We start from the raw sequence: 222,789 nt of genomic DNA, 5'->3' as shown, positions 1-222,789 counted from the left end.
CTGCTCTCCTAACAAAAAAATATCCACTCTGATGTAACTGATGATGTAATATAACCATTTAATAATTACATATTTTCGTATTTACATTTACGGTATTCTGTGATAATGGATTGTGGTTGATGATCCTATAATGAATGAAATAAGAATCTATGAATCCTCTGTTCATAATCAGGGTCATGGGGTTCACGAGGGAGCAGGGCAGGCAAACAGAAATGCTTTTTATCTATTCTGTCTACAGACACATAAGAGTCTCCAGTTCATCTCACCTGTCTGTCCTCAATCAGTGGGGTGACACCCACAAAAACTCTGCAAAGATAGGACCAGTGTCAGCACGTAAATCTTGGACCTTGGTGCAAAGCAACAGTGAAATTTTGTTATGCACGTACAGTAAAGGCATTAATTCTTCTTCAATGAAAACATTTTGACATGTCCCAGCAGGAAAATCACAGGTGCAAATGATAATATGAATGATGGCTGAATGGCTTCATGCTTCCAGTGTGCATGCAGCATGCTGTGTCATTGCTCAGTGGGACACTTGAACAGAAAAGAGCCATCGGTAATGTCATTATTAACACCTGTGCCATAACCTGCCATGACAAGTTAAATGCCAGAAAGTACATTTGGAAAGTAGGAAAGTGTGAGTGTGCTAAATAAACATGAGCTGGAGAAAAAGCCTAAAAGTTCTATTTATTGCTAATTTAGAAATTACCAGTAACTGTATGTTGTGGGTTTTGACGGTTCACACATTTGCCAACAGTAAAAATCAATTTGTAAAAGCTAATTGTTAACACAATTAGAATGAGCTTTTCTGTCATTTCTTTTTGTTCACATTTGAACAAGGGAAGAAGATTCATAATGACTTTTCTGAGGATTGATTGCTGTGTCGTCTTTGTAGACAACAGACTGAGCTGCAGTTTATTGTGTAGACAACTATCTAACTCTTGTCATACCTTACCTGTCAGATGGGGCTTCATCAGACACAGCTTACTGCTGTGTGGTCTAATGTCAGTCTATCTGGGAATTCTTGAGCCACAACTCCACCACTAGGCCTACTTTCAACCCAGGCCAGCCGACGTTCTGTATTGTGATCAGACCCAGCAACATCAAAATGTCAGACCGCATTTCCTGCTCTGATTTCATATCTATTAATTCTCTGTTGTACGTTTTTCATCATTAGTGCTGCAGAGCCACCCAGGCTGTTGTCTGCATATCTATTATTTCCCCTCTAAATTCCCTTCCTCCTGCATGAGCACAGTGGAAAACAAACAGACGCTCATTAGCATGTGTGACCCGTTGGTGGTAAACAGGCTTATTTCCACATGAGTGCTGTGCGAGAATGGATTCCACCAGGACAGTCGAGGTAGGTGGGCCCGCCGGTTGCCTTCATGGGGACTTTAATAGGGACTTAACAAATGCAAGTGGACAGGCACAACATTCTCTGGCACAGGGAGGTCATGTTGGTACAGTGAGCACTTGTTAGAGGGTGACTCACTGTATTTGGACTCTTGGGTGGCCACTGATATTCACTTCATTTTTAATGTGCATTTTTTTTTGCTCACTGCTAATTGTTGGATTGTGACGGATGCCGAGTGCTGTGTGCCAAAGCTGAGGTAATGTGCAGCGTTCAAATAATGCCTCTGTGCTCTGCTCTGTGAAGTGATGAAAGCAGCCTGTAATTACAGGGATAATCAAAACTGTCAGGGGCTCTTCTATGGACGATTTTGTTTACTGTCTGCCTCTCTCACAGCATCGCAAGCTGCTGGGCCCCCACTTCCTCAACCTGGGCCTCAGACCTCAAAGATCATTGCAACTGTACCTGTCTCAAAGTAAAAGTCAGAGTCATGAGATGAGCTGTTTTAAAATCACCACATATGAGAGGCACAACTTTAACTGTGCTGTATCCCCATATACTCAGGTCACGTGGGTGCAGTATGACTTCCCTTGTAGTTTTGTGACTTTTTTGGAGCTAAATGGGTCATCTATCTATCTATCTATCTATCTATCTATCTATCTATCTATCTATCTATCTATCTATCTATCTATCTATCTATCTATCTATCTATCTATCTATCTATCTATCTATCTATCTATCAAGGCCAAGGGTAACAGCAATCCTGCTTTAGCTCTATAGGTCGGACAAAGCATTAATACTGTCAGGATTACAGTGTCCACTGCAACCTCCTATGATAACAACATATGCAAGGAACAACAAATCAAATTTTAAACCATGTCTTTAGAGGGAATATGAGTTCATTATTATTTTCATGGTTTTCTTTAGCAAATAAGTACTTTTAAGTGGGACATGTGCCTCTATGACTTGTATTTTACTCAGATTAGATGCCCGCAGTTAGTAATGCTCTCCTCAAGATGGCAGCATTTCGGTGTCATTTCAGAGGAAACCGGTGTTGTATGAATTACTACCAAACTGCACAAGACATGACTACATGATGAGATGCGTTTGAGAGGCTAATTTCCCCAAATGTTGGATGTTTATTCTGTAAAAATCATCCATATTCAATATCTCTTTTCAGTAAAGACGTTTAAAAAATGTGTCTTGTTTTTTTAAGCCCAGGCTTAAGAACAATGTGGTTGTTTACATGTTATTAAATTATTGAAATATGAATTCCATTACAGTACATTAAAGAAAGTTTAATATATAGGTTAATATCATATCATAACGAAAAAAAACTACGGCCACGTTTTACAATCTAGATAACAATAATACGGACATAATACAGACATTTGTCGGTAAACGAATATAGGCAATGATGGCATTTAACATTACAGGTGGTGCAGACAGACACGATCGTTGTATAGGCGGACCTCCGCTGTGTATTCGTGAGAAGCAAAACAAGCCCGATCCTGGATCAGCATCCCCGATTTCCTTCACACCGCGTCGTAAACGGAGTCGCTACGGCGGTGAACAGACAGAAGGAAGTACAGAGGTCTCACTCTGTCTACATTTATGAACCGTTATGTAGACGGTGTTTGCCTTTACGAAGAACTACACAAAACGATGAGCTGGTCAAACTGGAAAGTAGGCGACTTTTGTTTGTTGGCTACTGATGGATTAATGACGGTCCATTTTCCAGCCCCTGTCTCAGCGTCTGGTGTGAATGTAGAAGGAAAGATGACGCAGTGAAACGGCCCTCTGTTGTACATGATGATGATGATAAAGTAATGACATGTGGTGTAAACACTACAGTTTATTCTGTCAACGACACTGTTAACACAGAGACATAGAACTGCCCGTCCTGTGACGAGTACCAGACCAGTCACTATGGCAACTGCTCTCCCATGGTGGCTAAATTGCAGTAAGAGCGACGCCCACTTCCACAGACTGGAAGGCGGGGCAGGAGCAGGAGTGATTCATCTTTTGAAACAGAGACGATCTCTGCGCACGGCGCCGTGTTTATAGTGAACACGGCAGACTGCAGACTGATCGAAGGAGACGGTGTATGTACCTGTACATTAATCTGTCTAACTACGCTTCCTGTTCAGCCACCGATCGACGGAGGGCATTTGATAACCAAAGGACTTGACCCGACTCGGAGCAGTAAGGTCAAATACTCCATTTTCGGTTGATATGAAGGTGAATTGCAGCTACCACAACAACGCGGTGTGTGTGTGCATGATGAGCGGCTGAAGAGGAGGAGGAGAAGGAGGAGGAGGAGGAGAAGAAGGAGGCTGCGGTCTGAAACCAGATTTTATCCTGGATATTTCGGAAACCAGCGTCGTGTCGTTCACGCAAAGGCTGTATATCGATTTAGTATGTTATTATATGCCATGGACGGTCTCTTCCCATCCTAATTTGAAGAGGGTTTGACCCGTTTTCTGCCTTCTCGGGATCCTCCAGCAGCGGGACGTTGAAGGTTTTTTCCTCCAGATATGGAGTGTGAAGATGCGGATTACAGAGGAATCCCCACCGCTAGTTTAGCCGCATTGGTTTTATTACACACATCAGCGCGGCGTTGTTTTCGGCAGGAATAAACCGTGAAACTATGAATAGATATTTACTGGCTAGAGGAACAAATCGGTGATTTTGGAGCACGATTGGACTCCCATTAGGAAACGTGAGAGAGCTACCCTGCTAGCCTGCATGTAGTAGCTATTAGCTCCATTAGCCGGCTAACAGCTAAAAGGTGCTGGCTGGAGATTAAAAAGCTTCGTTTAATAATTTGACCAGGTTTTACCCACGTTTCCTCCACTCAACGCATTTATTTACAGGATTTGGAGGGATTTGATCATCCAGGAATGAGGTCTCGAATGGAAAGGAGCCGCTTGACCTTGTTTTGGGGTCTGATGCTGGGTCTGTCGTCCTGCCTCCGGCCCGCCACCGCAGAGAGTAAGTAACGCCGCTACACACCACCACACACGGGGAAACAGCCTTTTCCACGTTCCACTGTTGTTCATTTACAGTGGAAACACCAGCTTTTACTTTATGCATTGCATACAGGTGTATAGCACATCAGAGATAATGTTTTGTAGGCAGTTCATTTGCATGTAAGGTGTCCGTGTGGGAAGAGGCAAGTGTGTTGTTTATACAGAAGAAGACATGGTGTGTCACAGTGCAGTGATGCGGCCGCAGAATGACAGAGGAGAAGAATGTACATTACTTACTGCGTGGAAATGGTGTATCACACAGTGTAGTACTATGGGTGTATGGAGGAAAATATATTTTTTTCTTCGTGGGAAAAACATTTAATATGTTAGTAGTGCAAACAAGTGCAGGGAACTTGGTGATGGGAAATACTGCTTTGGGGATTGTAGGAAGTTTAGTTGTAATCTTGTAATTTGGTTTTAAAACACAGCACAGAAATGAGTCTGTATAAGTGTGTTGGTTAATACTTTACCATGACTCAGCCAATGGAGAGAGTCCGTCAAGCTATATATACACCACATTGTCAAGTGTGAGTCACAGTGTGGTGAATTAAGAATCAACAAAAAGTGGAAGGGATCTGTGATCTCAACAGAAAACCACAAACAGAAATAGGATTTGTGAATTACGAAGTTGGGTTATTGAGTTTAGTCGGGCTTGTCTTCTTCTACATCCAAAAATGTGAGGCATTGTTGTCTTACTGAAGTGGGAAAAAGTGCCACAAACAGTGTTAACACAAGTTAGTTGTCACTGCTTGTGCTAACAGCCTCGACAGATAACCTCTGTGTGTGCTGTAATAGATTAGACATTTCCACACAAAATAAACAGGCACACATAAACACATATTTATTTATTTTTTTTAGCTGTTGTGGGTCACAGGAGATGTTTGTCAGTGATGTGAAGATGTGTGGGTTAAGGACTTGGTTGAATTTAACACTGTGGAAAAGTTTAAGTATTTTCAGTCATATTTTAGGAACATTTCAAGGTTTCTGATGAGACAACGTAGACCCAAGTTGAGTGAAGAAAACACAACCTTGACTTTCACCTTTAAGCCTTCCTTTGTGTGCAGGTGTGTCTGAATGAGGCTGTAAACTTTAATAATTCCACCTTAAGACTGAAACCACAGCATTGAATGCTATTTGTCCAAAGGTGACGCAGCTTTTTTGTGGCAGTACAAAGTCATTTATTCTATTTTACTATACAAACTTGGGAATACTTTGATCTTGGTGGTGTCTGACAGCATTTTTCCTGAGTGAGACAAAGAACAATATGGCATATAGACAGTATGAATAGCATTCTTTCTTATGGTCAGCATGGGGCGACTCCACTGGTTCCAGCAAGAAGTCAGACTGTATGTGTGCTTATGAGAAAATGACTGTGCTTCTCACTTGATTTATTACCTTAGTAAACACTGTGCTGGTGAGGTTATGGTATCAGTCACCAGCTGCAAGTCTTCCTCAATACAGCTTGACGTTCATTTTGTAAATTTTGGTCTGGCAGCCTTGTGATTGACAAGTCGCTACCACAGCATGGCCTTGGGTTCTCAGTAGGGCTGTCAATGAATATTCTAAATTCAAATTTCTATTGAAATTGTTAAAAAAAATCCATACATTTGATTGTGAACGTTAACATTTGAATGTGGGGGAAAGAGCAGCTCCACCGCAGAGGCTGCATTGACAGCACTGCATGATGGACAGAGTCCCAAAACCAGTTTCTATTGGCCAATAATGTTGTAATTTAGATGGGAAAACAATCTAGCTCCAGGCACTGTTTCCCCCATGGCTTCTCTGATGTTCGCCCTCTCTCTCTTGGTTCTCGCCCGATTCTGTGAAGAAAGAGTTTGTTTTAGCCAATTCGGAATTAGTGATGATTGTTCGAATAGTGAAAAAACAAACCAAGAAGGTTTCGTTGAGATTCATTTTGTTTTTGTCAGGTTTGAATGAAGAGCGTTTTACGATGATAGAATTACTGTTTTTGTGAATGGAGTCTGGTGGCTTTGGGCCGAGCGATGTAACAGCTGTTTCAGGTTAAACAAAACGGATCTTACTTTTTAACAAGACAGTATTTTTGTCGGGATCCTGTCCATGATGTCGTCAGACACTTCTCATGACGAAAACAAACACCTGGAGGGAAACTGCAGCATGTTTCATGGCTGCCGACTGCTGCGCTCTCGTTCAGTACTGAAAAAACTTCAAAAATTGTTGTCTCCATTAGTCACTTGGACAAAAAGGAAAAACATGGAAAAATAAGGTTCATAATGAGATCCTATTCGACCAGAATTCCTCTGATTTGTCTGGGACATTGAAGTCTTCCAGGACATGTTGACACCAACTGCAAACTTGTCAAACAACATCACTTTCATTGACTATTACCATTGGGTAACATAGTGCTAAATAGCTACAAATAAGTGAAATGACTTACCAAATAACCAGTAAAGAAATGTGGTTTCCATACAAGTTTCCTCTCTCTCTCTCTTTCGGCTCTTTCAGTGTTCATCTGCAAAAATGCTTCTTCTGTATTCTCTGGTTCATAAAGGTATCCTCTTGTCTTCACAGTAAATGACATCTCGTCGTTGCTGCTGTGAGCCACAGTTGGACTCAATACGAACAAATACGGAAGTTCTATGGTTGAGAAAATGTAGTGCCAAAGAAAAGGACTGTCTGGCGGCAAGGCAAAGCAGTGAAAATATTCAAAATATAGCTGACATTTGAACTGATATTGATTAATTTGGGTGGGCCTTCTTTTAGTAGAGTAGACTTTGCTTCTGTGCTGGGACTCAGCTTCTGCAAACTGAGGGGCGTGGAATTTGTCTAAGCAGACACTGAGAGGACCGGACTTTCAAAATAAATAAAAAAATTTAGACTTAAACAGCGTGTTATTTTCACTGTCTTAAATAATGTTATTTTTATGAACCTATATCAGTGCGAACAAACTCTTAAACATATAGAAATTCATCACGGTAACAAGATTCTGGACTAGAAAATGCTCTCAGACCTCAGTCCAGGAGGCAGTTATGCTAAATACAAGACCCACAGTTCGACTGCCAATGAATGAGTCCTAATCTCAACAAAAAACAAGTTCTTCAGGATCCTAGGAAGCAAACAGAAATACTCAGTTTGAGACACAATACAGTAGTTCACCAACAAAAATTAAATTGAATGACACCTCTTCCATCTAATAGACAAACTTGGTGATTCTCCAACAACCGTGAAATTATCACCTATAGTCCATCCAATGCACTGCTGTCGGCTCCAGGGAATGGTCAGTCTGAGAGCCGAGCAGTGTGATGGTGGGTCCACAAATAGAGAGGATGGAGTTGGAAAATACTCCCATTCTCTAGAATGGGCTAATTGTGAATTATGGACATTTTGGCTTGTTGCTAGGCCCTGGCAAGCTAATCAGTGAACACTCACAGGATGGACTGGGCCTCTTGACTAATGTTTATGTGTGCAGTTTTGGAATTTTTAGATAAAAAAATTCTACAGGCCAGGTGCGAAGCTTTGGCGGGCAGCTAGTTGACCATCACGACTTAATGTTGTGGTAGGCTGTGTTGCTTCTCCATCCTCTGGTGTCAGTACTCTCCGATCTTGCCCCTCTTTCTTTTCATAGCCTTGTATCTCGCATGGACATTTTTTTCTAAGTACCAGTAAGTATGACGCTGCTCAGTATGTATAGTTGATAGCTGGATATGGAGGTGCTTTGCCTTTTTTGTTAATCCTCCGCCCCTTTTTGGGTGAAACCAGCCCCTCTGCTTTGGTGGTAAAGCCATATAATAAGAAAACTGTAAAGCTTTCCAGCCCAAAGCCCAAATTATAAAGCCAGCCAGTCGAGCCTAGAGAAGTACAAAACAGGTCGGGTTTAACCCCACTTCGTTTGTTGCTTCATGATGTTTACAGTGCTCATTATTACAAGGTATGTCCCCTCAATTCATGTGAGTTAAAATACCCTCTGCTCCTTGCATTGTTTGAAAGGGACAGAGGATAAAACCAAACCCCATTCAAAAAGCAGGTGTTTTATGCTAGGACCCTGTTTTTTCACAGACCAAACTTTAGTTACACCATCGCTCAGACTCTTTTTTTATTCTTGTTGATCTGTAGGCACAACCAGCACATGTGAGTTACTCAGTAACATTACTAACTAACCTGTGATGAAGCGTTTGCCATAGACGTACCCGGATTGACTGGCCAGGTCCCACAGTCGACCATTCTCATCCTCTCTGCAGATGGCTTGAAGCCACAGATATCTTCTTTAACTGACCTTTGCTCTGTGGGGAATTTAAAGAGTATTCTTAACATTTTGATGTGCAAAATGCGATGCAGCAGCTTTTAGCCATGATGCCAGTAGTTTTTTCAACTCGGCCAACACTTTTATAGTGCTGTTTTCAGCAGAGAAGTGACGTGCGCCTGCTTTTGAATGAATGATGGATGAATGGCACTAGGGTGGGAAAGACTACGTATGTTTGGCCAGTTCAGGCCAGTAACTGGCCAATCAGCTAGCCCTGCATAAATTTTACTGTCCATTGGGCCATTGGATTTGTCGGACCCTGAGGCGCTGCACCATCCTCCCATCAGGAAAAAGGATGGGAACCACAGAAGAGCTGGGATTATAGATTGTAGTCCAGTTCTTTGAAATTTTGACTGAACTTTGAGACGCAACAGTCGGCACCACACAGATGGCTTAGTGCAAGGACTGGGGCTTTCTCGTGACTAACTGCTGTATGGCAGCATATTCAAGCTAGCAGCTTATGTCAGCTTGTAAACCTTCAAACTGAATGAATTTAAAGCTTCTATATTTATTCAGAATTTCTTTTTATGTATTGCTGTCTGAAAATTTTCCGTGTCTCCTGCTATACTGTAAACTAGGCTTCCTGATTCATCCCATTCATCATGACATGCTGGGGAGGGGTGGGTTGGGGGCTTGAACCAGGGTCTGGGTTTTAAAATAGAACAGGCCAAAGTACATTCGCAAGCAAAACAGACTAAGTTCTGTTGATTGGAAAGAGTGAGGAGCTTGTGAACTGTGTGTCATGGGGTTTACTGTTAGCCCCAGTGGTCACAGGACAAACCTGGGAGCAGCAGAGAGGTTCTCCCATCGAAATTCTACATTTATTCTCACTCCGGTGTGGCGCTGTCTAAAGGTGCCTTGTGTGGCTAAACTCTTAGCATTCCTGCTAGTTTACTGTATCAGTTAGGACTAAAAGGCAGCTGGTAGGTTTGGATTAACTAGGTTCAGCTGTTTTGCTGCAGACCCAGCCTTTCAGATGAACCAAACAGGTTTTATCTGTCAGGAATGATCTTTTGCCAGAGCTTCCCAGCGCATTTCTTCTCACCTTGCCTCTCATGTGGAAAAGTATTTATGAGCATGTTCCCCCCTCGGGCAGTCTGTCACTAACAGGATGGAAATGAAGAGTAAACACACTTGCTGCAGTCTAGTGGCAGAGTATGAAGCACCAGCTTAGAGGACGTATTGCTTCCTATTTCTTGTCTAATGGGGCTTCTAGTGGATTTCCTCTGATTGTCTGTGGATAGTCTGGGCACTGCAGCCAGCTGGGAAAAGGTTATCAAAAGTAAAGATGTTATCTTGAGGCTCATCAAAGCAGCAGAGATAGCTTGTGTACTCAGCTGTTTAAAATGTGTCAGCGCAGGAGGGGGGGGGCGGGGGCGGAGTTATTAAGCTGTTACACCTGCTATCGGTATTTTCACTCTGCTGGTGCACAAGATGTAAATTATGATCAGAAACTTTTGTGTGGCATCTTAGCGAGCAAGGTCGTGAGCAGTTCCCATGAAGGATGCCCATGCTGGCGTTGCAGTGAGGCCACAGAGGGTGAAGCGTCGAGGCTGTGGTGATGTAACGTCACTGGGCAGCGTGTATTTTTACAGGCCCGGGTGTTGGGATTGTATTAACAGGTATGCAGCTCACTGAGGGTTGCTGACAGTGTGCACTGACAAGTAGATTACAGAGAAAGACATAACCGTCATACCAGCACAGTGCCTGCCTTAAATCACACCAAAGGCATTTCACAATGGCTCACCAAAGGCTCTCATTCCCTCTCGAGAGAAGACTTAAACTCTCAGCACTTTTGGTGGAAAAGCCTCCATTTTATGTGAGGGCCAAATTATTCTCCAATTAAAATGCCAAATGCAAAGAAAGGCATCTTAATCACATTTTCGCAGTGCGTTGGTACGCTGCGAACCACAGCCCAGTGCGCTTTGAAACTTATGTCAGAAGCGGGGTTGAAAGAGGTCAACCAGCGGAAAGTTTTTACGTTGGAATATGTTTGCTGACTTTCTGTTTACTGTGGTAAAACTGAATTATAGGACAATCCAGTTTACCAACTTTATGTGTGCAAATGGGCTCAACTTTCTTTTGTGTTTTTCAGTGCAGGGATGGATGTCTGCCTGCCCGTTCTTGTTGGTGTCTGTTGCCACTTTCTCCATGAAACCATCAACAGTTGTATGAGTTGGGACAAAGTGGTAGATATGTGAGGTGACACTGAGCTGCATAACATGTGTAATAAAATGTGGGGTCACACTTTTTTTTACAATGTGATTCCCCTGCTGGTTTTCAGTTTCCTGAGCACATCTTAGACCTCTGAGATGTAACATTGACTGTAAGAAGTGCTAACTCTCCGTTTTAATTCGAAGATGTTTGCATCAGATTAAACTGCGTATGTTTTCATACATGGTCCCTGGCTCGAGCTTACAGAAACTCAGATGAAACCTACACATTTCAGATTTGGTAGTTGAAGACTTTGAAGTTCACAGACATCAGCGGATGCTTGGTGTCGTCCCTGGTGTTGACCTGTCAGGCCTGTATTGCAGCCACCTTCACTTGTTGCTTCATGTTCTGTGTGCAGTGTTTAAACCCAGATGTCAAGTAAGATTTATATATGCATCGGCTAATCACGGTTTCCCATTCTCTGAATTACACTGTAGGACTGCTGTGACATTTGCTGAGACAGTTAGCAGAAATATTACATTGTGACTGATCACGATTGAGGAGATTTACTCTCCCATACTTTATTTCTTTTACCACTTACCCACAGCTTGCATTAGAATAGTGTCATGGAGTCCTAACAGCCTCTCTTTCTGCATGTAACTGACCACAGAGCTGCTGTTCAGTGGTCATGTTTAGAGCGCCTCCATCTGCATGATGTAAAGATACTGATATTTTAGATAGTTAACAAGCTGGGGCTGAAAAAGACGAACATTTTGAAAGCTAGGTTTGTGGACCATGTTTGACTCCAGCAGAATTTGACAGTTAAATAATGTCATTTGAATGTTTTGGACCCACAGTAACTTATCACAGACCGTCAGAGATACAGTCAGGGCACTGTGTTTTTGAGCGTTGTGTGTAGCTGGGAATTTATAGACCTTTCCGATATTTTCATGTGTCATGTTGCTCAGTGCCGTCAAATCGCATTTAGAGGTTTGGGAAAAAGTCCATCACCACCATAAAGGTTCAGGATGTTCTTTTGGAAATTCAGCTTCGTTCCACCTCAGTAGCAGTGTGGTTTCTGAAGGAACACCACACGTGTTTTGGGGAACTACAGATTTTGGTATCAACTGTACTGTCTGTCAGCACTAACTCTCATAAAGTTCTGCATTGAGAGCTTTATTGGTTTTACATGTTCACACTTCTCAGTATTCATAAAGCATGCGTTGGTTTATTATGATTTCTCAGGAAATGGATGAGAGATTAAAAACAAAACCAGCATTTATTATGCTAAGTAAGATAAGTTTATTACATATTCCACTCTATCTTATTTTCTTTGATTATTCAGTGATGGGTATGGCCCTGGGGTGCGAAATCTAGTGTGGGAATATGTATAGCTAGCGGCACATTGCTCACACTGCTGGGAGCAATCCCTTAATAATAAAATGACATTTACTTGCATTCATTTAGCCTGGAACACCAACCCTAATGTTTAATTATAAAATGTTGTAATTAAGGAAACAATTAATTGTTTGCTGGGTGTGCGTGATCTTTCCCAAACCTTACGAATGCGCCACATGCATACAGTAAAACTTTATAGAGCAGCATTAAAGTAGTAGTGTGACAACGTGTTAGCTGGTTGGTGTGAGTTTTCCATGACTCACTGCCCTCCAGCTTTTGAAGTCTAAATCCTCCTCACAGTGATGTGTGATAATGGCCTCCATGTTTCTGTGGGTGCTGCTGGGGCTTCAGGCTAAGTATCGTTCTGAGCGTAGCACACAGGTGGGAGTAAAAGTTGGAGAGGCGAACAGTCCACCCATCATTGCCGATCATCACCATCACGCTTTACCAAACTTTTCCTGATGCGGGTTCAGATTATTCAGAGGCCACACTGAATTCAAAGTACCTTTTTTTTTCTTCTAATTTTATTTCCAGTTGTTTTTGTTCATGTATTTCTTGGTCTCAATGGATTCAGAGTCCTCAGTAATTAAAAAAGAGCTACTCAAGAGGTTAAGAATAAAACAAATGTAAACAAATCTGTTTTACACTGGACACAAAACTGCATAAATACATGTTTTTACTATTTGTTCACATCAAAGAGCAGACAACTGTCCTTTGATGAAAGGCCCAGACATTTTCACTTCTGGCAAAAATGATTCTTCAGTTCACTGCATGGCATGACATAGTGCCACTTCTACCACACAGCCAGTTCAGCACGCTCTGTCTACAACCGGCTTTTGTGCCAACTTATCTGTAAGCGGCATTCAGTAATATCCAATTTCCAGTGATGTTGACAGGCAGGCGTCCTGTGTTGAAACCCGAAAGGATACAGTAAACTCAGATCAATGCGAACAACGCTCTGCTGTGCAGTGATCAAACAGTGTTATAAGTGATCCACCAACCAACCAATATTTTAGTGAGAAATCTTTAATTCAGATGTGTATGTAATGTTTTGTCTCCACCACAGAAACACGAGCTAACTGCGTAAGTTTGATCAGGTTGTCTGATATTCATTGACTGTGGAATAGTTGTTGTGATTAATGGAATATGTTCTAATAATGTATGTTGGTATGGATTGCTGATTGTGATTGATCAGGCTAATTATCAGCTAATTGTACTCAATTTCTTATGGCAGTATGAGGTACATGGTTTTAAAAGTCAGCATTCTTGTTCTTGTTGCTGAGAAGAGACCAGGGATCTCGCCTTGAGAAGTTTCTCATCAATATGTTTAATGTTTAACGTGGAAAGAAGTGTCAAGTCATTTTTGTGACGTGCTTATGATCTCAGACTCAAATGCTAATAGTTGCATGGGTGTTGAAACTTATTCAGATGAATCTTCATCACCCATAGACAATTTATTGACTTTATTTTATCATTTAAATGCAACAGTAACAATTTATATGAATTGATCACATTAAAAAAGGTAATTCGAAAGCATTTTGTGGAAAAGTAAAAAATTCAGGATATAGTTATAATAAACTCTGTGCTATCTCAGATGATGTATCTTTATTGCATCATTGGTTTTGGCCTTTATGTTCTACATTTTGCCTCAATAAATTTGTATTTGTCAAAGGCAAAAGTGGCTTCGCTCTAAAAATGACTTAATTCCAGGCCTGCTAGTGCCACCATGAGATTAACATCTGTGGTTTTGATTGAAATGATGCAATAACTGGTGATTTCTTCACTTGTCATCGATCTCGGTCATCAAATCAAAATTTTAACTTGTTCAATACTTTGGTTCCTGATAGAAAACCTGCAAAACGAATCACATTCCCATCAGCTTCAGTGCTAATTAGCAAATGTTAGCATGCTTAGAAGCTAAGATAAGATGGTGAACATGCTAGACGTCAGCTTGTTAGCATTGTCATTGTTAGCATTTAGCACAAAGCACCGCTGTGGCTCACAGCTGCTACCTTTACTGTCAGCTCTTGTTTCTTGAAAAATGATGTTGTCGCAGTACTTGTGAAACAAATGATTCATTTTATCCGTTTACAAGTTGTTTTATTACATATACTGTATGTGATCATATGACAGTGTGTATATCTTTTATGAGGGATGGAGTTGAATAGTTTCTTTCCCTTTGATGCCATTGTTTTATGAAAGCTTGATAAAAGTAGACAGTGAATCCAACAAACCTCATGTTAGTTGGACACAAGAGCAACAATATCCTGAAGTCAGAGCAATATAAACTTTATTGCACTGTTAACCTGAGCTTGAATAGAACCTGACTCAAGCATTTACTTTGTCACACCATGTTAAGTTGCCGTTGAAAATGAGAACTGCCAGGCAAACACGTTCTGTCAACAACAGCACAGCTCAAGTGTACTGCTAATATTTAAAGTATGTATTGGATAAACATCTCTGGAAAGATCACACTTTCAGGAATGTAGAACATTGATTTGTATATTGTTGCACAGTTATTTATTGGTGAGACTGTGTATATAAATGAGGAAATATCCATAGCATTTGGAAGAATGTGTTGTCATGTAATTGCTTGCTGCATTGCTTTAAAAGAACATGTAGGGCTGTTTGAGTTAGCCAAGACCTCATATTGCATCGATGAAATTGTTACGATCCCTGTGGAGAGCATCAAAAAGAATGAACCAGCAAAGAAATAAATAAGAATAGAGCAAATGAGGTAATAGATATTTACGTGGCTGTTGAATTTAATGGATTCTGACACCTCACCATCTCCCTGTCTTTCCCCCCTGCAGTCTGTGGTCCCAGCATTGACATCGGCAATGACATCAGTGAATTCAGACGTCTAGAGAACTGCACAGTGGTGGAGGGATACTTGCAGATCCTCCTCATCGGTGACAAAAACAACAACATCAACCAGGAAGTGTTCCGCTCCCTCAGTTTCCCCAAACTGACTATGATCACAGACTACCTGCTGCTGTTCAGGGTATCCGGCCTGGACAGTCTGAGCGCGCTCTTCCCCAACCTCACCGTCATCCGGGGACGGAACCTCTTCTACAACTATGCCCTCGTGATCTTTGAGATGACCAGCCTCAAGGACATTGGTCTATACAACCTGAGGAACATCACCCGCGGCTCCATCCGCATTGAGAAGAACCCAGAGCTCTGCTACCTGGACTCCATAGACTGGTCGCTCATCATGGACGCAGAGTTCAACAATTATATTGCCGGGAACAAGCAGTCCAAGGAGTGCAGCGATGTCTGTCCAGGCATCATGGAGAACAACCCTCAATGCAGAAAGACCATGTTTAACAACAACTACAACTACCGCTGCTGGAACTCCAATCACTGCCAGAAAGGTAAGCTGACTGTCAGACATGATAGGGATTTGAATTTCAAATAGGTCATGCAGACAATCTAGCCTTTGGTCTGATTTGTGTACATGTGAATTTGGGAGTGTAATGAACGGCTCTGTACCTACAGTTGTGGCCTGCTACCTGTCACTTTAACTGCTTTTGTTATGCATGACTTACCTGTGCCACATCGTATTTTTCACGATTACGATTTGTAATATAATTAAAAAAAGAATTCAGTTTGTGATAACAGCACTATTCCCACTTGTTGCTGTGCATAAAGCCATGATGTCATTACATTAACAAGAGACACAGCTGAAAGTGAAAGTAACATTACTGGTTTGAATAAAGGGGAGCTACTGCAGCAGCGTTTTATCATTGCAGAAATACTCTGAAATACTGTGATAATATGTTCAATATTGCCCACCGCTAGCTGTAAGTTATCTCAGGTGTCAATCTAAGTTAAGGAAACGTGACAAAGGATCTAAACAGGGGTATCAGCGAAGGCTGACTCTGACAGCCCTTCTGAATGTGAGCAACCATTACCTGTCAAATGTCAACCTGCATTTATTTATATACAAACAACCTCTCCTGTCATCACGCATTCTACTGCGTTTCTCCCAAAGAGGCAGTAACTCAAATATTCAGATGTATTGTTTCGCTTACTTTGCCCCATGAAAGTTGAATCCAAAGGCTCTCATCTGCCTAAACAAAATGAATTAGAGGAGTAAATGCTCCAGAGTTTAATTAAACTACTCCAAGCACGATGACTGTGACCTCGGCCTTAGATTTTGTGTTTACGACTGCAACGTTTAGGCCACTTGTTTTGCTGGTGCGTTTCAGACGATGTGTTTTGGCTGACTGAGTATGTGTGTGTCTGGCTGAATTGTTTCCCTGGTGACTGGCGCCTTGCTGCAGACTCAGCATGTTGATGTTTTCAGTCTTGTGACATGGAACTGTTGCAGGACTGGCCTGCATTGCATGCATGTCCACACACACACACACACACACACACACACACACACACACACACACACACACACACACACACACACACACACACACACACACACACACACACACACACACACACACACACACACACACACACGCTTTTACCGTCATTACACACACACTGCAGACAGAGATTTTGGCTAGCAGGACAGACTTATTACAGATGCAAATGTTTCTGACATAGACACGTACCCCTGGCCTGCTTTGTGGGTTGTTGGAGTGGCAGAGTGTGGGCATGCTGGAAAGACACCAGGAGGTGAAATACATCGGAGGAAGACATGTTGGATGGATGGAGGGGGTGTCAGGTGGAGGAGCGGAACTCTGTGCTGTTTATCTATTGTCAGCAAGAACACACCAAAGAGAGTCCACATTAAATCTAGATCTCCTCTTTATCTGTGTCCTCTCTGGTGAACTATCTCATCCAATAAAACACATTATCAATCAAGATCATCTAACCAGTCATTGCATGCATGGTGATCTAGTGAGTCCACAATAAGCCCTATCTACAGTCATCACATCTTCCTTCCTGCCGCACCATCAACTCAACAGCAACTGGCAGCTGTGTTGCTATGACTCAGAACTCCACAGTTTAATAGGAGATTATGTTTAGATTTGGCTTAATATGAACATTATGTCCAATTTGTATCATCAGTCAAATTAGTTGTAATTCATTTATCATAAACATTAACAGCAACTGCAGCTTTGAGATCAAGTTCATGAATCTAATATTCATATTGGCTGAGGCGAGGTATTGCTCAGGATTCTGGCCATCTTAATGTGTAGCTTGAAGTAGGGCTGGACAATATGGCTGAAAACTGTATCACGATATAAATGTTTTATAAAGGTCAATATCGGTAATTATTACTATTTTAATGACCTTAAAATAAGGACCAGGAGAAAAATACATTAAATTTAAACCTTTTTATTTGAAATTTAACCTTCCTCTGATTATAATCCCCTCAGCTATCAAGGCAGAAAGGAAAGGAAATGTCAACACAACCATGGAAAACACTCAATAAATGTAAAAAAAGTGTAAAAATGTAAACTGAGAGAAACTTGAGAACTTCAGATATGTGCAGTGTTTTGTAAACATAGCAGAAACTGAGGTAGACTTGACATCTGTAACATACAAACAAACAAAACAAACAAGCATGATAGACAGCACAGTAACACTGACTGAACTATAAAACCAGCCTAGACATATGAACAACTTTAGTCACTCTTCTTACTCTGAACATACATGAACTATTCAATTATGAAGTATGTAAGAGATTTTTATAACCTGGCTTCTCCTCAGTGCTCAGTGAAGCATGTCTTTAGCAATATGATATGCCGCTGCCTCCGTTACGTCTTTGTGCCTTTTAGATGATTTGTCATCAGGCACTGAAGCAGATACCTCTGCATGGTGGTCAGCTGCTTGTGCGGTGGTGCTGCAGTTGCAGATGTTGTTGGACGTTGGCGAATACGGCTGCGCTCCAAAGAGTGAGCATGGCTAAGGTGGGTAAACAAGTTTGTGGTGTTACCGGTCTTGGTGGGGACAAAAGTCTTGCATAAGTTACAGACCACATTGGTCTGACTACGGTTTGACTTATAAAATCCAAAAAACTCCATACTGGTGAGCTGACTTTCTCTGTTCTATTGACGATTTCTTCGCTCGCTGCAGCGCTCACTTTCTATTTCTCATCTCACTCCTTGCAAAGAATCAAACACGAGACAACGAGATAGCGCAAACGAACTTGATACTGTTACATGTTACTCCCACCGATCAGTGATTACTCCCTATGTTGCTCGGTTACCTGAGAGCGAGTGCCTTCGTTCATGCAACCAACCTCGCTTTTCAACTTCTGGTTTCTTCCGACGAAGAAAAAAAAATATCGAATGTTTTATCGAACGCATTTTTTATTGATATTGATTACGTGTCTATCGCGAAACATATCATTATCGTTTTATCACCCAGCCCTAGCTTTAAGGTTGTCACATCCTGGACTTGAGGCGACAATAGAGCACAGATGCACATTGAGTTTGTGAAGTTATCTGATTGTTATGGTGATAATACTGATGAAAATGATGACGTACTGACATTGAGACATTTTGTCTCTATAGGGAGGTCAAGTGTAGCAATGCTGATAAAAGGCCATCTCTCTGTCTCCACTTTGTTGTGACTAGACACAAACATGTTGTTCTTCATAGGGCAGTTGCTGTGAAGGACAGGAAATAGATTTGGATACTGTTTTGAAATAACAAACAGCTACAGCTCCATGTCCTGGCTAGAAGGATTTCTGTCTGTCACTGCTGTGCTAAGCCGTCTACTGCTGCTAACTACTATTACTACCACCACTACTGCTTTTCCCACTAACTGCCAAATTTCACCGGGTGCAGCCAATCGTGGCCGTTCTAGACAATGCTTGCAACTCCTCCATGATCACCCAGTGGAATCTCAGGGTAAGAGTACAGCAGTCACCACCGATGCTGCTCGGTCTACCAACTGCTGCTACTAAAACCACTGCTAACACTACTGCAAGCAGCAGTGTGAAGGGCCATATTGTTCTTGTTTGCAGCTGCATGATGTCAGAGCCCAGCAGACACACGTACGCTACACTCCGTCCTCGACCGTATCTCAGAACCTGACTTGCTGGACAGATGAGACACTTTTAGGCCTGACAAATGTGTTCATTTGGCATCTTCCCATCAATTAGGTTGACATGTTTTGTTCGGTCAGTTTAAGTAGACTAAATATAGAAGAATTGAAGAACTATACCGTGAAGATGCATAAGCAGTCGTCGGGGCTCCAGATGGAGTGTGTCAATCGGGGCAAATGGGCCATCAGTCGCTGCTACCTTACAACAGACTTGATCTAAAACAACACGAGCACTGCTGCTCTTACTGCAGAGTCTGCATTGTTGTGCTATTTGTTAGGCACTTTATTGGAGAAGTCTGGTGGTAGTAAAGCCAGGCGTCATTAAAGGGAGGAAGGCCTGATAACTTGAGTAGCTGAGCTGGCTGACCGAAGAGTGTTCATTCCCTCATGTTGTTGAGGAGGTTTGTATGTATACTGTCCTCTGCGTTAGTAGTGTGCAGCAATAAAAACAGTAAAGCCTGATGCTGCTGCACTCTGAATCATGTGTGTTCACTTGATTTGTACTCGTAGCAGGAAACTCTCTGACCACAGAGGACCATATTATGATGGTTTGTATGCGTCTCTTCTGATAACCCTGTAACTAATCTTATCTGGGATCTGTTGTTTGATGTGTGCCTTGCTCACAGGCTGTGTGCTGTGCTGGCATGAATGCCAACTTTGTATTCAGAGGCATTTTATTTCCAGACCCGGTCATTCATCAGATCAATAAATGACAGAAAGGAAATGTCCTAACCTCATTTTCATTGAGTTAATATAAAGGACATGCTTTCAGCCTGAACTCATTCATAAAACTGTTACGGGGAGAAGAGGGCTCAAAGCTTGTTTGCCTCTCTGGGAAAGTGGAGTGTTTTTTAGTCATGGTGGCGGGGGCTGCATTCTCCCATGTTTACTTCCCTCATTTGTTTTTTGGAATCTGGTTTGGGTGTTTTGTCTTGTTCATAACTCACAGGCTTCTTCTAAAGAAGATCCATGCCCGTGCATGCTGGGAAGCAAACACAGCGTCTCACTCGCTCTCAAACACACAAACCCACACACACGCTCACACATTGAACAGCATGGGGGATGTTTTTCTGGTGCTTTGTATGGTCTGAGGAGATGAAAGCACATCATTAAAGTACAAAGTAGGTCTTCAGGGATTTACTGGAAGGAATTTTTGTCTTTTGTTAACCCCTGGCTGAAGGGATTACACATTAAACTAGAAGGATTGTCTCCAGGGTTGTTGCTCAGCATGCCACTTGATTAATTTACTAGACTTGTTTGCCCATTTATGTTTCTAGTCATTTAGGTGACATGTTATCCTGATAGGATAATGGAGAAAAGCTCACAAATATCTGTGGTTCAGCCAGGTCAGATACAGTATGGCACAAAGTAGCTAGTTGTCATTTTATTGTGTTGCTGTTGCAAGCCAAGATAAGAAGCAAGTGTGGAAACAAGTTTCTAAACTTCATGTTTTTATATGAAGAAATTAAAAGTAAAACGACACTGACAGACAGCAAAGCACATGCTGCCCGTTTCTCCCCACCACCATAACAGCTATCTCTCTGTCTAAAATAGAACTTTATAAAAAGGCTTCTTTGGGTGGGTGGGTAAGGGCTGGCATGGGGCCTCTGAAACGAGCTTTTTGTCTGTTTGGTCCTGCCACATGATTTAATATAAAAGTTTTGGCATGAATTGGTAGAAGGTGTAACATTTAAAGCACTTGATCACAATGAATGGTACAATAGATGTTTATTTCTGACATGACAGAAAATCCACATCAGTACTCTGGTTCACTGTAAATCACAGTGGTGACCAGGTTACTGCTTAATCTCTTTAAGCCAGCAAACAAATACACTGTCTTTTTGAATGACAGCCCGACTGACCAGTCGGCACAGTCGATATATTAGCTGATAGAATCTCATTGCAGATAATCTGTGTGGTACATATGTTGGCTGATAAGCAGTACGGAATTGCAGAACAGGTGTACCAAAGTATGTTTAGACCAGTTATTCTGACTGTGTTATTCAGCTGTAAATTATTCCGCCTGGTTACAGTTTAAAAGACCAAATTTAAGAGATTCTCAACAAAAAGTTAGTTTAAAGTTAAACATTTATGAACTTTGGCCGTATACCGGCAGATTTTTTTTCTGTCTTAAATATTAACATTAGAAAAATACAGTATCAGTTCGGGCTTTGTGGTGTTTATGATGCATACCATATAATCACAATGCATCCAGTTCAATTCCACGAACGCTGTGTCCTCACCGCAGCAGCCCGGGTTCCATTCCAGCCCGGAGCCTTTGCTGCATGTCACCCCACTCTCCTCCCCTTTTCCTCTCTCTGTCCAGCTGCACTATCAAAAGCAAAAAGCCAAAAAATTTGTTAAAAGAAAAAGAAACACATGTGCGCTGCCTCTCTCATTGTTCCGCAAATCCATACGATAGCCTGACATTATATGTCTGTAATTCAAATAGGCCGAAATTCAAATCTTTCATCATATGCAGCTGTTTTTTATTGATTTTTAAATGCTCAAAACTATGTTCCCATGACTGTGCTGCGTGCGACTATGCTAATGTGGTCTAAATCATCACTGAAAGTCATGCCAATGGATTTTCTGATTGCCAGATCGTCTATATGGGAGAAGAAGGACTGAATAGTTGAATTTCACATTGAACAGCCAAATCTGATTCAACTGGCAAAATTGTGAGTGTGCGGCCCGACTCTTCACGGTCAACTATCAAATGATGGCAAAATTCCAAAAATAAGCTTTAACAAAATCCAATATCAGTCAGGCTTTATTGAGAGCACCACTGAAACCAGTGTCAGTATTTAACATTTGACTGGAAACTAACAGGTGTGTGTTAGGTAATTCTGAAATAATGTCATCCAGCAGATCCCAGCATGTCACTGTGTGTTTTTGCAGATACTCGTAGCGCTGTGATTTTTAAATTAATGCTGACTACATTGCTGGGGCATGAGTGAAATTGTGCACGTCAGCTGACATGCCGGCAACACACTATCAGCTGTCTGGCAGGAAAACATACTTCTGTGTGTGTGTGAAAGAGGGTTAAGGAGCATCCAACAGAGAGAGAGAGAGAGAGGGGGAGGGAGTTGTGGAGTCAGTCCCAGCCACCCTCCCTCCGCTGTTTTCTGGTTGGTTTTGGATGTGGTAGCTCCAGTGTTTATTTACCCAGTGCTTCTCTAGTGCTAAATCGGAGGCCATTTTTAAATGTATATTTTCTCAGTGTGAACTAGCCTTTTTTGTAGTTTCTACCTCACTGATGTTTTTTGAGGTTTTCTGCTGGACTTGGCCTTGAAAGTTTTAGCTCTCTCGCCGCATGTTAGAGGTGAGGTAGCTGGGATGGACGTGGGGTGGTGTTGCATTGATGAACCGGTTGCAGTAGTTCCAGAACCAGGCATATGAAAACCTGGATGCTGAATTGATCCTCCTTCAACCACACTTTCTCCATGCACTTCTTAAATACATGCCAATGCAACTAGCATGGTCAGAATAAAGAGAACAAGGGATACAAAGCGCAGCTGTATTTCCACAGATTGAAATAAGTCTCAGTGTGTTGCTGCTTGAGCACGTCATGCTGCTTCTGTACCACAGAGGAGAGAATCTTTGCACATAGATTGGCATTGTGCCTGGTACTGCAAGAGTGTTTCATTGTGGGTAGAAGGCAACCATATTGGCTAGGTGTATGTGGAGTTAACAAGTTCACTCATCTAAATATTTGATTTGACACGTACTGAAGCAGGCTTTTTATGACTTGAATCACTGCTGCAGATGAAATTGATTGCACTGTTTGAGAGGAAATAGCCTCTGGACCTGTGAGATGCCCAACGCAGCTGATCAGGGGGACACTGAAGAATGTTATAGGCTTATCTGATTAGATGTGCAGGGTAGTGAAACAGAAATGCAGAATGAGTGAAAGGTTGCTTTTTGCTGGTGGTGAGTGAAGCAAATCTAGTGGGACTTACCAGCATGAGGCTAGTGGCTGCTGCTAGCTAGCCTGCTAATGTCATTATGTCCTGTTTTCATAGCATTCATCATGGCTTAATTGTTAGCTTAGCTGGCTGTGTTAGCCCCAATGGAGTCTGTGACGACACAGTAAGTCAGTAGGCAACAATGCACTTACCACTGTCTCACTTTCTTTTTTCCTCCTTTTCTTTTCTCTGCTTCTTTTTTTCAGCTCCAGAGGGATAACTACCTCTTCATTTCTTCTACATTCAGGGTGGGAAGTTGGGGAGCTTGACCCAGGGGGGCAGTTGGCTGAAGTTACTTTTCTGCACAACACCGGACAAATCACACTTAAATTTCACTTTTCGGACAGTACAGGGTCAGGTGCAGGCTGTAGGCAGATGGGGCGGAGCCCCACAAGGGGGCTTTGCTACTGCGGTGTCATGTCAGTGCAAATTACCCATTGTTGTCGTTGCTGTCGAGTATATTTTGGCAGTCCTACGGGGCCCCCCTAGTGGCCAGGGGCTCCAAGCAACTGCCTGGCTTGCCTGTCCACAAGTCCCGCCCCTGGTTGCTTCGTAACTTTGCCAATATGTCCAAATGTAGCATTGATATCAGCAGAAAAGCAGTCATCATTACGGATGACTCTTTCTCCTCCTGCTCGCTCTACCCAGGCGCTGCCCCTCACCTAAACCAGAGTATTTCCACAAAGTGAGAAGGCGTCTGATGCGATGGTATAGTATAGTTACTTTAAACCACTTTATAGTTTAATGTACAGAACAATCACTATATAGTTACGTATACTGTTACCGTGATATACAATGACCTTATGGCCATATTGGCCATCCCTACCGACACAGATCCTGAACAACCACGTAAAGGAAGAGCACAGGTTCCCATTGACAGTATGAGGTGTAGACATTATGTAAGGCAAGAGGGCTGAGGGGCGGAGGTGTTTTTGATCAGAGTAAATCAAAGTGAGAGGAGCCCAGCTCCAGCAGGGAGGTCATGATGTCCAGACAGTCTCGCTTGTGTGACCTAGTGCTTAGGGCTTAAGGAAGCCCAGTGACTACTAGTTCCTGCTGATGTCTGTCTAATCTCTGCTATAATTAGCTCCATACCCTGATGTACTGAGTGCAGACGCCCACTCTTACACTTCCTACACTGTGAGGAAACTAATGAAGCAAGCCTGGGTCCATGTGGTTGCTTGTTTGAATCCCTGGTCTGAAAGCAATTGAGAAATCCCTTCGCTTAACATCAACTGCAAATATGTCACTAAGGACCAGTGCTGGACCTTCAGTGTGTCCTTTTGGCAAATCACCTTATGATGCAGTACATTTACTAATCGCATGCCTGCCTTCATTTTTACCTGCATCAGGGTCTATGAGAGTAGCATGGCTCTTGGGGCTGCTGCCTGTGATAGCTTGCTGCTGCTAAGGAGCTAACAGAGTACGTCAAACTATTGGGTCGAATATCGGACAAATGTCACTGATCCACATGCTGGTCCATATTCCATAGTCTACGATCATCCATCATCCACCATCACCAGGATGATCATCAATCATTGACGTTGACTCGGTGGATAATCGCCAGACTAGGGCTAGCTGTTCTTGAGCACAGGCAAAGTAAGAGGTCTCACTCCCAATACCACAAACGTCTCATTGGGTTATGCAGACCAGACACTTAATGGCATATTGCTGCCCTCTGCTGTTCTGTTTGGCGGTTATTTATGTTTTTTAGGACTTAACTCTTTTTATACTGTACAGAGTCCAGGTTAGTCCAGGTTGAGTCAAGTGCCCAGAGAAAAGTTTCTCCAGCTGCTCCCAGGTCTTTGAACAGCTTCCTCCTTTGAAGCGAATAATTGTGCATTGATGTGTATTGCAATTTTCAACTTCTGATATTGAAAAAAAATATTGTTCAGGAACTGGTATCAAAGTAAAGGTACCATTACAAGTACTGGTATTGTACTGGTATATGAACAGTATTATTCATTATTTTTATTTGATTTAGTATTTTTCTTTCCATTTTAATATTAAGTAAATTTGTCCGATCAGTACAAACAAAACGTTTATTAAAATAGACTTACAGTGCTCATGCATGATTTGGTTATATCTCCTCCAATTTTGTAAAATTCTTTGATCTTTTATTTAAGATCTCAAAAAATCACTCAGGACATGCCCTCATGCCAGCGATGGAGGGTACAGTTAAAAGAGAGCTGGTTTCGATGCTTCAGAGCATTATTCATAGATCACTGTGTTGGCTGTGTTGGTGTATCCAGCCCTGTGGTTTGAATCCAGCCTTTGAAGCCATATTTGGTTTAATAATCTGTGAGAAAACTGCCGTTCACACCTACTCTTTGTAGAAGCAATCTATTAAATGTCATTATTACGCTAGTTAACAGCTATAAAGATACGTAAATATGGTGATCGTGTCCTTTGGGAATGGTTTTAACCGTTTTATTGTTTTCACCCACAGCTGACATTCTAAAAGCAGTTGTTGGTTGTCAAAACTAAAATCACAACATGCGATGATCCACAGCTCGTCATGATGCACCCCTTACCCTGACCCAGAACCCGGAGGCTGTCAGGCCTGGTAATTATAGGGACTGCTTTGTAAACCAGGCACATCCATGACTACTTTTAGTGAACAGTCACACCCATCCCTGGAATTCCTGGAAGAGAACATTACTGGTTTGGCTGTGTTGACGTGCCTACTGTAATTATGTGGCCTTTAATTGTGCTCTGTTAACACCGTCAGAATGGGATGCACTGTGACCAGGGCCTGAGAGATGAGCCTCTTGTTTGTGGATTGGAGGCTGGTTGGAATAGTTCACGTTTTGTTATAAAGGTTCATTTTCCATCACTTCACTCTGCTGTGATCACAGCAGGATTACAAGGAAAAAGGAAAAAAAGAAAAAGGCAAAATATTTTGGCCCTGATGGAGGTTGTGTGTACTCTAGAGTTTTGCCTCGTGTTAATCTGTAATTGCGAAACCAATTGTCTGTATTTGTCAGGGATGTAACAAGAACAAAAACAGGTTGAGACATTGATTCTTTTTCTTGTCTCACCCACTGTAGAGTAGTGTTGATCCAGGGAAAGTGGGGTGGCCTGGGAGGCTGTTCTGCCACTTTTGAGCGTGCGCGCACACACACACACACACACACACACACACACACACACACACACACACACACACACACACACACACACACAGACACACACACGCACGCACACGCACACACTACATTAGAAGGAGTTGTCTACATTCCTGAGTCTTTGTGTTTGTGTGTTTGCTTGGCATGGGAAGACAGAAATATCTCTGGAATTTGGTGGAAGGGATGAAGGAGGCAGAGTATAAGATTCCCATTCACCTTGAGGCAGCCTGACCTGGTTGGCTCTGCTAATGACCAACAGTCCCTCTCAGTCCTCTCTTGGGTAACTCACCACAACCAGAATTCAAGGCCTGGATGTTTTGCACTTTAACATAGCTGACTTTGATGTTATGCAGAGATGAAGAGGGAGATGAATCTCAAGATCTGAACATGCCCAACCACACCCAACTATGATACATGGGGCGGTCAGAGGGGCAACAGACTGAGAGAAGAGATCAGTGAAACAATGCTTTTTAGGTTGGTTTTATCATTGATAAGCTGGCTGGTGACTAGTAGCAATGAATGCTCCAGGAAAACTGTCAAGTAGCATATTATGCGCTATCATTTATTTTATGTCACAAATCACACTCTTTATGGCAATATTTTTCATCATTTGGATGATGGTATGGGTTTGTCTGCACAGCATGGATGCAGGCAGGAAATTTGCATAAAAGCAGCAGAAACAAATGTGGAGGAGAGTGTTTGTGAACGGGCTCACTCTGAACAGGAGAAGGACTCCAACAGGACCAGCAGCTTGTACCTGAAAGAGGGGCTACTTCTGTCTCACGGACAGGGTTTGAGTCTGGCCCAGAGCAGAAAACTATACTTAATATTGTTATATATATTTTGTTATAATTAATTGAAAATGTGCACAAAGCTTTTAATTAAAAAGAGAAAAAGGTGCCTTTTATTTGTTGAGTATACCATTCAAAATGTAAGAAATTGGCTTTTCATCAGTTTGTTCCATTTAATTCACAGAAATTGTGCTCTATCATGACATCATTACCTGGATATACAATGACCTGTATCAGGACGTGAGATTTTGGTCAAAGTGCAAAGCACTGATATTACTTAATGGATTATTTCATTTGAACAGCAGAGTACTCAAACCTTCAAAGTAGCCTGCATTTATGTTGCTGTGTGCGTGACAGAGCGAGGGAGAGTTGGTGGTTGGAGTCAACAAGATTGGCAGCTCAGCGTTCTGCACCCACAGATGAAATCAGCTCCAACTGGACTGATGTAGGTTAAATCAACCTGTGTAAAATTAGTTCAAATGACTTGTGATGACAAAGTGCATCATGTGTATTTGCTGCAAACTGCAGTGTTTCAGTGGGTGAGACTGAGCTGTGTCCGATCATCTAAAACACTCGGTGATAAGATGTCTTCAGAGCTCAGTCCCCTTCCTCCTTCTCGTTGAGCGCTGCCATAGCTCAGAAATGAGCTCGACACATGTTGCTTGCATGTTACATTATAGCAATGAATGTGAATGTGCTTTTGCTTTGTGTACAGTTGATACATAGACATTTAGCTAAAACCTTTGTCAAAGGGTAAGATATCAACAGTCTTGTTGTTTGAACTAGACCTCAGAAGTGGCAGTCTGTCATTGTGGCCATTGTTATTTCACACTTTGTGCTTGAACGTGAAGCCGTGTGTGATATGTGTCCTAATCTCACCTTGGATCAGTCGCATCAGGAAACAACCAATGCGATAGCTCCTTTAAAACCTCATCCACCCTGTTATTGTCTGGCCTCTGTGAAGGCTCTGGAGACCAAAGTATTTGATTTGTCTTGTCTTTCCAGGTCAGTCAGCAGGGGGATGCCAGGAATTCCTTTTGTCTGTAGTTATCCTGTAGCGTCAGCTGATCTGACAGATATGAGTCCCAACAAGTTCTGCAAGGTTAACTGTTGGCTTTGTGTAGGCTAGCTGGTGTTGCTTCATATGCTTTGACGTATTAGGCAGATGATTTGCAACTGCGCTGTTTAAAGGCTGTTGAAGCTGTGTTTTTTTTTTTTTCTTCATTCCATTCCCACTGGCAGGATGCATTCATATCATTTATTCATTATTTGCATCTGTATTTATTGACATTTGGAATGTGGAATCATGATTTAATACCCAGACGATGAAAATGATGCATTTTGAACACTGGAAGTCATTTCTTAGGCTAAGCGTTTCAGGGAAATGGATGTTATGTAACCCGTACTAAACCTGACACTCGTCAGTCTCATGTGCAGATGTGAGAAGCGTTTCTTGCTGAGTGACAGACTCTCCCACTCTCTCTGGCTTTAATTACATCGATAATACCTGCTAACGGGGGGAAATTACAGATCGTGAAAAGGAAAATCTTTCTCATAAGTGAGGAAAGTTGCTCGTGAGAGTAGAAACAAGAGCCTGAGATGACCTTAAAGATGGCGGATCAGAATGACTTCTGGTTGAAGTGAGGAGCGAGGAAAGCGTACCCTATTTTTATCCATGTTGCTACATGATGAATTAAGTGTGCGAATTTCTGTGGGAATTTTTTTTTTTAACTGTTTGCTTCATGCTCACACAGTCATCTCATGTTAAAATAGTGCAGCTAACCAATGGAGGCTGGCAGAAAGTTGAGGCAACAAAATCTGAGGTTTGTTGAGTTTGTATGGAAATTCAGTTTATCCTTATTGATTATATCGATGCCGAATTGACAAGTAGACTTCTGACATATGACTCCTTTTATCTTGTGTTTCTTGAGTTATGTCTTTTTGCAGACACTGAAAGAATTGATCATGTTATATTTCTTAAAGGAAGTTTGCTGGAATATCTACCATGCACAGCGCAGGAAGCTTCCATTTAATTCAAATGCTGTATGTGTGCTTTTCTTAACACTGATAATCCCAATTAATATAATGAATTGTTCACAAGTTCAAATAATTACGGAGATCAGACGGCATTTTGTGGAAGAGTCACATGTTGAGGTTACATTTCATTGTCTCCCAATTGTTGATTGTAGAATATTTTATCTTCAGACAACGTCATTATCACTGCATCATTGGTTCTGGCCTTGGTGCCCTACATTTTACCCACAACGCCCCGATAGATTTATATTTATGAAAGGCCAAAGTGTCCTTGCTTTAAGAATGACTCCATTCCAGGCGTGTGCAAGTGCATTGGACATTCCAAACTATGGAGAAAAAGCAGGGGAAAGCGTAAAAAAAAAAAAGATAAACAGGCGGTGGAGAAAATTACTGCTGCTGTAACTATTTTCCGGGGTTGTACAATCCTGCTTTAAAGGAGACCTGTGCACCTTTGGCTCTCGACTTTGACCCCTTTTCACACGTCATGGTTTTCCCAAACTTTGATTTATGCTAGAACAGACTTGGTTATATGCTGCAGTTCTTCTGTTGCTTCCACTCAAACGTTCTCTGGAACACTGTTTTTTATTTGCCAGCCATACCTCCACAGTCCTGTCAGATGAACTTAGGTACCTTCACTGACACTGCCTTCTATTTCAACCTTTCAGTTTATCCCAAGTAACTGCAGAAATACCCCTCCCTGGTTGGGAATCACTACTGTAGGCCACCACACGCTTGACCTGTATTTACACTGTCACATGACTTGGCAACAAGATCCACAGCCTCAGGAACGACAGTCCATCATGGTATAATTTTAGGCGGTTGCAGGCAGTGGGGTCTACACAGCCCTGCATGAATCCCCAGAAAGACACACGTCCTTCTTTTCATCACTAACAGGAATGATGTTTGGAGAGAGCTTCACCTCTGTAAGTGTTGTTCCCTTTGAGCAGACTGTAATTATCAACAGGAAGCTTCAGACCACACATCTCCTGTGGGACGTCTCCCCACGCTGTGGAGGAGGAGGAAATCCACCATTTTTTTTTTATTTTTTTTTTGATATACCTGTCAGCAACAGCGCACAATCTACAGTTCTTTACTTGCACAATACAGCTGCTGCTCCACGGCAATAATGCCTGCACTTATTCAAGTGTCTGCCTCAGCGTTCAAGTACCTGGGATATCTGATTCCAGCAAAGCCCTTTTGAACAGGAAGACCCAATTTCTACATGATTAATTTAATAATTTCATTGGGACGGGACCCAGTGAAGCTGTTTCTATGAGTCATGTAATTGGGATCCAAAAAAAAAAAAGAAAGAAAGAAATTACTTTGCACCAGCCAATGAAAACTATACCTCCTCTGTCCTGTTTCCAGTCATTGTTTCCATCCAAATGGTGTGCAGGTTTGAAGCAGATTTCCAAAAATTGTACCAAATAAAATGCGAAACAGTTTGCATTTTCATCAATCAGCGCTGTGAGAATATCCTCAAGAGGGCTCATCAAGACTAAATAAAAGAATTCCTGTAACTCTGGTACTCTTTGTTATTGTGTTTGAATGTAGCAATTTGGATTGTTCGTGGATTTTGGCAGCCCAAACACAAACATGGCTGCTTGGGTTGATGGTGTTCTCACTCCTTGGTGTTCTCTATTGCTCAGAGCTCTCTGCGAGCAGCCTGTTGGTCAGGGTGGACTGACCGGCAGTTTGTCCAGTCTGTGTCTGTCTCATGCATCTCACCAGTTGAACGGAGTGCCTAGTATCTGCTGGGAGGCTCAAGAGGTGACCAGGACCGTACTGGTCAGCCATGTAGAGCTGAGAATGGACCGAGTGAATGAAGATCCTTGTTCCTTGTGTGCGTGTAGACAACATACACGCACACACACACAAACTGACGGACTGATTCACTGACTGAACCTACACACTAATGGACTGTCTGACTGTAACAGAACATCCTTTGTATGAGAGTGGAAACACAGCAATTTTGTTGTGTTTTCTGTCCATCATCACTCTCTTGTTCACGCTGAGGAAATTGCGCTGGTGTTATTTCCCAATTCAACTGTCCTGAGAACTGGAACGCAGCAGGAGGACGCAGTGTGTCGACTTTGGAAATGTATTATCCATTCGCCATCCCTGATTATCCTTGAGGGTTGAGGTTTGACATTGGACGAGAAGCAGGGTGCACCCCGGGCCGGTCGCCAGTCGATCATTTCCAATGAGACAAGCATTCATTCGGGTTCACACCTGCGGCCAATGTGGAGCCTTCATGAACCTAACGTGCATGTCTTTGGAATGTGGGAGGAAACCCACTCAGGCACAGGAAGGACATGTCCAAAAAGACAAACTGAGGGAGTTCTTCAGTTTTTAGTGGCCTGTGGTTGAAAAAAAAAAAAGAAAAACTAGATCATGTCCCACCTGGTTAAACCTCAGGGGAATTAAAGACAAATTACAGCTAGATGCGGCCCAAACCAATTGGGTTTGGATACATTTGAGCTCAGGCTGAGAATCAAATGTGTAGTGCACATACAGTCAATGAGGCTGAGTATTGATGAATGAAATGGCGCAGATCAATATTCTTTTGTCTGCTGTTCAGTCGTAACAGATACAGTCATGTGTTGTGGGTATGTTTTTAGTCGCGGTGACTGGTTAGTTCATTCATTCACCATTATGTTTGGAATAAATGTGTTTGGACACCGCGATCGGTCTCAAATACACGTGTATGAATGGTTTTAGTGTTCCATCCATAAATCACACAAGATGGACGTTACTGCAACATTTCATTCAAACAAATCCCCCCGTCAGGCTATTTCTGATATTGAGTTAAGGTGAAAATTGAATGTTAATTAGAATTTAGTAATTAATAATTAATAATCATGTTTAACACCACCTACATTGTCATTTTAGACATAGTTGCACAGCCCTGCCATATTGGGACTGCTAATTACAAACCAGTCCTTCCTACCAGTCTTTGACACCAGGGCAACAAAATTAATGGGGGAAAAAAATCCCAATATTGACTATAGCATTTCCATCCAACTTCCTAATGAAGTCAAGTTATTTGTAAAAGCCAGACTACATACTTGAACTCTGAGCCTTTTGACCCTGTGAAGCCACAACAATGAAACAGAAGTCTGCCTCTTCTAATCTAATCATCTTTTTTTCCTATATTCTCTATTTCAAGCAAGCAAATCCGTAGTATTTGGCATCTTCTCTTGGAAAAAAGTGACGTAGCTCCGTACTCCAGTCATTGTTATTCAAAGGAATCATGGATCACGTCAAACAGTGAAGAGATTCAAAAGTACTGTTTGCCAAGAAGTCTCACTTTGACCTTTGTGGATCTATATTTAGCCGCCTTTTGCACGCAAAGACTGAGGTTATTAATCAGATTAAAAACAAAAAGGTTGCTGTCGTGTCCTTACACCATGTGGGTTGAACCTGCTCTTTTGAAATATTAACTGATGGACCGGTGCTGCTGGAATCAAGAACCAGTGCAGATCTCTATCTGTGTTTTTGCATCAACTCTGCTGTCATCAGTCTAGACATCCTTTTGTCTTTGTCTTTATTGTTGTGCTGTGCTGCTGAGTAGCATACACTGCTAAAGCCTGGAGCATCATCATCACAGCAACTGTGTGTATGTCTGTCTGGGACATCTTGTTCCCATCACCCCAAGCATGGGGGGCTGAAAATGAGGATTAACGATTAGACAGACTTTTAATTTTTAGTTGATCAGCTGATCAAGCAGGACATAGGGAGACAAAAGCATCAGTCTACATGCCACTTATGTCATACAGTATGCTTTGATTGATTAGAGGCAACAATCCAGACATTTTCCTGCCATTTGGCTGTTGACTGGGAGTCCCAGCCTACCTTCCTGCTCGGCTGGTATTTCTGTCTCCATGGGAGGCCTGTGTTGGTTTTTTGACCCACGGCAACAATCTTTATTCCACAGGCTGCAGAGCACTGCCAGATGACGGAATGGAAAAGGTGAACTATTTTGCTGCATGGACACCAGCAGCTCCATCACCACTTACAGTCATTTTAACTTCTTCATTTTCGAGGTAGATTGGTTCATAAAAATTATGAACATCAAATGTACAAACCCCCATATATATTGCAATGTGTGTGTGTTTTACCACTCCACTAAATAGGATAGAAATGGTACGTCCATTGCAAATAAACGTCCATAAATCAGCTTAGAAATCATGGAAATCCATAGAACTCCAGAACTGGCTTGAGAATCATCACATTTTTAAGTTTTCTTCACTGTCACTGACAGTTGTCTGTGCATTCACGGGTACGTTGCGATCAGGAGCTGCTAATATCTAATTCGGCGTAGTTTAAATGGTGTCAGATTGCCAAAAGATAAACAAACACAGGCTAAAAACAGGGCAAACATTGGAGGCCAGGGGTAAGTAACTGACTCTGGGGCGACACTGTATGTGCAAATCATTGTGGGAAATGTAATAAATATAAATATTATAATAAATATGAAGACCTGATTAGTGAAGAACACATAATGTTTTAATTGAATCAGCTCATCTTTTCATTTAGTCTGTTTGTGTTAGTGCGTGTTGTCTGGCTCCCCTGGCTGGCAGTACTGCCAACTGTGTGTGTGTGTGCGCGTGCTCGTGTGTGTATGTGGCTTTCAAAAGGCATGATTTATTAAATGGTGTTTTTGGTTTCCTCCTCCTTCTCCACCACCCCCATCTCCATCTTTAAAGCCCCTCCTTCTCCACCCTCCTGTCCTCGTCCTCTTCCCCTGCTTTCCTTCCACATCTTCCTCCCTTTGTGCTTCTCTTCCTCATCCATCCTTTACATTTCCTTCTTCTCATTTTCCTCCTCTGCCCGTTCCCCTTCCTCCTACTTCTACACCTCTTCCTCTTGTGGTGCAGCTCTGCATCAACCTGTCTCTGAGAGTGCAGTACGAAGGGTAAAAGCTGGGATCCATTATGTTGCAGATGTCCAGTGGAATGCTGATGTACACTGTATGCACCCACTGACCCCCTCCACCACTGTTCACCCCTTATTGGTCAGTTGGTGAGTTGTGTTTTGGAGGCCACGGACTAACCGCTCCAGCCTGAGCCAAACTTCAGGTGCAGATTATCTCCTTCCTCTTCCTCTCTCTGCATACCTGAGACTGTAGATTATCACATCGCAAAAATACACCTTTCCAACATGTCCCCCGTCACCCCATCGCAGAGTTCAGAGGGCGAGATGAAGGTGGGGGTGGCAGGGGCTCGGAGCAGAGAAAGAACATTGTGTGCCAGAGAAATGCAGCACTCCTGCTGAGCACAAACAGCCTGCTGAATGGTTGGTGGGACCACACAGTCTGAAGGTTCTGATTGGACTCTGTGTCAGGAGGCGGGCCGGGAGGTCATCTAATGGGCTCTGCCTGATGATTCTTTTGTCGTACGGGAGCAACAGTAGAGATCTCCCACATTCTGAATTCAGACGTCACTGAGAAAGAAATGAAATGGAAAAATTAAAGTGATCAGAGTGCATAAATCACCTGGCAACACGGACGCTGTGCGTTTCATTTTTGGTATGCAGTCAACAATCCAGTTTATGAAGCAGGTGTGCTGGATTGGTTTCACTGCTGGAGGCGCTTTGTCTTTTGTTATTATCAGTATACATATACATATATAATATAAACAATAAAAATTCACCATGAAACCAAAAACATCTGTATTTCTGTCTTTGTGACTTGTAAAATATAGAAAAAGATTTATATTCATTTCAGGAAATACAAGTCCAACTCCAAAAAACATTGGGACGCAGTGTAAAGCAGATGAAACAAAATGTAATGATTGCTGAGAATTTTTGCCCTAAGCTCAATTGAAAACAATACAGAGATGATACATTCGTTTTACTTCTTCAGCTCCATTGATTTTTGTAAATATCCGCTTATTCTGAGTTTGACGCAGCAGCACGTTTCAAACAAGTTTCCAGTCTTTTCTTGGGACAGGAGCAACAAAAGACTGGGAAAGTTGTGGAATGCTCCAAAATGTCTAAACATGCTTTATGATAAACTTTATACTAATGTGTTAGAGCTGCAGGGAAAATTAATTGGCATCTGTTTTCATGTCATCGTTGGTCATTTTGAAGCAAAAACGCAAAAGCTTTACTGGTTCCATCTTCCCATTGTCTTATCATATCTAGCAGGGGTTGCTGATAAATTGAATAAAGGGTTAACTCCTCGGTTGGTGGTAGGTTCCTTATGGACATCCGTATAAGATGTCATGCTGACGGACAAAATGAAACTGTGCTTTTTTTTTTTATGGCAGCACTTCCCCCAAAAACACGCTTCCTTAAGCGCTGAGCGCCGACTTGGAGAGGTAAAAGATCAAGCAGATGGCTGGAACCTTTCTGTTGTGTTTCAGGCCCCCGGGAATAACTTCCTATTCCAATTTGACATCTGTTTTTTTTATTTTTTTTTGGATCCTTACTGTCAGCATCCAACTCTTTCAGCACCGGAACACAGTCATAAAACAAGAACTAGTTGCAAATACCCTGGCTGAAGTGTTGATTCTGGAGTCACTGACACGTAAATCAGTCATATATGAACAGGAGGAGCAGCAGTAGGCATCTCCTCTGGCCTGCTGTCTTCACTTACTTTCACAGAGGCAACATGTTGAAACGTGCTTCGCTGTTTTATCGCTCAGCATCCTATAAACAACACACCATTTCCCATAACTTCACTCTGTTTGGTTTCTGTTTAAACACAGCCCCTGGATAACCTAAGTGGATGACATAATCAAAATTACAGTTTCTCTGTCCATCTGGTTGTGTCTGGTTCAGATATCCCCGTCCTTTTGTTTACGACTTACAGGACACATGTTCGCCGACACACACAAATCATTTCCAGCAGTCATTTTAAGTGTTTCCATAGCAATTAGTGTTTGTTCCTGTGGCAGACTGCTTTGAAGGTCTGCATCATTTCTCTCTGTAGAGTCTGAACCAATCGGCTTCTGTCTCTCCGTTCCCAGTGAGCCACTGTCGGTGAAGCTGGCTGAAAAGCTGATGCTTAATTTAATGGTGACGGTGACGGCGTGTTTGGTTGCCCTCCGCCGTGCTCCGTTTTAAACTCCCCTGCTGCGCCAACAAAGGTCACTACAAGCTTCTGTCTCTACTGTACGTCAGTCTGTCCAGTGTTTTCCATCCTCAATCAGCACTCCCTGTCATCAGTTACAATATACTCGTATTTAGAGAGACACCACAGCAACTGGAGGAGTTATTTGTAGCAGCGCTCGGTGGAAAACCTGGAATTAGGCGGCTTTTGTCACTGTGGATCAGAGATGGACTCCACACACACTGCTGGGCTCAACACCAGCCCACCCAGCAAACAACTGTGTTAGACAAAAGCCCTGACAGGTTGTTTATTGGATGTGGTTTTGTTAGTTGGTTGCTTTAAACAAAGGAAAGATGTATACACAGTTGTTGGTCGGATTTGAAGTAGGCTGCACGCCTTCCTTGTGGGTGCCTGTTTTTAGTCTGTTACAAGCTCCAACCTGGCTTCAGAGACATAATGTGTGTGTTGTTGTGTGTATCTGCATGTGTTGTCAGTCACTCTCCACTAACTGCAAATCATTTGTTCAGGACCGTAGCCAGTAGCGTCGTGCCAGAGGCCAATTCAAGCTGGTTGTGTTCATTTGTTATGCTCTGGTGTTTGCTAAAGTAGGGGAATGCCCCTTTACTGTGGGGCAGAATTGTGTTTGTTGGTTGCTAGATGTGCATTTGGAGTCACAGGAGCGGGGGCATTCAGGCAGGCGTTCTTTGTGATGCCTTGAGCTGAAGGCAGTGGCCAGCCGAGGCCGTTTTCAATCCCTCAAAGGACACTTTTAAAGGAATAGTTTGACATTTTGTGAAATATGTTTATTTGCATTCTTGTTTACTAATTAATACAGTATATTCTGCTTGTAGCTTTTGTAGCTGTAATACGTGTGTACAGTGTATCAGAATCACACTGGGATTAGAGGCTAAATAACAGACATCTCTAGCATGAGTAATACTGCGATGTAGTATTGGATGGGTGCCTAAATGCATCTTTATGTCACAAAATGAATGTTGTTACCTGGAAAAAATGTCAGTGTTTTTGTTCATCTGCACAGGTTTAATACTCCCCCTCTCTTTCCCTACCAGAGTGCCCAGAGAAGTGTGTGCGGCGAGCGTGCACAGCGGACGGCGAGTGCTGCCACCCTCAGTGTCTGGGCAGCTGCACTGTCCCTGGTAGTGACACAGCATGTACAGCATGTGTGCATTACTACCACCAAGGACGCTGCGTGGCTGACTGCCCCCCTGGCACCTACAAGTTCGAGGGCTGGCGCTGCATCAGCGCTGATCTTTGCTCCAAATTCCACCTCCCCAACTTCGACAGCTTCATCATCCACGGCGGAGAGTGCATGTCTGAATGCCCCTCTGGGTATACACGCACTTTACCCAACAGGTGAGCTGCAGTCCACCCTGAAGCAGGCTGAAATGGTGCCGCTGGGTGGAGTCAGTCCTATTGTTGACCTAACCGTGGTACCAATTCCACACCCTGTGAACTGAGTATGATACAACAGCTGCAATAAGGAGCAGTTAGTGTGGAGGCAACCATACATATGCCTTGTCTGCACATACATTTCCAAACAGATTTCTTTCTGTGGAACGAAGGAGGACAAACCCCACTTTAAAAAATACCTGTGTACATGGGGCCTAGGCATTAATCACATTATAAACCTGTAGTTGTTTGGTAAAATAACATTTTCAGGAATGGAGATAAAACATGAAAGGTTTAGAGAATGGATGTATGCCAATAAAATGACTCTGGACATTTACTGTCTCCCGTCTCTCCCCATCTCTCTCCGTCTGTCAGCATGTTATGTACTGCCTGTGACGGCCTGTGTGATAAAGTGTGTGAGGACAAGATCATCGACTCCATGGACGCTGCTCAGTCTCTCAAAGGCTGCACTGTCATCAAAGGCAACCTGCACATCAACATCCGCAGAGGACGTAAGTGCTGCCACGGCAACACGACAGTTAACGCAAACACTTCTCTACTACCGCCGTTCTGCAGACATTTAAAGAGGTTTGTTAGTAACGTACTGAGAAACCATGACTGATGACACCAGGAGCCCCACAGGGCATTTGTCCCAGATTTGGAAAAGTCAGCTGTTTTGTTGCAACGGTTTGACTTTGACTGTTTGTAGTACATTTAAGAGTTAAGCAATTTTGTATTCCACTGAAAGGTTCTGCTGGCATGAATGATGTTAAAATTAGTGTAAACCAGGACTTTTAGAAGTTCAAAAAGAAGGTATAGATACAGAGATAAGTCATTAAGACCAGTGATAATATACATAAGTAGTAACGGTAGTGTGTGTGTGTGTTTGTGTGTGTTCAGACAACATGGTGGCAGAGCTGGAGAGTTTCACAGGTTTGATCCAGAGGGTCACCGGTTATGTGCGGATCAGACATTCACACACGCTGAGCTCCCTGGCCTTCCTCCGCAGCCTCAGATTCATCGATGGAGAAGACCTCCTGGACGAGTAGGACCACACACAGAACGCATGCCACATTTAACTGCAGGTGGAAACACGCATTCCCAAGGTTGAGCCCCAACAGCTCGCAGTAGGGACTGATGGTGGTGTGCAGTACGGTCACTCTGAGTTCAGGACTATTCACTAATTTATCGTGCTCAACTCCAGCCACAACATTCACTTGAAGAACAGCCTGTTTTCTTGCGACACGTGTCCCTCTTTATCCTCACTTTGGCTGCTGCTGCGAGAGTCGGTGGTGTTCTGATGTGGCTCGTCGAGGTCACTGAAATGGAGAGAAAAGGAAATGATGTTTTGACTGGAAAGTATTTAAGTAGGACAGACTTACTTGTTTTGGGATGGTAACTGTAATATCATCACTGGAAAAAAAACACTCCAGTCTCTCTGTTCTTACTAGTAAAGTATACTGACTGAAGGTAACAGCAGATGTCCCCTTTTTATGGGAGACCTTGAATGCAGCATAACTTCCAGCAGTCCAAGGAAAGGTTCTGTCAGGGTCATGGAGAGGCCTTCACTCCCTCCGTCTGTTTCTCCTTGAGTTCACAGGAATTGCTGTCCCAAGGCCCGCATTACAGTCATTCCTGAATGTCTGGGTGTTACCCAGTGACTCATAAAGACTGCACCTCCTCAACTCTCCTCTCTTCTCCTACATAAAAATCCATCCCTGCTTGGTCCGATTTCCCAGGTCATTTTTATACCCTCGTGTAAGCCCTCCACCCCCCTACTGTCTAACTGGTCATTAAGAGGTCACAAGAGTGAAGTACTCTGCTGTTACCTTATGACTTAGCATAGCTTGCCTTTATGGAAAAGGACTAGGAGGTTTATAGGAGTCAGTCCTGCATACCTTTGACTCATTATGCAGTTTTCCATTGTGCACTGAAAATAAGCCATTGTCCATGATGACCCTCAGCTTGACATGAATCACAATACACACAATAACCCACTCTGAAACATTATACAATGAAAGTAGAATCAAGAAGTCCATTGTTGACTCATTCATTCATCCTTTCTGCCCTGTAGCATGTACGCCTTCTCAGCATTTGACAACCAGCAGCTCCAGTATCTTTGGGACTGGAAGCAGCACAACCTCACCATCAAGGCAGGAAAGCTGTTCTTCAGAGCCAACCCGAAGCTGTGCGTGTCCGAGATCCGCAAGATGTGGGAGAAGACAGGCACCCAGGGCCACTTTGATGAGAGCGATTTCCGAAACAACGGCGACCGAGCCAGCTGTAAGGAGCCTCCGTCTGAAAACCACCAAAATTTAGATTCCTACCTTCAGTGCATGAGTTCCTCTAGTTTGCAAACACCTCCTCTGAGCCTGGTGGTCTGCATCATGTGTCAGTGTGTACTTCACTGCTCGGTCGACAGGACTAATTGCTGCACATTTTAACAGTAACACATTGAAGTTCTTTGATTTTCACTCTCACTCCCTCATTCCTGTGTCCCCAGGTGACAGCACTATCCTGAAGTTTAAGTCCAACAGCACCAGCAGTACAAGGATCAAGCTGACCTGGCAGCGCTACCGCCCTCCCGACTACAGAGACCTCATCAGCTTTATTGTCTACTACAAGGAGGCGTAAGTGTTTCAGGAGTGACTCGCTGCTTCCTTCTCCAGGCTGAGCACTGCTGATTATAGCAGTGACGGCAGCTGGAACTTGATTCCTCCAGTATATCAACTTCTTCAAAAGCAAAAACCAGGAATGTATTGGAGCCTCACAATCAGACTAATGAACAGGACCTTTAATACGCTCAATAACAAATAAATCTCAGTAATAAATCGCAAATTTTCTTCCAAATTTAACTCAAATTTCCAAAAATTTTTAGATTTAAAACGTGCATATAAACAGATGGAAACACAGATACCTCTAAATACCACCAGGTGTGTATCATACATGGCTCAGGTGCGACGTCGTGGAGACGGGCCTGGGGGAATCTTGAGGTAGTATTTTTCAGAGTCAGCCTCGAAGATAATATATGTGAAAATTACTTGACTTTAATAACTTTTATTTAGCAACAACATTAATGACTAATTATGAACCTCTGACTTTAACTGTCTTCCTTCCAGGCCATACCAAAACATCACAGAGTTCGAGGGGCAGGATGGCTGTGGCTCCAACAGCTGGAATATGGTGGATGTGGAGCTGAGGCCGGACAAAGACACAGACCCCGGAGTGCTGCTGTCTGGCCTGAAGCCCTGGACGCAGTACGCCATATTTGTGAAGGCGATTACACTCATGGTGGAGGACAAACATATGCCGAGCGCCAAGAGCAAGGTGGTCTACATCCGCACCAGCCCTTCAGGTAAATATCATTTCATAGGTCAACAAGATTGCAAGCAACCGATTGTTGCCGCTTGTATTTCAGAGAGACGTGGGATTGTCTCATGATGACTCTGATATTGTTTCTGGTTGAGATCCAAACATGGTGTAAGGAGATGGAGAGGAAGACTGTTTTAGTAAACACAGCTGCAAGTCAAAGAGATGAAGGAAAACTGATTTACAAAAAACTATAATATAATTAGATGAAATGGAAGACTGCCTTAAATACATCCAGCTGCACCGTGGAGTCGTAGCAGTGCTGTGATGTCAGAGAATCACATCTGCACTGGCAGACTGTGAATCCAGCCAGAGGGAGAAAAGTGTTTCCTCAAGTTCTTAGAAATCAGGTTCGCTGTATGGAGCAGCCGCAGAGTGAATCTGACAGCAGAGTCATTCCGCTCTTTGTCTCTTTTTCAGCGCCCTCCATGCCTCAGGATGTGCGAGCGTACTCTAACTCGTCGACACAGCTGGTGGTGCGTTGGTCGCCCCCTGTCTCGCCAAATGGAAATCAGACTTACTACCTGGTCAGATGGCAGCAGCAAGCTGAAGACCGAGAGCTGTATCAGCACAACTACTGCTCTAAAGGTACACACACAGGCACACAACACAACTTACACATTTAGCTTTATTGCCAGTACACCCGTCATGAAACACATCCTCTGCTTCCTCCTCCAGAGCTCAAGATCCCCATCAGAATCGCTGCTATAGGTGTGGGGGACCAGGAAGAGGACACCAAGCCCACTAAGCCAGACCCAGATGGGCCAGACAAGGGCCCCTGCTGCCCCTGTCCCAAGTCAGTGGAGGACCTGGAGGCCGAAGCTGCCGACGCGTCCTATCGAAAAGTCTTTGAAAATTTCCTGCACAACTCCATTTTTACACCAAGGTAAGTGACTCATCACAGATTTGTTGCATGGACTGGCAGAACTTAACGTCTCATTTCACTAGCTTTCTTGTCCAAACCAAAATGATGATGATCTGAAAAGAAAATGCTATTTTTCGCTGTTATTAATGTGCTGTGATTTTACCGGAGGGTTATTTTCCGAGTAACTTGAGTGCAGATCAGTAACTGTCTTCTGTTTTTGGCCTTTATATAGATGTGCTCAGTACTTAAAAAGCCTTAGTAACCCAGGGGAGAAGGACACAGAGGAGTGAAAGTCCTGATGTTTTTCTTCCTCCTTGTAATTCCTTTTTACATTTACAGTATGTACGCATGAAGAGCTATTTTTGCCTCTTGTTTAAATGATGTTGCGGCTGCTGTTTGATTTTGGGAGTCAGCCTGCTGCCTCGCACTTCAGACATCTGCATCACATTATCTCTCTTTTGTCTCTAGACACACAAACACACACGCAGAAAGACATATAATTAAATAAGTAAATTGGTAAATCCCTTAAAAAGGAACTTGTACACATTTAGCTTCAGATGAAACAAAACCTGTCACATATGGCAGAGCTGTCTTTTCTCCTGAGGTCATCCATTCAACCAAATGTCATGAAACTGAATACACACGCTTCAGGAACATCTTGGGTTTGGTATATCACATATTGGCATATAACTGCTCATGAAAGTTCAATACCTACAAAGCCGGCCGAGCTGTTCCGTAATTCTGTTTAGAATTTGCCCAGCAAGTTTCCTCCCTGCTGCTTAAATTAAGGCCAAATGGAAATAAAAACAACCAAATCAGTCATAGGCTGAAGGTTGAGTGAGGAAGCATTTCCAATTGCTCTGGGCTCAACATGGAACCCAAAAGGTTGAAACAATACCTCCTTGTGATGGTCAGTGCTTCATCAACTTCTGTATACAAAACATCTTGACTACGTCTCTTTGTTACTGTTTTCATTTTGCTCTGGCCAGTTTCTTCCAGATGTACCTCCAAGCATTTGTGGGAGGAAAAAGTACGCCTAGCAAATGCTAGTGTTTAGCGTTTCATTTTATTATATCTTAAAACGTCTCTCTCCCGATTTTCTCCTCCATCTTCTTTCTCTCACTTCCAGACCACCGGATCGTCGGCGTCGAGATCTCTTTGGCGTAGCTAACTCCACTCACTCCCGCCGCAACCGGCTGCACACCAACAGCAGCACCGTCCCTCCTCTCCAAGCCGCCGGCAACAGCAGCGCCGCAGATGTGGAGCCAGTGGAACGAGAGTTTGAGTTTGTGGAGCAGTCTGTGACGGAGCGTGAGCTGCAGATCTCTGGCCTGCAGCCGTTCACCGTTTACCGCATCGACATTCACGCCTGCAATCGTCAGGTCCAGCGCTGCAGCGCTGCAGAGTTCGTCTTCTCTAGAACCAAGCCTGCAGGTTAGAGGAGAGCTCATCTGTTAGCACATGCTAGCTAGCATATTTGACTAGCGCTGTGGTGTCACCACAGTAGTCTTCCTGTATGTATTTCTACTGTTAATATTTCTGCTGTAAATGCACTGGATACACAAGGCTGTTGTGCATCCAGTCCTCTGTGGTCACCATGGTAACCCATTCTCCAATGCCGTTCTCTAGAAAAGGCTGACGACATACCCGGCCCAGTGACCTGGGAGGGCCACGAGGACTGGGTGTTTCTGCGCTGGCCAGAGCCACATCATCCCAACGGGCTCATCCTCATGTATGAGATCAAGTTTAAACTGGCTTCTGAGGTGAGGCGACATCTTTACATCTACCCGCCTCCTCACTGAGGAGACCTAGGAAGCCAGGAGATTGATTCAGAAGTCATGTTTATTCAGACTTATTTACTGTGTTGTCCACATTTGAGTGAAATACTGGTTGACCCCCTTTGTCATTTAGTTAGATGAAGATCTTTTTCCCCCTTATGCACACCATACATTACTTTTCCTTCATGGGTAAATTTCAGTTTTGCCTTCTTGTTCGTAGGTTTTAAGAATAGAGAAAGAACCCTTGATCTCCAATTGGCCTTAATAAACAACAGCTTTTCATTTTTCTCATTGTTTTTTTTGTATGTTTCATTATTTCCATCTGATGAGCACTTCATACTGAATTTGTTGTTGTGGTCATACTTATTAGTGAGTAAGATTTAGTGGTCTGACCTATGATTGACCCCTGGCTCCATCAACTCAAAGGAAAATACATTTCACACAGGATAGATTAACCCAGTAAAACAGGAGTGAAGTATCAGAAATGCAGTCTTAAAAACAGAGAAACCGCTCTTTGTTTAGTGGCAACAAGTGGTCTTACAAGTACCCGTTGATCAATCAACAGACCCAGTGGCCAGACATGATAAACCCTGTTGTTTATTTATCTTGAGGGAGTGCGAGCTCAGCTCTTTTATTGCATCGTGAAGATGAGATTCAGCACTCAGTCTTTTGAATTCACATTTGTAAGATTCAGTCTCTAACGCGCTTTTGTTTGTCAGACGGAGAAGCACGAATGTGTATCTGGTCAGATGTATCAGGCCCAGCGTGGTGTTCGGCTGTCCAACCTCAGTCCAGGAAACTACTCCGTTAGAGTGAGAGCCACGTCACTGGCTGGCAACGGCTCCTGGACACACACCCTGGATCTCTATGTGGCTGAACGTAAGACACACACACTGCCATGCATCATCAGACTGCATCAGTCCTTTCCTTTGTATGACTACACTTGTTTTCAAACTGCACAGAAGTGGTATTAAGTGCAATATTTGTAACAGTTTATTATAATGAGTCTTTGACCCAACAGGATATGAAAACGTCCTCTACGCTATGATCTTCGTTCCTATCGCCATCATCCTCCTCATCTGCTTTTTAGTCACAATGCTGGTGGTCCTCAACAGGAAAAGGTGTGTGCTTGTGTGTACTGTATTTACATGTGTAGAGCACAGCAGTTGTTCCTTGCTATTGCATAAAAGAGGTAGAAACAAGACAAACAATAGATGCAGAATATCATGTGCAGAAATATGAAAGAAGTCTCCCTAACATGTTCTGAATTGCTGCAGCACCACAAGCCTTTCAAACAGAAATGTTTCAGGATTGCATTCTTTGGAAGCTTAAACTGTCATATGTATGATTACACACCACGCACGTCCCAAAAGTATGCATGCACGTGGTGTGAGTGTGAGTGAAGGTCTGTGCGAGTGTGTTTGTGTGTCTGTAAACACTTTTGTTTTTGCTGCTGTCAGGAACAGTGACCGGCTTGGAAACGGAGTCCTGTACGCCTCAGTCAACCCAGAGTACTTCAGCGCTGCAGAGAGTGAGTGAAGTGTGCATGTGAGAAATGACGTGTGCAGTTGGATTGTTGCTGTCAGAATAACTGGAAACACCAATGCAGGGTCTTTATTAACATCTACGTTTTGTGTGCAGTGTATGTACCAGATGAGTGGGAGGTGGCACGGGAGAAGATCTCACTGAGTCGTGAGCTCGGCCAGGGGTCCTTCGGCATGGTGTATGAGGGCTTGGCGAAGGGCGTGGTCAAAGATGAACCAGAGACCCGCGTCGCCATTAAGACCGTCAACGAGTCGGCCAGCATGAGGGAGAGAATAGAGTTTCTCAATGAAGCCTCTGTCATGAAGGAGTTCAACTGTCACCACGTGGTATGTACGCACACATTAAGCTCAAGTCAGTGTCGGTCAGCTCTCCTGTCATGGTGATGTGGCATGCTGTGTTTGGTGCAGGTTCGTCTCCTGGGAGTGGTTTCTCAGGGCCAGCCCACCCTGGTCATCATGGAGCTGATGACTCGAGGAGACCTGAAGAGCTACTTACGCTCCCTCCGACCTAAAGAGGTATTGTCTGACATATAACCTGCTCCGGCTCCTTCCCACTAGGTTCTTGTTGTGTGGACGTGGAGAACTGAGTTGGCTTGATTTCACACAAGTCTGGATTTTCCAGTTCTTCAGTGCTGACGTCAAAGTTAGGTCCAGCTGTTGTTTGAGCAACAAATCCTTAAACTCAAACCTGCAAATGTGCTGAGGTCGTCACAGTCAGCTGGATCACGATCAAGACGTTTCAGAGTGAATCTCATTTATGAACCCATTTACAAACCCTTTCCTTTGACGTGTGATGCTTTTAGATGAGAACATGTTGAAACCATTACTGTTGGTGTAATTATCACAATTTAATTTTCACAATAAAGAGGTAAATACTTAGACACAACACAACAAAATAAAACGGGTACCCTTAAGGAAAGAACCAACCCTGAGCAGGAGAGACATAAACTGGGTTGTAGCAGTCAGTCGCTGCATATTGGACTAAGTTTATAAACTAAAGATGAAGTATTTTAGTACATACTTTGCTGTGAATTGGTGCTGTAACATCACTAATGGTCTACCTGCATTCACCTATGATGATCAATTGTATGACAAGCGTAGAAACGGTGGAGCACAATCTAGGACAAAATAACATGAACAACATTGATAACAATGCAGTACACAAACAAAATCAGACTCATCTCCAGCACTTTCTTTCCCCAGTGCATGCTGGGGGGCTTTTCAACATGCATAACTCATCTAACTGTAATATGATCACCACTCATTCGCCAATCATATGAGAGATGATCATGATTTCAACTCTCTACTTAAGTTGCCTTTATTTCAAAATAAGAGCGTGCGGTTAGATGCGATAACTACACAACCCCAATGCCTTAAAAGTTGGATGCTGTGTAAGTACAGTATATTCAGTGTTTTACTTCATCAGCTTCATTGAGGTTTGTAAGTGTATGCTTGTTCTCATTCTCCTGAGGACTTACTCTGTCCCATCTGTCTGTCTGTCTCCAGCAGCAGTGGTCCAGCCTGTCGCTTCCTCCTCTGAAGAAGATGCTTCAGATGGCCGGGCAGATCGCTGACGGCATGGCTTACCTCAACGCCAACAAGTTTGTCCACAGAGATCTGGCAGCCAGGAACTGCATGGTGGCGGAGGACTTCACTGTAAAGATAGGAGGTAAAGGACCGTAATGAGGTCAGAGGTCACGGTCAGATGTGTAGCAGCAGTGAGTTTGGAGCATGCCAGATGATCAAGTTACTGTCCGACCAAACCGTCATCTTCCTCCCAGCAAAGGGAGCCTTCTTAAGGGGCAGCATGCTTGCATCCACAGATCAAGAACTGAACTAAACATCCTGTCTGTGGATTTATCTCCCATCAGAGAAGAGGGTCTCAGCCATACTGCATGTGCAGCCTTGTTGAGTTGAGATCTAGATTTTCACCTGGACAGTTGCAGTTATAATGACGTTTTTGTTTTTTTAAGGTCTGTAACAGCATAGAGTGATCTGTGAATGGTTAAGGTTGCTGTAGTAATATATCTCGGTTAAGAGTGCCCTCCTGTGGAATATATGGACCCACAAAACACAACAACCAGCACAACAGTGAGGAGTGTGCAGACATTTACACCCTAACTTTGGTTTTCCCCGTGTGTGTTAGACTTTGGCATGACCAGAGACATCTATGAGACAGATTATTACCGCAAAGGTGGTAAGGGTTTGCTCCCCGTCCGCTGGATGTCACCCGAGTCTCTGAAGGACGGAGTTTTCACCACCAACTCTGATGTCTGGTAAGCAGGCACACACACACACACACACACACACACACACACACACACACACACACACACACACACACACACACACACACACACACACACACACACACACGATGGCTTCATTTCCTGTGTTTACTGCTCCCAAACAATGTTTTCAGAGTATGATAGTGATGATGGAAGACACACTGACTTAATCCCCTCCCGCTCTCCCTCCGTGTAGGTCGTTCGGGGTTGTGTTGTGGGAGATTGCCACTCTGGCAGAACAGCCCTACCAAGGTCTGTCCAATGAGCAGGTGCTGCGCTTTGTCATGGAGGGAGGGCTGCTGGAGAAACCACAGAACTGCCCTGACATGCTGTAAGACATCAACACGCACACGACCGGCGCATTTCACACATTTCTATCTACAAGTCAGTGTCTGCCCGTCTGCCGTGTTTCCCTCTACAAGTGACGACTGTTTGTTCACACAAACGCTGAAGCAGCAGCACTGCTTCGGCGGGCACACTGCTGATTGCCCTCACAGCCCGTCTGTTTGTCACTGTGTGCTCTGATGTGTTTGTTCTTAATATGAAACAGCTTGAGCATAAACCCACATCAGAGGAGTTGCGAGCATGGCAGACAAATTTGGCCACCGCCCACAAAACATGGAGGCAGCATCAGATGGTGAAGGAGAACACGTGCACAGGGTTCTGTAAACAAACATGCATATATATTAGAAAATCCTTTGTAAGCAGTGAATTCACCTTTAAAGGAAGAGTTCAACATCATGGGAAATACACTTATTTGCATTGATGCCAAGAGTCAGATGAGAAGATTGATACTTGTACGCACACCATGCCGCTGTAGCCAGCAGCCGTTAGGTTAACTTAGCTTAGCTTAGCTTAGCGCAGATACCTTGGTTTACAACACAAACTCTCAGCTTTGTCACTGCACGGGAGCTGTAGAAAGCAAGAGCATAACACATCTGCCAAGCAACAAATTTGGTACATTAGAGGTGGCATACAGGTGGCCGTTGTGGTGTGTCAGGCTTGTCAGAAGCAGGTTTGATGGATCGCTGTGGCAGCTGCTGGACCCTGGTGAAAGCAGCATCAGCTCTGTGCTTCATAAACAAGAAGTAGGGGGGTCACGCACAGCCGTTTTAGCAACAGAAAGCAAACATTTGGCAAAAGTAAATATTGGCTTGTCAGAAGGAAGGTGCAGTTCCTCTGGATGGAGTCATTACTGCAGGAGGACATGTTGTTGATGCAGACCGAACTAACGCGTGTGTATGTGTGTGTGTAGGTTCGAGCTGATGCGAATGTGTTGGCAGTACAATCCTAAGATGCGTCCATCCTTCGTGGAGATCATCAGTAGCATAAAGGACGAGCTGGAGCCATCTTTCAGAGAGGTTAGTTTCTTCTACAGCGCCGACAACAAGCCGGCCGACGCTCCACAGCTCCACCTGGACAAGCTGGACAACATGGACGGCATTCCTCTGGACCCCGCTTCTTCCACACAGCCACAGCAAACACCTGTCCCCCAACAGACCCCTCCCTCCCCCACCTCAGAGGCTCCACCCGCCCCCTCGCTTGCCCCCAGCTCCCCGTCCTCTCCCTGCACGTCGACCGCTGCCGTGGACAAGCAGCCCTCCGGCCAGCAGGCTGCCAACGGGCTGTCTGGGGCGGGCCTTGCCGCAGGGTCAGGGCACGGGGCGGGCTCAGGCGTCACGGTGCGGCCGTCTTTAGACGAACTGCCGCCGTACGCACACATGAACGGAGGACGCAAAAACGAACGTGCCATGCCGCTCCCGCAGTCCTCTGCCTGCTGACTGGACAGACTGCAGACCTCCTGCTGCTCTGCAGAACCCGATGTCTTCTTTTCTTTCTTTTTTTTTTTTTTTTTTAAATCACAGCAAAACCATGTCCACCAGCTGGGTGTGGCCACTCAGTGAGGAGCAAAGACTCACAGGAAGGTGGAGATAACTGTCACTAAGTCCATGCTCTGCTGTACCTCCACACACTTTTTCATATTATCCTAGTTTCGGTTTCTACCAGCAGGCTGTCAGACGAGACACTGCCCCTGCTGCTGAGTGGGAAGACCAATAAAAAGAAAAGAAAAAAAAGGTAAAAGAAAGAAAAAGTAAAAGTTATTTGGGGGAGATCTCTCTCTTTATGGCTGAACTTATTTTATAAATTGTCGTTTGTTACTTTTTTATATGTATTTCCAAATGGGAAAACAAAATGTGTAGGCCTTTATAAATGACCGGCGTTTTGGTCGCTTTTGGGCGGGCATTATGGTGAAATTGTTAAGCATATCTAATGAAAAGTGCTTCAGAGAGGTCAGGGTCTCCGCCATTCGTACAGTCTCGTTGCTCTGCAGGCTGGGTGTCAGCGTAATGCCTGGTCAACAGCCAATCCGCTGAAACAGACAACCAACCAGAGGGAGAAAGGTCAACTCTGCCAAATTTGTTTGCCAAAACTGTACTTTTTGACAAATTCTCTCTTCTGCAGTCTTGCCCTGTAATTCTCCATCACACCGGGTTGAAAAGACAAGCAACAAAAAAAAAAGCACTTTGATCTGCGACCACACCATTCTTAAAATGTGATCAAAGGGATTTTAACTTCCCTCTTCAGTCCTTCGCCACTCCGCTCTTTCTGTTTGATACCTGCAGCCTCTGTACTCTGTCAAACTGAAGTCGTGGACCTTGGTTACATCCGTTTGTCTGAAATTGAGCCACATCCTCTCACAAAGTGCTGTTCCGTTACGGTATAAACACCAAAACTAGTCAATAAAGAAGCAAAAAAAAAAAAATCCTTGAAGCAAGGACTGCGGAGGGAAGAGCATAAAGAGGAGAACAAATATGAACACTATCTCTATAACGTCTCTGAGCCGGGGTGCACTCCGAGTTCAGAGGCGTCCTTGTTGTTGTATACAGACAGGTATTTTTTTAGGCTAGTCATTAGTCTCCAACATTTACAACATCTCTACGTGGGCAGAGCCTTTATGTATGCACCAGTTGTTTGTGTCACTTTTCTAACTTTTATACGGTTGGAGACATTCATCATGTACAGAAAGAAGCTGCTATTCCTTGTTTCTCTTGTGGTTGTAATATAGTTAATATCTATATATAAAAAGAGAAAAAACTCCTTCAGGTTGGATCTGCGAACGTTTCCACTACAGTCCATTTTTTTAATGCTTGTAATTGTGTAAAGTGTATCTGCGCTGGTTTCGTTTCTGTGTTTGCGTAAAGGTACGACAATTTGCCTTGTGTTGTGAAACACCGGTAACTTCCCCTCCCATCTGACGAGAGGACGGCGATGCTGCCAGTAACCATCGCTGTCCTCGTGATCTCTCAGGGCGCCTCCACCTCTGTCCTCGTATACTCACACTCACGCTGCCTTCAGGCGGAACTCGTCAGCTTGTGGTTACGCAGTTTTGTACTGGAAAAGCTCTGTGTTCAAGTGGTGAAGTCGTGAGAACACCGGGCGAGGCAATGGCAACGTGGAGGCGAGACTATATTGACTTATTCCTCAGAAGTATTATAAAATTACAATATATTAATTTTCCATCCTCTTCCATGGCCTCCATTTTTTTCTAAAAGCGTCAGCAAACGCATCACAACTCATGAACTCCGCTACCAAGGTCACCAACACCACACGACTGTGGGGTTCATAAGAACACCGTAAACACGACCCCATTTGAAGGCAGCATCAGAGGTCAGAGGTCAGGCTTCCCTGCTGAGTCCCAACTAAATCTCAGGTCAAAAAGAAAAGTTAAATCCTTTTCTGCTTTTCTTTATTTTTCTTCTTCTTTATTTGTGGTGTCATATGTTGAGACATCCAGCCTGGCGTGCGTGCGTGCGTGCGTGCGTGCGTGCGTGCGTGCGTGCGTGCGTGCGTGCGTGCGTGCGTGCGTGCGTGCATGTTAACCTCTGTTTGATTCTCTGTCCCTCTGACTCTGCCATCTTTGCTCATTAGACAGGAGCAGTGTTTGGACCAGTCTGAAACCAGAAGGGGGTTCTGCAGTCGCGGAGGGGTCCATGCACTTACTGTATGGAGGCCCAATGCTGACAAAATACAATAACAGGTTAGCAGACAAGTCAAAATGTAATTGAACACATCAGTAAATGATTGTGTTTGTTTATTAAGATGGAGCGTAAAAAAGATACTTCTCCCTTTACCTCCCATCAGTTGTGTAAAGACAAAAAGCTTTTTTTCCCCTTTGCTCCAGTCCGTTGATAAAATAAGTGAAACTTTATATTCCACAAGCTCATTTTATTCTTCAGCTGCATAGTTTGATTGTAATTAATTAATTTATTTTTCATTTAATGTTCCCCCATTTGTTTTGGGCTTTATTTGCCAGCTATCTCGTTGAAGCTTTATCATAAAAGCCCCCCAGTGAGTGCCTGTCCTCATCCATACACTGTGCTGCGTGCTGAAGCAGCATTTAGCCAGCACCCACATTCTAACAAAGTTGTCAAGCTAATGCTACTTTAAGCTTTAGAGTGGTTAAACGACATGCCGCTGGAATATCAAGGGGTGCACTTATTTTATTGCACTCTTAACCTCTTGAAGATGAAGATTAAAGCGTGGTGTCTGAGCTTCCAAGTGGTGCTAGCTTTGTTAGCATAGTTTAAACGGAAGTTAGCTGCAGCCATGTAGCAGCGTGTCTTTAGCTTTCAGGTTTTCAGGTAAGCAAGCTCGCCACACCGATGCTCCACCAATGCCACGCTAATGATTGGCCTAATTATACATGGACGTGGCAGTATTTGTGCCATGTAAACGTTAGGAAAATGGAAAATGTGCGCGGAGAAGAGCTGATGATGATGATGATGATGATCAAATCAAATTAGGATGACTAAGGAGCTGAAATACAATGAGCTGGTGAAAGCCAATAGAGGAGTTAAATAATGAAATTTTAGGCTTTAGATTTAGATTATTTATTGATGGATTCAGGTCCGTTTCTGACTCGTCTGATAACCTTTTATGAAATATTGTCAGTTCAGTTTTCCATATGTCTGTGCTGTGTAATGACACTGGGTTCAAGGTACAAAGCAAATGTAAACTAGAGTTTATTTAATGCAGCAGCAAGCCTTCACTTCTGACTGTCCTGAAGGCCAGTGCAAAAGCCTGTCTGTGGGATGAGTTCACTTTCTGCTAATCAACTTCTCTCTTGAATCAAGGGTGGTTTTGTGAATGCTGCTGGAGCAATCCACATTATTTATCTTTTTCCAACATATTAACATGTTTGTAGACGATTGCTGAAGTTAAATTGGGTTGAGAAACGAGTGGGTTTATCTTACAGCACTGAGAGATTTTTTTTTTAAATACTTACAACTAAGGATGACACTAGAAGGATTCATAAGAGGCTCTTTTCTTCTGAACGTCTTCTTTTATTAGAATACTAAATGTAAACGGGGGACTAAGTGTAACTGGAGACCCCAGCTGAGCATCAAACAGACTGTTTTTTGATTTACGGAAGAAACGCGTCAAAGTAAGATATGAAGACGATCAGAGAGGACACCTGGAATAGATTTTTCAATAGATGTATTGATTCCCAGCCCAGATGTTCCTTGGTTATTTATGTTTTTTTTATCGAGTGTAAATCACTGTACAAATTCCCCACAAGTCTTTTTTTCCTTCTGATATTTTGATGTTCTGTTGCCCTCCTAGGGGGAAGGTTTTGTTATCCCTTCAATCATCCATCTACCTCACGTTTTCTTTTCTTTTCAATCTATTTACATGTACAGAAAAACAAAACATCTCATCTCAGTTGTCCGGCTGTAATGACGACCTTACTGAGTGCTGTTAACATGGTCAAATTCAAACCACAAACCAAACCATCCTGGAGGGGCGAGGAGGGGTCCACGGAAACATGATGAGTGATGAAACCCAGCTAATGCTGTCTTTATTCTGCAAATCGTAATCATAATCAGGCTGCGTGTCCAGCCCCAGTCTGGGCCTCTCATGTGTCACCATTACACTCCAGTGACATCACAATGCATCTTTTTTTTATTATTTCCAAGTGATCTTTGAAAAACATTTAAAAGGATTTTTAACCCATTCACCCAAGCTGGGACTATGTTTTCCTGTCCAGGTAGATGGAAATGATATCCCCTGTATTGTTTTGTACATCACAAGGAAAGTAGACATGCATTATTTTATATGGAAATATTAAATAACACACTGAGACGTGAATCTACACAAATATAACTGATAATAAAACGTAATAATTTTGGGCTACAAATTGCCTGTAGACGCGTGACATTTCAGGCTGCAGACGGAATAAGCTGCAGATAGATAGAAGAGACCTTGAAGATTGTGGAAGCGTTAGTGCAGCGCTAGTGCAGCGTTAAAGTTGTTAAGAGAGAAGTCATTGCATGCCTTGCTCTGTGAATGTGACGGTGAGACGTGACAGACTCAGAGTGGGGCTGCCAGAAGGTGTCACCTCTGAAAGAAACTGTTAAAATCCATACCTGACGTGTTACACTGTGCTTTGGTCATTGTTTGAAGTCCCAGGCTGTCTTAAAGCAGCTGAAAATGTCTTTTTTCTGGCTCTGTTTTCTGGCATGTGTCTGAAAACATGCTATTACTACATCTCCTTTACACATTGTGACACAGAAGGGATGAGATTGGAGGCACGGGACTACAAGTTGACAGTTTTTTCATGTTTTCACTGTGACCCTTCAGTCTTTCAGTACATACAGTACATACACATGTGCAGAGGGGCATTATGGGACTTGTGTCAGTCGCTTTTGGCCACTTAAAAACAAAGGAAGGATTTTTTTCTGTGGACCTGTGTCTAGTTTGGGACAATCTGCACTGGGTAACTTTAAACACAACACACATTTATGGCATTGTGTAAATACCTCTGCTAGGTGTCGGTCCAGAGAAGACGTGAGCTGTGACTGGCGTGTGCACTTTTCCATCCTCTGTGGGGGTGAATGCACTCACCACATATTCAAACAGGCTTTAACGTTCGCTGGAAGCTGAGTGAAACCATGTGGTGCAGCAGGTAGAAGGAAGTCAGTCAGAGGTAGACATCATCTGGTTTAATGGAAGCTGTCTGCTCAAAGACGTGTCATCCCAGTCATCTGCACTGGTTCCTGTGGTGACACCTCTGGTAACTGTGGAGCTCGTTAATGATGTTTCATATGTTACTTCCCCTTCATGCATCGTTACTGCCGTTACAGGACTTTGACATTGTTCCTTTTGCCTGGACTTGTTGCCATGGTGATCATAATCCCAGTACGAAAAGCATCCTTACCTTTCTTTCTTTCTTTTTTTTTTTGAGTCTTCTTCCCCTAATGAGGCAGGTTTGTAGTTTCAGGCTGGTGGAGTCAGTGATTTGGGTTTCAGTTAAGAGTTCAACCACAGCTGACTGAGCAGCGTGGTGGTCCAGTGCCAGTTCACAGTGATGCGACGAGATCAGGATGGTCCTTCAGTGTTTGTGGTCTGATTTTTGCCTCACTTTTACCACTGGAACACCTCGCAGAGCGGACATGAAATCAATTTTCTTTTTTCCTTTTGTCACATTGATGGCCAATTTGTTATCAAGATTTTGATGTGTGTAAATTATTCATAGCCTTCCAACTCTTGCGTTTCTATTGAAATGATCTGTTAGACTGAGGTTTCATTTTTCTTTTGTACATCTTGTAAGAATTTTTCCTGTTACCAATATATTCTGAGTACTGGGAAAATGATTGGCTGAAGGAAAAGAGAATGTCTGTTTCTCTGATTCTTTTTTTTTCTACACAAGATTTAAGATGAATAAAAATGTATGCAAACTTTTCCACTGCTTGTCTTTTTTGGGAAGTGTGTATCGTGTGCTCCAGCTGCCACAGTGGTGCCACTACATAATAAACGATGCTGATGAGGGGTCTCACATTTTGTGTTTCTCTTCTGAAAAGAGCTCCTCAGTTGTAACTAATTTCTAAAAGACAGTGCTGGGTCTATGGCACAAGGATTGCCTGAGACTCTGTCTTTACCAGCACAGTACAGCAGCTATACAGCTAAATATAAAACTGAATGAGATTGGAATGATGATGAAGGACTGGTTCTGACTACACTACAGTGGTACATGGAATATGCTGTTTTGCTCCATTATTGCTTCAGTTAAGAAAGAAAGAAAGAAAGAAAGAAAGAAAGAAAGAAAGAAAGAAAGAAAGAAAGAAAGAAAGAAAGAAATGTTATACAGTAGAAGTATAATGTAGTAAGGGTCAGTTACCTCAGTATTTCACTTCTAGTACTTGACTACTTGAGTAAATGTACTACAATGCATGAGGGATGTCACTTCTCGTGCAGTTTAACGATGTAACAGCAGGTGGCAGTAGCAATATACCGGCAGCGTCCTGTCCGCTGTGAATTCAGAAAGGGAAGAAGATGAGCGTGCCCGTTGACCTGAGATGGTGACGTCTTACGTTGTTTATTGTAGATAACGCTCAGTTCAACAACTTTACGTTAGCTTATGTGCTTTCACAAGCGCATATTTTGCATTTGGCGGACCATGACCACATGTGGGACATAAAAGCAGAACAAAATGGTCCTGCACCATTAAGGTAAATAACGGTTTTTTCTGCGACCTATTGTCAATAGTGATGTGCTAATAACGGCCACATAGCTAGCATGCTAATGTAGCCAAAGATGACAGGCGAGCATAATGTCAGCTAGACGAGTTGGTTCACTGAAGTACCATTAAGTTTTTGTTTTGACTTATGTCGTATGCAGTATGTCGTGTCTTCAACACAGTTGCTGCTCTGCGCCGTCTATATCAACAGTACCGTAGAGCGTAACCTACTATTACTGTCGGTAATTTTGCTCCGAGTGGCCTGTCAAAGCAGCCACTGCCTCATACAGTAACATAGCCTGTTGTAGCTTTTAAATGAACTAATATGCCTCAAGTATATGTATGTCTGTGCACCTTTAATTAGAGTCATATATGGCGCAGAGGCATACAACTTACCTTTGGTTTTAATGATCGTGTTGCATGCTGTGTTGTCCTAGTCTGCCAGTCGCAAAGACAAAACAAATAGTGCTGTCTCTTAATGTCTCTGCTCATTTGTTTTTCTATCAGGAAACAGTAATGCCAGAGAAGCAGGAGCCACTGCCAAGTCTCCTCCACCGGGGAGGAGAGGTTTCCTCAGAAATGGCAACTGAACTCCATGAAACTATTTTCATGGCCAAGCAGGAGCGCCACAAAAGCCTGTTTCTTAACTACAGAAACCTGAACAGTTTCCCCGTCGAGCTGCTGAAGGATGAAGGCCTGCAGTTTCTGGAGAGGCTGTACATGAAGAGGAATTCACTCACTACACTGGTATTTCACGGTGATTTTGCTGTGTCAGACACCGATAGGCTTGATGTAAACATACATACATAATAGAGCATGGCTCAAGACCGTTATAGACATTTTAGGTCTGTCAGTTCTACAAAAGAGAAGAGTGAGCAGGGACATGTCACAGGTTTACTCCCAGTGAGATTCACTGATTATTTCTGTTCTCTCTCTCTCAGCCTGATAATCTTGCTCAGAAGCTCCCAAATCTAATTGAACTGTGAGTATTCAGCTAAGCAATGTGTTTTTTGTACAAATAATCATATTAGTTGCCAGGTTTTGAACATTAATCAATGAATTCTAATTGTTTTTTTTGTTTGTTTGTTTGTTTTTTCTTTCTTTTTAAGGTATTTGCACTCAAACAACATAGTCATTATTCCTGAAGGTAAGTCTGTTTTATGTAATGATAATGTGCCAGTGTCTACAGTGATTTTTCTGGTACTTAGTTTAACACCATTTAAACCCAACACTGAGAAGGTCTTTATGGTCTGAGACGTAGTCATCAAGTGCCTGTGCATGATTGTTCTACATGGAAAATGTTTTCAGTGTTTTAGTAAAACATAGATCAGAAGTGATTTGACAATAATAAATGTGACAAGGAATACTGTAGCTGATTCTGGTGAGATTGAACAAGGGAGTGCAAACCAACACCCACAGTGAGAATAGAGATGAGATGCTCACACACATGTAGAAATCACACACAACACACATTCATTTATTAATACTGACATGACTTAACATGATCAACATGGGGCTTTAGTAAAACCTACAGTGAAAGAATTTAAACCAGAAAATTCCAGAGGTGAAGTCACCCTGAAGGTTATTTTTATTTGTGACATGTACCAGCTATGTTGACCGTAATGAGGCAACTGTGGTTTGATCCCCAGCTATTGGAAACCTGGCCAGACTGCAGTCATTGGACCTTAGCAATAACGCCCTCCAGCTCCTCTGCCCAGAGATTGGTCGACTGAGGTCGCTACGGCACCTGAGACTGTCCAATAACCAGCTGAAATGCCTTCCTCCAGGTAAAAACAGCAGCTGTCTGTCTTTTTTTACACAGAGCTCTTTGGGGTTATTTTGTCACTCCAGCGATTCAGAAATAGTTGAACAGTTGAAATGAAATATTGGTTCTTCAGCACCCAGACAAAACCATCAAATAAAGAGCGTATCGTAGAGGATAAAGATAAAACAAGAAATATATACATTTCAACCTATTTTACTGTGAGTTTGTGTATCGAGTATATGTGTGTGTGCCCCACGCAGCTCGCCTGAGTTTATGCTTTATTCAAGGGATGAAGTTGAATTAACAATTTAAATCCAGTTGCCACTGGCTGTCCATTCGCACTTGGCAGAATACCAATTTCAATTGAGTTGTGAGTATTTTACTTGCCAGCAGAGGGCAACAGAGGTACTCAGCTGATTGGCAATCAACAGACAGAGCAGCCTCTCTGTGTTGCAGAGCAGCAGGGACAACACAGTGGGGAAAACTCAGTGTTATACAGTATCCAAAGCTAAATTCCAGGTTGTTGTTGACTTCTATATTATTCTGGAGGATTCATAAACACACCTATTGTTCAGTTTACCATCTTATGATTTTCAGCCTTAGCATATTTTGTAAATGATTCAGAAACATCGATGAGCGTTTCATTTCAGCATTTTGCTGTTAGTTGTGGAAAACAAAAATGTAAGCTGCCTGTTTGTTTCCCAAGAAATGACTCGTGGAAAGGCAGGTTTGGACAAATTTGGACAAAGATTTATGTTGTATGCCTACAGAAGCATCTTAACACACTCTGGCAGACAGAGATCTGTTTGCCTTTTTAAGATTCTGATTTTTTTGTCACGGTTTTCAATGTGCCAAGAAAGTTTCATCACCATTTCAAGCCCAGTTTAGAAATGTACAGTCGTACTTCTGTTAAAATACTGTCTGATGACTAAAGGTCTCAGGTGTTATCACACCAACAGTGCGTCTGCTAATTTTGTGCTGTTTCATTGTGAGTTTTTTTCTGTCGATATGTTTTTGAAATGGTTAAGATCTGATGTGGAAACACTTTCAGCCTCTCCGTCATGTCTGTCTGTGTGACGCCTTCAGAGCTCGGTGACCTGCAGGAACTGGAGACTCTGGACGTGTCGATGAACCAGCTGACCTCTCTTCCAGATCAGCTGCATCGCTGCATTTCCCTGCAAAATCTCACAGCAGACCAAAACCTACTGAGCCACGTTCCTCGACAGCTCTGCTGGCTCCACCGCCTCAACCAGCTCTCCATGGCCGCCAACCGGCTCACCTTCCTACCGCTCGGTCAGTGGACACGCTTATCTTTGCGTTGTCATAGCGATGTAGATATTGTGAGCACGGTAGTGTTAACATCTGTGTGTGTTTCAGATCTGGGCAGATCACGGGAGCTGCAGTTTGTGTTTGTGGACAACAATGTGGACCTGAAAGGCCTTCCCTCCTACTTGTATAACAAGGTCATCGGCTGCAGCGAGTAATGCAGCTTACCAATCAGATAATTTTCATCCAGTTTAGGACAGCTGAAGTTGTATTCAGTTCATGTGACTTGCATCAGTTCACCTCCATTAAATGGAGAGTAATTTGAAGGAACAAAATGATCAAAGAGTGAAAAATATGCTGGAGACACTGTAGAAGGAATGCTGTTACATAATGTTCTGTATGAGATTAAGGAAATAAATGGAGGCACTGTATCTGCGTGTGTCGCTCTGGTACAGGTGCGGTGTGTCAGCCCAGGTGTTGGAGGGTGACCTGGGTAAGGTGCTGGGTGAGGCGCTGAGTCAGGCTCTGGTCGGGCTTCCGGCTGAAGTGAACGTGGTGGGCTCAGAGAGGGATAACGTGGTTCCCCTGGAGGAGCTCGCCATGAGAACCCTGCACCGCATCTACCACCACCGCCCGACAGGTGAGCACTGTGTATACACCCCATGTACCTGTGTGTGGGGGGGCAAGCTGAACTTCACCAAGATGTAACCTACACATAACTGAATTAAGTTTTGTTTTGTAGTTGTTTATGAGCAAGGTTGACCGAATTGGCGTAGTTTCAGTGATGGTTGCTTCATACTGTATATATCATATAATCAGAACTGCATAATGTGGTGCACGCTGCCTGTAACGTGAGAGTGATGTGATGTAAGTTATTGCAGTGGTGTATCACACGAGTTGTCCACTCTCAGTCATCCTGCTGTTGAAGCTGACATTGAATTGGACCTTGTGATACAGATTCTTGCTTGGCCCATGGCCCATAAGTAGTTTTAATTCAGTAACAATCAAGTTTATAGTTAACACTGATCATGACCAGCGTTACTCTGGCGGTAGCGGGTTTGTGGACTGCAGATGTTTGCAGAGGTTTGAGTTTTGCTTGGCACTAAAGAGCTAACTGCCCTCTCTTCACTCTGCACACTACAAGCTAACTGTAGCCTAGTGACTCAGTCGGTGTACAGGTGGAATTAAACGGACTATCAAGATAACGACTAAGGACGACAGATGTGACTAGCAGAGCCTGGCACAGTGGACATAACTTTTTTCTCTTTTCTGCTAGAGTGCTGCTTGTGAACTTGTCTACATCGGATGGTCACAAGTCGCAAGTTTTTTGTTAATCAGGTTACTTAAACGCACTTTGTTTGACGGCATAGTTTTACGAATATGTCCTGTACTGATCTGCTTTTAGACCTCAACTTGCTGCCTCCCATCAGCCTCCCAAAGAGCCTGCTGGACCTGCTGCGGTTCCCCCTGGGACACTGCCACCGCTGCAGTCAAGCCATGTTCACCGTTATATACCCCAAACTCTTCCCCCTCCGTGACACGGCACTGGCAGGAGTGCACCGCAGGTCAGAACAAACACACCTCCATCAGCTACGACCGAGTTGTAACAACTAGACGGCAGCGTCCCTCTTTTTCACGACACTGAAAGATAGCTACAAATCTCATTTCATATTTGCAAATTAATTGTTTTCAGCTAAACATGCTCGTCTTTCTCCTCATTTCTCTCCTCTGAAGGACGACTGTGAGTTTTGTGGCCTATTGCTGCTCCAGTCACTGCCTCAGGACCTTTGACCTCCAGGGATGATGTTTTCTTCGTCCCTGTACACATTCGCCCAGGAGCCGTTGAGTGGTTTCCAGAAGGTGACAGAGGACAGCTTCTAATCTGTGTGGGTCTTGAAGGTCTCGTGCAGGAGCTCTGTGCTTGACTGACAATACGAAGAGCCACAGTGTGGATGCTCGGTGGCTCAGATGATGGACACGCAGCTCGTTCAGCAGCGTTTCAAACCTGCATGACGTTCCTGAGTCTGATCAACAGGGAGGATTGTATTCCCGTGTGTGTGGTGGGGATCAATATAATTACTGCTATGTGTTAACAGTGCACCTGTGTGCTCATTCAGCTCGCTCCGTCTAGAAACTAACAGTATTAGACCTGAAGAAACGACTCACAAAGGGGCACTTTTGAAGAACAAGCACTTGTTTTTGTGACATCAGTCATTTTTCACACACAAGTTCATTGCAGCAGACTCATCCTGTTGACTGTGGAGTCATATTTGAGGTATTAACTTTGTAGTGCAGTTTGTTTTACTGATTGCTGGAAAAACAGTGAAGAGTTCTAATGTACAAACGTTTGTATCAGTTTGATGTGTGTTGTATTCAGCAGCAGCTGCCACGCTCACTCTTCAGCAGCAGCCACGTGTCTCTGAACAAAGACACTCGAGTCAGATGTAAGTTTATATAATGATTCAAAACTAATGCTTTTATCATTGCATAAACCCCAAATGGTCAGATTGTCGCAACGACAGCTCACCTGCAACTCCACCATCACCTGCAGACTCTCTGCAGTCACAGGGTTGTGTCATCCTCTGTAGGACATCAGGTCTGCACACCTCACAGGCACCGTGTGACCCTCTGGGCCGGCTGACTGCTGTGTGTTGATGTTCGTGACTTTTCCGTGCAATTCTAATTTATCATTTGTTTTGACTTTGTTGGGTTTGGCAGTAGATGTTGCCTGATGTTTGACTTTCAGTGAATTTGTATTTTTTCTTCACACCGAAGACATTTTGTCCAAGTGGACGTGTGGAAAGGTGTTAGTGTGAAATGTGTGTGTTAAAGCATCAGCCATTGAAAACAACACTTAACTGTTTTGAGATTGTGATATAAACACTTAACACAGGTCACAGCAGCTTAATACCTCCACTGCTCTCCAAGTCCTCTCTGTCCGTTTCACAGCAAGCATTGTGTGAATGTTTGGAGTAAGTACCGCCTCAACCTCGGAACCCATCAGCGTCGTCAGACAACCGTTCAGCCAATGTTCGCTTTGAGTTACAAACTCAACAGCTTGACATTTGACATGCTAACCTCTATTATTAGGTATCTGCACATGAACACAGATAAAAAACAGAGTTGATGGGTTCCCAGATTGTGTTCCAGCCGATGCATTCTCCCTCTTTTACCCTCCACAGGGACTGTTCACCTGCATGAAACCCAAGCCTGCTCAAGCGTGATTGATCAATGCTGCTCGGGTACTGACGGAAACTAGAATTCTTCCGATTGTCTACAGAATCTGTATTCTTACACAGATACATGTTTACAGAGATTAGCAGACATTACTGATCTCATTCTGGCAATCAGCAGCATGTAGTCGTTAGTGTTAGTAGGTCAGCACAGTCAAGCTCTTTGGCGTCCCTGCATGTAGGACGCAGACCTAACACATATCCTGGCAACAGGACGGTGTGTCAAACAGCCCAGAGACGAGCTTGCCAGGGGAGCTTTCCTTAACTCAGCCCGTCTATTCATCTGCCATACCAGCTATCTTCCTCATTACATGCACCAGAAACATTCCTCTTCAGTCTTACTGGCGTTCCCCGCCTGCCTCGTGTGCTGTTAATCACCTTCAGCAGGTCTTTGAGTTGCCCGGAGATGCAAGAATGGTGCGCCTGTTGTCTGGACAGGAAAATGTCAGCTCAACCTCAAATGGACAATGACTGTAAAGTCCTGCTGTCATACTAAATGGTAAAATTATGCAACAAAAGGGTGGATTTAAAGTCAAATTCCTGCCATGGTGACATCCACAGACTTCCAGTGTCCAGTGGTGTCCAAGAATTTGGTTAAATGTCTATCAGCACATCTTTTTTGAGGCAAATCGACAAAGCTCACATCTTTGCCGATCATTTAAGTTGTTGTGCGATGACTGACCACGTGAAGCCTAAATACTGTGTCTGCAAGCAGGAGCAGAGGGTTTGGAGAGGTGGAAAGCACAGCACCTCCATTACCAGGATCGATGGTGTTCACATGAGGGTGAGGCCGTGATGGTCTTCCTGCTGCTCGGCTCTCTGCCCTCCCTCTGGGACTATCACATCTCTGCTGACTGCACATATGAAATAACACACACACACACACACACACACACACTGCATGTTCATATAAACACGTAGGCGCAGGGTATACACACACAAAGAAGGTCTACACATAAGATCTGCACCCAACATGAGCACAGGACAGAGGCACACACACACACGAAGCAACGGTAACAGCAGCTGATTTCATGCAGGGGAAGACGTGATGGAGCAACGGAAAAAAGACTTTAAGAAGCATCAGCACCACCTGATTATGTGCGTGCAGGTGATGTTTTTGTCTCCTTCGTAATCATCTACGTGAGGGAAATGTGAACTTGAAAAAGGGCTGAAGGATCTTTGAAGACTTTTTGTACTCTGCGGCTCTCAAATCAGTTATTTTGAAGTGTAAGAAACAGGTTTATCATAAGATACATGAGGGCAGAGGTTGCCATCCTTTCATGGCAGCTGTGCCTCCACAGCCCTGTCAGATGAGCTCAGGTAGTATCATGAGCACCACCCGTCATGTTCCAGATGCTTTTAAGCTTAAACCTCACGAGAATGTTTTCATAAAGCTGAACTGTCAGTGTTTAGGTGGTTTGATCAAGTTTGCGTTCATACTCCTCAGGCCTTGTAGTGAGGACGATTCTGATGTTTCAACTTTTCCAAGACCATAAATAAATCATGTTAAATTATCTATTTTTAACTATCTACTTTTAGCTCTATCAACCATTTTGCTTCAAGCAAAGTTCATTAATTTAATGCATATACATTACTTTTGCTATCAATCTCATCCACTTCCATCACACTTAGCTCACTATTTCAACTGTTTAGCCATTACTTTCAACTATTAATCCATAAGGCTATTTATAGCTATCTGTTTCAGGCATTTATTTATTTATCTTAGCTCTATTCAACCATTTCCTTCTCAGTAGTTTAACTGTTCATTCCTCAGGCTGCCCGTCAGAACTGTTCTTTCCTTACGTTGAGCTGTCCATCTCTACTGTTTATACCTCTCTGCTGGCATGCTAATTAGTTTTCATGCACTTCAACATGTGGTGTTACAGCAGAATCACTATGTGGAAATACACTTTTAAATCAAATCATGTTTCTGTTCAATCTAACAAGCTGATCCTGTCCATCCTCCCCTGGCACCCCTGGCTGGGGTCACTCCAGTCAACACAAGGGAAGGCACAGATTTGAAACCTGGCTGTGGATGGAAAAAAAACATCATCTTTTTTATATAAGCTCAGTCGGCTGTTGAACTAATTAACTGCAAGCTCTTAATAGTCATTAAAACAGTTTCAGGCTATACGGATTATCATCCTTTATAAGCACTGAAGTCGATAAACTGAGGTAATTGTACTCCACATGCTGTGCTAAACTGTGTGTAACCCTGAGTGGAGGCCGTACAATGAGACACTGTGGCATTTGGATACATGATGCAACACCACAGTAATTTCCTGTGTTGAGTCAGGCAGCGCAGTGTCCTCACCTGCTTCATCCCCGTCCTAAAGCGCCGCTCTCTCAAACGTTCTGGCAGCATTTATTCAAAAGAGTCCTATTGAACTTTTTTCAGATCTGCTCTGTGGAACTCATAAATGAAGCTGTACTCACATTAATATCCCTTTTACTGGATGTGCTGTGTGCTGCATGAAGTCATTTTGAAAGCACAACACCTGAGGAGAGAAATCAGTCCCACTGCATTCACTGGAAATCCAGTGAGATGCTAATGGATCATCATTTTTGGTAGGAGGTCTTTAATGAGTTCTTCACTGGGCTCATAATGATCTGAACCACATGTGGAAAAATGCAGATCCATCATCTGTCAAGATCAGGTCCTCTGTTTGTTATCAGACCTGAGGGGATAACTGGATGTAAACACTGCCGAGGTTAAAGTTGATGTGGTTGAAGTGATGAGAGCCTGACAAAAGCACACAGCGGGACGTGATAAGTGAGTCCCTCACAGCGTGTCGTCCATGATTCATTTGGTTTCTCACTGGGTATTTTTGGTCATATTCAGTATCCACATCTTTTGATTGTGTTAAGTCAAGAACTCCAGGGGTACCAGGCTTCATACACTGAGGAGAGTCTCAGAGAGCCTTTCTGTCAGCAGACTGTGCACACATGTCTGCAGACACTGGGCTGATATTAGCAGGATACAGCACCATGGACTGACGAGGAGTGTGATGTGGGATCCTGTGCTGCATTAAAGGTAACAGATCTGAGGTTATTACTGCTCAGATATGTCTTCTTTTTCTTATTTTCAGTTCTTACACAGAATTCATGCAAATAAAATGTTTTTGCAGAGAGTTAAAATGAGATGAATTAAAACAGAAGACATCACATTCCAGCCACACATCTTTTAAAATGTCATCAGCCATGAGTGTGTGTGTGTGTGTGTGTGTGTGTGTGTGTGTGTGTGTGTGTGTGTGTGTGTGTGAGAGAGAGAGAGAGAGAGAGAGAGAGAAGACTTCAGTATCTGTCAGATGGTACCTGCAGAACTTGCGCCCCGCATAAAGAGGCTGGAGTGGAGAAAAGTGCACACACTGCAGCCTCACCTCCAGCTGCGCACGAGAAAACAAGAGCTTCATTTAAATCTTAAAATTTTGTAACTCTCCTGTTTCTGAAGGATTTAAAATGAATCGCTCTCTTCTCTAAGTCCTAGACAAGCTGATAGTAAAAATGAATGAAAATTTAAAATGAATTTCTGGCAATCATTTTCTCAGCTGCTCTGTGATGAACCGTCATGTCCTACAGTTGCCTGTTTGAACTTTTTTTTTTTTCAAGAAAATGACAGAAAAAAACAACAACAATAACCCTCTAATCCACTCCCGCCGACGTCAGAGGGCGCGGCCATTTTGTGAGGAGCATCAAATTCAACACAATGAGGAAGGAAGTTAGGTGAGTTTACCGTCAAATTTAAAGCAGCCAAAAGATGTAAATGGCACAAATGTGAATGAAAAATGTTTTTCAAAAGTCAGATTTGGCCTATCAAATTCACATAAATCCATGAGGGCAGTAATTCCTGTTCATTGTTAGTTAATCAATTAAAAACCTGGACTCAGCACTGCGTACTGTCCTAGGGGGACTGTTGTTGTTGAAGGACAGTGAGAGAATAGTCCTAGCCCCAGATGTTTGAGAGCTCTTGAGGTGTTATCGTTTAGTCTTTGTTTTCAGTTTCTTGGGAAATTCAAACATGTTGGCTTGCTGTTCAAAAATATATCTGACAAAGCGTTGAGTCGGTTCACTTCCAGTGAATGAAAGTGGTCAAGGGTGGCTGAAGTTTGGCGGGAAACACTGGCAACAGTGCAAAAAAATTCAACATGGAGGCATCGCTCATCACAAAATCCTATCTGCCCTGCTGCTGCAGTCACAGAGACTCCCCCAAGGTTTAAAAAAAGTTTAATTCAATGCAACAAGAAAGTGGTTTTGCCAAGGTTTTATTTTGTAAAACAGTAACAGGAAGTGTGTGGCGTCTCCATCCGCGACGCTTTGCGGTCGGAGTGGAGGAGGGCGGTATGCTTCCTCCGGGGACAGTCCCATTGAGTGGAGCGAAGGCACGGACCGACATTTTCAGCCCGAGTCCAAACAAACACAGCAACATAAAAAGAAGACGAAGAAGAGCAGAAGAAACTTAACGAGGTAGGCAAAACTAGTGTTCTGTTTTGTTTGGTTTTGTTTAACTCAGTCGTGTCCACTGGAAAAAAAAAACAAAAAGCAAAAAAACACAACAGAATAAGTAAATAAATAATCCTAAAATCCGTGGCTTTAAACTTAGACCGGTGAAGCTCCTGTGGTGGTGCTGGAGGGTCTCAGCTCACATTCATGTCCTGAAAAGATACAACTTTATGTCGTTTCTGTGTTTCACACCAGAGTTCGGTGGCAGCTTAAACGCCTTACAAGATTAAAGTAGCTGTTTGTTGTAAGGATTAAATTAGCGGATGAAGCTGCCTGTGTGAGGCTGTTTCTCGTCTTTCTCAAGGCTCGTGCTGAGGCGGAGGGTTACAGCGGCGGGTGTAAAGCCCTTCGCGGGATGAGTGTGTTCAGCACCGCGGAGAGCTCCGGAGCCCTCTGACACTGATCCAGGCACAGCTGAAACACTCAAATATCCCTCAAAGACCGAGTTTTCCTCAAAACAAGTGGAGGGAAAAGGACCACCGCGCAGTCCCCGGTGCTGTGCAGAAGTTTATCTGGTTGTGTGCAACAAGGCAGATGGGGACGTCTAGTGAGATGATTTCCTGCATGTTGTCACATATTAGCAGGCTTCATGTGGATGAGAGCTCACGTGGACGTTGTTCATCATGGCCCCACTTTTGGACCCCGTGTGCATGGGCGTTCTGTATGGGCCCCTCGCCACATCGCAACCATTCATTCTTGTGTCTTTGACCTTATAAAGCATGGAGTCGTTAATGGTCACTCATAGGACTGTCTGTCCTTGTTGTGTGGAGAGCTGTGTACTTTTAGGTGGAAAGCACCTAGAGTTTGGCAGCAGTTTGGTTCCTGTGTCTCCATGGAGGCATACAGGAACAGAGAGTTACGTTCAACAAACCTTTGGCCTCTTCCCGTCCTGCCTGTGTTAATGTCTCTGAAGCAGATCAGCAGGTGTGTGGTGTCTTTGTTTGGCAGCCTGGTGTTATTTGGAACCAAGAGTAAACATACTTCAGGAAATGACCATGAAGCGTTCAACACATGCTGATATCTTAGTCAACTAGCACACCTTGTTTGACTTGGCATGCTTTTTTTCTTGCTAATATATTGAATGAGACAATATAGCAGAAAAGATTTTAACACAAAATGGGCTTTGTGAACGAATTAAACCACAAACATCTTTTAAATCAGCATTTAACCGTTGGCTGCAGCTGCTTTAGATATGTATCCGTATGGCAAAGTGGGGAAAACGTGCTTGGAGTGTCATAAAACCTGGTCCCATGGTGAAATGGAGCTGTTAGTTTGTTCAGGCCGCAGGTGAAACAGGTGTTTTTCACTGACTCAGTGTGTAGTGAAGCAGCTGAAATGTTCTGGTGAACATGAAGCCAGCATGCAAAAATAACCGGATTCCTGGTGAGAAAATTCATCACGTTGCCACAGAAAAGTGAGAAATTACCACCAGCCTGCAGTCTGGGCCTGTTACATCTGTCGAAAACACACACACACACACACACACACACACACACACACACACACACACACACACACACAGTAACACAGTCAAATTTGTTCATCTTGTTCTTTTGGTACCGCGCTTCTTGTTGAATTTCAATGTAATCTGCAATAAAAAAAGTGCCAGATGGCAGAAAAAGAGAAACATCCAAGAATGCTCTGTGATCACAATCTCCTTTTCACTGCATGTTGCTCACTCATTAGCTTTCAGCAGGGAGACGGCTTTTGCAGTCCATTCTTGGCAACTGCTGCCTTTTTTTTTATCCTCTGGGATTTCTATATACAGATTTGTTTTGGAAGTGCACTCTTCAAAACTGTTAATGTTTGGGCGCCACGTCGTTTATCATAATCGATGTGTAAATGTGACAGTTTGTCGTCTTGAGTTAATGCCATCCTTTCTAGGAGGGGCAGCTGTTTTGAGAAGCCCTGCGGGCTGTCTTGGGATCACCCACACACTGTGTATTTAGAGTTAAATCGTGTGTGCTGCTTGCAGAGGTGTGGACTTTTGGTTTTAAACTTTTGACTTCATATCCTCTCCAAATGTGAAGAAAACGATGACAGAAAGAGTGTGCATTGAATTAATTCTCCATTTCTGTCACGTTGCACAAGCAGCAGAGTAAAGTTGCACTCTGGCGGTGTCGACCTGCAGACAGACAAGTACTTGCTTGTTTAGGACCTGAGACATAAAATTTAGGATTTTGGACTCAACTCTGGACTTCATAGCCAAGACTAGAGCTTTACTTGAGACTTGGAAAACAATGATTTTGGAGCAGTGCTTTTCCAAGTGGTCCTTATTTTGTCAGCATTTTGCACATGCATGAAGACGCACATGGTCAAACAGTACACATTCCCACTGTTGGTTTCACTCTGATAGCAGGTAACCATGTATGTTAACAGGATATATTTTCAAATCTCCAAGAAAAATCAGCTTTGAAAATGTTTTATGAGGAAAGAAATGCATTCAACATGGCTGTTAGACATCAAGGATACACATAATGGTGTTTCTTTGTTTACAAGGAAAGCAACAAAGCATTATTTATTGCTGGAGTTCCTAAAGATTTTCCTTTGGAGAGCCGAAACTGAGACTGAAAAAGCAAACACCTATTGCTTTGTGTTCTTAAGATGCAGACTGGTAATAGAATACCGAGTTCCTTTAATTCACTGACTTCCTGCACAGTGCCCCACCGTGCTCACATTATGAAAAACAGATCAGAATTAGGGATCCTGCATACTTAAAGAGCATTTTTACCTCCTGAAAAATCCTTATGGCACACCAACTTTGGCACTGCAGCCCTGATTAGAGGGACGCGAACAGAATTTCTTGTCCTGACCTACCCACTGTTCACACACACACACACACACGCACACACACACACACACACGCACACACACACACACACACACACACACACACACACACACACACACACACACACACACACACACACGCCTCTGTATTCTGATCCTGGTACTCCATTGACTCAGCGGGTCATTTCATATCTTTGAAATTGTGATACTCTTATTGATCAGGATGAGATGGTGCATCTGTAGTAACCTGATTCCTCTGGTCCAGTAGCTCTGAAGGGAAGCTCACCAACCCCTCTCTTACCCTTAACCTCTTCTTAAAGTTCTGTTTGTTTGTTTGTTTGTTTGTTTTTTGTTGTTTTTCACCTCTGAATAAGACGTTAAAGTTCTGATGAATTCCTGACTTTGCACAATTAGTCAAAAAACAAAAAGTTTGTCGTTTGGGAAGATCTGTTTAAGGTCCCTCACTGCCATTTATGTCCTCGTTATTTGTGTGTGTGTGTGTGTGTGTGTGTGTGTGTATGTGTGTGTGTGTGTGTGTGTGTGTGTGTGTGTGTGTGTGTGTGTGTGTGTATACTCTACTATATGTACCTGTCAGCACTGTACATGTGTGAGTATGGAAAAGAGCAGCATTTATAAAGTAGCATGTTGACAGGTGTCCATTTGAATGTGTGTAAGCGGGAGGAGAGAGGAGAAGAAACAGTGGAAAGGAGGGGGTGGTGGAGCGTGTGTGTGTGTGTGTGTGTGTGTGTGTGTGTGTGTGTGTGTGTGTGTGTGTGTGTGTGTGTGTGTGTGTGTGTGTGTGTACTCTAGGTTTTGTGTGTGTTAGTACAAGCAGAAGTGAGACAGAGGCTGTGAATGCCGAAGTGAAAGCAAAGGGAAAGTAAAAAAAGAGAGGGAGAGCGGTCCATGTGTTATGTAAGTGTTGTGAGGCATTTCTGTTTGTGTGTGTGTGTGTGTGTGTGTGTGTGTATTCTGTAGGCCTACAGATTAATCCAGTGGGTTTTATCCTCAGTGAATGGGACAGTGGGGCTTTGCAGTGATTATCCCTGCAGGCCACAGATGATTGCTTTGAATCTCCTGTACATCCCACACCACCATGTTCCCCTGCCTGCATATCTGTATGCTGCGCATCAGTCTGTCTGCCTGGTTTCTTGTGAACGTGTTGACGCTCAGTAAAAGTTGACAGATTGCAGACTTTAGGAAGATGTCTCTAGGTGGCTGCAGATGCTAAATGCATCATTTTATGAAAGTTTTGCTGTAATTATCCATGTGATGGGGTTGTAAACTGTGTCTAAAACAGTTTAAATGTGGAGTCTAATGTGTATATTCTTTCCTTTCTGACCAACCGCTCCACCTCTGCATGTGTCTGTCTTCCGTCTGTCCATTTCTCTGCTTAATCTCAATCTCAATCCTAGTCCCCGTGCCATAGCTCCCTGTCCGTCCTCCTTTGGATTATATAATGAGGAAATGTCAGAAATGCAATCTGCTCCGTCATCCCTGCTCAGTGGAAACAAAAATGCCTGGGAACCAATTGTCATCTGGGTCTCCTAATCCTCTGTCACAGCGAAGGTGTTAAAACCAGAGCCGGCAATCTTAAATGTGTATTTGAATAAATTCAAAGTGAAAAAATTAGCTCTTAGGGTCTGTGATTATGAAACATTTAGGAACTTAAAAGTTGTGGCAAATTATAGGCAATTGCCTTGGGGATAATAACCTCTAAGATGTCCATTTCGGTGACATTTCACTGGAGAAAAGCTCAGACATTACATGCTCAGGCATTTACCCTCCTGATTTCCTCAGTGATTTTCCACGGCAGATTTCTCTCTGTGTGTCCTTCCTGTCTCTCCATAGGGAATGTTTTAATTCGTTGAGGCCATATTGTCACGGCAGGCGCTGCTGTGGGCAGAAAACCAGCGCTGTATGGGCTTTTCAGCCTTGTGCTATTCGCAATCAACCACTGTGGTCAACCTGGATGGAAGTCAGGAGGCTTGATGATGAAGCTGTTCTCTGAACATCTGAAATCTATCCTGCACTTTTGAGTACTTTGAATATAAGAGTACTTTTATCTCCAGTGTGGGCGGTAACCTGGTTCTGGCTTTTTGATGTGTTTCTGAACACTCCAGGAACTGAAGTCATCGCCCTGGCTCAAAAACATTTTGTTCTCACTCAAGTCTCAGAAAAGATCCAAGATGGTACATTTTTATACGGTGCACTATAACGCAGTTTAATTTTCATTCTAACATATCAATTTGGATAAATAAGCACTAGCTAGGATGTGCAAGTCGCCTTTGTGTGTGTATGTGTGTGTGTGCTTGTTACCTTATATGTATAGTATATTAGCAGTCAGGCATGAAGCGGTGGGTGTACTGTCTGAATAGTTTAGCCCTCAGGCTCCCATCATGCTCTGTGGCCCAGTCACATCTTGGCATGTGTTTACAGCTCATAGGTCAGCGGGGAGGTACAGTATGTATGCACTAGTTTGTGTGTGTGGCTGTGAAAAACTGCACTGAAAACAAACATTTTGTGTACTTGTAATGGAAATAAAATACACGAGCCTATACATTTTGCTGTCAGTAGAATAATAATAAATGCTCTATTTTATTAATCGATGAATTAATTACTCTTTTCTGCATACACTTCAAGTCCTTGATGTGCAACAAAACAAACAAGCAGCAGCAGCAGCAGCAGCAGCAGCAGCAGTAGAGTAAATGTCACAGTGTTTCAGCACCGTTTGGTCCAAGTCACACCTGTGGTGTAAAACACTGCTTTCATTGGCCGTGGAGTCAAATGTCCTGTTTGCTAGAAGATGGATGGAAACAGTGCTGCTGAACTAAAGTGTTCTCTGAAACTGTCTTCAGTTAACGTGAGCAGAGTTCAAACAAGCACGGCTCCTAGAAATGACCTTAATATACCAGTTCAGACAACCAACAGCAAATATGTTCTGAAGGAAAAGTAATGCCAAGCAGATTATTACCTGTTAACATAAAGAAGAAATGTTTTTCATTAAAATACTGTATGTGCCAAAATACCCAGCGAGATGGTTTAATGTAGAAAAGGTGACTTTAGACACAACATTCATAACCACCATCTTTCTCTAACCTTTTATTACTACGCTTTGCTCTCTTGCCATCCACCCTCACTACCTCCCTGCTACACCAGCGTGGTACATGTAGCATTTCCTTCATTCAAAAAACATTGCCCCTGTTCATAAGTGAGGCAGCCATTGCGTTTGTCAGTGTGTCCTGGAAAACAATTCAATACAAGATAAACATAATTTCCAGAAATCAAACATAGTCATTGTGTGAATAAGGTGAATAAAGATGGAACAGTTCATCTCTGAGACACTAAAATGATTCAGTGAGAGAGACATGAAGATGAACAAACAGGAGCTGCGGGATGCGATACGCTGCAGAAATCCCAGCCGTCACTGTTGCGTGGATGTACCTAATATAACATGAGGGTTGTCGGAGGTGGTTGATGTCATGTATGAAGTGTCATCAGGTGCTTTTCCCTCCTGAGTCCTGACAGCTTTGATTAAATGTACTGCTCTACTCGGTCCTGACCAGGCTTGTTCAAACAGACTGACAAGACATCAGTGAACATAGGAGTGTGCGTGAAAGAGCATGCAAGGCCGTTCGATTACATGTGCTTTTGTGTGTGTGAATGATGTTTATCAGCCTCTCCGTCTCAAGAGCCTCTCTGATGCCAGAATATTTGTTTTTGCAGGGTAAGAGTAGGATATGCAGGATTACACAACTGCATGTGTTTGTTTTGGTAGGTGTGTGTTTGTGTGTGTGAGCTGCCAACTTGCAGTGCATGTAAACAGTGTACGCTGAGACCTTTTGTGTTATTTCCCTTCCTTGTGCTCAAATATATTCTAGAATCTCCAAAGCAGATGAATATGGTGTTAATAAGATGCTGACGGTGCACTACTGATTCAGAGTTATGTTGGGATCTTGGACCGCGGTCCGCCTGCTTGCAGGTGTAGTTATGATTAAGACAACGGCATCACTTCTACTGAGGACTGGTTTGTTGATCAGACTTAGTTATTACAGGATATGATTGGTTCTTATGCCACATATCCATATGAAGACAATTACTGACCTCACAGACAAACTTAAACTCACGAAGTTAAATCTGTTTGCAACTATAGCACAATCTGCAGTTTTGTTATGTGAGCATGCATCTTTGGAATCATTTGGCTTCATCTCTCGGGGAGTTTTCAAGTGCATTTCTTCTGTTAAACCAGGTTGGGACCCCAGATGGTCACGGTCGTATTATTAGAAACATTAAATTAGAAAAAAACTATGGAAATGAATAATGTGATCTGGCACACACACAGTCCAACTGCTGCAATAAGAACGGAAAGCTGAATGGGACAGAAATTATAAACACCCAAGACCACACGTACACACACATGTACGCACGTACATAACACATGTTTGTCCTGAGACACACGTGAGCACACACACTGTATGTGCTGTATACACAGGCTGTCTGACAGACACACACACACACACACACACACACACACACACACACACACACACACACACACACACACACACAGCTGTTGCATTAATAATGTTGACCTGGTTTTATCCTGTGAATAATGAAACATTGTTCCTCTTTGATGTGGTAAGATGTTGGACCCTCCCACCCTCGCACACACACCTACACACAGACACACACACCCTTGTCTGCCCTGCTGCTGCTCTCCTTCTTGTCCTTGAACCAGTTCTCCCTGTGTGATTGGCCTTCACAGAACACACACACACACACACACACACACACACACACACACACACACACACACACACACACAGGGTCTACAGTGTCCTTTACTTTAAATGGACAGAAGAGAGAGCGTGCACTGGATGTCTGTGTTATAATTACAGAGATTGTTGTAAAGTTTGGAGCTGCTGGTCTGGGTTACATACTGTTTCACTAGTTTTCAAGAGGAACTCAAAAGGAAAGATAAGGCTGGATGAAGACAGGAGGTCAAGCGTTTTGCAAATAGAGGAGGGAGAGAGGGAATAAGAGAGGAAGAGATTTCTGTCCCTCTGCTGAAAATCATTAACACCGCCTCTCTTACCTTCAGTGTTTTTGTGCAACAGTGCTGAGAGAAGAGATGTGCAGGATTAAGAGCAAAGAGAAATCTCACTGTGGTCAATTCTTTCCCACCTTTCCGTCACGGCTCCTTCATGAAACCGTCGCCCCTCCAGAAACCCACCGGCTGCCCAGGGTTCACTTTTGTGCTGTTCAGTTCTACACAAGCAGCTTTGCTCGCAATTATATAATGAAACGGACCATTGCGGAAATAGCAACGCTAATTTTCAGTCAAAATGCGCCCACTGTCTCATTTCCCACTGCCTCTCTATCTAATCCATAAAAACAAATGGATGAAATAGAGAGAAAAGTGCTGCAGCTATCGTAAAAATCCCCAAGATTTAGGTTAGTGCTTCTATAAACCTGTGAGAAACATACAACTGAGCACCTGACAAGCTGGCCTGGTTTCCCTGACTGTGAGTTTCAGCACAGCCATTGTCTCCTGATGTCCTACTTCCTTCACCAGCATTGTTTATCTCAGCTGAGCATGGCGCTTGATTGATAGCAGTCTTTTTGGTTCAGAGTCGAGGCAGTTTATCATTGCAGCCTGACAGTCTACTTCAGTGAGGGATGCTGAACGAGTGTACCTGTATCTCCTCCTGCATTAGTCCTGCTTGCTGAATGCACCGTAGAAATACTTGCTATGGTAGATGTTCTATGTACACATCTACATGGGGGGGGGGGGGGGGGGGGGGTGGCCCAATGGCCACACACCACCAACTAACACACTAACTCATGTAAAACCTCCCAAAGGATATTTTTGCCGGATGCCTTAACTGTAACCATGACATTTGGCACATCGTACAATTCCTTTTTTACCACTATTCTTCCTTCTCTCCCAACTTCAATTGTTCTTTTGTAACTGTGTATTAAAGTAATGAGTAAATACACCTTGAATTTTTATGCAACTCTACAGGCAGCAGTGTGTCTCACTGATCCTCTCGTTCTTCCACGACTACACGTTGCTACTTGTCACTTGAAAAAGGCACCATTACAAATCTGTGTGCCACTTCAGGACCGTGGACAGCTCTGTGGATCATTCAGTACACAGCTCAGTTAGGCTTGTGATATTTCAGAGCCACGGTCAGGGCCATAGTTTCTAACTTGTACAAACCTCAGTCAGATAAAGGATCAGTGAATGAGGCAGGCTAGACGAATATATTCAGCTAAACAACCCCTCCTCTACTGATGGCAGGTTAATAAGGGCAAATCCGTCTTTCTAAAGTTGATTCTCCCCAGTTGTGGTCAATGTCCACAACCATTATCGTGGTTAAATTTGGTTTGTCATTATCACCAGCAGCAGCTTCACCCTGGATTTACCTCACCACTACATTTTACTGTATGACTGAAAACTGCAGTTTTGTGTCCATCGATCAGTCATAGTTTTTCATTATTCATTAGTATGCTTTGACAGTCAGTTTTTCATTATTCTGTGCAAATTGCAAACTTTATTCTAACAGGTGAAATAATTCCCTGTAACATTGACACTGTCTTCCCAACGAGGCTCATTCATTACTGACGGCTCATACAGTGTCTTGTTCATACAAAGGCATGCTGTCCTTTCCTCTGGGTTTCTGTGTTTTCAGAGTGGAATTTTCCATTTGTATGCTTTGACAGGATTTTCCTTTGTTGCCTGAAATAGCTTGTCGTTGGATTCCTCCACGATTGGGGCTGTGTAGCTGTGTGTTAATCATGTCAGCCTATGACAGTGCTAATCCAGTCCCCTTCTGGAGCTCTGTGCCAAAACTGTACGCTGCTCTGCTCTACTTCATACACACACTATGAAACACACTCACCTAGTTCAAATCGTCCCCACAACATGGCATGAGGTGGCAGCCTGTGTGCTGTGCTGGTACTAGATGGTTTTATAGGAATGAAAAGATGTGATGGACGTGACAGACAAGGTGGGAGGTAAACAGAGACAGACAACACAGACAACATCATCTGTAGAAAAAAATCCAGGAAATAAGAAACGTAGAAAGAATAACAGACGTAGGAGTCCACTGTTCAGTGAGACAGATGGGGATTTGGTTCAATTACAAAACACAACAATAACAATTTCCATCCTGTTTTTGTCACAACAAATGGTGAATATGCTGCTGTGTTCAGGTTCTTACTTGTTACGCTCATTAAGGTCGCGTCACGGCTCTGGCAAAATTCCTCTCATACTTTTTCCACATTTGTCTTTAACAGCTTTTAGGATTAATGCTATTAATATTCTGATCAATAATTCACTGGTGCCCTTTAATGTCTCCATCTCAGTCAATGCTCTCCCATCACGCTTAAATTTGTTTCTCATTTTCTCTTTGATGAGACGCACTCATTTTTGTGATGTTTTTGTTCTGCATTTCTAGACATCACTTGTGACTACTATGAAGTTTTTCTCCTTTGTCCTTATCCTGTTGATGCAGGTGGCAAGATTTCATCCATAATGGCTTCTCATGCTTACTATCCAGTCCTGCTGGAAAACGTATCAGCTGTGGGCCACATGATTTGGGAAACTCCCAAATGACACGGGCTGTAAAGTAATCAGTAGGAAACTGAATTGTTGCTGTGTTATATCAGTCGGCCACAGATGAGGCATTTATTTCTTAGGAAATGGATTGATTATTACCTAAGTCGCAGGTATTATTTGCTCCCTCATTCTCTTTCCTTGACGTGCACTGCATACATTCATAGACAGAGAGGGAGTGGAAAGGGGATGAAGTGAAACAAAGAAAGCAAGCAAGAGGAGATGGAGTTAGAGGAGAGAGTGTGTGAGAGAGAGGAGAGGAAACAGTGGACAGTAAATCCTCTTTCCCTGCTGACTTTAATCTCTCCACAGGCTGAGCCTGGCAGTTCAGGCCTCACAGCAGCCCACAGCTGAGATGAGTGACAGCCAGCAGGGCCGCAGGTGGGGGATGGGGGACGGCTGGACCTTGTGTCCTGTCCGCTCGACTGTAGCGCGCGTGTGTGTCTGTCTATGAAACATGTTGAGCATGTTAAAGAGGAAGTGACTTTCAGAGGGGGATGGAGGAACAGAGGAGGAGGGGAAAAGACTGACGGAGAGATGTATTGTTTAATTATGCGTGGTGTTAAATGTTCAAGTAACTGCTTGGAAACAGAACAGTTTTAAACTTTAACAAAGTAGTCACCAGCAAAAACATAGTGATGCAGATCTATTTGTTTAGTGTTTTGTGTTTGAGCCATTTCAATAATTCTTGTAAAATCTTTGCGTCTCCACAGCCGGTAGCAACATATGTACTGTTGTACACAAGTAATGATCAAACATGAAAGTTGTTGTATGTTGTGTGCAAATAATACTATAAGTGTTTAGAGGACAATTTGAGCAGATGTTATGGTTTGCTGTGGTATTGTAAGATTGTTTTAATTTTCCAACCAGTCACCATTAGCTCAACAACAAGAGTTCGCCAATAGATTTGTTCAGGTTTGTGTGCAGCACCCCCACCCCCAGCCTTTCCACTGGTCCAGCAACCATCATCTCTGGTTTTGGTCAAAATAAACCCTTAATTCATAGAGTGAGATGTGAAAATACACACCGTATTCCTCAATGTCTCTCAGCCGTTGCTGGCCTCTATGTGCTAACTTACTGGTGTAGCTCGCTGAATAAGAGTCTGACGCTGAGCAGCAGCTCTCACTCACTAGCAAAATAAAATGACAGAAATCGGCAAAAATATATGGATGGCAGCGTTGGTCAGTCAGTCCACCACTTTGGTCTACACTGAAATGTCTTAACAAATTGGATGGATTGTCATAAAATTTGGCATAGTTTGGTTACTTTGACAAAATACCAGCAACACTTACTACATTCAGCCTCACCTCTATTCTCCAAATGTTAGCATGCTTTGATAGTGAGCGTGATAAACATCTACCTGCTAAGCATCAGTGTGTTAGCATTGTCACCTCGAGCATGTTAGCATTTTGATGTTACCATTTAACTCCTTCTGTGCCAAAGTACAGCCTCACTGAGCTGCACGTATGGCTGACTCTTATAATCCATACTACTAATTCCACATGTATGTATGCAATCGATATGAATCATCTTAGTATACTGTTATGGCAGTTAGTATACAAAAACGTCAAAATAATTAAGCATTTTATACTAATAGGCGACTTTGGGATGTCACTGCTTATTCAATTTCACATATGGACATCAAAATGTTTCCTGGAGCAGCTCCACCATTTCCTTTGTGCATTGCACTGTGGGAGAATAGTGTCTATCAGCAGCTCAAGAGTCAGTTGTTTTGAATATGTATCCTGACTGTATTGAGTATGCTTTTGTCTCTTGTCCAGTGTGAATGCGTTGCATGCTCAGAACCTGCTGGTATGGATTTGGGATCAAGTTTATATGTAGCATCAAATGATGATGATGATGATTGATGAATTTGATTTGTTTGCAGTAAAATTGATGAGATGTCAGTCCAATAAGCATGAAATCTCTGCTAAACTCTAACTAAACAGGTCTGAAAAGGGTGTCCAGTGGGGCACATGTATGGTTTCCCAGCCCAAGCTTAACTCAAAGTGAGAGTGAAAGTAGTGACAAAGATGGAGGGAGTGTTGCATCATGAAGACTAAGCAGCATCACAAACAACACCCAAAACAGACGTTGTGTGCTGTAAATGATCAATTAAAAATTGGATATATGATCAAAATATATTGTTAAAGCAAAACAAATAGACTTTGGTTAAAAGACGAATTGTTTAGAGACCGTTGGTCATAATTTTGATAGGCTGAGTGATGAATACTATGACAGTGCTGTCACAGTCAATATAAGAGAATATGAGGAGACGCATCCATGCTGTATGTGTGTCAACAGCAGACAGCAGAACAGTACACAGAAAGATGAATGTAGTGAGGAGCAACAGGAGAAGAAGACAGAGTGTGAAGAGCACAGGTCTGAATGTGAGATGTCACAGTTTTTACTTCAGCTGCTTTTGCTGCTCCTAAAGGTGCAAATGTACTGACACGTTTTGTTTCAGTAGAGGGGGTTTTAATGGAAAGTACTTCACTGTTATATCAATCAATACTGTCGCCACTGACAACACAACCATGGCAACGCTGTCAACAAGCGGGCATGGAGTGATGGCAGTGGGTATGATGAGTCTTGGTTTGTTGCCATTTTAAAACTTCACATCCATTTTCTAAAATGGAGCAGAGAGAGTTGTTAAAAACCTGAATAATTCAACACACTGTGCCAAGACAGCGTGTGCGAACGGACATGGTTGAGATTTTCCTGCATCTCGTCAGGTTTTATCAATTGAAATACGTCATGTTTGGCTGGTGAAGTCATCTCAGGAGCTGTTTCTTGTCCCAGCTAAAACAGGGGGGCTTTCTGTGGCGTTCATCTGCGTTTCTCTTCAACGTGAAGCCTGCGTTCTGTGTGCTTCACCTGTGATGCAGCTGATCTGTGAACTGAAGCTCAATCTACACTTGCGCTCATTGTAAGGAGCTCTGGATTACAGCAGTGTCCAAATGGCAAAAATATAAAGTGTCGACAAATATTTTAAAGTACAACTGTGTACCTGGTATAGCAGACAAAAACAGAGAGAGAGAGAGAGAGAGCATGAAAAAGGAGAGAAGCCACTTTGAAATGGCTGTTTTTTTCCCTCCATCTCTCTTCCCGGCACATGTTCAATTATTAACCACCCTGACGTCTCTGCCGGGATGGAAACAGAGGCAGACAGACAGACAGAAAGAAAGGCAGGCAGGCAGGCAGGCAGGCAGGCAGGCAGGCAGGCAGGCAGGCAGGCAGGCAGGCAGGCAGGCAGGCAGGCAGGCAGGCAGGCAGAAGGCGGAGCAGAACAAGGAGATACTTCATCAGACATCCAGCTGTGACTCTAAACTGTCCTTGTGTCCGTTCACTTCAGAGACCCTCTGACAGGGGCTGATTGATGGATGCCTCGAGCCTGAGCTGAAAACTAACTTTTAGGTCCCAAAATCCAGCACATCAACGAAATCCCCTAGTTGTTTCTGCTATTTTACCAGGAGGCTATAATTGTACAGGGACACAGGAAGGCTAAATGACCATCAATGTCTTCACACAAGAGCATAACTCGAAATATACCAAAGCAATATTGTAGCAACTTAAAGTAAGCTGAGAATAATTCTGTTTATACAGCACAAGAACGGCCCACTTTTATCTGTGAAAACCTACTTTTGGAGATGCTATTTTGCCATGACAGATTAGTCAAACTGACAGTCTGCTCCTGCAGCCACAGCAGCCCATTGAGTCCAAAAGTCAGCGGTCCGATGGTCCCATCACAGCACTGTATATTGCAGTAGATTAGATTACATAAAGCTTTAATGACCCTCGAGCTGAGAGCTGCTGGGTGGTTAAATTTATTTCAGCAACAATCTACATTACAACAAAAACTCTTCAATATGATTTGTTTTATAGAAACAAAGAACACACAAATGAGGTCTGATTGGACCAGATCAGATAATTTGCCTCATTAAAGGCTTAATTCTCCTCATCCCTCCATCCCTCGTCTCCTTCGTCTCGCCCAGCAGCTGCTGCAGCAGCAGCAGCAGCAGCAGCAGCAGCAGCAGCAGCAGCGTGTAACCCTGTCAGCCTGCAGAGTTACAGCCACATACATTTTTCATGGACCATACCTCCAGCTCTACTGTGTGTGGCTATATGAAAGACTGTCTGGCAGCGCGTCAGAGGGAGGAACAAAAATAGACCCCTGTCTCTGTCCTGATACTTTTTCTTCTAACTGTTAGAGTGATGGAGCTCCTGCCTCGTTCATCTCGAGTCACTGCTGATGCCTGAGGAGGAAATTCAGAGTGTTCAGGCTCCAGGTTTGAACACGGGGTGTGTAGCAGCAGTGTTCCTCCACTGGACAGTGTGTTGCTGGTTGCGTGCACGACTGAGGTTGTAAACAAAAGCAGAACCCGTTTACCAACAGTGTTTTAAACAATACATTATGCATCGCTTGTCCTTATGAGGTAAGAATGTTGCCTTTGGTTTTGGCTCAGTCAGGTCTGAGAACATTGTTTCATCTCCTGTCTTTTTCTGTGCTGTTGACAGTGACTGAGCAGGTATGACAAAGACTTTCACTCTTAAATATTGACCAGCTTTGACTGTGGGAACTTTTTCAGGAACTTTTAAAGGAACTCAGAGAACTTCTCCCATCCATCGGGGTCCTAAACTTCAGGGCTGACCCCTTTCACTTTAACCCAGCAGCTGGGAAGCAAGACACAGGAACTTCTTATATGTAACCTACCCTGTACATTTACTGCCACTAGACAAATTCATCGCTAAATTTATCACCAACACACACCTGACTGCTCTGAGCACAACCACATCACTGTCTCTCACTCGCACACACACTGCGCACTGCCCTATTCCCAAATGAAGCCAGACAACTCATTTAACCATTGGCTATAGGGAGGAAAAGTAAGGAAAGACTGGGTGGGCAGGTGAGGGGTCAAATGTTCAACAAATAGAAACAGTAATTAGCATCCAGCATGCAAGCAGATAAAATCGATATCAACAACGATATGGTCCATTGCAGTGTTTCACTGTGGTCGTTATCATATGTCAATTAGACATCGCCCAGCCCTCACTGAGCCATAATTCCTGCTTGTATGAGTGTTAACCTCAGAAAGGGGTCAAGTCTGGTGTTAAAAGCTCCTCACTGTTTGACAGTAGCGACAGAGACCGACCCTGCTGCTACAGAGCAGCCTCAAGATGAGTCCAACAACAAACTGTGACAGAAAAATCCATAAAACTAGAAGATAATTATGATTGTTCACTCATTTGTTTGAAGACTGAACTTGACTCTTGGTCAGTGGCCTCTCAGGGCATCGCTAGCAGCCACTATAGGGTCAGAGCTGTGCTGCCTTTACCAAACATGAATAATGTGTGCGTGTTGTCAATGTGGTGTTTCTTCTGGGGACACAACAGGGCTGTTTTTCAGAATCCCAGCGAAATGTTCTCACGCTTTCTTCTGCTGTTTTGTGTTCTTGTTAGTGAACTAACCTCCCTCTCTCTCCTCCTCTCTGTCTCTTTCTCTCTCTCCCAGTCTTTCTTGTTTGAAGTCAAAGCTCCGCAGTCATCATGGCAGACGAATCAGACATGCGCAACGAGCTGGCCGACCTGCAGACACGCGCAGACGAAATAGCCGATGAGGTACAGTAGAGGACACACATTAAACACCTGTGTTCACCTGGATAAACATGCTTACATACTGATGCACGCACCAACACAGACTGTTATCTACTCTGTCATTTTGTCTGCAACTCACAGTAGCACCTACTGTGAGTTCAGTTTAGTGAAATGGAATATCCATATGATCCCATGTTACCTGCTGAAGAGGCTGCTAGAGTTAAAAGTTTAAATATAGTAACTTATAAGTCTCCCAGCATTTATTTTTGGTCTAGTTTGTCACTATGCACCTTGCTAACATTCAACAAAACCCTCTAATATCCTCAAGTATTGCCTGTTATATACACTCTCTAAATTTCAATTCATTTCAGTATTAATCAGATCACATCTACTGTCACAGCTAAAAGCAGAAAAGGAGAGAAATGTAAGGACTTTGTCTGCAAAACAGGTTTTTGGTCTGTGGCAGGCAGTTCGAATGTAACATTTCAAAATGACCTGTTCTCATAAGGGCACAAATGTATCCCCAAAGCCTCCAGGCTGACAGACACAGCTGCTTTAATGTGACCCTCCCTTGTTTTAGCAATTTGTTCACTAAGTCTCTTTCATCAAGACTGTGCTTTTTTTAGAGAAGGGAGAACTTTGCCCTTTTTAATGAGTTGAGAGGAGCTCAGGAAGAGCAGATAATTCTGTGCAGCAGAATAATGGAGCAGCTCAAATGGCCTTATTAAACATTCATGAGGAGATAATGCAAGGCCAAGAGAAGCACCGTGGATGTTAGGGGAGGGAAGGGAGGGAGAAATAAGGAAAGCAGGGACTGATGGATGGATGGTCGATGGAGCAACAGTGGGGTGAAGGAGAAGCAGGAGACGAGGAGATAACAGAGGAGGAAGGAGTGAAGTCAGGATTAGGAATGACTGTTTGGTTTAAGAAATGGATGAGATTTGGAAGGATCCTTCAGAGGGTAGAAAGCTGGCAAACAAAAGGTAGAAATCAGATAATTAATCCAGGGATCAGAGGAGAGAAGATTAATCAAGATTAATTATATGAGTGTCAGCATTTTTTTTTCTGTCTACATATGCGAATGAACCACATTAGTGGAGCTTTGTTCACCTTTCACATGTGTTCTTTAAACCTGTATTATTCCATCTTGGCGCACTGAGATGTCCCTCTGACATTTACAATCACAGGTGGTGTGCCGTATGCCTGCATTCGCACTCTTGTGGACTCTCAACTGATGATTTGCTCTCTCTTTCTCCCCCTGCAGTCTCTGGAGAGCACTCGGCGTATGCTGGCTCTGGTCGAGGAGGTGAGTCCAATGATCCAGTGACACACATCACACGACCAGTCCCACTCACATGATTACACAAGCAACCATTTGTCTTGCTGACATTCTCCAATAGCTGTCCCATGCTAACTAATAAAGATGAAGCTGGTTTGGCTTTAGAGTATGTAGAGAGTATTTTTTCCCTGGGATTCAGTCAGCTCATAGATCAGTTCTTTAGCGCTCAGTATATTAAGCAGTCTGCATCATTAACACTATTAAAGAATTCAGGACTTCAGCTTTTATCCACAAATTGAGTGAGCAGTTTCTGCTGAAGACATCTAACTTGAGTTAACGCATCAACAGAGTGGGCCTTTAAACAATATGCCAGGAAAAGGTATTATTCATTAGTTAGTTTTAAGCTTGTTTTGCTGTTTTACTGTCATTAGAGTGTGTGTCAGGCCTTCAGCTCCTGCTACCGGCTTGAGAGACATGGCCCTGCTCTAACCCCTGGACCAGCCACCATGTCTTAATTAGACAAAGCCGTGAGGGACAGAGCGAAACCTGAGGCTGACCTAAACACTGACCTGCTCGACAGACAAGCCTTTTCACTGGCAGCATCCGAGTATTTGACCTTTGAAGTTAATGCCAAGGGAATGCCATTTGTTCGTTCTGGTAGTCTCTGATGGGAAATGTCCTGCGGTTTGTTAGTACTGTGTGTTTCCTTCTGATGCTCCCAGATGGTAGTTCTTGAGTCGAAACCAGCAGAAGACAGAGACACAAACAGGAACTGTGTCATGTTTTGGCATCTTTTCTCCTCTGACAACATGCTCTTCATCCCTCTCACAATTATTATATCTATATATGCATATATAGATTTAATAATTCTATGTTATCAAAGTGATGAAACTGATCCTGTTTTTGACAGTATGGTGAACCTTTCCTCCAGGTGAATTGTGAGCACATGCTAATTCTCCATGACCTCTGTGTTAAAAGGGCTTATGCTAATTGAGAACGGTGAGAGCAGGAAGCACACACACGTCCAGTGATCTCTCTGAGATCTGTGCAGTGATACATGCTTGTTTCGGCCTGTCCAGACCTGATGGTGAACTCAAACCATGACAGATGACACATTCTCAGAATGAGTTTTGATACTATGTGTTCTGCTTGAAAACCACTGCAGGACAGTGACATCATTTAGTTTAAGCTGTCCTGTGCTTTCTCTGTAAAACTGAAGCAATACCCTGATTATTATGATTCCCACTTATTGTTTTTATGCATTATTATAATAAGGCTATGGGGGAAAACTATTGGACCTCACACAAACAAGCACTTCAACCACCACTTCAACTTTAAATTGGCATCTAAACACCATATTTTCAACCACAGAAAGCAGTTGGTCATTGAAGTCAAGAAATGAAAAGAATCTCCACTACTCCAGATTTGCTTTGCTGAAGTTTTTTGTGTATTTTCTTCCTCTGGAAAGCCTTCTTCTTCATGATGTTGGCTTGCACGCCTTCATATATTCATATTTACCTGCGTGATGTCTCTCCAAATTGAAGTCATCACTGATTTCACTCTTGAAACGCTCCACCCTTGAAATGTATCACTCATTTAGCGTAACACACCTCCAGCTGCTATGGCTGCTGTGATGTGTCATCTTCTCAGCAGGTCGCACAAAGTGTGTTTATGCAGGTATGATTTTTTTTGCATAAGTTGACTGATCTGATTTTTGGGTGTTTTTTGCTACTTTGACCAATAATTATAACCAATGATCTCAATAACAACAGGATTGATGTATCCTTAAATGAATCAAAGAGGAAAAATAGCCTGGCTGTAAGTAATCATAAGAAATTACAGAAGAGTTTAAACTGCTGGCTTCACTTCATAGATGAATGTCATTAAACCCTGTGACATCTTTTTCCCCAGTGTTGTTTTGGTGGCAATTACACAATTACATTTAATCAGTAATGACTTCACATTGTGAGAATACATCCATCTTGAGAGCTACACGAGGATAACTTAACATCCTTAACAGAGAAAATTAGCTTGTCGAATAAATCCACCCCTTCCCTCTTTAATCCTCCTCTCCTCCACTAGAAATCGTCTCTTACATGATCCTTTAAGGATCATACCCACACTGTTACTACACTGCAGCTCTGACTCTTACTCTTTTCACTCTGTTTGTCATAATGTGGAAGCTTTTTCTACTTTTGTACTCAGTAAGTCGCTCTGGTTGAACTCATCGGCCTAATACTACTACTACTACTAAGCTTTAAAGCACTTTAAAAACAACATCGTTGGCCAAAGTGCTGTACACACATAAAAGCAAATTTAATACCTAAAATGTAATTGTAACATCCATGCAGGACCTGAATCATAATATCATTATGCATGGATTCTTATTTGAAATGCATGAGAGAGAGCAACATAGTGAAATCAATTTATATGAAATGCAAATTTACAAACTGAATACACCTGCAAATGCAAACAAACAAGCGGTGATACTGATGCTGGTACTGTCTGTTCTTCTATGTCTTTTCTATTTTATGAAGTACAATAATTCATTAGAATCAATGTCCACCTCTGTGTGTCTCCTGATGTACACTTCTTTGTGTGTCACTGTGAATTTCCCCTGGGGATAAATAAAGTATCTATCTATCTATCTATCTATCTATCTATCTATCTATCTATCTATCTATCTATCTATCTATCTATCTATCTATCTATCTATCTATCTATCTATCTATCTATCTATCTATCTTTGGATATACAGTATGGACTGTACACATGTGTTAGTGTAGTAAGTTCGTTCTTTTATCACTGTCATGGCCATGAACAAAAAGACTGCATAACAATGTCACTTCATGGTCTGACCATAGAAACCCTCACAGTGAGTGATGCTATGTGTCCTATTCTCATGCAAATGGAAAAATCCACACACTGTAGCAACACCTTTGCAGCTATTTACTCCACAGTGCTGGAAGCCAGATTTTGCGAGCTGGTTCCAGTTTCATTTCAGCTTCAGACAACCAGCTTCAGGCTATAGTTTTATATTTAATCATTCTTCTAATATTTAATTCTATACATGCAATGTTAGCAGCATGAATCTCATCTACCATGCTTAAAGTTTATCCACAGTGGAGAGAGAGGGAGAGAGAGAGAGAGAGAGAGAGAGAGAGAGAGAGAGAGAGAGAGAGAGAGAGAGAAAGTGGTTTGCTTATTGGAAATGAATGACCTTTGTTGTGCAACATGCGTGATGATTTTTCTGAAAAGGTTGTATCTTTTTTGATAAAACCTCTTCATAGAGGAGATACTGAGGTTCTTATGAAAATGGTTATCTTCACGCCAGGACTGCCAGGAACAGAAATGAGAAACTGCTTGGTGGCTGAGAATGAAATGTGAAGAAAGTGGGTGAGCGAGATGGAAAAAAAGAAAGCGAGACAGAGATGGACATAAGAGGGACGAGGGATGAGATGATGAGAGTGAAAGATAACCACAGGGGCAGAGGGACATCAAGCCCAAATCCAATGCCTCTGTGGAGCAGAGATCTGATTTGACGAGCAGCATCAGGCCTGAAGTCAGACGACACATTACATAAGATGGACAGGATATTATATTCATGCAGGCTGTGACCACCACCACACCATTACGCCTGTTTGGAGTCTTCAAGCTGGTTTTCAGTGACAGAAGAAGCATCGTGTTGTACTGTGGATTTGATTTCAAAGTGGGTGTTTTAAGAATCTCACTTATTTGCTGGTTGGTGTTAGTATTAGATGAGACAATCGATACTTTTCTCATGTCTGTACAGTACATATGAAGCTTAGCCTACCAAAAACACTGAAAATCCACATACACATAAAAAGCCTGTTTCTCAAAATGTTGAACTGTTTTTTTCTGCCATTTTAAGCTAATGAAGCTCATTACCTTTAAGCTAATTACAAATAAATAACCCAAAATGCACAATATGCATATGTTTGTCTGTGATATTAACTCTAAATTGCTCACAATACTTCATTTTATTTTTATTGTATAATTCATTATCTATATATTCTAGGACTGACTGATCATTTGAGTGGTATTTAATTGCAAAATGTGTAGCTCCAGAAGATTTGTGTTTATCAGATATCACTGGTTGACCAATAGCAGGGCAGCAGGTGGATCACGCTGATGCAGTCGTCTCCATAGTGACTGAATTAGAATAGATTCCAGGAGACAGAAGAGTGGACGTCTCAACGAAAAATCAATGCCAGGCTACCGTTAATGTTAACTGACCTTGTGTTGCCTTTGGCTTTTCTTGACATTGTTTATGCAGTGCAAAGTTCCAATGATTGTGCTTTCTTTGAGGATTACGACTGATGCAGACACAACGCCTTTAATTCACCTCACGTTCAAGACAACATGGTTTTGGGGCATAGCAAAATTAAAACACAACTTGAAGACAGCATTACTGCCAGCCTCAATAGTCAGATAAATGTACTTAAAACTCACATTTTCAAAGAGGACTGCCTCACATCTGCGCTGCTGCTAAGCATAGAAACGAAGAACAAAGAAAGAATGATGAGTTTAAAATATTCATTGCTGGTGATGTCTGGAAAAGTGGACGCCACCTTCATGTTTGGGAGAAACTGCTGAAAAATGTTCGGGTCCTCAGCAGAGATTCTGTGACTCACTGCATCACAGCAAAGCGTGAAACACCCATTTGTGTATGTGTGTGCGCATTTAACGAGCCATACAGAACGATGTGATGTCATCGCATCAGACTATGCCAGTTGGCGTGGGCAAACATCCTGTCCTGAGCCACGACTGCCCTCCTATGTCATGTCCTATAATTTCCAAAGGGTAAACAAGCAGTTCAGCATGTAGCTGTTTGTTCTGCTGAACTTTCTGTGCTCAGGATTCTTTAATTCTCATTCATTTGTCCCCAGAGCTCATGGAAATGAACTGCTTTTCTCCTTCGAAATTGTTTTGTAGTCATCTGGACAGCGCTTTTGCAATTCACACTGATACAGATCCATGGCCAGTGGCAGATGTCTTTGGCAGTTGGTGTGATTGATACTAATATCAGTGGCATGTCTAACAGGCCTGTAGCACTGCTCTCTATCACTGCTCCAAGAAGGTCAGAGCTCACTTTGATCCAAACTAGCTGATGCATGAACTGAACGGCCTTTCTGAACGGTCAGCTGTTGTTTTGTCGCGTGCGCAGTGGTTAATGTGGTTGTTGTGTGCTTACTGAGGTGTGTTATTATGTGACGAAGCCCATGCATAGAGAAGTAACAGCGTGTGTGTTCATGTGTTGTGTGTGCCTGTGTGTTTGAGCGCGTGCCAGCACTGTGAGCCAAATCCAAATGTTACATTACTGGAGCTTTGTCAACAAATCTGTGGTGCCAGCCCAGTGCACCTAACAAATATAGCACATGCCATTTGGTGGATGAGTTTGTCCCAGGAATCTGTGCAGGATCATGTATGTATATTTCTGGCATTTTGAGAGTTTTTTTTCATGAGGTTTTAGGAGGTTTGCAGTTTTGTTTGACACCTGTTGATTTGTTGGATGTCTGTCTCTATGTGAGACATGCTTCTGAGACAGGGCTGTAGAAATAAACTTGGCGGCAGTCTCAAAGGGTCTCCTGACACTGGAATCACCTGGTTTATCCACCTCCCCAGGACACTGTACAGGTCACGTGTTATGTTGTGAGCAAGTAAAGCTCCTAATGTCATAATATGTTGCCATTTTCTGTCCATTTCAGAATAAGATTCTGATGATGAGCAGTGGCCATTTCCTCTCTACTGTTTTATTTGCATGACTTTTCTCCATTCTTGGGTCAAATATAATAAATCTCTCCATTTATTTGTTGACTGATGACTGTTTACTGTTTCAATGTGAAGGAATACATGTTGGAAAATATGATTACTTGCTCTCTTGCTGAGAGTTTGATGAGAAGATCAATACCGCTCTCATGTTTGTCCGCTAAATATGGAGCTAAAGCCAGCTGGTGGTTAACTGAGCTGAGTACAAAGACTGAAAACAGCTAGCCTGACTTTGTCAGAAGGTAAATTAAATCCACATCAAGCACCTTTAAAGCTCACCAATTATCTGCACAAAAACCAAAGCCAAAAAAGACAAGTTGTCATTTAACATTTTAGCTTCAGAGGTGCTGGTAAATGAATTCTGTGACCTTTGGACGGAACCAAATTAGCTGCTTCCCTGCGAAGCAAATGGTCTCCTGGCTTTGGTTTCGTATTTAGCTCACAGACATCAGAGCAGTAAGAATCTTCTGTCCAGCTTATGGCAAGAAAGCGATTAAGTATATTTCCCAAAATGTCAAAATATTCCTTTCGAGTCAAGCTGTCTCAGTCGTGCCAGATGATATCAGTCACGCTCTGAAAAGTGATTTCTGATTGTAATTTGACCCACCTCTGCTGTCTCGATAGCTCTGCTCTGTTCTGCTCTGTTGACCTTCGCTGATCTGTCCCTTTTCTTCCTCTCCCCCCGACTTCTCTTCTTCTCTTTCTTTTTTTCACCTGTCTGTCTGTCTGTTAGAGTAAAGATGCCGGCATCAGGACTCTGGTCATGTTGGATGAACAAGGAGGTAAGTTGATAGGGAGAGAGAGAGAGCACTAAACACTGTCTCTCTAACTAACAGCTGTCTTCACTTTTAATCTGCTCTGCTTGCAGTTATTCAGTGCTGTATAATGGGAGAGATGTCATCAGCAGTGCGTCCAGAATAACAGTCAAAATTTACAACCCAGAGGAAAATGGCTTTTATGGTTTTATAATTGCTAAAGTCAAGGGAGAGTGTATTTCTTTGTGAGCTTCTGCAAAGTTTTTAGAAGTATCTTCAGCTGCTGTCTGAGCTAATGTGGCTAAAGTGGTTATACTGGATGTAGCTGATGAGCTAGCCTCCTGCTTTGCCTCCCTATTACTACACGTTAATACTCACATTATTTGTCAGACAAAAGCATGTGTATTGACTTAACGTCACTGATTATATCGTAGCGAACCTTTAAGCACTAGAAGAAGAACATGAACAAACTCCAAAGCATTACATCAATACTTTTGACCATGCTCTCTGAAACCTTGTTGCCGTGTTCACGTGAGATTCTCCAAGGAACAGATGTACAGATATTCTGATGAACAACCCACTGGTGCTAATTGGCTGAGTGTCAGCTGTTATTTATTAGCATGTGCGTATGATAGTATATGATGGCCTGTTGCGGCCCTCCGCAGCAAAATTAAACCTATTTTGACATGAGATGTGGCATAAATTGCCTTCACTATTTTGGAAAGGATGCAGTGTTTGACTCTGCGGTCTGTGACTGTGCAGGAGGAGCAGATACACATGAGCAGAGTGCGACAAAAGCTGCTAATGTTGTCTGCTCCACCAGTCGGTTTGAATTTCAGAGTCTTTTATTCTGAAAATCTTGGTCAAAGCAGCCAAGGTCACAGGTTTGATCCACATGGCAGTCGAAGTTAAGTGTAGGAACACACTGACACTGACAGTTTGTGTGTGTGTGCGCGCGTCTTCACTGTCATCAGATTAATGTTTTTAAGACATAAAGGGAAATTCCATGTTTTTCCTGCTTGTACCTGCATTAACCCAACTGGTCTTTTGTGTGTACATGTGTGGATTCAAGGCACATTAAGTTGGTATAGAATATCTAACACAGTACACGTAGCAGATTTGTGTGTGTGTGTGTGTGTGTGTGTGTGTGTGTGTGTGTGTGTGTGTGTGTATTACCAAAGGCTTCTGTACAGCTGCATGTGTGAAAGAGCAGCCTAATTGGCCTGTCAAAGGAACATATAGCCTGTTTCTCCTCTCTCTCTTTCCCCTTCCTCCTATCTTCTTCACCCCCCCCCCCCCCCCCCCCAAGAAATGGCTGCCACAGCGCACAACTCACTGCTGTTAGCGCAGGACAGCAATCAATTCACAGATTTAAATTACCTCTGCCTCTCAGCAAATGTCCTCTTAACCTGATCCCCCATCTGTCTCTCTCTCTCTCTCTCTGTCTTCCCTTCTCTTCTTTTCTCTCTTTCATGCTCCTTCTCTTCTTTCCCACCAGCCCCGGCTCTCATCCCCCTCACTTTTCCATCCTGACCTTTGCGTTCTTCCTCTCCTGTTCCTTTGCCTGGAGATCGCTTTGGTTACAATAATGATGTAGCTCTTTTCTTGTCTGTCTTTCTTGTCATTAGGTTGTACTGTACTGTTATTTACATCAAGAATTCCTTTGTATATTGACAAAAAAAAGAAAAGAAAAATAGACTCAGTAAGTGGTGTGAGGGGGATGCTATCAACCTTGTTAGCCAAATGACCAAAATGCATCCCCCCTGTTAACGTGCCACCCCCCCTCTCCATCCTCTAGTAGCACAGAGAGCGCAGAGAGAGAGTTGTTTGTTGAGTTTAGTCTGGCCTGCCTGATTCACTGATCCTTTATCTGACTGAGGTCTGAACAAGTTACAATCTACGACCCCCCGACCACGAAATATCAGCAGCCTAACTGTGCTGCGTATTGATTAACCCACAGTGCTGTCTGTGATCCTGAGGTAGCAGATGGATTTGTAATTGTGCCTTTTTCTCTCAGTCTATCCTTTCTGTTAGTTTCATCCTGAATCTGTAATATTCTCTAAACTATATACTATAAATACTCAATTCCATACTATATTGTAGCCTATACGCTCTCCAGGTCAGTGTCACCTTCATGATCAGAGGGATGAGTAGAAACTCTAATATTTCTGTGATCATGGGTTAGGGCTCTCCCCTCAGTTAAAAAATGAATAAATCAGCCCATGCTCATAAGTAATAGCTCGCCAAGTCTGTGGTAATTAATACAGTTCTTTTGAGCTATAAACTAGGGAGAAACTGATTCCTCTGTCCTTTACACATGCACATACACACACATACACAGTAGGAGGAGATTTGTCATTTTTTGCAGTGATGTATTACCTGAGGTTAAGGTCTCACTGCAGCTAATGAGTCCCTTCCTGCTTGGCTGTTACATGCATGTTGACCTGAATTACACCTCAGTCAGGGCTGATGGATTGCAGCAACGGCGCAGTGAGCAGCAACTCGTAACATTTTAACTCTGAGTACAAAAGTCTGCTTTGACTCTGTCTCCTGCAGTCTGCAAATGTACAAGGAGTGTGGCTGATTTTTTTTTTCAGAATGGGGACTGTTAATCGCCTTAAACTGGAGATTGCAGTGTTTACATCTTTTTATTGACCACTTCATCATTATGGGACCATTACGGCCCCTCCCTGTGACTCTCCTCTTTTTCTGTTACTCTCGGATCAGTGATCAACGCTGACAACCACAAAACAGATTGACTCAAAAACCACCAGCTATTGACACAGTAAAGCAGCTACTCTGGATGTTTTCCAGGAACGGAGTAGCACACATCGATGTCTCATTTACATTTACATTCATTTTCATTTCATAAAGTGAATTAAAGAGGTAGAACATACAGTTTAAGAGTTATCCATTTCAAAAGACTCTCCTGGATAATGGAGCAACCCTATAGGTTTATGTTATGGCCGCCCATTTTAATTATTTCAACTTCATTTCTGAGACATCATGTTTTGTCATTTTGGCATGGCCGACGACTCCAAATACAACATAACCATGATCCTCAGCCGCTGTTGCCATGGAGAAGGAGGTAGTCACAGACACGGATCAAAGTGCTAAACAATTCAGAACGCTTTGTGTGTGCAAACTGAATTGATTTCAGATGCAGGTTGTGTATTCGGTGTTTTCTCATCACTGTAATCTTTAGCTTTCTCCCACCATTAGAGACAGCAAGGTTTCTGTAGAAAAAGTTGAACTATAGTATTGATATGACATGTGTTGATAGGCCTTTTTTCACAGCAGACATCCTACGATGTCCCTGTAATGATGATGGTTAATGATGGCTGAATTCCATTCAGCTGCTTCAGTTTCAGACACTGGAATAGAACAGAGGCATCGTTACTGTTATGAGTGCAACGCCTGTGCTTATCCTACTACAGTAAGTCAAAATGTCTGCTGTAAAAAAGGCCTGTTGTGGTCACTCCCCGCTGTTTTGAATCATTCTGCTTTCTAATTGGTTAAAGCTGTGACTGACTACAGGAGGGGACAGGAGGCCTTCACACTGTAATCCTCAGACGGAGGGGAGGAGGCAGGTTAAGTCCGGCCTGGCTGTCCGAGGCTGACGAGATAAACTGTGCCTCCCTCTCTCACGTTCCTCCTCTACTCAATCCCTTGCCTGGGATTACTGCTGGAGGCCATTTAGTTGTCGTGTGTAGCACTTTGTTGGTAAACTCCACTCACACATTTCTACCGTACAGCTGACTGATAGAATCCATCAGAATCATTTCTCCTCATCCTCTCTCCTCAGCTTTTAAGATCCACCTCTTCTTCTTGAAAAGTTTGTTCCATTTCTTGGTATAAACTGCTCTGACTTTAGAGGGGGTAAGATAAGTGAAAGGAGAGAGAAGGAGATTTCCTCTTCAACAGGTCTCGGTTGTGGATTAGTAGCACTCGTTTCTAAAGATCTTGAGCCAGTGTTTATATTATATGATCATCTATGTCCTCTATGCTACATCGTGACCAATCAGACCTCAGGAATCCTGCAAGGCATAAAGGCCCCTTTCCACTGATGGATATTACTGCTCTCCTGTCCTTTCACCATTAACCATCCAGAGAGTGAGGATGTGCCCTTGAATCTGAGCTTTTTATAGCTCTGTGACCATCTGAGTAAAGATGCAGTGGTGACTTCATGTGCCCGAATGATGCTTTTCATCACATTCATGAAACCCTTACTCACATCAGCAACATGTCCTTTTGGATGGTGGTAGGAAACAAAGATCCAAGGAAAGAAGCTTGCGTGCAAAGCAATAGAGGAAGAACAAATCAAGTTCATTTTTGTTTTTTAGACAACAGAAATACCCAGCTATTCTTGTAGCTTATTGCCCGCTTTGCCTTCTGCATCTAGCCAAATGGTTTTGCCTCCTGCGCTGTAGTGTAGAGCGCCACCCTCAAAAACAAAACAGTCCCATTTATTTCACTACTCTCATGCCTTTGTCCTCACCAGAACAACTTGATCGTGTGGAGGAGGGCATGAACAAGGTGAACGCAGACCTGAAGGAGGCCGAGAAAGATTTAAAAGATATAGGACAATGCTGTGGTCTGATATGCCCATGTATTAAAAAGTAGGTACCGGCCAGGAGCCCCGAGCTCTAGCCTGTCCAGTGCTGGTGGTGGTGGTGATGTCTGATGTCTCTCTTGTCACAGTCAATGTCTTTTTTTGTCTCTTTTCCTTTGTCTCCCCTCTCTACTCCCCTCCCTTCCTTCCACCCATGACTTCTTCCTCCTCTCTTCTCTTCTCATGTGCTTTCGTTCTTTTGCTGGGAAAAATGACAATGTGTTGGTAATCAGAGCAACTGGAGCGCATCGAGGAGGGGATGGACCAAATCAATAAGGACATGAAGGATGCAGAAAAGAATTTGAACAATCTAGGACAGTTCTGTGGTCTATGTTCATGTCCCTGTAACAAGTAGGTGCTGCCTGTGCTGCCTGACTGCATGTGTTTCAGTGCCTGCCTTCCTGCCTCTCTATCCGTGTGCCTGCTTCTGGTGTATAGAGCACGATGAACTGTGGTGTGAGCAGTGAGGCCCATAGCCACAACACACACTCGGAAAAGGCACCAGCAGGGCATGCATGTGTGTGGGTGTGTTTGCTTAAGTTAAGACTGAGATAAAGTGAAAGAGTGTGCATGCATGAACAACACACACATCCGTACAACAGGTCTGATGCCACTTGAGTTGCTCTCCAGCCTCCGTGGCTGTTGTCCTCAAAAGCCCTTCATTCCACATTGGATGAGACATTCTCTTCCAGCAGGGAGCAGCATCAGCAGGGATCTGGGCCAGGACACCCACCAACCCCCTAACCCCACCCAAGCCCCCACCCCAACACCCTGCAGCATGATGCATTATGCTGTGCACAAAATCTCACCAAAGAATCGATTAACTAGGTGCCTTCTATTCCAAATGACTGATTTGAATTTTATCCATTTTGCTGCCATTTGGAAAACTATTCATGTTGGTGTTTGACATGTTTTTACATGAGCTGATGGGAATATTTTAGTGCTCTATATTGATACTTGCAGATAAGCAATCTGACGAGTCAGTTAGATCAGTCAGAATAATTTGACATTTTAGGAAATATCATTGATATTACTCTCATGTCTGTGTGCTAAATACATAGCTGGAACCAGCAAACAGAAAGCTGAGTTCGGCATAAAGACTGGAAAGGAAGAAACAACCAGCCTGGCTCTTTCAAAGCTAACGAAATCCACCTCTGAACAGAACCAGGCGTGCCTTTCCCCCCTTAACAGCCTTTGAGCCAAGCTAAGCTAGCTGTACTGCTGGTGGTGGTTTCATATTCAGCATACAGTCATGAGAGTGGTGTCAATTTTTTCATCTAATCTCTGCAAGAAAGTAAAAAGGCATGTTTCCCAAATGTCTAACTATAACTTTAATTTTTAATTAGATGTGATTTGTTACTGAATTATGCTATTTTCTAATGAAGGCTATTTAGACTGTACACAAGTTAATATTTTATCATTTATTATTTGATATCATTTATCAGTGCAGTACAGTATCAAACACTAACAATAACTGCAAAGCAAAGAGAGCTGCTAAAATGTCTTTCTTTTCTACGCACCAACTTTGGCACGTGACCCTCATGTTACAAGTTTAATCATAGGATGCCTCAATTGGCCCCTGCCTCTCTTCCCTCAGGACAGTCCTACATCATGAAGTATCATACAAGAGTGAGGCAAACTTGTTTTCTGGGCACACTCAGCATTGGGTGTTCTCATTTAAATCCTATTTCTGTACTTTGAAAGCTTTGATATGAAGGTGGATTCCTAATGCCAGTTTTGCCAAACTCCTGTGTGATCTGTTCTCTGGCCCTCAACAGCCAAACTATGGCCACTGAGTCATGTCTGAGCGTATTATACTCTGGGACCAGTGCATGTACTGTATACAGTTGTCTCTCTCAGAGCTATAGAAAACACAAGTGGCTGACAAACCAAGAGATAAATGACGATATTGCCACAGTTTGTAGAAATAGGTTTCTCAGATATTCTTATGGGGTTTAATGAAGTGATGCCTCAACAATGAACTAAATGCAGTGTGTGGAATGCACTAGCTGTACGTTAGTCCAGTGTTACTGTAGAACGTTCAAGGTTTTTTCTCTTCTTGATGAAAAGCTTAAACAGAACTAAAAAAGAACCTTGATTATCTGTGTTTGATCTGGCCTCTGATGGTCAATTTTAGTACTTCTTTTTCTTTGCATTGACTTTGTACTACCACAATTTTTATATCAATCCTGGAGATTAAATATATCAGTAGACATTTTAACATCAGACTTTTTTTTCTCCAAAACAGGGCTTAACAGGATCTTGAAAGTAGCATGTGTAACTAATCTGCTTTATTTGCATCACAGCTATCATTTTTTAGGAGCTGGTGTCAGTGTTTTTTTTTTTTTTTTTTTTTTAACTAGTCACGCCCCAGTTTTGGATCTATTTTTTGGTTTTTGTATGAAGGTGTATTAGGAGCTTTCTGCGTCCATTTGGTCCACTTTGGTCCTGCTTCCATACGTGATTGTTTTGGGTTCAGATCTTGTCTATTCTATAGCTCTTTGGTCCTCCCTATCATGAACCACTTGTTATGTAATCCTGTGGTTATGTCATGTGTTTCATCTGATCTAGACTCTTTATATGGCAGCCCTGGGTCAAATAGCATAAGAAAAACAATTCTTGCTTGTTCTAAACTGTCTGGAGCACCTGATGGGTGTGGTGTCCCACCTCAAGACGACAGTGCTGTGCACAGTGGTTGTCTTTCATTGGAAAGTGGAGAAATCAAACTGAAATAGTCTAAACCTTGTTCATTGTGTTGTCCTCTGTGGTGCCCCCCTCTCGTCAGGTGCTCCAAGCATAATTAAACAAACGCTAAGAATTCAATTTGTCTATTTGACTGTATACAGTGTATCATCCTATAGACTGATCCATCCAGATGTAATGAAGGGCTGATTGCAACTACTGTGTTACTTCGTCTCGTATGCAAAATTATCACCGGTCACTTTTTTGTTTGTTTGTTTTGGTTTAGGTTTTTTGTTTGTTTTCCATAACAGACCTAACTGTTCAGCTTTCTTTTACTAGATACAGCGTATGACTGATCCTGTTCCTCTCTACGTGTTTTCCCCTCCCCATGTCAAACATTGTGTATTCTGTCTCTGCCTTGCATGTCCTCTCACTCTGCATGTTTAGTGTGTGTGTTTGTGTCTCCTCTGTCTGGTTTCTGGTTATGTTCTGTGTTTGTGCTCTTCTGTATGTGCTTGTGGGAGACAGTTTGCTGAGTCTTTAAAGGACCTTAATTACTTTCTATCACAAGCCACATACTGGATGAGCTTATTGTGCTCACATTCAATTGATCTGCACATTAGATCAATTATTCACTAACAGATGCAAATGCATGTATGCAAGTTCATCATACGTGGCTGGCACGTTGCTTGTAGCAGGCAAATTGGCTTAACACCATATTACCCAATGCATGCTAAACATATCGACAGTATATGTTTTGATAGTGAATTGTGAAGTTCTTACATTGCCTTCCATTCACACTTTCACATTCCAGTGCACACACATGCACAGTGTCACACATACTGACCAGCACACACTCACATGCACATCTAAAGTACGCCTAGTTTTGGTTACATTCACAAACAAGTAAACAAACACACACACGTACATATGCACAAACAAATCCATTTACACACACACACACACACAGAAAAACAAGCACACAATGCACTAACTGAACCGCCCTTTGCACCGCCCTAACTGAAATGTGTGTGTGATAGGATTAAGGGTGGGGGCCAGGCTTGGGGAGGGAACCAGGATGGAGTGGTGAACAGCCAGCCAGGGGCTCGAGTGGTGGATGAACGTGAACAGATGGCCATCAGTGGGGGCTTCATCCGCAGGTGAGTGTGTGTGTCTGTGTGTGTGTCCCTCTGTGTGTGTGTCCCTCTGTGTGTGTAGCTGGCCTGCTTGCTTGTTTCTCTGTGCCTGTATAAGCACTCTGTATGGTTGTGTAGATCTCGTGAATCAGTGAAATGTAATGTCAGTTTACTCTGCTCTTTAAAGGTTTACACAAATAATCAACATAGGTGTAACAGCTTAGATTTGGTCTCTGATGTCGGATGAATGTGGTTTCATTTAAGGAGTCACAAGCAAAAAAGTTTGCAGACCAGTGGAATAAGTCATATGCAGGTGAAAGTTTAGAGTTTTCGCCTCTAAACTTGATTTTTCCTGGCCCTCTGGCTAGGAATCAATGAGTAACACTATGACATATGATTCAGGCCTCATGGATCTTAGTGAATTGTCAGAGTTTCTTCCTCCTGCTGAAGTTTTTTCAGTTCTTTGAAAACAGGACACAGATTGGTGTGAAATGCTGTCCATGGTACTGAATCTTCAGACGGCCCATTCTGTGTGAGATAAAGCAGCTTGTGTGGGAAGTAGATGCATTTAAACCAGTGTGACTTACTATTTTATACTGAAATATCACAGTGTTTGAATTCCTTGTAACTTATATGTTCATATTGAACCTACTCATAGTGGACTGTACCAAACCGTTATGTGAGACTGGAAGAGATTACAGAATATTAGCTGCCACATAATCTTTGGCTAATAAGTAGTCCTACTTCCTCCTCCTGTGTGTCCCAGGGTAACAGATGACGCCAGGGAGAATGAGATGGATGAGAACCTGGAGCAGGTGGGCGGCATCATTGGCAATCTGCGTCACATGGCCCTGGACATGGGCCAGGAGATCGACACCCAGAACCGCCAGATCGATAGGATCATGGAGAAGGTACCGTGTGCACTGCCAGGGAGACTTTGGGAGTGGTGGGAGAGGGTGCTTCATTTCTGGAGAACTGCATATCTTTGATGTATTTGCCTCCTCACTGTTCCAAAGCCATACTTATTGAAACAAGTCAGTTTCAGTTGTTACCAGGCAACAGCGTCTCCTCCTCGGAGTCGCTGCAAAATAATATTTAATCCAAGGTGGAAAGAGATAGTGCCAACAAAGTTTACAGTGTGATGCTTCAGATTCTTCAAGGAGAACAGTAGGCACACTTTTGTTGTATGTGGAAACAAAATAATTAAGGGGCTGCAAAGGGCACCAGATTTTCAAGACTGTGAGATAATGCTTTACTGTATAGGTCTGTTTGTATTAATGCAAGGAGAAGGTATGGAAAACTTTAGAGGCAGCCAGAATGTAGTTATATGTACAGTACACATTTAGTTAAAATGTACAGTCAGAGCTGTGGGTAGAGTAAGTACATGAATGGCAACAAATCTGGAAAAAAATGGCCATATGGCTCTATAATCTATAGAGCATTTTGCAGATATGTAGCATGGATAACATGCCCAACATTAGGCTGTGTGACAGCAGATTCAGCTGTGCTGATTTAGCAGATTTAGCTTGGGTTTGACACAGTAAGTTAAGACTAGTGACAGTACTAACTTTGCACCTGAAACAGCCATTCTGACTAACTGCATAGAGATCTACATCCAGGTCAACTCGTCAGCTGACATAATCACCCTGCATATTCATCATGAAACACATCACATTGAAATAAACCAGAATTTGTCTTTAAAGTACTTAATCCCCATCCTTTACCATTGTTTTTAGAACATTTTCAAACAGACTGCTGCTGAGCTGTGTCACAGTCAGTGCTTTTCTCTTTCAGGCTGACTCCAACAAGACCAGGATTGACGAGGCTAACCAGCGTGCTACAAAGATGTTGGGCAGTGGCTAAACTGCAGCGAAAAAGTGCTTTCATCCCCGTTAACCCCCATCACCCGAAAATAACAACACCAACCAAACCCAGCCCCCAACACCAACGCCCAGCGCCCACCTCCTATGCTCGACAGCAGGCGCTGCAACATCATGCTTTTATTGTGATACTTGTAGAGGTTTGCACACATGCACATATCATACATCCCTCTGCCCCTTTCAGTCCTGCCCATCACCTCCCTCTCCCTTTCCTCCCCTTGTTGTCAATGTTGTTCTGTGGTGTCGCTCTTTTGATTTTGTTAAGAAATAATAGTCCTGTGACACATCGTCCACTCAGACTCTCTCCACACTGTACATAGTGCTTCTTAAATGGCTTCATTCTAGATCATTTGTCCCATTTCTCCGTCTCTCTTTTTTTTAAACTCTGTGTGTAACATAAACTGTATGTACACCTTGTTCCAAGATGTCCTTCCCCCGTGTCAGTATTCCGATGTTGTCCATGTAAGGCACACTGTGTATCCATCAGTTAAGATGTTGTGATGCTACATGATAAGACCACAGTGATTTGCCGTGAATGCAGTGAACATACAGCCCTCACAGCTTGTAACCAAGGCCACTGTTTAAATACAAAGTCATAGTGTAGATGTGGAGCCACTCAGATCTTAATATCATAGTAGAGCATGGCTACTCAGTGACGTCTCTCTAAGTATTTGAGCCTTTTGGATGAAAAGGTGGCTTTTTGATCCTGATTGTTAGTGTATTTGACCAACTCTGTTGATGGAGCAGTATTAACACAATTTGATGCCATTGATTGTATAGTATATACCTTTTCCTCAGGGAGCTAAATCTGACCATTCAAAGGCAAGGGTTGAATATTTAATTGATTTGTTGTAATTCATAAACATGTTTTCATGAGGCTCAGTGTTGATACAGATGTTTGTGATCTGAACAGCACTGTTGTTGAGACTTGTTTAACCATCAGAAACATCGGGCATTAACCAGAAGAGCTAACGCTGATTGTTTGATAACGAAAGGAGGTGGAGCTTTGCTGCAGGTCAGAGTTCAACAGCAATCAATTCAAGTGTTAGGAAAAGTTACAGGTGTGTCACCAACCTCTTCACATACCAGGCCAGACTGCTTTTACCCATGATTCAACCCGAGCAATATCAAGTAGCGCATTAAGTGTGTTATGCATGTCCATCCGCTGCTAGAAGACATTGAATAATTCATTTATCCAGGCAAAAATATCCTAACATGGCAACCGCATGCTACATATGTAGGCCACACAGAGGAGAGGCCCATATTTATCTGCAATAGTGCCACTCTTTTTGATTCATGTCTCTTTACCTTTCCAGACTGTGACCACCACTGTAAATTAATATGTTGGAAAATGCCAATAAAACCATCATAACTGTAGAACCAAACTAAGCTTCATTTCTATCTTTATGACTTACGGTGCGGGTTTGAGTTAATATCATGGTCCTGTAAATCACCAGGCTGAGAGAGTTTTTTCATGCACACATCACATCACAAATCCCTCAAAAGACAAGCAGTAAATTATGAATGCAAGAATTAGAACAACAGAGTCTTGACCGCAGATGGAGCAACTGCTCTCAGGGAACACGGAGCACTACGTTTTTTAAAATTATGTGAATAAAATCTTCCCAGACAAAATTTAATTTAAAGAAAATACAGAGGTTCATATCTCCTCAGTCATCACCATCTCTCCGCTCATATCTCATGCTGACTTTTCTCATTTCAAGGAAATTGATCTGTGTCAACACAGTTGTTAGGGGACTTCAGTCTCCATCCTCCACACAGAGTCACATGATCTGGCTTTATTTAAGAGAAAAAGAGATAATGATATAATAACGTAATGTATAGTTATTCACCCGATGAGGATTTCTTTGTTTTTGCTATTACTGCGTAAAGTTTTACAACTCAAAAGACAACATAAGCGTAATATAATTTATAGCCACAAAATCCAAGAAAACGTGACTTCTCTTGCGTCCTTCCACGGGGAGGTGAGAGGTCAAAGAGTTAATCCTAACTATGCTTAAGTTTGTCTAAAACTGGAGCTAAATGGCTGAAATATGCAACATCAACATGGATATTTAAAGCACTCGTGAGCAACATGGAAGAAAATAAAAGCCGGACATGATAGGAGAGGAAGAGACAGAGACGGAAAGATGTGCAGCAGCACATTACACTAATGGACATCTACTGTGGTGCCGTGGGCTTAGGGCGGATTAGAGTTTACCACGTCACTAAGAACCCACAAACACACACATGCACGCACACAAACATACTTGAATCAACAAGATACACACAACAGGGTAATCTGCTATACCTTGGTTACATCTATTACACGGCCCCTGTCATGGGGGTTGCACACACAGTCAAAAGAAATGTATAAATGTTAACATCCATGCCATCAAAGGTCCTCCATATATAATCGTTTGTGTTTATTAAAAAAAAAACAAAAAAAATTAATTAAAATTAAACAGTCTGCGTGTTGCGCTGCTCCAGGCTGTATTTTTAGACCAAGAGCTCCCTCTGCTGGTGTCATACGCCCATGCGCTCTATTTTCTTTTAGCTGGGAAGTGATGTTCATGGGCCCTCCACCGATTTTACACAAGGATTGCTAACAGGTAGCTGACGTAAGAATCGGATTTGTTTGTTTGTCTGTTTTGATTGAACTGAGTCTTTAAAGGCAGTGTGTTCATCTCTGTGAAAATCTATATTAAACCTATGCCGAGATATATTAGCTTTTAAAAGCTATAGTAACCATTTCATTGATAAAATGTTTAATCCTATGAAATACTCATATGTTCTTATATTGCTTCCTTAATTATTTCTGTTTTTCAGCAAGAGAACGACAACAAACCTAAAAAAAAAACAACAACAACAAAAAAACAGTCAAACAATGGTAATGTAAGCGAAAAGTGGGCAAAATAATGATTATTTATAGTAATAAGTGCTTTAAATATCTGTATTACATATAATTATAACACATTTATCACACAGTTATTGAGTCAGATGAAAATCAAAATCCAAAACACACTCAATCATAATTTTTTTTTTAATTTATTTGATTTAAGATGTCATACATTGTCATATTTCTGAATTATACATGAAAGAGTCTAATATCGTTTGCCAATATAACGAAATATGTAGAGTTTGTCTGTTTATTGCATTGTTGTGTTCGGGATACACACAGTCTACAGTAACAAGCTGCACTGAAGGCCATAAACTTTTTCTCATTCAGACAGAACTTGGAAAACAAATATTTATAACGATCTTTCAAAGATTATATTGCTTATTGTCGAAGGCAAAACGCATACTATATAAATATCACGTGATCAAGATACGGACCTATCAGCAACCTCGACATAAAACTTTCGGCTATCTCCGTCAGTCACGTGACTGTCGATGTCCTCATCGTGTCCGTCCGTCCGCCGTCTCTCTCTTTAGCATACAGGTCAGTTAGCACCCAATACGGTACGATGTTCGGAGCCGTGTTCCGACTGTCAGCCGCAGGGGCCCGGACTTTGGTTCGGTCACGACCCTGCTACTCAGGTAGGACTGTCCGCTTTACAGCCGCCCTGAAATTAACAAGTCTCTTGAATAGAGGTGACTATATTAAGCTCGCTCGGCTAGCCGCCTGGCTTAGCTAAGTTACCGCTATGTGTGTACATGTGAAAGCTAGCTTCGGGTGACATTGACTTATTTTTATAGCTGGCTATCCTTGTGGCCTTGAAATTAACATTTTACTGTATTTCCACCTTTCATTAAATATTTTAAATGCAGAGGCGCGAAATGAATTTCAGCAAAAATGACACGACCTTGTGATGACCCTCCTCAGTTACTTCAGGAGTGTCAGTGACCGCAGCGTGTACGCAGCTGGTATCAGCCCGCTCCAATGTCTCACTCAGACCAAACAGTTTCTTATGAATGGTCATATAATTAAAATGTGCACATAGTTTTCTACGAAAATCTAGAGTTAGTTAGCTCTGTCGTCATTCGTCAGCTTGCATTCACGTTATGTCTCATTCATGCGGTCCCAGCTGATAAGGTGCAATCCACTCTTATTAGTTCAAGGAAACAACATGTATATATTAAATATTAACTATAACCAGCATTATGCATTATGATGATTATGATAGCGTCAGTGTAATGTGTTGGGGACGTGAGATAGAGATGAACTCAGATATGTTACAGAAAAAAAAGGATTTGGAGTGAAGTCAGTTCCTGTTTGTGTGTGCCACATAAGAAAACATGTCATATTGTTCGTATTTACTTTGCCTGTGGTTCATGTTTGCGTTTTGTAGAGGTCTCATGACCAAGTATTGGTGTATTTAAAGAAACCCACCTCATACACAAAGGCACATTGATAGGCCTGTATTATAGACAGCTTATAAATGGGCTTCACAGACTCACAGCATGAACCGCACTGATGAAGAGAGGAGTTCCTTAAAGTGCTTCATGAACCTCCGTTGTGAATGTTTCCAGGGAGACAGTCTCTGTTCAATATTTAATACAGATGTTGTCTCCATTTTGTGATTAAGCTTTGAAAGAGGAGCTGCACAGTTAAGTTTTACACATCAGCGTATGTCAGTGTATGTTTTACCAAGTTATCTTATGAGAAGTTTTGACTATTTTCTTCTTATTCCACATCAGATTGTGTTATATTTTGCCGTGCTCACTGCTAATCGTACAAACTAATGTGTAAGAATAAAAAAAAAAGGTTTTCTAGAAAGACATTGTTTTGTATCTACATTACATGTATTTGTATTATCAGAAAAGGTCATGTAACTTCTTGAAATGTTTTTTATCATCACAAGTATTTAAAAATGTTAAAGAGATCTCTGTATCTGCCTCATGTTTTTCAGCTCCATTGGCCTCCAGATGTTACTCCCACGGCGTGGTGGAGACAGACGAGGAGTTTGATGCCCGCTGGGTCACTTACTTCAGCAAGTCTGACTTAGATGCCTGGGAACTGAGGAAAGGTGAATTCTCTTCATATTCTGATTATGTGTTCTTGGCCCATTGTTCCCAGTTTGGTCAGTGTTATTTTTCCAGTTTGGATTCATTTATAAATCACAACAAAATAATTCAGTCAAAGTATCAGACCTACATAAAGTAAGTTTGTCCTAATTATTTGTTTATTATAATTTTATCTGTGGTCCAGCAGTGGTGGCACTGAGATTTGATTCGTATCATTTTTTTCTGCAATTCTGTGGTTTCCTTTTCCATTTTTCTGTATTCTATGTTTAAGATTTAAGCACTTTTGTATGGGGTGGATCAATAAAATTTCCACAGTATCAATCAATGAATATCACTGAACCTGCTGCACGGTAGTGCGCGTGCCTCACAGCAAGAAGGTTGCCAGTTCGATCCCCGGGTCAGGCGGGGCCTTTCTGTGTGAAGTTTGCATGTTCTTCCCGTGCATGCGTGGGTTCTCTCCGGGTACTCCGGCTTCCTCCCACAGACCAAAAACATGCTCATTAGGTTAATTGATGACTCTAAATTGTCCGTAGGTGTGAGTGTGAATGGTTGTTTGTCCTTGCATGTGGCCCTGCAATCGGCTGGCGACCGGTTCAGGGTGTACCCCGCCTCTCGCCCATTGTAGCTGGGATAGGCTCCAGCCCCCCGCAACCCTGAAAGGGATAGGCGGTATAGAAAATGGATGGATCACTGAACATTGCGCTGCTTTTTATCAAACGGATCCTCTGCAGGACAGCCTGCATGTGCAGCCCAAATACACCTGGTAAGTGTGTGTGACGGAGCCTACTGTCATACTACACCTTGTTTACGATGCTTGTCCAGAAAGGGAAGCAGCTTTTTCATCTTTTCCAACAGAGTATCTGACTGTGCATACAGACATGAAGTCAATGAACTTGCGTCTTGTATGTGGCTACACTTCTGAGGATCTGTTGAAGGGCTGAGCACTTGCTAGCTCACTGCCTCTCTCTCTCGCTCACACACAGGCATAGCTCTGTGTGTGAGAGAGCAGCGTAGCAGCGTAGTTGTTTTTTTCTGTTCTTCCTTCTTGAGCGCTGTGAAAAATGGTATGGAAAACCCTGATTTTTCTACACTGCATCCACATTTTGTCAATTTCCAGGTTTGATTCTCACTGGAACATCCTATACCTGTGCTGCCTCTTCATGGGATTAATGGTCCATCAGATATTGCTTTTTCTGTCTGTAGTTTGCATTTGCGCTCCTTTTTATCACTAATTCATAGACTTTTTCTATTAATTTCAACCTGAAGGCATGAACACTCTGATTGGGTATGACCTGGTACCCGAGGCCAAGATCCTGGATTCGGCACTTAGAGCTTGCCGAAGACTGAATGACCTGGCCAGCGCCATCCGCATCCTTGAGGCTGTTAAGGTGAGCCACCATCCCTTTATAGGTCCATAGGGCCTGCCATAACCCTTTTCACTGAACTCACCACAAGTCAAGAATTTGTCTTTGTCACAGTTGTGCAGAAACAAATAAAAGGGATTTTATATTGTCACACGTTATGTGAAAAAAGCAGTTTCAACAGGAATAAATCAAAAATTGCACACAACTATTTTTTAAAATATATAATGCTAAAAATAACACATACCAACATATAGTGCAAAACCCCAAACAGCAAATGAATCTATATCGAATCTATATTGTTTGGGACTAATTGACTGCTTGCTGGCAAGTTTGTCAGTATTTCCTCTGGTAAAATGCTAATTTGTTGACATTTTTTTTGTGTGCATTTGTGTGTGTTTTACAGGACAAAGCAGGCCCTCACAAAGATATCTATCCCTACCTGATCCAAGAGTTGAAGCCCACCCTGTCAGAACTCGGCATCTCAACACCAGAGGAGCTGGGTATTGACAAGGTATAGACTGTCAAGGTGAGACTGCAGTGTACATTATTATTACATGTGAACTCTGACGGTGATGTGGCTTCCCTAAACACTAAATCTGTCCAGTGCTGCCTCACACCGTGTGTGTATGTGTGTGTGTGTGTGTGTGTGTGTGTGTGTGTGTGTGTGTGTGTGTGTGTGTGTGTGTGTGTGTGTGTGTGTGTGCATGCATGTACAGTAGATCGTGAATTATATTGCACAATACTCGCTTGCATCTGAAAATATCTTTTATTTCTCCCTTTCCTCAGGTCATTTGATACATGAAGAGATGACCTCCCCTGATTCTCTCCTGTCAAATATGTCTATATTGTTGATTAAACCCATGCTGTCCTGTTGTGTACAAAATGGTGGACCTAATAAAGAAAATCAGTAATTGAAGAATGTGTGTTTTCTTTGGGTAAATTATTGAATGTTATATATATATATATATATATATATATATATATATATATATATATATATATATATATATATATATATATATATATATATATATATATATATATATATATATTGGACCCTTTTTACAGCATACATTTAGACTGATCATAGTGGCAAAAGCACAGGTGTTGATTCTCATTAATGCTGGTTGCATTCCATTTAGGAGTTCCCTGCTGATGTGCATGCTTACTCAGTCATAGCTTACTGGAATACTTCAATGGAATAGAGCCATTGTTCATGTTATTAGTTAAACCTTCTGCTTTTCCTGCTATAACAAGTTAAAATATCTGTTGTGACAAATGTCTGTTGTACATGGTGGGTTATAGACCATAAACAAACCACAACTACTTCTCCCATTTCAGTGAAGAGAAATACCCGCACTGCTCTGATTGATGGTTGAACTATGAGCACCAAAATGTCAACCAGTGTTTCAGATTGGCTGACAGCCCTCTCAAAGGATTCACCTCAGCTCTCAATGAGAGCTCCTCTCTCGTCCATCAGATGGCGACAGGTGGCTGGAAATGTCCAGCAATGCGCGACAGCATGCACTTTCGACACTAAGCGGAAAGTCAGTAGTAATTGCAGTATTTGTATATTTTGAAATACAGCACCACATCGTGTATGGAAAACCATTCTTCATAATGCTTCTTGATGTCATTATTCGCAGCTAACTACAATTTTATTTTTCAAATCATCACGTTTTAAACGGGTTTTCCTTAATTTTCAAGCTTCCTTCCAACATAACTTCCGTTTTCTATGTTGAACTGGGGACTGAAATGTAGTCACGCTAGTGAACGTGGCAGACTTTTGTCACGATGGTTTAGTGAACCGAAACTACAAAAGTTCTTACTTCTTGGTAAACATCTATTTAAGATTTTTTTTTAACTTACAAGACACACCCTTTGCAGAACTTTTTAGCGATGCAGCGTTTTATTTTGTATTTTTTTCCGGAAGTAGCATAAACCTTATCACTGCTAGCATAATAGCAAAGCTAGCTAACAGAAGTGCCTATGCCACCTGCCCCTGAGGAAAACAACAAAGTCCTGCGCTGGTGGGACGCCTGTCGTCATGGCTGTGTCGTGGTGTAAATTGTGACAACAAACGCCGAGATGATGAACGACATTATAGAAGAACCAGAGAAGGACACTTTACTGGAAGCGCCACCGGAGTCACAAGTTTTGTCGGTAATGTCAGCCAAGGCTAGCTCGGCTAACGCTAGCTTGTTCATATAAACTGGGAGGCTAGCTGTCTACCCTAGCCTGTGATTTCTGACAGTTGTTTAGATGAGACATGCTTTTAAAATTAGTGTCGAGAGAAAAGGTTTCGGTAGTTAGACATTGCCAAGTTTGACTGTAAATGACATCGAGTGAGATTAATGGGCGTATAAACACGTGAAACTGATAATGTCTTCCTGTGAACCGAAGGGACAGATGGAAAATTTGTCGGGGATTTTCGATTTTCAAAATGTCATCTGGCGGGTGAAATTTGGGGATTTACCACTGGAGGCAGACTTCACCTAACTCAGAAACAAGATCAAAATGAGTCGCTCAACAAGAAACAAAATAATGTTTCTCATGAAGATTATGATTGAACCACACGGGAGTTGCCTTAATTGTTTCTTAAGACACATTTAGCCATTACAGCTTGTCATTTAGTTATATTATTGTCTTGTCACTGCCTATTTGCCTGCCATGTGTGAATATGAAATACAGATGATCCCTCATTTCTCCAACCTCAGGGGCCCATTAGTGGCACAAGACCTAAGACCGCTGATGGAGGAATCAGGCCTGTGGAGAAAAGAGGACCTTACATCATGTCCAGAGCTCCAGCAATCCACCTTAAACTGCGTAAGCATTTTCTTGACTCAGCATAACCAATACACAGGGCATTATTATGCCTGTCGGTAGGTCAGGAGCTTTTTCATAATTGTTGTTTTTATGAGTTCAGCTGTGGTTCATACTGTTGTACACAGCACAAAATGGGGCAGCAAAAAAGTGCTGAAAGTGCAGTTGGCAGGACAGCAGAGCCTGAGTCATGACATTGATGAGGTCAGTCGCCCACAGTTTTGTGCAGTCTTTGTGTATAGAAAGCAGTCTACAAGTCACCCTTTCATAATGTAGTCCACTGCCTCCATCCATCACATCTAAAGTCCTGATGTGTTTATTTTATGTGGATTAGAATATCCTTCTTAATGTAAACTGTCAAGGTGTCAGCAGCAAACATTTCTGCACTTCATACCGCTGACTGACGGCTGGTCCTGATTCCATTTGACGTCAACAAAAAAAGACTTAGTGTAGCTGTACGTCCGTGCCGGTGATGGAAATGCTATGGATGTGGAGGATTTCCACACAGAGAGGAGGAGGTGTTGGGTTTGACGCAGGGGAAAGGGACAGTAGTCTGAATTAGATACTTATTTCTCAGACTCATCTGTGTGAGTCTGAAGTATGTTCTCACTCCGCACTGTAAATGGAAAAGGAAAATGAAATATGCGGTGGAACCAGTTTATCTGATGGATTCTTTAAACATTACTGACTTTTGGCATTGAATTTGATGGGAGATATGTGTTAAATCCAACTTGAACAAATGTACTTTAATGTTCTTTCAGTAAACATATTTGAAAAAAGATTTTGTTTAATTGGAAAGACGAAATGGTCTTCATCACCAGTTTGCAGTCTTGACTGAATCTGCTGCCCCCACACATCACAGCAGCTATTCTGGGCCTGTTTTCACCATTATCCCAAAGTAGAAAATTAGTCTGAACTTGCAGAAAATGAATTCTTGAAATGATGCAAATTTGGTTTTACTTGTGAAGAGGGATGACATATTTGATCAATTTCCCAAAGGTCAGGAAGTCGTCCTTACCTCCTCTGAGGCTTAGGGGAGCTGCTTTAACCTGTTACTATTACTAGGCAAGAGACAGGACCAGCATGCAAACAAATACCTGCAGTGGAGAACGATTAAGTCTTGTTTTAAATCAACAACCAGCTTTTTACAAATGTATAATATACTACACTGAGATTAGAGTATTTTTTTCAAGACTTGACCATCATCCAGTCAGTCCTCGTTAACAAAAAACATGTGTCTTGTTATTCACAGAGAAACACAGGGAGATGGCGAGGAAAGCACTGAAGAAGAAAGCCCTCTCACCAGGACCTCCAGTGCTGCATCAGCCCAGACAAGGAGGGAAGAGGTAAGGAGAGGAGGCATGAGGAGGAAAGAGGAAGCTGCTGTTTGTGATGTCACAATAATGCAGGGGAAGACATGTTTGTTTTGCACAAGTTTTAAAGTTTCTGCTTTTGCTTTTAGGACGGTGAAGTATAACAAGGGCTACGCTGCTTTGAGTCAGCATGCTGAGGACAGTTTGGTTGCACTGGACTCAGACAGGTGAGGTATACAGGGGATAACATGGTTGAAGTCCTGCTATATGCACTAAATTGATCACTGGAAATACTGTTAACCACTAAGAAGTGACAGTAGGCTTTCTTTCCAGGCGCAGTCCTCTCTTTATCAATACCCAGAATGCTTTTCTCACATGCTTACACATCGAAAAGATTCCTCACAAACAAAATCATGCTGTAAAATGATGATTTAGTCTGTTTGTAGAGATGCAGTGAAGTTAAGCGATCATTTTAGTGAACATGCACAAGTTCATCAGAGTGTATCAGCAACATATGTCCCAAAGGAAAAAAAACCCTTTTTTTTGTTTTTCCACTCAAAGAATGTTATGAGGAGCAATAACTCATTTTACGTGTGCAATCAGGTGTAATTACAGATTAGAGTCACACGTAATGTCTGGGTTTAAGTCACCGTTTTATAACATAGCCATTAAATCACGTCACCTGGACATTTACCAGTTCCAGTTAGAATTCTGCCATTTTTACTGTCTGTCCTACTTTTCCTAACAGTGATGAGGAGATCGATTTCGAGCAGTACTCCTCAGGATACTCCTCAGCCGAGGTGAGTTAGTCCTGTGACTACATGGACATTCACATGTTCTTTGAATCTCAATTATCACAGTCTAACTGGCTGGGTGAGTCTAGCTGTGCGGGTGTGCAAAAACCAGTTTTAGCTGATAGTGTATGTTCAATGATAATTGGTGTTATTATCAACCTGGGCTTTATTTTTCCATTTTGTCACTAACAGAATGGCAAACACTTAACACACCGGCTTGGCTTGTCAGATCAGCACTCACAGTTATACGTGTAACTTTGAAATCCTTGCAAACTCTTGACAATGCAACTATTCAGTGCCTGTGGAGAAAATAGCATCTGTCTGCACGAGAAAAAATGAAAAATGGCCAGTTTGCACATTTGCACCGCAAATGAGCAAATCCCAGAGCAAAGGATTTGTTTTTGACCTCATCGTTGTAGCCTCTGATCATTTCTTGACCTTGAATGTGCAGCCAGGTGTGTTTACCTTTCAGCAGAACTTTAAATTCAGTCTTACTTGTTTTCCCACATTGCTGTTGAGGAGACTCGCAGGCCCCCATCCCAGCTTCATATTTCTGTTCTAAATTTGAAGGGGGCCGGGCTTGGGTGATTCTAAAGTAAATAAATAAAAGGTTTACCTCCACTGTGACATGACTTTGTAGTGGCTAACAGTAATGAAGAGAGGTTTGCCGGCATCGCTGGCAACCCAGCTTGACCCCAAAACTGGATCTATCATTGCTCAGGTTGCTGTTTCATTTAATGTCCAAGTGCCTCAGGACAGTTTAAGTGAGCTCATAACACAATTCTGAGTATTGTTGTTGACTTCTGTGGCTTTCTTCTGTCGTAAACTACACAGCCATTGTGGCTTGAAAACACCTCACTTCGTGTTTGTTCACATTTTTTGAATATCACATTATAAACAGTATTTTGACAGCAGAGTAGAGTTTAACTGCCACAATTAGAGTGTAGCCAACGTGTTATTTAGGACCATAATGAACATCACACGTACGTATTGCTTTCATCCTCCGTATTTGAGGTAATGTGATTTAGCCCTCTTGCAAAGGGAAGAGGTAACTAAACCATGAAACATATTTATTTAGTTTGGTTCACAGCAGCAGGCGTACTTGAAGTAATCATGGGGTATGAAAAGGTCACTATAAACAGATTAACCAGAGTGAGATGTTTACTAGGTTTAGCCATTTTACTCTGATGTGTGTGCGTGTGTTAAAGAGGTCCGTCTCTTTGCTCTCCAGGTCCATCCTGATTTAAGCAGGCAGCTGCTTCAGGACGGCTACCGTCTGGACGAGATACCTGATGACGAGGACCTGGACCTGATTCCGCCCAAAGCCATGGGCTCCTCTGTGTGTTGCTGCTCTGAGAGCCCGTCCTGCTCCATGCAGTGATGCCGGTGCCGTGACTCAGACCTTACAAAGGCTTGACTCCAGCTCCTGTCTGTGACTTCAGTCACTGGTGCCTGAGGCTTTCTTTCTGACCCAGGACCACTGCAGTGCTGCCTGAGGACTTCCAGCTCTGAAGCCAAACTCCAGTTTGTGCAGAACCGCCTGCACGGAAAACGCTCAACACACATGAAAACGCAGATGGACATAAGAACAGGCCTTATCCACTGTGACCCCAAAGCTTGATGTTTTTTTTTCCTCTTCATTTTATAGGACTGCATGAAAAGCTAACTATGACACTGCTCCAAATAGAGTGGCTGAATAATTCATCATTTGGGATATGTCCGCGGTGACCCGATGCAGATGTTTTTTCCGCTCTGGTGGAGAGCTCTGCAGCTCTATAAGCATGACATACAGACACGTATGGTATATTGTGCTTTCATTTTCTGGCCCCTCTGTGAAGTAGAACTGTCCAGTTGTCACTTAACCATTGACATTCCCTGACTACAGTCGCATTAACAGTTCACTTAATCTGTCCGCAAAAATGACATTTGCGTTATATTCCAAAGTGAGATGGAGTGTGTGTGTGTGTGTGTGTGTGTGTGTGTGTGTGTGTGTGTGTGTGTGTGTGTGTGTGTGTGTGTGTGTGTGTGTGTGTGTGTGTGTGTGTGTGTGTGTGTGTGTGTGTGTGTGTGTGTGTGTGTGTGTGTGTGTGTGTGTGTGTGTGTGTGTGTCAGAGCTGAAGGCGATAAGCCCGACTCCGGATTGTGTTACTGGTTCGCTCAAATCCTCTCAGTGTAGAAGATATACTTGGAGAGAAACTGATCATGAGAAGTTGTTCTCTAGCGTGTGAAAGAGTGATCCCTACGCTTACCAAATGTTACACTACGGCATGTGACACAACATGGAAGCAGATGAGTTACTTAAGTGCTTTGGTAGATGAACCAGTGACATTCAATTAGACCAGAGTTTATAGTCTTTGTATTGTAGAAATACGTTTTATTCTAGAAACCAATGTCTGCCACTTAAAAAAAAAACTGTTCAGAAAAGATTGGCTGTAGAAAAGCAAAATATCTGAGATCATCTGAAGACATTGATTATATTTATGGTTAGAGATGTATTTGTTTCGGGGGGGGGGGGGGGGACACCTACCAGGATCTGATGTAACGCATCTTTAACACATCAGAGAGTGTGGTGGGCAGATTTGAGTTACATCATTGTATTTATTTATTTATTCTTTTAGTATATTTGTTGGGGACACTAAAAATAGTTGTCACAGGTTAAAACCAGATTTGCGTAAAGGCCAAGGTATTTGTCTCCCCTTGTTATTTGTAAAGTATATTTACATACATCAGTTTAACCTGTGTTGGGAATTATTTTCTTTTTGTGTCATGATGTCTGTTGTTTCCTACACATTAGACAAACGTGTGCAGAAAATGGCAATCCTGAATCTTAAAAGCAGTAATTATTATTTGCGTTTGTTTGTCATTTTTTTTAAAAAATGTACCTGTTCACTTGTTACAGTCTGGGTCATATTTTGCTCTTGATTGTTGGTGTTTATTTTGAATCTGTGCATTAACAGAAACGTACAACATGAGAGTGAGTGACAGTGATCACTCTCCCGGGAAACTTTGTGTGTGTGTGCAACTGGAAAGTAATTTGCCTTTCACATACATCTAGAAAAATAGAACTGCACAACTCTTTAAAGTGCATAGAGGTTTTAAGTGCAGATAAATGTATAGCTGCTGTTTTACTTACCTGCAGACCACTGTTATTTCTCATGCTGGCTGTTACAAGGTGTAACTCTGTCCTATATATACATTTTATAGCAGACCACTTGACCACCATGAAGAAGCTAAGGACTGGAAAGAGTAAGACATTTTGTGCAAGATAAAGTAGCAACCAGATTTGTACTTCACAGCTGAGATGCATCCTCAAATTCAGATTCAGGAAGTGGATTTTGTTCAAACCTCTGCAATGAAAATGTTCCATTATTAACATGAGTCATGTACACTATCTCCTCACAGCACTCTGTGGTTGTAATGTGGGTGATTTAGGAATAAAGGCTGATTCTACTGTTACACAGAGTGTGAGTAACTTGATACAAGTGTGAGGTAAATGCTTTAAGTGTAACAGCTGACCCCAGGCCTGGCTCTGCACGATGTTTTTATGTACACTAATATTGCACTTAACACCAGTGGTCAGTAGCAAGTACACTTGACTCACCTGTACTATGCAACTATTGGGACAATCTGCTTGTTATACAACATTGTGATGATGTAGTGTTATTGAGTGCTAACTGCAATAACTGAAATAGTTATTTTCTAATGGTAAACACTAGTCTTTTTTATTTGATTGTACTGTTTATTGGTTTATATTATTAAATAAAACTATTATCTATACTTTTATGTGTATGACTGATTTTAACTATTGAGAATCATTTCTGGTAGTGCTGTGAAAAGGCAGTGTGTCAGTCTACCGTTTTGATTATGGGATGTGAATGACTTATGTTTGTGGTTGATAAGAAGCAGTAACCACTGAACGTAGTGATCGTTGTGTCCACGGGAGGGCAGCGATGAGCCGTGGTGCATCCTTAATGCAAAGCCGCTTGAATTATGCCCTTAGGTTGAGTCATTTACACATTGCATCATGGTTAATGTCACGTTGTGAGGCACTCAGAGAAAGATGTGATATTGGAAACGAATATAACTTGAGTATTTTGAATACCAGCCTCCACTGACAAAATGATTTGGAAATTGGAAATTCGTAAAGATATTTGTAAATGTATATTTATAAGTCAACAGATTGCACTCATAAATGTATTTGAGACTATATAACTCGTTCGCAATTTGAAAGCTTTGAAACGTAATTTTCTTTTGCTTGAGGTTTTATGTTGAGATTATGCGGCATAGAAGGCTCCCCACGGCTATTTGCGCTGATCTATCTGCAATTAGCTATTCAGAACACTAAATTATATGCTATACAATGGGGAAAAAAGCATATTGACACAAAAATTAATAGATTATACGTAAATGTCCTTCGTAAGAGTGTCATGAAACTGAACAGGCTGTGAGACTTGTTGCTGTCGGTGGGCGGGCCTAAGGCTGTTGTACGCCATGTGGGGGGTGTCAATTGAAGGGGAGGAAAAAAAAAACGAGTGAAGGGAGTTACCTCAGCGCTCTCCGAGATATGAGATCTGGCCATTTTCCAGTCGTTCCCCTTTTCTATTAAAGAAGAAAATCAGGAAAATCAGCGGGGGAAGAACGCCAGAATCATAGTCACGTTTGGAGAGGTCGTCCGCAAAGAGCACACAGCGGCGTCCAGCTGGTGAGCAGTCTACTGTCTACGGTGCGTGCACAGCGCTTCTGCCCGCGTGCGTGCGCGCGCGTGTGTTTACAAGCGTTTGAACGGCTGCCACAAACGAGGGAAGAAGGAGGATAAAGCCAACGAAGAAGGGATGGTGGACAACTCAGGCAGTAGTAAGGCACAAATGGTGAGTCGTGGTCCTGCTCGGCGTCTCTCCTCATTTAACTGACCCGTAACGAGCTGAAAAGACTCCGAAAGACGCAGTTCGACCGTCTTGAGTTAGTGTAACGTTACGTTTTCTAAAAGAAAAAGAAGAAAACACCTTCAGAGCTAATTTGACTTGTATGGTGGGTTACTTTTCACTTATTTTATAATTTCACGACACTGTAATGCCTTTTTAGAAAACACTATAACGTTTTTTGACGAAATTTGCTTGTTCGTTCGTTCGCTCTTAGTTATCCTAAAACCTGTTGCGCTTAACGTAAGTTATCCACGTATTTTGAGGATGTGGTTGCTAGCTAAATGCGGAAAAGGTGAATAATTTTAAAGTTTTTGCGGATATTTTCCATCTAAATAATTGTTCCATTAAAATGACTGGAGGTCACTTTACCCTCCCTTTCCTTTAACACTGAAGTTTGGAAGCAGTTTATCTCCCTCTCGGGTTAACTCGTTTGAACATTAGCTGTATAAATGACCATTTTGCTGTTCTTACTAAAACGCAGTAGTTTGGGCTAATGATTGGCTCCGTCCTCTGATAAAGGCATATAAACATTTTATTGGATTTGACCGGTGATAAATCACTGTACTCCTCTGGCGAGAACTCATAGTAATGCTTTAATCATTCATTTTTCTTTTTTCCCCTCTTCTCTCTTGTTCGATTACATAAGAGTTTTTCGTGGTTGGCTGCTGTGGAATCTTATTTTTTAAGGCGTAACATTAGCTGTGGTATCTGTGTGAGTCCATCAAGCTTAAAAGTGTTCTTCAGGGTTGCTTTGGCTACTTTCTAATGAGCCTGGTCACATTACTGTGGTATCAGTGTTTTGTAAGTGTGAGTTTTCTTCGTTCATTGTTTCTGCTTTTACACATGCTCAGGTCTCTGAGGTAAAAATTATGAGCCCTGGCCATCAGGAAGTATACATATTTTCTCTGTTGTGACGCTGAGGATTGTCCAACTTTTGACTCAGTGGCACTCGGTTCAAACACTGACTCAAGTGACTGGATAGACGGAGTTCCAAGTTGACAAATTTTACTACGACATGAACCTGATGAAAACTATGAGTTTAGATCATGGTTTAGATGTTTTGAGTGTTTAAATTGAGCCCCTATGTTTCCATTATAACTTTGTTTTTTTTTTTGGGGTGTTCATGGGTCTTGCACATGTCTCATTTCATCCTGTATAATGAGATAAGCAGGTAATTAGATTTCAGTATATGGTAGGCCATCCATAACTCCCTCTCTTCCTCCCACAGCCCAGCATGTCTCAAGAACCTGGTGTGGCCTTTCCTCAGAGCACCTCTACAGGGGGGATGAAGCTGGAGGCAGTAATGGAGCAGCTCCAGCGGCAGCAGCAGGCCCGACTGGAAATGGAGCGCAAGGAGAGGAAGCTGCGAGAGGCCCATATCATGTATGCTCAGCAGGTTGCTGCCCAGCAGGCCATCCTGGCGGCTGCCCGGGCTTCTGGGGCCAGCTTCATGGGCAAAAGCCTGGCTGGAGGGGTCCCTGGTGGTGGGTTGCCTCCTCGGGTGTCCAATCAGAGCAGTGTGGACTCGGAAAGAGAGGACGACGAGGACAGAGGCCGGGATTCTGGGGATGAGGATGACGACAATGAGATGATGGAGGGGGATGAGGGCAGTGATGAGGACGAGGGAAGTGCCAGTGGTCTGGAGTTCCTCCGCAAGCAGACCCTCGCTTTGCAGCAGAGTGCCTCCCGTATCCCAGCCCGTGCGTTTGGCAGTTACTCTGCATCGGCACCCCAGAGGGCTGCGTCTCCACCTATCAGAGTGAAGCAGGAACCAGACGAGGGCCTGTCTCCTGCGGGGCCACACTCTGCCACCTCTCCTAATGGACAGGCTGACTGGGGCTTTGATGATCACTTCAGACAGGTTAGTTCTCTGCCATTGCCTCTTGCCACACTGTGTCTTCCTTGTTACATCTGTTCCTGTTTTGGTCTTTTCCCAGTTGTCTTCCAACTTTGCCCCTCAATCTCAAACTGGCTTCCTGTCATGCGTATAGAATCAGGCTTACTCTATCTAGAATGCCTTTTTCATTGGAAGATTTCCCCCAGCCAATCTTAATATGTCTTAAAATTTGTGCTGTCTTTTTCTGAAAATGTAGTGAGTCATCACAGAGCAGTTGGAAGGATGAAGGTCTTCTATGTCCACTACTCTCCTGCTGAGTGTTTTGTTTGATTTCTTAGTGCAGCCCCCTGCTGTGAGGGACTGCTTAATCTTGTATGTGGGACAAACCTCTCCAGCAGTATCTTTGTGAGACACTTCAAATCACTGTGGATGGTTGACCGCCGATTGGCTTTTGTGACTGAAAATCCTTCTAAGTGCCTCCTGGCAGAGGGCCAGAATGGGGCACAACGTGTTCACACTCACTAGTTCTCCCTCTCTCTGCGCTCACATTCTGTGTGCGTGTCTCTCTTTCTCCGTCCCTCTTGGCACTTTGCTCAGCCTTGGGTTTGGCTCCGATCCAGCCAGCGGAGTCAGGCAGGGCAGCTGCTGTGAGGCTGTGGGTGGTTGGCCAGGTCAGTTCGAGGATTTTGGGTGGGTGGGAAGCTTGGATGTAGTACACAGTAGCAACCAGTCACACCCCCCTCCAAGAGTTTCGGCTGTGTGCCAAGTGCACTTTCACTTGAAGGTAAATATTGCCTCAGCACAGTGTTACAGAACGCTGGAATGCCTACTGGGAGCCAAGCCAAGCTACATGTGGTTTAGCATCATAGCTTGGGACATAGCAAGTTAGATAGACCTCAGCAGGCTGAATGATATAAAACGCCCTATTTGCACAAGAGTGAGTTGTGTCAAAGGACATATCTGAGCTTGATCAGTGGGCTGAGGGTGCTGGACTGTCGTGTGTCTGGATTTTATTACCGTCTATTTGAAGCCAAATGTCAAGTTTGAATGGTGCTTCCCGAGACCACATTTCCAAATTTAGGGAAGCCGGTAGTATAGCGGTGGGAGGAGCAGCAGCAGCAGCAGCAGCAGCAGCAGCAGCAGCAGCAGCGGTGGTAGTAGTTTTAGTAGTATTTTTTATTATTATTATTGTATATCATCTGGAGCCTCTGCCCTCACAGGGATCTGCTGGAGATGATTAAAAACATCAGTGTATTCTTGGATATGAACGTTGTATGAAATGGAGTGTCACTGCATTGTTTGGGCTGCTCATTGTTTCTAGAGGTGTCAGAAAGAGTGGAGTAGTATTATTCTGTGAGGTAGCCGGGCTTTGTGTGAACACTGTCAGAACAGAAGATCACAGCAGCAAAGTTGTCGCTGACCAATGCCCTATCTGTGGCCCTGGTGTCTTTTATTAGGAGAGGTGGGCTGAACATGGGGGTTGGGGGAGGCATTATGGGACGAGAATTGGTCTGGCCTTTTTTTGTTTCCTCTCTTTTATCTTTCCTGTCATTATGTCAGCTCTGCAGTATTTAATGACGGCTCATCTCTTCAGGCAGTTTCAGGTTGCAACACGGTAGGGGGAGGGGGACAGTGGAGGCAGGGGAATTGTTTTTTTTTCTTTCTTTCGTTCGTTCGTTCTTTCTTTCCTTTTTTTTTTTTTTTTTTTAGATGTCATTGTCTTCGGGAGGCCAGAGACAAGCCTGGCAGATGCCACAAATACCTACCCCCTGTAACAATGCAGGGAACATATTTACTATGTTCTAAAAGCAGTGACAGGGGGAGATGGGATAACTAGTTAAAAGAGACAGATGTACAGAAGACCATTTACATGAACATTTACATTTCATGTAGTCTGTCATGTTGGGTGGAGACTTTTATCCAAAGCACCCTGTGGTGCGAATGACCACTCTCATGCTCTTGAGCAAAACATACATGAAGAATTTGGCTTGTGATTTTGTCCAGAGCAGCTTACAGAAAGACAAATGGGATAATAATGTCAATTTGTTTGTTCCCAAACATTTTAAGAAACTAAGATTATTGGAAATTTTAGATGTAGCTACTTGGCAGTAGGTGGAAGATGAGTAACAGACTGCAGAATAAGAACGAGTGCATGTCCGTGTAGTAACAAGGTAATTGGTTATATGTAATTTGCCTCAAGCAGCAGCAACACTTGACAGACAACCTTTTGATTATTCTCTCTTGTGGTCATGTAATCCTGAAATCCTGAGAGTTGTGAGTGTATATGAGTGGTGTGGGCCTACACAGGTGGCGGGTGGGGGGGGGGCATGGGTAGCCAGTGTTTTTGTGTCAGTGATGTATGTGTGGTGACCTCAGCCCTGTCCGAAACAGCAGAGTAAATAATTGTCAAACAAGGGTTGGACAAAGGCATCACGTGTTGAGAGAGCCAGGATGGGCAGCCGGCCGGCCTCAGCACTATGGCCTCCACCGCAGTGGGACAGAGGCTGCATGACCCCTGTAATCCACCCCCCAACCCTTCTTGCTCTCACACACACGCGCCTATAGATCCTGCCACTCCTTGCGGTAATCCCCTTGTGATTAATAGAGTTTTAATCATGGCTGCAGAACAAAGATTGTGCCTCATGTCTCACTATATTGGTGTTGACATAGCTTCAGTTGGATTGGCGGGATGTTGTAACTGAGAGATGTTGTGTGGTATGCTACAGGTGGTGTGAGTGCAGGGACTTTTGTTCCACAGGTTTACAAGTTTCATGCTCTCAATGCTGTTTGTTCCTGTGCAACTCCACCTTCTGACAAATGAGACAGGGTGGAGGCAGTGAGCATAGTATGTCTACATTTGCATTGCTGATCACAGAGGAGGAGATGACAAGGCTACAAGACAAAAAAAAAACTATGAGTGCTTTTCTCATTACATCAAAGGGCAGAATAGTATGTTTTTGGTGTGCTTGCTAGGCATGAAACCAGGCATCCAGTTGACAGATTGCTGACCATATTTTAATTGTTTTATATTGGGGTGTAGGTGGTCTTGTGTAATGATATCCAATGATTCAGTGAAGAAAATTATGTAAGAATACTTAACATTACACAATTTGGTTCCCTCTTGCTTTGTGTCACATAGACTATCACAACAGCCAAGGATGTTAGGTTAATAAATTTTAGTTGTACTTTTGCAAGTTAATGTATTTAGCAGGCACAATGACATGAGGCTGGGTAATTACCCCCTGCAGGCTGATTAGGTTTGTAGTCTGTCATTTGAGCTAGATCAGACATGATATTAATCTGGCAATGCTGCAAACCTGGAAAAACCTGTCATACCATCATTTAAAGCAAGTAAAGTCAGTGCAAAAGCAGACCTCTCATTTGGCTGGCCACAGCAGAAGAACGCAGAACTAGTCTACAACTTGTGTGAGGCATACATTTGACACGGGCAAAGTGGGGACCAACAATGGCAACCAGACCACAGTAACCGGGCATCTGATGCTGCTGAGCCCTGCCATCATTTGCCACCGTCGAGCCCTTCTTCTACTTCTTCTTCTGCTGCTCAAGCATTGAAGCTTGTCTGTTGAGCGCTGTTGCATAATTTAGCTGTCGCCCCAGCAACACATCAGCCAGGAAGTGGGGAGCTGCATGGCTGCAGTGCAGAGATCAATAAGGATTGTGTGTAAGCTTTTAGAGGCAGGAATGTTTGGCCTCGTTTATGGTTCATTTATGATAAATGAGGAGGACATTGTATTTAGCAAATGGACTCAAGTTTTCATTTTGACAGTGGAATAACTCTGCCCTTGTACACCCACCCACCGCTGCAGTGTTTTTGTTAAGGTCACTGGTTGTGTGAGAAACATTCAACAGTATCACCAGTGTCTCAGTGGTGTTGTGGTGGCAGCCAGGAGGCCTCACTCCCTGGTGTCCATGCTGTATACGCCAACCTGACCTGGTTTCTGCTTTTTGAATGTTATGCTGGTTTTTCACATGCCATAAATGTCAGTGGGTTTTAAATGGCGTACTTAGTCTTATTCAGTTTACTGGACTTCCTGTTATGCTGATGTAATAAGGCTGGAATTGCCATCTGACCCCTGTTTGTACAAACCGCCTGCAAATGGAGGCCATTCAGATGAGGAATAATGAGGGAGGCTGAGGTCCATTAAAACAAGTTGCAGTGACTGTTCAGACTAAGCAGCATAGCTTTAATGTATGGGACCTGTATTGTCTCTGCCATGCTCAAACTGTTGAGCTGCTATGAACACTGGAAATAATGCATTCATACCACAATGAATGCATTATGTCTCATATTTTACCTGACTATTTTACCAATGATTGAAAGAACCAACTCAAATAGATATCTGTACAGTGTAAGTGCCAATCAATTCTTTAATTAACCTTTTCTTGCTACTTTTGTGTTGAGGTTTAGTGGTTCCCACATTTGAGGAGTTTTGAGCAGTAGGAGGAAAAGTACATTTAACAATTTAAGAAAAAGAACGTCTTGTAAATCATCACAAATGTGGTTCTTTGACCTTATAAGAGATATGATAAGGTAACGCTTTATTAATTCCCAATAGGGGAAATTTGCGTGTTACAGGCAGCAGCAATACTATCAAAAAGTGTAAATGTGCTGAGTAGGGCTGGGCGATATGGCTGAAAACTGTATCATGATATAAGTGTTTTATATTGGTCGATATCGATAATTATTGACATTTTTTATGACCTATTTAAAATAAGGACCAGGAGAAAAATACATTCAATTTAAACATTTTTATTTTAAATTTAACCTTCCTCTGATTATAATCCCCTCAGCTATCAAGGCAGAAAGGAAAGGAAATGTCAACACAACCATGGAAAACACTCAAATAATAAATGTAAAAAAAAGTGTAAAAATGTAAACAGAGAAACCTGAGACCTTTTTTCCTGCAGGTTTAGTGGAGGAAGTTCACAAGCTGATTCACCTTCTGGTGAATAAAATGTTTTCAGATATGTGCAGTGTTTTGTAAACATAGCGGAAACTGAGGTGGACTTGACATCTGTAACATACAAACAAACAAAACAAACAAACATGATAGACAGCACAGTAACACTGACTGAACTATAAAACGAGCCTAGACATATGAACAACTTTAGTCACTCTTCTTACTCTAAACATAAATGAACTATTCAATTATATTTTTATAGCAAGTGTGTTAAAAAAAAAAAGCACGTGTGAGAGATGTTTGTAACCTGGCTTCTCCACAGTGCTCAGTGAAGCATGTCTTTAGCTATATGATATGCCGCTGCCTCTGTTACGTCTTCGTGCCTTTTAGATGATTTGTCATCAGGCACTGAAGCAATACCTCTGCATGGTGGTCAGCTGCTTGTGCGGTGGTGCTGCGGTTGGCGGACGTTGGCGAATACGGCTGCGCTCCAAAGAGTGAGCGCGGCTAAGGTGGTTAAATAAGTTTGTGGTATTACCGGTCTTGGTGGGGACGAAAGTCTTGCATAAGTTACAGACCACATTGGTCTGACTACGGTCCGACTTATAAAATCCAAAAAACTCCATACTGGCGAGCTGACTTTCCCTGTTCTATTGACGATTTCTTCGCTTGCTGCAGCGCTCACTTTCTATTTCTCATCTCACTCCTCCCGGAGCATCAAACACGAGACAACGACATGGCGCAACCGAATTTGATACTGTTATATGATTGGCGTGTTAGCGTGTCTCTCACTGATTAGCGATTACTCCCTACGTTGCTCAGTTACCTGAGAGCGAGTGCCTTTGTTCATGCAACCAACCTCGCTTCGCAGCTTCAGGTTTCTTCCGACGAAGAAAAAAAAATGATCGAATGCTTTATCGAACGCATTTTTTACTGATATTGATGACATGTCTATCGCGAGACATATCACTATCGTTTTATCGCCCAGCCCTAGTGCTGAGGCTAGGGATGGGAATCGAAAACTGTTTCTTGTTGAGAAACGGTTCCCAGTGTTTCAATTCCTTGGAATCGTTTGCCAATTTTGCCAACGATTCCCTTATTGATTCCAGTGCACGCAAAAGATGTCTCCACGCACGTTGCGTAGCTCACGCAAGCTACCAAACGCTCGAAAGTTTGGTTACATTTCACGAGAAAAGGATGATAACAGGGCAACTTGGAGTGGATATTTCATCTAAGGGAGGAAATACTACCAATATGCAGAAACATTTGCACACACAGCATGCGATAACTTTGAATGAATGACGTTTTTTTGATCTGTTCCGGAGTGAATCTCAACCCAGCAGCAGCGGCAACGTAAGCATGTCCTCTGCTGTTAATACTTCAGGTAACTAAGTAACTAACACCGCCTATTATGTTAGCGCCATTTGCCTCATTGTAAAACCTGCTATTACTAACTGGGATCAATAAAGAAGCAGTCTAAGTCTAAGCTTCTCCTTTCACCGAGTGGATCAGGAGATCCAGCTGTACAGAAGCCTGCCCCCCATCCCCTGCAAGAATAATGTCACCCTATGGTGGTGGAGCAAGAGAGATACTGGCTGAAAGCTTTCTGTGTGTGCAGGCGTCCTTCACCCCATCTGAGAGGGTGTTCTCCACAACTGGAGACACCATAAGTCCAGAAGGATCGCGTATCCTTCCTGAAAAAGCAGATATGCTTTTTTTCTGTAAAATAATTGTTAATTCTTCATAGTTAATTTTTGCAGAATTGCACAATGCACAGTTTCATTGGACTTGACTTACGTAGTTTTATCTGTGAGTGCTCAGCTCATATGTTCAAAAATGTTGAACATGTTACTGGACGTTCTTGTGTAATTGCCTCAGAATAATTTATGCTGTATTTTGTTAATTTCTACAGAAGAATATTTATTTTATTATTATTATATATTATATATATATTATATATTATTATATTTATTTTCAAAACAAATTAATTTTTCTGGGGACCCCCAGCACCCCATCGAGGAGCCCTAGGCTGTGGGCCTCTTAAGACCTCACTGTTGGGTTTGTAAAGTCATGTTACTTCTAAACTAAACAAAGTTGATGCTAATCGACCTGTTTGTTTTCCTTTTTTCCAAATGAGAATCGATAAGGGAATTGATAAAGAACCGAATCGTAAAGCAGAATCAAAAACGGAATCGGAATCGTAAAAATCTCATCAATTCCCATCCCTGCCTGAGGCATATGTAACTTGAATCTAAATGGAACACTAATACATTCCCCAATTTCCTTTTTTTTTTTTTTTTTTTTTTTTTTTTACATTTGTTTGTTTTATTCAATTCGTTAACACTCATTGAAAAATGCCCCCTTCATTTCAACTCATTCACTTCAAAGTCAACTTTTTTGGTTTTCCATTGACAAAAGCTGTGGCTAGTACCTGGTACCTCCTACTTACTGACTGTAGTGGAAAAAGAAATCAAGAAAGTACCTGGTACCATCAATGAGTCAGGGCAAGCCTAGTTGCACCATGCAGTGGAAACAAGGCTTTTAATTCCTCACCAGGTTCTTTGTCAGCTGGGTGACTTCCTGGCTACAAAATCATAGTACTAATGACATTTGTGATTAATGGCCTGAACACTAAATGGTTAACCTCATTTCCAAATTTTCCATGGTTACAACACTAATCTGAAGACAGATTAGACTGGCTAAAGGTGTCTGATTTTAGCTCACTAGGGTGAAATTCCTCTCAACATTTTGGCCGACCTGCCATTTGTATCTCTATTCTTTCCCCTCCTCATACAGAACGTGCCATGAACTGTTTGCTCAAAACAGATAGAATTAGCATTTTACTGTTTAAATGTATTTATGTTTGTGCCTCAAGCACTTCAGTTAATTTGAATGTAAAAAAAATGCTTTTCCTAATGTGAGGTTTGATAGTCTAGCAATTTTAACAGACCAAAGTGGGATGTAGTTTTCACACATTCATTTAAATGCTGTGTTGCTCTGGGGTTTTTCAGTTTATGTTTGTAGTCCAGTGCTGTGTGAACCTTGCTTTGCCTCCTCAACAGCAGGCCTTGGCTGGTTGCGTTGGACAGATGCAACTAGGCTTTTAGCTCTGGACTGCCTTTTTCGGCACCATTTTTCTGATTGATGCTTCTCTGTGCTTAATGTACCCCAGCTTCTTAAGGCTGCAGTTGAATTTGTGTCAGGATGGAAACAAATAAGGACCTACAAGTGCAGTTAGTGCTACATAATTCTATTTTGCACTTCCAGTTTCCAGTAGAGTTGGTGTACAGGCAATATTGTTACATTTAACTTAATTTAAATTGTCTGTTGTATTTAAAAATAGTCACAAATGAAAGGTCAAAGGGAAGTAATACAATGCATGTGCTTGCTCTTGGTAATACTCGCTGGCTGTAATGACTAAATTTCCCCAGTGTGGCATCAATAAAGTCTTATCTTATCATCAAATTCATTATCACAGTGTCTATCCAAATAGCCTAGCCTGTGAGCTGCCTCTGACAACAATCATTTGTGATACATTCATTCAAAAAATCACATGTCATTGCTACTTTTGACCTCCCATCCCCATTAAACTGGTGACATTTTTGGCAGCCACCAAATGTGAATCTCCAGTATGACGGAGCTTACTGCTTTTTGTAGCTTTTTGGTGTAGAATTGCTTTCTTAAGTGATCTGAACTGATATTTTAGCATTTTTTATTGATTTTGGTACATTATTGCAGCTGGCAAACTTCTATTAAATGATCTGAAATTGTCGTGTGGGTGGGAAATTATGCACATGGAAATGGAAGTTTCAAATTTATCTGAATTAGTGTAGTGTGGTTAAGGTGTGATCGTGCTGGCAAAGACCAAGTATCATTTTGTGCTGACCTGCTCTTAACAGCCAAGTGTGGACGATTCCCCCTAGCCAGAAATAGAGGTATTGAATTTAGTAGGGAGATGAAGGGGGGAGGGAGGAGGGGAGGAGATGCTGTGGAAGGAGGGGAGGGGTTAATGGTCTGGCTCAACACACTACACTGCCCCACCCAGAGGAAACATTCCAGACGGAATTAAAGAGTTAACTCTTCAAACAGTGAACATTCCCACCAGGGGCTCCCAACAAGAGACAGGGGGTTTGATGGGGGTGGGTGGGTGTATGTCCGTGTTGTAGTCAGGCCCCTGATTGGTGATCTTTCAATTCATTTCACACTGTGTCGCAGGGGCTGTAAAAGAAAAAAGCCAAAGGGCCTGAATAGGAGGAGTTGGATGGGAGGGCCCACTAGTGCAGGCAAAAACGCTGTTTTGTATTTGTCTGCGTCCCAAAGGGCACATCTGCTGCTGGCAGACATTAGGAGGCTACTGGTGGTGGGCCCGGTCTCGTCACCATAGCCTGGTCACAGCATTAACTGGAAGTGTCTAGTCTGTCCAAATGATTCTGCCATCTACACTCTATGGAGTGTCTACTGATCTGGATTATGTTAGTGTGTTGTGTTTTTCATCCTAATTTTCATCCTCAGTGTTCTCCACCAAAATGAGGTGGTTTCCACTAATATTTACTTTTTCACTACATGTGGATGATATGTAAGCCATACAAACACCCTAGATGGAGAATACCTGGGCTGAATGGCTTCCCATGGTCTGAAGACAACCTGTGTTGTAGCATTTTGTAACACTCCACTAAAGAGCTGTGTATTTTCAACTTAATGACTTTTCTAGCATCACAGTCGTTCAAGTCGATGCCACATATGCAACATTGGATACCAAAGATTTTCACTAGTCTTGCTCTTATTTATTTACAAGTGGCAGTTTTTATTCTCTTGAGATCATATTTGGACTTCCCCCTTTCCTCATGTCTGTATCTCCTTCAGAGAGACAGAAATGCAGCTGTTGTGCCGTTAAAATGCTCATTTCCTCTGTGGTTTGATTATTTATACGCTCTAGTGATTTGCATTGTGGACATGTTTGCGTGAAGTTGCAAACCTTGAAGTCTGAGTGTTCCATACCCCCATTCAGATCCCACTCCACATTCAGATATGTGGGAGATACCGCACGAGGAAGAAGTATGGTGCACTTTTCTCAGTAGACCTATTTTATTATGATTTGGCAAGTGTATCTGACACTTGAGGGAGAGCACAAGGTCTTCTTGCCTTTGTATTTGAGGTGTCTGCCTTTCATTTGAAGTCATCGCTCCTACAACATCATGCAAATTACCCTTGGATTACACCTCATGCGCATTGTTGCTGAGGGCCACACTGCTCATTGTTTAATTGAAGGCAAAAATTCTCACATTTAAATGCAAATGATACATGTCCATTAGAGTTGTCACACTTTTTTTCTCAAATCGACCCTAGAGGATTGACTTCCTTGCTTCTAATGGCAAGTAAGATACTGATGCTTGCTGTAATTTGATCAGTTGGTTGTGAAACCACAAGCCCCCCTCCCCACACCAATGCTGGTTCCATTCGTCCTTTGCAGCCACTCCCACTCAGCATATCTCAACACCTGCTCTTTAATGAAGGCAAACAGAGAAAGGGGAATAACCAAATGAAACAAAGACCATCCACCAACCCCTTTGGCAGCTGCAGGGAACTAGATCCAAGGTCATATGACACTGTTGAGCTAAGTCTCCTTGAGATTTTTATAGGCTGACTACATATAGTGATACACTACACATGTACAGATGGTTGACAAAGCGAAAAACCTGAATGAATGAATGAATGAATGAGTGGAGAAGTAAGGCTAATGCATATGCTTCCTCACAGGTGAACTACGTGGTGCGGTTAAGCAATGAACATCCAATCATGATCTGTGTCACGTATTAAAATGCTGAGCAGACCCATTTAATTCAGATTTTGTATTAAGATGGCAAGAGGAAAAGATCTAAATGACTTTGAAAGAGAGTCCATTGTTGGGGCACTTATGGCAGGAGCCTCAGTTACTGAAGCCTCTTTTACACAGCCTGTTCAAGGTGGGAATGTTGCAGCTTTATTCCACCTTGTTGTTCTGTGTGAAACGTATGACCACAGAATCTGGGCAGGCATTGTTGTTCTGCCTTTAAGCCTGCTGTGGAGGTACTAAAAGAGCCAACGTTTGTGTAAAAAGGGTGAGCCGGCAGGAGAGGTCACCACATAGTTGTAGTACATATTCACTGCTGTGTGTAATTTTGTTTTTTAAATTACATACTTATTTCATGTTCGTCAGTTGTGCCTTTGTTGTACAGCAATACAATAAATGCAGGTAACATTGACTATGCAGCGCAACATCTTGAAAAACAGAGAGAAAGAAATGACGGCAGCAGAAATAGGGAGAAGGATAAGCGAAAACAGACTTAAGTGAAGACGAACTGTACGTAAATGTCTCTCAATGTGAAGAATTCACAACATAACATAAAATTATTGAGGTTTGGTAAACTGATTCCATTTTAAAGTGACTTCACTCACAGAACCTGTGTAGAATTTTTTGGAAGTTACGAAGTATTAGCTGCTTAGCATGTTGGAATAGTGTGACCTGCTGAGGCAGTGTAATCAGGCAGTGCCTTCCTCCCATAACAAATAATTGCTGTAATGAACAAGTCAAAGAGCAGACTCCTGATTGTTTTTGGAAGATTATCATAGATGGGAATCCACCAGGTAAAATGCTAGGACACAACAACACAAGTCATTTTCACAATTAAGTGCAAGCAATTCAAGTGAAGTTTCTTGCTTTTTAATTGAGGGCAGACTGGACAGGGAAAGACCTTTTAATTGCTGATATTGATCAAATTGAAAATGCTCAGATCTGCTCAGTCCAAAGACCTACCATCCAGCAGTTGTTTCAGCAATGTTTAGAATTTAGGTGTAGGTTGTGTCATATCAGGGCCTTGCTCCTTGTAGTAAGGGCCAGGCAGTGAGGAGGTGTGGAAGAGTGTGACTTGTCTGTTGTTAGTGCCTTTCTTGTCTGTCTCCTGCCTCGACTTTGGCTGAGCTCCAGGCTGGTGTCAGGGGCCTGTAGCTGCTAACTAGGCTACTGTGTCAAGGCCCCTGGGTAAACACAGCAGCTGACTGGGACCTTCAACAGAGCCTTGCAAAGGAGAAGTACATGCAAGAGGTGCAGGAGGCTTTCCTTTCTATAGCCCACCTGCTTTTCAGTCTGCAGAGTCACTGTACTGCCTGCCAAAATCTTGTGTAGTTTATAGTAGCATGTGGCCAGGTTGTGTGTCAGCCAAGTTTTCAAACACAAGCTGAGCGTAATCATGTGCTCGTAAGAGAGAGCTGCCGGCAGAGGAGGAAGGAAGAAAAAAAAAAGCTCTTGGCTGCTACCCAGGAAACGTCACATTACGCTAAAAGCAATGTGTTCACAGCTCAGCTTCCAACATTTATGTTCTACATTCAGGGCTTCACATCCTCCAAAGCTGCTCACTTCCTGAATCACAGTCATCACAAGAAACCACTGGTAAGCAGTTTGTCTGTCAATGCCACTGGCTAGTAATCCTAAATGTTGTGCCACTGTACACACTGCTTTATATAGGAAAAAAACATTCCCACTACCATGAGCAAAGTCCTGTTTGTAATATAGTGATTCATTTACACAGTGGAGAGCAGAGGTATGTTAAAGAATATGATTTTCTTTTCTTTTGGATAACATCTCATCTGCAGATCAAGTGCTCAGAGCTTAGTGCTTTTTTGCCATCAAGCTTTTCTGGATTAAAAAAGCTCTGAACACTTCTTTAATATGTGCTATGTGTAGGAATATTTACATAAAGGAGTACAGTTAAACAAACTAAACAATTAGACAGAGGGGTAGAATTAAGAAATTTTGTTTTTATTCAGTATTGCATGCTGCTGCATGTTAAGGACAAAAAATTGCCTCAGACTGTGCACTTCATTATTATTATTAATTTATGTGTTTTGCTTTATGGAAGTAAAATAATTGAGAGCTTGTAATGAGAGAGTGGAATGGCCTTTTTAGATTGTTTACAGCACACAAGGTGTTCGATTCCCCACTTGAATCGAGTTGAAAGATTTGTATGGAATCATTGAATCATTTCAGATGACAAAAAACACATCAGGCTGTGACCTGGTAGCTGATCTGGTTAATAGACAATCACACTTTGAATAGTACTATGGACCATGTCAACTACAGTCAATAATTTCAAAAGCCATGTTAGTAAATGATTAAAGAATGGTACAGAAAATTGAATTATTAACAGCAGGGGCTACCATGAATGTAGGTTATTTTAAGAACTATATCTTGTTTGGCTTGAGGAGGTTATCAGAAATGTGGCTTCATTGTTTGATATGCTTCAGTGTGATGGAGCCTACAGTGCAGAATTTTTCCTTTATCCTTAATTATTTGACAACAGAATTTAATCTTGCCATGTCAAAATTAAGCACATGTACATAGTGTGCATGAGATCACATGGCTGTTTTCATACAAACATCAGCATTTTAATGTGGAAAATGGTTCAGTGGTGTTTTTGAAAGATTTGGATGCCCCAACCAAGAAGGGGCCAGCCTTGATTATCCTGCCATCTGGTCAAACAAAGCCATCTCAGATTTTCCTGCCCTAAATAAATGTGATTAGAAAACCTGGGGAAGCTCTATTCTTAAGTTAATATCTATACTAAAAATCTAAATATCTATTCTATTCTATTCTATTCTATTCTATTCTATTCTATTCTGTTCTCTCACAGCATAAAATTGTAATAAAATCAAATGCATTTGAATCCAGTGTTGTTTTGAAACAATCACTCATAAGTTGGAATGAAACATTAAGTTGTGAACATGAGCATGAGTGAGCATACACATGATACCCAAGTAGAGCTTTTTGCACTTCATGAAAACATTGTTAAAACATCCTTCAATGTTTGATTGAAACAATAATGGCATATAGGCTAGCTGTGCACCATACGAGCTAAATGAATTTAAATAAGGGTGAATGAATGTGAACCCCACATACTGTGCAAACAGCTGCTCACCTGTAAATCTGTCATTGGAAACTATGTCTTTGCATTTATTGGTTTTACTATTCTTAGTGTGTGCTTTTGCTGCTATTGTATTACATTCAGTACAGCCTGTTTGCTCTGTTATCTATATCATATCCTGTGATGCTGCAACAACCCAATTTCCACATGACAATCGTCACAGTTTTATTTCAACTGATCAGATATCTATCTATCTATCTATCTATCTATCTATCTATCTATCTATCTATCTATCTATCTATCTATCTATCTATCTATCTATCTATCTATCTATCTGTGTGTGTGTGTGTGTGTGTGTGTGTGTGTGTGTGTGTGTGTGTGTGTGTGTGTGTGTGTGTGTGTGGATAGATAGATAGATAGATAGATAGATAGATAGATAGATAGATAGATAGATAGATAGATAGATAGATAGATAGATAGACCAGACTTCTGTTGTCTTTTTATGGGCTCAGTTGCAGCATAGACTAGTATCAAGCAACCATTTCAGTTGGTTCTGTATCTTGAGGCGGTCAACAATTTAAATACCTAGTTTGACTATGCATAATAATTTACCTGACAAATATCATCTTCACTTAAACCAGCCTATGTAGAATTGTGACTTGCAGAGTAAATAACAGGATCTGTGTTTGTATGTGTCCTTAGGTAGGCTGAAGGAAGGTTATATATTTTAATACTGTATCCACGGTATTTTAATGATTAACCAATGATTGATAAGTCACTGCTGAGAATTAGACTAATCAATAGTACATTAACCAATAATTTTCTGAGTTGGTAACAACATTGTTTCTGAGGTTTTAGCTAATTTTCTGCAGATTAAAGCACCATGATATGATGTAGTGGAATTAACATTTTATGCTTACTTATATTGGCAGATGCAGAAATAAAATACAGCGCTTTTTAAAATACAAACGTTCATGGGCAGGGGTCTAGACTACTTCCAAAATGATCACATATGCAGTCATTTTTTGAGAGTGTGCAAATAAAAAATTAATGTTGTTGCAGTTGTGCGAGTGGCTCAGTTTGGGAGAAGCATTGTCCTGCAGAGCCGGAGAGCCCCTGCAGGTCTGGATGTTGCAATTACAAATCCACAGTTTGTAATGAGGCTTCAGCTAATTTGTTTAACATAAACAGTTTGATAACTCTACACAGTGGTGAACTTAATGTTATTAAGCTGATGTTAGCCAGGGAAGCTTTCCTCAGGTCAGCATACCTTGATAGAATTCACCACTGCTTGGACAGTGCTAGCTACCTACAATGAGTAATTTAAGCTTATCTATGCGAATGTCCTGAGAACCAGCTGTAACTCGGGGTAGCTGGCTAGCTTCAGTATGAATTTGTGAATTTTATCAATCGTAGTGGTAAAGATTTCATTCATTCACTGTTATGTCCAGATTAGAAGTTAGATTTCGATGGCAGGGCTTTTCTTTTGGTATCTTCCACAAATGCTGCTAATGTTAGTCCACAATCAATTTTCTTTTTTGACAGTTTTGATACATAAAATGAGTGTACATTTTGCTTTTCATGTGTGCATCGTGTAAGTATACATTTGTTCAGTTAAATGTCATTTAACGATGAAGCAAAATTAACAATGATTGTTATTATTATGCTTTGACAACACCTCAATAAACTGTCTAAGCGTGGTGGTGTATTGTAACCAAGTGACCTACTGAGAAAGCTGGTAGCACAAGTGCTACTTGTGGAATAGTTTGTCTGGGGCCGTGACTGGACAAAGTAAGAAAGCTACTGCTTACAGGTTTATTCCACTGCTGCCTGCTTCTCTTTGCTCTTCACAAATTTGTCGTAATGGTCAGGATGACCTCTCTGAAGATGGCCAATCAAATTCATAGTGTTGAAGGAATACCATTTGGCTTGTGGTCACGTGACCTATGCTGTGCAATCATTGAAAATAGCAACATTGCTATTAATGTCTGACAACCTCCACACCACAGAAATACTTGTGTTACATGCCAATAATTAAAGCATTATCTTTTCAGTTTCACATCAGCAGACATGTTCATTTCAGGCCAATATGCTGTTTCATTTTAAAGGGTTAATACTAATGGCGTGGTGACATTGCGTCCATATAGTTGCATGATTGCATGATTTCCACAGCAGTGGCAGTGAAATGACACTCAAGATTTGTTTTCCTAAATTTTGGTTTTATGATTCCCACACTCACCGTGAGTTTGGTGTCGTTTGGTTTCAAGTTTTTGGTCTCTCTGCTGTCTTTTGAGTGTCCAGTAGAGATGTCCTGGCTTGTCAGCCCCTCGAGATGAGCTCCAGATGCGTAACGGGCTGCACCATCCCAGCCCGAGTCTCTGGGGGGTATTGGCCTGTCAGAGGTGGAATGCCCCTGCACACTTAACGCTAGCTGAGAGGAAACAGATACCTCTGGCTCTAAACAGAGAAATCGCTCTCTATCGATTAGACTATACAGAAAGCTGTGAATTGCGCTTATGGTTTGAACATTTGATACTGCAGATTCAGAGAGATAGTCATAACACTAACTTCTCTGATGGAACAACCCCCCCTACCCCCGGTACCTCTCTACACCACCGCTGTACGCCACACAAAGAAGTCATTTACCCATCTGACTGCAGGCGTTGTGACCTCTGTCATTTCATATGTAATTAGAAGTGATGTGTCCTAATAGTAGTGAACGTTTTTTGTTGATTGTGAATGCATCAAATTCCCGGCCCTGTCAGTATAATGAGAATACATATAAAGGCCTATCAGGCCTGTGTGAGGTGTCCTTCTGCCATTAGCGTGGGGTTGAAGTGGATGCTTGCCCTTTGAAAGATGTTAGATATGCAAGGTATTTTTAGCCATGGCTTTTAACCTAGAAGAAAGAGCTATTAGCTGCTTACACCTATATGCTGCAGAATAGCTTTTTGCTCAAAGCTGCACTGATCGCAAGGGGCCTCCTCATGAATTACAATTCAGATTGTTTTGTCATACTTTTTTTGGGGGGGGGGGGGGGGGGGGGGGATTTGTTTGTGAAATGATAAGCTCTTTGCATCTGTCACTGTACACTTCACAGAGCAAAACCAATAGCTTCAAATCAAATTATCAGTGAAGGGGCACTGAGGAGGCCTGTGCAAGTCTGAGCATAGTTTAGTTGGAAAATAAAGTCTCAAAGGTCTTGTTTCTTATGAGCCTGAAACTCTACGGGAAAGGGTTAACTCGTGGAGTACTGTATGTGGTGGCACAGATGTGATTCACTAAAATGTTTGCTCTGCCTGTGAAAGGGTCTTTGAACCAATGAGTGTGAACTTCTGGCCACACCAGCCTATAAACGTTGCATTTGTGTGAGGCAGCGAAAGGGGCCAGCTAGTGTAATGGGGGATGGGGCCTCTGCCTGTGGAATGTGGTGTCTTGGTGAAAGGGCTGGAGCTGAACAAATGCAGTCAGTTTATTTGGCAAACCAGGCTTGCTGGTCACCAACAGACATGTTTACCCAGGAACTAAAAATGCAAATCCACCCCTTTCTTTCAGACATTGGTCTTTCGTGTTGGTTACGTGTGAATGAGTTGAGAAAGTGTGTTGCTCACTGTGCATGTTTTTCCTCTGCGTGTCTGTCAACTTGCCTATTTTCATTCTGTCTTTCTATCTGTTACGCTCCCCCCTCTCTTTTCCCTGTTTCTCTTTTTCATCTTTGTAATTGGAGTGATTAATGGAGGGAGGGGTGGTCTTGCCTGGAGGCCTGTTTTTCAGTGGCCTTTTTAGCACTGCTGAGGCTGAGGCAGGCAGCAACACGTTCTGCCTCTGGACGTTTAGCCCCTTGTCCCTGCCACTTTGTCTGTTACCTTAAAAGCCAGAAATCTCTTCTAGCTACAAACATGATGGGACACTCCGAGGCAGACGTGCCCCTTGGTCCTGTTCTCTGCCACCGGCCCGCTCTCATGTCATATGTGACCCTTTTTTTTCTTTTGCTCCATAACAGTTTTTAATGGGAGCAGAGATCCCATAGTGGATCTGTTTATAAGTAGGAACTCCGCCATATGTTCCCAAGTGGCACTGAGGTTTACTTCCCTCTTGTCGCACATGGTATTACGATTAGCCAGAGCCTTTGTTGGCGGTAGCGTATGGCAGCTCACCATGAGATCCTTTACAGTAGTTAGCAGATAAAGAACGCCATCCGCTCAGCCCGATTCCCAACACCCCTCACCCATCAACCCCTCCCCATGGAAAGAGGCACTATAAATAATTCCTGGAGTCCTGCTGTGGGATCAAGGCCTCAATTATTTGATTTGGATTAGAGATTGCTGCCCCCCACAATGCTCGTTTTTACAGGCATGCTGAGAGAGAGCAGATTCCCTTTCTTTGAGAACATGAAGACTTTGCAGATGGACAAAAACTAAAGGCATCAGGGCCTTGTTCTCCAATATTGTTTGAACAAAACTGTCTTTCCACTTTATATGTATCTTTCTGCTATAAGCATAGACTTAGTTCTCATCATAAATGAGTGGTCAAAAGATCAAAAAAAGAAAGTTAATCTACGAAACGTGCGTGTAGCCTTTTTTCTGCCTACTTGCCATTTATCACCATTGTTGGCTGCAATCCAGATTTCTGAAGGAGGCCTTGATTGTGATTAAATTACTGCCGCTGTGTCTGTTTAAGAGATTTCCCTCACTGAACTTTTTTGACAGGCAGCAATTTGGCTAAAAAAGATTAGTCCGTGAATGAGATGTTAAGAGTACCTGTGGGATGAGAGGGGCTCTCCTGTTATTGTGAGGTCCTGTTACTGGTGTACAGGAATGTTGGTGAATTTCACTGAAGTAAAGTCACCCTCCCTCCTGTGTCTTTTCTGGCAGAGCTCAGCAAAAACATTTTGTTGCTCTTAATTTACTGCCTAGGGTTGCTATAGGGACTGGCCTTGTATGTGCATGTATTTTGTTTTAATAGAAGTTTGGTCTGTCTGTTGACACTTTTTTTTGTGGTAGATAACTGCAATTTCATGAGTGTTTCCCATGGAAACCTTTACTGTGTTAGTTAAAGTTAGGGTGTCTTGTTGGAGTTAAAGGGGTTAGGTCACTCTGGGAGCTGTGATCTGCCCTCATCTCAGTTTCCCTGGCGTGGTGGTAGATGACTGAGGATGATGAGTATTGACGTGTGCTGTGAGATTGCGTCCGGAGGGGGCTGGGGACTTCCCTGTGTTTGCACATCCAGCGCTATTGATTTGGGCCTCCTGTTCAATGGCTGTGGCCCTGGGGACTTGATCTGTGGCGTGGAGCTGTGTAGGGTGGGACACAGAGAGCCATGACATTAGCTTGGAGCAGGAAGACAGGGGTTGAGGCATGGCTCAGGGCTAACAGGGCTCTAATTTGGCAGATACACGTGCCTCTCTTCATTAAGCTTTGTTTAGTTCACAGGATCGCAATGGAAGGCTGCAAAACAACAGCTGTTTTCAGGTTTACGCAACATTTTAAAAGAACAATGGTGTCACTTATTTTTTCTGCCATCCCACTAGCCACTGTCACCCAGCTTCTTATCTGTTGTCAGAAAATGACCTACTTCACACAGGTTCAACTATGCCTGCAATCCAAATGGCTGCTGACCTCTGTCAAAGCATGTGTGGAAATTTACTTGATCCAATTTTTCCACTGCTTTTATTATTATGGCATGAATCCAAAGTGGGCTTTTGCTCAATGGTTGCTATTTGAGCCCACCCAACCTCCTACTTGAAGAGTGAAGGGAAATCACATGATGCTTTTATTAAGAACAAGCCTCTTCATCTAATAACAGCTCCACTATCAAATTGGAGAAGTGCTGTCAACATCCTGAGCAATCAATGCCATCCATCCCCCACTCCCCAAGCAGCAGCCATTAACCCTTCTTGTTCCGACATGCCTGGTCTCGCTAAAATGGTGGCTCTACTCCAGACATCTTTCTATAATGGCTGCGTAGAATTACCCCCCAAGCTATGTATTGACTTGTGTTGTGTAGTTTGTCTGATGCAGATGGAGGGATATGCAAAGAATGTCAACTTGTTGGAAAGGGAAACATGTCCACTGTAATGTGTGACAATAATGTCACATGAATACACAATCCAAATGCATGGATTTCACAACTGGTGCACTCAAGTAAGCATTTTAGAGAACACAGAAACTGTATATCGAAAAATCCAAATCTCGAATTGCAGATTCATTTAATTTCATGATACAGTATGGAACAATGTAGTATAGAACTGCACAAATTATTTTAATGACAGCACTAGAATAATAGTGAAGGGTGGCTTGTGACCCATTTTTTTTAAAAATTCAATTTTGATTGGCTGTCAGCGATTCTATCATTTAATCAAATGGCTCTTCAAGTGATCCCCACGATATTGTTCACCTCTGTTGTGGTTAAAGTTATGGTGTGGACATCCACTTGAGTTAGAATGATTTATAAAATTAACCCCCCACCCCCACATAACCAGCTACAGCTCAGTTTTAGTCATCGCGACCTTATTCTTAGCCCTGATTCGGCACTGCGCCAGTCAGTCACGTATGGCCATAATGTGATTAGGCCACCCACCGCCTGGCCAGTAAAGCAACTGACAGCATGAGAGAGACAGAAAGGAAACACGGGCTGTTCCAAAGGCTTCTGTTTATCCCGCACCCAAAAAACACACACACACACACACACACACACACACACACACACACACACACACACACACACACACACACACACACACACACACACACACACACACACACACACACTAGCATGTGTGTGTGTAGCATCGAATGCATAGACGCAGGCGTGTTTAATGTTTTATTTGAATATTGTCAGTTCACTTAAACTAAGTGAGTTGTGGTTTGGATAAATATACTCTTAAATGTCTGCCTTTAAATCTGGAACGAAGAGTCAAAAATCTGTCCTGCAGTAACATAGTTACTTATAATACAGGTTCACAAACAGAGATGCATGCTTCAAACACTTAATTTGAAGCAATTCTGAATAATATCAGGCAAGCCAAGCCTTGTATGTCCCTGTCATGTAGATAGGGTGTGGGAATTTCTTTTTTAAAGTCTTTTCTGGGTGGAGCACTGGATGTGATGAAGGGGCTGAGGTGACTGATCATAAGGAGTGGTCCCAAAACATCAGTATCCACTCTAACTTGACAAAAAGCAACATAGTGTTAACATTCCTAAGCTGACCAAGGTCCCAATTCAAGAGCCAACATGTCTATTCATGGTTAACGACCTTCATGTTCCAATTACTGTGCTTTTTCTGAACCAGCTAGAGAAGAAGACTTGTTTTTCTATAGATGCAGTTGAACTTATTTGTGTTATGACAAGTGACAGCAGAATTTACTCTCCCAGACCCCAGATACTTTGTGCTCACATAGCAGTTAGTCACATGTCTGTTGGAGCAAACTTGAGTTGATATGTTGTTTTGTTAATGTAAATTTAATGTGTAATTGCTGGAACAGAAAGCTGTCAGTGTGAGAGCTTCTAGTCTGTGCTGTAGTTAAACAGTTTGATTCTGTGGAATCAACGTGACAAACATTTTGCTGTGTGAATTTCAAGATATCAGGATAATGCGTTGATAGTTAATTGTGTCCTCACCTCCCGTCTCTATCTCAAACACCATTGTTTGAAAGTAGCATCTGAGATTTGCTGCAGTAGACTTGTAGCATCATGCAAATTGTGGCTGAGCTTTCCAGTACTTTTTGCACTGAGCAAGGATAAAAGCTTTGGCCTCTGACTGCAGTGCACTGTGGCATGTAGTCATTTGACAGTTGCATGGCGACATTCAAAATGAAATGTATGTTCTACATGATCAGTGAGAGTAATAGTTCTGAACTACCATCTGAACCACTGAAGTATCCATCTAGATCTGTGTAACATCAGTGGTAATTGAATTCACTTGAAGATGGGACAGAAATGACCTAGTTCTGTATCAAATCTTGTTTGGCACCGGCAGCTCAGAAAACGTAGTTAAAGCAGAGGAGAGGATGGAGGAGTAAGCCAGAGTCTGACACTGACTGGACAGTGACGCTCTGTCCCTTCAGACTTTTGTTTTTGGTGGAGGTTAGGAACACCTTGACCCCTGAGCTCCCATAGCACAGAATGTCCCTTAGGGAGGCATGAGCGTATGTGTGTGTATGCATGTGTCTGTAGGTGTGCATATGCTTTGGGTGTGGACACATTTCTATTCACCTAAGAAATGTAACACCAGTAAACCAGCAGCTACTGCTTGCTCTTTTGTAGTTACATCTGATTCTAGGGAGGTGGGAGTTAATTCTAGTGTTACAGGGCTTGTAATAATTTAATTTGGATAAGGGCGTTTTGTTAAATGATAGAATTTAGGGTTTAGGGTTTTCTCAGTCGAGACATTCACCCACACACAGGTTTATCTAACTATTCTGGGAAAAAAAAAAAAAAAAAAAAACGGTATTTATATTCTGTACATAGGAGTGGAATTGCACTTTGAAAGATTAGCAAAGTGCACTGGCTAACAAGCAGACTGATGGTGCTTCCCATGTAGCTTTATGGCTCCTTGCTTGGTTACTGACAGTGAGATTACAGTGTTGACCTCTGGTACAGTGGTATCGGGAACATCCAGCTTGTTATAAAAGGTGCAGAATGCAAACTTTTTTTCATGCAGCAAGCATGTGAGATTATACATGGCTGCAGTCTGAATTATCTTCTGTTATAATCATTTATAATGGTTAAAGGTTAACAGAGGAGGTCAAATTGTGTGCAAAGGTCTATAAGTCCTTCAAATGCATAGCACATACTGTATATTTAGCAACATGATGATCCTGTCGTAATCTCTGTGACATATTATAGATAATGCAAGTTAACAGCAAAATGTATTTTTGATAAGGAATGAGCTTTGTTTGTTTTAACACAAGATATTTGCTGAAAAGCCAGTGTGATAGAATTATAGCTTTTTTAAATGGCTACATCTGAAAATGGATATAACAAATCTACTGGTTTGTCTCTGAAAAATAAAAAACATTGGACTTCACCTATTAATTACTTTCTATTACTATTACATACTTTGCATTCTAGAAAAGTAGCATTTAGGAAATAAACTTTTCATACTAGTTTGGGACAGAAACTACATTTTTTTACCCATGCATCAGTGTTTTCAATATGCAAATTGATTTCCACCCTTATAAAATTGGACCATTTTGTAGACTTTTTTGTTCCAGTGTGTAAGAGAGGTTGCTGGTTGTTCTCCATGGCAGATATTTTTTATGTAACAGAAGTCTTCATGCGCTTAACTCGACAAGTGAAAGTGTACCATTTGCTGTGGGTTTGCAGGTTGGTGGCTGATGAGTATTTGTTTAGGGTGTATGAATGTTGACAACCATTACACGTACAGAGAGTGAGAGGGTGAAAATGACTTGCTCTCAGGGGCCTTGACAACCTTTGCCCTGCCAGCTCTCGTTTCAGGCCTTGTAATTGCCACTGACCAATGGGCTCCCGTTTGAAACTAGACCCTGGGCTACAGCTATTAACGTCCCCCCTCCAAACGGATCTTGTTTTGATTCCTGATGCTTTTATAGGTTTTGTCTTTAGGAGACATTCCTGGTCGGCACATACCATGCACCCCTTTCTGCCCCTATTTTCCTTCCTTCCCGTCTTGTGGGGCCATTGCCCCCCTTCCTGCACTCACAAACATACACGCAGCCATGATCAGCCTTTGCACTGTTTGTGTGTGTATGTGTGTGTGTGTGTGTGTGTGTGTGTGTGTGTGTGTGTGTGTGTGTGTGTGTGTGTGTGTGTGTGTGTGTGTGTGTGTGCGTGCGTGCATGTGCGCTAGAGCTACTGACCAGCCCACCCTCCCCTGGCCCCTCCTGACAGCCAGCTACACTCCATGAACTTGGCCACCCGTCACAGCTGCGTTAAGATTGAAGGATGGGGGGCCCTTGTATCCAGCTGGGTCGGAAGACATGGGTGGGGGCAGGGCAGGCCCAGATGCAGATGGTTTAGGTCAAATGGAGATGTTTGAGGATGAAGGGGGAGGGGGACACAGGAGCTCAGGGGCACAATAACTCCAGAGGTTACTCCTCCAACCTCTGGAAAAATGCACTCTTGGAGTTTGAGTATATATTAGTTTTCATGTGTTTGTGTTACAGAAAGTTCGGCAGTTGTTGTAACTAGCTCAGAGTTTACTCACTTTTTCCATCCGTCATGAACTTTTTGACCTACACTCATTGTCAACCTGATGGGATCTTGGTAAAAACCAAATAAACAGCTGTTTTTGAAAAAAAAAAAACAGGTCAGCTCTTGCCAGGAACCTCATTGATGTAATCTTTTTCTCTCTCTCTGCCCATGTTTCTTCTCTGTCATGATCACATAAAGGCAAAATGTCAAAAGGATAATCTTAATTGTAGATCATCGTGCTACTTTTGAAAGACTCATAGGTAATGAAATGAGACCGCTACAGAGAAAATCCTCTCTGAACATGTTGCAAACCACTTTCTGTTTGGTTACTGACCTTATCTGTGTTTTCTCTCTTATTTGTTGTAGAATGGGAGTGCAGGCTGGGCAGATGAGGCTGACAGTAGCAGAGGAAGAGGAGAGGCCTCCAGAGACTTTGCTAAGGTAAGCATTTGGAGACTGATCATCAGATGGCAGTGGGCTCAGTTATTAAATAACCAAAAATGAAACAGTTGCCCCAGTTACATAATAACACTCATTCTTATGAACGTCAAACTAGTGCAAATTGTCAATAAGTGAACCTTTTGAAGCATTCTCCAGACTGACGGATGCATCATGTTGTCTCACCTTTTCTGTTAAAAATTGCACGTGAACACACCACAAAGATAACAGCCAATTCTCAGGTGGCCATCACCATGTATGTATGGTATGTTCTGTGCCTATATGAGAGGAAATAACCAGTCCATATTTGTAATGCACAGAACATTACATTACATTACATGAACCAAACAAAGTAGGCAGCTATTTCCAATTCTTCCAATGACAATTTAATATGTTGAATTGACCAAACAACAGTAGCCAACAGTGCCAGACACACGGGAAGGTGACTGTTGGCTACATGCAGTGTCCAGCAAATAAGTTGGTGCACATTGGCCCTAATAAGGTACTTTTTTCCCTTTCAGTTGTATGAACTGGACAATGACCCCAAAAGGAAGGAGTTTTTGGATGACCTCTTCACCTTCATGCAGAAAAGAGGTAAGAGTACTCCAGAAATCCGCATTGTATTAAGAAGCAGATGCTTCTTTACTTGCGCTCCAGATTTTCCTTTACTTAAGTCAGATCCAATGGTTTGTGTGTTTAGTTGGGATTTAGATGAGATTCAGATGAATTCTCTAAGTACATTATAGGCATTTTCCATGAACATGTTTCCCTTAGTGTTATACTTTAGTGAAAATAGTTTTTGTTGAAGTGTGATTTTTCATTTGGTACCTGGCTGAAATGTCTGAGTTTAGCTCTGTAGTTTCAGGCTTCATATCCTTTCAATGTAAATTTTAAATTTAAAACCACACACCTATACTTAAGTTAAGTTAAGTCTCTGCTTTAAATCCTGTAGAAGTACCTTTGAATTATGACTTGCAGTTAAAAGTTGCCACAGATGTGACATTGGCTCAAGTTAATTTCACACCCTCTGCCTATGTGGAAAAAGCAAATACCACACGACTTCCATTTCTTAAGATTCATTTCCTGTCTCGGTGTGAGGAGGGGTTGCTATTTTTTACAGAGCATCTGGAATTTCGCTATAGACTGATTGGTGTTAGGACTGCAGTACAAACGGGTCATACATACTACACATATTCATACAGTTGTTAGAATGCATATAAACCCAACAAAAAGTACAAATGCGTACATAGTTCTTTCTTTTGCAGCTCTGGTCTTCCAACATGGCTGTCAAGTGTGCCATGTCACTGATCAACTCAAAAACATGCTGTTACTCTCACTGGCTAAGAAATCCTTTACTAATTCCTTCCCCAGAGTAAAGGCCTTAAAGGGTCAGCAGGTGAGGTCTGCCTCTGTTGATCCTGTGGTTCTGCAGTATCAGAGCCAAGAGGATCTGGCAGCGGCCTAACTTATTTAGTTGGCCAACAGCCGGGGAGGCTCAGCTGACTGTACTGCTTTGACACTGTATTCAAGACCCCACTGACCAGAGCGGCTAATGTACTTAGGCTTTTATCAGACAAATCTGTTGCCAAGCAAGTTACATAGCTTGAGCAATACCTCCCAAGGTGAATCACAATGTTATTACAGTGGTACATACTTTACATTATGTTTTGGCAGGCTATGATGAGCGATGATGGTCTGTGAGTGTGTGTGGTTCATACTTCATTATGTTTTGTCACAGACTATGATGGGTGATACAATATGTATGCAAGTGTGTATATGATGCACAGTTTGTTTTGTCAGACTGTGACGGATGATGGTGATGGTGCATGCATTTGTGTAGCTGGGTCCATGTGCGTCGACATGCATGTGTATGCCCTTGTACGCATATGTTGACGAGCTCACGTTCACTTGAGCAGCAGCGGCTTTGAGTGTCTGGTCTGGCCTGAACACCCGGAGGTCTTGTTTGGAGGGTGATGAATTAAGCCAGAGTCAGAGAGAGGGAGGGACAGAATCTGTCAGGGCCCTGTTAGCATCTTTGTCCAGTGGCAGACGCTGGGAGTGGTTGGCTGACCCTTTACTCACGCTGGTCAGACAGAGGAATCCATCAAGCTGACTAAAATGCCACCTGACAGCAGATAACTGGCTGATTACAGTGCGCCGCATCACATCATTTTCACTAAATTAGGATTTACTGAAAGCCAGGAAAAAAGGTAGACTTTAAATTGAAAAAAAAAAAAAATTAATCACCCTAGTGTTGTGCTTTGTGTAACATACATATAGTATGGAATTATAACATTGATTTGACAGAATAATATGTTTATTCAATTAGCATAATTAGCTTATAAATCCACCTCAGCTTAAAGCAAAGAAAACAGCACACTGATTCACTGATAACCGTATGAATTAGAAAATTAGAACAGCTTTCATTTATGTTTTGTTTAACTTGCTTAGTTAAATTACATTTCCAGAGGGAATTATAGTGAGTGCAACTGGAATCGGCTTGCATGGATCGAGTTCCTGTAATATCTTAGCACAAGTGACCAGTAGCGAGGAGTACAAGGGTCAGTGCATGACACGACAGCAGTTTTAACAAATATAGCTGTCTCCAGCCTGCTTGTCTCATCGTGTGAAGCAAAGGAAAAAGGGATATATGGCTGTATGGTTCTTCAAGTGTGGATGCTGGATATGACAGAGATGTTGCTTTGACATTGGAGACCTTATGCAACCATTGTACAAGAGGGTTGGGTATGCTTTCAGCTACTTGAGAGTGAGTTCTTCACCCTTCTGTTAAGACAAGAGTCACTTGGCTGACCTCAGTCTCTCAACCAGGAGTCTTAATCACAGGGAACAAATTGCTTGGCTGGATTCCCTTTTTGCTGTTTGCAGATGAAGCGCAAGACTTGTCAAGCTCATGTTGATGGCACCCTCTAATTACTCAGTGTTTACACCTGCTTCCATTTCACTTCATCGAGACATGGGTCAAGATTATTTCACTTTTTTTAAAAAATGAAAGAGTATGCCTTTTTATTTCAATGTCACTATGTGGACAAGAGGGGGATATCAGCTGGTGAATGGCAAATGCCAGCCTCTTCATTTGACTGACCTTACAAGCAGAATGCTGGAAAACACTACCTCATTTTCTGAAGTGTGAAGAAGGTTAAGTGAAATCCAGTGGAATCTCTTGATGGAGAGAGACAAATGGTGAAGTGCTTTTCCCACCTCGTTGTGGGGGCCTCAAGGCCTTGAGAGGAAAGCAGCAGCGGAAGGAAAACTTACGAGGGATTCCCATTTCCTGCCTCTGCACTTAAAAACAGGCAGGCGTGTGTGTGTGTGTGTGTGTGTGTGTGTGTGTGTGTGTGTGTGTGTGTGTGTGTGTGTGTGTGTGTGTGTGTGTGTGTGTGTGTGTGTGTGTGTGTGTGTGTGTGTGTGTGTGTGTGTTTTAATGGTTGAGGAATTTTAGCAGCTGTCCTAAATCCTGTCTGTGCTTAAAGGGGCCCATTGATAGGACTCTGCATCACAGAAATGGCAGAAGACACACATACAAATCCCTCTCTACCTTTACATCCTTGGCTCTTCTTTCGTTGCTGCCTACGCCAACATACATTGCTGGACTCCTTTCACGTTCACCAGTGACCACTATTCTGTTTGTTCTATTTGTTGCTTTTGTTGCAGAACCTCCCGTCATTTGCTGCAGATAGAAACATCAGCTAATGGCCTGACATGTAGATGTAATGTAAATGCACTGGAGCTCAGTGTGGGTGGAGGATATTAGCCTTCATGATTTATGCCAACGGTCACCGTTTATCATATCCATTACAGGTTTTGCTGTTTCACCCCCACTGGGAGCGCAGAGAAAAGCTTTGGCACGGGCAGGACGCCATTAACCACCTCAAAGGTTTCGATTATGCAGAATGTTTGTTTGGGTTTGTCACCCAGCCACTTTCTCATTTGGGATGGGAGTTTGAGGCAGGAATTGGGGTTGGGGGGGCTATAAGTGTGGCTGCAGGAGCTATGGGTATGCGTGATAAAGAAAAAAAAGAGCGAGAAAATAAAAGAGTGATGCAGCCAACTGTCTGTCAGCGCTGTCCACTTGAGATGATTAATGGTCACAGGCTGTGATGGACAGAGCCAGAGAGAGGGAGGCTCCTGTTCAGTGAAATCACCAGTTAAGAAGGGAGGGGGTAAAGACAAGTGTTTTAGCTTCTTCTACTCCAGCCAGAAAACCTCACACGTTGCGGTCAGCAAAGCGTAGATCCATCCCAGTGTGACACTCCTAATGGGAAGTGTAGATTCAGCTTAAGAAGGACCACATGGTGTGCTATCGCTGCTTAAGGGTTATTTTAGGGGGAAATCCCTACATCTTAGATTCAGGCCTGTTAATAATAATAACGTAGTAAGCCGGACTTGTCTGTGTCGTTAAGTTGCAGTGAGCTTGATGGACCTAGAGAACGATATGTAGAATTAGAGGAAGGAGAAGGGGGGAAGGAAAGGGAGAAGGTAATGATTATAACGTAGATGTCTCAATTAGCTCCTGCTCCACAGTTAAACCCAGTGGCTGTGGCTCTGCTCTGTTTGTTCCTGTAAATCTTCACTGTGGCTGCCAGTAATGTTTTCAGGGTTCGTATAGCAGAATGGCACACATGGGCTTTTGTTTGACGAAGAATCAAAAGTGGAACAGGTCAGTCATTTATTGTCATGTCAGACAAGATAAAAAGGGAAGACCACTTACTATGATTTTGAAAAACCTCACCAAAAACAAATCAAAGTAGCTCATGTCTCTGTTTTTTCACATGATGAAAAAAATGTACATACTGTTAAACTGTATAATTTCTTGCATTATTTGTGGTGTGGGAAGAGTGGCCTCCCAGCAGGACATTAGAGGAAGTTCTCTAACTGTAACCCTGAGACCAAGAGCTCTGTCCACACCAATTACACCATGAATGGGCTCTGGGGGATCCATGTATGCATTATATTACTCCCCCGGTCAGCCTCGCACTGGCCCTCGTAACAGGCAGGCCCTCTGTACAAACACTGCACTACAATAGGAACATTCTCTGGCTCTTTGATATGGCCTCATTTTCCTTTAGTTAACACCCCTCAACTTCTGGAAAGTGGCAGCACCTGGTTGGTTTAACAACCAAAACACTGGGTATTGTGAGCATGTTTGTCCATTTTAGATTGATTTTCCTTTGAGTTTGACCTTTTGAACAGCCACTTTGCTTTTATATAATTAATGTAACGTGCAATTGGGTAATCATCATATTTCAACTAATCTTTTATATTCTTTTCCTCAATAAAATGCGTTTTTTTTTTTTTTTTTAGATACAGTTTCTAAGACACAAGACGCATGTTTTACATAGAAGGCAACAATAAAATGCAATTAGGAAATTACATTTTGTCCTTTCTTGTCTTTCTTTCTGTCTCCATCCCCTTCCTCCTCCCTTGCCACCACCCCATTCTCCTTCCCCCTCTGTTTATTGTGCTACAGTTACAACCACTGAAACTTGATAACACCATGGGGGATAGGGGCGGAGGGCAGTGCTGTGGCCTGCTTGGTGGGCTGGATTAAGGGGCCTCCTGTCCTACACGGGATGATTAATGATCTCCAAATAAGTGGGGGTCAACCTTTTTGATAGGGCAATACTGACCGACAGCAGACAAGGGAGTGACCGTCGCGTGTCTGTATGTGTGAAAAGGGCGAAAAGAGAGGATGAAGGATGAAGAGGCCAGACATGAAAACCATACTAGGAGACAGGGTGCCAGGGTGACAGCGGGGAGGATAAGGGAGGCAGCGGTCAGCTTGTGTAGAAACAAGGCCATGCTCTTTCATGTCCCTTTGAAAGCACTTTGTCAGTGGGCTAAAGATGACCAAGCTCTCCAACCAGACAGAAAAATAATCAGGCAAACGTAGTAAAAGACCAGTGCTGGCAGCAAAGGGCCCCTACTCTCAGGAAAGGGCGGGGACCCAAATGATACACAGATTCTAACCACTGCTTTCTAATCATTACCTCAAGACACCAGAAGAAGAGGCGAAACCATTCTTATTGGACCCATCCTCCCCTGCATTTGTGATCAAAGATTTTGCGGTTACTGTGTTGATATATTTGAGGGCTGAGATTATCTTTGCCTTTGGTAAACTCCACCCTTTGGCTGGCAAATTACAGCCCAGCTTTGGGGTATGAGCACATCTATGGTGGTTATGCTCTTCCTTCAAAACAAAAGGAAATAGTAGCTTTCCTGATGTTTTGTGTGTGGAGGTGTGTGTGTGTCTTGGGAGATGTTAGATTAAAATCTTTCAACTTTTTATTTTTTGTTTTTGTGCTTTTTACAACCCAGACCACTCTTTGTGTCTCTTCCTCTCTCTGTCTGTTCAACCCAACCCCCAATCCACACTGCCTCCCTGTTATTTCCTCTGTCATTTAGTCAGACTGTTCCACAGCCCTGCATTGCCACTGTGCTGTCCATCTTTAATTACGACCATACTGTACAGGGATTTGAGTCTCTAAGCTGCAGAGCTGGGAGATTCTTAATCACCAAGCTCATAAGTAAATGAGCAGGGAAGATGACGAGTGCCGGCCTCAAGGAGATTCATGGTTCCCAGCGAGGTCATTGGTCAGGGTAAAAATAACACTGGCTGCTCAGTTCACCATGCATCTTGTTTTGTCTTTAGTGGAATACATTTGCAAGTACCCTGAAAAGCACATGTACAAAAATAAGAGCATTCGGTAGTCATACAAGGAGTATGACGGGGCTGTTTTCAGAGCATATGACCCCAGAAAAGTTTAATATGACTTAAAACTGAAGCAGCAAGCATTGTTTCCCCGAAACAAGCATCTTTGTTATTCATAGACTTTCTCAAAGGCATAATCTAAAAACAGGCTGATAAGGCAAAAAGATATGTTGCTTTCAGGAAAAAATAGAACATTTTCCTGCATGAAATGCTTGATGGGGCAATGATGTATAGAAACTGAGTTACATAATTTAACAATTTTAATGAAAAAACATTGTATGTAGAGGACTGACAAAAGTTACACATAATAATTCTTAATTGATTCAGAAAGTATTAATTGATTTATTCATTGTAGATGTAGTGAGTCATACAAGTTAATCCAGGACGAAACATTTTTATAAATCAAGGAAAGTCCCATGACGATTTTTTTTCCTTTCCTTATTCCTATAAAAAACAGCTGCACCTTTTGTATGAAATTTTCCATTTTTTTGCACTCAAAATGATTTTTTGGTGGGAGCTATGTTAAGCTGTTTCCACATGAAGCTCCCAATCTTGTGCTATCTCTGGATATCTGCATGTCTTGCTTCTCCATCTGTGTCCTGTGTGTGCTCTTAAAGCAATGTTTCCTGGCCTCCACACCCCGTGATGGATGGTATGAAATGCATTACAGCCCCCAGAGGAGCCCTACACCAATACAATAGCCCTGAGCTCACTTCCAGAGCAGCTCTGCAGCAGTGTTGCATAAGCCACGCGGCAACGGAGATCTGAGTGCAATGGGGCCTAATGGAAAACAAGACGCTTGATTTGAGGGAAGAAATGGACATGAAGCATGTCATTGCCATTTTGTAGAGAGCATTTTAATTGATATACTTGGTTGTTTGGATACGTGGTTAGATAAAGATAGTGGTCAGTTGACAGGTTACTATAGATGAGTATACAAAGTTAAGTTTTCATCTCCTTCAACTAGGCTTGAGACCTAAACTCCACTGGGTGCCTTCTATCCAAGATGAGTCTGTTTGAGCTGATCTATGCCATTCTAGGCAAAGCATGCATTTCCACCGGGCGCGTTCGGTCTCAAAACCGGTTTCAAAAGTGTTCCAGAAGCAGCTCTCCACTCTGCTCAGCGGAGAATGTGTGCTGTCTATTTTTGACAGACAACGGGTCAATCTGCACAGAACAGATCACGCTAGACAGGAAGTCAGACACAGGAAAGGTGTAGAGAAGCTGGTAAATCTTCAAAATAGAAGACACTGTGCAGACTCGCAAATGAACATCAGCAAGAAACATGGACAAAAAAAAGAAACTATTCAACTGTGAAGCCTACTTGCCCATGGTAGAAGCACAAATATCAAGGAAAAATGAAGTCAGTGAAATCTGAGCAAGTCAAGAAAATCAGGAAGGCAAAATGCTCCACCTCTGAAATGTAATGTGTAGGATTTAGTGGCATCTAGCAGTTAAGTTGCAGATTGCAACCAACTGAATAACCTTTGCTTCATCCTCCCCTACGTTGGCTGCTAAAACTGCAGCGTTGTTGACTGTATGGAGGAGAACCCACTCCTGCTGTACATATGAAGAGTTCATTCTGAGGTACAAAAACAATTCCTATTTTCAGGTGATTTATACAGTAATGAAAACATACTTAGAAATATTTTATTCCTTTTCTGCTGTTATATCCCTTGAAATCCTACACACTAGATCTTTTAAGTCACTCGGCATTAGGAGCATCTGCAGAGTCCCTGAAAGGTAAATGAATGACCCACTGTCATGGATTTCTAAAGCCAAATGTTATTAGCATTGATGGGAGTTAAAATTTCCAAGATGAGTGCACATCCCCCACAATTTCATGGCCTGCTTCAACATATCCCTCTTTCTCCTCAGTGTATGGCAGCTGATGTCTCCTGTATTGATCAGTTTTGCTGGGCCCCAAATGGGGCTCGTCAGCTGATGGCTTTATCTGTCAATCCCGGTGTCCATTGATTGAAGCAGTTAGCTGCGTTACATAGCTTGCTGGAACGGAGCGGGAGAACCTCAATATTGCACCTGCCAGTGGAGACATCACTGCCACACACTTATCCTTTAAACCAGCAATACCCAGTGTGACCTGTGAACTGTCACCTGTGTGAACATAGATGACCTCATCCTCACTAGACAGATAGTGTAATTTCCAATTGTGAACTTTCATGTGTATATGTTCCATAGCCTCTCTCCCTTGCATTGTTTCTTTTACCTATAGTCTATAACCCTTAAAAAACAATGTTTTTTGTTTATTTGTCCTAAACATTATGGATGCCCTCATTCTCTGTCTCTCTCCGATGTGTTTTACCTGAGTTTCAAGCTACTCGAGTGGAAAAAGTGAAGACCCATAACCTATGCAGCTTTATCACAGGAATCTACAGTTGATGCCAAAGCCCCTCCTTCTATTATGCATACAACATACCATTGTTGCTGTGACATATACATTCTTGACATTTCTACAAAGATCAGAGATGGCTGTTTACAAGGCCAAGCTATTAGGTTACTTTTCCTTCAGTTGATCTTCCAGTCAGATGTAAATATAGAGCAGAGGTCATCCACTATATTTGTTCAAACTGTTTTAGATTTTAAATTGTGATGCAGTAACACATTAGCTGATTTACTTTGCCAGGACATGTTTTCTTGATGCAGGTTTGATGTTCAGTGTTTCATGTCTCCTGAAACTAATTTAAAAAGTCAATTCTGAAGAAGTATTTGGTAGCAATCAGAATTGCTACATGTTCAAATTTAGTTGACTGTACACCTTTTAATGTTTTCATGCTTGTTCTTGAGCAGCTCTGCTTGTGGATAGAAAACAACTTTTATTGACCTTTTCCTAACTGACTGTAACTCACAATACAGGCCTGTATCATCAGTGTTTATAACCACTGTATATGTCAACAAAGACTTTACTCCCCCTCCTCCAACAACCACACACTGTAAATCTCCTCTAGCTGTCTCATCACCCTTGTAGCTAAAGCTTGCTCAGAAATGACTTACAAAAAACAAACACTGAATTACAAACTACATTTAAGAATTACTCAAGATTCTTTCAGTGCAGTCACAATTACAGGTCTTTAAAGCCAGTTCAAACAAACAGGGGAGATCTACTGCAAATGGAGGGTAAGATAACAAAGGATGCATTTAAATACTCACAGCAGAACTGAGTAACCAAATTATGTCTGTAGCACAGCACATGGAAAACGTCTTTGAGCAGACATTTCCATATATTTTGTTAACTCTACACACTGTTTAGGTAGGTCTTAACAGCTGTTCGTGTCCAGAATTGGAAAAAAAAGAAAAAAACAAATTGTCAAGAAAAACATGTTTGTACTCTAAGAATGGGATCTCAGCACTGGCAACACAAAATTTTCAACAAAACAAGCTTTACAAGTATTATGCAAGAAGGGTGGAGAAACGTTGTTCACATACTAAATGCATGTCTCATGCATGAGCAATACAACAGGTTTGAGTGGAGGTGTACAGCCTGTAGTGCTGAAGACATGAAGTTATTAGAAAGGCACACTGTCCTAAGCTCAAGTGAACCCTTCATAGTCAGTCTTAACAATACAGTTAAACAGTGTTCTCAAAATTATTACTCAGTGGTTACATCTCATTTTTGTAGTGCTGTCAATCGATCAAAATATTTAATCGCGATTAATTGCATAAATGTCAGAGTTAACTCGCGATTAATCGCAATTTAATCGCACATTTTTATCTATTCTAAATGTCCTATTAATTATCATTTTAATGCTGTTACCAACATGGAAAAGTGGATAGGCTTGCTTTGTGCAAATGTTTTTTTATTGAAAACAACAATGTGTAGTGTTATATTTCACACTAACATTCTCACTTCGAGCAGTCATTCACATTTGAATGAATCAAATCTCACACAATTTAACACTGTCAATAAACAGATGACAAAAAAATAAATACTTGGTTACAAAAAAGCCCCTTCAACAACCCTTTCTAAGGGATCAAAACAGGGTGATACAAAATAAACTTACAAAGTGCACATCATTGTAAACTAGGACTCAGGCTATAGTGCATTTAAACCATGGCTTAAACTTTCCTTTCTTAAGTTTCCTTTGAACATACAAGCAGTCAGAATATACTGCTCTTCTGTTTATTCACCAGAGGCTTATCAACCCAGCCTCTTATTTCTCTCCAGAAAGAATGAACATGACTTGGCTATGGCTGCAGTAAGCTTGTTTTTAGTTGTGGTATCCATATGCCTCTGTCCAAACTTTGGTCTTGTCAGTCGACCCATCTGGCAACTTTTTGAAACTAAACTTTCTATTCAGAATCTTGTGTGCATCCATTTCAGCGTTTCGTGTTTGACATCCACCTACACTTTCACAGCTAGCAAGCAGGTGAGACCAAAACATGCGTGGGGCATGCCTATTGTTTTGTTTCCGGTTTACAATCGGATCCTGTAGTTTTTGTAACGTTACTAGCAGTGGCCACAGCTTATAAAGAACTCGCGCAATAAAAAAAATGATGCTGTTAAAATGGATTTGCGTTAACACCTTAATAACGCAATATTTTTGACAGCACTAGATTTTTGTATTGGGTCCGGAAAAAATCAAAATCATACTTAATTCTGTCTGAGACATATTGGTACAACTACATTTACTAGAAATTGCTGTAGAAATTGTGTGCTAGGGAAAATGAGACACATTCTGTATCTGAAAGCAAATTTTCCAGTGTAACATTAATGTGTGAACACGAAAATAAACCCATGTGACGCCTCTTGCATCTAAAAGACAAGCTTAGTGATTCTCCGGAATCTCTGGAGTTACCTCCTGCATCTGACCAGTGCACTGCTGCCGGCAGGGAATGACCAGCCTGGGAGCCGAGCAGGTTGATGGGAGGTGGAAATGAGTGGTGGAAATGTGTCTGGATAGGGGAGATGAGTAGCAGACATCTGTCAGATTGTCTTCAACCATCAAATGTCTCTTCATTTCTTCAATTATATCCATAACTTCTCCATGAATTTTTGTCACAAAATTGGAGTATTCCATGGCCTAAAATGACCCTGAATAACTATGCTACATAGGGGACCTCAGCCATCCTTCCCCACATTCATCTATCCATCCGTCCATCCATCCATCTCTTTGTCAGCTCCATATCAGTCGGTGTTGATTGGGGTCTAGTCAGTTGATCTGCTGCTTCTCTGGGGATCGAGGAGACTTGGGTTACAGTTGGAGAGGCCATCTCACTTTTCGCGCCATCCAACCTTTTCAATCCCCCTCCCCCTCTATTTCACCAGGTGACCCATCTTCATGACCCATGGAAAAGGAGTCATGTTTCTCTCTCTCTCTCTTCTCTCTCTCTCTCTCTCTCTCTCTCTCTCTCTCTCTCTCTCTCTCTCTATCTCTCGTCAAAAGATGAAGGCTGGACAAAACAATGAACAGTACTTTAACATCACATGTGACATTATCAGGCTTGTCAGTGCAGAGATTTGATGCCATATTGCACTTGACAAACTTCTTATCATGTAATTCAAGTTCTAGAAGTGTCATTATTTGCAGTCTGACAGCCTCCCCAGTGTGTGAACAGCACCCTGTGAGATTTACAGCTTCTGGCTGTTGTTTGGAGCGTTGCCAGTTTTGCAGTGTTTTACACCACTGGCTGAAGCAATTGACAGTGACCTTTAATATACTGACTGTCTGCCTGCTGTAGTAATTCTTAATAAGAAGCCACTCTCACTGTTTCCTGAGTAAATATAGCTTCAAGTGACTTATCCATCATTGCATGTTTGCTTTTTTCCCCCTTAGTATTTGTTCTTTTATTGAGACGGAAGAAATAGTGGGAGGAAGAGAAAAAAGACAAGGCTCTATGGTGGTGTATGCTCTTCCCAAAAAGATGAAATTTGTCCATTGCATTTGTCAGACTACACTGTAGGATACAGTTTTCCTCTTGTCATTGTTACTTTAATGTCATGTGTTTTACTAAGGGACACATGAATTGTGCTAATGTTAAAAAGCCAATAATATTATTGATCTGATCTGACATTTGAACAGATGCTTTGTCACTTAATTGCCCAGATGAATGCAGTACTTTGTGATATGTGAATCTGAAGCACTTTGGGACAGCTGTGGCTCAGGAGGTAGAGCAGGTCAGCCACCCATCAGGCCAGTGGTTCCATCCCTGGCTCCTCCTGTCTGCATGTTGAAGTGTCTTTGGGCAAGTTACTGAACCTCAAATTGCAATGCTGTGGCATCAGTGTGTGTGTGAATGTGTGAGTGTGGCATATGCTGTAAAGGGCTTTGAGTGGTCAAAGTAGACATGACCAGTGCTAAATAAATGCAGTCTCTTTACCATTTTCCTTACATCTGTTAATCCCTTTATTGCACTGTTGTTGGTATAGGCACATCATGCCATGGTGTGACTTGATCATGTCGTAGCACATTGTCTTAATTGTTCTGTAGATGGACACAAGTGACCTCACAGGGCCAAATGTTGTTTATTCTGTCGTTTTGAATTTAAACTCACAGGCCAAGAAAGAGACTGTTTGCCTCGTTATTTGTGTTCCGTATCATTATGGTTAAATACAGTTGGTAGAAGATTTGTCACTATTTCTTACTCTGTCATGTCTTTCTTCTCTCCCTTTGTCTCACTGCCTTTCTCCCTCTGTCAATTCACATTAATTGCACTTTATTGACATGACAGGAATGAAACCTACACAGCCAACACTACAGAGCATATCGACCCACATGCTCCATCATGGACTTTATTAGACTACTGTCCCACTCTTTCTATCTCTCTGTCCATGTGTCTACCAGCTGTGGCTTTAGCTTCGTGCTTAGAATAGCAATGTATCTGTAGTGTAACGTTACATTTAACTTCCCTTATGTGGAGAGTGCATATCTTAACACTTGATATGAATTGGTCCGTCGTGCAAGCGGTGGCTCTGCCTGGACTAAAGATAGCAAATTCCATACACTCAAGGCTTTTTTACCTTTTATGTCCCTGTCCGTGCATTAAAAATAAAACAAACATGTCGTACAGCAGTGTCCTGACAATATGCTGCCACGATGTATGAACATATAAACTAAACAGCCAGGGGCTGCCCGACATAAAGTAAACTCCTAGCATGTGGAGTCCAGACACTTGTCTCTCCTGTCAGTGTCTTTCTGTCCTGTGTTAATGAAGGGTTAAGGCTGTTCTGTGTTGATACTCCCTTAAAATCATGCAACATTTTTCAAACTATGGATGCAAGGTGGTGAAGTTACCTCAGGATGGCTCCGAAGAACATATTTGGGTGTATCACCTAAATCTAAATCCTTTTATCTAAAAGGATGCTGCTCTACAAAATGTAATATTACACAAAGTACAACAAACGGTGGGGCATGTAAACAGTTTGAGCACTTGATTCATTTTACGCCTTCAAATAATGTATATTCTTGACATGTTTTAGTTCAGAAAGCATTGAGAGTGGTTTGAGATGCTTTGGCATCAGAGTTTCTTATTAATACCTCACAGAGAGTGAGATGTAGCCCTGGTTGGGTCTAATCTGGTATGTAGATATGGTGGTTGAGATAGGAGGGGGGAGGAAGAGGAGGAGGGCGAGGAAGGTGTTGGTTGTGGGCTGGAGTGCTTTGAAAGGACTCAGACACTGCCATGAGGCCAGGGGCTGTTTGTGTTGGCTGACACCTTCCTTACAGCAGTAATCCAGTCTTTCTCCAGCTGGCTAGCTACTACACCTCCCCCTTCCTTTTTTCCTTCCTTTCATTTATCCTTCCTTCCTTCTTCCCTTCCCTCCTAAAGGCACCACCTCTTAATGCCTTTTTTCTTTTCTTTCTCACACTTGGTTTTTTTCTGCTCGTCTCTCTCTCCTCTTCTATCCACCCTGCTCTTTTCTGAGTTTTACTGTCTTATGCTCTCTTTGTATTAGCATTCATGTCTCTCATCCGAGTCCAAAAAAGTGGAATAATCAAGCAGAATAATCAGTTCAATTGATCACCAGAATTAAAGCAACCAAAAACCATGCGATGATGTGATGTGTCCTCTCCTTTTCCCTCTCTCATTTTTTTTTACTGTAGATGGAAGTGAAACCTCACACCAGCCAATGCTTATTCAGTGAAAAATTAATTTTCTGTGTGTCGTCCGCTGGACGGCTGTCACTCTGTCACTTAATTATTTAAAAAATGCCCATCATGTGAAGTCAGCAATATGGAATTTACCACTACTGGCGTCAGGGGCACCCAATTGATTTATTATAGAGGCCCTTTAATGCGAACAGCTGTTTCCTACTAAAAATAGGTCAGGGGTCAGATAAAATGACCTTGTTCTTTTCTCTTTTTTTCTCCTCTCATTCAGATAGAAAGCTGGATGTAAGGTCAGGAGTGATAATGTTTGATTCAGATCGACAGTCTGTCTTTGTCACAGTCTGTTTGTTTTGCTCAATGCATAGGGCCAGTATTAGTGATTATTATAAATTGCGTATGGTCTGATCAATGCCTCCAGCCTCTGATATGACAGCTAAAAGGCTTTTTACTTGATTACCTATTTAACTGTATAATTAAGTTTGCAAAAATGTTTTTTTAGTGTTATTATAATTTTTTTATTATTATTATTATTATCATTCCATTATCTGTGCAGTGAGGGATTTATTTCCCCATGCAGAGAAATCATCACAGGCATGAAACTAATCAAATATAAGAGATGTAGATTAACTGCACAACAATATCAGCTATATCACCTAATATCAAACACTCTCCAAATGTGTTATCCCTGAAAGGCCTGTACTTGTCAAACCCTTTTACTCCTCTGTCTGTCTCTATATCCCTTATCATCTGAAGTCTAGCCGTTTGAAGACTAGCCGTGTGGCTCTTGTGTGCCCTGTGGAAGTTGGAGGAAAGACTTAGGGAGTGGTTCAGGGGCCCTCAGCCGCGGCACTTCCCACCAGAGTGACCTCTGACCCCTGGTGCCATTAATCACTAGGCTCCTGATGGCCCTGTCCCTGGGGGAAAATCAGTCCGGGGCAAAGGATGATGGGAGGTGAAGCCTGCAGCCAATTACAGATTGGCTCAGAGAAGCCGAGTGGACAAATCGGGACTTTACAGAGAGATGAAATACCCAATAGTTGCCTTCTTGAGGCCTGCATGGCCTAATGCCATGAAGTGTACAGTATCGTATTGTTGCCGATCATGATATTTCAGATAAGCAATGAGGCTGAAATGTGGAATAATTTTAACAGTAGAATACAGAGTATGTTAAGGAGACTGTGAGACAGAGGACTAATGCTGTTGTGATCAAAAGAGATGTTTTGGACTGGCCTAATTAAGCCTGTTAGAGCTAAATGTCTGCAGGGTTGGAAATGGAGCAGATGGTGAACTCCAAAGGCAGGCGGCACACTGAGTCTCTCAAATTAGGGAACTCTCTGGCTAACTGGCCAAGTGTTGCTAATGTGGTTTTTGGTCAATTACAGTATTATCAAAGGTGCTTTCCCGGCACCTTCATATGGGGTCGGGCCATGTCGAAATGTGAAACCTGGCCGATGTCAAGTGTTGACTAATTAATGCCGTTTTAGGTTTCAAACCATCTCTGGTTCACTTAAGATGTTTTTTATCTTTTTGGTTTTCTCTCACATACACACTCCACACACTCTGCTGCTGTCCTGTATGAAATCTGCCCTGTCTGTTGTTCAGCTGGTTTTGTGTGGTCATGTCCTCTGAAAATAGTTCCTTGTAAATACGTTAAATCTGATCTGATTCGACAGCAGATACTAATAAAGGAGTGGATAAAAGCATAGGTGTGAATTAAAGCTGAACTAACTGCTGGCCTGTCACTATGGGGCCAGTGCCGTTGTGTCTCATTTGTTGTGCTCTCATTGTTCACATTCGGGCCAGTATGAAAACATGGCTTCCTGCTGACCTGCAGTTTAATTCACACATCAATAACCCCTGGCTGATCTCTGACCCCTCTAGTTGTACTAATTGTTTGATGCAGGATTGATGTCCAACGCTGCATTAAATAACAGAGGAGTTGCTGGCAGCTAAGCATTCCTGGTGCTTTGATCGAGTGCATGTTCTGGAAATGTTGCAACTGCCCAGAGATTTAATGAAAGGTCTGCCATCTACAGTACTTTTAGTCTATTATGTCTCCTCAGAATAAGGTTTATTTTCTTTTCAGGCTGATAAATATGTGATAAACAAATCAGAGAAAGGGGCCTTTTAAAAACCGTTAACTTACCCGCAGTCGTCTATAATGTTATTACAATACTGGTTGTAATTTATGTACACACCTATTTACTTGTAAGTGTATTGTTACAACTGATTTTGAAAAGACTTATCAATACATGTCTAAAATGAAATAACTCCAGTTTGAAAATAGCTACCACTTACTATTAAAATTAAAAAAAAACAATGAATGTGCATTTGGAAGAATGAATGCTAGTTTATTTATTGGAATGCCTAATGAAAGTACAGACCTGACATTTAATGGAGACTTACAAAGTTAAATGCTAAATAATTGTTGCTCTCCTCTCAGTCTGTACACAGCTAATCCAAATGATCTCTAAGGGAAGCTGGCATCTTGGCAAACGTTCTTTTGTTTTGCTAATTGTTAATTGGCTCTGGAGCTGAGATACTCTGCAGCTTTAACAAGCTGAACAATATTAGCCACATACAGTATGCTGTGGTGCTGTGGTTACATTCATTTTACAGAGAGGGAGGGGATCTTTCAGGCACAATATATTTATAGGGCTGTACTTATTGTATAAGTCTCCTTTTTTTTTTTTAATTTAAATTCAAATCTATTTTCTACTTCATTGCTTCATTAAGTGCTCCAATGTCATCTGATGCAGTCAAATGCAATCATATTAAAAGTCCAATCTTGATTTACATGAATGGAGGTGAACATTATAAACTTATGACAAAGTTGGATTTTTTTTTTTTTTTTTTTTTTTTTGACGGTACGTTGTATTAGATTCAACTGGATTGTAAAGGTGTATCTAACATGCTGGTTCCACTATGCATTTTGTAGTCCTGCTTATATTTCTGCCTTGTATGTGTTATCCTGACAGCCTGTGATTACTTGCAGGTCTGTGTTTGAATGTATAGGCTCTGGCAATAGGTTTCTATTCTCTTTTGCTGGCAACCCATAAAAATTTTTTACTCAAGACTGTGGTGGCAAACAATTATTGTTCAATATTGTAGCCTTATTGGCTGTAGACCTATATTAATAGAATTCTCTCTCATCCTTTTAGAGTGATTTTCAGTGAACACAACAGTAGAGAAAGCTACACCACCACCATCACAACCAGTATTAAGTGGTGCATTTAGGGGGTCAGAGCTATACACAGAGCCATGCCCTGGCAGTGCTGCCGCACCTTCCTGATCTCCGCACTTATGTAGGTCCATGTGTTCACCTAGGCCCCTTGCACATGGCTTTAAGACATGTTGCTAACTTAAGAAAATGAATCAGGGCTAATCTTCATGGCCTAATCACACTGCTATTTTACAAAGTCATTAATGAGTCTGATTCCAGGTTAAGAGCAGCCTGTAGAGGGGCTGAAGGATTGGCTGGCATTAGCTGTGAGGGCAAATCTGTACGACTCCCCTGAACTGGGCCCGACAGCACTAACAGCAGAGGGGTGTGGATTTACTTAGTACAATCCTCTAAATAAGCTTCATTATAGTGGCCTATCCAGGAGCCCCCCACCCACCACTGCCCATGGATTAGCAGGTCGTCACAATCCCCAGTCCCCTCCTCCTGCTCCATGCTTACACTGTTGCACATTGCACTTTTTGATTCTGCTGCATACTGTGAACCTCCCCCTCCTCCCCGCTCGTTGTGCCCCCCCCCCCCCCCCCCCGCCTCCTCCCCACACGCTCCCTGCAAGCTTCACTGCAGATAAGCTGTTGACAAGATTAATGCATCTGTATCAAAAGTCCAGAGCTGCTTTGCTTTGTGTTGTTTGCGAATCTCCTTTTCCAGGTCAAGCCAGATTACATTAACTGGGCTAATATGTTTTCAAGCCAAATTTAACAGGCGTGCAGGCAACAGGCCCGCCATCCTTGTCTTATCAGCATCCTGACAGCGCTTAGATCAGCATCTAGAGGTCACAAAATCATGCTAGGTTTCAGCATTGATTGGTAAATAAATTAATGCATAATGTGGAATTCAGCCTGCCTTGTCATTTTCACCGTAGCAGCTTTGAATGTTTCAGCAGGGATGCACACAAGAGAAACTGTCAGCATTATGGCTTTCATTCCCGTTGGGAATGTCCATGTTAAAAATGTATGCACATCGGATACACAAATGCACAAAGCATTCATTGTGTGTCATTCACCAAATCCGATTGAGATGTATGATTTGTAATGTATTGATTTATTTTATGGTGCTCCTCTCCTCCATAGGAACCCCAGTCAATCGTATCCCCATCATGGCCAAGCAGGTTTTGGATCTGTACATGCTGTACAAGCTGGTGACAGAGAAGGGAGGCCTGGTGGAAGTTATCAACAAGAAAATATGGAGAGAAATCACAAAGGGACTCAACCTGCCTACCTCCATCACCAGTGCAGCTTTCACCCTGCGCACACAGTAAGTTTTTGTATCTGTGTAACAAAATAATCAGCAAAATTAATTTCCCTGACTTTAGAGCTATAAATGGACTGTTTACACCCACCTACCCAGCCTGTCTCATGTTAATCTTATGTAAACTGATTTGATTTACTGGAACTAAATAAAGAAGCTCACGTGTGCGACTTCTCAGCTGGAAACAAACATCGTCTTTATGCCATGAAATATTGCTTTTATGAGGAAATGGTATGAGTGCGGATGTCAATATTAACCCATGCCTGTGTGTTTATCCACATGCAAGTTTGTTTCCTCCACTGGGCCACCTTCCCTCTTCACATTCAATCCCTCCGTCCATTACATCACACATAGAGTCCATTGATTCTCATAGATTTATTGACATGATTTGGGTCAGAGTTCACAATGGCTAAGGTAGGGTTTGACTGACAGCTTTTATGGCAAGCCTCGACTAAAATTCTCATTCCCTTGATGGAAATCCTTCAGTGGATCTAACACCTCTCCACCCTGTCCACTAGTAGGGTAGCCTAATGAACCTTTATGTATTTTTAATGTTGTGTAGCATTGCTCCGCTAGCTCTAGATAATAGACAGTGCTCTTAGCTTCGTATTGATCCTCGGTGCTTCTAGTCCACCATTATGAAGTCAGCGTGTACATGTTATTATGGGATGGAAAAAATGCCAGGGCTGTGACTGTGCATACTATATTCAACATGCATAATTTTCATTTTGGCCATGTGCATGCATGTCACCAGGTGTCAGACAGGGTTTTTACGTGTGTGATTCTGCATGAGCAGCTTCAGATGGGCGCAGAATCACTGACAGTAGTGTTGGGGATAAAAGCTGAGTGGTAGACTGTTTGGAAAGGTTTGTCAAATTTGCACCTTCAGGAAAAACTGTGACAATGAACTGTCGTCTCACCTTTGGTCAAACTGCTCTGACAACAACCGAAATAAATTATCATCAGGATGCCGCATCTTACATCACTGATTCACTGATAAGACAACCTTGATTTAAGTTTACGATTGAGTAGAAGAGAAATCTGACTACAAATCGGTTGACTGCAATCAGGTTTTACAGCAACCCGTTCACTGCAGTACATGTGAACGCATTCTCAGATTTCTACCTTTACTATATTTTGAATGTAAATTCAATAGCTCTTCAACTTTAAAAACATTTTCAAGTCAGAGATTACTGTGCTTGGATTGAAACTGACAGACAGTAAAATGTTGAGAATTAAAACGATATGACAGGTTTCATGCTAAAACATTATCAAGGATTTGATTTTGATTCCAATGTAACTGGTTGTGGTTCATGTTTTTTGCAGTCATTCGAGTTGGATTAAGCTGACAGTTCTCAATAATGATGCTAATAATAATGCCATGTGAATGTGTCTTTGCTGATCTGATGTATTGTTTTGTGTATGTGTGTATTTTCCTCTTAAGGTACATGAAATACCTGTACCCATATGAGTGTGAGAGGAAAGGCCTCAGCTCCCCAGGTGAGCTTCAGGCTGCCATCGACAGTAACCGACGTGAGGGTCGTCGTCCGAGCTACAGCAGCAGCCTCTTCCGCTTCTCTCCCTCTCCCAGCACAGCTCCCCACATCCTCTCACCTCCCAAGATGCACCTTTCAGCTCTGGGGGCAGGGGCCTCAGTGGCCCTCAACGGCCTGCAGGCCTCACCAGGACCCTCTCTGAAGAAAGGTAGGATCCAAACAGTCAACAACCAGATGCATAATCAGACCTTTTTGTGTACAACACTCAAGTTTATGTCAAATGAAACTGGTCATTTGTTTTTACTTTAAGAACAAGTAACCTTAGTACTTTCACAATTCTTCTGCACACACACATAGCTTCATGACAGCATACAGAGTAGGCTTATTTTTACTCCACAAATAGAAATGTGGGGAAAACAAGTTTACCTTCTAAAGCAAGCCTACCTGCAAGTAAACAGACAGCTCCCGCATGCATGTGTGTGACTTTGATAGGTGAAGAAGGGTGTTGCTGGAAAAAAATAAGCATATATGCTCAGAAGCCTTTCTCTGGTTTGATGGTGGTTATATTAAACTGGGTAAATGTTTACTTCAGAGAATGTAGCCTCTGGACACTGGCAGGATTTAACTGGAGTGTTTCAGCTATGGATGTGCTGAGACTTGTGCTTGAAGTATTTCAAGGGAAATACTGCCCTCTGTCGCAAGTCAGAAAAATTACAACCAGTCGTAGCAGTGGATAAACACAGATACAGCTCAAGTTAACTTTTTTCAGATTACAAAGAAATTATATGTAGGCCCTGACTGCAGACCAACTTTGTTTTCATCGTTTTGTCACGTGTCTGTATCTGTACGAGAGTCGTTGTTTGCATGTATACATGCAGGAATGTTGGTGTGAGACAGTGCTATCACATTTGTGTATTACATTCTCACAAGAAGTCCATTCCTTCCCACCGCTGTATCCCGCCATGAGTGTGTGTGTGTGGATTTTTAGTGTTTTTATATGACTTTGTGAGGGTGTGCATGCCTGGATGGGTGTGTAGTCCATCCAGGTGGTTAAGAGTTGTGTGTCAACCAATTTTGCCTCAGGCTGCTGAGAGTCCTCATCTTTACTGCTGATTAATAACATGGTTCCCACGCTGGGGGGACACTTTATGAACTTTGAAGTCCTTGGTCCACATCAGTGGGATCTTGTAGATACCTGTCATTACCCTGCTGTCTTCCCTAATGTGTCTTTGTCTTGGCTGGAATATGACTCTGCTGTGGACCTTGACAGTATCCATAGTTATGTGTTCATGTAGGAAAGCATGTGGTTTGACTCTTTTTTTTTTTTTTTTTAAATTTTGTTGTTTAATTAGAGGTTTTTAAAGTGGATTTCTGGTAACCAGCTAGAGTTTTTGAAGGAGTTTCACAGGGGACCATCAGCTTAATAAAGAATGGTGTCACTTTATGAGAAATAATACGAAGAAGAGTGTTTGAAGGATAATTTGGGAAAATGCAAATTAAACCAACCCTCCATTTCACTGTCTCTCAGATGACCTGACCCCCTCCATCATGGCGGCAAGACCCTCTATGGCGCTGGCCCTGGGTCAGCAGCAGGTTGCAGGTTTGGCAAGAGCTGCCACACTGGAGCAGCTGAGAGAAAAGCTGGAGACCGGCGGAGGAGAGGGACCAGAGAGGAAGATGGCCCGCTTGGCTGAAGAGCAGCAGCGGCTGATGCAGCAGGCTTTCCAACACAACCTGCTGGCCATGGCTTCCCAGATGCCCATGAACCTACGCTTGGGAGCCCCCACCATCACCACCAGAGGTCAGTGCTACCAAGTTTGTCTGAATACTGTTAGAGGAACCTGGACATAATGCAAATTCAGTGCATTTCCATACAGTGAAAAGGGGGACTTTGGACAAGTATGGACAAGTTGTGTATTTGTTTGTCACATTTATTAATTAACAGTATTCCACAAACGTTAATGAACAAAGTAACAGTAATGGCCACTGTTCATTAAATGACCTACTGAAAAATAGTCTGACAGTCTGATCAACCAGCGAACCTTGTATGTTAAAGTATTCAGCCCTTTGAGATCAGTGTTTAGTTGAGTCCAGTTGGTAGCAATTTGGCAGCAGATGTATTTCTGTGCCCACCATTTCTGGATAAGAACATCTAAATGTATTAATGTTGGGATTTTTGAGGGAAAGCATGTCAAATGAGTGTGGCAGAAAATGCTCAGTGCACTGTTTCTGTTCCTTCAGATGAGAAGCAGCAGGACATGTCTCTCAGCATCTCAACCAATGGAAATGCCAGCATCACTGTCTCAGTGGAGGTCAATGGCACAATCTACTCAGGTTTGTATGGGGGAGGGTTATTAAATATTGCATAATCCTTGATACAATCCTTAATAATGTGGTAAATCGTTAACCTAACCCTATCCCTTACCCTAAATTTGTCGGATTGATGACATACATCCTCCACCCCCTCTTATTTTTATTTGTCAGGTTATTTGTCATTTTCTGTGCCTAAAAATGTAACCTTTACCCATGCAGTGATAAAGACGCCTCCCATTTTCCTACAGGAACCCTGTTTGCCCAGAAGTCTGGAGGGGCCCCTGGGCCTGCTGTGTCAGCTGTTGCTGCTTCTTCAGCCTCCCCTGCTGGAACCAGCACCAGCTATGGCTTCTCTGCCTCTGCACCCCTGGCTCAGACCCTCAGCCCCACGTCCTCCTCCTCCTCCAAGGGTCCCGGCTCGGCTGAGCCGACCCCCAGCGGGTCACCCTAACTCAGGCTGCCCTATGTACCTGTTCCCCAGGCCTCTCTTCCACCGGGGGGCCCAGCAAGAATATACAGTAGATTGAGAAACCGATATGAATAACAAAGTGTTGCACAACAAATACCTCATCAACCCTGTCAACCTCTTGGCTGTCCAATCATGAACACAGAGCCCAAGAATATTATGACAACACGTGCCCAAACGCACAGCTATGCATTTTATTCTACATACAAACACATGCATACACTACACTACAAACACACACACACACACGCAATTATACATACAAAGACACAATCTACACACACATGCATTTGTTAATCCTAATATACATGCTAAACACAATCAGCTCAGCCAAAACCCACTGACAGGTGTCGTCACAACTGAACTTGAAAAGTTTTATCTTAGGACATTTTGTTTGTTTGTTGCCATTTTGTTGTCTTCTTGATTTTGTGTTTTAGAAATGATTTTATTTTTAGTTTTTCTCTTTTACATACCTCAAATCAAGTAACCTGCAGTGGTGTCTTTACCTCAGGAGCTGTAGTATTTTTAACCTGAATCAACTTTATTTTTGTATTTTTTTTTGACCTAGTTGCAATCAGGGGAAGTCAGGTAACTCTCACCAGTGGAACCTCATGTACAGAGCACCCACCTCAGTGACAGGCCTCCAACCCAGGCTGCTCAGGTTTCTTAAACATGCTGTAGACTCTTGCTGAATTCAAACTGGTGAATGGTCAGATGCTGTAGATCAGCACATTAAAAACCTAATTACACAATCATCAACTCATGTGAAGTCCATTAGAATGGTCGGAGGGTTAGAGACGTACACAAACCTCCCAAAGATGGACGAGATTTCACCGGACTGTAAACTCTCACTAGCAATGCACAGGATTTTTATGTCCACCTAAAATTCAACTTATTGCAGGCTGTCTTTAAACATGTAGCGCACAAAGTTAGGGGAAAAACAACTTCAATCCACCCACAGCAAGCCTAGCAGACCCTGAGCCCACTTCTCCGACCCGCCTTCTGTCTATGATACAGAGAAGGTAGTAAAGAATCAGGTTTGAGTCTGTTGTCCCCTATTTTGCTCATGCATCCTTCCTCCAGCTGCAGCCACAGAGCTGAAAGTCAGTCTGACGGCGTCTTCGTCAATGCATAGTTCTCAGACCTCACACTGGCCTCTCTGCTCTGGAGGGCATCTCTCTCAGGAAACAATGTGACAACTGCAAGGAATCACTGTTAATTTAAAGAAGAAAAGAAAGGATTCATACCTGAAGAATGCATAACTCTACATGACTGTTCAAGAATACCTCATCAGACTCTCCCAAAAGGAGAGCTACACTACATACCTCATACGGCTGAGAAGCCATCGAGACTTGACGCCCCGACCCAAGATGGAAATCCTCCCGGAACTCAAACTGACATGAACATACTGACACACTGCTGGTGGGTTTTGGGGACAAACAGAACTGGGATGGGCTTGCTATCTCTCTCCTGCATTTACTTGTAGAACTTGTGTTATGCTTGCTTCTTTCTTTTAAATTTTTTTTTTTTTGGGGGTGGGGGGGGGTGGGGGGGGTTCCTCAAGTTGTTGTCTGAGAAGAGTGATATATCTGCATTTTTTTCAGGGAAGGGGAAAAGAGTAATTGGTTCCTCACTGACACGTGTAAATTAGGATTGTTAACAGGTTTCAAGGTTGCAGGGGTCAAAAAATTTCAAAACAAACGACCATGTTAACCTTAAATTGACTGTGTATACCTGAATCACAATTACACGTCTTATTTCACGACAGTGGCAAAATGATATGCATGTGTACAATCATGTGACCAGTGTTGTAACACCTTAATCTTCTGGCTCTTGTAAGCCTCTGGTTATTGCACAGCTAGATACCAAAGACTAGCCAGGTCGCTTCTTTTGATTGATCCCTCCTACAATCCTGCCCACACCTGCTGTTGGTGCACAGCAAGGCAGTTCCAGGCCTATTTTGGATTGCAAAAAAGAATGCATCCAAGCTCATTGCATCAGATTTTTTTGTCCTAAAGCAAGTGAAAATATTTTTAGGTGAGGTGAATTCCCTTGTTTCACATTTTTCAGCATGACTTGATTATAGGAAAGTTACAATGGAAATAAGTCAATTTAAAATTGGATTTAAATTTCATGACATGTACAGTTGGACATTTTTCTTAGTAGATATTTAAGTCTTGTTATCCAGAATCCAGTGGCCCCAGTTGCTGTGGCTTTACCGAGTTGTCTCCCTAATTTAATCTTTTACACTTATGGGCTCTTGGGGCTGGTTGTTAACACAACGCTCAGTGTGGAAGCAGGCCCCCTTAGTTTGGCCCTTTAACAAAAGCACCCTCTTCCTGATAATCCAGGAACAGATGGATTATCCCTCTGATTGTAAGGTATTTTTCTCCCTTTAAAGTGAATTTTTAGCATTTTGAAATACCACAAAGGATGAAAATGAATTTTCTAGCTTTATCTGTGTTGAATGTGAGGCATTTTAACTGTTTAGAAACCTCTTTAAAACCAGTGTGATCTGAGGTGGGCAGCCTTTGTGCTTTTATTCGACTGTATTTTAGCCATTAAGTGTCAGGTTTTGAGGACGTTTTGCAGTGTAGATCCCAGCTGAGGCTTTGAGGACGGTGCCGAATGTCCTTTTGGTATACCCTTCAGAACCCTGTATGACACATAATTGTATTTTATAAAGATGAGAACTGTAGATGCTGCCTTAAAGTAGTTGCTGGTGAAATCCCAGTGCAGGTTTCACAGCTGACTGGGAAAATGTCTTTCCCTCCAAACCTAATCCTTTGGAGAGTAATCACTTCTTTTTTTGGTAAGCAATTCAATCAGATGTTAAGACACCAGTTGTCTTTCATGCTGTTGAGTTAACAACTGAGTTTTGCTATTTATTTCTGTTTTTCCTTTGTCCTGGTGGACCTTGTTTTTAGTAACAACTGAGTTTAATTATTCAGGCCGTGTTGCTAAAACAGTTTCCTGCTTCGAAGTCCAAGCTTTCTGTTTCATCTGCTTTGTCTAAGCAGTGACTGTTTAATAGTGTAGCTTCACTGCCTTTGTGTGTGTGTGTGTGTGTGTGTGTGTGTGTGTGTGTGTGTGTGTGTGTGTGTGTGTGTGCGTGCGTGCGTGCGTGCGTGCGTGCGTGCGTGCGTGCGTGCGTGCGCGCGTGTACAGGCGTGCAGGCAAGCAGGTTCAGTTCATACAGTATGCATTTGCAGTTGCAGTTCTACCACGTGGGGTGGTACCATGTCTACATACACTGTAATACCATTAAGAATACTGCAGGTGGAGCCACTGACACATCTATTGTGTCGTTGGAGGGAGGCATTTGCTTACACACTAGTTTTGATGAAATCTTTTCAAATCTTTACTTCTATGTGGACATTTCCTTCTAACATTAGTCTCCATTCTGTTAACTGGGAACTGCCCCCCACCCTCAGTCATTTAGGGAGAACGTGTTGAGGGTTGGTCATCACAGTATATATGATGTACTGTTCCTGTGTGTGTGTGTGTGTGTGTGTGTGTGTGTGTGTGTGTGTGTGTGTGTGTGTGTGTGTGTGTGTGTGTGTGTGTGTGTGTGTGTGTGTGTGTGTGTGTGTGTGTGTCTTTAGAGACCGCCCCTACCTCGTCATACCACAATACCTCAGGGCAGTGGGCTGCAGTCACTGTTGCGTTTGATGTTAAAGCTCCGTTGAGGGACGAGTACTGACGAAAGCTGTGGTCACTTCGCTGAATGCTACTTTGGTTTTGGTGTTGCATTTTTGTATTTTTGTCGTCAGTAACTGCAGGCAAGGTCTCGTCGCTCAGGAAGATGTGAAGTTGGAAGTCTGCAGAACCCTTTGTCTCTCAGATGATTTTGGAGTTAATTCAGTTTTAATTTGTTTAAAAATTAACCTGATCTGTGTAAAAACAGGCGCATATGCAAGTGGTTATTGAATACCTCATTTATCAATTTTATGTTGTTTTTGGCTTGTACAATGCTCCGTATATTAATTCAGCTGTGGGGTTTGTGCATATTTTTGTACTGTTATTATTATTATGGACATGATAATAATGATATTACTGATATTATAGTTTTCTCTTTGATTAAAGCAAACAAAAAATAGGACAAAACACATGAATGCTTGTAAAAACTGGTTTGTGCTGATTGTATTTAAGAGGAGCACTTTTCCAAAGTGGTTTTCACACATTCAGTTTTGTTCATTAGTAATATAAAGATATGGTTCTCAGGGCTTTAAACTTGTATGTCATGATAAAGTTTTACTTTGTATCTTATTTCCATGTGTGCTTGTTTCATTTCTTCTGAAGTGTCACAGGGCCTCTCGTATCACCAGATATGTTGCTTGCAAATGTGTGATTCACACCCATTTCTGTTTATCTAATGTTTCTGCTTCTCTGCAACATTAAGATTAGAAGCTCGGTGAAACACCAACAAACATTTTCAAGTGGATTTCCAGTAAGGTGACCCAAATACAATAATTTCCCCTTTGCGAACACTCCATACAGACATTTCTGTGTCACAGGTTCAGCAAATTCCCTCTCAAGAATCTCACCTCAATGCTCAATTATTGAAATCTATCTTCAGAAATTCCACAGGCACATCACCCCAGGCTTTATATGAGTCACTGTGGGTTTTCTGACAAGTACTCCTGACATTTCACACGTGGGCTTGATGTGACAGCTTCCCCCCACACACAGTCACACTGAAATGAGTTTCAAGAACTAAACTGCAGGAAGGAAACAAATTTGCATTTATATGAAAAAGGAACAATGCACATGGACAGATGTCTGATTTAAAATATGTTCTTCATTTACAAAAATAAATTCAGAATTGCAAAGCTCAATATTAATATACACAAAAATGAAACATTACAGATCATTTAACATCCGTACCAAACATGACCATGTAATAGTTTACATAGCATTACATTCATCAAAAACAAACACTGACATAGATTGCATTTGGTCAGACAGCCTCTCCAGCTAAACAAGAATGACCGCTGTCAATGGCAACATGTGTAACTTGGACACATCTGGAAAATCTCTACTACCGTGAGCAGCATTCACCCCAGCTGTTTTGGGGTAGAGGCAAAAATCTGAGATAAAGCCAATAAAACCGAAGCAGTGAGCAAGGCTAAATACCGCTAAAGATTAGTGAGAAAATCTCCTTTTTTTAGCTTTGCTGTGTAATTTGGGTGAACCCACCCGGAGAAATAGATGAAAAGAGATTCTAAATATCCAGTTTTCAGTGCAACACTGAAGTTTTGTCATTATATTGCTTGATTAATTATTCTGAGGGACAATGGGATGGTGATTTTCATTTTTGCCCACTTTTTCCTCTATAGTTGCAATTACCATTGATCACGTTCAAACTGGTCACCCAACCTTTCTGATATGATTTTCTCAAAACCAAACAGTCCAGAATGTAACTTGTTAAAGGAACAATCAGTGAGAATTGGCCACCTGTTGAAGGTCACTCCAAACAAATGGGGGCAGCATGTCCCCCAAGTAACTGCTAACTGCTGCTCACTAGTCTTCGTTGTAGCTATCCTTGGCTCTACTAGCTTCTGTTAGCTAGTTAGCCATGCAGCTACTGGCCCTATTAGCTCACTGAGTATGCCCGACAGACAGCTCAGAGCACTGGTGGATTGTTTGCGGGCAGTGGAGCCAAGCTCAGCAGCCTCCATTTTTGTAAACTTTTGAGCCATATCTTACACATTGTACCTTTTAAGATGTGTGTGATGTCGGTGAACGGACCATTTAAATATAACAACTATCACACGATGTCAAACATTTTAATACAAAATATAAAGTGCTAAAACTGCTAAAATAACCACTCATAGTCTGAAAGCATGTTAAGGGTCACAACAGCATTGTCTCTTCTCGGATTCGCACCTCCCTGACTAACAATAGACATGGCTCAGCACAGCAAAAATCAAACAATCTGAACATGGCTCAGTGTGTTGTAACCCAAAACCCGTCAAGCAAGTGTGAGGTAGTATGCAACATTGGAAAGCACAGCCAAGAAGGTATGTCACGTCCGTTCGGATGGAATTTCACATGAAGGGAAATGGATGCAAGCACTTACAGGTAGTATTTCAAAAGACCTGAAATGGAAGATGATCTCGGACAGTCTGTCAAAACCCCTGAAGCTCATTTAACAGTTCAGGGTTTTTGCACATGTATTTCTTAATCCAAAAATGGGAGTGGAAGAGACATATCTCCTTACTCCATTTGTATGACACAGCAACAAAAGAAAACATTGTCAGTCAAATTATGCTGACTAATTTTTGCATCATTATTGGTTAAAAGTACATTCTGCTGAAGGTAATCATCAAGTGCAGTGACATGTTGAAAGATTCAGATGAGGAGCACACACTTAACATTTAAAAAAATATGGATTTGAAGGCTAGATCTAATTGTGTAGCATAGCAATGATTGAGATTTTAATTTCCATAATCAACAAAGCAAATTGTTGGCAAGATTGATGTGTTTTCATTAACAGTGTCCACTGCACCTGAAAATTCTAGTTATCTAAAGAGAAAAGCAGTATTTTTTTTTTTTTTTTTTGTCTGGAAAATTACAGGAAACAATTTGGACCCATGGCCACGAAATAAAAGATTTTCATTTCAGTTCTACTGCTGCGGCCCTTGCTACTGTGTGATTACAGACACAAGTTGGGTGATTCAATTTATCCATTCAATATCAAACCACCACTGTATTCAGAGCCTGTTATGGGGACTAACAGGACAAACTCCTGAGCAGAAAAGCCACAAGACAAACCCAGACCAGTAGGCTTGATGAATGGCCCACCGCCCTGCTCTCCAGCTGCAGCTGGTACTGTGCCAGGACTCTGCTGTAGCCCATCTCCTCTGAAACACATTCATAAGTTCCCACCTGCTCAGGACCCATGCTGTCGATCAGATGAAGGCATTGATGCTCCCTCGAGCTGCAGGATGTGGAGCTTTTAAGGTGATGCCAGGTATACTGGGCATGTAGGGACGACACTGGGCACTGGAGGAAATACTTGGAGTTGGGCGGAAGTCTGATGCTGTTGACATCCTCATTTTCATGTGCATCAGTGTAATATCTCAACGCTGAGAAAAGAACACAAGGAGGTTTGTTTAGCTTGAAGAACCATACCATTATTATTATTATTTAACCAGGGGGGCCATTCATACTTACAGTCAGGCAAGTGAAATAACTGAGCAGTGAGTGATTATGGTAAAGGGAGCTGGATGAGTGTAACACAAATAGTAAAAGAACACTAACAACATATTTACCGTACATGATTCAACAATTTGAAGATGTGTTTCATCAAAGATTTTTATTACAGTATATAAAGCAGAGGTGGAGTTTACTTTTTTTTTTGCACATGACCCAAATTTTGAGTCTGAATACATGTGAGGTGCAGATTTTTTATATAATGAGGACGTTCGTCTGGTATGTCAGTGGCAGAATCTAAAACAGGACAAGGGCAATAGAGAACTGTAACATCAGCATATGGAAATGCAGAAGCATTGCTCTCTGATGCTTTTTCTGTAAATGAGAAAGAGATGGGACCTAAAATTGAGCTTTGTGGTACACCCTTGATAACCAGGAGTGGGTGTAAAAAGATAGCTGGAAAACAAGGGAAGAAAGAAGTCACCAACAGGTCAAAACTGTTGTTGGGAAAATAAACTACAGCACAACATTGTACCATAGATCACGTGTCAAGGGCTGCATTCTTTGTGGCAGTGACATGACTGAGGCAAAACCACATTGCATGTGGAACAAGATACCACACGTTTCCAGGAGGTGCCCCAGGCTTTTTCTGTAAGTTCCCCTTATCAGCATACAGTAAAATAGGAAGTGTTCAGCCTAATTTCATCACTTTAGCAAAGGGCACACATCGACAGGAGACATTCAGTTTTCCTAAATGAAGAGATGTGATGTATTGGCTCTAATCTCAGGGACTACTACTTTTAAGACCAAAACAGAAAGACTATGTAAATGAACTTGATTCTTGGAGACTCAACAAGCTGCAGAGCGACATTACAGTATGTAATTTGACTGGTGGGGCAGAAACACTACAGGCTAGCGAACTTGCATCATGTTATTGCGTCTAAAGAGCTTAAACATGCATTTGGGGATGAAAGTGGGCATGTTGGGTGAGGATGATTTGCCAGTGTCCCTACAGTGTCCCAAAATTCAAAAACAGTATTTGGTAGGAAGCCTGTCAAAGCCTATGATATCATGAAAAGACAGATACACCACTCCCCAGGCCTGATAGTGTCACTGCCTTACTGTGCACACTGAGCTATTTGGGTTGTAAAATATGTAAATCTCTTTCTACTTTGCCTTATTATTTGCACAGTGTTTGCCTATGATGGTCATGTCTACAGGAATACACATAGTCAGTACATGCAGGAACTCCCATCTTATAAATTAAGAGTCTCAGCACATTAGCATTTCCTAAGAGGGGTCAGTGTGCGGGGTCAGCCTCAGTGCAGCACCTGTGAAGCTGTTCCGGAAGCTCAAGGGCATTTGATCACAGCGGTTTTCAACAGTTGATAGCTCACATATGCGATTCATCCAACTTTCATGGATTGTGGTCAGCAGCTTTGCATTTACACCATTTTCCAAGGCTGCACAAGACAACATTTTCCTGTCATCATCTTTATTTCACCCAACATCATTCAGCAGGCTTTTAGTGTCTTGTTCAGTGGTTGCTGCCATAAACATTAACCACTGCAGCATCACAAAGTACAACTTTATAGGTAAAGTAGGTACAACTAAAGTAGGCAGGTGAGCATTTCTTCATGCTGAAAGGAAAGTTTATTGAGATGGACTTTTAAGATGGACTTCTATCATTTGGGCACTAATTTTTGCTTGTGCCAAATGTATGTGAATTTGTGAGAGAGCAGCAACATACCTGATGATAATAAATCATCCTTCTCCAGTTTTGACTGGGCTGCTTCTTTGACATTTCTTTAATGTTTGCTTATTAGATATACTGTACATTGTATAATACTAACATATGTGTGATTTAGTACACATGTATTTACTTTAGTAAATATGTGTGTTTAACACCTTTTCTATGCAGTAAATTCATAAATATCGTCATACCTTTTCCATGGGACTCAAATGTTGAACTGCAGATGTTATAGTTCCCTCTTGCCACATCCTGCACTATGCCACTGTGAAAGGGAAGGGTATCTGAGTTAGCCTTCTGCACAAATACACCATATCAACATAATCACCTTCCACAATCACATTTCAACTGATGTTAATGCAGAGGACTTAACTCAGGGCTTTACACAAGTACACAACTGTCACAATGTACTCTTACAGTGGATCCAAGCTGCAGTAATACTTTACTGGAACCCACAGAACCATATATAGACTTACATACTTACATTTCAAAATGTAGTACAGAAAATAGTAGTAGTATATAGATTTTAGGTAACTTAGGTATATATACATAATATCATAGCAATTATTACCTCATTAGTTTGTGACTGTGAACTCATTATTTCATGAAACAAAAGGTAAACAATACAAATGAAACTGAAATTATTCAATTATTGCAGTCATGTGAAGACAGCGATAAGTTGTAAGGTAGATTCTCATGTCTGTATTTTGGAGTTTTGGGGGCTTTCACTAGATTCCACACAGATCCACAGTAGTACATAACAAATCTATTAACAACCACTGTTCCTCACTGAAGCCATACTCAGGGGGACTCTGGCAATCATTGCATTGCATCCTTACAGGTGCACTGTTAGTCAGATCATTACTCAAATTGTACAAATTTCCAGCTATCATTCTTGCTCAGCCTATTCACCTTATCAAGATGCCTGGCTGATCATTTCCACCCTGGACAGACAATGAGCACATTGTGAGTCAGGCTGTGATCAAGTTTATACATTACGCAACAGTATATGATCAAAGTCATCAACCGCATCAGAGAACATGAGTCTGCGGATGTACTCCTCCGTGCCTGAGGGGGGGAAATGAGTGAGTGTGGTGGGGGTTGCAGGGTGGGCATTGCAGGGTGGGCGTTGCAGGGTGGGGGTGCAGGCTGGGCTTATTACAGGATGTGGGGTTTTTTTTCCTCAGGAGATTACAGTTTTGTTTTTTGTTTTAACTTGCCCTTCCTGATAAAGAGGAGTTGTTGTAATGTAGAAAAAAAAACCCATTACACATTTTACATATTGTATTATAATGACGGACTTTTCTCAAATTTCTGAAAAACTGCCAGTTCACAGCTGTGCTTTGCAACAACAACAGCATCTCGCACAGTGAGCCTCACTTAACTCAAAAGTCAGATGACTGCTGTTTAGCTGCCAAACCTCATGACAGTGTTGTGTGCTCTACTTAACCAACAACATTCAGCAACATTTGCACAAGACCTCAGATGACAATCCTCACTGCCACATGACCACTTCCGTGTTAATTACTTTTCTATTAGCCTTGTGCTGTTAAATGAAACTGATTGGCTGTAATTAAGTCCGAAATGTCAGCATCTCTTGCATTTTTCAGTTTTGGTGCTTCAACTGAATGTTATAATTAGGAAGTTTGGAAAAGGCCTACCTGTTTTCTACCTATTTTCCACATTGCTACACTCTTTTCATGCTGCAAATGAAGCTATGTACCCATGAAAATGTCCTCTGAAACTCCCAAAAACCACTCCGAAGAATGATCTCCACTCTTCTCCTCTATGGCCAGTATCCTTTCTTTCCAAAGAATGGCTAAATAAAGCAATATAATATATTGCTTTATTTAGCCATATTACATATTATGTAAAATGCAGCATTGTTTATAATGGCATCTTGTGATGGTATACACCACTGCAGATAACTAAAACAGCTGACAGCTGTGGAATTCAGGGCACTGCGGTGTAAAGAGACAGACTGCTGATACCAGGTTGGTACTGTGTGCAAATAAAAGTCTGCAAACAGGTCATCTGTACCATAGAAGTGCTCTAGATAACTAGCGGTCAATATTGACTGAGTATTGAAATATTTTAGTTACATGATTTACACCACCGTCATGAGAGTGGCTCCATAAAGGAAGTGTTTCTTTAACAGATGCAGCTTGCAGTAAATCAGCTGTCGTAGGTCTGATGACACAACACTAATGAAATTCAAGTGACTGATGTTGTGTACACACTGTGGGGTTGGCTGTGGTATCATTACATGTATTCTTTGGATATAGATTGAAAAAGTGTTGTTCGGATATTTAGATTGTATTTCTCCAGGTTCATAATGACCGTCGGACTTACTCAGCAGTACAGTGGGCGCCGTTCCAGCCGCAGTACGGATCTCTGGCTAAGACACATTCCTCGCATCTGTCTCCATACTGGACACAGTTTGCCACATCCAGCTGTACCAGTTCATCTCTGTTGTTCACATACAGCGTCCTCTGCAATGACACATAGTACAAATTTCTAATTGAACTGTGCCATTACTGACCTTTTTATTAAAACAGCAATATCCTCAGAAAAGTTTAGTCTACATCCAAAAAAGTTGCACACCCTTTTTTCAGAAGTATTACAGTTTTCCTTTAACTCACTATAACCATTATTGCTGTATGATCAATGATGATGACATGACTGGCGGAGCGAATAGCTGTGTAGGCGGTGCTGTTACTCACAGAGGTAGGGTGAAGGACGATGCCGAGGATGTGGGCTTTGTAGTTGAAAGGTCGATACTCAGCAATGACAAAGCTCTGACCTTTGTTCTTAATCATTTTATGAATCCCCCCGTTATCTGTTTAAAGACATAAAAAACAAAGAGGATGACTGAATACTCAAACCTGTCTGAACACACCCATCCCACACTCATATCACGTGTTTCATCACCTCAGATGACTCTTCCAGCAAAGCCTATCAAATGTTTTGATAAAAATAAGTTTGCTGAGAGATTATTTCTGCAAAAAATATCTTCTTGGGTAAACACTGCCTCTAGAAAATACTGCTACATCTGACAAAGTGGAGAAGCTAATGAGGGTGACATGTAGGTCTGAAAAGCTGAAGTGCTTAATTTGGAGCATCCTGTTCCTTATTTGATCAAGAGCTATGTAGACTTTGCCAGTTGGTGTGTCAACACACACCAGTCTGAAGTGCTCACAGCATGAATTTATTAATCACATCTATCTTAAGTACAAGTTATGTGTCTTCCCATTGACGTGGTAAACTGTTCAGCTGGCTCAACAGTCTTCAGTCTCACGATAATTAGAGCGTGGACCTCTTTAATGATGCTCATGATGGATTGGTTCAGCCAGTTTCGATTGAACAAAGTCATTAAAAAGCAATACAACTTGTGCAGCTTCAAGCCAGATTTGGTTTACACTACTGTGCCGTAGTGGCCACACTTGACTCTCTTAGGAAAGTCTTACATCTCTTAATTTTGTTGTAAAATGAGGGGTCACCTCGGGCCAAAATGCAAAAAGAAAAAAGAGCAGTGCTGCCTTTCATTTCATGGGAGGTGACAATAAACCTCAAACCAAAACCAAAAGCTGAGACTGTCTCGAGGTCAGTGGGAGTCATGAGAAAACATTTAAAAACAAAACAAAAAGATGCTTCTTCCCTTTTTGCTAAGAGGCCTCTGCTTTCTAAATCCCAGTGTTCAGGGCAGCAGTACTGGCCTCTGTCTCAGCTACTATGTTACACTGACCTTTCCCTGCTCACTTAAAATGTTAAAAATAGGTGGTTTCCCCAGTACAACAAGCTATTTAAAAGTAGCCTGTGCCACCTTCAGTCGTACACAAATATACAGTATGGTTCACCAATCTTACTGTCCACTTCCCTGATTCATATGACTGCACTACTCACTTAGAGACAGAAACAGGACCGGGTGATTGTTCCTCTTGTGGTGGGAGCTGTCGACGTAGATGTGAGTGTAGATGTGGTGGTTAAAGAGAATTGGGCCAGACCTGTTTACAGGCCAGACCAACTGCTCCATCTCTGAAGTCTTCTTGATTGTCCCCAGGTCCTCTAAAGAAATCTGTGTGCTGTCCCGTACACACTGAAGAGAAAGGTGTAGGTTTTGGATTTGGTTGCAAACCGAACTGATACATATGCACTGTACAGTAATAGTGGTGGCAGATTTACAAACAGTGGATCCTTGAATTCAGACAGAGCTCGGCGAAAGCAGGTTTCTCATTTATAGACAGCAATTATCGGTTTTGTCAGATGGATCGCCAGCTGTTGCTAGCTGGCTAATGAAGCTATTGTTGCCTTCAAGAGTTGGTGGAAAAACCTTTGCTCTGCTTTGTTTTTAATGCTTCCAGCTGACATGTTTTAAAAGAAAGACCCTCTAAAAGTGGTCTTAAGTATGCATTTGATGGCTACATACATCAGTTAGGTTAATACTGACATGAAAACCACAGATCGAATGGTGCAGCAGCTTGCTGTCTGCCAGACTGACTTTTCTGATGCTACCACTTGAAGCAAAGCAGTTATTTGGGATTTTAATGACACCAGTGATGACTAAACATGCAAAGGGCATCAGCCATGTTTTTTACTCATGAGATAAGTTACATTTTTCAATGTGAATGACACATACCATTCTTGTCCGCCTTTGGTCACCACCTTTAAATGGGGAGGTTTGGAAGACATGGTCAATATCTTGTATGGTGTAGACACACACAGCACTCATACCCCTGCAGAGAGACACAGAGGTCAGCTGTTGAGAAACTGTTGTGACGGAAGATTTCAGCCATGCTGAAAGAAACAGCTGAGCAAACAGATAGAGGAACTGAACGCAACTTCAACAAAACGAAAAGAAGAAGGACAAACGAAGCGTTCAAACAAGTAAGAGAGAACCAAAGAGTTCTGTGTGACCAGTACTCAAAGTGCAGGAAGGATGATCTACAATGGTTTGTAAGCTGAAGTTTCTCAGTCTTCATTCCCATCACATGATAGCGTGCAGTTATGTACTCTGGTTTGGTTCATTTGGCAAACATACTAAGTGACTCTGTTGTTTTATTTAAAGACACAGCCACAGACAAGTCATTCTAGTTTTGACCTGACATCACTGTGTGATTTGAATCTTGTGATGCTGAAAAGTCAGACAACTTTACCAGTCAAGCTTGATTAAATCTATTTGTTAAAACATTTCACAAGACAGACAGTCAGTCCATCCATCCATCCATCCATCCATCCATCCATCCATCCATCCATCCATCCATCCATCCATCCATCCATCCATCCATCCACCATGTACCATTCATTTCTGAAGAGTGCATAAACTGTGGTATCCTGCCACTGGCCTGCATGCACAGTAGCCACATCTACCAGTTCAGAGAAGTGCTGTTTGCTGTCAGGGTCTCCACAGAAGAGCCTGGCATTCATCTGGGATGTCCAGGTAGACTGCAAGGTGTTCTTGCGACCGCCACGATCTGCCTAGAGGCAACACACAGCGAAAAGATCAATCGCTTCTCCATTATGCATATGCATGTTTTCGATATGCATTGGATGTGGTTACACTTCTTGTTTACAGCAGGTACTTTGTGCACATTGCATTTTTGCATTTAGTCATACAATCTAACTAAGGTGTTTATGAAAGGTATTTAATGCTAATATCCTAATTATGCAGGCCTTACCATGCAAACCTGGGTCACAAAAGGGAGCCACATTTCACTGTACAAGGCGTTGTCTCTGTTTTTCTCCTTATAGAAGGCATAAACTTTGTCCTGCAGGCCTCCCTGCCTGCTGACCATCAGACCCACATAATGCTGCTCTAAAAACAGAAAAACAGAAGAATTATTTGAATCTATAGTCTTAGGACATATGAATATTTAAGTGAACAACATCTGACAAATAAAATTACATGCAATACCTCCATCTGGGCTTGCTGGTTGAAGTCCATTCCTTCCAAATCTGTAGATGCCACCATATTCTCGAGATCCGGAGTATGTAATGTAGAGATCTGCATTTCCTTCTGATTCTGTAAAGACACAGCAAATGATTACACTTTTTAAGGTATCATAGCAGCATCACAGAGCTTTTGGTTTGCAGAAAGCATCAGCTAACCTTTCATAGTCCAGTCAGCAGTTTCTCCTGTCAGTGATAGCATGGAAAGCTGCTTATTAATAAGCAAAACCTGTATGAGAGCCATAATGTCTCTGTACAGGTTTTGATGCCAGTGGGAGGAATTAAGAGTCTGAAGTGACTAGCAGGTCCAAGCAGGAAACACCAGTGCAACCTCATTATAAGCCATGGTAGCAAAGGAGGCAAAAGTATTACAAAATGCTGAGCTGAGCCTTCCTTCGTCATGGAGCAATGAATCCATGAGGATTAAAGAGGTTTAAAGCCATTATGGAAAAAAAAATCCTGTGTGTACAGAAACTCACCCACAAGGACAGATTGTTCACCTTCCTTTATGATAAACCCCTTTATGCTTTCTTTTATGCTCTTCATTTTGTCAGAGGGAACACACCGTGGTGACTTCTCGGATAAATCCTACAAGAAAACACAGCAGGCCTTAAAACGTCTATCACCGCTCCATCACTGGTAACAGAAGAAGTGGCTCGTCACAATGAGCGGTGGCGTCCACCGTGACCCGACAGCCACCAGTGGCTACTCCCAATGTTTCCTTCCATCCTCACTAACATATGCAGTCCATCTCCGCAGTGGCCTACCATGTCACAGCACGTGGTTTGTCTGCCATTGGTTCCACACAGAAACACTTGTTTGTTGTCATCTGTTGTCGTTGTCATCTTGTGGACCACCGTGATGTTATAGCTGCAATCCTAAATGAAAAGAGCCAGAGTTGTTTTGAAATTTTAATCAGATCTGACCAACATGTCAAATGCTGTGCTGCTTGCTTTGAAGTCGTGTTCTTTCTTTGCTCACTGTTTTTGAAAGTTCACTGTTGATGCAGTCCTCCCACAACACCACAGGACTCTGTGAAGAGAACGAATGAATTCATGTTATCTGTTATTTCCCTGCAGAGATTTACTGAAGGCCTGACTTCTGTGATCAAACACTGTCAGAAATGTTCTCTACCTTCTGAGGACTTTGAAAGTCGAATGAAGTCAGGCGTTTTTGTCCAGCAATTATGACCTTGTCTGGCTCCCTTTCAAGAACAATCCGTACAGGTGCGTGGTGGTCAGGTAAAGGTAACCTTCTCATTGTAATCTCTGCAATAAAAAAAAGGTTGATTGATAAACAAAGACCGTGCTTCAGGTGTGCAATGGATATGATCAAATTGTCAACTCAATCCAGCTCCATGGATGACAGACATGCCAGTCCATCGGTCCACTGCTGTAAATGTCTTTACAGCAACTGGATGGATTGCCATGAAATTTTGTACAGATGTTCATCGTCCCCCTGAGGATGTCTTCTATCTTTTCCTCCAACACCACCATGAGGTTGACATTTTTCTATGGTTGTAAAGCGTCTTAATGGTTGGATGGATTTGCCATGACAGTTGGTACACATGTCCAAAGGATGACTCCTGATGTCCGGTGATCCTCTGACCTTTTCTCTAATGCCACCAGCGGGTCAAAGTTTTCACTTATACAGTGAAATGTCTCAACATCCACCTGAAGGATGGACCCGATGGAACAATTTTCTACAGGTTTTCATGGTTCTCAGAGGATGAATCCTGATGACAGAGGGTGAGCTGTCTTCATCGACTTCAGGATGGATTACCATGATGTTTGGTATGCACATTGCCGTCAGGATGAATTGTAATAACTTTGATGATAATTTAGTGTTTCATTTAACACCATCATCAGGTCAAAGTTTTAATTTGACCAGCACTGTGGTTTCTAACCTAATAAGAGTACAGTCTCATGGAGCTGCTAGCATGACTGTACACTCTTGAGGTGCCAGCATACTTCATCTGCCTGGCATATCAGAGGTGTTCTGCCTGTCTATGACAGCCGGCAGAACACCTCTGATATGCCACATGAACTGCTTCTGATCGAGTGCACTTTTGTCTTGTTTATTTGATCTATAAAATGTCAGAGAATTGTTAAAAATGCCCATCACACTTTCCCAGAGTCCACAATGTTCTCTTTAAATTGCTTGGTTTGTCCAACCAAAATATATTCAATTTACAATTACACTAAGGAAAAAACAGCAGCAGAAATAACAGCTCATACTTGCACATTAAATTAAAAATGTAAAGAAAGTTCTCCTCTTTCCATGTTGTCTCCATTCATGGTTGCCATGCAATGATATGTGGTGTCAACTAAGACAAGGAGCAAAGTCAGTGACGACCCTCGGTTTCCATTCCTCTTTAGAAAAAAGTGCATGCTGAACCTTGCTCATGCTCATCTAAAATTAGCTTTCCTGTTCACAGCTACAGAGCTTTTTTGTCTGGCCACTGCAGAAATGTCTACTTCGCTTGTTTTGTGTCTCTGAAAAGCTTACAGGCAGCATTTTGGCCCAAATCAAAACTAACTTCTGGACGGTTGTTTTTCTTAATGGTAGTCCATGAATCCCACAACTGGTGGCTTTCCTCATCAACATACAAGATGCACACACAACACTGCCTGATTAATTAGAAAAATTAGAGCATTTTCACAAGCACACAGGCACAACTGCAGAGTTGAGGTTGAGGTTTGTTACTCAGCAAATTAAAAAGTCTGCTGTCTGTGTGAATGTATGCTGCTGTCCACCCTCCAGTCAGTGTGACAGCCGCAGGGTCTCATGAGCTGGACAGGTCATTATCAGAGCAGACAGGTTGATTTGTCACAGCAGCAGGGATTACTAAGAACACTGGAGATGGCTCTGTACTGCTCGAATGGCCAAATAAGCCATGACAGCGTGACAGACAGACAGAGACAGAGACAGAGACAGAGAGAGAGAGAGAGAGAGAGAGAGAGAGAGAGAGAGAGAGAGAGAGAGACGCCATGCAGTCAGTCAATACACACATCTGTTCATGTACTGTATCAATAGGTAAAGGAGCGCTGTAGCGTCAGAGGAGCGCTCATAGTTACAGAGGTTCAGCTGCTTTCTTCTGTACACTTCTCTGTTAGAAAATAATCTTCAAACGTCATTCAACATTTTCCTTGTCTCCATTTCTTTGACATTTTTGCGGCGATGTCATAAATCGTTCATGTTCCAAAGTTGAGGAAAAGTATTTCATACCTTTGTCTGTGATGACCATCCTCGGTAAATGCATTGAGTTCGCCTCTGTCAAACTGTCGAGGCATGAAAACAATAAAAGCAGCATTAGGAGAATCATCTTTGGTGTGAGGCTGCGCTGCGCTCCTCGTTTGGCTCACCGCTGCTTAACTGACGCACCTCTAATGAGTGGTTGCTGTCATCATTGACTTTTAGCCTCAGTTCAAACCTCTTCAATGACTGCTCTGTAGGCTGCCTAAAGCTCCAGCAGAGGGCAGTGTAAGCTCTGGAGCCATTCGTTTTTACAACATTAAAGATGGTGATGTGCAATGAATTTGACCATGTGTTATTATGACTTACTTACAACCAGACTTGTTATTAATGATGACACCACTTTAACACACTGAGTGGAGAATCATATAAATCTGAACTAAACTGTTGAAGTTGATTCATATTGTTTGTAAATGGATCTCCCACGTTACACCTTGTGTTCTCCATAAGAACCTGGAAATGTAGTTTTTGCATGAGATATTTACAAGATTGTGAAGATTGTTGAGAATTCACATTTTGTTAAATCAGATGAGTTATAAGACTGCTTATTGGTTGTCATCATTTGCATTGTCGTCATTTGCATCGTAACAGTTGTGCATAGGCTGCATAAAGGAAACACAATGAGACAGTTCCACTCCATCAGTCACACAATCAGCTGGACAACTGGCGTAAAACTTTTCATAAGGCCGCCCCTGTGAGCAGAAAGACGTGTGCTTACTGCTCTGATCAAAACATGACAGGCTTCATCTTTTTGAATCATCCCTGCCTGGTTGCACATACAGTCCACGGTTTACATTTATTTATCATCCAAAACTGCACAAATATTTACCTATATTTTGCTGTTTTTTGCTTGTAAATACTGTCTATATATTTAATTATATTGTATTTTGTATTATATTATTATAATATTCTATAATATGTATTATACATTCTAATACATATTATATATTTAGTTTTACTTAGTTATATATTTTTTTATTCCTGCATACATTTTTGCGACTTGTTACTTTTTTTCCCGAAATATTGTATATACATTCTATGTTTACCTGTATGTTAATACTACTGCGACAAAATAATTTACCAAATTGGGATCAATAGGCCTAAAAGGTAACCCCAAAAGGCTACTGTACTTTCCTAAAGATTTCCTCTACCCCTCAGGCTGATCAATGACAGCAGAGTTTGCAGTTGTGTGTCTTTGGCCAAAAGCTGGAAACAGACTGCAGTTATGACTGGAAGTGGGCCAGCTATAGTGTAAATGCTGCTGCAGCACATGAAGTGAAGGCTGACTGCAGTTAACAATCAGAGCAGGTGGCTGAGCTAACTCAACTCATACTCACGACACTCAATGAGGGATGACACTATGGCAAAGAAGAAAAGGAGTGTATCATATGAGTAATTAGTGTTACTCACACTGTAAGCATTTCATCTGCTAACAGCCCGACAGCCAATGGAAGGTGGCTCTGATGAAGAGTGAAGATACTCAACACATGTGAGTCAAATGTTTTATCTGCCAATGCTAAGTTATCCTCTGACTGTATTCCTGCATTAAGAAGCTCTGAGTAAGAAACAGCATTCTTCTCTCCACATCCAATGAGATTTCTGTGCTCACCGAGAGGGATTCCAAACAAACAATGTCTAGGACACCTGGTCCTCCATGTCCACTTCACATTCTAGCTTTTAGCTGATGTTAACCCAGGGTCCAGTGAAGCAAGCTTAAATTCAGCTCTTTGGCATTACAAACCATCCATATCAAAGCTCTACTTGGCTAAGATTTTTTAAAACGTATGTTTTGAAGATCACATTAAAATTTGGCGACAACTTCCCACAGATATTGACCCACAATACACGATGCCTGGTCCAGCTGAGGAAGATGAATCTGACCAGCCTGTGTGGCAGCTTGTCGTGTCCTTCTGGTGTAAGGGAATGATCGAGGGCATCATACTGCTGCTCCTCCTCTGGCTCCTCATTCAGGTTCTCTTCATTAAAAATTTGGAAGGTACTGAAATTGAATTAAATTGGAGTGTGGGTTTGAGTGTCTGTGTGTGGGAGCACGAGGGCTGTGACTGCCAAGAAAAAAAGGTGAGTCAAGATGATACAGTTATTCATATTTTCAACGGTTTATTTCCAACAAAAATCTGTCAAAATTCACTGTAAATGTGTAAAACAGTGTATGTAATATCATTATTCTACCAGTACAACTGCTTTCATTGTACAACCACTGCAGAAAATGAGCAAGTAATTTAAAGAGCATGTGAAAAACTGGAAATGTAGTCTCCCAGTCCCCCGGTTACCACATTGTTCAGAGCAACTATTAAAGTGTGTCGCATAGGTTTTGCTTCATGTGACAGTCAACATGAAATAAGTCGGACTCCTGGCTGCAGCTCGTCATGGCACTTGGCATGAAGGGAACATATCAGGGAAAACATTCAGTGTGATACTGTCAGAAACATGCACACAACCCACATACATGATGGCCATGTGTATCCTGTTATAGCAATATTTTGTTTATACGGACACATTAAATGTTTTTAATACGATGACTGCAAAGCTGACTGAATTTCAGAGCAGAGACTGGAGTAAAAGTGTATCCTTGCATAAAATGTACATTGAACGTTGTGCTGTGTTATTTAAAGATCAACATGACACACAGCGCTAAGTCGGTACATTTAAATGGAAGTTCACTCAGCTGTATTCAAGTGAGAAGCTATTTACCCCACCCACACACACAAAAAAGAGTGACCCTGGGTGCTGGGTGTTATAATGCTTTAATCTGGAGCGACATAAGGCTTCCATTAATTCCCCTGTGGCCTGAGGGCAGCCATATTTATAGCCTAACAAAGCCCATGGTTCATGGCCAGTCACTCTATTTGCCAAAAGGCATGTAATTTCTCTCTAAGATCAGGGATATATTGTATTTTGCTTTGTTGAAACTTAAAGAGTGTGACAGGTTGTTGAGACAGGTGACAGAATCCTTCCTTTTCAACAACAGCCTGTCTTCTTTGTTGGTTCAATTTTCATCACTTGGTGTAACAAGCTAAAACCACAACATGACATGGTGGACATGTCTTATGACAGTTGGCTCTGGCAGACACAGAACGACATTGTCATGAATTTTGGGTCACAATCTCAGGCCATGCGATGAATGTCAGTCCAATATTCACTTAAACTTACTGTCCACCAAGTCCTGAGAAAACATATGGCTCTTTAGTTGCTAAAACAGATGGCCAAAAACGGCAAATGTGCTGCAAAGGCCCAAAACATTTCCATCATGAGGAATGTGATGCCAATTCAAAAACATATTCAAAAATCCAAAGGAAATGTAAATGAAAAAACATGAAAGCAAAAACAAATAACAAATACAGAAATGATGCAAAGTTCAAAACTCTGCAAATAAATATGCAGCTCTCAGGTTGAAATCCAGCTGTTTCACCTAGCGCTCCCCCTAGAGGCCTGGAGAAGCTCTGCCGTGTTGACTGGATATGCAGCGTATTTGTTGCATTTGTTTTCAGAGCGTGTGTTTTAGACTTTGTATCATTTCTGTATTTACAGTGTGTTTTTTCATTTGCACCAGGAGTTGTTGTATTTGTTTTGGATTTCCTTATGCGTTTTTTAATTGGCTTAATTTAAGAGGCTGCAGCTCGTTTCTCCTAATGGAAATAAAGGCTCCATGTTCACCAACTAATTCCTTAAGTTTTTATTCTCTTTTTTTTAACTGAAAACAGTACTAGCCCTTTTCACATTGCAATTGGTTAAATCTATATCTATATCTATATCTGTATAACACAGGGTTGTTGTGTGAGGCCTCACCTTTCAGCCACAGAAAGACAGGAAGTGACACTTGTCTTGCTGTTCTTCTTGATGCTGGTTTGATCTGGGCTTGTTTTGATTTCTGCCCATGATATTCAACCTCACTGATACATAAGAAGAAAACACATAAAAATACCAATTCGATTCTTTCATTTCAAAACTTGATTAATATCAAGTTTGCACTTCAGCAAACCTAAATCTGCAAGTTCAGATCCATTTTTACTTACAGACAAACAAACAAAAAACTGTGATATTGGTCTTCACAGTTTACTTCATCAAGTTTTTTTTAGGTTCACCTTCTGCCCTCTGGTGGTCATAAATTCCTCGAGGCACTGGTGCTTCCTCCCATTATCTTTGCTGCATCATCTTCAGACTACAGGACCATAACTATATTTAACTTCAATTAGAAAGCTTCACAAAATAAGAGTGTTCTCGCAGGCAATAATGACTAACTTCAGGGTGAAGGTGGAAAGATTGTGGAAACAGTTGTCTCTACAAAGTCTTCCTCCTCAATCCACTCTTCCTTTTGCAAATTAGGATTATATAAATGTGATTTTCCGTGTGAAGGAGTGGACAGTACAGAGCACATGTGCTTCACTGTCTGAGCTTGTCACATATATGAATTGACGGGATGATTATTATTACACTCAACATGAAACCTGTGTTTTAGTTTTTAAAAAGCTAGAAATATTAATATTAGTTGTCTTCCAAAAAAAACAAAACAAAAACAAAATGCAACACCGTCCTCCTAATTTAAATTTACCTCAAACTGCCAACCAAATCAGACTGTCCCTTCAAAAAAAAAAAAAAAAAAGAAAAAAAAAGAAAACGAGAAAGAAAGAATATATTATCCCCCTTGCCCATCATTTTCGTACGGTCCCTTACCTTCGCCTTGTACGCAGTACAGGACCTAATGACTGTAAGAATAATGGCAGTGAAGTGCCGCACAGGCAGGCTGGACTGTTCGGAGGACAGCAGCGGTCCCTCTCCGTGTCTATCAGTGCGCCTGAAGCCAAAGCCATTGGCTGGCTGGCTCCAGGTTTCTGCGCACTGGCGGTGGAGCGCTCTCATTCACTGCGCTCACGCAGACTCCAGCACACATCACGCTGAGTGGGAACATGTCGCAGTACACTCTTGGAGGTAGGAAGCCTGAAGTCTTCTTCAGCTTGTGTTTGTGCTTTCGTTTAATCTGTAGTTTCTCTGTACGACGGGCTTGTTTTCATTTGTGGCTTCATTACTTTTCTGACTGAAAGGGGAAAGGACGCAGCACAGATTTAATAAAATATATACATACTGTTAAATCTGTACTTTTTCCACTGGCTTTAAACGTGAAGAAGAGCTGAGGAGCAGCTGAAAGAGAGGGGTCTCTGTGCGCTCAAACACTGAGGCATGAGGCTGCTGCTCAGAGGAAGGTGTCCAGAATCCTGTTTGCTTTAGATAAGTTTGTATGAATGAGGACCAGCATTTTACAGACAAATAAAAAAGATTAGTCCAGCCCAGACGTTAGAATAAGCTTTAAGTATTTTTCTGTCAATGTAAAGTTCTTGCATTATCATATTACTATAACACTAGTATAGAACTAGTATAATAACTACTACTACTGTTGCATTGTTGTTACTATATGTGACATATGCATCAGGACTAATATTTCTGAATTAAATGCTGAGGTTTGACCATTACCTCATTTGGTCTATTATCATGTCCACTGGCTGACCAGTCTGAGTCATATTTTAGAGCCATTCCATCAGCCTTTATGCTCCATGCACTTATGCACTGCTGCATTCAGCCTATCTGGACTTTCATCTGCTAATGGAGGCTGCCTGAGGAGCTCCCTGCTCCTGGACAGGGAGACATTGGCTGAAATGGACAGTTAGCACTCACTTGCTTTGAGAGTGATCTTATCTTTATCGGTATACACATTGTGCAGTGTGCTTTTGCCGTGTGATAAGCCTCATGTGATGAGAGGATTGATGGATGGAGCATATTGGGACACATCGCTGAGATAATCAGAGGAGATTTGTGTTTTTATCAAGATGTGGTGAACCGGAGCTCAATACATCATCCTATATCAGATCAGAAAAAAAATCACAGGATTCCTCCCCAATAAGCGATGGATTTATAGACGTGTATATTATTCATAAACGTCTTCTATACAACTTTAAGCAGTAAATGATTTTCATTGTCATTGTAGGCTGTTTACCTTGCAATGCTCAGCAATCCAACCTTGTTTTCAGCACTGGGTACCCATGTGTCTGATGCATGAGTCATCCCAATACACCTTCATTATCTGACGTTAAATGCACGTCAGAGTTCAGCTATAGTGGCTTCTCTCTCAGTAACTCTGGCAGCTCTGTCATGATTTTATACCCTAGCACTTTATTTAATGTTTATTTTCATGGAAATGATCTGAATAAAAAATGCAAAAGGAATGAGGGATTTTTTAATGGACGTGATGGTGCAGCCATAATCTTATCTGTGATTTGAATATTCTCATATATAATATATATACAGTTGTTTCTGTGTTGGGGCACTCTATACTGAATGAATATGTAGCGTAATGCTGTCAGTATGTGGGAAAATGTTGAATCTCACTTGTAATGGATTTTACTTTGTGAATACTGATCATTGTAGCTTCAAGGCACATTATGTCATTTCTGACACCAAGCAGGACAGAGTTTGATGATATTGTTAAGTAGTGTGGGATCATGGGAGTTGTTGTCTTCTTTATTAAACAACCAACTTTGCAGATGAAAATGCATAATCATGCTCCATCACAAGTGAGCCGCTAGCTAGCTAGTTTACCAACTTCCTTCCTTACTTTCTTAGGTATCAGCTGGCATTTCCTATGTTTCCCTGGAAGTTAGTGCTACTAGATGCTGTAAAAGCAATATGACGCCATTAACAGGTGACCAAATGAAAAGTAACATTATTTGCCATTTCTCTGGGTTTGAACAATGCTGAAAACATGGGCTCATGTAAGTACACAGCTCAACATAATATGTAACATATGCCTAGTCATTTTCAGACAGTTGTAATGCAGCAATGTCACATACTGTGACTTTGACTGAAATCATAACGCTGTGCATGAATGTGTAATCAGCAAGAATTTGATTGGCAGGAAAACTGACACCAACGCATTATGTGTGCGCTGCTCCTGCTTTGGATCAAAGCAGTAACTGTGACAATACCATTTATACAATTATGATTATAGCCCTGAGACATTTCCTCTTCAGCCTCATCAGAGTGCAGGCACAACAAGATAACGTTTAGACGCAGATCTTTGGTAATCAATTTGGCTGTAGTGATAGTCTGTCTTTCTTTTTTTTTCTTACTGACAGGTCACTCAACAGCACACAACTAATTTGATTTGATTGTTTGTGACAATTCATTCATTGTCGTCAGCCCTTGTCTCTCTCCTCTCTCTCTTTTCTCTCTTTCTTTCTTCCAGTTGCTCTCTTTTTCTTGATCACTCACAGGTTAACTCCATCTCACTCTCTTCTGCTCCTCATTAATCCGACTACCTCAACATTAAACCATGACTGCTTTGCTTTCTGTCTGTGTAGTTCACCTGCAGATCCTGCTGGCTGTGGGTCTGGCTGTGTTCTGCTACTGTCTGGTTCTGGGTTGCATCCTTTGCTGTCGCAGAAGGAAGAGTGTTTCATCGGAGGACAAGGAGGCAGTTTTCTTGTCTGCCCATCCTGCTGAGAGGGTGACTGTGACATTGACTCCATCTCCATGTACGCAGCCTGTCAAGCAGCAGTATGAGGAGCTGGATGGGGACGTGTTGGAGTTCCCTTCCTCTAAAAGCAGCTCCTCTCCCTCTGAGGATGATCTCACTGCTCTGCCCTTTGACCCCAGCCCTACCAGATCAGCTGAGCTGGTGCGGTCTCCTGGGACTTCTTTTCCGATGCGCCGCCTCAGCACCCCGGCTGTTGCCTGCTCACCCAATAAACGTGCAAGTCATGGTAGAGCCTCTCTGCCCTCCCTCACTAAGCTCAGCCTGGTGTCCAAGTCCCGTCGTGCAATGGGTCGGCGCAGCACTGTGAGCGGAGAGAGTTTCCTTTACAGTGAGAGCAGTCAACTGACTGCTGGTGCTGCCGGAGCCCCCACCCAGCAGGGCGAGCCCTGCCTCTCACAGTATGGCTCTAACTCTCTCTCCATCCCTTCCAAGCCTGCTCCTCTCCTGCACTTCTCCTTGCTCTTCTCCTCTGCTTGTGGCACCCTGGTGGTCAACATCCTGGGGCTCTCTGGTGCCAGTCGGAGGCGCAGCGGGCTGCTTGTCCGGGCCAGCCTTCCTCCCCTCTGCCCCTCACCTCAGCAGATAGCCTCTCGGCGCCGCAGCCTCAGCCCAGACCTCCACAGCCAGAGCTTTGTGCTGCAGGTGGGCTCTGTGGAAGAGCTGCGCACCTGCACCTTGAGACTCGCTGTCTACAGCAGGGACTTCTCAGGCCTAAGAGAGGCTGCGCTGGGGGTGGTGGAGCTGTCCTGTGAGCAGATGGATTGGGAGCCTGACACTACGACCACCTACACCAGGCAGCTTAGCCCAACTAAAAGCAAGCTGAAAAAGGTATATGGTGATTGGATGATTGAATTCACTTGAAGTATGCACTAAAACTCAGCTTTAACTGTAAGAAAACACACTAAAGTGTACTGGAAAACAGTCGTCAGAACACTGCAGATTGCACATTAGATTTTTTCTTAACTGGAGCTGAGCCTAAACAGGCCTGAGGAACTAAGGCAAGGTGTCTGCAGAGTCTAGTAAAAGTGACGATGAGCATTTGTTAATGAGTTGCTTACAAAAATCATTCGTCATTTCAGGAAAGATACTTATTTGCCCTCTGACTGAGAGTTAGATGAGAAGATCGACACCCTCTCAGTTGAAATGACTGTCAACAGCTGTTTAGCTTAGTTTAGCTTAGCACAAAGATTGGAAACACAAGGAAACTGGTATCCCAGCTCTGTTCATTGCTAACAAAATCTGCACCTCTAAAGCTCATTAATTAACACGATTTAGTCGCATGCTGAAACTACTTCCTGGCCGTGCACAGTGACAAAAGCCTGTTTTGCTGTTTCTGCTGTTTCCAGTCTTTATCCTACAGTAAGCTAACTGGATGATGGCTGCAACTTCATACTGAATGGACAGACATGAGAGTGGTATGGATCTTTTTATCTGACTCTCGGTAAGAAAGTGAAGAAACACATCTCCCAAAATGTCAAATTTTAAATGCAATCTCTAACATGATTAGATATTCAAGCCAGTAGAGTAATTTCACTGACTGGCTAAAGATGCAGTGTGTGTTGTTTATGTTATGAGGCTCTGTCTCAGGTACTTTTGTCAGATCCAGTCCAAATGTTGCACAGATCTTAAGTCCCATGTATATTTGAGTTCAAACAGAGACAAAATGGACAATAGCGTGTGGACGAGAGTTTGAGTTTTTCAGGCACTCACGTCACCATCACCATTCAGATTAAAGCAGGGTAGATTGTGGGCTTTGTGTTAGTCTGTGTGTGTGCATGTGTGTGTCTTAGTAGTGGGGGTTATAACTCCTTCTTTGGCCACTGACTTTGCACTTTTGAACCGCTCTCCCTGATCACAGTCAAAGTACAACATTATTTATTTCAAAAATATTTAAACAAAATCTGCATCTTCAGTTGCTTTAATGCAGAGGGAAACTACGCACGCAGGCCTACAGTAAAAACAGCAGATATCATATTTTATCCATGAAGGAATGTAGCGTCTAATCAGTTCTCCCATTAGCCAGTTTTCCACTGTTGTTAGTCACATTGTTGTTAGTGACTGCAGAGCAAACAAGCAGAGTGCAGCAAGATGGCAGCGTGCCCACACCGTGCCCTCTGTGCCTCTGTTGAAGCACTGCCAGAGGTCATTAATAACAGGCTTGTGATAGCAGGGGTCCTGGACATTACTTAGGTAGTCGCTTTTGTAGTGTGCTTGGTGGGGGGTATCAATTCTCGCATTTTACAGTTATGTGAAAATCAGAGTCAGATATACTCCCCTTTCTCCCTCCTTTCAAGTCCATGTATGATGCAGCATCCTAAACACACACACACACACACACACACACACACACACACACACACACACACACACACACACACACACACACACACACACACACACACACACTGTCCTCTTTCTCAGTGACATCAGCTGCCGGGTGTGAAGGAGCTGCTCAGCAATCTAGATAATTCTATACAGAGTGGGTGTTTATACAGAGGCTGTGCAGTTGTGACTCCATCTTTTAATGCACACACTTCCTGGATTTATAGTAAAACTCCATGTTTTCTAATCAGTGTAATGACACCAGCTGGTGTATTGATGATTATTCTTCATGACATTCCTTGTTTTGACATTTCATGGGAGTAGGGGGCATGACGTGGCAGGACTGTGCATTGTAGCACGAGTGCAGGCTCATCACGTCAGAGCGCTATTGATTGTTAGGATGAAAAGCGTTAAGCTGTTAGTTTCTGATCATGCAGGCTCTTTTCTTTTTTTTTTTTTTTACAATCCTTCTGTGGCCATTAGCCTCAGCCTTCTACTGTCAGCCAATAAGATGAAAAATACGAGTAATATAAGGAATGCATATAGGGATGATACATCTTTAATCATTGGACGGAACTGGGAATAAGTGATATTTGGTCCATAACAAACATTTCATAATATGTTGCTCCTTCAAGCTTTTGAAAATAGAGCATCACAGAGATCCCACTAGACTTGTTTTTTTGGTCCCTGTGCTATAATTGAGGTAATGTTCTGGGTCTCTTTGGCCTGCTAGACGCTCACATTTTATCCTGGGTCGCTCATTTACTTCAGTTCCACACAATTTTGTGCAGGGCTTTCGCTTCAAATTGGCTTATTTGAGCTTGTGGACTGAAAGCAGATTGCCATAGCTCTCTCTCTCTCTCTCTCTCTCTCTCTCTATATATATATATATACACACACACACACACACACACACACAAAAACCAGACCTTTGTTTTTTGTTTGTTCTGGGGCAAGGTGAAAAGAGCAGTCAGTCACAGGTTGCAACATAATTTGCAATCATTTCACATCACAGGGAGTTTCCCACCACAGAATGTCTGAACAAACTCAGCTCTGATATGCCACTGGCTTATCAGTCTCATAGAGCTAAACTGTCAGCAGAGATTTATGTACTAACTTATTCAACAGACAGAGAGCAACATGATCATCTCATTGATTTGTATTTTAGCTCTGGAAGAATATTGTTGTCTTTAGCTTGCTGCGTATTTAATTTTCTTCCCCAGTCTCTATTGTATTCAGGCTCTTATTTCACGGTGACCCAACTGTCTTTAATGATGGTTTTATACAACAAATATGCGTGTTTGAAAGAAAACATAATCACAAATCCATCGCTGAAGCAATCAGCGAGGGGATCAAGGGAAGCTGATACACCCAAGCCACAGCTAAGGCCATTTGCTTTGGCAAGAACTGTTCTGCTGGTTTGCTCTCTACAGCCCGAGACTGGGTGATGACAGTTGACCTGGAGAGACAGCTGAAAATTCCACCGCACATCACCCAATCCAGTTTGAGACCTGACATCATCTTGGTCTCAGAGGCCACAAAACAACTCGTCTTCCTGGAGCTAACGGTTCCCTGGGAGGAGAGGTTGGAGGAGGCACATGGAAGGAAGAGGGAGAAGTACCAGGAGCTGGTGGAGGACTGTCAGGGGAACGGGTGGAGGACCAGGTGTATGCCAGTGGAGGTGGGCAGTCGGGGATTCGCTAGTTACTCCCTGAGCAAGGCCGACGGCACGCTGGGCATAACAGGTGCCCTCCGAAGAAGAGCCACAAACAACAATGTGGAGGCAGCAGAAAAAGCCTCCACATGGCTCTGGTTGAAGAGGGGTGACCAGTGGGGGCAGAAGCGCAGCATGCTGCTTGGACACAGGCCGGGGTCTGATCAGCCTCGGTCGGGTCGCCTGCGAAAAGGGTGTCTGTTGTAAGACCCGAAACACCCAGTGACTCCAGGAAACAACACTGATGATGTGTCCAAGGTTGTGCATCAGCAGATGCATTACTAACAAGTGGATTACAGTTTCTGTTAACATAATGAGGTAATGTTAATGACCATATCTGGCACAAAAATGTTGATACTCAACATATCAGTGAAACGTTCACTGACAATGTATTTGATTTGTTTTCTGCCAAAATCTCCATTCCTGTGTTCCTGTAACTGTGTTATGGTAATGAAAGCCACGGACGGCATTTGGATAAGGTTTACAAAAGATTATGTTCTGGTTTAATCCAGAGAAAGTGACTTCAGACACAGTATAATTATTAATATTTAAGTGAAACCACGATCTTTCTCTGACCTTAACCAAAGTGCTTTTGTTGCCTATAGCTAACCATAGACAGAAACCTGTTTTGTACACCCACCATACACACTGGCCACTTTCCTGTGACTCTGCTTTAATTCAAATGAACACTTATGCCACTGCAATGTAGTTGGGCAAACAGTTTAATTTAATCCCTGATTCTGGGTGTCTATTGGAGAAAACCTGGATATTTTACTCACAAAGGCATTAATGCATCTGTTACTGGAACACTGTTGGAAGTACTCACACACTCACACAATGTGAAGCAGACTTCTTACCTAGTTATATGATAGCACAGGATTTCCTCCTTTCTTACTGAAAGTGCTGTTCAGCAGCAATGCACTCAATGCTACCACCAGTGACCAGATATTATGTATATCGCAACAATATCGATTACAATGTCTCATTTAAACAATCTTTATTTTATAGTATTGAATAAGAGATATTTTACTATGCCAAGATAGCAAAGAGGCCTACAGACTGCACTGCTAGTTTAGCAACTCCTGTGAGTACGAAGCTGTTGCTGATAGTGTGAATTTTCAGTCAATCATTCCTGCATCAATAATGGTCAGACCACAGGGAGACGTTGGTCTGTCTCAAATTGCTTTTTGCCTCTCCTCTGAGGCTTCCATTCTTTGGAGATCACTGAATGACTCATACAATCACTCTGTTAGGGTCTGTTATGTAACCCAAGATATGTAGACTGAACATAGTTACCAAATGATAACCGACTTCTGCAGTATCACTGCTAAGAGCCAGAAAATCATGATTACATAAAATCATGTTCTAACTAATTAGAATGTAAGATTTAACAAAAGTATTTTCTGCAGGTATTTTTTAAAATAGAGATGCATTTTGAGAATGTGGACAATGCAGTGATGCAGCCAGAGTTCAGAATAACCTTAAAATGAATTACCTCATCTCTGCTGTGACAGTTTTAGAGAAAGTAGGGACACGGGCGACGAGGGATGAAGCACAGTTTTTACTGCTTAATGAAGGACGGAGGGGGAGTGATTTATGAGAACACTAATATGACATCTCTTTGCTTTAAATGTATTTTGCCTCATGTTAAATCACCTTAATGATGGTGAGATGTAGAAAAACTAAAACGCTTGGAGTCAAATATTGTATATTCATGCTGAGTTGTAATATCTCCATCGCTGTATCATAAATCAGGGGCTTTCTCAAATGACTCTATATACTGCATGTGAAGGAGTATTGAGCTGAGTTTAAGGGACCAAAACTAATGTTGAAAATTGTCACGTGTTACCATGAGGAAGCTGCCTCTAACCAGCCGATGACCTGAGCAGCATCAGCTGGAAACTCCAGGAAGGTTGAAAAATGTACTCCCCTGAAAACAAATCTTTTGCTGTAGCTTTAAGGTTTGTTTGACAACGTGTGTTTGCAGGATAACATGTCTCCTTCGAAAAGGCAGTGTAAGTGTGAGTGACAGTCTCTGAGGCGAAGCACTAGTGACAGACAGACGCAGTGAACCGAAACCCAGTTGCTGGATGAAAACGCCTTCACACTCTGCTGCCCGGCCTCAGCAAGCCGCTGGCGGGCTACAATTCAGCCACTTGACAGACTGTGACTCAGCAGACCCCAAACAATGCAAGCTAATGAGATCTGACATGAAATCGGATGGAAATCGCCATCGTACTTACACATTGGATGTTACTTTTATCCTCAATGCATGAACATCTGTATTATTTTAGGATGAATGGTCCAAGTGGCAAACAAAATGCTTGTCCCTGACAGCCACATGTAACTGTGACCAATATTACTGATTAGCTTGAAGTGATTTCAAATGTTATTCAGATTCAGTCCAGCTGAGCTCCTCAGCAGGTCAAGCCAAGATGCCTCATGAATAAAAACAGAGTAATTTTGGATACTCCATCATTCTTGCAGAAAAACTGAGATTGAAGCTTTTGAAGCTCCAGTGTGTAGGATTTAGTGGCATCTAACACTGGTCGAGTCAGTCACTGACAGAACTGTAGAATCATATTCATTAGCATGAGTTTTAAGTGCTTTACAGCTTGAATCTAGTCTCTTGGTTTCTCTCCTTGGTCTCATTTCATTCACAGTCTCCCAAAGGATGAAGGGAACATCTGCTGAGTGAAAGAGGACATTTTTCTCCCTTTGCTAAATCTCTCCCATTTTGTCTTTTTCTCTCGGCTGTGCTCTCCTCAGAGTGTGAGTTCTCAGGAAACGCTGGGCCGCAGGAAGAGCTCGGCGTGTGCGCCACGGGCTTTGGGCCAGCTGTTCATCCTGCTGCAGTACCAGACGCTGGCCCAGCGCATCAAGGTGATGGTCCGAAAGGCTGAGAATCTCGCCAAGCTCACACGGATCCCAGGAGCTCCAGGTAAAGACCCCAAAAAATCCCCATGCCCAAACAATAAAATCAGTTGTTTCCTGATCTGGTGCACCTAACAGCAGGATTACATATCCCTCTTATGAAAAAGACCAAATAGATTGTATGGTGGTGTCTGTGTGTAGTTAAGGTTTGGTCAGCTCATCTACTCTGAAAAGATTAAGGAAAGATAACAGTCTCACACTGCATCAGCGTTTGCTTCAAAGGAAGTTGCTTTCTAGAGAACATGAAAGTTGTCTGAACCATTTGAGCAAATGAAAGGCTAGCATGATTAGTTTTTTTTTGAGAAGATACCCTCTTAGTGACTCAATAACTACTGGTTTGGTTTAGTTAAGAAAAACATAGAGAAATACATGCAGTAATTCAAATTAAAATTTCTTAAAAAACTGCAATAACTGATGTTTTTTGGAGTCTTTGAGGCAACAGAAATTACTTATTCATTACTATACTATTTATGCAATGAATGCACTGACTAACATGTAAACTGCTCATAAGGTTTACAGCCTCGGTCTGTATTCTGCTGTGTTGCCTCAGCCTCAGTCAGACAGACCGGATCCCTGATTGGTTTGTAGTATGATCAGATTAGGAACCGATCAGCCCGGTGTCATTTCCCCTCCTGTCTGTATCGTATCTCAGTGCGGCTGATTTAAAGCGCTGCTTTTATGATGCCGGTCAGGAGAGGAAGCAGCAGATTCTGTAAACAACTTTGATGATTTGCTTCTCCATACTGAAACTACGACATTAGTTGGGCGGTGAGCTTCAAGATCAAATATTTCCTCAGATCAGTGAGAATACATGCCCTCTGCAGATGCATGATTCCTGTCTGACAATGACGCATTGCTTTTTAATTTTAGCAAATCCAATTAGCATGCTGGAATGGATTTGCAGGGGGAATCATATCTTGCAAGTGATGGAGATTTGGGGACTGTGACAGTGGAGAAGTGCTCAGAGAGGGTTGTGAAGAGGTAGCTCAACGTGCATAGACTGTTTTATGTGGAGATAAAACAGCACATGACTGCAGTGAGCATACATTCATTTACACCCACCAAACATCTTAATATCAATGATTTTGCTGTCTGGCATGAATATACAGAATCATGACTGGTGGCTTTTTTTTTCCCACAGACCACTATGTTGTTATCAACCTGCGTCAGGACGGGAAAGTAATTGGTACAAAGGAGACCAAAGGGGCCAGTGGTCCAAACCCCGTCTGGAATGCTCCATTCCTGTTTGACCTCCCCTCAGGCGACATCACTCAGCTGCCATTGGTCCTTGAGTTTATCGTTATGCAGGTAGGAAGTTCTATGTTATTTGGCAAATTTATTACCTGCAGCTTTCTGTTACTATGCTGACACATCGGTAACTAAATACCTTCGCTTTTTATATATCACTTTTTAAAAATTCAGTTATCTCTGTGTACATACAGGGCCGTCTCTACACTAAAAGCAGTATTCTGGGTCGCGTGTTGATTGGCAGCCATGCTTCAGAGGCAGGACAAGGACACTGGAAGGAAATGTGCAGCCGGGGGCAAACAGAGACGGCTCGCTGGCACACCGTTCAGTCGGATGTGCTGTAGGACTGATGGACTGTGCTGCTGTCCCTCCGCCGCCCAGAGTGAAACAGAGAGGTGGAGTTAGGTGGGGATAACAACAAGTGGAAAAACAAGTGTTTATTTTTAGGTCTGTTGTGGATTTTTGGTAGCTATGGCAACCTTGATAGTGTCCCATGTCATTTATCAACACATAATGTTTATGAATTAAATAAGCAGAAGGACAAATATCAGTCAAACATAAATATGGGCCATGAGTATTGACAGATATTTAGAGGATGAAGCACTGCTCACTGTGTGAAGGAGGGATGGGCTGCAGCTTTCTCCATGCTAACAGTACACTGCATCCCAGCATTGCCTTTGTCAGTATCCACTGTGACTTCTTAAAAGTGTAGTCTGGATGTATGCAACTTGTGCTGACGTAGTGGTAGTGTTCGTATTGTGCCCAGAGGCTACATGTTAATGTCCACTAGAACTTGATGGATATCCATAAATGTGCAAAGTGACTGAAGTATATGTTGCCACTGTGCTAGTAGTTTGCTGTGGTGTGTTATATTGTGCCTGTATTTGTCCACATACTGTAAACACCTCTCTGATACTGTACTAATACTTGTATGAGGCCATTACAGCGGCCTCACCTTGTGTGGCATGCCTGCTGAATTATTGGTTTATTTTGTTCAGTTCCCAAGATGATATGTTTGTTTCGGCCCCTTTTCATCCACTGGAAGCTACAACAAACATATGGGGGCTCGATGATGCCACAGCTTGTGTTTTGAACAACTAATTTCCATGACCTTTAAATGGAAGTTTAGACTAATGACTCTAAAAGTATGAAAACACTCCGAAAACAGTCAAAACTGAGCACAATTTAATCTACAAGGTTAACCAGTGTCTGAAAAATGTTGTCTATCATTGTCAGTATTAAAACAGTTATTAAAAACAACGCCACAGTGTCCAGATCAAAAAATATGAAAGCACTCAGAAAACAATTATCACCAATAATTATAATAATAATGATCACCAATGTTAAACATTGTCCAAAAATATTGTGTATATTAAAAGAATCACTTTGAACCATTATTAACATTGTTCAGTAACCTAATCGCATTTTAAATGCCGCTGAAATAATGCTGCACTTTGTGCTGGGCGTGAGGGCCAACATGGTTTCCTTTTTTTGGGAAAACATCCACAAAACAGGCTGTAATGTAATCCCTCCGGGTGTCTGTGCACTGTCAATGAACGACCACAAAAAGTGTTTGTTTTTGCCACTGACAGGCTCAGACTGTTATCTGAGTGTCTGACAACATTGTGGAAAGGATCCCTACAGAGAAAGACCTTTTTGGTAAAGCGTAATCAGATACAGCCGCTGTATTGCTGTCATCAAAATCCACCAGACACTTCATTCAAAGTCAAGAGAAAAAAAACTCAACTAAACATTCTTGGTTCATCTTTTGACTGTTTCAAAAATCACCACCATTTCTGGTTTAGCCAAAATAAATCTTGTATTTACCTGAGAGGGAGGGTGGACACCAGGGAAGCAGCAGGGCAAATGGCGTGAAGAGCCAGAACATGTACACATCTAACTCATGAATAATTTTCACTGGACACTATGACTGCAAAGATTTAAATATGTCGGCTTAAACAGATTTTCCCATTTAAAAAAAACTGTAATTACTGGATAACAGAAACCCTGCTGTGCATCATTAACACATCACTCTGTAATTTAAAGGTGTACATCAATAAAATAATAGATATAGCTGACAAACATTTCTGGTGCCAACTAGCACATTAAACAACTTTTAATGGTCAACTACTTACGGACATCCTTAATACTGACCTGGTTTTAATGAATGATGCTCAGTCATCTGCATTTGGCCTGTGAATGTGCAGTAAATGCATAATAAAAGTTTTCTGTGGGAGTTGATGCAAAGCAGATGAATGCAAGAGTGAAGAACCTCGTTATATTTTGTCCGTCACGCTGCTGTTCAATAGGACGTCTTTGCTAGCCAGGTGACTGTGGCCATGCAGCAGCATTACCAAATAACATTACTGACTGACACTACTCTGCTGAACACTGACCTCCTACACTCCACATTGTGGCTCCCATGTTGTGGGATTTTATTTTTTAACATAATCTGCAGCAGTCATCTCAATACAAGTGAGGCCCCAGTGAAGAATAACATTAAACATGATGACAGGTGGACTGTCTTAGCGTGGACTGAGTTATTTTCTGCAGCCAGTGGAGCACTGTTAAGTAGAAACTGCAATAGATGTGATCTATTTTAGACAGACTTACATGGAGTAAATATAAGGCAATCAAAAACCAACTTGTGAATTAAATCATTTATCATTCAGTCAGACAATCAATGTCAGATTTATTACATATAGATGAACCTTTTTTCATTCTCTTCTTTGGTTGGATAAATAAGTTAGACAACTAAAACAACTAAAACAATTGTCAGTCAGTGGGAATACAAATATTACTTTTTGTCCTTTGTTTATCCCTGACATTTGTCTCTTCTCTTTTTGTCAGCATTACATACAAGAGTTTAAAGGTCATCACCATGGTGTCCAAACTACAGTAAAATATCTTGTCATCATTTCATAAGAACACTTTCATTGGAATATTTGAAAAGTGTGACACTTCCTCTAACAAAATGAGGAGGTTTGAACGCACCTGTTTTTAACATTTATTTGTCAGGCTTCAAGTATTATGATGGCAGGAAATGCAATGTGTATTTAACACTAAAGTGATGTATTTTTGGGTTCTAGAAATGAATTGTGTTTGTATTTATTGTATATTGACCATATAGATGCCTGCTGATGGCATGTATTGTCAACTGTCTATGAATGTCTTTGCTTTTAAAAGGGAACAGTCTCAAAGAATTGAAAATAAATATATATATATATATTGTATAATGGAATTTTGCCAAAAAGACATGGTTTTTATTGAGTTCGGTTGATAACGCAGAAATACGCTGCCAGGCGCACAGCTGAGAACGGATCTGTTTGCAGGGGACACAAAAATTGATGAACCCAGCTGGAACATGCTTGTTATTGAACATAACATCAGCACCATGTTTCACAGTTACCTGTGTGTTTATCATCAGATTATTTGATTTAGGCTAACAATAAGCAAAAGGCTAAGGCTTGGTAGATATCCACTATCTTACGTGTATCATGCTATCAAAATGTCAAAATAAACCAAAAAACTGATTTTGTCCTATGTGCTACTGTACATGCAGTGTGTTTCTGTGTCAAATTGATGACGGTGTTTTCTCTATTTGCATGTGTTTTGTTAAGTTGCAGTGCTTTGAGCTCTCTCAGGTAGCTAGAAGCTTCCACAGTGTTGCTGTGGGGCAAGAACAGTGACTTTAAATTTTGGCATCGCAAAACAAAATTTGGCCCTGAAAAGGAAAACACTTTCAGTCATTGAAGCACTTGTATTGGAAAAAGTTATACTGGCACTGAAACAAGTTTTCTTTTCAATGGCAAAATATTTCCATTGACAGTAACTAAACTCCTCAGATGTTATGATAGCGTCATGCTGACTTTATGGGAAAACAGGGACAGTTTTTGCTTCATAGCTGGGACACTCAGTAAACGAAAAGTCAATAAAACTCAATTGTATGCACTTTTTAAACTAAAACTTGATGGGTCCACAGAGACAGTCAATCATGTTGCTCTGATTACTGGAAAAACATAATAAAATTCTGTTTTAAGGCAGAATTTCCCCTTAATGACCATTTCTATTCCTAAGACATGTGCAAACCTGTCCCCTGGCCTTTCATGGTGGATTTTTCACCCTGCCTGCATTCAAATCATCTTGTCCTGACTAAGATGTTGTGGCAAATGTATGCTTTATGACCAAATGTGTTAGTCATTGTTTCCTGTTCACAGCGGGTGACATCCCTCCTGATAGTTATAAATATCCGTAGGATGTGCAGTCCAAAAGTGATGTAATCTAACCCCCAGGGTGATCTTATGTCATATCAGATCATTATACTGCTGTGACTCCTGCCGCAGACACAGTATGTACACGTACAGGAACAGTGCACACACTAATGCACACACCCACACAAAAAAATCACGTCTCAGGAGTCGGAAAACCATCACAATGCATAAAATGTGGAAATGTGTGTCTCATGGGCCCATTTGGTTTGCAAACACATTCTCGCACTTAATTGCATCATGTCATCATATCAAGTCATGCTTCCTATTCAGCACCCCCCCCCCCCCCCCCCCCCCCCTCAATGGAAACCCTTTCCTCACCCTGTAATTTGCACCTTCCACTGGCTTGAACCATTACTTCTGTCCATGAAGTGAGGTGCAGAAATGCTCCAGATGTGCTTGAGGTCACACTAGAGAGTCCAGGGGAAAGTTAAGAATAGCTTCATTTGACTGTTGTTTTATTCAATGCGTTTCTTTTTAAGTTAGTGGAAAACAAGTATGTATCAGGTATGTTTTGTTTTCCCTGCACCAAACTGTGGTTGTCTTTAACATAAGGTACAGCTTAAATAAATGCAGACACATCAAAGTCTGTCTATTATTTCCCCAAACTGATTTAAGGGATTATCTGTAACTTCACAACACTGACTGAATTAAAGTGACCTTGAGCAAATATTTTCCCAAGATGCTTCTGTGGTGCTTGGGAGTAAATCCTTTAAACATGAAAGCACAAAGTATTGCACATCCTGTTTAGTGTAAGGGATATGAAATAAATCCTGGCGTGAGGCTGTAAAGCATTTGATAGAGACATGCTTCTCTTTCTTCATTCCTCTGATCTGAAACCTAAGTAAATGAGATTTTGTTAATCTGTCCATGTGTAATCTTCTCTCTGTGTGGGCCTGCAGTGACTCTGCCACTGTTGAAAAGATGCATCAAAACAACCCACATACAATTGCCCTGCATGTGTAATTGTATACGTATATGCATTTTTGCATCCGAAAGAAAAAGGATACAGAGGGATTTTCTGGTGTTACTGTCTAATAGATCACCCTTTATAAGTGCTTTATAAGTTGTAATGAATGGATTACTTAATAAATCATTTAGTGATGCTTTGCAGATCAGATATAAGTAATTATTGAGAACTCTTGAGTTACCAAGTTGTGAAAATATCTCTGGCCGCTGTTCATCCTCCTCCAGTAGGTTGCTTTGTCTTTTTAGCTCTTTAGCTCATTGGGCAGAGCCCTGGACAGCATCTGGAACACAATTAACATTTACAACCACAGACACAATGATATGGGTTTATATTATCCATATAATAGTCTCTGAACACATATGAAGGACATCTGAATTTTTCCAGTAATATTCATCTCTCATGATCCAGTATTGAAGCCTGGCACCTTGCACAACTTGACAGCTGATGGACTAAAGTTATGGACTGTCTCAAAGGTGTATTTCCAATGGCCAAAAGTCGCTCTTAATAATGGATCTAATAATCATCATAAAATGATTAATCAACAATTAATAGAATTAGTTACAAATCATAAATAATAAAGAGTAACTCATGAGAAAGTGGTTGTAATTGTCTCTGTGTCATCAAGCTGCTCATTACAGTCTCACATATTACATTGTGCTGAGGAACAGTGATTGAGTCACAGAGGAAACAGGTGGAAAAGCAGTCTTTTTGCTGTGCTGCTTATTGGTACGCAGTGAACTACAACAGAGTGTTTCATGTCCTCTCGTGGGAGAAATCCATTATGGAAAGTCAAACTACATGGACACTGAGTGGACTGAACACTATGTTCTCTCTCATGCAAAGACAGAAAAATAAAAGCTAACCCTGTCCAGCCCAGTGAGCAGCACTCCCCAACTCACAGTCTGTCCCTGAACAACCCGCCATCAGTCTGACTGTTGCTTGTGTTTTGGCACTATTGATCCACACGTGCCAGCTTGCCTACCTGTCCGGTCAGCTCTCTGACTGCCCTCTGAGGAACTAGAAGTCAGTGAAATCCCCCTCTGAAACAGTGAACAGACTGCACTGAAGAAGTTTAATCCGTTTGTGTGGGGGTACAGGCATCAGCGATGGCCCGTGTGGGAAAATACCATGTGTGGTTTATATGTTAGCAGAGAAACGATCACTGTTAACCATTAATCTGGCTAATGGTTTAGGAACTAATGGTCTCCGGCCTCACAGAGTTCTAACATCTTCCGCACTGCTCTACAGGATGCATTCGTGACTCATTCCTTTAGTCTTGCGCTGCCTTGGTTGCCTTTACTCGACCCACGGTCTGACATTTACTGCCTGTCACTGTGCACCTGCTTTCATCTGAGGAAACAGCAGTGCCTCTCTGTTCCGAGGGTAGAGGGGACGTGTCCTCCGCTAAACTTTATGCAGAGGCGTGTTACCTACATGATCAAACCAACTGCTTTTCAGTGGTGCCATGACAAAAACACGAAAAACTTTCAGTCATCTTTAAAAACACATGAGACCAGTATCCTGCGCACAGCTTGATCACTTCTTTCTTTAGGCCAAAACTGTTTAATCAATCAGTTTCTTTGACAGTAAGTAAATCTTACAATGTTGTTTCATTATGAAATCAGATGGTGTGCCTTTACCACAGCTTTGGTTTAGGCTGAAATATCTCAACAGTTACTGTATGAAGTATCATGAAATTTGATACAGACGTTCATGCTCCCCACAGTATGATTCCTAATGACTCCCCTGATTTCTCCTCTAGTGCTACCATTGATTAACATCACTGGTTCATAGTGAAATACATGATTGAAACTGAACTGTTGGATGGATGGCCTTTACATGTGGAACAGACTCATGTCATGGTCTCAGGTCATGTTCCCCTCAGGTTGAATTTTAGAACTTTGGCTCTCAGCATTGCTGTGCCTTAATACAGAGCCTCACAGAGCCGCGAGTGTGGCTGTAGACTCTCTACAGTCTATACAGTCAAATGTTATCATCAAGTTTTGTCACATATGTTAGATATGAGTGAAGTGAAGAATAAAGTACAGGATATCTTCTATTTTTTTTTTTTTTGCCATGGCAGTATGTCTGTTAGCTGTTTGTTTGAGATACAACTATGGAAACACAACCAATTGAAAGAATAAATGTTGAAAATGTATGTTTCTTCAGTTCTGTCTGGGAAGAAATGTGAAGCTTGACTTCACATTTCTTCCCAGACATAACTGATCTTGAAATAAAGGCATTCATTTATCAGATGTTGCTCATTTCAGCCAAGAGCATGAAAAGAAAATCCAGCTAAAACACCAACATTTAACACTCCAACAATTTACCCCAAAAACGAACATTTTGCTTTTTCTGTATTTGCCGCATACATTAAGGCAGTCTGTTTGCAGTCCATGTGTTAGTTCATAAAACACTTTTTTGCGTCATTATATTTACCTCAGTCAATAATTTTATTTACTTAAATTTTGAGTGAGTTGGTCTACATATCATAATGAGAGAGGCCTAAAAATAAGTAAAGTGTATACTGATGTAACATATGAACAGGTGTGCAGTATCGGTGTGAGCTCCATTCTGGAGCAGATAAATAAATTTAAAAAAAATCCAGAGTTGTGAATACTACCTGTGCTGTTGTGCACCTGCAGGCTAGTTCCCCGCTCTGTGTCTCACCCCATCTTCACCACATATATTGACTGTGCTGTGCTTCCACTCAGCTGCCAGATCAATGTGAGTGTTGTACCATGGGAGAGCACAGGCGGTCAGTGTCCTCCTCTGTCATCCTGTAGTTTACAAGTGGTTAATGTACTGTGACACCAGCGCATAAAGTATTTCTGGGCTATTTCATGTCTTCATTAGAGAGATATTGTAAAGTCCTTTCTAGACTCTGGTCAATATATTTGAAGGAAACAGTATTCCTGGTTAGGTTATTCAGTGTTTTAGGTACTAAACAGTTTCATGTCTTTGAAAAACTGCCACGATCCATGATGGGTGTCAGAAGCCTCTGCTTCCTTCAATATACTCACAGTTGCTTCCTCTGGCAAACCATGTTATCAAATACTAAATAAGGTTTTATCACAGTGTAATATTAATGTATCAATATAACATAATAATGGCTGAATTCCATTTAGCTGCTTCACTTTCAGGTTTATGAGCAACTTCTGTATGTTTTACTGTATTTCTCATGTGAACAAAATTCTACTATATTCAGGCAATAGATCTTAAAATAGATGTGAAAATACTGTATGTATTGAAAAGGATATTAGCCAACTATATTAAAAGGCAGAAAAACATATTTTACAGTCAAACATTTAAAATTTATATGGGTAATATTAGATTCTGGTGCACTTTTTTTTCTGATAATATGTAATTATACATAAAACCTGACTTTCTCATGTTCATAGTTTGTATCATTTACCTGCCTCATAATTTCTTTATTGGCTTATGATTTCTGTGAGAACTGTCAAACTTTGACTATGATTCTACTAAAACTGCTTGAACACTGCCCTCTTGTGGACCTCTCACCAGCATCTGCAGACTGAAACTGTAAATGAACTAAACTAAACCTGGAAAACATGACTTTGCTGTTGACCCACACACACACATAGAAACAGACACACACACACCCACATGCAGTGACTATGGCTGTGAAGCATCAAAGGCCCGGCTGTCGCTCTGCGTCTCCAGGTGAAAAATGCTGTCTCCACCTCAGTAACACAATAATGCCACATTTCTGCAACATTATGTCAAAACAAACACACCCTGCCTCTTTGATGGCAAAATCCAGCACATGATGTTACAAAATCCCCTGTGTGTGAACGCATGTGGATTTTACATGCAAGACTGTGTGTGTGTGTGTGTGTGTGTGTGTGTGTGTGTGTGTGTGTGTGTGTGTGTGTGTGGGATTCCACTGTCAGCACATCTGGAGCCCACTACAGACCGAGCAGAGGATCAGAGAGCCATAGCTGAGATCAGATCTGCCTTTATTAGAGCTTTCTGTGTCCATGATTAATGAACACTCCGTCACGATCAGACCAGCTTTCACGGCCCCCTTGTGCCAGCTCAGAACTTTAACCCCTCCGGCTCAGGTTGCTCTGGATCCTGAAGCTGCAGCACGGTCAGAGGTCTCAAGCAGGATCAAATGGCTGCTGGATCGAAGAAGACAGGGACGCCATTCAGGTTGCTGGGGCTGCCGAGGTGAGAGACAGACAGAGAGAAACATGTAAACATGTTGACTCTCTTAGAGACGTGTTTTTAAAGTCCTGTCAACTATACAATGTGGAAAAAATACATTTCATAAAGGACTAAAGGAGTGTACAACTATTACTGGTCTGAATCTTATATTTCACTTTGAAAGACGCAGAACCTCCCCAGCATTTTTAATATCCTGCTCTTGACAATGTCCTCCTAGCACTGGAGTGGTTTAATACATATCAAAAAGTGATGAAGAATTTAAGATGGTGTACTTCTGTTTAGCCACCAAACTGTGCAGCAGTGGAGTGATCTGTTGCCAAAGTTACTGCATAACAACATACTATAAGAAAATGGTGCATCTTATTTATCAATCAATCAAACTTTATCTCATACATATTAAAATGCAACACAAAGTGCTTTACAACAGTTAAGAACAATATAAATGAAAACAGAACATCAGAGAAAACCCATTGCTCCCACCCTCCGTATGTACTAACACACACACACACACACACACACACACACACACACACACACACACACACACACACACACACACATAGACATTCTCACCACAGACAATAGTGAGAGTAGCAAGACATGCCAAGGCACTGAGGATCAAGGAAAACGCCGACTTTGGTGCAACTAGCGTTCCGGCTACAGTATCTTTTTAATCAAGAGCTAGTAAATAAACAGTGAGTAGTGTCACCGCTCCACCCCTGAATCCAAATATTAAAAATAAACTTGAACTGAATCAGATTAGATCAGATAACCTGATATGTTTGAGCACATGTTTGCATGGACTACATATATATGTGTAAATCAGGGAGGGGATGGTAGAATAATGGTAAACTACCTCCCTGTAGCAAAAAAAAAAAAAAAAAAATCCCTTCTCTGACCTTGCCTCTGCTTGCCATATTCATACCTCAATACATTTTTTTTCTGCTTAAAATGCATTATTTCTAAAATGAAAAGGTGACAAAAAGAAGGATTCACCTGTCACTACAACCCTTTTACCTGAAGCTGTGCTCGAAATGCAATAGAAACAATATTCACACCGACATCTCCATCCCAGCAGAGTGTCCCTGCTGTGCATTCAGTGGGACAGCATGGTGCATGAGTGCAGCTGCAGGGGAAGGTTGGTGAGAGCAACAATGAAGATGTGTTAAAGATTGCGAGGCCCAAATATTCCAGAGCAGCTGGACTCAGTGTGTCTCTCTTTTCTGTGTAAACAATGGTCTAGGCAACGTTAAGCAAAAACACATGACACTCAAACTATCTCCATTGTTGCATTTGCTGACAGGCCCTTCTGCACGAAACACAGTTTTGAACCTTTGACGGTTTGAGGATGCTGTGAAAGGGTGCTATTAGTGGTGTTTCAACCCTGGAGAGTTTGAGACCATTCAATGACCGCATTTCATGGGCTGGAGCCTAGATACTCTCCTATAAAGAAATACAAAAGAAGAGAAAAACTAGGACTGTGACCACACTGAATCCAGATTAGTATCATTATTTGAACATTATGGGGTCAGTTTGATGTCAAAATTAGAAAAGTGAGAAGAGTGAGAAAAGTTTTTTTTAGTTTCTTAGTTTGCATAGTTTTACAGGTAAAAAGGTGAAGACAGAGCATTAAATGGAGCAATATGGCATTGTGGTATTACTATTATTTACCAGACTTAACAATACACATACAATTAAAAAAAAAGACACACATACAAATCAGTTCAACTGCATGCAATGATAACATGGAACAAGGGACTGAACAATATTGACACACATGTACTCTCTCTCTCTCTGTTAATCGCTGCAGTATGAGCCATGCTTTTTACTCAGCCAAGCTGTTGTCCTCAGCCTTGACAGCTTGCTCCATGTACTACACACCACTCCCAGCCAGCAGACTCTGGCGACTCTGCGTCACCTCTCCTCAGTTCGCCTGCCAAAGGAAATAAATAAATAGGAGTAAACCAATAATGGAAGTCAGATGATGATGTGACGATGATGTTACGGGAAACATTTCAGGTTGAACATGTGATGCACAGAAGGTCACCTCTAAGAGTTGCCTTAGTATTTTATATGGAGTCAAAGAAAGAGAAAACAAAGCATGAGGTATTGTTTGAAATCTTCAAACAGATGCAGTCTGTATGGGCTTCATTATTTACTGCCTACTCTCACTGTATGTTGGTTTGAATTAAAAGAAGATCACAGCTCATTGTGTTTCAGCCAGTCTGATCAAATACGTTTTTAATTAGGAATCTCAGATCCAGAGAAGATGCTTCGCTGTCACACACTAATACAAGAGCTACAGAGAGAAAGAGCTGAATTTCAGTTGTTCTGGCTAAATCAGCCGCTTGTGACAGACAGACTTTGTGTCTGTTGTCATGGCAAAGTTGCCTGTCGCAGATCCTGTTAACCCCTTTGTTCCTTATCAACCTCTCCTCCACCTTTGCTCTGTCACAGTGGGAGGTGAACGTCAGGCTGCATGGGGTTATAGACCACACAGATGGGCCCGTTCTGTTGCACACACACACACACACACACACACACACACACACACACACACACACACACACACACACACACACACACACACACACACACACACACACACACACACACACACACACACACACACACACACACAATGCAGCCTGTTTCTCATAAGAAGTGCTAAATTCTCAAAAACAGTGATGTGATGTTTATGTAATTAACATCACACAACATCAGTCCTCCTGTGAGAACGCTATCTCAGATTTCTGTTTGACAGAAGTGGAAAATCCCTTATTTTCTCCCTTTCTCACTGTCTGACACAAAGAACCTTCCTGGAAGGCAGAGATGGTGTGTTGATAATAAAATAAGAAACCAGCAACAGTCTGATGATTAGAGAGGAGGCCATGCGAAAGCACAAAGCTTCCAGTTTTTAAAGGCTGTAACGCAGTACACTGATCACGTAACTGCACACAAATACCCTCAGTGAGGTGCGTTCAAAGCCAGTTAACTGATGAATGAGAGCGAATTAAGAATGAAACTTACCTTAAGATATACTCTACTACTATCTGCCATTGACCACAGCCTGAATAGACTAGAATGAATTCCATCTGGATGTCTCAGTTTTCTTAAATGGAAAATGGAAACACTCACTAATAGACATGGAAGACTCACAACTGTGTGTAACAGCAAGCCTATACCTCTGCTCTGTGCTGTTGATAGCTAAAAGAATTCAGGGGAGTATTCATGTTTGTCTTGTGTTTCCCACTTGGACCGTGGAGAGTCAGAACGACAGTTATATTGTGTTACAGGCCTCCGCTGTTGGCTTTCAACAGCCGAACGTTACGTCCTCAGCACTCTGCAGTAGACTGTTGTTCGCTCATCGTCGGACGGCTTTGATTAACAGACCAAATGCTTTCAATTCATGCCCACATGCTCAAATCACCGTTTGTTAATGACACAACTTCCTTGTTCTTGCATTCTGCATTTCACCGTGATGATGGCCTTCACAAACTCCAAATTTAGAGGGCACAGTAAAGACAGCCGAATAATAAAACCAAACATTTACACAGAGCAATTTGAGGGTTTCACCACAAGACGTTTGCTTGCCGTCCCCATCTGCTCCTGCTTACTGGTACCTTTACAGTTTTAAAATCACCACTTCCCACCCTGTTCAAAACTGCCCATTCTCTAGAATAAAGCCATCCTTGTTAAAGGCTGCAGACTTTATTTGTTGCCTGAAGTCCAATTTGTTCAGTATTTGTTTATATTGCATCTCACATATCTTAGTTGGGCCCACAGTGCCTCTGTCAGGCCCTCGAGGTTTGACCTGTAAGTCTACAGGGACAAGTGCCCAGTCGCCCTCATAAAGGAAATGATTGAAGACAAATTTTTATTTAGGTCAGTGACCATGGGAACACAGCACGTCTGTCTTACGTTTTCAGCATGGATATTCTTTTAGCAAAGCGAATTAAAGGAAACTGTAAAACAACAGGTAGTTCCAACCAAACCGTTTGATTGGCCAAAGACGTGCTCCAGCCATACTTATAGTCCCTCATAAACAGAGCTAGCGTTGCTTTAAAAACAAGAGAGTTGTTGTCATGCTAAGTCTTGTGGTAACCAGGAAATCTGTGTTGATTTTAACATGGGTTGTAAATCCGTGTTTAGAACAGCCACCCCGTTGTGATTAAAGAGGCAGTTTCAGCTGATGTCTTTATGCTTGGGGATAGAAAATGTTAACTCACACTGGAATTTACCAAACGTGCTTTCACAAAATTGAAGGTTGCGATTAGACTTTTCAAAGAATAAGGTTAAAGTACAGCAGCTTGTGTTTGTGTGTCCATTAGAAGCAAAGATGAGCATAGCATGAGATTGTTATAATGCCTTGTAAGAAGGCGTATAGTTAAACAAAGTGTCTGACTTTGGCACCATTGACTCCTGTTTGCATCATGCTTCTTAAAAACAGTCAGTGTTTCTTCTAACCATGACCACCGTCTTCCCCGGCTAACCAAGCACATTCAGTTGCCTAAACCTACACAATCCATAATCACTGATGTGGCAGATCAGAAACTGCTCATAGGAATAGTTTTTGCAATGTTTGTGTTTCTGGTAATTTATGTTTGGATGCAGGAGCAGAGCAGGTTGGATTAGAATGAGCTTTGCTTGCTCCCAAATCAAAACAGTTATCAGCAACAGGCAGTCAGTCAGGGAAGGGAAACAAATGAAGAAAGGAGCAGGCAGGAAGCACAAACTAGCGGAGGAGAATTAGAGGCAGGTGTGTTAGGAGGTGGACTTTTGCCTCTATTGATGGAGCAGAGAGTGACAGAGCAGAAAGGGGGAGCGTGCAGCAAAGGCCAGAGGTCAGAATGGAACCTGGGACGCTGCAGTCAGGACACAGCCTGAGTGCACGGGGAGAACGCTGCACCAGGTGAGGTACCTGGGTGCTCCAGGGCCTCTCTTATTTAAACGAAACCATGTGAGGGGTTTAGAGGGGAAACGTCTCTTTGGTTGAACTCATAACAACTCATAGACAAATGTGACAAGGGGCCCCAAGTGGACACTGCTTTTTGGTCTGGGGGCACAAGTGAAAAAAGTTGGGAAGGACTGATTTAATGAGTAACAATAAATTGTATTCTATAAGACGATTGAGTTTTTTTTTTGTTTTTTTTTTTGAAAATCTTAATCTGTAAAGTGTCAGATAAAATATAAAATGGGAATACTCAGTTTTAAACACTCTCTAACTACATTCTATAATAAATAAAGTACAAGCATTACAAAATTTTACTTGAAGGCGGGGTGAGTCATTTTGGAGAAAGATGGCTGCACTGAATTTCAAATTCAGTGAATGTCTCCTCACAAACTGTCCCTCCCTCTATGTGCACTGGAAAAAAAAAAACAAAAACAAAACTGTACTCAGCCTGAGCTCTGTACATCGAAAACACACAGTGGCCTCTTTGGGCCACATAACACTATTCCAACCAATCAGCAACAACTTTTCCTGCACTTGTGCAGTGATTGTGAATAATCCAGATAGCTCTGACTTGACCTGCTACCTCAAAAGACATTCTATGTTGTGACTGTGGCAACAAAAGTCATATGATAAATATTGTACATTGTGCAGCTGTCCATAATTAAGATTATAAATGCCAGTCATTTTTCTTTTTCTTTGTAGTTTTAGAGCCCTGCAATGTTTCACCTTCCTGGTCCAACACACCCACACACACATACAGAACTCATAGTGGCATTGTGTAGCAAGACCTCACATACAGGCCATAAAGTGTGCAGCTCTAATTATAACTGCCTGTCATCATTATTCATCCAGTCGATCTGATTAGCTCTGTGTTCCTAGGAAGCACATGGTCCATTTAATTAAAGCATAGAGATTAACTCGGGAAGCCTGCTGCTGAGTGGACAGAGAGCAGGCCCTCGCTTTGGCTCACTGTGTCATTATTGAGAGAAAAAATTGGAAAATTGGCCCCATTAGTCGCCCTGTCTCAGATCCCTTTGGGTCAGCGTCACCTCCAAAGTCAGTTGAGACATAAAATATTTCTCTGGAGTGCTAACATGATGAAGAATGATCCCACCCCCCTTCCTCTCCGTGTGTTTTGCCACCATCTCTGTGCCGTGCAGCTGTGCTAGGTATGATGCAGCCTGACTCTGCAGCCTGATTCATGACAAGGGTTTCACATGATTCTCTCAGAGCTGTTACATTTGCAGTTTCACTGAGGAGATTTACACCTTCTCTCCATTTGATTCCCCACTCCACGCTGGCAGGGTGTAAATTAAAAGTCAGCTGGGGGAATAGAGTCCCAACTACGCTCAATTTTTCACTGTCATATATCTGACTTTTGTCTGCATGTGGTCCCATTTAGCTGAAGTGGTAGATCAGTGCCAGGCATAGGGCCCTGATTCCCACCGATTCCCTTCCAATGCGCACTGGAAGTTCAGTGCAGTCATACAGTGTGGTACATTTGGTCCTGGGCTGTTGAAAGTCCTGTAGTGTGATTGGGTCAAGTATTTAACCTTTCCTGTGAAGAAGGACTACATTATAGAGCTCATAATGTAAAGAACTAAACGCTAGTGTTTTCCTTCCCCCCTAATCTGCACTATTTGTATTGTGGGCCAGTCAGACGAGAGTCAGTCAGGGGGTAAACCTTGTAACCCTGCATGTGCAGAAAAACTGTCGAGGGCAGCACTTATAAGTCACAGACCCTTTTTCTTATGATGTTACTGATCTGCAGGTCTGACCGCAGGATCTGCCCAGTGTGAGAAAAAAGATGGCTCGTCCTCTCCCACAGCTTCTAATCCCTCCCGTTCAAGGAGGTCATAGCTGTGTTGGCAGGCATTCCAGACATAGTCATTGTTTCTACCCCATTAAACGATCAGTGAACACACACAAAGTGTAAGCTCTCTCCGCCTGGCTGGGCCACAGTGCAACTGCAGCGGGGTTCCCCTCTGGCCTGACTTATTAACATGCAGTTGAGGGTTAACTCACTTGAATCAGTTTACACAGCTTTTCATTTATCAAAATACACCCTCACACAAAGCCAGGAGAAACACTCACACTCGCAGGATGTACCACTGGCATGAGTGACGATGCTCACACATGGGGCAGGAATTTTTTTGCAAAGTAAAAGATAAATACCCTCCTAGAAGAAGAAGAACTAGATCTATAAATGTTGTCCTTTTATCTACAGCTTAATGCTGTTTGGTAACCCTCGAGTGTGTTTCTCTCTGTAATTAAAGTTGAAATCTTTTGTCCAACATTACATCATAGCCCAATGTCAAGTAGCATCTCACCTGTGATAACAATGCTCAGGCTTTGAAACTAATCAGAATCATCCTTCCTATTGTTGTTCTTTCTCCTTATGTAGGCTACTTTATCACGTCATCATCCGTCGAGCTGAGCCAAATCCATCACAGTTGACACAGCTTCAGCACATGGTGCTTCAGCATGCAGTGCTGCACGGGGCAACGTGTCGAGGTCTGAGTCATGTCAGAGCTGGACTTGTTTGTTAGAGTCTGTGTTTTCAGCTGCTGACTGCTGGTTGCACCTGTGAGAGCAAAAGAAACCCTGTCAAAGCCTCACACAAACTATAAATCATAGGAGCTTGCGTGGGTACAGTCGGGGTGATAGAATTCAAAGGGAGCAAAATGGTAGCATGATTTCACGAAGGAGGAATGGTGTGCCGTGAACAGAACTTTCAGCCAGACACCAGCTTTTGATTATGGCAATTTATTCTGAAAGACAAGATGATTATGTTGAGGTTAGGACAAATAGCAGAGTGAATTTGAATAATTTCTCCACCATTACTTTATGTGAGCGTGCCATAAATTGTTTTGGCGAGGACTGGATTTCACATGAATATACAAACAAGTGAGGAAGCATGCCAAGCAGGAAGGTGGAAAACAAGTTGCTACTTTGTTACCCTAGTTTATACAGTATATCAACATTTTCACCATTTAGAGGTGAAGCAGCTTGATGAAAACCGTGAAAATGACTTTTCAGGGGTATCTCTGCAGCAGTCACTGTCTCATTCCCAAAACTTTTTTACTAAATGCCATATGCTGATAGACATCTGTCAGCTCTTGCTCAGCAACATGATACACAAACCCAGTGACAAGTGGCAGCTGGTAGCACTGATAATACCAACCTGATAATGACAAAATACTTATGTCAACAACAGGCATTGAAACCACAGAGACCCTCCATGCACAAGTAACATTAGCATAAAAAAACATGACATTCCTGCTGTTGGCCTGCTGCTCAAGTGAGTGAAACATATCCATAGCAAGGAAATGTACAATGCCAACATTTATTTTGGTGATTGGTTTGGAGCACAGGAACTCTCTCTCTCTCCTTACCGTTAGTATGAGCATCCTGTTGTTTACCATATATTATAATTATCATGGTACTCTGCATAGCCATAAGCCTAGCAACCATTTTCCACCCAAAGCTAAAGGTGGGCCACCTTCATCAGCTGTCACCAACATGCTCAATCAAGTATTGATCAGAGTCTGATTAAATGGATGCACTATTCATTATTAACAGCCATAAGCATAAAGTGATAGTTTGAGCTGTTTCCCTCAAAGAGACCTTTCTTTTTCATCTTTTTTTTCTGCACATGTATCCATCATCTTATTACCATCCATATCTCTAATGAATAGATGCTGATAGCAGCAGTACTGTTTCTCTTGTAGGAGATTGAGCACTTTCTACTTTTACTTGTGAACTGCACAAAAACAACTTTTCATATTGATCCCCTCATGAACTCTCAGTCATTCTGGTCTGTTTTCTACCCTTTGCATGCATACACATCTCACAGTAATGTTGCTCCTGAATGATGACCCCAACTTTAACCCACGGGGGTGATGCAGACAAAGATTGAAGGCAGGATTTTATGATTCACAGTGTTTGCTAAACTGTAGACAAATTGGAAATTGGAATAGTTTGACAAGTCTAGGAAATTTGTATAAATGATTCATTCTGTGCATACGTTTTACCTCTATTCAACACAACTACAGTACCTGGCAGTGGAAGTATAAGAAATAACATTTTCCAAAAGTCTGCTTCTCAAGCATAAAGTCAGATGCTGAACAGCAGCTGGACGGTGGGAGGACAAAACTTTGTAAAGTTAAAACTAAAAAATAATTTTCCATTTTCCACAAATCTCTAGAGCTTTTTCTCAGCAGGAGAGAAGTCTAATGTACTTTTTCCAGTCTGAAATTCATGAAACAATAAGAGGTGATGCTGCTGTGTTTTTACAAGTTCATACCTTGTCCCACTGGGGCAGATGCCTCAGGTCTGTGTCAGTGAGAGAGAGCATGTACGACACAACACGTGTACCTCAACTCCTGCCGACATGTAACAATGAGAGCTGAGGTGTTTAAAAAGGAGTAGTCTGTGGTTGTTAAAGAATGGGCTCTGCTAAATCCATTGCTGTCTGTTGTAATAAAACCAATAAACTGGCAAAAATGATGAAGGAAAGGAAGTAAAAAGCAAGCCAAAGCATTTGTTCAAAGGTCAGCCAAATGTCAATTTATTAACTTTGGTCTCTGCTACACATACACCAACACCGAAACATTTGAGTTGTGCAATGTAATTCGTATTACGAAAGAGGTTTTCCTTCCACGTGATCTCTTCTGACACTGATGGATTGTGCCCGTGCTATTTTGATGTGAACAGTCAGGATTTCACTGTGATAAGAGAGGCATGCAACGCTCAGATTTCTGAAACTCCCTGTTTCCAAGCAACACAACTACAATAAAAAACAGAATTGCAGCAGTGAATCCAACTGGAGGACATGAAAACTTTGGCCAGATTTGCTTCATACATCTTCTTGCCAGTATTTTATTGACAAGCAGTGTTTTAATAGGAGTGTCGCTAATGGCAAACTGAATACAATTATGAATAAATCACACAGATGAGAGAGGTTACGTTCGTCTTCAGGGCACACTTGGAAAAATAAGTTATCTCTTTACAGCTCTGTGACATGAGGTCATGATACTTCTGTTATGTTTATCAGGCAAGGGAGATTTTAACATTTTGCCAACACTGAGCCTGGAAAATGTTACTTGTCCAATGTGCATATCATGTTGGACTGTAAGGACAAAAAACATTATGAGGGAATAGAATTAGTCACAGTTTTTTACTTTGAGTGTAAAATGACACGTCTCTGATGATAACTTTATTTCAGTTATGATCTGCAGGTGTTTCACTGGATTACATATCGTTAAATGCCAGTAAGTTCATGAAGTGTCGTATCTCTCAACATTGTATAATGTCTGCAGTTTCAAAGACTTTTTTTCTTACTTTACAAAAGGGTAAACTGACTTGAAAAATGATGGACAGCACAGAACTGAAAGAAGTGATGGTTGTATGGCAGTTTATTCAAGAGAATGTGTTGCAAGTACAGTCTTTACATAGAAGAATAAAGCCATATAATTTATTCTAAAAAAAATATTTTCCCACTTTTGTACAGTGAAGGTCATGCAGTGGGCTGAGCTGATGGACTGCAGATTTGTTTCTCTGGCAGAAGGACCCTGTTTGATGATCTGAACTTGCTCCAAAACCAGTGGTGGGTCATCCATTGACATACTGTACTTGTGTGGGTCAGTACTCTAATCTGATGGAGGAGTTTTGATGGCTCTCCACCATGTAACATGCTTCTAATAAGAGGGAGTGAAGTCTTAACAATTGGAGCCAGAAGCTCAGCCTCTCCACCCAGAATCAGCAAAACAATAACAACATGTTTCTCATGCGAGGAATTTATAATTCCGACCTCCTCCTGCCCTTCAGCATCAAACTATTTCCCATGTCCACATGCAGAACTTGCATGAACATGTCTAAAAGAAGAGACTTACTGTAAGAGACAAGGCTTCTAGAGAGGTCTTCTACATACCCAACAAAGGCAGTATCATGAAGCACTGTGCTCTTTGAGCTAATAAGGGGCAAAAATAAAAAAGGAGACAACACGCTTCCTTGACGTACGTCTGATGTCATTTGAGTCCCGTGATGGCGTATTGCTGCTTAAAACTAATTGGGTTCTCCAATGAAGGTACCTGAAAGTCAGAGATTGTATCTCAAAAATGCAACAACAGCGTTAAGCGCTTGGCTCTTTCAAATGCCTTGTTGGTATCGATGCATGTAGCCAATCCTGGTAGACTCTCATCAACCGTTGTGCCTGAGCTTGTCTGTTGGTAGACAAGTTGAACAGATAAAAAGATGTGATGTTATTTTCATTTAAGGAATTTGTTGTGACACATGTTGGACAATTTAGTTGTTTTTTGCCTTTAATTACAGACACCACATTAGCACATTTCCTTGTCATTAAAAGTTTGTCTTCTAACAGTGAAGATCCATTTGAAGGGAGCAAACTCCTGCCTTTCTTGCTCATGACTGTGTGTGTGTGTTGGCGAGTGAGTATCCTACTCATGAGCACACATTATTTAAATAAAAAAACAAATGTTTGAGCCAAACACTTGGTTTTTGTTTATATCTGTAATTTCAGCCAGGGACATAAAAAAGAGGGATCCAGGAAATAGAAATGATCTTAGCTATATCCACGGCAGGTAAAACCTAACCTCCTGATGCACCTCTGCAAAACTTAATCAGGTGTTGCCAGGTCGATTTCACCGTCACCAGATTTTTCAGCTTACACTCCTTTTTTCATGCCACTGGTCATACCCATTATGCCTGGATTCCTACAATCTGTTGCAAAGCAAGTCACTCATATTCCATGGACAATGAATTGGGGCAAAGTTTGTGCAGCACTCAGGAACTGCATGAAAATTGCATGAAGAAAGTACATTTTTGAAGGAATGCTGTGGAAAATGGTTTAATTTCAAAGTGCATTTACACGTGCACATTTCTGCTCAGTGTTTCAGTAACTGGTCTACATGCATGCATTACTATGTCATCTGATTAGCAGTAATTAGCTGATCAGTATGCATGTGAACATCACTCAATAATACTTTTTAAGGAACACACTCTGTAGACGGTGGCTAAAGGTGATGAACAACAAAGCCATGCCCCTTCCATGCTACAAGCTCAAACTCCCCTCTGACTCTTTTGGGAAGTTACAGATAAATGTCTGTGCTTTTATGTGTTTCACAATTGGGCAGTTTTATCCATGAATGGCAAGAAGTTGGTAACGATGCAGTATGTGGCTTCAGCCCTCAATGAAAAACACATTTCTTCCAGCCTGCTTATACACACATAGACAAACACCAAATAAAAGCCACAACCAAAGTAAACTGAGAAAGGAGACTCTCCTTCGTGGGAACAAGAGAAACCATGGCCTGTGTGGTCGTAATAATGAAGCAGAGACTGCCATTTCAACAGCTGCCTTTTGCTGCGGTTCTTTAATAATGTTGCTTTATATATTTTATGAATTTATTTGATTCTAGAGGGAATGGAGCCAAGGGAGAGGTGCAGTTTAATTTGATGTGCTAGGCCAAGTTACTGTGTGCATGCATGTATACAGTATGTGTGTAAGTGAGTGCATGTGCATTTCTAACATGATTCATTTGTGGTGAATAAAACCAGCTGTTTCTATTGAACAGTGGCCAAAAACCCCATGCACCAGGGGGAATA

General features: G+C 42.1%; 8 protein-coding genes across 10 annotated transcripts; 7 read left to right on the top strand and 1 right to left on the bottom strand.

Moving 5' to 3' along the window:
- The first annotated feature begins 3,442 nt into the window (after positions 1–3,442).
- igf1rb (insulin-like growth factor 1b receptor) lies at positions 3,443–54,670 on the top strand. 2 transcript variants are annotated; one of them, XM_070965903.1, is made up of 22 exons: positions 3,443–4,073; positions 4,228–4,345; positions 15,028–15,591; positions 37,286–37,589; positions 38,001–38,137; positions 38,526–38,670; positions 39,700–39,908; positions 40,129–40,255; positions 40,745–40,980; positions 41,415–41,582; positions 41,673–41,880; positions 42,989–43,293; positions 43,489–43,622; positions 44,357–44,516; positions 44,659–44,758; positions 45,098–45,168; positions 45,279–45,508; positions 45,590–45,697; positions 46,688–46,850; positions 47,328–47,457; positions 47,666–47,800; positions 48,725–54,670. In XM_070965903.1, the coding sequence occupies exons 2-22, from the start codon at positions 4,255–4,257 to the stop codon at positions 49,248–49,250; spliced, it is 4,251 nt and encodes a 1,416-aa protein (XP_070822004.1). In that variant the 5' UTR covers positions 3,443–4,073; positions 4,228–4,254; the 3' UTR covers positions 49,251–54,670. The 2 variants fall into 2 exon arrangements, with proteins under 2 accessions (XP_070822004.1, XP_070822082.1); XM_070965981.1 differs by having other exon boundaries at positions 3,443–4,345; positions 46,691–46,850.
- A 1,129-nt stretch (positions 54,671–55,799) lies between these two features.
- lrrc28 (leucine rich repeat containing 28) lies at positions 55,800–63,764 on the top strand. The gene is made up of 10 exons (XM_070969047.1): positions 55,800–55,979; positions 56,495–56,734; positions 56,929–56,969; positions 57,097–57,134; positions 57,637–57,774; positions 58,839–59,045; positions 59,130–59,232; positions 59,474–59,658; positions 60,424–60,583; positions 60,753–63,764. Exons 2-10 carry the CDS (start codon positions 56,504–56,506, stop codon positions 60,820–60,822), a joined length of 1,173 nt encoding a protein of 390 aa, XP_070825148.1. The 5' UTR covers positions 55,800–55,979; positions 56,495–56,503; the 3' UTR covers positions 60,823–63,764.
- Positions 63,765–66,555: 2,791 nt separating this feature from the next.
- On the top strand, positions 66,556–102,279 carry LOC139333987 (synaptosomal-associated protein 25-A-like). Of its 2 annotated transcripts, none has more exons than XM_070966753.1 (8): positions 66,556–66,715; positions 82,678–82,784; positions 84,025–84,066; positions 90,563–90,611; positions 95,430–95,547; positions 98,919–99,038; positions 99,781–99,925; positions 100,809–102,279. In XM_070966753.1, exons 2-8 carry the CDS (start codon positions 82,713–82,715, stop codon positions 100,875–100,877), a joined length of 615 nt encoding a protein of 204 aa, XP_070822854.1. In that variant the 5' UTR covers positions 66,556–66,715; positions 82,678–82,712; the 3' UTR covers positions 100,878–102,279. The 2 variants fall into 2 exon arrangements, with proteins under 2 accessions (XP_070822854.1, XP_070822932.1); XM_070966831.1 differs by lacking the exon at positions 95,430–95,547 and adding an exon at positions 95,086–95,203 and having other exon boundaries at positions 66,558–66,715.
- A 2,003-nt stretch (positions 102,280–104,282) lies between these two features.
- LOC139332177 (cytochrome c oxidase subunit 5A, mitochondrial-like) lies at positions 104,283–108,145 on the top strand. Its single transcript, XM_070963912.1, has 5 exons — positions 104,283–104,434; positions 105,748–105,864; positions 107,129–107,250; positions 107,630–107,752; positions 108,013–108,145. The coding sequence occupies exons 1-4, from the start codon at positions 104,362–104,364 to the stop codon at positions 107,741–107,743; spliced, it is 426 nt and encodes a 141-aa protein (XP_070820013.1). The 5' UTR covers positions 104,283–104,361; the 3' UTR covers positions 107,744–107,752; positions 108,013–108,145.
- A 1,027-nt stretch (positions 108,146–109,172) lies between these two features.
- fam219b (family with sequence similarity 219 member B) lies at positions 109,173–115,933 on the top strand. The gene is made up of 6 exons (XM_070966937.1): positions 109,173–109,389; positions 109,944–110,052; positions 111,302–111,395; positions 111,512–111,589; positions 112,111–112,162; positions 113,388–115,933. The coding sequence occupies exons 1-6, from the start codon at positions 109,315–109,317 to the stop codon at positions 113,535–113,537; spliced, it is 558 nt and encodes a 185-aa protein (XP_070823038.1). The 5' UTR covers positions 109,173–109,314; the 3' UTR covers positions 113,538–115,933.
- Positions 115,934–116,745: 812 nt separating this feature from the next.
- On the top strand, positions 116,746–168,401 carry LOC139331692 (AT-rich interactive domain-containing protein 3B-like). Its single transcript, XM_070963325.1, has 9 exons — positions 116,746–117,024; positions 118,307–118,939; positions 143,273–143,347; positions 143,866–143,938; positions 162,455–162,638; positions 164,077–164,336; positions 165,657–165,929; positions 166,370–166,462; positions 166,690–168,401. The coding sequence occupies exons 1-9, from the start codon at positions 116,989–116,991 to the stop codon at positions 166,890–166,892; spliced, it is 1,830 nt and encodes a 609-aa protein (XP_070819426.1). The 5' UTR covers positions 116,746–116,988; the 3' UTR covers positions 166,893–168,401.
- A 5,068-nt stretch (positions 168,402–173,469) lies between these two features.
- Positions 173,470–185,172, bottom strand: LOC139333569 (semaphorin-7A). The gene is made up of 14 exons (XM_070966096.1): positions 184,990–185,172; positions 182,896–183,029; positions 182,743–182,793; positions 182,529–182,639; positions 182,241–182,349; positions 181,727–181,834; positions 181,491–181,627; positions 181,112–181,290; positions 180,452–180,548; positions 179,719–179,911; positions 178,539–178,654; positions 178,168–178,307; positions 176,010–176,080; positions 173,470–173,998 (listed from the first exon to the last, which is right to left on the bottom strand). Exons 1-14 carry the CDS (start codon positions 185,084–185,086, stop codon positions 173,643–173,645), a joined length of 1,899 nt encoding a protein of 632 aa, XP_070822197.1. The 5' UTR covers positions 185,087–185,172; the 3' UTR covers positions 173,470–173,642.
- A 4,769-nt stretch (positions 185,173–189,941) lies between these two features.
- On the top strand, positions 189,942–201,906 carry LOC139334165 (synaptotagmin-4). The gene is made up of 5 exons (XM_070966929.1): positions 189,942–189,963; positions 192,387–193,390; positions 199,368–199,539; positions 200,674–200,840; positions 200,975–201,906. The coding sequence occupies exons 1-5, from the start codon at positions 189,942–189,944 to the stop codon at positions 201,122–201,124; spliced, it is 1,515 nt and encodes a 504-aa protein (XP_070823030.1). The 3' UTR covers positions 201,125–201,906.
- Positions 201,907–222,789: the final 20,883 nt, after the last annotated feature.

Source organism: Chaetodon trifascialis, chromosome 1, assembly GCF_039877785.1.
Source record: "Chaetodon trifascialis isolate fChaTrf1 chromosome 1, fChaTrf1.hap1, whole genome shotgun sequence".
Classification (NCBI taxonomy): domain Eukaryota; kingdom Metazoa; phylum Chordata; class Actinopteri; order Chaetodontiformes; family Chaetodontidae; genus Chaetodon; species Chaetodon trifascialis.
Note: the sequence above shows the minus strand (reverse complement) of the source record. Positions and strands in the feature narration are given on the sequence as shown.

Bases quoted from the DNA above. Each gene is read 5' to 3' on its own strand.
- fam219b (XM_070966937.1), top strand. From the start codon at position 109,315: ATGATGAACGACATTATAGAAGAACCAGAGAAGGACACTTTACTGGAA. The intron at 109,390-109,943 runs GTAATGTCAGCC...CTCCAACCTCAG, and splicing joins CGGAGTCACAAGTTTTGTCG to GGGCCCATTAGTGGCACAAG. The intron at 110,053-111,301 runs GTAAGCATTTTC...TGTTATTCACAG, and splicing joins AGCAATCCACCTTAAACTGC to AGAAACACAGGGAGATGGCG.
- LOC139332177 (XM_070963912.1), top strand. From the start codon at position 104,362: ATGTTCGGAGCCGTGTTCCGACTGTCAGCCGCAGGGGCCCGGACTTTG. The intron at 105,865-107,128 runs GTGAATTCTCTT...TTCAACCTGAAG, and splicing joins TGCCTGGGAACTGAGGAAAG to GCATGAACACTCTGATTGGG. The intron at 107,251-107,629 runs GTGAGCCACCAT...TGTGTTTTACAG, and splicing joins GCATCCTTGAGGCTGTTAAG to GACAAAGCAGGCCCTCACAA.
- LOC139333569 (XM_070966096.1), bottom strand. From the start codon at position 185,086: ATGATTCTCCTAATGCTGCTTTTATTGTTTTCATGCCTCGACAGTTTG. The intron at 183,030-184,989 runs GTATGAAATACT...TTTTTATTGCAG, and splicing joins GATGGTCATCACAGACAAAG to AGATTACAATGAGAAGGTTA. The intron at 173,999-176,009 runs GTATGACGATAT...TTCTTTTCTCAG, and splicing joins ATTTGAGTCCCATGGAAAAG to CGTTGAGATATTACACTGAT.
- igf1rb (XM_070965903.1), top strand. From the start codon at position 4,255: ATGAGGTCTCGAATGGAAAGGAGCCGCTTGACCTTGTTTTGGGGTCTG. The intron at 45,509-45,589 runs GTATGTACGCAC...TGTTTGGTGCAG, and splicing joins AGTTCAACTGTCACCACGTG to GTTCGTCTCCTGGGAGTGGT. The intron at 47,801-48,724 runs GTAAGACATCAA...GTGTGTGTGTAG, and splicing joins CAGAACTGCCCTGACATGCT to GTTCGAGCTGATGCGAATGT.
- LOC139331692 (XM_070963325.1), top strand. From the start codon at position 116,989: ATGGTGGACAACTCAGGCAGTAGTAAGGCACAAATG. The intron at 117,025-118,306 runs GTGAGTCGTGGT...TTCCTCCCACAG, and splicing joins GCAGTAGTAAGGCACAAATG to CCCAGCATGTCTCAAGAACC. The intron at 164,337-165,656 runs GTAGGATCCAAA...ACTGTCTCTCAG, and splicing joins AGGACCCTCTCTGAAGAAAG to ATGACCTGACCCCCTCCATC.
- LOC139333987 (XM_070966753.1), top strand. From the start codon at position 82,713: ATGGCAGACGAATCAGACATGCGCAACGAGCTGGCCGACCTGCAGACA. The intron at 84,067-90,562 runs GTGAGTCCAATG...TCTGTCTGTTAG, and splicing joins TGCTGGCTCTGGTCGAGGAG to AGTAAAGATGCCGGCATCAG. The intron at 95,548-98,918 runs GTAGGTGCTGCC...TGTGTGTGATAG, and splicing joins TGTTCATGTCCCTGTAACAA to GATTAAGGGTGGGGGCCAGG.
- lrrc28 (XM_070969047.1), top strand. From the start codon at position 56,504: ATGCCAGAGAAGCAGGAGCCACTGCCAAGTCTCCTCCACCGGGGAGGA. The intron at 56,735-56,928 runs GTATTTCACGGT...TCTCTCTCTCAG, and splicing joins GGAATTCACTCACTACACTG to CCTGATAATCTTGCTCAGAA. The intron at 56,970-57,096 runs GTGAGTATTCAG...TTTCTTTTTAAG, and splicing joins CTCCCAAATCTAATTGAACT to GTATTTGCACTCAAACAACA.
- LOC139334165 (XM_070966929.1), top strand. From the start codon at position 189,942: ATGTCGCAGTACACTCTTGGAG. The intron at 189,964-192,386 runs GTAGGAAGCCTG...CTGTCTGTGTAG, and splicing joins GTCGCAGTACACTCTTGGAG to TTCACCTGCAGATCCTGCTG. The intron at 199,540-200,673 runs GTAAAGACCCCA...TTTTTCCCACAG, and splicing joins ACGGATCCCAGGAGCTCCAG to ACCACTATGTTGTTATCAAC.